At 42.3% G+C, this 288,358-nt stretch overlaps 4 protein-coding genes and 2 long non-coding RNA genes across 13 annotated transcripts in view; 4 read left to right on the top strand and 2 right to left on the bottom strand.

Moving 5' to 3' along the window:
• The window catches only part of LOC311257808 (ubiquitin-conjugating enzyme E2 Q2-like), a 13,239-nt gene extending 2,188 nt beyond the window's left edge, over window positions 1-11,051 (top strand). Inside the window, exons 4-14 of the mRNA XM_084353703.1 lie at window positions 619-741; window positions 1,092-1,145; window positions 1,571-1,711; window positions 2,360-2,444; window positions 3,096-3,156; window positions 3,250-3,340; window positions 3,436-3,494; window positions 3,647-3,695; window positions 3,820-3,915; window positions 6,159-6,225; window positions 7,738-11,051. Of these exons, the coding sequence (XP_084209829.1) occupies window positions 619-741; window positions 1,092-1,145; window positions 1,571-1,711; window positions 2,360-2,444; window positions 3,096-3,156; window positions 3,250-3,340; window positions 3,436-3,494; window positions 3,647-3,695; window positions 3,820-3,915; window positions 6,159-6,225; window positions 7,738-7,769 (858 nt within the window). The 3' untranslated portion in view covers window positions 7,770-11,051. The remainder of the gene's footprint in view (window positions 1-618; window positions 742-1,091; window positions 1,146-1,570; window positions 1,712-2,359; window positions 2,445-3,095; window positions 3,157-3,249; window positions 3,341-3,435; window positions 3,495-3,646; window positions 3,696-3,819; window positions 3,916-6,158; window positions 6,226-7,737) is intronic.
• Window positions 11,052-52,022: 40,971 nt separating this feature from the next.
• Window positions 52,023-52,930, top strand: LOC311257153. Its single transcript, XR_014622589.1, has 2 exons — window positions 52,023-52,195; window positions 52,588-52,930. It is a non-coding gene; the product is annotated as an uncharacterized lncRNA (long non-coding RNA).
• A 9,929-nt stretch (window positions 52,931-62,859) lies between these two features.
• Window positions 62,860-164,267, top strand: shf (Src homology 2 domain containing F). Of its 5 annotated transcripts, XM_084361339.1 has the most exons (8): window positions 62,860-63,736; window positions 79,476-79,608; window positions 133,983-134,201; window positions 135,040-135,138; window positions 145,929-146,075; window positions 152,327-152,501; window positions 152,677-152,796; window positions 160,817-164,267. In XM_084361339.1, the coding sequence occupies exons 1-8, from the start codon at window positions 63,305-63,307 to the stop codon at window positions 161,001-161,003; spliced, it is 1,512 nt and encodes a 503-aa protein (XP_084217465.1). In that variant the 5' UTR covers window positions 62,860-63,304; the 3' UTR covers window positions 161,004-164,267. The 5 variants fall into 5 exon arrangements, with proteins under 5 accessions (XP_084217465.1, XP_084217463.1, XP_084217462.1 ...); XM_084361337.1 differs by lacking the exon at window positions 145,929-146,075; XM_084361336.1 differs by lacking the exon at window positions 135,040-135,138 and having other exon boundaries at window positions 62,861-63,736; window positions 145,932-146,075.
• A 6,105-nt stretch (window positions 164,268-170,372) lies between these two features.
• LOC311254913 (ubiquitin-like protein 7) lies at window positions 170,373-176,524 on the bottom strand. 2 transcript variants are annotated; one of them, XM_084348967.1, is made up of 12 exons: window positions 176,445-176,469; window positions 176,225-176,299; window positions 175,793-175,973; window positions 175,464-175,583; window positions 175,268-175,353; window positions 172,530-172,614; window positions 172,371-172,428; window positions 172,114-172,247; window positions 171,489-171,538; window positions 171,207-171,383; window positions 170,968-171,081; window positions 170,373-170,736 (listed from the first exon to the last, which is right to left on the bottom strand). In XM_084348967.1, the coding sequence occupies exons 2-12, from the start codon at window positions 176,240-176,242 to the stop codon at window positions 170,596-170,598; spliced, it is 1,164 nt and encodes a 387-aa protein (XP_084205093.1). In that variant the 5' UTR covers window positions 176,243-176,299; window positions 176,445-176,469; the 3' UTR covers window positions 170,373-170,595. The 2 variants fall into 2 exon arrangements, with proteins under 2 accessions (XP_084205093.1, XP_084205094.1); XM_084348968.1 differs by lacking the exon at window positions 176,225-176,299 and having other exon boundaries at window positions 176,445-176,524.
• A 702-nt stretch (window positions 176,525-177,226) lies between these two features.
• Window positions 177,227-246,077, top strand: cd276 (CD276 molecule). Of its 2 annotated transcripts, none has more exons than XM_084348995.1 (8): window positions 177,227-177,497; window positions 183,257-183,352; window positions 196,204-196,554; window positions 199,219-199,515; window positions 223,903-224,040; window positions 227,587-227,628; window positions 233,865-233,903; window positions 245,181-246,077. In XM_084348995.1, the coding sequence occupies exons 2-7, from the start codon at window positions 183,307-183,309 to the stop codon at window positions 233,885-233,887; spliced, it is 897 nt and encodes a 298-aa protein (XP_084205121.1). In that variant the 5' UTR covers window positions 177,227-177,497; window positions 183,257-183,306; the 3' UTR covers window positions 233,888-233,903; window positions 245,181-246,077. The 2 variants fall into 2 exon arrangements, with proteins under 2 accessions (XP_084205121.1, XP_084205120.1); XM_084348994.1 differs by having other exon boundaries at window positions 177,227-177,546.
• A 16,523-nt stretch (window positions 246,078-262,600) lies between these two features.
• On the bottom strand, window positions 262,601-283,896 carry LOC311254936. 2 transcript variants are annotated; one of them, XR_014622288.1, is made up of 3 exons: window positions 283,520-283,896; window positions 279,712-279,779; window positions 262,601-264,544 (listed from the first exon to the last, which is right to left on the bottom strand). It is a non-coding gene; the product is annotated as an uncharacterized lncRNA (long non-coding RNA). The 2 variants fall into 2 exon arrangements; XR_014622289.1 differs by lacking the exon at window positions 279,712-279,779.
• Window positions 283,897-288,358: the final 4,462 nt, after the last annotated feature.

Genomic DNA, 288,358 nt, shown 5'->3' with positions numbered 1-288,358 from the left:
TTTTTTGTTGTTTGCAGTTTGCACCATGACTTCATCTACACTCAGTTAAAGAATACAACATTGTTGATTGTTGATGAACTCCTGTGGATAGATAAGATCTGTATATTTTCTTGCTGTTGTGCAGATGTTTATGCAGTACCCTATATCTGAACTGCACCAAATTTGAGAATGCATAACACACCAGCTGATAGCATCTTAATGACTGTGTCGCCTGACTCCTTTTGTATGAGTGCACGCAATGTCAGTGCTTCTGCTTTTACTTGCAGTGCTTCTTAAATACGTGTTGTATGTTTAAATCTGCACTTTGAAGTCATATGTGAATAACTGGCTCTAACTTTAATAGATTTTACATTATTCCACAGTTGTGGTTTGAATGCCCTTCAACACAGTGCTTGATGAATGTCATTATTCCTTTTGTTGTATACAATCATGAATTGCTACTTCTGCATTCAGATACGTGTATTAAACCACATTCAAACCGACTGGCATTTTATTTACACTACAATCTGCGATTGTTAATGTTTGCGATGGTGTTTCTGCCACGTGGCATCGCTTTGTAGCTGCGTTTGCAGTATTAAATGGTTGATCTAACTCTGTTTTGTGGTTTGTTTTTCCTAGCTTTTGCAGCAGTTGAAGAAACTCATTTGTGATCTTTGTCGGCTGTATAACCTTCCCCAACATCCAGATGTGGAGATGCTGGACCAGCCCCTCCCTGCAGGCCCTGTGGGACAAGACCGAAAGGCAAGGCTGTCTAGTTAGCTCCTGTCGAATACCTCCCCAGGGCATGGAATGGTGCCGCCTGCATTTAACCTGTATTTGATTACTTTTTAAGGAATCGTATTTAAATCTGTATATCTAATATCCCCTTCAAAACTACTTATTCTCAATAATGAAACAGCAGCTAACAGAGGGCCGTGGTGATTTGTGTGAAATTGTTCTCTAAGCTGATCAATAGGCTCTTCCTGTGGTCATGGTCAGTAAAAGGTGTTTGGATCTTATGTAAAATAAAAAGAGCTTAGTGAGTAAACCTTCCTTCAGACCACTTTATGCATCTTGACTTAATGCCTTGTTTGTGGTGTGTGTGTGTATAGCATGGGACAGAGGAGGTCACATCTGAAGAAGAGGAGGAAGAGGAGATGGGAGAGGTAAGTTATCATCTTTGACCTAAACAGCTTATGTGATGCTCTGTGGAGGTTGTGCTAGATGTTCTGTAATAAAACTCTTGTGTATTTTCCTCACATCTTAGTCACACATCAGGAGTGTTTAGGCTGTTTTTTGCATTCTTGTATGACACAGAATGTGTTTTTGGAAAGCATAAAATGTTATTAAGATGCCAATTACTCACGCGATTATTGTCTTTAGAGTTTGAGGTGATTAAGATCAACTCACCCTGGATATTGACTGTGTCAGTGTTTTTCTTTGTTACACTGTTATTGTCATCAACAAGGACATTTCATCACATCTTTTCACCTGATTCTGTTTTTAATCCTTGAGCTGTTTTTTTTATGTTGCATGTACTGCTGGAGAATCTGAAGACAGTATTTTTAAAATCTCAAATCTGAACCAACAGGACATAGAGGATCTGGACCACTATGAAATGAAAGAGGAGGAGCCTGTGGACGGGAAAAAATCAGAGGATGACGGTATCGAGAAGGAAAATCTGGCCATCCTGGAGAAGATCCGAAAGAACCAGAGGCAGGACCACTTAAATGTAAGTCTTGATTCAGTGAAGTACAGGTCTTTTTGAGGAGCTTATGGTTGATAACATATTATCTGGGACCTAACTTTACACCTTTTGCAGTTGATGTTAAAGTCTACATTTTAGTGTATACATTATTTATGTTTGCCCATGGTTTGCCCTTTTTAGGCAGTGATGGGACATTTAATACATACAATATGTCTGACAGTATGGACTATGACTCTTCTTTGTCAGCGTGCACCTCTGTCGAACCTATACATCTTTAGATATATAAAGATATGTTTAGAAATACATCTTCAGGTTTGTCTTAGCGTCTGTCGCTCTTGGCAGCATAAACTTAGACAAAGATGTGTTTTTCTTCAGTGATGGGCTCTCAACTTGCTCATCATCCTGTTCAATGGCTCAGCTCTGAGGCTGTCTCTGTATCTAAAATGTGTCAAAAATACAATAACTTCCTAACTATGGATTCAATTTAGCATGTTTTCATGCATTTCTTTTACTGTTTTTTTTTACTGATATAAATCCTGATGTGTAGTAGAAATAAAGCTTTCTCTTTGATGTCGGCCCACCTTAAGTACAGATGACAGGTTTACCTTCACAGGGAATTGCAAAGCACTGTGTTCTTGGTCTTGATTGTTACAGTTGTTTTGTGTCTTGCAGGGAGCTGTGTCTGGTTCAGTGCAAGCCTCTGACCGTCTGATGAAGGAGCTTAGAGAGATCTATAGGTCTCAGAGTTACAAGACAGGTACGCACACTGCTCAAAAGGCCGGCTCTGATGCAGAGCGGAGCAAACGCATGCAAATAACTCTTCTAAAACTAGCACACAAACTCCCACACACACTAATCACCAATTCTATCCTCTTGATGCGACAGACAACATTTGGTGAACGTCAAGCCATACTGTTTTACATGATCAGAGATAAATATGTAAGAGGAAGTTATGTTATGCAGAATTCAAAGGTACTTGGCTCTTTGTGACTTTTGCTTATGAGGTCAGCTCCGCCCTCAGCTGGGTGTGGTGGCAGAACTGTAGGTTACTACACTCTTTGCTGTTATTTGCACGTGTGCATTGCATGCTTTAGTAATGGCTATAGGCACACTGACACACTTTCCACAGCAGCTTAACAAAGAAAAATGATACTCTTGGAAAGAGTTTTTAAGACCTAGACAGAGAAATGGGTGTACAAATCCCTCAGCTTTTGAGCAAGGCTTTAAATAATTGCCACTCAATTATCTTGTACTATGAGAGTGGAGGCACCAGTTGAAATACATTTTTATGTTTTTCTTTACTGCATCCACCATTTAGTTGCAGAATACAAAAGAGATTGGATACTTACATTGAGAGACGTCTCTGAGGACTACCATTTAATCTTTTTTTCCCTTTTTTTTCTGGCAGGCATCTACTCAGTCGAGCTTGTCAACGACAGCCTGTATGAATGGCACGTCAAACTAAGGACGTAAGTTACTTGGGGATCTTGTGTCGAGCATTACTTTCTTTTTCTCTGTGTTGGCATAAACACAGACTGATTGCATCATTTAATGACCAACAGGGTGGATCCAGATAGCCCCTTGCACAGTGATTTACAAGTCCTAAAGGAAAAGGAAGGAATGGATTACATTTTACTAAACTTCTCATATAAAGTGAGTAAAATTGACTCTGCGTTGATGAAAATGAGACACCATTTAGGAGTCTTTGAAGCTGGTCAATTAATGTTTTTTGCCGGTCATCTCTACAGGATAATTTCCCCTTTGATCCACCGTTTGTCCGGGTGGTTTCGCCTGTGCTTTCTGGAGGGTGAGTTCATTTAGCTGATACACTTTTCACACTGTATTCCATCTATCCCTATGGACCATTTTCAAGTGTCCTTTTCTTTAGGAAGACAGCTTCTTTGTGTTGTTGTGATACCTCTTTCTCTGATCATTTGTTTTTCCTGTCCTTGTGTTCAGTTACGTTCTTGGAGGAGGTGCCCTGTGCATGGAACTTCTCACCAAACAGGTTTGTCAAAGCCACATTTTTTTTAAAACCTTAAATTAAAGCAATACAGCGCTGTATAATTTGAATTGTATTCATATCTGTTTTTAAAACATACTCTCAGTGACACTGGGTTTCCTGATTGCAGGGCTGGAGCAGTGCCTATTCCATTGAGTCTGTCATCATGCAGATCAATGCCACTTTAGTCAAAGGAAAAGCCAGAGTGCAGTTTGGAGCCAATAAAGTAAGTGAGGAAGCACTAGAGGTTTCATTTCAAGTCAGGAAATGTCCTGTGATAATGCTGAGCTCACATTATGAGTGATGTCGACCACAGTGACAGTGCTCTGACACAGACACCTGGTTCTCTGGCTCTTAATGTGTTTGTGGAGTCGGGTGGGAGGTGCAGTGTGTCATCAGCGGGGACGGCCACTGTAGAGGCTTTGTCTTTTTGTGCTGCAGTTTGCATTTGGTTTCACTTGTACTTGTGTTTTTGGTTTTTTTTGTAATGACACCTAATCTGACTGCAGGCTTCTCTCTGAGTTTGATATGTGAAGTAATGAGGAAACATAAATTTATATTTAGTCCCGCTCAGAAGCGTAGTCTCATAGATGCAAATCCCATTTCTGTGTTACTAGCTTCCCCCCCCAATCCATTAAATGCTTGGTGAGCATTACATGCAGCCATGATTAAAATATATTTACATGTTAAAGTCTGTATTGTTTCCATGGAAGAGGTATTTTCCCTCTGACAGCCGCTACTGAAATCCTTTTTTTTATATATATAAACTGGGAACCATGGATAAATGGATCATAGCTTTTTCAAGGCTTTTTATCAAAAGTTGAACCCCTCACAGTTTTCACCTCAATGCCTAACAGAAGTTTGACGTCTGTGTGGTGCTGGAGGGGAAAGTACTTGTTCAGGGATTTTTTAAACTCAGGGAGTTTTTCTGAATTGTACATGTACCACTTAAAGATCAACACAGTGACCTGGGTTAAACCTGCTTGTTTGCTGTCCGTTTTAATAAGTCAACACATGTTAGACAACCTGCTGTCAGGTCCTGTCTCACCCAGGGTTAAGCATCCACTTAAGTATGAAAAGGTGGACATGTAGCTTATTTAAGAATCGTTCATGAAATATAGTTTATACCACTTTTATACCTGTTGGTGTGTAGAGGAGAGGAGTGAGACATCTTGATTTGTTACTGATATTGTTGAGAGTCAGGCAGCCGATGAGGCTCAGACCACACAGAAGCCACAAACAACAGTTACTTTTTTATCTTTCAAACTCGGCGGCATCAATGTGTTCCAGCGCTGCTTGACAGAGACGGATGGAAAATTATTAACAAGCCAACGGCTTTTACCTCAACACACGTCATGGCATCGCGCCTGAAAAGGAAAGTAAATTATTGTGTTCACCCGGAGGATGTGTCCACATCATAGCCGAGCTGGAGGTGATAAATACACGCGACTACTGCAGGGTTAATTGAGTAAATCCTGATAATTTACATTCATATTGAACACAAAAGCCAGATGTTGGCAAGTGTAAGTGGGTTTCTTTTGCCAGTTCGAAAGGGGTATTACACAGTGTAAATCCAAAGAGTTAACTTTTAACTAAGCCATATTTCCATGGTAATGAACCATTGACAAACCATTGACCTAAAAAGAGGAAAATATATCTCATAACTTGTAACTTGGTTTGCTAACAATTTTGTGGAGTAGCCAGTAAGGTAGGAAAGTTTGCAAAAACCACAGTAACATCTTGGTACAAGCTTTTTACCAGTGCAGGCATGCAAGTCATTTTTGTTGCTCTACTATGAGCCTGACTGACTAGTTGGCAGAAGTACTGAGCTCTGACACATTACAAAACCACAGCAGCCCAACTATGCTACAGTTAAGACTTTATTTTATTGGATATTAACCACTCCTAGTGACATGTCCTTGTTACTGTCGAATTCTCCCAGAGTAAAATGTTTTTTTTTCTTGCTGGAGTGAAGGTGGCTGAGCTGTTTTAGCGGCCATGCTAATTAGTTTGAAAACGGTCTTTAGTCGCAAGTCAGGGCAAATGAGTCCTACCTAACAGCTGAGAACTAGACAGCATTATTCAGTGGATGAATTTTAATCTCTATGATCAAACTAATAGTCTTCAGACAAAGTCCTTCAGGTTTGAAACTCAAAGTGAACCTGTATCATATAGATTTGTACAAACTCTTGTGTAATTTGGTGGTTAAGCAGTCGTGTGGAGAACTAAAGGTCTGCTGTGAATGGTAATGACCAGGTGTGCGTGAAAGCAGTCTGCTACGAATGGTCAAACAAGGGCAGAATGTGTGTTCATTATCGTGCACCACACACTGGGTACTGTTCTTAAAATGAGAGATAGTTAGATAAGCTTTTCTTTCCTTATAGAAAACAGCTGTCACTGCTATTTCTTGATCTGTACAGTCATCATAAACACTCTAAGGTTGACTTCATTTTCATTCTTTTAATGCAGAACCAGTACAATCTCGCCAGAGCACAGCAGTCCTACAAATCCCTGGTTCAGATCCACGAAAAGAACGGTGAGTGTTTTTTTTGTCTCGGGTTTCATACGGAGGGCATTACTGACCTTGTTTACTGAAACCAAATCCCTCCCATGCATCAAAGCTGAGCAAAATTAGTGCTTGTAGTCTTGTGTATGGACCAAACATGGACAACATGTAGTCTCCATTCTTAGTCAATTTGTGACTGGTATAGTGGTTCTAGGGCTTTATACAAGGAGGCTATAGGTACACCATGCTTGTGATGAGGCAACACTATTCACTTGTTACTGACACTAGTTCATATTTCATGTTTACCATTATTTACACTTGGGTCAATAAGAGCTTTTACCTTAACAGGAGGCCGCTGTTCATTTTAGAGGTCTTATTGGAGCCTAGTGTTACGCAAGTGTTTGTTACAGTATATGAATACTGAAGTGTGTAAACGTCTGTTTATCCTCCTTGTTGTAGAGTAATGTTTGTGTACACGACTCTTGATAAACAGATTTGATTCAAAAAAGTAAACAAACTCGACTATTCAGACCTTTTGCCTGAAGCTAAAAATCTGCTGGTTTCAGGAGAGTGTAACATGAAGAAGCAAGACAAATTTTCAGCCTAATCTATTCTGTGTATGTGTTTTTTAAACCTGACAGTAAATATCTGCTAATTTGAACTAAACTGTATAATGGGAGAGAAGTTGAACAGCTGATATTATTTATTGCTGGTTTATTTAGATTCATAGTAAATTATTTTATAGTAGCAAAGTCCTTTTTTAAGGCAAGGTTGCCACTCGGCATCCATCTTGGCAACGCCCAGAGGCAGTTATCTCGGGCTAACAAGACCAGGCCCCTATCTAAATGAAAGGGGAGAGCCAGAACTTCAATTTTAATGGTCACTGGTACATAAAATATATGGACATGTATAGAATCACAAGTCAAATCTGATGAAAACCAGTTAATTGAATGCGACTTTAATTATAGTTGATACTTATTTACAAGCATGGCTGAAAAAGAAAATGATTATAGTCTTGGTCGAAATCCAAAAATATGCAGCGACATAAAATGGACAACAGAAGCAGAAAGATCAGAGTCAACATTCACATTGGAAAGTTTACTTTATTTGAGGCACAGCACTGGTAAGTCAGTGGCTCAGAGTTGGTCATTAATGCAGGTTTTTGTTGTTGTCCTTGACCTCTGTGCAAACACCTCACTGCATTTTAAAAACCAGAACTGCAGGTGAAAATATGTAAATTACTTTTACTCTGTCAGGCTACATTGAGCTTTATTCCTTTGTAGCAAAATACAAAAGTTGAGAGCCAAAAGCCTGGCTGAGCTTTTTTTTTTTTACAATTCTGAATCATATGAGCCCTTGGGTCTTACCACTGAACACTTTACTGGTGCTTTGGTTCTTGCACTTACTAGACCTGTTTCTAAGGTACAAGCCAGTGAGGCAGACAACAATGCACATGCAAAATCATCTAATGTAATCCTGGTATCATGGTGACAATTGATTGGTTATGTCAGTCTTTCTAATCGTGCGTTATTTTTTCTTTAGGCTGGTACACACCCCCAAAGGAGGACGGCTAAAACAGACTCTTGCCTTTCCTGCACTGGGACCACATGTCTTCGATTTTCTTTTTTTTTTCTCCTTCTTTTTATTCCCCTTGCGACCAATACTTTTTTTTTTTTTTTTGTCCTGCAAACCATTTTGTTCTCTACATGAGAGTTTGAACTCCAAACCAAATTCCTCATCCAGCGACCACCCTGATACTAGCACATAACACAGACACACACGCCCCTACCTGAAACCTACATCCAAGCTCATCGGCTACTCGCAAGGGTGTCTTCTCTTCAGATATTTATCTCTCTGTACATCTGTTGTCTTTTACAAGCTCATTTTTTTTCATCGCGACATTCATCCCGTACTCCAGGAAAACGGTGGACTAAATATGGTGTAAAGTCACCCTTTGGTTTCGGCGTTGAGCATGCCAAGGTTACTTGCTGGCTGTGAGTTGAAAGGTGTGGCATGGCTTTTATCCAGCTGTCTGACGCTCCGGGCGCCGGACACTGCCTCTCTGGCCACAGACTGGATCTGAGAATGGCATGCGACATGCCCTGATGTGATGCAGTGGTGGCTGGGAAGGACATTTAAATTGCTGGTGGTGGGAAGACCTGATGCCTCTTCTCTCCATGGACGGCCTCTGTAATATTGTGCTCATGTATTATCTTTGTAATGCCAAGATCCCTCCTCTGGAGTAACATGCTTCTGAGGCTCGCTTGCTTTCAAACCTCTTATCTTTTAAAGCTTGAAGCCCTGAGGTGGGGGAGGAAGATAAAGAGACTTTTGCAGCCTGGGGTGGGACAGCCCATAATGGAAGAACAGCATCCTGCTGATGCTTCAAAGTTTGGAGACCACTGTCATCATCATCGCAACCAGCAACTGGACAACTCCCTGCAGGAGAGGTTTGGTGTGTGGCTAGGCTGGCAACACAAGAAACATGACCAGGCAAAGCAGGGGCGTGTTTGGATTTGATCACACTGTAATGTAGTTGATTTTAACTCCACGTGTAAACATGTAAATTTGTATTTCTGCAAAAGGATTTAATTGTTTATAATGTAACCTTGTCTGGGTCTTCGGCTGGGCAGAGACTGTATTACTATATACCCTTGACTATTAACAGCAGGGGCACTGCAAGACCCATTTAGAATAAGAAAAAGTTGCTTCATGGATACTCTTGCAGAAGGAAACAAAAGTACGCCATGTTCTTATGTAAGCTTAATGACTACTGCGGTTTTGTTGTTTGTTTTTATATTGATTTGTAATCCTCATGTTATTGGCGACATTGACCGTACCATTCCCCTTTATTTGATGGCACCTCTTAACTACAATGGCCGTAACAATAATGGCACAGACACAGCTGTTTTCTGGCATTCCAGAGGTTTGGCTTTTCATATCTAATCACTCAAACCGGATGAACCTCAGTAAGGCTATGCAGTGAAGACACAGTCTCGTGGAGTTTTGTTGTACTGAAGAAAAATTAGTCTTAACAGCTTAACCGTGTAGTCACCTGCTTAGTTCTTGTAGCTGGTTCACATCCTGAGCACTTTGCCAATCCTGCAGTCCTAACAGTCTGAGGAAGAAAAAGAAAAAAAAAAAAAAGTGACCTTTACCTTCTGACTTTTCCTTGACCTCATGGCTGGGTGTAAAACTGCAGCCAGAGTTTCAAAATTCACAGCAATAGTCTCGACGATATACCTTCTGGCTTCACACCTGGGAAGATCGACTGGAGTCTGTTCCGTTTCCAGAATCTCTGTGTAGGTTTGATAAATATTTGTTCCCATTTGCCACAGGAAAGGACCCAGCTCTTCCCATTACCACCTCTCTGGTTACTATTCATAACCACTCTCAGCACTGCTGTACCCCTCAGCGTGCCGGGTCTTTGATGTAATGTGAATAATATGCAGAAAAACTGTGTGGAGCATTCCAATTAATGCAGTTACACGTTTGTTGTGGGTGTTCTATTGTGTGGTTACTTGCATTGTTTTAAGTATATTGTCCTGAAAAACCAGCATAGAAAGCTTAGTTATGCTAATTCATACAGTCATTCCTCATGTTTTTTGAGTTTTTAGAATTTTTCTCAGTGATATTAACCTCAGTCACACCAGTATCTTCAAAACAGGTAGAGATGGGTATAAAATTACACTTGTTCACATTCAGCACGCGTCTGGCATTTGTTTAGACTCGCAGGGTGTGTACAACAAGTGTCGTCCTCCTTTCTTGTTTCACCACAAGCGAAATCTCATCGTGGGCTATGAATCATCGGCATGGTTGTAAGTTTGTGCTTCCATCGCTAACGTACTAATCACTTCACTCTGGTCACATCGCCCACCCCTGCATTCTCTGGAGAAGCAAACTCAGGAATACATACCGCACACTCGAATTTGCAAAGGATTGCTTCAGAATATCGTCACGAAAACCCAAGATTGAATGTGTCAGTGTATTTTTTGGGCCATTTAAAAAATGATGTTTTACCAGGTTGGCATCTCAGCGTGTTTTGCCGTTGACTTGCGCACACATAGAATTTCAGAATGCTGTTGAGGTTGATTAAATAATTAATAGGCAAGTTTTTGGATTGATCGGATCCGTGGGATTCGCTCCCACCCTCACATTATCCTGCGCTTGATGAGGGGTTCAGAACATGTCTACCCTGTCTCTTTGATATTGCTGTATTTTGCATGTCAATATTATCAATGGGTGTTTTTTTCCCCCCCCAAGCTACTGAAGGCAAAGGGTGGTTGGGAAGGGTGGTTTTAAAAAGACTAGATGTATCCATTTTTCATGAATTGTTTACTTAACTTCCTACATCAGCGCACAGGATAATTTCTCCATGTGTGCTGCTTATCGAACCAGGTCAGATAATATATGACACACGTGGACTTGCAAAGACATCCTACCTGCTTGGATTACCTTTTTAAAAGATGCCAGGACTCCCAACAAAAGTAGCAGTTCAGATTGGTGTGCCATCAGAACAATTGTAAGCTCACAACTTGAACCTGACCTTTGGAATAACGGTGTACCCGAGTCTGTTGTGCACTGAATAACAGCTTCTCTTACACCAAACTCACGTCGTCTGACTAACAAAAAAACCTTCTCTGCTTTGGTGAGCGAAATTTTGGGTCTGAGGTCTGAATTAGCCTGATTCTGGGTTCTTTACCTTGCTTCATTAACTGCAGTGGCCGGGTTATAAAGTTATGCACTGTTAGCATGCTTTGGTTTGGTTTCATTTTTTTCCATTGCAAGGGTGATTTTGACCATGTAAAATAATTTGTAAACTTGCATCAAGTTTATGAATAAAGAATTTTATGAAATATCTCCTCATTCTGTTCTAGTGAACGATGTTCATCAGTAGCAAATACAAAACTGTGTTTCCTGGATGAGTGATCTATCCAAAATCTCTCTGGTATTAAATTAAAATGTATCACTCCTAAATATTAGCAGTTAAAAGTATTGATTAGCAAGCTGATTTTGAGCTTTTGGGTCAAATGCACATCATACAAACTTTACTGTAGTTTTGGCAGATGCTTTTGTCCAAGGTAACTTTCATTTGTTCCACGAGGTGCCTGGGATTGAACCACCAACCTACTATTAATGTACACATCCTGGCACAGATCCTGGCCTCTGCAGGAAATGTATTTCTTGTGTTTTCCAGTAGATGGTGTTCTCTCCCAGAAGATCGAGATGTCAGTTTTTGTCTGTCAACATCCTGGGGTGCATCTGTCCTTGCTCTATTTGCCTCAGGAGCTGAGCTAGTGCACTTGAGGCAGTGCCCCTCTGGTTTGCTTCCTTGATCTAACTTAAAGGATAAAACCTTATTTCCTTTTTTAATTTTTCACCTGGAGCTCACAGTCTGTAAAATGCATAACTGTTGACTTAAACTCCATATATTCAATCCCATGTTGTCACAAATTATACCAGCTATTGACTTAATACTTAAAGCCAAAGCATTACAACTCCGACATGATCATTGAAAACGAATGCCCTGATCATGCAGCTAAATGGGAGGCTCAGCAGGTGCATTTCATTTCAGGTGTGTAGCAACTCAGATGCATGACCATCATCATGACAGGAAACACCAGTGGTGGAAAGAGTACTGAAAATCTGTACTCAAGTATGAGTAAAACAATTGGTATTAAAATAATAACTAAAAGTATTAAGTATTCTTCCCAAACACTACTCAGCATACTAGTTACTTTTTAAGCATTGATGTTTGATGCATTATCAATAGCAGGCATTCAATCAAAGGGGTTTCTGTTTCATTGATCTGTGATTATATAAGCTTGCTGGCTACAAAAATGCAGATGACATTTTTAGGTATAGTTCAAATTGTACTCAGCATTCAATTATGATTTTAAAAGTAACAAAGTCGATTACATGGTGCAACGCATACTCAAGTATGAATACAATTACAGACTTGAAAAAAAAACTCATAAAGGTGTAAGTACCCAACAACATTACTTAATTACATTATTAAAGTCATTTGAGTAGCTGTAATCAGTTACTTCCTCCCCTGGGAAGTACAATAAATGGTCTCAATGTAGGTCTCATAAATCTGTTAAACCAATGACAACAAGACCCGAGATAGAGCGAGTGCAGTTTGTTCAGAGGGTAGTGGATCGGGTGAACCTGAGGAGTTCAGGGTCCGCGGGTTGCACTGGGTAAAAAAATCTGTTTTGTGTTGGTGGGCAGTGATTTATAGCGGCTTCCTGAGGGTAACAGCTGGAACAGGTGGTGTGCTGGGTGAGTGGGATGAACAGATTTTTTCCTCCCTAGTTTTTGTACAAATAGATTATCTTTTGTCAATGCCCACCACCTACTTATGGGTTGTTGGCTTTCCACTGTCTGTATGTGTGTGTGTGTGTGTACTTGTACTTGCTACATAGTGAGGACTGTCCAGGATAATCAACAGTTTGAGGACACTTTTGGAAAGTGGGGACACTTTGGCCAGTCCTTACAATTTCAAAGGCCTGTTTGAAGGGTGGTAATTTGTTTTTTGATTTAGGTTCTATTAGGTTTAAATGTGATGGTTAAGGTTAAGTTAAGGGGCCAGGAAATGCATTATGTCAAGGAGGGTCCTCACAAGTATAGAATAACAAGATTATGTGTGCGTGCATGTTATAAGTCACCACTAGATGGTATTGGAGCACTCTTGTAACCCCGGGCTATTTTTTTTTCAGTCACTGGTGACAGTTACGAACTTGTGTCTGCTTGTAACATCAGTCAGCAGCTGGTGCTCCATTATTAAACTCATCCCTGCTCTTACAATCTCTGTACTCATGAGCTCATTTCCTTCAAGGTTGAGTGAATGAATAATAAGGTCATTTGTTTCCATGAGAGGACTGCTATTGATGGGATACAGTCTGATATGGACAGGCTCATAGTCTCCCATCAGTGTGTTGGAGTCAGATATTGTTATGGTGGGTTGGCAAGCGCTGCCCTCATGGATGTCAGGTTTGTGATAAATAGCCGAATCAATCCCCAGCAGTTCTTATGAGAAGCTGGAGGGCCTTGGTAGATAACAGGGTGACCTATCGAGTCTGTGGTCGATCATGTTGCTGCAGCCTGGATAGTTAGAAATCACTCAAAGCAAGAATCAGAATGTATTTTTTCATAATGTCGGGAATCTTCAAAATCAAAGGGCAGACCGCAGTCGGGGGGGAGGACAGCGTGAAGTGGAAATCGGCAGTTCGCCAATGAAAAGTTAATTGCCTATTATTGCAGCCGTTTTTATTTTTGTTTATGTGTGGGCTTGGCTTGCCGGCCTTTCGGCTGGAGAGGAGCAGGCCTCATTATCCAGCTCCAGCCAATCTGTTTGTCCAGCCTGTCGCTCGCCTCAGACACGACGCTGTGAGGAGACCGTCGAGGCTCCGGGCCCGGAGGAGAGAGGCTGTGCATCTCTGTGATTAACTTGCTGGTGCCCACACTGAGACAGCAAGAAATAGCTGACTTTTCTTCCTTCACCCTGGGCCAGAGCACAGCACACGGTGGGGCCGCATTCAGAATCAGCATGAGATGATTGATAGCCTGCGGGGTAGCTGCTGCGTCCATCAGAGCCTGACTTTCACTGCTTTGCCTGCCGTACACATTTGAATGTAAACTCAGACTCAGATTGAACGTATCAGAGAAGATGTGAAGATTATAACCTTTTCCTTTGCTGATCCTCATAGATTCCCCTCCATCAGACACATTTTGCAGATACGTTGAAGGAATTGCTCAACATTTAAGGAATTTTGTGTTGAGAGTTAGATGAAAAGACTTAAAGGTGCAGTATGTAGTTTTGGGGAAGAAATTTTAATCAGAAGAGAAAGATCTTCATGGACTGACTCATGGCTGAATGAACAAACTGACCTTAAAGGACATAAGTTCATAATAATAATATTATAATGATAATATAATTTCATACTGTTTTACTTTGTTTATATGTGGCAGACCCTGCTGGGTCTGGGGACCTTATTGAACAGCTAGTTTATTCAGTTATGGAAAAAATAAACATTTCTGAGTTTGTGTTATTACCTCATTAATATTGTAAATATTAAAATCCTGAGTTTGAATTTCTTCTCGAAAATTACATAGTGCCCCTTTGCTTTGTTAATCTTTTGCCACTTACCTTAATTTAGCATGCAGACTGGAAACAGGGGAAACAGGGGAAACTGCTCACCTGACACCTCTAAATGAAACACTAAACAAAACTGTGTGTTTAATCTGTCCAAAACCAAAAGTGAAAAATGACTTATTGTCCGGAAACAGTAACCTTTTGGAGTCCCAGCTGATCCCAGTTTGAAATCCTTAACCACCAATTTTGCATCCATCCAACAATAATTAGCATAATGGTGATAATATAAAAAGCCTTTTCCACTTTCGCAGTACTTGTAATACTGTTTTTTTTAAGAAGCTTTGTTATCATCTCAAACTTTGTTTCAGTCATTATCTTGCAATCAAAAAGTTTCTCTCCTCTTCTAGGACACTTGTAAGAAGTGTCCTTGAAGAGGAAGAGGAGTGAGAAGAGTAAGAAGAAATCTTCACTATACAGACTCATTAGTATGTAACTAACTGCAAGAGCCTGCAGTCATCTTTTTTTTCTCGCCAAGATCCGTTTAATTAATGTAATCCATTCCTGCCAACTCCTCTGGTCAGTGTCCCAAAGTTGCTTTAAACAGTGTTTGCAGCATAGACACAAAAAGCAGATGCTTTTTACAGACAGCAGGTGATTCCTGATATTAATAGACAGCCAACAGTTTTATAGGGGTCTGTGTGAGCCTTGTTAGAGTAAATGGCGAACACAGGCACAGAGCTGCAGTAATGACGTCTGGCTCTGAAAGAGGAGGCAGAGTCAGTGGCTGAAGAAGAACCAGTCCCATTGTGACTCTGAATGACCTGATTTTAGAGCAGAGCATCTGGAGAGCAATAAGACAGGTGTCCTCCCCCTCAGACACTGTTACTATACAGCCGTAAAAGTCTCCACACATCACACTTTGTTGCTGCTGAACCAAAACACTACATTTCCTCTTACATTAACAGCCAGACATTCTTTTTAAATGTAAGCCTGAGATGTTATTTTCCACATACTTTGAGATTTGTATTCAATAAAAAAGAAAAGAAATAAAGAAAATATATGAAATTGGAGTGGGGAGGTTAATCCCCACAAAAGCAGAGGTATAAACCTTTTTCAAAAACAGGTTATAGCACTGGGGAAATTGGAAATCAGGATAGATATTGAATGAAGAAAGAATAATATATTCAGATTTTCTGTTAGTGGTGAATAGCAATGTGTGGTGTATTATAATTTTCATAGGGGGAGCACTGTGAATGGCTACTGAATAAAATATGCTGTATATGTGTGGAACTCTATGTTTATACTTGAAGTAATTCAGGGCAGCTTTTTGTTGGATGGACTCAGAGGAGCTTCCCTCCTACTCAAATCAACAGCAGAATTAATTTGCACAGTGGACTGTTAGGGGTTTTATGAGTTTAAACCCAAAAGTCCTGCAAAGTCGATCACTTGTAGATGTGATGTTCTGGTCCTCAGTTCATACAAACAGCACCAGTGTCATGTATGACAGTCCATAAACAACAGACTGTACATAACTTCTCTAGTTGTAAAAATACAAAGCACATAGTGAAAATAGTGTACTTCGAAAACCAGAGGCCATCCAGGCACCTCAAACTAGAAAAAGTATCCAAACGAGTAAGGAAATACTAAAAAGCCTTCATTATAGTGGCTATATCATTAAAAAAAGCAAACATGGTTCCATTATTAGGTCTTCATCCTTCCCCCGAACAACAAACAACATGATGTGGCCCCACCTATATAGTAGCCACAGCCAATAGGAGGTATTCCCATGACCCAGATAATAATGGTGAAACAAATACAAACTAATGAAACAATAAAATAACAGGAGATAACCAACACAAAAGATAACATGCTTAGAACATACAAAAAGTAGTTTCATGGAACATAATTCCATACCAGGCTGACTCAAATAGATACTACAGTAAAAGATAGTGTCAAAGGAACCAAACGTGTGCATATTACACTAGGATGGAGTGTATAAATATCATGCAGTGGCAAATGTAAAGAACATTTTGTCACATGGGGGAATGCTAATCTAAATGTGAAAAACAGGAAAAGTTTGTAATTTGCATGTAAAAATTGTGAATTTCTTATGTGAAATTTTTAAATCACATGTAAAAAAACAAAAAACAAAAAAATTCCCGGTGAAAATTTCACGCCAAGTTTTAGTTCACATGTGAAAATCGACAATTACACGTGAAAATGTATGAAAATGTGGAATTTACATGTGGAAAAAGTAAATTTCATGCGGTTTTTGTTTGCCATGTGTTGTGGTAATGCTAGTCTACACGTGGAAAAAGTGAAAGGTCCGTACAGGGAGGAGGTCGGGGAAGGACGGCTGGGTTGAAAAAGCACAGGACTTTCATTCAGGAGACTGCTGATCATGTCACGTGTGAAACTGGAAGTTAATGGTGAGTTCTTTTAACATACTAATGTGAAGTTACGTGACATACATAATGTAGGTATGTTTGTAACTGAAGTTAAAGAAGTAACGTAGAGGTTTTAACCCAAACCGCAATGTTTTCCTAAACCTAACCAGGTGGTTTTATTGTCTAAACCTAACAAAACTATGAGTGTATGACAGAGGTCACATAAAATATATAAATATCATTTTAGGAGTCGCTGGCAATCCACCTATTTATTTGTTTGGTATGAAGATGTGCTGGAAAAAGATCAGTGTTTCCACGTGGGGAAATTCTAATCCACTTGTGAAAACATAAATCTCTCAAGCGAAAAATTTACACTATTATGTGAAAAAGCCAATAACTTTTACATTACGAGTTCAAATGTGACTTTACTTTCTTCTCGCAGTTAAAATTTTAGTTCACACGTAAAAATAGCCAAATCACAAAATGCTCAATTCACATGTGATATTGTGATTTTCAAACGGCACATTCGCATGTAACAGATGTATCGCTATAAACATATAAACAAGCAAAGTTTGATAGTATTATGAGATTATGAAAACAGCGACTGATCAGTATACATTGCAAAAAGACAGGCAAATATAAAATAAATGGCGGGTTGAGATTGAGCACAGAATCACAAATGAATCATAAAATCTCTTGAACTAACACACACACACACACACACACACACACACACACAGACACACACACCAAACAAAAATACTAAAAGTTGAAGAGAGGAAAAGAGATTAAAAATGTGATGGAGCTCATTACTCATTCAGCAGTTATGCTGTCACTTTAATAGGAATAATCAAAATGATAGTGTATATTACCATAAAGTGTTTTTCTTGATTGGTTTTATATGTTGCAGAATAAGTTTAATAAATCTAGGTTAGTGAAAACAAGAGTGTTAAAACACTTATTGCATAAAGTAAAGAATATAAGTGCTTTTATTTTATATTCCTGAACAGAGCTTCAAGAGAGTCACTGCTTTTATCCACCGGCAGCAATTCTACATTTCAATTATGTTCAACACTAAGCTTCATATTTCCAGTGGTAAAGGAGAAGACTGCACAATTTAGTCAATACATTACAGTTCTTCCCCTTTAGAGGGGGAAAAGCCAGTCTTATTTAATTCTGAGTAACCCAAACACTTTGGGGGAGCACAATTGTTCGCAGCCATCACCGAGAGACTGACCTTCACAGGCCTTCTTTCATGTCTCCATTAAAAGATTCACTTCAAATGTATTCACAGTTTGCCTCTCAGGCTGCCGCCACGTCACAATCAAGAGCCGGAGTGCATATATTACACTAAAAGGCCAGCCTCAAAATCCAATTCTCCCTGGCTTGAAGTATATGTAAATATTAATGATCCATGGATCTGTATTTTGCTGCATATTCCCGAGCTTTCATGGCTCTTCTCATTCAGATCCGATCATTCTTTCAGAGGACACACGGATTTCAATCAAGCGAGGCTCTGGGCTTCACATTCACTGCATAAGAAGATGGTCATTAGCTGTCCCCAGTGAGAGAATTGTTAAAACTAAAGAATAGTTTGATAAAGATGCCGTCACCTCCAAACACCTGGACTATTTTTCTTTGTTTGGTCTCCCAATGAACAAATAATACCTTTTTCTTTGATCGTTTTGGTCTTTTCACCTTGAGCGTTGCTTGCTTGTCCTCCCTTTGCTGAAAGATAGCCAGGGGTTCAGTTCAGCGTGACGATATGCTTCCCTGCGCAGACTTATACTTCAGACCGAGCTAAATGGATTTCCATTAGAGGGGCTATGACTCATTCCAGATGCTTACTCAATACTGTGTGGGCACTGTAGCAGAAAGTTTCCTCCAGACAGAACAAAAAGGACAACAAAACCAAACATTCCTGTATGAGATAGTGCCTCCTCGTACCTTTTGCATGACTCGTGTGCCAGAGATGACAGCAGAGACGTTGGTATTGCGGTGTGGAGACAAAGAAGCACGCACACACAAGAAGGAAAACACACAGGAAAACAAGATAGATCGCCAGCTAGCGTCACAAACAACAGCTAGACAGTCTTAATGGGAATTAGTTTGGTTAAAATACATCTTTGACCCATCAGCTTGTGTGTGTGTGTGTGTGTGTGTGTGTGGGAGAGCTCGGGGCAGTGGATGCATGTTATGTTCCTCTACTCCTGTGTATATACATCTTCTCTGGGCTCAGGCTGGACCTGCATGGGACGATCAATAGGAAAAGCAATGATCTCAGTGAAATGGAGCATCCATCTTAGCGTGATTCCCTTATACAGCCTCCTGACTAGACAAGAGATGGAACTGAGTTATTGTCTGAGCATCGATTCAAAGGCGTCTAAAGAAGCAGCACTCTCTCCTCAAGTCAGAAGTTGTGTGGGATCTTAATGTACATATTACCAAAGATAAGTAGATACAAATACCTTCTGGGATGTGCTTTGAATTACACGTCTTGCAAAACCTGCAATTTTTCTCTGCAGTTCAAAATATATGGCAGTAGGATGAACATCTTAATTCATTAATAATGCAGTTGTTTGTTGCTGCAATGATGTGTTAAGCTCAGTGTATCAATTTAAGACCTTACAAATCTCCTCCACTTTAGTTGGAGCTCCTAACAGCTGTCTACAGTTAACGAGCGCCACCACCCCCAGTGATGAGTGCATACTGTGACCTTTACTGTGGAGGCCAAAACACTTCCTGTGTTGTTGTAGCGATAAAGAAATAAAATCAAACTTTTGTTATTTTGATTCTGGATCTGAAAAAAACTGATCTAGACTTCCCAAATGGATCCAAAATCACATTTCCATGACTTGTAGGCTTATGCAGAGCTTTTTCAGGGCATAGACTCATTACTGTTTCATTATATTAGGTTAAGTAGGCTAATCTTTTGTTTGTTCCTTGTTGCTGTAGTTACCACTACAACAGTTATTATCACGCACAGCCTTGCAGCCCTTTACAGGGACTCTTTAAACGTATTCTTACATTGTGAGGACCTCTTCAGGGTATCGAGCCAGTATGAGCTTGCATTTCTAGTGAAGAGGTCTAAAGCGAGCCAATCCTTAGAATAAGTGTTGTCAAGGTATGTTTCTGAAAGCTTCAATAATATGCTAAAACTGATATATTTTAAACTTTAAAGTTTCTTTATGTTCAATTTGTAACTTTTCATAACCGTGCTCATGGTCTGGCAGATAGGCATTTAGGCATCGGTGCTTTGAAATGTTAAAACACCACCACTCTTGAACAGTGGTCTCTGGCTTGGCAGCAGTTTTACCTAGCTGTCTCCTGACATGAAAGTGAGCTCATACATGTATCTGAGCATGGTATGACATATTGTAGAAATGTTGATGTGATCGTTGGCAGATACGTAAAACGCCAGCATTGTATTCTGGCAACTGGGTTGAGCCACTTTCTTAACATCTTACAATGGCCAGTATCATGTCTCCAGGTCAAATTTATCACTGTTATAGTTTTAAATTTGAAGTAATATTTTAAAAAGTAAAAATCATCAGATTGCAGGTGGATTTTGTTCTTTTCAGGTGATCAAAGCTTGCATTAAACATTAGTACCACATGCAACAAAGATGCAGCAGTCAAACAATGAGAAAAGCAATTGTTTGCTTTCACTGTTTGCATGATTGCAACAACACAACAATTCCCTATAATTATCCTGTTCAGAGGACTTCTCATAGAGGGTTATTTGCCTAAAAAGTTAGAAATGGATTTCAAACATGCATGATCTTAACCAAACCATTTACAGACTTAGGTATGCTGTGTCACGAAATATCGCAATTAAAAATGCATGTTTGAAATCCATTTCTAACTCGCGAGAAAAGATGAAAGGAAGGCAAGGTGGGTAGCCCCCCGGTATCTGCTTCTTGTTCCTGCTTAGCTTTTGCTCAGTACAGACTGAATGACTTGCATTTAATGTGATACACCCATTAAAGTTTATGAACACGTTTAAATATTTTGTTGGTCTAAATGTATTGTTTTAAAAATGTTAATTGGAACTCTGGTGGAGTCTTGTAAGGATCAAATGAGTGCTTCAAACAGACGTGACATTTGTTTAAAGCCAGCTATATTCATGAGCCAACAATATAAAACCAGTGTTCTCTGTGCTGACATGCACTCCTACACTACAATCTGGTTACAACCCACATCGACACCCGCTATAAAAACTTGGTGCTGTTTGTTTGTTTCCAGGATGAGTCTGACAAATGCACAGATTTAGATCCAAACATGCACAAATGTCGATTTGCACTTACAGCACCAGTTTTGCAGCAGGATGAATATTTACACCAAAATGTATGAATGTGAATTAACTACAATTGTAAATCTTATACAACACATGAAAATAATATGTGCACGTTTGACACTTTCATTTTTAAACCGTGGATATAACTAGTTATACCATACGGCACACCTGCATTCAATGAGGCACTGATTAAGATATACAATCAGGACAGGCCACCCCATAAATATTTGTTTTCTGCTATTGGTGTTAATATGATTCGGTAAGTTCTCGACCGTCAGTACGTTCAACAGACACATTTCAACTTTTCTACAGCAGACATTTTGACATGTGTTTGCAGGGAACACACAGGTGTAAATAATGACTTTAATCATTAAATAATCATTAATAATGAATAATTAATTAACATTTGGAGGCTCCTCTTATTGTGTGTCCTGACTCACTGTCACAACTCACTGAGACTATTAGCGGAATGGGACAATTGTTAATGTTGTTAACGACACATGCACTTTTTTTGTCATGACAAGTCAAAAAATTAAGAAAACAAAAAGATCTGTGAGCAGTTGCAGGAGATTTAAGGGAATCCCCAAAATCAAAAATACATCTTTTTCCTCTTCTTGCTATTCATCCACATAGATTATTTTGGTGTGAGCTGCAGAGTTTGGGAGAAATCGGCTGTGGAGACGTCCACTATCTCTTGAATATAATGGAAATAGATCGCACTCGGCTTGAGGTGCTCAAAGTGCCCAAAAAAATTACATTTGAAAAATTCAACAGCAATGTCTCTTTCCAGAAACCATGGTCTAGTTACTAGTTTGGTGTACTGGAACTATTTTCTTTCTTAGTTTGTTATCTGCTTTGTTGAACTTTGGGAGGAATAAATGAATGGGTTTTTTTTAAAGTCCTTCTTGGGGATTTCTTTGAACTTGAAGGTTAAATATTAAAAAAATCAAGCGCTCGTCCTCCTGCACAGAATTAATAAAACAAGCCAATTCACCTATCTATACCTTCCCTTGTACTTTTTTCCAATTTAGACCATTTGCAATGAATTCACACTGACACTGTTTAGCATTTAACCAGAATTTCTAAAATAGACAGTCGGTTTCTCAGATGCTTTTGATTGGCAGTGTATTTTAACTCTGCAGCCAGTCGATAATTATCCTCTCTGCCCTACCAGTGTGTGTCCATGTCTGAACTAGTGTGTCTGGCCATGACTGATGGTGGCCCCCAGAAGCACACAGCCCATCTTTTGGACAATGATTTCCCTTGATGGCTCCATCAGGTGAAGATGCTGGAGGAAATGGGGAGGAGAAGGAGGAAGAGGAAGGAGGGGTGGAGAATGTGGATGTTTGAAAGGAAGGACTGGGGGAAGGAGGGGGTGGAGAGTGGGGCGGGGTGAAGGAGGGATGAAGGGGATGACGGACCTCCTGGGACTTGGCTAAAATGCTCCTTTCTTCCTAATCTGCTGCTCTATTTTGAGAAGCAGCAGGAGGGCTGTCGAGGACGCAAGGAAGCCGGTGACGGATGATCAGACATGAGGGCACTCACAGGCCTGATGAATGGGAGCTCTGCATTGGCTAAATGGACACACCACCATGGAGGAGACAGGGGCTAACAGTAAAGACAAAGGACTTTCCATTACTGGGGGATGATTGCATTAACAAAATGGGCTTTTTGCCGCGGAGTAATATTTGAATTGCTATTTGCACAAAAGTATAGTGCATCTTCAGGATTAATGCTGCTGTTAATCACGACCAGAAGCACAGAAGCAGCTCTATTTCCTGCAGACATGAGCAAAAAAAGTACTTCAAAACATTCATTTCTCAAATGAAATAACGACTCTTCCTGATCCCAAATGTCCACAATTTATTATTAAATAATGTGTATGTTTTCCACCTCTTCTCATTACAACAGCAGTTCAGACAGTTTCCAGGTTGGAAAAAAAAGGAAAAGGACAAGGAAAACAAATTGTTTCCACCACACGAAGCTGAAAATCCTGTTGAGAATGGATCATTGTCTCGGTGTGTGAGAGCCAAAAGGTAAGAGCCTCTATGAGAGCGATAAGGCTGTAGAGGCTCAGCGGTGATAAGTATCTTATCAGCCTGTCGTCTGCCTCCTGAACTCTCGGAGGATACCTGTTGTATTACAGAATGTTAGACAGCCGGTGCTACCTGCAGACAAAGGACTCTCTGTTTTTGAAAACCTCTGCACTGCATACATTTGGTTAAAACAGAACATCCCTTTGACGGTATATCAATTAAGTCGTGAATCTTTTCTCTCAGGCAGAAAGTGGGTCAGGCTGAAAATCTATGCAGTGCCATTTATTATTGTACCATTACATAACCATCTTTCATCTTTTTCCACTTGTTCTTTAGTGTCTGTTATCATATTTTCAGTGGCTTATACCGCACAGCAGCGAGACAGAAACATACGTTATGTTGTGTTTTCTGTTGCCAATTACACAGAGGATCTCCAGGCTGTTTCACTGGAGTGTGACATATGTTGGCATTACATTGCTTTTCCAACAACCCGGTGGAGGCATTTCATTTTCACATACATATGAATTATGCCCCCTAAATAGACGTCCTTCGGAGCCCCGGGGCTAGATAGGAGATGGGGCCGGGCCGATTTCACACAGCCAAGCCTCATCAATCTCCCAGTTCATTCGGTTCACAAAGGGGTTCCTCTTTCACTGGTGAAAGCAGTCGATATGCCGCTGCTACCCGGATGAGAGCAATTCCATTAAGAAGGCCCTCCACCTTGGGCCTCGAAAAGAGGGCTTATCAGAGACCAACAGCAAAGAGACGACGCGGCCATCCATCGTCAGCTGGGAGAGGAGGGGACGAACCCTGCTGACAGTCTCTCCACCTCCTCTCCTTTCTCTTGTCTCATCCTCATCAAGCTACCGCCAGGAGCTGGTTGACTTAGCTTAGCCTAAAGAATGGAAGCAGCTGGAAACAGCTCGCTACTTTTGAATGGATTAAACAAACAAATTCATTTGTAAGCTATAGGCACTGATCAGACCTGGTACCAACATCAGTCTTGAGTGATCCACAATTAAACGTGCATCACTTTGAGAAACAGAGACATGGTTATTTATTCAAAGGAGAAAAAATGTAATGTGTATAACATTTGCCAAATTTACAAGAAAACCTAAATAATTAAGAATCTGTCATAGACTGTTTTACAAAGTTTATAAAGTTTCTTATCATGTGTCATGTGTCGTATAAGTTTCTAATCACACAAGGCCAATAATAAACACGTAAATTGCTAGAAATGATCACATAAAGCCCTTAAAATATGTCATGTCAGGTCATATTTTATGTTTACTAAGAGCAACATCTTCATGCATTTCCATCAGCCTAAGATCAATTCTGAATGCCACACTTTAAGAGTAAAGGAGACATGCTCCCATACATGAATGTGATGGATGAACAATCATGCCTTGTCTTGTCTCAGGCTAAGACTTTATGTAGGATACAGATATCGATTATTTTTGTCTTAATGTGTTATTTTCGCAGCCCGACGTCTCACTCTCAGCCTGACACTGGCATGCATGACGGGCAGCCTTGAGCAGACCTTAAGAGAGCAGCAGTCAGGCACATGAGTAATGCACTTGGACTGCGTCACGTCCTTGAATCAATTTTCAGGTCCCTGACATGACACTATTCAAATCAATGGGCCGCAACACTAACATACCAGTCGTGCCATTGAAGTGATGTCAAATGAATAAACTTCTAAGGGGATTTTTACACTATTATGGTGAAGAAAAGATACAAGCATTTACAAGGTTAAGTTATTGCCATTGATGAGTTGAGGAGTCTCAAGCCCAGAGTGTTTTCAATCAGCTCCATGGGTGAGATTGTGTTTAATGTTGAGCTGAAGCCAGCAAACAGCATTCAGATGTTACTGTTCTTATTCTCAAGGTGCGTGAAGACTGAGCGAAGGGCAGTGGATACGGCATCCGCTGTGGATCTGTTGGTTCTGAAAGCATACTGCTGAGGATCTTTAATGTGCTGGAGAACCAGATTCTCAAAACACTTGATCAGGATGGGGGTCAGAGCTACAGGGCGTTAAGACACAGCAGGTACAGGTTAATATTAATATAATACATTACTTGTAGTCCTGGCTCAAGTTGAGCAAAAATATTCTTTGTTGAGTTACACTTTTGACACAGTGATTAATGTGATAGTAGCCTAAATGCAAGCAGGGAAAAGACAGGCGCAGCATTTTTCTCTTCAGCTAATGCCCCGAAGAACACCTGCAGGTTTATTTGTGGTAATGGGAATCCTGGGGAAAAATGCATTATTTTGCGACTGCCATCCAAAGTTGTGAAAAATGTTGTGATATAATAGCAGTGGTATCTCCAGCTGTTTAAATATCACTTGTCACTGCAGGTGGTGCCTGTTAGGAAGCTACATACATCATAATAATAATGCCTCAGCAGATTTACGGCGTGCGCTGCATTCCTTAATTTGCAAGCCCATCCAAACTGAAGCACCATTAGCTATTCATTATTTCTTTGTTTTCTATCTGTTTTAAGGGGGGAAAAAATGATACTCATGCAGTATGTTAGCAGGAGCATGTGTTTAAAACACCAGGTTTTTGAGCGTTCACATCCCTAACAAGCCAGAGTTTCCATAACAACTGAGGTCGTTAATGCCAGCGAGAGACTTTTGACAGCAGGAAACAGCAGATTGGGAAGGTTGTGAGGGAAGCAGTTGCATGCATATTTAAAAATTGCTATCACGCTGCCAACATTAATTACACAATAGGCAATGTTTTCGGTCCGTGCTGCAACTCTGGAACTCAGTCCAGCTCATCAGCATATCCCCTCAAACCCTCCACCTGCGTCATATAAATATAACAGACCTGGCTCTGATTGATGTGCCTGAGATCCATCCTGCCGATGGGGGTAAAGACAGGATGTTTGATGATTGAGGTCTAAATCCTGATGATATTTAATATAGCCTGTATTTAATGACCTGTTCCCGGAGATTTGTATAATGAGGTGAGTGCTGGCAGGGATCTAGCAGGGATAAAGCACTTCATCTATCAGGTGAAGATTTGCAGGTCCTCAGGTTGTTAGAGTCCCAACTACACGAGCCCACGGGTGGACATGAAACTGTCACAGCTACCATCTAATCACTCTAGCTTTTGTTGTGCGCAGGTCAAGGATTAGGGTGAAAATTTAAACTGAAGGGGCACTTGAGCCTGGCCAGAGGGGCAAAGGCTTAAATGTCCCTAAAGTTGAGTTAAATAGATTAAAAAACCCCAGATGCTTGAACCTGGAGGTAAATTAAAATCCTCTGGCTGTAAAAGGGAGGATGACTCTCAGCACATTTAACTTCTCTACTTCTAATCTCCTCTAAAAGATTCCCTAACCCACATAGTGTAGTCTGCAGTCCATGGCAGAAACCACTAAAAACTTCTAGAACTATCTCATAAAAGTTAAGACCCATGAAGTGATAAATGTGGTCCAATAAAATGTTCGGCAATCAAACTGTTATTTCTGTTTTTTCTCCAAAAAATATTTCTCTGGTTAATGTATTGTGCAGGTCTGCAGTCATTCAGGGCTCTCCAGACTTTGCAGAGAGTTTGCTAACTGTTACGTGAACCGCGGTCTTGAGAGGACCGTGTCCTCCTTCTGTCACCGCGGCCTCTCTATTAGTCACAGAGAGGGAAGGAAAGAAGGAGAGCCACTCTAATTATCCACCACTCCCCGCAAGTTATGTTAATGGTCGCTTCCGGCTTAAGTAGGCTATCTATATGCAAAGTCTCTTCTGATGAATTTCTTCATTATTTATTGTTAATGTATTACTGTATCGCCGTGATGAGGAGAGAAGGCTGTTGGTTCGACGCCATATTGCCCTGTAAGAGACACAGAGCAATGGGTTGACAGTTTTGAACTACAAGGCAGCTTCAGACTGTGATGCAGATGGGAGTAATGTATTGTGGGGTAAATAATTATGAGAGGTAATTACTGGAAATTGGATGTCGTTTCTGAAGGTATGATTGTCTTTTACTATGTTGTGGTTCAAACTTCAGAATCTCCCGTATCAGTAACCATAAAATACTGTATCTCAGATCTCAATGATCTAAATACAGTTAAGCCAAAAATGGAAAATTAAACAATACAAATGGAGACGATGTGTGAAAGGAGCTTGGCATCTGATGTGAAAACAGGGGAACACGGATATTTCTGTGCAATTGCATTTTATCAGGATAATTGAGCTCACGGCTCAACATGTTCGGCAGATTGATTTTGACCCGTTTGCCAGCTTCCTTCTCCGCTGGGGGATTAAATATTGGCTGTAGAAATTTCACAAAGAATTGACCTAGCATCTTCGAGAGGACTCCTGTCTACAAGAAGAGACACCAGAAGAAAAAGCTGTACTGCTGTTCCTTCAAAGATATATGAAAATTGTAATTTTGCTTGAGGTTTCATTTGATTTCAATCGGTCACCTGTTGCTATAACCTCCAGGAGAGAGTCAATATTCACATTTTTATACATGACTTCAAAAATGAGTTTTCGGTGATTAGATCCCACCACGATGTCACTATTTTAATGGGGTCGTCACTGGAGTCTTGACCCTGCTGGTGATAGTTAGAGGGTGAAATGGCTGAAGATCTGGACGGATGATTTGTTGAGTGGGATTTCTAATGTGCTCCATCGAAGGACGCATAGACCGCATGAACACGGTGGCCATTTTCCTCTGACATCACGCTCAAATGTGCTACCGCTGTGTTCCAGGTTGTAAGTCCTAAAAACATTGGGAATGTGAGAAGTCATTATCATTTTATTTTAATTTGCTTCCTGTTGGAAAAGACAATGAATAGAGAAAAGCCGAAAGGACATCAGGCCATATTTCAAGGAAAAACAACATATTTGGTAACCCATCTGCTGACAGCATAGCATTAGCATTCGACCACTTCCTAGCTGACATTACTGTTTGATTACATCCGGTGTGTTTCACTTCCAGGCTTAAATAAATGTATCCAAGATGTGTTGTTGATGTTTACGTAAGTGGTTAAATGCTAATGTTAGCTGTTGACTAATGGAAGTTAATGGGACAATATGTTGCTTTACCTTGAAATATAGCCCAATGTCGCTCCAGAATTTCACCATCTATCGTGTTTTTAAGTGACGAAATGATAACAATTAGGCAGATTTCATTCATTTGTATGACTTCTAACTTGGAACACAGCAGTATGACATGTGGTTACTGGGCGCTGGATGTGAACCGGAGCTGAATTGGTTGCATCGAACAAAACAAGATCAAATTTGTGCAGAAAATCCTTTATTATTAGGGTTTTTGATTTCTCTTCATGTTGTATCCGTGATGAAAAGGAAACTTTTTGCCTGTTATTCCTTCTTTCTGAACCTCAGGTCTACCAACCCTCTTTACCACACTCACACAAAACTTTTCTGCTCGTGGTCACTTTATTTTCAAAGTCAGTCAGCATCTCTCAGAAACCTCAGCCCTCTGACTCACAGAAACAATCCACAGCATCAGTCCTCCAGTACTCCCTCCACTGATCATGTCTTTCACCTTGAGGTTGCCCTCAGAGTTCTGCCCATTTTCCCCTGAAACAGGAGCTGGATTGTGGTGAGCCGAGCACCACGGAGCCTCTGCTCTCAGGAACACTGACCTCAATCAGAGAGAGAACTTGATCCACTGGCCGTGCACTCTGTAGCCCAGCAGGAGATGTTTGGCCATCAGCGGATGGACGTGTGTGTGTTTGGTGTGCATGTGTGTGTTTCTGAGAGACTGTGTAAGCTACAAACGCAAGAATACAAAGCACAAATACATACCAATACAAATACAAATATATACTAGGCGAGAGCAATTCCTTCACATTTTCTGTATATTGCACTTCTGAAAGGTAATTTCTCTGAATTTTCAGCCTTCCTGCTGTGCGTTGAAGAAATTCTATTATAGGTTTCATGTGCCTGAAGGTCAGTGAATACATTCAGCGCATGAAGCAACGCGTCATCCTACCATTCAAGTGAAATCACGGAGACCGCTGACACCGGACTTACCGTAAAAGGCTTTTCCACTATAGCGACGATATGCAGGAAGGTGGTGATTGGTGACACACTTATCTCGTTCCAGGTTCGATTACAGTCGTAATGTTTCCTCTCTCCATTAAGTGTATTTGATTTCCCGCTGAGGGGGTAGCTGGCAGGGCAGAGATATGACAGCAGCGCCGAGGCCAGGAGGGCAGCTCTTGCGAGCATCACTTCCACTGATGTGCCTGGAAGCGGACGAAAAGTGGCAATGCTTATACAATTAGAGCGGAGACTTTGTCAGACCTCATTTTTGAGAGAGGTTTGAGCCCTCAGAGAGTATTATTAATTCACCGCCCTGAACCCCTCTGTGGAGAAGGATTATACAATGGCGGATGACAAAATGACATGCTAAGAGGAGCTCGCAAGTGCCTTCGCTCTGATTACGAGAATGAATTTTCACTCACAAGGGAATAATCTTAAAAGTTGAGGTCAAAAGGGTAAACATTAATGTGGTAAAGGGATCGCTCAGAGTTTTTTGGCATAAGGCAGTAAGAGCATACATTACCTCAGAATACAGTACCAGTTACCCAATAATGGAAGAAGTATTCAGATCTATTTATTAAGTAAAATAATACCATGATTTAGAAATACTGTGTTTCAAGTAAAAGCCCTACATTCAAAGTTTCACTGAAGTGAGAGTAGAGAAGTATTATCAGCAAAATGGCTGCAAGGTATCGAAAGTACTTATCATAGTGGCAAAATGGCTGACTTTTGGACTAATCTCTGTCTCCGGTCTCTGCATTTGGGTTCGACAAAGAACTCAACCCTGACAGAAGTACATCAGGTGGTGGTATTATAGTGCCACAAAGCCTCCAGAGAGAGCAGGTTTGGGTCAATTGATCGGTCAACAGCCATAATTAATTAGTTATTTAACCCAAAACAATTTGGTTTTGCTTTTCCTACACAAACCAAGTTGTTTTTGTGTATAATAGGGGAGTCATGTCAGAAAACTCTGTTACATATATTACAAATGACATTTTCTGTTTGTGGATTGTGATGGATGAGATTGTTACAGATATCACCTGCTTCTGCTTACTGTATGTAAATGTCGCAGTGTTATCTGAAAATGGACTTGACCTTTCCAGTCTACACACCGCTCAAAGCCCTTTACAACACTTGTCACATTCACCCATTCACCCACACATTCATACACTGATGGCAGAGGCAAGCTCAAGGACATGCAGCTGGAGGAACCGGGGATTCGAACCAGCTCTACCTCCTGAGCTACAGCCACACTGACTGAAACAATTACCATTCTGCATCACAATATCTTTTTGAACCTCGTGTTAAATCAAAGTATCTGCACTTCTTTACTTAAAGGTACCCTTTGGTGTTTTTGACCACTAGTAGTGCTGTGGAGCAATGTTTTCATGAGCGGATCTCTGTTTTGTTTATTCTCATGTACCCGCACAACGACCCACTTGCACCTGTGGGAGCCCATTAGTGACATTTAAAGAAAGAAATTTAACCTGCAAGGAAATGTGGAAGGAAATGCATTCAACATGTCAAATAGACCTCACAGACACACAAAATGAGTTTTGGGGAGAAACACTAAATGCTACCAAAATGTGTTTGTTTACAAGAGGGCACCTTTAAGGTTGCCGCTCTCTCTGTGCCCAAAGATAATGGATCATCGTTTTCTTGGAGAGATTTACAGAGTCCATTGAGTGTGCAACACAACGAAAGATGAAAAAAAATATATATAGACAGTAAAAACTTTCAGTATATCCACAATAAAATGGTTTATATTTACACCACATCGAAGAAGACTTAATCATGGCCATCAGTCACACATGTCAAGACCAGTGTGGTCCGAGGTCTCAGAAACACTGCAGGAAATATACTTGTTTCTTCTCCTTTTGAGGAAGGAAGCTCATGACTCATTTATGATCGATTCTTACGATACCTCGAGCAACAGGTTTGTTTCTGAGTTGATGAATGTTGCATTGAAAGGGGGGGAGGGAGAAATGGATTTTTTTGTCAGATGGGATTAAGTAGCGCCGGACCCTCCGATTAGCTATATTTCACATGTCAGTTTACATCAGCGCGGCTGTGTGATAACACTGAAGGAGGGAGAAACAAGGAGTGAGAAGAGAGAAAGTGCCAAAGGGAAGAAGAGACAGAGAAAACCAGAGGATGGGAAAGGGGGAGGGGGGGAGAGACTTGAGATAATGTGGGCAAGGGCAGGGAGAGAAAAGGGCGACAGGGACATGAAAGCAGGAGATGAAATTGATGGAGGTATAACAGCCGAGCTGATTACGAATCTTTTTCAAGTATTTTGTTTCTTTGATTTGTCTTAGCTGTAGCTGCATGCTCTGAACTGTCTATTCCCAGTAAAAACTGCTTGACAGTGTGGTAAGATGATGCCTTACTTTACTTGAGGGGACATGGTAAATGGTAATGTAATCACAAAGTGAGGAAGAATAACCCACTCACTGAGATGCACCGTTCTACTTTTGGAAGGAATGCGTAGTTCTGTGACCACTCGGCTGCTGATTCAGAGATTTCCAGGAATCAATAAATGATTCACATATTTAGCATCTAATAATTACATTATGATTTATTAAAGCTGGGGTTAGTGAGATCGTAGAAACCAGCCAGAGCAAGCTAAATTTTAAGTATCGAAGCATAAAATGTCTCATGTCTTCACAGTTCAGGAAATATGAGCGATTCGTCAAAGGATAGGCTTGAATTTGTTTTGGGTTTGTTTCAATGTATGTATATGTATTTACAAGATTTATTTGTTGCTGTAGCATCACTCTTCTTCTCCTTACTGGCCCTGAAGCGGTTCCTTCACAATGAAATCCAAGGGACGAAATCCACAGTTGTCACTCTGTGCTACGTACATACAGTTATGAAGCAGTGCACTCAAATCAAGTGAATATCCTGCGGTAAAGACCAATGTTGTGTCTCAGCAGAAACCAAACTGCAGCCATCAGCCGTGACTCAGCAAGAAAACACAAAGAGGGAATTTCTCAGACTGTCCCAGACTGCTAAAATCACATATTAGCTTTGGCTAACTTTGAATTCTTTTTTTGGCGAAGTTAAAAAAATCTAGTTTTGTCTGACTTTCGATTGCATTTTTTCCCAGAATGAGGACATGGTTATTATCCCCAATTTCTTTTTACTTTAGGAAGCAGTCTCATCAATGATTACAATCAATAACAATAAAGAATATGATGGAGGGAGACAGATAGGCATTAAGATGATTAAATATGGGTGATGGGAATGACAAACCCTCTGGGCCAGAGCTGCCTTTGGAGGCATCGGTTGTCTCTGACAGCACAGCGGTTCACAGGAGGCCAAAGATTGTGTGAAGCTGAAAAGTTTTGACGCAGAGGAATGACTGAACTCGGATCCTTCAGCGCCGAGGAAACAGATGGCGTAAAAGATGACTGTCGAGCCTCATTAATAACTGTGATTGGAGCAAGGGACCATTATTACACAAACACACGCACACACACACACACACACACACACACACACACACACACACACACACACACTGTCATCATTTCCAGGTTGTGGAACAGAGCCAGATAATATGCAGAATCAAGCAGCAAGCCAACAGTTTGTACATTAGCCATGCATCCGTTTGATATGAATCACAAATTAGATGACAGGAAGAGGAGTGCAGCACTTTGAACAGGTGTGCGTGGGCCCGAGTGGTGCAGTGAGTGTGGAGGCTGCCGAGTGAAAGACAAGTCAGACTTTTTCTCTGGGTGCTTTTCAAGAGGTGGATTATGGCCGACCAGTGGATTTCAACAGGTGTGCTCCGGCTAACAGGTTTTGGATTTACATGTTTAATAACGGCTCTGAAAATGTTGAGCAGCGGTTGTCTAGGAACTGGGTGCCTCTTTGTTTGTTTGCCAGAGGACACACACACACGCACACACACACACACACACACACACACACACACACACACACCAGTTTTATGATATTAACATCAATGGCTGGTGACGGTAATGTGCAACAAAATGTAGCAATGTGCCAGTCACAGCCAAAGTCAGTAAAGAAGAAGACTGCTAGCAAGGAGACATAAAAAAACACAAAAACAACAAAAAAAAAACAAAGATACACACAAAAAATGTTTTGGTGAGAAAACAACTTTACATGGCCCCTTTAAGTTTGATTTAACACCCAATGCCAATGTGCTGCACGTTTGTTTCCACTTTCATTTTATCTTTTAATCATAATCAGTGTATTATCTGTAGTATTTAATGATGATACATCAGTTGATTATATTGGCCTATGACAGATATATAGACATCGGTGTTTATTTTGCCCTAAATGCACCAAAAACAATGCTTGGGTTGACCTTTAATCATAACATTTCCAGTAAAGTTAGCTGTTTACGTCAGCTTTAGACAGTCAAGTTTGTGGGTAAACTGTAAAATATCCTGCCTCGGTTACATATATATGACACAAGATTTTGATAACCACATTTGATGGATCTTTGCAAAAAAGTCATCAGTACTGGCCCCAAAATTCGAGCATCAGTCGAGCTCTGTTGTTGTCTTCGGTGTGTATTAGTCTCCATTTTTTTCACCATCCTGCATTTTGTCAATCACCTGTAAAACAGAATGAATAACATTCTGTTTGTTTGCAAAGTGCTATATACAGTAAATAAAGTTTGAGTGATTGGCTGATGCACTGCCTGGAAAAACATGTCCTCGTGTGCACCACATGGGTCAGTGATGGCTGACATTTGTTTCATTTGGGATCATATAGGCCCCATGTGTGTCTCACCGTATGAGATGGGCTACAATTGGGGTCTATACGAGGAAGCATCCTCCAATCCTACAGGGGTCTCTAAAGGTATGATTGGACCGAGGAGGGCTACAAGTTGGGCCCACGAGCCTGTAGATATATTTCATGTCCACCTTCTTGAGTCCATGATTGAACCCACCGTGGTCCCTGTAGTGATCAACATTGGCGGACAGACATGGAGCCATCACATCACCGGGCTGATGGACAGTTCTCTGGAGCCCATTTGGTTTCCTTGTTGGGAGTTGTGGGGTCCTCGAAACCTGTATGAGTTCTACTGCAAGAAGTTAACAAATACACAGTGGACAATATAAAAATAACATTCTGAGGTCACATCGCCGGGAGAACTTCAGCCAACAAAGGCGATATTTGTCCTCTGTATCTGTACAGATGAGATACAGCTCGCCGACGATTCCCAGAAAATTGTGTCCTCATTAATCTATATAAAACACGAGAGAAGTAATTACACAGTTCTTAAAGGGGGAAAGGCGACAATGTCCCTCCACAGTTCCTTATCGTGCCAACTGATTCATGGATTTTAATGGGCTTTTAAGCCAGATTAAAAACCTGATGCCCTCACTGTTAAAGCAGCCTACAGTTTCAGAGAATCACATTTATGAGATTGCCAATAAAACCAGAGGACCTGAGAGGAATATAAATGACTTTGACGAATCTACATCACATTGGCATATCCTGTAAGAGCACATTACTGTATTGGAAAGGACGGATATTCAGAAATGCAGCACTGTGTAAGAGATAAATGACTTTTTGTTCCCTGAATGCACCTGTAATTTCCAAATATTGTGAGTTTACCTGCCAGCCTCATCTCTAAACCAACAGGAGTAATTAGCTTATTGTTAATCAGTTTTATGGGGCTCTCATTTATTTTAATTAAACTGATTTTTAAATGTGTACTTTTATTAAACTTTGAATAACCTCTGTGTATGACAAGGTGCTGTAAATAAACTTCCCGTGCTTTGCCTTGCTTTGTATTTATTAATTCAGGGGTGAGTCAAAAAACCTGAGAATCTTTATTTATTCCACTTTTAAATCCAACACGTCATGGGGGGACGCAATTAAAAGGGATTTTCATGACAGCTGAGACATGAGGTTTTACAAAAGACAGCTTAAATTAGAATGAGCCCGCTGTTATTCATATTTTATACTAATAATGAATATTAATAGAAGAGGAGAGCATTATAATGCAATCTGGACCGTCATATGATTTGATAGCTATGTGTCCTCACTGAGGCAATAAAATGGTGTGAAGTCAATATGGGGATCTGCATGGGGACGAGGAGGACTCCGTGCACTCCCCCTCCGAGGGAACACGAGGAAACAGTCATTCTCTGCCTGAACACAGATTTTTTCCGAGCAGCCAGCTCTCCAGCGGTCAGACTGCAGGAATTGATTGCCCCGCTTGCACTATTTGAGCAACAGTCACTCTGGGATTTACTTTGCAGTAAAGGAACATCAACCCACTCCACCGCCGAGTCCAAATTGATAATAAAAACTGCATTCTGCTGACACTGACACATCTGTGAGTTTGAATATGTGTGTGTGTGTGTGTCGTGTGTAAGAGAGAAACTGATGGAAGCTCTAACTGAAATTGCATTCACACCAGACTTACATCAAGCTTCAGTTTTATTTTCTTGATCATGTGTGCTATTAGCTGTACATCATCCTAAATTATGACCACAGCATCATTTCCTACTTTTCCACTTCAACAAATACTGTACTGTTCTCACAAGTACTGTAAGATTTCAGAATAAAAAATACAGCAGAATAAAAACTAGAATAAAAACCTGTCCCTTTTTGTCTCCTTTTAATTCAGTCAAGTTAATCCAATATCAAATAAAAACATTTTAATCATAATTGTACTAAAAATGTTTATATTGTGATAGGTGGATTTATCTTACAAATATAGAAGCAAAAATCACTGTGTCTGCTTGCATCTTTTTCTGATGGATTTTCCCATTGAACATGGGTAAGTAGCTACAAGCTTACTGGTTACTGGCAGGCAAGCATTCAGCATCTAACCGGCCCACCACGTGACCACTGTGGTTGAGTAAGCACTGGACTTGCGGTATATCGACCTCCCTTTGCCAATAATCAGGTGGTAAATGGAGGGTGTCACTAAGAGAATTACATCATATATCTTATCCACGTCACAGACTGGGAGGACAAAGAGAGGCTCACGTGATGCCCGCAGACCACCAGCTGAACCAAGGAAGTGACGAGAAAGTTGGGGAGGGTAGTGAAATGATGGAAGTTTTCCTCACGGTGAGATGCCACAGAAAAGAATAAACACGGTGCCTTTTATTTGTGAATGCATATGAATACCCTCATTTTGTCTCCAAACAATGTTAGTGTGACCTTTGCAAAGAATTACATCAGCTCAAAGCTTGAAGGAAGTTCCTTGGTAACATGCATCAGTAAAGCCAGAATTGCGATCGCAGGACAAGACTAACATGCACCGCTGATGCGTCCCTCAGTTTGAGTCTGTGTTTTGGCTAAACCAGCTGTTACTCCTCTGGAGGAGGGAACATTGACTTTTCCAGTCATCTAATCTGTAAGTATTGCATGAAAAATGACGAAAAATCACATTTCCTTTATTGATAACGATAGTTTAGAGCAACAGGATGATAAGATTGGAGGATGGAACACTAGTCAGAATAATTAACCAGCAATTTCTCGGTAAAATATCCAAAAATCTGACAGAACATGTTTTCAGTAGTGTTTGGTGCCTGAAGAGCTAAACTATGTAACGACTGACTGAAGTCGCGTGGAGCTGCTTTTGTGTGTGTGTGTGTGTGTGTGTGTGTGTGTGTGTGTGTGTGTGTGTGTGTGTGTGTGTGTGTGTGTCTGTCTGTGTGGGCGTGTGGCGTCCTTGACTGTGAGGAGCTTCTGTGATAAGAGGCCTTTAATGCAACTTCAATATGAAGCTTTCTGCTGACATTTATCAAACGTGAAAACTGTAGCAGCGAAAAGAACATTAGCGCTCCGTATCACTGGCTGACATCCATATCTGCTGTCTACATGTATGAATGTATCCGTATTTGGTCTTACCCCCGGTGTTTACTGGCAGGAAAGAAAGGGAAAATAAGTAACAAAAGGAAACATGTTGTCTCCTGCACACACGTTACACGCCGACAGTACACAAATTATCAACAGGTGTTTCATATTTGGAACCTTACCATCCACTGAAAGTTATGTCCCTCCAACGCCTGTCAATAGCTCATTTCAGAGTAAATTATTCTGTTTCTTATTTTACCAGCCAGTTTCATCACCTTGCCCAAGGCTGATTCGTGGTCCGTGACTCTGATAGATATTTAGTTTGACTTTACTCTAGCCTCCACTGCTCCTGAATTCAATTTTGACAATGGTGACAAAAATAAAATTCACAATTTGCACCCTGTGGTTAATATTCACCAACAAATAGAGCATGATGACAGGAGATGAGAGGAAAGCTGTTTTTCTTATTTTCTCTCACTCAACTTTAAATAGCCTTTTTACTAAAAACATGCCATTTCATAAATGAGATCCATTACCCAGTTTTCCTGTCTGTATTACTCAAGAGACCCTCTTCATCTTCAGTTGGTGACAGCAGGGGAGCTCAAATAAATCTCATGTAAACAAAACCACCCATCGAGCCAGGTGGGGGAAATGTTACAAACAAGGACATATCGGGACTGCAGAAGGAGGGAGAGCGACAGGAGGGGTTTCTGCTGAGAAGGTCACGCTATAAAAGATGTCTCTTTGCATTTAGACCTCGTTCGGCACAAATGCCACAGACCTGAATATTATAGGCTCAACGATTTGACGGAAAGCTGTGCTATCACACAGCCTTGGGTGAGCTTTCACCTCTCGGTGATGATGTCTCAGGGAAAAAGAAAATTACATGAATAGAAAAGGCCAAAGCTACATGAGCATCATGGTGAGAGAGTCATGTGTGTGCGTGTACGCCCACGAACAATACAAAGACACCCAAGTGTGACATTCAAAGGTTTTCCGAAAATAAAACGCATCCCAAATTCCTTCCTTTTTTGAGCACCACCACCGGATGTTGATAACGTGTCATCACTATGCGCGACAGATTTTAGCGTGTTCACCCGGGTCTTACGTTTAGATCGAAGCCGAGCCGAGGTGATAAAAACCCGGGTCTACTGCAGAGTCAATTGACCCGGGTGTAAATGCAGAGTTTACACAATCCCATTGCACACAAAAGCCTGTTGTTAGCTTGTTTAAGTGGGATTCTTGACCAGTGGAAAAGGAGTATAAAGTACAACACCTTCACAGGTACTCTACTTTCATTTTGCACCTTTGGCTAAAGTCAGTAACTCAACACATCCAGCATACATGGATGTAAAAAAATAGCAAATGTTTTATTAGTGTGATAATTGCATGATCCTGAGATACTGTATCTGAGACACTATGGGCATTTTTGTATTTATTGTTTAAAATAGAGCTGCAAAGATTAGTGGATCGAAAGTAAACTAATTGCCAACTATATTAATAATCCGTTTTTCCAAGCAAAAATGGCAATCACTTGCTGGTTCCAGCTTCTTACATGTAAGGATTTGTTGCTTTCTTTGGTCAGTTATGATAGTAAATATAGAGTCTTTGAGTTTTTGGACTGTTTGTGACCATTTGAAGACGTCACTTTGGGCACTGGGAAATTGTGATGAGCCTTTCTTGACATGTTATAGACTAAAACCAATAATCAATTGATTGTAAAGATATCAGCAATTTAATCAATCATGAAAACAACAGCTGCAGCCCTACTAAAAACAGATAATAGTTCAGTAGGTGTATACTGACGTATATACAGTGGGCTAGAGGGTATTCGACTGTCCACAATAGAGTCCACAGAAAAGGTCTTGATAAAGAACAGATCAGTGCACAGAGCAGTCAGTGTTGCCCCCGGAGTCGAGATGAGTTCGTCATCCTGCAACAACTTCAGCAGTACAAAGACAAACACTTTGTTGTTTGGAGTTGAGCTGTCCCTCTGCCTCTCCTGCTGCCGCCTGGCACTTTTCTTGATAAAATTGTGTACCATGGATGCTGCCATAACTCATACTTCAACAATATCACAGATGGTGTCAGTGCCTGTACGTTTGCCACTGAAGAGACAGGATGCCGACGGTGCTTTCTTTTCTTGCCCAGGACAAGCGATGATTGTAGATCCTCTACCTTTTGGAAAGGGTCGATGCAGGGAGTTGCCAGTTTGGCCAGTTCTCTACAATCACTGGACCTCAACATGTTCAACCAAGGAACATGTACAACTGCCAGAAAATGTACCCTATAACGAATGTGAAGGGTACGCAGTGTAGATCCAGGGTTGATCAGGATCCAGGCGCGTCCTTAACCTGGAACGGCTTCAGTGAAAAGCTCAGCAGCCAAATGCGGAGGAGAGTGGGAGGACTGGGCAGCTTCCAGTTTCTGTGCTTCGTTGGCAGCCCGACACCCAGACAATATTTGTAACATTAAATCACAGATCTGGTGCCCAGAGGCGGGAGGCAGAACAGGTGTGCTTGAAACTGTGTTTACTAGGTCAGAAGACAGGCGCATAGTATCTGGCAACCGGGGAAGCAGTCAACGGAAAAGCAATGAAACCAATGTCACTGCTTAAAGTAATGTTTGGAGATACTGTACAGGGTTGCCATTACTCTGAACAGTTCAAGTAATAATCTCAAAGACTTTCATTTTAATACATTTCTGTTAAAACACCATCTGATACCAAATGAGGTAACACAATGCTGAATAATCTAGTTACAACCATGTAAAGTAACGTTTCTTTATAATATTAGTCTGTGCAGAGTAATGCATTATACTACTTTTGCGTTACTTTCAGAAGGCTAATATTGCTTCGCTACTAAAGCCTCGGATTAACCTGATCTCTGTTGACTATAAAACCTTTCACTATCATTCAAAATGTTCTATTTATCCTCATTTTTCTTATGTTTTGCCTTCAGCTATGTGTAGAAAACAACTGAAAAAGACGCCTCTCACTGTGCTCTGTCTGACCGGGCAGAGCCGATTGGCTTGCAATACTCCAGGGAGCTGTCCTGGGGAGAAAACAGAACAGAAAAAGGTGAAAAAAAGGAACATTTTCATGTTGTAGGCAGCAACATAAAAATAACAAACATAGCCAAAAACACCGGGCAGGAAGAATGGAAAATATGTCTCCTGTCTGAAGAAGAGAAGTTTTCGTTGGATAAACAAAGGTAGCAGACAGAGAGCCACGGACTTCATTTACAACTTGGATTCATTTTATGAAAAAGCCTTTTTGATTTTTTTGGTCAGTGGACCCTTAACATTTCCATGTTGACAAAAGTTCAAATATTTCTATCATTATGCGCCTGTTAAAAAGCTTAAATGAGTTGCAAGCGACCCAGTTGATCTTGATTTCGGGTGGTAGCGTGTTACTGGACCTAATGGATACCCTAAACACTGACCTGTTATTTTTTTTATTCTTAATAACTTGTGGCTCTGTGGAACTTCTGTGTTGTGCATTTCCAACTAACGTTAACTGCTGTTGCTCTCCGTTAGCACAGCAGAGAGAGGTACTGAGACGAGGCACTCCAGAACGTGCATCAAGTCACATGTTTTGGACTGTGGACATGTTTGTACGGAAAATCCGTCCTGTGTCCTTCACAAAGAAAATCCACAGTCCAGCAGCATTAAACAACTTAAACACATCGCCTCCAGGCTTGTAGAGGCTCATTTTTCACATCACGTTACAATTCGCTCACAAATGGTGGATAAAAAAGTGATTAATAGATATAAATTGCTGTAAATTGTTTAATACGGCCCTTTTAAAGAGTCTTCAATCCTAAAACATGTTTTATTTTTGTTTGTTTTCTTTTGCAAGTGACTCAATCAAATCAATGGGACAGGATTACAACATTGCAGGCTTTACATGTTTGAGAGGACACGCTTTTGATGCCAACAACTTTACTGAATCGTAAAAAGCCAAGGTGGCGTGCAGTAAGCTGTACCTTTCATGGCTATAAATATTGTCCTCATGGTATTTGTTGGAGGAGGAGGAGGAAGGAGGAGGCTGTGTCTAAGAAAAGGGGACTCGAGGAGGCTCTGTCTACTCCACTTACCTCTCATTTTCTGTCTGGGTAATTACACCTGAAATTGGGGGAGCCAAGAACACCTCGAGTCACACACTCTCCAATTTCTCTCCAGGCCTTCATATGGACACACACACACACACACTCAACACAATTGATACGCTCTGTCACGTGCACGCACAAACACACGAGCGTCGTAAGCTTAAATAGACCTTTTTTTTCTCTTTGCATTCTGTCTCCCCTTCGCTGTTCCTCCCTCCTCCTCGCTCTCCTTTCCCATTTCCTCTGACCGGCTCTGTATCTATTAGGTGTGACATTCCATTCTGCTTTTTAATCACCTCTCTCTGCTTTGTCCTTCTGCAGCAAAATAACTTCATAGATGACGGTCATAAAACCCATACATCCCCTGTCAAGAACTGCACGCGTGCGCAAATATGAATGAATGGGCTCTGCGTCCACGTGTCACCTGCTGCAGCTTTAACCATGTTTCTGCCTCTCGCAGTCACAGGTGTTTTAGGAGTCATCAGACAAAATGTCGCTTCATTGATTAGTAAGGGAAGTCAACAGATGATTGGTTAATTTAGCCAGCTGAATGGTGAAACGCTGTGATTTATTTCTGCTGTTGTGCCCCTGAGCTGTTCTGACAGGCAGGCATAAAAATATTTACTAATACCCTCAGCAGCATGGGCATCGCATACATGAGTTATTGGTTTTCAATGTGATTAAAACGAAAAGCAAAGAGACCTTCTGTGCACAGCAATCATCAAGCGATTAAGACTGAATATCGATATGTCATGGGGTAAAAAGCAAAAAAAAAGGGAGCACGCATACAATATGCATCACATGGCAGGGTTGGACTCAGGATGTTTGAGGGGCAGTGGCAGTAAAAATAAAAAGGGCACCACATGTAAGCAGGAGGGCACCAGCGTCACATTTTGTCCACTGGAAGGGCACCTTAGAGGGCACTTTATTATGTTTCCTCCACTGGAAGGACATCCTAGAGGGTACTTTGTCACATTTTCTCCACTGAAATGGCACCTTTGAGGGCACTTTATTATGTTTTCTCCACTGGAAGGGCACCTTAGAGGGCACTTTGTCATGTTTTGTCCACTGGAAGGCCAACCTAGAAGGTCCTTTATCATGTTTTATCTACCATAGGGGCATCTAAGGGGGCACTTTCGACACATTTTCTGAACATGGGGGAAGCATCAAACTGTATCTTTGCAGACAATTGAGATTAGGTCCCATTCATTCATCATTCACGCTGCAGGCCTTGGCTTCTTAACCTGGGTCATATGTACCATATCTGTCACAGGACAAGCTCCTCAGGCTTTGAAACGCTGTGCTCTATAGACATTGCTGCTTTCCCCCCTGTCACTGATGAAGAAAGACAAATATGGATGGCTTTCCAGCGCGACACATCACTGCAAGTCAAACATAATGCATTCAAAGGCTCAATCTCAGCGTGGCTTCGCCAGCACCGCCGATCGAGCGCTGCCATGTTGCGTCGGCTAAAATCACTCTTATCTCGCTCAGGAGAATGTCTTTGGCTGTCCTTGGAGGAGAGCAGTCAGGGATGGAGGGAGGCAGGCAGAGGGTGGTGTAGACTGGAAGGAGGAGGAGGAGGGGAGGGGGGAGCAGGGCTTCAGGGAGCGCAGGCATTTGTATTCCTCTCTCATCTGTGACGGGGTGGGAAAGGTGGGGAGACGCGGGAGCAAAGCACTGCGGGGGCTTTGGCAGGACTGTGGCAGAGGTGCAGGAATCAAAGATGCAATGTTACAAGATCTTACCGTCCCTCCTCGCTGCTTGGCCTCCGCGGGCAGGCATCGAGAGTCTGAAATAAACAATGAGATGTCAGACTCGCACCAGAAGGAGTATTGAAAGAGAAGGAGCAGTAAACACACACTGGAGAGCTTGATCCCTCTCAGATTGCTTTGCAGAGAAGATATTTTTAGACCGCTGGTGAAACAAATATCCACCAAACATTGGATTTTTATATCTCAGTTTGGCAAAATGTTAATCACGTCATTCTGCTGTTCTATTTGTAACCTGTGGAAACTGTAAACTTATAAGGAATCAATACAATGTAGCACTTCAGGATCGTGCGCTCACACGATGACCTGCGTTCATCTATATCTGATCACTAAATTCTGGTGTCTTTCGCAATGTGTGTTCGTGTTGTTGTTTCCTTTCTTTCAAGGAAATGTGATCAGTGTAAATAATCCACACTGACCTCAGCTAGCTATCAGAACCACGCTCAAAATGTGAGCGCGCACTTCTTGTTTCTCCTCCGTGGTCAATAAATTCCCTGCAGATTCAGTCTATGTCCAGTTCTGTGTGCCACCGCACTTAGCTGATGATCTCAACCAGAATGACTCAAAAATCAATACTCTAATAGACACCCACTATACCTAATCAGGTCCATCCAAATGGCTGTTTGACCCAAACAACTGCTCCGTTCAGCTCCCTGCTACAGAAACATGCATTTATCTGTGAGTGATGAACAAGACGCAACCCCTAAATTGAGATGTGGACAGTGTAAATAATCCCAAAGCTGCTCTATTGATCTGGTCGCAGAGCTAAGTGGCTCAAAAAGCCTCTCTGACATCATTTTACCATTAGTAAACATAATGGCTTTTCCTGAGTGTGCACTTTTCATCATACAAACACATGCACTCGTGCACAGACGCATGTATGCACGCACACTAATGCAAATATACATACGCTCAGCGAGTAGACGCTAATGATGGCACGTCACTTTAGAAGTTATTAGCTGGTGAGGAACTGGTAACATGATGAAAGATGATGTCTGGAAATATCTGATTTATGGATGAGATGATTAAGGTAATGGACCCATTCGTCAGTCAACAGAAAATCAACATTTTTTTATAATCAATTAATTGTTTAATATATTTATTGTGAAAGAAAGTCTTGAACATTTTTTCTCAAATGTGAGGACTTGCTCACTTTCCTTTATTTTATAATTGCTACATTATTTTCCAATTCATTTGAGGGAACTATTGACTGTTAAAGAAAGACAAAACCCAAAACATTAACATTAGTCTCCCATTATTGTTGTGGGAATTTGCCATTATTTCTTTTACATTTTATAGAGTTAATGCTTGACTGATGTCAATGACTGATGAATGCTTGTCGGCTAAACACCACACTAGCAGCTATGTATGGCTGCAGCCCTCTTAGGGTCCAGACACACCAACCCGACATCACAGAACAAGACAAGGCTTGACTGTTGTGACGCCTCACGTCGCCCAAAAAGCTGCTCTTGAAGACCCTGCAAAGACTAAAGTATGTAAATACTAGCATCAGCATGCTTAAATGCTAACATATTAATGTTTAGTCAGTATTATATTCATCGGTTTTTTTTGTTGTGTTATCAAGCTAACATTTGCAAGTAAGTATAATAGCGACAAATACAGTTGTGACTGATGGGAATGTCAACATCTCATAGCACTCCATCCAAAGTTTACTAAATTGTTAGAATAGTACGTTTGTACGATTCTTGAAACCAAGGACATGTTACGTTTGTAAGTTTCGTATTGTTGCATCATATCACCATTTGTAGAATACAAGAATAGAATTCTTTACGTTCCAGTTTTCAACTTCATGTTGTGACAATGCTGTGCTTAAGGTCTGGTAAGCTTTAGGCACAAAAACCATTTGGTTAGAGCCGGGAAAAGATCATGTTTTGGCTGATGTTGTTGACAGGCAGATGGCTGCCAAATGTCCCAGCGCCTCGATAAAAAAAGTGGCCTCGATCAGTGGTCGAGGGCTTGCAAATGTTAAAATGCCATCCTGAACTGTGGACTCTTGCTTGCTGTCACACTGCCGCCATCCTCTCAGCCTCCTCACAAGAAGGTCAGTATATGCATGTCATCTGAATGTATTGTAGAAATGTTGATATATGTATGACACTAAATGGGAATTATTATTAGTTGCAGCATCAGTAACATGGTTGTATTTAAAGATGTTGTTACACACTGCAGTGAGGATGTCATTGGATTGCAGGAGCAGGTCATATTGAAGTCTTACTGTACTTTTCTAAGCATGAAGGAAGCTCCGAACATAGACGAGCTTTACTGTCATCCAAAGGTCACGGGTGAAAGATTGGATCCACCTGTCAAAGTGGCCTTTAACACACTGTTGGCCCTTTACCTGCTCACTCTTGTATGTCATCCTTGATAACTGGGCCAGCTGAATTCCACAGTACAATGAAATCCCACTGTGCATTTAAATGACTCAGATAATATTCTCTTAATGAAGCTTTTGTGAATGATCGTTTCTTTCACATTTACCCTTTTGTTCTTCTACTACTGAATCTCTACCTGCTGTCAGTCTTCATTCATATAGCTCTGGTGTCACCACCATTCTGCTCCTCTCATTCACACCTTCTTTATTAAATCAACCAATACGTTTTCTGTCCACGTTCTGCTCTATGAACCAGTGACTGCATATCTTAAAATATGATTAACTTTTTATTCTCTTTCAGACCAAGTAATGTGCTGCGCAGCACTTTCCTCATCTCCACTGTGATCATCGCATTATCCTAAAGTGTACCCATCCACTATAACCACTGTCTACTGTGGACTTTAGGAAGGAACCTGTCCCACTAACTCCTGCTGTATCTTCATTGGACTGTGTTCTGTGAAGATGAAAACATTTCATGGTTGAGGGAACTAGGGGTGCTGAGGGCCGTCAATTGATAATCAAGTGTGATGCAGACTCGCAGCAGAGACAGAGAATGTGAACAAAAGCGTAACCAGGAGGTGAAAACACAGGAAGCCTGATGTTACTCTACAATTCTGTATTTTATCAATGAAGTGTATGAACGTCTGCATCTTCATACTTTTACACAAAGACAGAAAGAACTGCTGTATCATATGCTGAATTTATAAGAGGACCCAAATCATTATGAATAAGTCATAGATGGTATTTCACAAAGCTTATAAAGTTTCTCCGAACTCAACAACTCACAAAATTGAGCAATTTCATAAGGGAGTCTGGGGAATTTCTCTCCCTCTTCATCTCCTTGCTGTTTAATGTGGTTGATATGGCTGTTTCGACCTATATAGTATGATGATGTTCAAGTTTGCTGTCAGTGGAAGTGCAAAACATTCTCAAATTGTTGTAAATCGTAATTAAATATCAGATATAAATTATCCTGGACATTCAAATTCATCGAAAACATGAATGTCGCTCACCTTTTACAGTGACGTCATCCTATAGTCTGACCCCTCAGCACCCCCAACTGTGACTGACTTCCCTTATCCCTGGAGGTTGTGTGTGTGTGCGTGCATTTGTTTGATGAACGTCAATCAGTTTCCGTTTCTTCCTTTGTTTGTTTGTTGGAAGTGCTCACTTGAATTTGCATGCATTTGTGTGCGTATGTGCATGCCGATGCAGTGAGTGGATCAGAGGCCGAGCAGGCCTGTCTGGAGAGGCTCTGACCTCTGTGGTGATCTGTCAGACTGGGGCAGAAAGGTGAGCGCAGATCCTAAGAAGTGACTTATTAGCATGAAGAAATGTATACACACACATCAGGCAGATACTATACAAGGACGGTGCATATCGAGTGCATATCCTCACGCTTACACAGACACATTATTGTTAGGAAAGGCGGCAGAGCGAGATGAGTGAGCGCCGCCCTCGTCTGGTTTTCAGCGCCTGGAACCATTTTTATTTAATGAATTCTCCGTAGAAAATGAGTGTGCCTTGTATAATAGTTTATGGTTGAACCCTTTGGTCAAGGCAGCTCGATATAACTCACAATTTATCCTTTTATATCATTTACTTCAATTAAATATATTGTGAGTGGACAGCTCCCCCGGGGCTCGCTTTTATCACCGAGTGTTAATTATGCCCACTCAGATGGGACATGGCTTGAATCCATCCGAGGGACTGATAAAGCGGAGCTCTGCATGGGAAGAATAGGCCGTTTCATGTAACGCAGAATGTATGCTTTTGTCGTTACATCCCTCAAGTCCTGTAGGTTATTGCCTGGTCACATGTCTGTGTGCAGTAGAAATTGCAGTATCAGCACTGTATCTCTTTTTGGAAATGTGTCACTGATTTACAGCTTCACTATGAAAGAACAAAAAGAAAAAACATTGAAGGACGAACAATTTCTGCCACAGTTTTAATTCAAGCCATTAAAGAGAGTGCAGAGGTCACAATCGTGTCACATAAAGTGGATTATGGGTGCATATGGATATTCTTAGTGCTGTAAACCTAGTTTCCTCCCCGTCTCTGTCTGTCTCTCTCGTTGCTCCCAGAACTTTCTCACTGTGTAGACGAAGGCTGTTCTCTCAGGGGAGGAGCTGTCACCGGGGTTGTATCCTGAGGGGAACAGAAAAAGGTGCGCCGCTCCATTTAGAACTCAATTTCTGCCATGCTAAAGCTAGTCAGCACACATGCAAAGTAACTCCCAGCTTTTTTAACTTTTTTTCTTCTGCACTTAGCCCCTGCAGAGTCGAATGATTTCCTAATTCGTCCTCAGAGGTTCATCAGTGTTGAGATTAGGTAGTCTCTTACATACTGTAGCACTGCACAGTTATGTGGCAGCAACGGACAAAAAGGTCATAAATGCGCGGGACACTTTTCATTTATATTCAAAAATAGGCAGCTTGAAAGGGGGAGTATGTAAGAATTGGACACCTCCGAATTCATACTCCAAGCAAATAGGGGGCAGCATCTGACCAGAGTAGTGTAGCTGCCATTAGCTTGTTAGCACAACTAGCACTCTGGACTCGGAGTCCAAAGCACCAGGGGGATGTTGGTGGTGGTCACACCACTAGTACCAGAGCTTCAAGCCGGTGAGATGTTCAGGCCCATAACAGGGGGGACCCAGCAGGAAATGCTGGTGAGAAGGAGGGCCACAGAGTAAAACTGTTATTTCATCACGTTCTATTGACAGTTTTAGTAAATGTTTAATTTTTTAAAGCTAAAACGATGCATATTGCATCTTTAAAGAGGTCATATTATGCTTTTTGGGTTTTTATGTAGCATTTTTGTGCACGTAAAGGGTCTGTGAAAGTGAAAAAAGTGAAAAAGCCCAAAAATGTGTTTTTTTGAAAATTCAGGTAAACCTATTCTACTATGACCCCCAAATAAAAGTATGAACTTGAAAATTAGCATAATATGACCTCTTTAAAGTCTTCAAGATCCTTTGATGGTTTTTAATCAAAAACATCCTCACACTAAAACAACTGGAACACTGTTGACCTTGATGTGTCTTTTTCAGTAGGCACTCATTCACTTTACCTCGGTTTGGTGAACTTCTGGTCACAAACTCAATTGTCTTACCATCAGCCTATTACCGCCCAGCTGAATCTGATTAAAGCCCTGCTCTGAGGTTGGTGTGCAGCCGTGCTGGATGAGGACAGTTGGGGATTTAAGTTATTCCTTCACAGGAAGCAGCTTTTCAAATGTCATTATCTGGACACTGTGGAGAGCAGATCAACTGTACCTCTATAATTCAGGTATTCAACAAAGCTTTTTCCCCTTTCAATATTTCCAAGTATTTATTGAGCTACAAAGTTATTAAAATGTGGCAATTTTACCAAACTCTTGCAGAGGCTCGGTTGCATCAAAATCATTACGACCGGTCTAGCTGTGTATTGCTTAACCTTTTCCGGTCCATCGCTCAAAGCCATGTTGCATGGCCAAGCTCTGTTCAAATGGGCAGACACTCATTTTAAATTCTAGTCGAGGTTCCAAGGTTTCCAAAGATAGCACACACGTCACGCTGAATTCAACAGAAATGTGTCTGAAAGGGTCGCTTGTAATGGACCTAAAAACGCTATCTCTGGTTTGGATTCTCCACGCAATGTGTGCTGTGTGAAACAAAGAAGATACAAACGTGATCTGGGGTTAAAATAACATGAGAATTCACTGCACACCAGGATGCACTCTGTTCATAACAAGAGCATAGTCACTGCTGATGACACCTGTCAGATGTTACACTGGTGACATTGTACTCTCCTTCCACATTGCTCGGACTTATTGGGAATTGTGAGTTTTCAGACAGCTGCTATCAGCCTAACAGGGCCCAGAATTACAGCTGCTCTGAGACAACAGTCGGAGAGAAAAAGGAAGGGTAAGACAACTACCTGGAGCTCTCCCAGGTTTCACAGCACATAAAGATACATCTAATAAACTACTGCTGGTTATTGCCAAGGTGCCTGTTTCGCAGAGAAAAAAAAAAGATCTGGCTCTTTCAACGGGAAATATATGTTTGTCTGGTGTGTGCTTTGCCATCATGTTAACAGACTCACTGATTTAATCAGTGGAGAGGTGGTCACTGGGGAGGTGAGTGTGCGTATTGGATGTCTTATACATTTTTTCCATGCAGATAACAGTAACCAGGAGTCTACATTTTAGAATAAGCCCCCCGAGAGAGAAACAAACCAGGCAGCCTGACAGTGTCTGTGCAATTCTCTGCACATTGAGCACAACAGACCACAGTGCTGCTGTGCTGAGAGGTCTGGATGCCTTGTATAACTGCAAATGTTGCAACTTTGTGACAAGACAATGTCATTCGGTTGGTCCAGACCGACATCTCAACAACTATTAGATGGATTGCCTTGGAATTTTATATAATGTATGACCCTTTAACAGGATGAATTGTAGTAACTTTGGTAATCCCCTTTATTTCAATTCATTGTCATCAAATTCAAATATTTTATGACCAAATTCTTGCCCAATCAATTACATTGCTATATGAAGATGGAGAACATGGTCAATGTTAATATCAGCTACAGGTGACATTGTCATTGTGAGCATGCTTGGATGCTTATTTCCAGTGTTGGCGTAACGTGCTATGTTAGTTTAAGCAGTAACAGAGTAATATAACACGTTTCTAATAGGACCTGTTAAGACTTGTTCAAACAGGTACAGGTATACAGGTTAGATCTGTTGGATTCTCCACAGTTCAGTCGTTCAGTTCATACAACGGAAACCAGAAGAACCGAATAATTATTCATTCAGATTTCCAACGTGGTATGCAAAAGAGATGGAAAAAAGTGGTGACTGCCTACCTTACAAGCGGTCATAATGTCCTGATTTGTGTCTATGCTTTGATCATTTATGTCCCTTTAGTCTGTAAAGGAACACTGATCAAAAGATTTAGAAAAGGTTTTTCGTAAAAAATGAGTCCATATTCCTTTCCTCTCTGTTCGACGGTAACATTTTACACGTTTGGACATGTTTGTTTTTATAGGCTTTCTCTGACTCAGTACTCAAACTGTCTCCTTCATCCCGTCACTGAACCGTGGTAGCTGAGGAAATGTGCTCTGGATTGTTTGGGTCAACAGTTTGAAACAGGTCAGTGCATCTGGATAACAGGGTTTGACGCTGCCTGCCTGCTCCGTTCCAAAATCATATGCAAATAAGACCTTTTGTAAGCTCACACCGGGGATGAGCTGCGGTAAAATATCCTCCGAAGTAAGATGAGTCTCACTTTTGGAGGTGTTGAATATCATCACGCCATTTTAACATTTCCCAAGTGGGAAATTCATCGATTTTTTGCCCGTGCACCTCAGGGGCGTGAGGTGAGCTGCAGCCTTGGCAATAGATTCTAGGCACTACTTTTCATAGTATCCTCATTTATTGTTTGGAAGTCTTTAACAGACTCCCACTTTAAAAGACATGGGTGTGAATCCTACTGCTTAATTGAGCAAGATTATTGAGATCGCCCGTCTCCTGTTCATGCCACAGGATAAAGAGTTTAGCTCACGCTTTGTGTGAAATGAGGCTGCGGTTATGGCTGCCGGTGGCAAATCATCAGCCATCGAGCAGCCTGGACATCCTCCTGTCTCCCACATTACCCAGCGCACATCCATCATCTTCAGGATGTAATCATCCCTCTGAAAACAGCACTTCTATGGAGTCTCAGGGATCGGCTCCTGTGCATTGACAAACCCGCGAGGAAATTACTTATCATTCACAGCTGCGTGATTGTCGAATACTGCCAGTCTCTCCTGTTTTTTAAAAGGGAAATCTCAAAACTCTTTTTTTTCTCTGCCTATCCATTTTCCCCCTCAGAACATAAAACGAAGATGAGAAGCCCATTGTCTTGTGATAATTTCCCATGGGTGAAGCCCATTGAGTGCTACTGAGCTGTGTCTAATTTGTCTGGGAAGGTGTTAAAGAGGTACTCAAGAATGCTGGATGTTCATGTTTAGTGGCATGTGAAATCTCACGGCTGACTCTTTCAACACCTGCATTTCTCCACAACTCGGGCATTGTTTTTCGCATGTAAACTGTAAACTGTTCGTGTCCCCCAGTGCTCGACAAACTCCAGAGGTATGCTAATGATAGTTATTATGCAGCTGGATGGCGAATAAATGTTTTTGTAAACGTCTAAAAAGAAAATGAAGATGGTATCATCCTGCAGGGATTTTGGTCTGATTTAAATGGAATTCTCCAAAAAAGAAAAGTTTCGCTAACAGCCACATAGAGTTTGCTGAATCAATATGCAATTACAAGACAAACAAGTTATTGATATACTAAAGATTCAGGAGAGCAAGCCGACCACAACATTAAAAAACAAGCCAGGGATCGATATATAATTAATACACTCATAGTGGCTGCACAGATGTTATATCGCAGACAACCACATATGAAGTTAACTCATATCAAAGCTGCAAGTAAAACATACGATTGTCACCATAATATCCCAATTTTCCAAGCTTATAATGGAAGAAGTGTGTTCAGCCTCATCTGTTTTACATTTCCATAAAATAGCATTAAAGGGTAACTCCACCAATTTTACACATTGTGTTGGCAAATGTGAAGAAAGTAGTACAAAGCCTTTTGTGACTCCGTAGGAAGCTTTATGTAATCTGATATATGATATGATAAATATACCCCCAGTGATGTCACTCGGTAGCTAAATTGCATCGTGGGTAATGTAGGCGCTAGGTTTTGAAAAGGAAGGAGAATGTGTAACCCTGGTTAGTTTCATAGTAGTGTAATTTACAGAACCCTTTGAATGTATCGTAGTTGTTTCTCGTCCGGTAGTGTAATTTATGAGCTTACCTGAATGCATCACCCGCAGCTCTCGGTGTGTGAGAAGGTGAGCGACAGAGAAAGGAGAAACCTCATGTAGCCGTGGAGCAAAGTGTCCTCGTTCGGCGACCAAACGTGATCATAGTTGCGAATATTGTAATAAAACTGTCGTTAGGAAGTGAGTGTGAAGAGATACTTACCTGGTGGAAGTGAAGTCGATCCCGGGAGCAACTCCGACAGTGTTTCCTCGAACTTTTCTGAACTATTCTGGTGAGTTAGCTGCACCGTTAGCTTGATTAGCGGTATCATTCTGGTTCAGTACATAAAGAAAAAGCCAGTCAGGATAGTCAATAAATGTTTAATGGTATTGAGACGTGTTTTTTGTGATGTTGTGGTGATATGTTGTTATTGTGTGTTACCGTGACGAACGGTTAGCAGTTTTCCGAGCTGGTAGCTCAGCTGCGGCCTGGTAATGAGGCCGAGCGTAGCGCCATAGCTGTCGCTGTAGCTCAGATACCACTATGATGCAGTATTTCATGTGTTTTTTTTTTATTTGAGCTGTTTATATTCTAAGTGATGAAGCTGTATTGTTTAATGTACACTGGAAGAAGTAAAGAGACAGTCATTTGAGCTGATAAATAATTACGCTGCATATTATGCAGGCTGGTTTTTTTGAGGGACGAGTTCTTCGGCCCAACTGTGATCACCCGCCATTGCCGAACTTAAAGAACTGTTTTCTCCTTGGAGGACCCTGAAAGACAATGAATAAACTGAAACAGACAACGGAAACAGGGAAGAATAAAGACAATTGAACCCATTAGAGGGGAAAGAAACACATTTTTTGTTATTTTTTTCTATACCGGTACTTACCTGGGTCAGCTAATTTTATTTCATTCTGTGAATTTAAGTTATGTGGAAAGAACTGCATTTCATTTAATGAGTGTAAGGTTGACTATTTTATGTTGAGAGAGAAATTGACATTTAAATATATACATTTATACCATATTCTGTGTTGTGTGTTATGTGGGCTGGAGATCAGTTGCTCTCGTGCTTCAGTGCTACTGCCAGTCTCCTTACCCGAACCTAGTTGATCAGAACGAACCCGAGAAGACTGAGAAAAAGGTTACAAATGCATGGAATAAAAGTGCGATATCTCTGGTTCTCCGAGTCCAGCAATTTATAATAGTATAATGTTAGACCAGAAAATTATTGCCAGATATACTACAAAATAAAACAGGATATAACTAAACCAAAAACCCAGATAATGATTAAAAAAATGATTTTAAAAAATCAATGCTTTCCTTTTATGGCTTATGATTGTTTGTAGTTTCAGTAGTTAAATACACAAAAAGCGGAGGAAGTCGTTTAACTACTTGAATCACAATGCAAATATGAATGTAGTTGAACTACCACTAATTACAAGTAGTTCACTACTCCTTAACACATAGAAAACAATGATATTAGAGTACAATAGAGCTGCAGAGGATTACAGTCGGCTCCAACCTTGGTGCCACTCCAAGCTCGTCTTTCATTATATAGAATCTTTCCTGGTTTGGCTCTTAACCTCCCGCCCTAAAACACAGCAAAGCAATCTGTGTATCAGTTTAACAATTAATTATCAAGAAAGCCTGTCAGTGTTCTTTATATTGAGTTGATTCCTGGCAGCCTGCATCCATCTCCGGGTAGAACAAGGGAGGGGCGCACCTTGCCTTTACTGTTGAGCACTCACTTTGGAGCTAGGCACTTTAGCACATTGGCAAAAAATGGAATAAGCTGCCATTAGGGTGAAAAGATGTCAGTCAAGACAGAATTGAGGGCACACTCATCTTCCATTTTGGCTCTGACATGGCATTGAACCCCAATCATCCTGTTATTTGTTTTGACACGTGCACAGTGCCAGTCACTGCTGATGCATTAGCATGACAATGGCGGTAATGCAAGAAGCCGCTGGGTAACGTTTCTCATCTTTTACAGCCCCCCAAAATTGCAGCACAGAGTATTTCAGTGAGAAACACCCCCAGAGACTCTCTGTGGCACTTTACAGCTCTCTGCTGCCCCGCCATTAAGCAAAATTCCCCCCTCTACAGTATATACGCCCAGAGCCCCGGAGCCTGTTTCACCATCAGCCACAAGACTGGCACTAATAGGTTGCTATGAGACCGGCTTTTAAGATTGCCATATCCACCTTATCGTACACCAGCCACAGTTTACCTGCACAGTTGGAGACTTTCTTTGACGGAGAAATACATCTGAAATTAAAATTAAAATTAAAATTAAAAAGAAAATGAGGATAGCTGCAGTGGGGAGGGATCCAATCACTGTACCCGCCAGCAAGGCAATCAATATGAGTTTAACTGTTGGCAATTCTCACTTTGGTAATTGTGCTTTGGAATAATGAAATCGTATTCAAGGTGAAGCATGACCGACATAATAATCATTTTGTTGATGCAAGAACCGGAGGGACAGCGAGGGGGGAAAACCTAGATATGAACATGATTATTCTCGAATTTTAGAAATATTACACTTCACTTTCAAAAATACGAAATACAACTTCACTTCAGGACTTAATGATCCTATAAAGCCAATGACAATTGGCATGTTTACAAAAGGAACAGGCAAGCTTTTGTCCTTACCATAGCATTATCCAAATCCTTTCACACCACTCTATTAGCAGGCTTCTGAGGACCTCTTGCACGAGGTGTCTAAATATGGCGTCGCCTATCAGCACTGCATCACAAAGGGACAGTGAGGAGAGACGAGCGCGAGCGGTAAATTTTCATTCGTCAGAGGCCAGTGACTGTGTCGCACTGAGTGAAGAGGCAGGCTTGTGAACCGTGCTGCTCTGATCCATCACAGCCACACGCAGCACACTCACAACCCTAACTACGGTACTAAACAACTGTCGTTCTCACGCCCACGAAGAGTCATCCTGAAGAATGCAACTTCAGCTAACACTGAAAAATATGTCTATTTCTCAACTTCTCAACCGCAGAAATCTTTCTGATATTTTTATGTTTAATCAGCATAAACATGACTTACTACTTATGTAGTCCATCTTTAGAAATTGCACATCGGCATTTCACTTGTGCCCTATCCTCTCATGTTCTTCGTCATGGCCATTAATCACTGAGGATATACGCCTAATACTCTGCTTCAATTTCAGCAAGGGTACACATTCCAGCTACACACTTGCATCCCTGTTAATATGCAGTAAATCTTTATTTTTGCACAGTTTGCCAGCGAGGATTCTATCAAAATAGGTGACATACTTATCCGGGTTGAAAAGGTAACATGTCGACTGGAGTGCTTCTCTTGCCAACAAATTTGAGGCTTTCACCGGAGAGTGACAGAAGATTCATTAAGCTAAGATCAGCAGTAAATATTCAGAGGGATTTAAAGAAGCAGCCCATAAATAATTGACAAGGGTTCAAGTTTCACTGTTGCATGCAAAAGCATACAAGAGGGAGAGTCCAGTGAGACATGATTGCATCAGAGGACTGCCCCGGAGCAGGGACTCCCAAAAGATAGAGAAGCTGTCACCGACGAAGGGCCACGTTCGGCCGACATCAAACACCTGAGATTAGATCTGTTCCCTCTCTGAGCCGGTCTGCAGATACTCTGTTTATCCTCCAATAACAGCACTTCAGGATTTGTGCTATAGTGGGAGGAATGTTTTTTTTAGGAGACTAGGAGAGATGCCTTGAATAATTTCCTGAAAAGTAGGCCATCTCAGCCTGGGTCTGTGCTATAGGTCTGACATATAAATCAGAAAGTAAATATCCGAGTGATTTCAGGTTGCAGCGGCTCCGGTCTTACTGAGTATGCCAACCAGGAGGAGGAAGAGCTCATACAGTTGCTGATTTCATGATATAGAGAACAAATCAAATCAAATCAAATCAAATTTTATTTGTATAGCCCAAATTCACAAATCACAGTTTGCCTCAGAGGGGAACAGAATCAGCTCTATACATAAAAGCTCAGACAAGCCCTGGAATATGATTAATTACCACAACTTATGCACAGTCTCAATATACACTATAAACTTTATCAGCCGAGGTAGACACACTGATACTTGATAGGAAAAGCAGGGAAGATAGGGGTGGGCAGATCAATACCTAAAGTATCACTATCGATACAAGTTTGGTGTGAATACTCGTCAATACGATTGATTTTCAGTATCCATTTCATGGTAGATCACACTCTGACCATTCTTCCTCGAAGAAATACACCCTGAAAATGGATCTGATAATTGAACCTTCAGTGTAGGACATTATGCATATGAATGAATGTCCGGTACATTCAGGTCCTTGCCAAACGAGTTCACACATTGCTGATGAGGCTGTTATTTTAACATAACGGAGATGATTCCTACAGAGATAGAACTTTTTGTAAAATAATAAGAACCTCTTTTTAACACAAATCTCGTTTGAGGAGAAGTCTCGCCCTGAAATCTTGCTAGAGGTTGTTGCAGGAAGACAACGTTGGAATGAGTCGGACAGACAAGCTGGAGTTCACCTTGAGGAAATGCAGGCAGAAATTTGTTGCTGACAACTTCTCCTTGACCGAGACTTGTGTTTGTGGTCACCAAAAGGATCTCAGTACTGAATAAAAACATCTATCTCAGCAGGAATAGTTTCTGTAATGTTGTCAGTCACTTAGAATAACGATCTCAGGCTGTCAGTGAAACAAGCACTTTGGTGGATGTAGCCTTGAAAGTCGCAGTTGCCCCAAGGGGTTACATGGCAGCCGGCTGAGGCGATCTCCTGGACCAATTCCAAAACTTTTGGTGAGTATGTAGTAGTAAAGTAAATATAAGGCCATGGTTTAAAAAATACCAGAATTCCCCTTTAAACTTGAGCCTGTGGTGACTTTCCTGTGCTGAGGCACTGGCAATGATGCTTTTCATGACAACCAGCCAAATTTGTTTGAAAGGGGGAGTGACCACAGCGATAGAGTAGGCTACAGCAAATAGGAGTATTGCTGGGCCTATGGTACCATAAGCATTGTTTGTGTAATTAGTTTCAATGCCAGAAGGGGGAGTCAGAAGTTCTGCACTGCAGATTCAAGTACATTTTACAGCTAATACTTCTATGCTATGCTTAGATAAACCTCCATATACTATGTTATTGGTACTTTTACTTGGGTTATGTATCTTAATACTTCCACCACTGACTGTCAGAAAGGTACAGACAGCACAAGCGGTGTTGTCTTAATGAATTCCTTGGCCAAATAGAACTACCAGTTCAGGTAGAAGACACATGTAGAGCTCCACTAGACAGAGGTCAGGCTTCACTACACTGCAATATACTGCACCTGTTTCCACTGTCCCCATCAAAGTCTGCAATAAAACAGTGCATGAACGTTTAGCTCATATCTATGCGCACCTGCATCCGGGCAGAAGGGGGACCACACACATAAATCAGATTTGTAATCTGTCCTTGTCCTCCTTCACAGCAGAGGCGCCCATTAATACTTCATTTCATTTCTGCAGTGGCGAGCTTTTCCTGGAACAACCAGAGGTGACAGCCACACAGTTACTGGATGAGCAGCTCAGGGAGCTAGCTTTTAAGGTCCCAGCCTGCACCGTGATTGACAGTCATGGGAAAGCAAACAATGCTGTGCAGCCGAAATGAAGAAATGGGGAGGATTGATCCACACGCAGGCTCAAACACAAGGGATGGATCCCCACAGGGTAACGTGGCTTTAATGGGGACCGGCAGGCAAAACATTACATAGTGCTCAATCCTCTACTGTATATCAAATTTATACTGACTTCCTCTGTTTGCTTTGGTGATGCATGCGTGTTTGAAATGTCATGCACACACTTTCGATGAAATAGAGTGATTAAAGTAAACGCTTTCAGATCCATTAATCCTTTAAATGCCCACGTAAGTCATGAGGTGGAGGTGTGGATAACACATAGAAGACAGGTTAATTAGGGTTTTTTAGTCATCAGACATCTTAGACCAGGGGTGGACTCAGCTGTCTGAGGAACGGAGGCAAAAGAAAAAATAAAAGGGCACCCCGGAGCCTGTAGTGGGTTTTATCTACCATAGATGCATCCAAAAGGGCACTTTTGCTGTGTTTTTTCAAACATAGGTGCGACCAATGTTTTAGACATCTCAGACTTTTACCTGAACTAACAGACATCTTTGTAATGATCAATATGTGCCATAACAGATAGACATACTGAAAGGGACTTGGAATGGTTTTCTACACCAACTCACTGATTCAATAAAGATGATTTAAAGGTGTCATACATAAGAATTTAAGCTGGAAACATTCAAAAATCAAATGCACTGTCAATAGAATGTGAAAAAAACAAACAGTTTTGACTTTATGATGTAGTGTGTTGCAGGGATATCTGCTGAAGTCAGCATGCTAACCAGCTAGCCCTGCCCTGACCCGGTCCAAAGCTCCCGTGCCAACACTCCACAGTGCTCCGACTGCTACCTGCACAGCTATAGCTAACCACAGCGACAGTATGAGGCAGTTAGTGGTTACTCTGGTGATATGTGGCCTTTTTGTTTTGAGTAAGAATATGACAGGTGGCAAATTCTTACATACTGCACCATTAAAACAACATGAAACCAATCGATGGGAAATTCATGGTCATGTAACCTTCATTAATGCAGGAAGTGTTGTCAAGTGTGCTTCCTGTTTATCTCACCTTATGTCCATACTATACTGTACATTCACAGTAGGAGCATCACCAGAGTCACCTGCTGTCTACTTGAGCAATTAGATATTGATTTTCTTGCTTGAGGACCTTGGTGATATAGTCGTTGACAGACAGGAGATGGTTACACCTTCACAGATGTTCCATCCAGCCGGTCCGCGGAGAACCAAATCAAAAAACCACCTGCTTGACTGACAGGGAGAAAAAGCATCTTATGCAAAGCACACATCTAGACTGACTTCTAATGTCCAGCTGCTGCCTAAATCATTTGACTATGTTTCCATGGAGACTATGGAGTGAAATGTATGTATGTTTACCACGTAAGCAGTAAGTGTTTGGATAAATAATTGATGTGGAAGAAAGAGCAGTTATAAAACACATTTGGATGATTTATAAGACTTAAATCAGAATTGCACTAGAAATATAGCGCGTTAAAATAACCCGTGGTGGTGAGGATATGTGTGTGTTTAAATGTGTGTGTGTGCCCGTGGGAATGATGGAAAGAAAGAAAGCAGAAGGAGGGAAGATGTATTCCTTGCTGCTACAACAAAATGTTATATATAATGATGTTGGCCAACCAACTTTAGCCTAACATGCTGGGGAAAAATGTAGCACGAAAAAAAAAGCCATACACTTTTAGAGATCTGTTTAAAGTTGCATTATGTAAGAATTTTAGTTGAAAACGTTCAAAAATTAGCTAAAATTATCAAAAAAATGTTTTAGAAATAACAGTTTTGACATTATATGACATCTAGGTATTGTGTTGCAGAGATATCTACTGAGGTTAGCATGCTAACCAGCTCCCCTGCCAGCCCTGTTCACAGTCCAGACTGCTGGCTGCATGGCTAACAAAGCTAAATAGGTTACTCAGCCCCCTGGTCGTTTTGAGAATGAATTCAACAGATGGCCAATTCTTACATATTGCACGTTTTAAAGAGGATGCTCTGGATTCAGTGTTTTAAAAACTGTGTGTCATTTGCAAACAAATGTATTTCTAATTCCCATTGCAGGTTGTTTTCTTGGCAGTTAATCACTGTGTTATAATCTGGGGCTTTGTGGGTACCTCCAAGGAAATGTATTAGACAAACCCATCATAAAAATCCAAATTGGTACAAAGTGCTTCAGTAGATTGCACATCATGATTTCACAGACAGTAATTTCTCCTCTGCTTGCGTCTTCCTCTGACTCAGTTATAGCCCGAGAAACCAAAGTGTGAAAGTCCATCAGTTTGTTTTAAAACACGAGGAGAGAAACTGTGAGGAGGAAAGCTGTTAAAATTCCAGTTGGCACTTCTAGCCCGGCCTGGCACCGACGCGATTGCAGTTATACAACCCATGTATACTGTTTTGCTGAAGTATTTTGACATTCAGAGGCCTTCTGCACAAAGTGGTGTGCAGTTACAGCTGAATTGCTGAGGTAAGAGAACAAGACATGATAATAATGTAGACTGTGTGAGCTTAGAGCATGCAACAACTGTCCACATTGTGACGTGACTAAACTTACCAATCCAGTGGTGATATAAACGAGAGAAACACATATTTAGAAGAAGACTGCAGAGAGGAATACAGCTCATATTGGCTAGACGGCATTTAAATCACTGAAGTTACCCTTTATTATGGGGCTGACATATTCTTATAGACTGCTCCTCTGATTTCGTAGCTCTAATCACAGCACTACCTGGTCCTGCTGTTGAATAATTTCCAGCAGTGCTTGAGAAACGCCAGAGCCAACAGATTAATATAGGAAAGTAAACCTGTGACATGTCTTGCGCAGCATGTCAAACGTTTGAGCTGTGCAGCAACTGCTGAATGCATTAACATTCATATATGGCAAACCTAAGCTGTCATCCTTGTCAGAAGAATTCCTCCTATATACTGTACATGCCAAAATCCCCATGACTGAAACGTGCAGTACATGGAAAGAAAGTTTGTTCAGACTCTGCAACCTATTAATTTTAGATTATTTCGACATACAGCTCGGTCAGAGAGCAAGTAACAAGTTGCATTTGGCAAATTCTCATGGAGAAGCAGTGGCGCTCCCAAGGGGGTCCAGGGGGGGCCATGAAGAAATGCATAGCCAGTCCCCCACCGCCCTGCATTTTGGTGGCCAGCCCAAGATTTTCCGTGGCCCCTTCTGATTTTTTTGGGGAGGGTTCCCCAGTGGACAAGGCAGTTAATTTTAAATGTCAAAGGCAACAACTGATGACTTTCTATGTTAAACAACAGAGTGACAAAGTGCACATCTATGACTTTGATTATTCATGAAACCCTGCTGATGTAACTGACAATCATGCATCGAGCCAGCCCTAACCCACCTGCCTTCGCTGAATGTTTTCCACTTTATTTTATCTTTAAAAGTTATTGATATCTTGTACTAATATACCACCACCACCTCTCACATCATGTATCGTATGATAACTTAAATCCCATACAGTTCTACCTAAATTCCTCCTGGCAAGCGATCTGCCTGCGTAGGCTACTTAAGAGACTATTTGTGTCCTATAAGGTGCTGGATTACAGGATTTGCATTTTAAAGGGTGTCGGTGATGGCAGCTGGAGGAAAACTGGCGAATACAATTGTGGCAGCGCAATAAAAGATCTGTGATGTGAGTCAAGCTCGGTAACCTGAATGACACACGTACTCCTACCCAACACAGATCCTGTAATACCTACACCGTGAGACAGACTGCTACCCTGCAGCAACAGTAATATTTATATCACATCTTGTATACATGTTACTGAGAGTACACCTACAGTATGTATATATTTCAGCTCCATATACAACGTAACCTGTGAGCTTTTTCTGTTTGTTCTGAGAGATTGTTTTTCCCAGAACTGGCAACAAAAACAACCAGTGCAGCTGTAAACAAAGGCCCATCTGAACCCACTTCGCTTGTTTTGTTGTCTTTTAAAGCTTTTATGTATAATGCACTAGTTAAACGGATTAATGTCCTGGCTGTGGGGTGAAATTATTCCTATAAAGTGCGGGGAAATTGCACCGGTCAAATTTCCCTCTGCGTGCCCAAAGTGCAGCGACGGCAGGATTTTCAGGACAGAAATAATAGATTTTGTTTTGATCTCTGGAGCATGGAGTTGTCTCTCCCCGAGGGCCTGCCAGGGTTAAACTCTGATCTGTACACTGTGACTTGCTCAAGGCTAAGTGTGTGGCGTTATTAAAAAGAAATATTGCTTCATAAAAAAAACCCACTGCTGAAGCAATGACTCCTGTTAATGCAGACCGTTTGCTGGAGTACGTCTCTGGGAGGGGGAAATGGGATTCTTTCTTTCCATCCGTCCTCTGATCGCAAAAGGCAATTAGTGCTGAGCATGTGAACCCATGACCGCCTGCGTCAAAGAGATCGAACGACACCTCGGAGAGAGATGTTTGTTGGTGTCGGTGCTTTGAACGTATCACCTCCTCTACTCGTGGGTTAGTGTGATGAACTTAGCTAGAACAGTGCCCAGTGTTTGTACAGAGTCCTGCATCCCTCTCCACCGGTCTTTTGCAATGCAATTTGCAATTAAAACAGTCTGCAGTGGCCATCTGGACATGAGAGCATTGAGAATGAGCAGAGGACACTTTGCCCTTGAGTCCTATTGGTGGAGAGGATTTTAACCTGAAGGGCTTTCATGCAAGCAGTTTTATTACTTTGTAAAAGTCAACATTTCTGGAAATATAAGATAGAGTTTACAAGAGAAATGGAAAATAAAGGCCTACATTTACCCAAGTTTTTAAAAAAAAAATGCAATTACAATATTAATGAGGTAATAATACAAACTCAGAAATATTTATTTTTCTATAACAAGCTGTTCTCTGAGGAAAACAAGGTCCTCAGAACACTGTTTAAAGCTAGAAAAGGTGGCAGGGTCCGCCACATATTAACAAAGTAAAACAGTATGAAAGTGTGTTGTCCTTTAAGGTCAGTTTGTTTATTCGGTCATGGAAACAGAGAGAGAAAATAAGACAATGATGATCTTTCTCCTCTGATTAAAATATCTTCTCCAAAACTACATACTGCTCCTTTAAACCACACAACGACCTGAGGATTTAAATCATCCTGTGGCACTGCCAGGGGTCCCAAAGTGGAGTTAAGGACCAACAATTGGTCAATGAAACTGAAAAAAAGGCACAACACTTGTCTTCATCACCTCACATCGTGCAGCCCACACAGGCTCAGTCTCCATCCGGGGGCTCCGAGAGACGAGCCGCTCAGCAGACGGAGGCTCAGTCGGTGCATGTGGGTTTTTTTTTCTCTTTAACACTGAAGATGCAGCGGTGACTGGTATTTAGAGAAGTCAACAGCAGTCAGTGAGAGTTTCACAAGTCCGGTAGGTGGCAGTGAATGTTCTCAGGTAGGCAGGGCAGGTTGTGTGTGTGTGTGTGTGGTTGTGTGTGTGTGCGCGCGTGTGTGTTGGGGGGGGGCGTGTGTTGCTCTTCCACAAGCGCTCCCATGTTGCGTAGTGTGGAGACCTGAGGTGGAGAGCGGAGGTGGAAGAGCAGCCGAGCAGAGAGTTGACAGAGCTGCTGCGGCGGATCACAAAGTGCCTCCGGCCGCGCACGAGACTGGCGACGCGCTCCGACAGCGGTCTGCTGGCCGCGGCTGACCCGAGGATCCGCTCTCACCAACGCACTCGGGCTCCGCTGGCAGGAAAGGTGGAACTAAACTACAGTCAGTGACTTGAGAGCGATGCACTGGCAGCATGGCCAAGTGGTTCAAGGAGCACCTAGGATTCAAAACTACCAAAGCACCCCCTCCGGCGCCTCCGAAACCGGACTACAGACACTGTCACACCGGTGTGCCCGGCACGCCTGGCTACCAACAAGCGAGCTCCGGGGCCACCTTCCCGAGCCCGGCTCAGCCGGACATCCTCGCTGCTTACAAACTACAAAAGGAGCTGGACTTCGAGGACCCGTACACTCCAGGTGGAAATATTTCATTCGGCTCGAGCTTGAACACTGTGGGGTCGCCGGATATCAAGTATGTGTCCCCGAAACACCGACTTATCAAGGTGGAAACAATCGAAAAGAGCAGCCCGGCTCCGGGCGGCGGTGTCACGGTCACTCAAGCTGTTGCTGTGGGGAGCGTGAAGTCTCCGACCTCCCCTCCCTCGGACCCGGACAACAAGGAGAAGGTGGGTGAAGTTTATTTAGTAGTACACAAACTTTAACTTTCTTACAACCCGAATTTGGCCAACTACCCTGAAGAACAAGGTTAAATTGGGGCTTATCCTCCTAAATTTTGAAAAAAAAAAAATCAAACATGGTGTCTTGTGGAGAACTTGACCTACTCCTGTGAGGAATGAATCGTTACAACCGGCAGAACTTGTTATCACAGCAGCACAACGGCCGTCCACATGTGTTGCGACATCCACCTCTGTCTAATAACTAACCTGCAACACAGGGAGTGCTGTGGAGGGAGCAGTCTGTGCACTGTGTGCTCACACACATGGCTCTGCATGGGAGCACACACACCAGGCTTCATACTGAAAACTGTGAATTTTAGCCATGCTTTGTGACAGTGAACTTGCAGTAAAAGTGCTGTCAAACTCTGATGTGTGTCATCCCCAAGCAACAGTGTGATCCCGACTTATTCATTACCCCTAACTGAACTTTAATATAATCTTTTTGCTGTGATGCCTGCTGCCCAACCCTACTTGTGATGTGTTTTATGGATATATGGCTCTAATTTGAGCATCTCCTGGCACAGTTCCTCTGAATGCAACATAAAGTCTGGCACCCATGCTTTACACACTCATCATCAGCACCAAAGTGAATGTGGAGACAGACAAACAGGGGGAATGCACACACCATTCCCTGAGAGGGGGGCACTGTCATGTCAGGCTTCTCAGGAATCCACACACACCGGGTTCATTTGGAGAAACGTGAGATGTTCGGTGTCAGCGAGGTTAAGGACATGCCTCGCGATGAGTGTGATCCCGCTGAGGAATGTTTCAGTGTCATGTACAGAAGGAGAAAGCACGGCCCTGTGAAAACACACACTGCGTCTCCTCCTCCGGTCACGTCTCAGTCACAACCTGCGTTTTGGACATTTCTTGTGGTTATCTTGATTTCGCCTTCACGTTACTTCCTCCTCCTCTTCCTTGTGCGTTTTGCTTTCGCACCTGTCCTTGTGACGTGTGGCGCGTTCGCAGTTTGGTTTTGGTTCAACACTTTTATTTATATTTCCACAATGTCTGCAGCTTGTCACAGGAGTGTTGCGTGGAGGAGGGCTGCGCTTTATTATTTATTTTTTTCTGGCCCAGTTTTGATCGCACAAAACACAACTGTGACTGTCATCTATATTTCCCACATGCCCTCAAACGCAAAAGATCAGAAAGCATGTGAAGCTCATAAAAACTATCCTCTGTGCCCTTTTGTTTGTTTTTTTTCCCCAGACTGTCACCCTCTGTTTTCAGCAGCCCCTCATGAACTTGGTATACAGGTTTAATAATCATACAAGCTATGTGTTATCAGTAAAACAAGCAGAGAACCTGAATTTACCATCCTCATCCAGCCAGCAGCTGTTCAAGCTGATTAAACAGATTATTGTTGTCTCATGTTAATTGAGGCTTATTTGGATCTCCCGGCAGTCAGAATACAGTTGCCTGCACCACCGCCTCTGTCTCCCCTCATGTGCACATATGGCTTTAACAGACAGACAGATGATTGTATAGGATGGTTTAAATAACTCACGACTACCAGTATGAATGATGTTCTGGACGCGCTAAATCAGTACCGACAGCTGGCGGGCTTAAGCAGTGTGTCGAGCGAAGGGTTTAAGGGTTTCTTGTCGAGTGCTGAAGGTTAAATGAAAACGGTGTAGTGATGGAGAGCAGATATTATTGGTGGATTTTCTTCTCTACCTGTCGTCCAGGTAGTCCCTCCTCTTTGCACTGCCCTCTCTGTGTGCTTTCAGTAAACTGCAGATATGTGCCACCGTTAGAGTTTGTTGCCATCTGTCTTGCCAAGTGTTTAAAAAAAAAAAGATCCCACAGACTTGGAAATCACATGTGCTGCGTAATCCATCATAGCGATCAGTTAGCCTTCAATTGGTTTTAACACTTGCTACATTGTGCTGAGGAGAGTACTTTCCCTGCATGGCGCGCCTGACAGGATGAAGGGGAAATTTGCAGCAGGAACATCTTCCAAAAACATGACGATTTACTGTCTTTGTTTCATGTTTCTGTTCTGATTAGGGCTGCGACTAACTTGCTGTTTTCATAATCAGTGAACCTGTTTTCATGTCTATAAAATGTCAAAAAATTGATTGTGATGTCTTCATGTTACTTCTTTTGTCCAACCAACAGTCCAAAACCCAATTAGTCTTCATTAACGATCAGCAAAAAGAGAGTATACTGGAGCACCCTTCAAATAATTCGCTATGCTCGTCAGTGACTACACTGTTGTGTTCCTGCGTGTTGTGAGGCTTTGTGTTCGAACTTTGCCGAGGATTACAGTGTGTCTGGATGCTCAGGATTTTCTTTCCAACTGCGGCTGGCCACGATAATCGTTTGTAATTCCTTGTTAGAGGGACTCTCCGGGTGATTTTTAAAACGGCTGTTAATGTAAGCGTTTTCCCACCGTATTGACACTTGTTGCGTCTGTCTCTGGGAGGGACGCTCTGTTTGCAGTTTGTGTCTGACGCTCTGTCTTCAGGCTGGTGTTGAAAGGTTGAGTGTATGACGTTAACAATGTGTTCTTGTTTGGTGAAGCTTCATGTTGGAACAGTTTTACAGCTCAAACGACTGAGAGAGACATTTGGACAGCGTTTAAAAAAAGAAAAGTGTAAAAAGTGTATTTTTGTGCCTTGTAGCTCGCACACACACACACACACACACACACACACGGACATCAGAGTGATGGTAAATTGAGTCTTTCTAAGTGCAGAGACTAAACGCTGAGTGCTGGAGACGGAGCAAAGAGAAAGTGTCTTAACAGCACTGCTTGGTTACATTGATGTTTTAATTACTTGACTCATGAATGCTAATTATATCACTGCTTACCTAATGCCTGAAATGCCAATAGCGGCTTCAAGTCCGTTTCTGTTCACCGGGCTCCTGTGTGGGGAAACAAACAAGATAGAGATGTTTCGGTATGCAGCGACATTCTGTGCACCGTTCCACAAACTGTAATGTATCTGCTGCGTTCACATAGGTGTCCCATTTCATCTCACAGCGCTCCAATTCTCGTTTTATTTTTAGTGCCAATCATCGTCGAAGAACTGTCGGGTTATGCAGAGGATTTTTCGTCTGCGGTTGACAGTTGCGCTGATCGTATGGAGCTGCGTTTTTGATGCTGACTGTTACTTGTAGTTCGGATCTTTCGAGGCATTGTGATGTGTTGTGTTTTTAATGATGCCAAGCCCTTCATGGTAGAGCGAGTTGAGGGAGATGATCAATTATCATCCTGCCTTGGAGCTAATTAAAGGCCTCATCTCCCGGCTCATCGCTCTACTCAGCACTAACCTAACTTCTCTCAAGGACACGCAAAAAGTGATGACGGGCACCGCTCGGAAAACCTGTAAACAAAAGCATTGGCGCGGAGCTGACATGCTGCGGCAGTCCTTATGGAGTGCGCCTCGTCATCATCAGTATCTGTCAGTGCGCTGGGGAAACTGCTGTTCCAATCTAACTTCGGCTCCCTACAGGGCCTGGGGTCCCTTTGACTCAGTGATCCCACGAGCCAGCTTATCTGTCTGTAGAAAGCTGCAGTTGGATCAGAAGCACAGACACTTGTTGTGCTGCCAAAAGACACATCTCTGTGTTTTTTTTTTCTTCCTACATCTTCTCCATGCACCGTTTTACAAGACCATGCCCAGCATTTTGACTTATTATTCTGGTGGAAAAATCCTTGTCAGATGACTGTTTTTGATCCTCTATGGAGGTCTGTTTGCTTGTTTGGTAGTTAGCATGATATCACAAAAATTGGTCTGAAATTCTGTGGAACGTTAGACCTCAGGTCAAGCATGAACTAATTAGTTTTCAGTTCAAATCATTTCCCCATGGGGCCATTTTTAAAGCAAAGCGCTTTAAAAATGGGGTCCTTATCTGAGTCCTACAAACAAAATACCCCTTCCTGACGTCTTTGATTCGAAAAAAAATCCATCAAAACTGCACTCCATCTGCACTTCTCTCCTTAAACAGAGTTTCTACCATTTTTAATCTGCTACAAATCCTGCAGGCCAGAATGGAGATATAGTAACGATGATAACGTTTTTAGTGTTGCATTTGTGAAGTTGTTTCATCTTGTTGTTTTTGGCATGCTGTAAAAAATCTAACCAACTGACGAGTTCAAGGTCATCTAGCCGTTAGGTTGCAGTTCACAACCAACTGATCACCCCTCGTCGCACCCTGCCCTACTGCGGCAGCTAAAAAAGCAAGAGCCCCTCTCTCGGGCAATTGTTTGTTTGTCCGTTACGTGCTACCGTAGAAACATGGCGGTGAAACTCGGCAGACTTCGTGGAAATACAAAAATCCCATTGTAAGGTTATGAAAAAACAGCTATTCTTAGTTTCAGGTCATTATACACAAATGAAAACATAATTATGAATATTATATTCCATTTCTGCCCCTGAAGCCTACACGCTGGACCTTTTATTAATATGAATATGAATACAGTATTACTGAAGTAAAGAGGACAGTACAGGTGTGACCCATTTAATCTGATCAACATTTCTTAGTAAATGTGGAGAGCGTGTGTCCAAGTATAGCAAATGTGCCGCCATTAACTCCAACATACAAGTTAAACTAATAATTAAGTTAACGACTTGAGCTTTAGCAAACTGAATAAGTCAGGAACATGTTGCCGCCTGTCTTGGCGCCAAAGATCAGACATTGAAGCGATGCTTGAATGGAAGCTGTCACTGAATGGACGTAGGTTTCCCTCCTTTTGTCTCTTGCATACTTCTGAGTCCATTCAGATGTGTAATGATCAGATTCGAGTTGTGTATGTGAAAGGGCTGAATTACGTCCTCGCCAGCCACACCTTCCTCGCTACCGTCTACAGCAGCGTGGGTAGATCAGGCTTGTTTGACTGGCCCGCAGATTACAGTGCCTGTAGAGCGTGGCTGAACTCGACTCGGCTTCATTTCCCCACAACCTGAATATCTTCGCTTGGCCTTTCACCCCGGCACTCCAGACATCAGTGGAGTTTTACAAATGCATCCCACCGGCCTTTCGCGCTCTCATCTCTGCCAGTGATAGGAGAAATGTCAAGCACAAACGTCAATATCACCTGGGTCCGCGAGAGTGGTTTTCTTCGGGGAGCCAGAAAATGGGCGAAAAAACATCAGAGCCCATCGTGTTTTGTTATAGCAGCCCTTTTAAGTGCAGTTCTCTACCTTTCTAAATCAGACGGAGGCTGGCGAGGTGGATAGCGGGCCCGACTGGATGTGAGAGTGGTGCAGGATGTGCCCTTGTTGCTCTGTAGCCACACAAACCTGCCAATTTGTGCTCCCTGGCTGAGGAGATGTCATAGTGTTTTTCTTACTCATATTATTAAAGACTACTTTACACCTCTTCCAGGCAGAATGAGTACACGTGTGAATAATAGCCTTAACGGTAATGATTCTAAGTAATTTTCCAGTGCTGTGACAGTGGTTAAAATAATCAACAGATTGGTTTGAAAGCTGTGTTGTGCATCACTCGGATGATGCAGCTGTTGTTTTTGTTAATCATGCTCGGTATAGTGACAAATTTCTTACCGTCAGCGGTGGGCAGATTGTGACTCACATCTTTTAAGTGAGCAGATAATTTATTTTGACAATTGTGATCAATTGTGTAAAATAACTAAGACAGCGTGTTGCTATGGCTACCCTGAGTCATGAAAGTACAGTCTAGACTGTGATATTGTTGTCATGAAGTGCCAGGCACGATTTGCAAGATTTTCTGACCCACTCTTCTCTGAGGTGTCAAAGAATGCCATGCATTTCCTGAACTATTCAAAGCATCCACAGCACTTTTTTAATGTTGCCCCAAGGCTGGTTCAAGACTACAAGATATTTAATCACCCGCTGCTCAGAAAACAACACATTGCTCTTTTCATGCCAAACATACCAATGCCCCCCTTTTTTTCCTTTTTCTTTTTTTAAAGATTTTTTTAATGTTTATGACAAAAGAGCTCCTCACAGACTCCCGTGACCTGAATAAGAATCCTGGAAGGGCACTTTGAAAGGAAGGAAGGAGCACAGAGACTAATAGCGCACATGTTGAAGCCCCGCCTCTGCAGGGCATGGATGAAGTCATCCTGTAGTGAAGGATACGCTGTAATGCTCATTCACTCAGGCAGTGAAAGGTTGACTTTCCTTCAAGATATCATTTTGGTAAATTCACAAATCCTATTACATTTACTTGACGGTACTTTAATCCAGCGTCACTTCACTGAGTGTAATACCGAGTCCTGGTTAGGTTTTATATACAACCATCCGACAACATGTGCTCGAAAGATATAGGTCTTGGAAATGATGGCCTTTAGCCATTGTTTGCTTATTTTCTTCTTCCCCTCCATCTGGGAGCCTTCTTTCCAGTTTAAAGAGTCCCAACGGGGTCCGTTGTGTTTGTTGCTCAATTTGCTTTTTCTAGCTTTGCACCGGAACATCAGTCACATGATTCCACCAGGTCACAATTAGCCTGCAGACTATCGCTGCAGCTCCGGCCGCTGGGGAGTTGTAGACACATGGCTCTGTTTTGTTTAATGACAGTGTGTGTACGTGTGTGTATGTGCGAGTCTATAAGGAGGGGAGTCCTGGTGGGCAGACGATCGTCACACACCGATTAAAAAGGAAACAAATTGAGCCCCACGCCTGAATGCAATCCGAGGCACAAAGTGAGAATCTGCATCACACATTGACTTTTCTTTGCAAAATCAGTACTTCGCCCTCCCATAGTAAAAAACGATGCAAATTTCAGCGGTAATCAAAGGGTTGTTTCTGAATCAAAACACAGTATAGTGTAGACATCATACAGAGAACTGATTTGCCCGTTTATCTCTTTCTTGTGAATGCAGGCTGTTGTTTTTGTGTCACGCTGCAGGAGGCAGCCAGACTTCCGTCTTGAAAACAGAGCTGGCCTGTGATCTGAGTGCCCACCAGGAAGCCGAACACTTCCATTTCTTCTTTGGAGGAATCCAGATTTTTTTTCCTTCCATTTCATTCTGTGAATGAGAGCTTGAGTCTACCAATCCTTTGTCGGATTATTGCCGCTTAGATCTCTGGTTTAATCACAAGAGGTCACGTTTTACTGTCTTTAAATTTTCACAGTTAAAATTAGCTGTTGTTGTGATAGGGACGCGGGTACAGAAACAAAGCCACTATCTGCAGTTGTTTGGTGGAAAATAAGGAATGGCTTGGTTGCTCCAGGATTAAGGAAGTGCTCCCTTCCTGACAGGAAGTGTTTACAACTTGGTGACATTCCCTTTTTAACTTGACAAGTCTGTGCTCGCCCCTCTGTGTAGGCTGGGTATTGTGGCCGCCGCTTGCTTGCTAAAATGAAACCAGGGTTAATGTTTCGACATGAGCCATCTAGATGTCGGAAATAGTGACAAATGTTGACGGCACATAGCTGTTGCATGCTCCACCGAGGGCGGACCGGTGATTGTCCCTCACCCCCTTCCTAAGCCTCCGTAGCCCGCTTCTATCCAGCTCAGAGAGGTAGGAAGCCACGTAGCAATGGCAGTGCTGTGACACTCCACCCCGCGCTCACTCTTTTGTCAGTGCAGGCGACGTGCAGAGACCTCAGTGCATCCTCACCACAGAGAGGTTATCTGAGGCCACAGAGCTTCCAGCCTCAATCAAGATGTCCTCACATCAAAATCTGTAGCTTTGTTTACAGCCTGACTGCGGCTTGTTTTTCTCCCCCCCCGCTCTATAAATCACTGAAATCAAAGCCTCCGTCCCAGCGGATCTCCCCATGTTGTTTCATGAAGCCCTACTTTCCTAATTGTGTCAGTTTCTGTCTTATAGGAGCCATGATAAACAATAGTGTTTTCGCCTGTGCGCTTTGGTAGCAGCGTCACATGGGAGTGAACTGTGTGTCTAACAGTATGTGTCAGCACTTCTTCCCTTGTTGCACCCGAATACCTCACTCTCAAATTAAAAAACAAATCAGTGTTTCCATAATAACTGTAACTCTGGTGACGAGGGAAATTGGCGTAGGCGGTGTTGAAGACAAATCGCTCATTCGCACGAGCACAGGATTACCATATTTTATAAAAATGTCCAACATTCCATTGTAGCACCTGAATTACCATCGACTCTTGCGCCGCACCACCAACTGTATGTAGCAGAAACACTGCCAATAAATCTATCACAGAGGGACGGGGGCAGAGGAAGGAAATTGGATTTTGTCAAGCGTGTCGTCAAGTACTTTATCTTGAATATCTGTCGCATATTAAGAGCACCTTCATGGGGTGCGACCCACGGCCTCCTCCCCTTTCTCCACCGGAGGCCTTAAGTGGCTGTGTGGAGTATGTTTCAGCGAAAGTGGTCCTTGGGGACAAGTTGGGGTGCGTTTTGTGCTTCAACGCCTTGGGTGCTGAAAGAGTATGCAGTCATTCATCAGGAGACTAGGGCATTTATTGAAAAGTAAGCTTACACGTTTACTACGCTACTTAGAACTGTGGAAGCCACTGGGTGATGTGTTCAAGTACAGACAGGAACAGATGAGCAGGGTATCTTGTTCTCTTCATATCTGCTTACTTTGTAGCCTGACAGTGTATTGATGCTACAGAGATCATTCAGCAGCTCGTGTGGATTGAAAGTTGTAATTCAAAACCGTAGTTGTGACCTTTGACCTTTTAGGATACACAAAATGTTTGTCTTTTAAGGTCTTTCAGGTAAAATTTCAGCATTACAAGTACTGACAAACATCTGTTCTGTGCAGTTATTTGTTTCAATGACCAAAATTGATTGCTACTTATTGGAATTTAATTATTATACGAAAGAAGCTTCTGTTTAATGTGTGCATAAGCAAAATACAACACGTAATTTCATTTTGGTTGTTGTGCTGTATAACTAAACTTTGCTATAATGTTAATAGTCTATGTCTGAGGGATTAAAATTGGATAAAGGGGCATTCTGGGTATGCTACAATGTACTCTTAATGGCTCTTAAAGGGGGACAAATAACATCCGCAGAAGGCCTCTGCAGATATTATGATTATATTGTGATACGATTCTGTTTAACCGCATATTGGTGTTTAAAAGCTGCGGGAGACAGAGGAACAAATAAGTCCTCTGGAGCTTAGTGGCAAAAGAGTCTTAGGAGGATCTCATAGAAAATATGATGTGAATTCTACTTACAGGCGCATATGTTCTCTTAGGAGTGTTCATTTGTACAGACAGGATGTCTTTGGATAGTGTGATTTTGAAGAAGCACTGATAATGAACACTAGCCCTCTCCCTCGTGTGTGCAACCCATATACATACATACATACCTCATTTGTGAGTGCATATGTGCATTTTCTATGTATGCATGTGTGTCAACTGAACTGAATAGCTATGACGTGCAGTATACTGAGCTATAGGTGCCATAAAAGCCTCAAAAGGCATTGATGCACATACTCACGGCGGGGATGCGGGGACTATCCAGGTGCACATTATGTGTTTTACGCCACTTTCCTTTCTTAGGTGTTCTGAATCCACCATTTTATGCATTGCTGATGTTTATCCCACTGAAGTGTGGCGCATGCTGTCACGGTGCTGTTGCTGCATCTGGAAGCATTCCCACTGCAAACCATGATCAACAACAGGCTAAATCAGTTGTTGCCAAAAGAACCGGCTTCACCCCGGCTGACGTGCAAAAAGCCGCCCCACATGGGTAAGAGTGCAGAGATCTGAAGAACCAACATTTAATGTGGTCTGAATCCTAAATGGGTGTGTGTGTGTGTGTGTGTGTGTGTGTGTGTAATAAATAAGTCTGCAGCCAGAAGTGAGTCGTTCTTTGTACAGCGCAGATGTCGCTGAAGGAGACACATGTGTAACTGATGGCTGAGCACATTGATGTGTAAAGGGGAATGGTAAATCTAATCCTCAAAACATATATAGTAAAGTATATGTCGCGTATAAACTCCTTATAAATCCTGAGCCTGCCAATGGTTTTTGGTCAAAAAAAGGGGCTTTTGAGGCAGAGTGGTTGGAAAGGAGGACAGAAGGGATGCGTTTTCATAAGCCATGCGTCTGTTTTCACTGATCATCAGAACATACATTCATGAAGAGGTGTGGGCCTGCTTTTATCTCTGCCTGTGAAGTCGCTATTTGTTTTATTAATTCACAAGAATGAGCAAGCTTACCAAAACTGAATCACAGCGCTTGACTGATTCTCCAATTAGATTAAAAGCAAAGCAAATGAACACACCTGGAAAGGAACAGAATCTTTGTCGTTCAAAGTGGAGTGCTCTTCATTGGTGCGCGGACCGCGGTAGCTTGTGACTGATTGTGAAAAGGCGTCTTTATAGCAAATATAGTAATTTGATTTAGCTACCGTTGCAGACTCCTAAGTAGGCCTTTAGCGGAGGCGCATTACTCTTCCCAGCTCACAGCGAGGCCAGAAGTGTGTTTCTTCGGGAGCATTTCAATAAAGATTCTTTAATGCCAGGCCTGTATGGTGGGAAATGCACCCCCTACACCATCTCTTCTTTAGAGGTGAAGCCAGTTTTCCGTCAAACTAATCTGTTTTGGCGATATACAACCCAGCAGGGCTCAGTCTTCCCAAGGACCCTTCAATGAATTGTAACCAGATTTGTGCTCGCTTCTTAGAAACATGAAAGTATCTTATTGATAGTAACTGCATTATGTCCGCAGAGGAGCTGTGATCATTTTTGCTTAAATAAATTGCCTTGAGGCGAGTGTTGCTTGCCTGTATGTTCTTTTCTCGAAAATTGTAGCCGAGTTATCTTAGGATGACTGCGCAGTGCACACACAGCATGTGTTTATAGACAAAGATAAGGTGGAGGAGCTGTCGGCAGAGGCACTTCAATGAAGCTCGGTTTGCTGAGGTTGGCTTTTACATGAACATTTGAACATTTTTCCATCCATCAGGAAGTAAACATACTTTATGCATGGCAGCTCTCTTCTGTCAAAAGATATAAAAGAACAGTGTCCCCTCATTTTTCACTCCCCTTCTCTTTAAATGGCCTTCAGCCCTCACAATAGTGGCGTTTTCTATCTTTTGTTTCACCGTAGAACAAAAGCGCAATAGCAGCAAAAACAAAAAAAGCCTTTTGAAATGCCTTAATGCAATTGAGCTGCTAAGCACTGAGTTGTATTAGGTTATCAGTGGCTGAAATCCCTCTTGGCGTGAGACATAAATCACACCCGTCAGTCCTCCTCCCTCATTCTCCAGCCTGCTGACTTTTCTGCCGGTCTCGGGGGGCTTCAACCTTGACGCATTCAATCCTTCCTGGACCAGCCGTGACATTAATATCATATTCCTGTCTGCACTCATTCAGCAGGATTTCTTTTCTTTGTGTGTGTCTAAAGGTGTTTATCTGGTCATCACCTGGTGATATCATTAGTCTGCTCTTTGTAGTATTTGCCTCTGGTTGTTGATGGCTCTAAACTGCCAACACTTATCTTGCTCAAAATCTGAAAAAAAAAAGAGGGAGCAGCCTATTTTCTTGCTATTGTAACCAAATTTCCAGCCGTGCTCAGATTTCAACTAATGCAATCTCTCTGAAATTTTGATTCTTTCGCTCCTGATTATTTGATGATCCAGCCGAACACAATCACTCTCCATTTAGAGTGCAGGAGGAGAATTGTAGCCCATATTTTCTCACCTCTAATGGAACATCGGGACCCGATCGAAATGTAATCCCGCAACCTCCAGCATCGTCGAACATTGAGCCAAAGTGGCAGGTGCCTGTTATAGTCTCCCTCCTTCGCTAATGTTCCCCCTCTGTTCCTGCTGATTTGAAGTCAGCTTCATCGCCTGAGAGCCGCAGTGCATTTCAAGAAGTCTGCTGCGAGCTGCCAAAGCTCTGGCAGGTGTACAACACGGCCAACCTGGGATCAGAGCTGTGGAATGAAAGTAATTGAGTGAGTTCTCTCTCTATGCGGTAGACCCGTAAAGGGCCCAGCCACCACGGGGACATGGCCTAAGCCTGATGTGAGATTCATATAGGCTTACAGCGAGCAGCTTAGCAAGGACCTGATATATCGAGGCAGTGCAGTCTTATGCTGAGGGGGAATTTTGCTTTCATGACAAGTGTGGCTTGGCTGCAGTCCTGACACACCCTGGCACGCCACAAGGCAGATGGTGAGTCCCCAGGCGACGCCGCCGCTCTCTCGCACCCCTCTCCTCACAACCCCAGGCTCCTCCTGCTGTCGAGTAGTCATTAGTGCAGTGGGACAGGAAGGACACATTGGAACAATTTGGAAATATTAACCACCTCCTCCTCCACCCGAACATGAGCTTTGCTGCAACGGCTGTGCAATGGCGCCTTATGGATGTTGTTGATCTAAATAGTCGATGGTTCAAGATCCCCAGATGCCCAGGGAAGGATCTGTGTAGGCTAAAATGGATAACATTGTTGTGTGCTAATGGCCAACACAAGAATACTGCAGATGTACACATCACTGCTTTGCAAAGGTATAAACATGGTGCACTGGGTGCAGCTGATAATGACGACTGCAGCTTAGAAATTCTCCCTCGACAAAAAAGAAACTTCCTAAACAAACAACTCCTATTAGTCATCTACATTACAGCAATTATGTTGAGCTATGTTGTAATACATTCGCCAATTCATCATGCCATGACTAACGTCTTTTCATTTAATTTTCACTCAAAGGTATAGTCAGGCTGGGTTTGTCATCAGCTTAAATTAGCTTCTGATGAGAAAAGAAAACTCGACTGTCCCTGCTGACAGGAAGGAGAACACGAGCCAGGTGCTGAAAAAAGCTTTTACTGCCCGACTCAGAGCTAAATATACACATGCCTGTAAAATGTAAATGTTTTTTTTCGTAGTGTAAGCTGTTTGATGACAAGCCTTTGCAACCCTCTTTAAGTGTATGAGGGCATGGGGCTATAATTAAGATGTTCACAGTGTTAACAGCCCAAAATGTATTCCTTAAATCAAACAAACAGCATTTAAAGTGAGTCAACTTGATTGTAGATACACTAATGTGTTTCAATTGCATCTTGTATTGACTTGTTTTTCAAAAGAGAATATCTGTATTTAAAGTAATTATAAAGGGTATTACAAAATACTGGCCCGGCCTCTGCCGAATCTTAAAACAGCAGAACAAACAAGAGCCACTTGTGACTGATTGCTGCTCCCTGTTTTGCTTTCTGAGTACCAGCAGGCCTATCAGACTCTGATTTAGCCTGATTTTGTTTGTTTGGGACAGCAAAAAGACGAGCACATTAGAGTTCAAGTGACGCGTTTTACCTCCTCTGCCCTCTAGTACCATGCTACTTTGGATATTACGGGCCAAAATGTCAAAGCCATAAATATTAACCACTTGTGGACAGCAAGGCTGTTGCATATCAGGCCCACACTAAAGGCCAAGCAGAGTATTTTTTGTTTGAGTCTTGAATCCAAGCATTTTTTTTTTTTTTCGTATCCATGATTGCATTTAATCCCACGAGATCACTCTGTCTGACGCTATCAGAAGTTTTCATCACCCAACCCCGCCCTTTATTTGTCCCAAATTATGTCAACAGGAAAGGCAAAAGATGATGTCATGTATTTGGAGTGGCTCCACTCACATAACTCAATAACTGATTGCCTTTATTTCCTGAAACATGCTCAAACATCCGTTGGCTTATGACGGTGCATGAAGTAAGGTAAGGTGGTAGAAGTTTAAGGTGTGCGCTCTGGGCGAATATATAAACTCCTCCTGTCATGTAAAGCTGCTGGAGGGAACGTAAGATGCAGCTTTTTGGATTGTTTTATCACAGTTGTGGGCTTTGGTCTCAAACCTCGAGCCACTCTGCTACAGCATGCGCACCGCAGTCAAATGGGCACTGGCCTCTATCCCTCCCATTTAGGTGATTCATATGTTTTTTTAGCGAGGGTTATTTATTCTTAGGTTTGGGCTGTGTTTGCAGTGACTGTATCTGAGGTGGGTTTGGCACACGCTGTGATTACTGATGGCTGAGTTTCCATGCAACAAGGTGCGAGATGGTAATGACACCGTGGCTGTATAATGCATCATTTGCAGAGAGTTTTTGGGGTTCTCTGGGGCCGCAAAGATGTAGCTTATCTGAATTGCTGAATTTTGATTACATTTGTGAGTGAAATATGTATATTTGTTCGGCGCAAAAACAAACCGGGACAATGTTTGTATTGGATTTTTCCCCCGGCTTGAATTCACAGAAGCAAAACATTCGAGGAACCCATAATTATGCTGTGGCAGAAAAAAAAGCTATTTTTCCCAAAACAGATGGAGAGGGAATATTGAAGAAGTCGGATTTAACACACAGTAGCTGCCATGAAACACATCCGTGGTTCTTACTTCCTTTGCTTTCATTGCTAATCCATGTATAGTGAAGATGATCATGCAGAATATACCTGCAGCATTTCTTTGTCGCTAAGCAGCTTACGAATGATCCCTCGTAAACTTTCTCCCCTTTAACACACAAACTTTTCTTTCTTCTCATCTTTTGTTGCATTCTGGCGGACTTAAACGACACTTGACCTCGATCACTACCGTAAAAATGTCGGTGCTTTCCCAGCCGAAGAGAAATCCCAGAGTTGGAAGGGTATATCTGTACGTTTCACTTGCTTCCCTGAGGCTTGGCAGGTGTGTGTGTGTGTCTGTGGCACTCTCACGGGTGGCCTGCCTATGCACTTAGCTTCTGGGAAGCGTGCTCCCTCTGTGGCAAAGACGGACAGTGGTTGTTCTCAAGAAAAGCTGGCGAGGTGGAGGCACAGCATGGCGGGCATGAGGCTCGGCCCACCTCCAGCCTGCCGCGCCCGGCCCCGTCCAGCAGATGAGTGATGAGCTTGTTTATAATGAGACCAAATCCCTTCCTGTTACACATGACTCACAGGGTGTAGTGCCACTCATGGACATGTTTACATGCTCCCTTAGGTATATGCCTAAGCATCGCCTTACTTGTTTGAAACCCTTGCCTAAAACATTACAGAACATGCGGTGCCCTTCTCCTCTGCCCAATGGTTGGCAGGACTAGACTAGTCAATTTTCTAACAGCTGGCGCAAACCCCTGCAGTCACACCCCCTCATTAGATCCAGTGTCCAGAGGAGAGATGGCTCACATGGGAGTTTGTTTCCTTTCAAATGGGAGATATTTACTTTTGAAGCGGTGTCCCTGGCAGACGAGGCAAACATTTCAAGAAAACAAATATCCCCCCAAGGCACCATAGACGCGGACTGCTTCTCCGCTCCCTAAAGGTTTCAGCTGTATTTCTGGGTCTCGGGACGTCCACCTAATTGCCATCTACTGCGCAAAATACTCAGCAAAAGAGCAAGACTGCAATTAGCCGTGGCTCACTGCCAGCTCGGCATAAATCTGCCAAATTGTTTCTCTTAAGAAAGTTGAGCAGTTGTGGTCTTCTTTCCTCTGCTTTTGAAATGTAGGCCTGTCACTGGGCTATCATATAATTAGGCAGACCAGGCAGTAGCAGGGAGCGTGCTCTAAGGCTAAAAGCTGAGGCATTGTGGTGGTGTGCTGAGGCATACAGAGGTGGGGTGTTATTTATGTGTTTCTCCCTTTATCTCCCGGCCTGCCTCGGCGGATATCTCTCGGCCATGTCCTGGGCCGCTGCAGTATCTGTCATACAACTCTCCCGACACCTAACCCATGTCGTAGTGTTCAACAGAGCAGCAAAATGAATTCTCCCTCTTTTCTGCTATTTCACTTCTTTCCCTCCCTCCATCTCACCTTTCCTTGTGTTTTACTTGTTTCCTCTGCAGCTCATTATCCTTGAAGACTACGCGGACCCTTTTGATGCCGAGCAGGCCGGCGGCACTCAGACCACTACGGAGAAAGTGACAACCGAGAATGATGGCTACATGGAGCCGTACGAGGCCCAGAAGATGATGGCAGGTAAATCAAGACTTTCTCACTCGGCTACCTCTATCCACCTTCACACTGTGATTAATTGCGGGTTAAGTGACAAATAATTGATTTGTGTCTCTGCTATGACTGCGCTCTAGCGGATTATTAATTAGTATGCAGCGTGATTTGGCCATATGTTACCAAGCTGGGGAATTAATGAAAGAGCCTCACATGGCCCAATGCCGCTCCACATGACAGGTGCAGCGGAGCAAAAAACATGACCTGCGTGTCATGAAAGATGTCAAAACATTTTTAAAAAAAGCGGTGACTTTGCCCCCCAGAAGTCCCACAAGCCCATACGTGATTAAAAAAACACACCTCGGAGGTATAGGAGCAATAAACTTTGTGCATGTGGAAACGTCCACTCGCTGGGATTTCCAGGAAGGCAGTTTTTCCTTTTTCTTTTTTTTTTTTTTTTCGGTGACAACAATAGCTGTGTGCTCACATAAGAATTTGGCCGAACCACATTCTCCGCACAGCTTTGTCACAGCGCACATTCATTCTGCGGCTAAGGGCGCACAGCAATGACAAAGAACAAAGAATGTGCAGAGGGAGAAGAGACATGATGAAAAATGTGGAGAAAAACAAAACATGTGGCAGCTGTTTTCCTCTCCAAACAGACCTCAGTACCTAAGGAAGGAATGTCACAGAAAAATGTTTGTATGAGTGTCAGACCTCAAAACGGATGTTTTTGCGACTTGGAAGATATCAGTGTTAAGGCCCTGACATACTGTGACAGTCATATCATCTACAATATACCGATACCTCTCACCCTCCTGCACACACTGTACTCCTATAAACCCACATACACACTCTCACTCACTTCCATTTGCTCCCACAAAGGCAGGACATGAATGTCTCAGTCCCTCCTCAACAATTTTCTTTTAATGGGCCCCCAGACAATCTCTTGTTTTCATCTGTCTTACTGGTTTGACCTCTGGCCGAGTCATTGCCTCAGCTGAGTACAAAAACTCAAGATTTATCGGCTCTCTCAGGTGGAGGAAGCTGTAAAGAAAAAACAACCTGAGCACGGCTTTTGCGATATCACTCGAATCTTGAAATAATTCCAAGTTTTTCCTGCGCTCTTTAAACTCAACCCGACACAGTTCTCCATTTGGCTGTATTGACAGACTATAAACAATGCCGGTAGCGGGTGTCTGATGAAGTCTTCAACTGTTTCTGGTTGCTCCTGTCTTTAAAAACCTGGAGTGGTGTTGTTTTCAGGCTCCCTGCTTTTATCCATCACATCTATTGATTGGCATTTTTTGGTTTTCTGCTCTGCTGTTTTGACTGAGCTGGCAGGGCGTTGTTTTAAATAGAGCTGTTGGTGGATTTCTTTGGCTCTGCTGTCATCCTTTTAGTATTCATAATGATCCATGGATTTATTCCATGGGCGGCTGATTTCACGGGCATTAAATAATGCACATCGCTCAAACACGCAGGCATGGATTTAGCAAAAACCATCAATTAAGGAGGAGGAATTTATCAATATTTGTTTTTCTTAAAAAAAAAATCGATGTAATAGAAATCATTCTTATAGCTCCCATAATACATAATAATGATTGTGGAAACTCTAAGGTTATAATAATGAGTAACTGCACCCTGTCACTAGTTCATTATTCGTACCATATTTACTTTCCTCATATTTATACATCCAGGTTAGAACCACGGAGCAAAAATGCTCTTTTTCAGCAACGCTCTGCTCCAAATGTGCACCCCTGCACCCCTGCACACCTGCACAGTTTGGATGCTGCCCAGTTCAGCCCCACTGGTGCAGATGGGGGTTAAGTGTCTTGCCCAAGGGTACCTCAGTGATGTAATGAGGGGTCAGTGTTCTCTCGCTCGCTGCGCAAGGCCAGATGCGTGCACCACTACATCAGCATAGTGACGATGGATATAAAGTAATTGCTGCATCTCTCATTCCGACAGCATATTGGTCTGGCAGAACTGCACACTCAGATTGTAGCTGGCTAAAAAGGAGAGAGAGAGAGAGAGAGAGAGAGAGAGGGAGGATCTATTGAATCGGCTGCTGCACTGAAGCAAAGAAAAGGACCATGTGAAGCTAGAGGCTTGCATCTCCCTCTCCCTCCTTCTGTCACCATTGCTCGCTCTCATCTTCCTTTCTCTTTTGCTCTCCAGGCGAGGCACCGTTTTCTTTCTTCTTACTCGACCTGCACTGTTAACAATACTTGAGTTTTCTTCAGCCAGCAGACTGTTTATTGTGGAAAGCTGCAGCTCTAACAGCCTTCTTCTCTTCTCAGCACTTGCTTTCACAGATGGGTGCAGATGGACACAAAAGCCCCAAACATGACAACACGACAGAAAACTTTGCTATTTATGGCTCTCAGAGCAAGCGTCTGATTTACCACCAGCCAAATGTATGTCATCTATAAAACGGCTCCTCCTCATAAAACAGGCCTTAACTGCCCCAACTTGTAAAATGCAAAGGTGTGGAACAGTTTCTTATAAAAAGTGTTTCCAATTGATTTTAAGAAGCAGAGTGAAATAAATAAATCAGTCTTTTTCTTCACAAGCGATCTTTAGGTTTCAGGTTTCAACACGAGATTTACTTTGAGCGGCTTGTTGGGCTTGAATCTCAAAGACACACACACACACACACACACACACACACACACACACACACACACACACTGATTTTTAATTTCCCAAACAACCGCAGTGATTTGGTAGTCAGTATCTGCTGATACTGATATTCGTAATTTCCTACCAACAAGGCCTTGATATCAATCTTGGCCATCATCTTGGGACGCTCCCGTTTGTGACTCATATTTCCATGTTTTCTGACACATGCAGAAACAGTTGCATGTTGTAACCACTTTAAGCTGGCCACCTCAGATTAGTATCTTTTGTGTTGAGTAATCGCCTGTGGTTTTGCGCTGCACTTAGCAGAGATTATGAGGGTGATCAGACAGTAGGTGCTCTGTAAAGCAATAGTGTGACTAAGCTTTTCCATAAAGGATCCCATGGATTGAAAAAGTCTCCGTAACAATCTCATTTACATGCGGCGCTCATGGCAAGTATCCAGAGCGTAGCTTGTAAAAAATAATCATTTAGCAAGTTGCAGTGGAGTGTATATGTATGTATATCCAGGGCATCTTTTAATTAGAAGAGGCTTTACACACCTTTCCCATCTCTCATTTGCATTTTTTGAGCCATTGCAACCTCATGAGGTGAACAACCTGATTGATTATTATGATTTACTTCATTACAAGTAATGTCATCTACTAGGGATCGAACAATATGCTTTTTTCAGGGCTGATACAGATACTGACTATTAGTAATAAGGTAGACCGATAACTGTATTGGCACCAATAAACATTTGCAGTAAAAAGTAGACATCTTAGTATCCGGTGAGGGATGTAACTCAGTAAAATTTACTCGAGTACCGTGCTTAAGTACAATTTCGAGGTTTAACTTTCTGCTTCTCTCTACTACATTTATTTAATAACTCTAGTTACAAGTTACTTTGCAGATTTAGATTATTCAGTGTTGACTGGCTATTACTTGCGATGTGTCAGATAGCGCTGTGGGCTGGACATTGATCGAGACCACAGAGCTGTAACTACAGACAGAAGAAGACATTTTTAAATCAGTTTGTTTTCTCAACAATTGCACACAAAAGTACTGATACTAATGATCGGAAAAATGCCAAATATCGGCCAGGCTGATAATCAGTCTATCCCTATCGTCTACAAGTTGCAGGACTACTTTTTCTATAAAGATGAACAAACAAAAAACAAAAACATGCCAATCAGATGTCTCAATGTTTTTCCATTCCATTCATTAAAACATGATTTTGCTTGGAAATGTGTAAAATATTTTAGAAGCCCAGAAGAGTCTAGTCACCCACCACTTTAATGTCCACAACAGAGGAAATGAATTTCAATGCACACTGCTTCATTGAAGTGCACCTGCTTTGTGTTCCAAGTAGCACTTCCTCCATTGTTTTTCATTCCCACAACTTGAATTTAATTAGCTCGAAACATACTCGAAGACCAAATTGAGATTGCTGCATGGACGCACCAACTTAAGGCCCCCACTCCAATTAACCACATTGCATTAAAAAGCGTTATTAAAAATTAATAATAAGCGTCATTCACCTGTTTTTTTAGACTGTAAAGTTAAACTGTGAAAACCGGATGTGCTGTTTAAAGATACAATTATAATCCCTTAATTACACAACATTCACACCTTGAACACAAGCACGCACACTCGACCACATAGTGGGAGGTGTGGCATGTAGCGACCCGAGGCGGAAAGTGCCACAGCCGTTTACATAACACAGTGTGCACTCCTGCTGTTTGTGCGTGTGTGTTTGTTGGCATGCACACCGTCGTGCATGTGTACTGGACTGTGTGTGTGTGTGTGTGAGCTGAACTGGCTGAAGCTTGTGCTTGTGAGAGTGTGTGTGTGTGTGTGTGTGTTTGCTCCATGCCTTCCTCTCCCAAGAGCCATCCTTAGTGAGGTTGAGCCGGTTGATTTATGGGCCTGCTGGAGGGGCATGTCACGACTTCCTTAACCTGAAAAGCCAGCCCCACCCCCCCAGAAGCTGCTCCAAAGTGGCTGCCGGCCGAGGCTCACTGCACCGCCTGCAGTTATGTGAAGACATGTGCGCAGCCACTCTGTCTTTACTACGTTTCCTGCATGTGTGTGTGCCTCCAGAGTGCCTCGAATGTTTGTCATGTCCACACGCGTCAGCCAGTACATGTGCTATCTTTGTATCCATGTAAGTAAGTTGAACGCATGCGTGTGAGCCTGGGAGAGAGGGAGTTTTTCCCCCCCTCATTGTCAGCTGGTGTTCTGGCATGTTGAGCTGCTGTATTGAAGGTGTGTATCTTGTACGTGGGTGTATGCATTTTGAATGCGTGCAAGCGCAGGACAGATTTCGCACTCGCACACAACCTTCTTTCTCTATCTTGTCTTCTGTTTCACACATGGAAATACACACAGATATGTTCGCAGCGACCCCTACACACACACACACACGCACACCTCCTCAGCTGTCAGCGGGGCCATTCCCTGCATACCTCAACGCAAGCAACAGCACCTAATCACCAGAGGAGCTGCCGGAAGAGCGGCTAGAATCAACTTCTGCGATGTTACTTGATCTTCTCCACTTGTCTGTGTTCCCTCATACATTGTTGTAGCTGTTGAGACTTGTTACACTCACAAGTACAAGAGGCTGGGCTGATACTGCAGGGCAACCTGCGTCAAGCTATTTCTCAATGAACACACACACTCATCGTCACACTCCCCCGTCAGACGACCATGTGAGTTTTCCCACAGTGCAGAGGAGGCCTGTTGTGCAAACAGCTTGCATGATTGAGCTCTCCCGAACAAACACAGTCCAGTCCGGTCCACTCGGCCTCTCCTCAAGCCATAGCCGTGCCGCTGCGCCAACAGTGTGTGTGTTGGAAGTGTGTGTGAATGTGTCTACGGGGGTATCAGACAGAAATAACCCCTCCGGTGTGAAATATTTTAAAACCAGTGGTGAATTTATTACACGCCGTGTCAAAGTTGTAACCTCAATTTGTATCCTCATCCCATCTTTCAGGTCATGCTCAGTCATTTAGCGGCAGGAGAGTTGTGCAACAGGGCCAGAATGCCTGCGGGGAAAAAACCCTGATGTTTTCCATAATGGTTGACTCACGGTAGATGGGTGTACGCTGTTTCTCCCCCTCTCTCTCTCTCTCTCTCTGAGAAATGTGCTGGGAAATGTCTCCCGGCACTGGCACCTCCTGCACTGCACTCCCAATGATGTGGAGACTAGCATCCAGTGCCAAGGAGATGAGTCATTAGCAACGGAGTTGATTATTTCAATTACTCATGATAGTGTGCTGCTAAGCCCCCTGTTGGCTCTGCAGTATAAATGCCAGAGACATTACCAGTTTGGCAGTGGCCTGAGTGGGTGTTCGGTGGTGGGGGGAAAAGGAGAAAAAGGGAAAGTGGTAACATGAGAACAAAAGAGAGTGGGAAGACGAAACACGAGAGAGAGCAACCCAGATGAAGACCGAAAAGTAAAGAGAGTGACCGCAGAGACCAGAGGCAGAGACAGTGGGAACAAATTCATATTACAGCACCCCTGGGTTACTTTATGGAGACAATTTAGGAGAAAAGAATGGAGGCATGGTGTGCGGAACGGTTTCCATCTCCTCCTCACTCAGTCGCAGGAGTGAAAACTCACCCGAGGCGATGGCAGGTACATGTGGCGGCACATTTCTTGGCCTGTAACCTTGCTTTTATTGCCCGGAGCTGTAACATGAGGAATATCCGGAGCATGCACTGATGGTGGCACTTCTCAAACTTGAATTTGGGTTTGGAAATATGCGCCTTTCTTTTTTTGTGGGGATTGTTGAGTTGTGGTTCAGTATTTTGTCTGTTTAGCGTACAATGATTCTGCAGTTATCCTCTCGTCGCTGGCTTTGTTTACCGTCACTTCTGCCTCCCCGCATTTGAAGTATAGCTTAAGAATTACCTCAGCAACACATTTATGCATTACCCCGGCTGATTATAGGAGGCTATAAATAAGCACGGACTGCAAGGCCACTAGCTGAGAACTGGACAGGGAAGTGAATAATTAACACCCTCCTCCTCCTCCTTCCTCTCACACCACACAACAACTACTGTTTAAGGGTTTTTGGGCCATACAATCAACTCGCCGCTGCTGTTTTTTTTTTTTTTTACTACCAGTAATTAAAAACTGTAAAAATGACTCCACCTTTTACAAGATATATTTTCTTTATTGTTATGAACTGTCTACAGACAGGGGACCTCATGACATTTATGTGGCTTACTATTAATGCTTAAATTAGAATTAAAATCTTGTGAGAAAGAGTGAATAAATACCATTTGGGACAAAGTCAAGTCACAGAATTATAATGAAATGGACAAAATAAAAATGTAAAAGGTAAAAGTATTACTCTGCTGTTACCACAAGGCACCAACAAGTCATAACAGACACGGTGAGGATAAAGACGTGGGAGCAGTTTCCATGTAAGAGTCACTGTGTTTAACAGGAAGTTTTCTTTGTGAGGTCATCAGGGGTGTTTGAGTTCACAGCATCCACCAAACTAACAAAGCTGACCAAGAATTGACTGAAACTTGAAATCACATCGAAAAATAGATAAAACCACAGATAAAAAAATATCATTTATCAGCTTGAGGACAAACAGCGGAGATGTTGAGCTGCAAAACGATCAAGCTATAGCCTAACTGTAAGATCTATATTTATTTCATGAGTTCAGGCTGTGTTAAAGATTTGTCGATGTTTTGTGAGTGATGATTTTAGTTTACTGAGGTGAGTGATGATCCATGACAAGACCCCAAAAAGTGGTGAAAACACATCGAGGCTCTGCTGCGGGGCATCTGTTGGTACGTTATGACCGCATGACCCTGCAGCACAGCAGGTTAATAATGATGATGTCGGGCTTATGGAGGTTTGTTTTCTGTACCCAAGCCTCCTTTCAGGTCCAAAAACATGGCCTAGTTATACTTATTTTTAAAAATGTCCTCTTCACTACAGGGTGTCCACTTATTTAACAGAAAACAGTCCACTGTTCCAGCCCGTTCCCTGACTAGTCATTACGCCTGTGCCCTGCTCAGTGGTTGCCAGATTTTGTCAGAAGCGAGCTACCCACTTGTCACATCTACATGATCCCATGAGGAATGACTGACAGTTATTACACGCTGATCTGACAGGGCGGGACTGAGTGATGCAAAACCAAAGCTCCTCAGTGCCAGAGCTGGAGTCAGGTGGTCTTTTTAGCTTAGTGCTATTGTTGGAGCCATGTTGTTGTAACGCTTAAAAATGGTCTCGTGAACAAAAAGCACAGTGTAATGGGAGCAGAGCTGGTTAAAAAAGATGCAGATTTGACCCATCTGTAGTGAACCTCAACTTTTAGAGTGGAGTTGCGGTTTGATCTATCTAGTTAGTTAGAACATGTGTAATGTTTCTATTTATTTATTCATTTATTATTATATATGTTAAGATATTGGGTTCAGGTGTAGCCTGATATCAAGTTCACTGTTAGTCCTGTTCAAAATATGGGATAGACACAGTATGAACTGCTCTCCACCAATTCAGTGTGAGAGCAAATCTTGCATAGAGGACATTTAACGCTAAAGCTGTGAAGCAATAGCAGTGCTAAATAATTAGCTTTAAAAAAAAAAGAAAAAAAAGAAACCCATCTTGTAAACAAGCGCAGTTTTCCTGTTTCCCTTGGTTATAACAAGTGACACAGCAACCGATCTCACCTCATTAACTGTTTTGTGGGAGGAACTGAAAACCAGTGAAGCAGTTTCAAAGAACTGTGTGGAGGCTTTGTGTGATTGTTGTACTGTGTAGCACCAATATCCACTTCAAAGAAAATAGCTGTACGTCTGTAGTGTGTATGCGATGCTCAGTGGCCAGAACGAGAAGATTGAGGTTGTACCGAGCTGTGTAATTCATCTATTCAGCTGACAAACTGAACATATGCTCAGCGAAACATTTCCTGGATGTAATGACGGCTCAAAAAATAGTTTGGTGTAATTCCTTGACTTTGACACTGACACGCTGTCGAAAGGGCTATGGCTCTGTGTGGGTTGATGCGTGTTTGGCCTGCTGGATAATGGCCAGCAGCCTTTGTCCATGCAGAGGGTCATTCGATGAAGCTGAAGGGTGGAAGGTGTAGGAGGTGGGAGGAGAGGGGAAGAGCAGGAAGACTGATGATTTATTGGTGAAAAGAGAAATCTCCAGCTCCAGCATGATGACCTCTTCCCCCCTCATTTGATGAGTGCCGCCCTGCACCGAAGCTCAGGCAACTCAGTTGTCGATAAATCTGACATTTCCACTAGATATTGACACATGCAGTTGTGGTTAGAGCTGCTGCGCTACTTGTCATTTTTTTTTATAATCTGTTTATATTTAGCGAAATGTATTCGTCTTGGATGTGCACAATTATGCAAAGCTGTTTCCAATACACCTGCTATATTTCTTATGATTTTCTCTGTGATTTCTGCATGAAACTTTCTCCACTGAGGTTCTGCAAAGAATGACTTACATCATAGCAACAAATCTAGACAGGTTGTTTCTATTTTCGCCACAACATAATAAAGCTGTAATGCACCCAACATCACACAAGTCTAAAGTTTGGAACAGCTTGTTCCAGGTTGGTGTAATAGAAACTAAGGAGGCAGCGTGATGTCCATAGTTCTGATATAGATTCCTATCATGTGCATTTGCTCATAAAAACATATCTGTCAGCAGTTGGCAGCCTTTAAAACTTGACAGTCTCTATGACGCGGATACTTTCTACTTTTTTCTCACAAACTAGCTGAATGCACATAGACACACACGTTGACACGGAACAAGCAGTGAGAGGATGGGACGTGGTGTCCACTGGCGAGAGCCTTCTGCTGGCCTCTGATATCCCGCTGTGGCACACTGTGCCAAGCCGAGGATGGATAGGATGGCAGGCCCACTATCCATCCGTTACGGCTGAGTGCATAGGGAGGGGTGGGAAAGCAGGGGGTGGTGGGCACCAGGCAGCCACTCTGGCGCAGGTTGGAGGTGCTGAAGTCATTCATTTTAAAGGTAAGATTAATGACACCATTAATCCATGTCTGGGCCACTGCAGAGGAGGACGGGGCAGAATTCATACCCGCTGCTGGCTACTAAGGACCTGCAGCAGCACACACACGCGTGAAGTGTGTTAACACGCACACACATACACAGATGGAGGCGTACACAGCTGCTGTGCACACGGACACACTTTCCTCTGGGTCATTTGATATGTCAAGTATCCATTTGGCCTCAAGTGGAGATGAAACTTGAGGCTGCGGCTTGTATCGTAGTTGCAGTCAGTTACTTGATGGAGGTTATTGGTCTGATTTTGCTGGCTGCTGAGGGAGAGAGGATGACAGACATAGTGAATTAGTAATAGGCAGAGACATGGCTGGCACCAATCTCATTGCAGGCCCGTGTTTTTTTGCGGTTGCTACAGTCGAGCTGGAGAGGAAATCTGGCCTGTTGACACTCTGATGCGACAGAGAGCTTTTAGGTGCGAGTGTGTGTGTGCGAGTGGGCGGCGAGCACTCTGCAGCTGTTGAAGGACACGACAGGAACAGATGGGCACCCAAAAAAAAATAAAAAATGACAGGAACACTAGACAAACACAAATGTACAATCCATTGAAACCAGTACAAAGCATATCAGAGTGTACTGGGCTGTGTGGTAGTGTGTGAGAATAAGAAACGCTGTATTTAAAGGTGCGCTACGTAGTTTTGGGGAAGAAATATTAATCAGTAGAGAAAAATGGTCATTGGCTGATTTTTTTATTTTTTTATGCCTAAACAAATTAAATAAACAAACTGACCTTAAAGGACAACACAATTTAATACAGTTTTGCTATTAGCTATTTGGTGGACCCTGCCACCTTTCTAGCTTCAAACAGTGCTCTCAGGACCTTATTTTCCTCTGAGAACAGCTTGTTTATTCAGTTATGGGGGAAAAAAAAACTATTTCTGAGTTTTTATTATGCCCTTATTAAAACTGATAATATTAAAATTCTGAGTTTGAATTCCTGCTCCAAAAATACATAGTGCCTCTTCAATTAAGTTGTCAAGACAGTCTTATATGCAGAACCAACGGCAGGATTTTTGAGGCTGTATTGTCATGAAATCAATTGAAAAGACACCAGTAACTGTGCTGTTTTCCTGAATATCTATCCAAAAAAACTAAAAAATCTCTATCTAAAAAAATCTTATAATAGGTCTAATAGGTTGGAAGTCCAGGCTCAGAGCCAGTGTTGGAGCAGACCTCCCCAGTAACCTTACATTTTTGGACATGCTCATCGGCAGTCAAAGTACGTCAGAATCAATAACTCTGGATTCACCTTGTCCTTGTGATGTTTGACGAGGCTTTTCAATCATAACTCAGGACTGATCCTCTCTCACTGAGGAAGGCTTGTTTTGGACTCTTTTTGTGTTGGGCATGTGTGAGAGAGAGATTAAGGATGGAGAGAGCTGTGGGTGGGTCACTAAGTCTGTTTACATGTACACAAGAATCCAGGTTACTGAGTGAAACCAGGTTATTGATGTAATCAGCCCTTGTGAACTGTAAATCTGTGTATACATGCAGCAGCAGGTCAGTAACCAGATTTTATTTTGAAAGGTATAGCTAATTTATTTTAACTTGCAATGACAGATGCTGCTGCTTCCTGTCAGTGAAAACAAAGCTAGAAGCTATCTAGTTTGTTTCAGTTTCAGTCTGACTTTGTTGGAATTTTTTTTAGATCTATTATCTGCAGTATGATCTCACCTTCCATTGCACCACTGTTAGCTTTTGTCCTGTTCACGGGGACATGCCATTTAGAAATATGTGACCAAGAAACGTGTTTTCTAGAGACGCCTCAGATATCCAGCTGGTAAAATCAGATTTGATAAATGTCGTTTAAAAAATCAGATTTTTGGAGAAACCTGATTACTTATGTGCATGTGAACAGGGCAACTGTGAAACAGAAAGAGAAACTCCTGTTTAGATCTTTTGTGTCTTTGTAAGAGGGACTTTCGGAGCATATTATTGTTGCTAAATCATGGTATGTCAGATTAGAAACTGAAACGATGCAGCAAATGACAACTGATTCATAATTGATGTGCAGCTACAACTTTAGCTTTAGTCTGCTTGTGTTTGTCTGTGTGAACTAGCACAGAGCGATCAGAGGAGAGTAACCAGTATCTGCTGTTGCAGTCTGAGTAATGTAGCACTGCAAGCCTGTTGACAACCGGGTTGGATGAGGAGGGTTTGAAGAGCCAGCATGCAGTGATGAAGCCGTCATCTTGAACCAGCACTGCATCTCTCCGCAGAGCTTGTCAGGATTTTTCTGACTCCATCTCTTGTATGGAGCCTCTTATCCTTTCTGTTCTAACACGTTTCTGTTTTGTCTCCCTTATTCCTTTCCTATATCTTAATCATATCTCCATTTTGTGTCTCCCTCTATCTGTCCACTTCCTCCTGTCTCCATTTATTTCATATACATGTAATCTCCTTTTTTTCCTCTCCGCCTCCATCTGTCTTTCCATCACTGGGTTTCTGGTCTATCACTCTAGCCAGGAGGCAGTAGTCTGGGACGTTCCTGTTTTCACTGTGATAGACTATGGACTAAGCTCTTTTATAGGAGCCTTGTTGTCTTGTAAAATAGCCCAGGGGTCTTTTTTTCTCTCTGGGAACCAATTTATTGGTGGCATTTATTCAGGAGTGACCTTCTCTGGGTTTGTCTTCCAGAGACACACAGTGTTATCTCTCCTTGCAGGGTAATCCAACCATTATTGTAGCTTGATTTAAACATTTACCCTTTTCTTTTTTTTAAGTCTATATACATCCCCGCCCTACAATGAACGCATGTGTACTAGAATATCAATTAAAGCTGTATCATCCAACTATAACTTTGACTCCAGTGCCTCCGCTTGCTCACGAACACCCGCTGTCTGGCTTCCCTCCCTCTTCGCAGTTATAAAGGGATGTCATGCTTAAACTTGAGGTGACTAATTAATTAAAATAGTGATCTAGCACCAGAAAGGCACAAGGGAGATTATAACCTTATCAGAGCATGTCAAGTGCGCCTTCCAAGATTTCGAGATCCAATTAGCCAGATGGATGGTTACAGCATTACACACTCTCCTGTGCATACATTCCCCTACAAGCAGTGTATTTTAAGCCTGATGGTGAAGGGATACAGACTTTTTGAACAAGTATTTGCTGCCAAAACGCAAGAATTTAGAATCGCTGAAATAAATAACTTTGAAGCAGGCTTCTGAAGACGCTAGTTAGCAGATGACCTGTGTGTGTCGTTAGTCGAACACTTAAGAAAGGCCTTGAGAGTCTTTGGCAAAAATTACTCTTGCTTCGACAAATATAAATATAGTCTATTATGTTCTTCACTGAGGCAATCTGTGACCTTTTCCCCCTCATTACTTATTCCATCAAGAGGATAATTACTCATTGGAAAGGCTGATATTTTGCCTTGCAGGAAAAATACAGATGCGTATACCTTTACTGTTTGTCCTCTATATCTATACCTCTCCCTCTGTCTCCAGCCCTACTGTCTGTGCTTGCATCACATCTTATCTATCACAAAGGATGATCGCCGGTGCGATGAGGTGAAGCTCTGGGTCTGCGTGGGGGCCCTGGGCTGGTGGGTTTGGGTTGTAATAGGTTGGTGCAGCCTGTTAATTTGATACGCCGTGTGGCTGAGGAGCCTCATTAGGGACAGCAGCTCACAGAGGGAGGCCAGGCTTTCCATCACCACGAGGACACCACTGGCAAGAGCAAAATGGGATGGAGGCAAGGGGAGAGGAAGGAGATGGAGGAAGGGAGCAGATCATTTGGAGAGCAGATGAAAGTGAAGGAGAGGAGACTGCGTTTCTGTCAGCATGGGTCAGTGGAGAAGGGAATGAGGACAGAGGAAGGGAGCCCCAGGAAACTATTAACAGTAGACATGAAACACGCTTATAACATTTTTTTCATTATATAGACTTTAAGAAGATTTCTTCCCAGAATAGTTTACCTACCGTTTTAGATTGGCATAAATCTTTTTTGATGTGAAAGTCAGAAAGTATCGTCAAGGCCGTCGTTTAGCCACTGTTTTTATATTCAACTCTGTGGCTGGCAGAGAGTGAGTGTGGGGAGATTGAGAATGTGTGACAGCGGAAGAGAAACGGCACAGGAATGCTATCACCAGTCGACCAGAATGGGTAAGAAGACGAGAGGTGGAGAGGAAAACAAAAGAATGGAGAAACAAATAAGAGAATGAGATGGTTCAGCGAGAGGTTCATTTCCATTCCGGCATTGCATTTTTCTCACCTGCTGTGCGCATCAGTGTGGTCTCCCTCTCGGTGGCACTGAGCGAGATGAGATGCAGCCGTGGACGGAGTGAATTATTAATGTTAAGATCTCCTTCCCCACCGAATCCAATAAGTTGCCTATGATTTGGCTGTCAGAGAGATTGGTGGCCTGGATAAGGGAAACCCCAGGATCACGTGGCGGCATGAGTTCTCCTCCCCGGGTAATTGACTCGTGCGCAGTATCGACTTTCTTGGTGGTGGTGATTAAGGGAGCTAGGGCCAGACTGGAGCCCGGAGTCTGGCTCCTCGGGGTGGGTCACTGGACCTCACAGAAAGCCTATATCCTGGGTGATCTTTGTCCGGAGCACAGAGCAGTGGTTAACCCCCAGCTCAGTGATCTGGAAAATAATGATCGATGTATTGATGTGGAACAGTGGATGCTGAGAGCTACTGAAGAGCCGGCTGGACTGGTGTTTTTTTCTGTTGCTTACTTTTGCCTCTAATGCGGTCTTGCCTTGTCTTCTCACACTTCCTGTCTGTATGTAGCTTTTACAGGGGACCCAGGCTTCAAAAATAATTGGCTGATTTGGAAAAACGACACATCTCTCAAGTTTGGGAACAGTGGATTGGTAGATTGCTGTCCACAAACTTTTTTTACAGCTGGATTGATTTCCTTCTGGCAAGTAATAGTTAACTTTCGATTTAACTCAACTTTGACACTTCATGTTGAAGCTTACTTGCTCAAATGTTGGCGTAATAATAAAGATAAGGTGTGGATAATGTTGACAGAATGGAAAGTCTTTGGGCAGTTGTTGATATAAATGCACTAATTCGCATTTCGTTTTGTAAACTTTTTAAAGAATTACGCATGATTTGCAAGGACACACACCCTCTGTCTTTGTCTTTCATTCCCAATCCACTTCCCTACTGTCAGACCCTGTGTATGAGAGATGAGGCATGACTTGAATGACATGGTGAATGTTCGAAACTTACAGCACAGAGGGAGATGGTGAGATGGAGAAAAACAGATAAACAAAAGTTAGGGAACTATCAGGTAGAGGAAAGTCAGTGTGCGAAAGTGAGACTTTCAGTGGAGTGTGAAGGTGCCGAAGAGAAATCTGGCAGTAAGGTGACCTCTGCTCATGTGGGACTTCAGGGGATCACCACAGGGGATGAAGCGCAGACTGCCTGACCTGGGCCCGGAGCCTCGGTGGTGGCTGTTTGATTGCTCTGGTTCATGCCGACTGAATACAGAACCGGTATTGATTTTTACAGGGGACAGACGAGCGAGAAGGACAGTGGCCTGTTTGAGTTTTGGAGGTGTAGGCGAGTGTTTTTTACCAACAAGTGCTGTTTGTGTGACGTGACACAACAGGAGTTGGCTCGTCACCTTGATCAGAGGAAATGAGAGTTGTTCAGTTCTGCTCCGATTTCCCAGACTTTAATACTTTTGCCTACATGTTTAAAATGAACAATTCTGTGACAGTATTTCAGAACTTCAAGAAAAATACACAGTACTTGCTGAGTTTTCTATTTGAAGTATGGTAACACTGACTACTGCCTGCAGAGCCAAGTGTATATACTAGTGAAGCGTGAAAGTTCAGCTCTTGACCTTAGAAATAGTAGACTGACAAAACAATTACATGTCACAGTCCACTAACTAGGGTTTTTTGAGAGCTTTTACCCACAGCACTCCGCCTCGATCAGCAGTTTGAGTTTTCTCAGCTGGTTTGATTTGTTGACCTGTGAGTCAGTAGCTGCACTTTTTGGACTTCTCGCCCCGTGTTGTCGTAAAAGATCAGCAACAAAGTTAATTCTTGATCTTGGGCATAGCAGTTTGACAACACAATTTCAACTCAAGGTCCAGTTTGAGCTTTTACATGACTGTCATGCAATTTAAAAACTGTGGAAAACCTTGAGTAGGGACAGTCGACCCAATAAGTTGGACTCTTTGGTGAAACTGCAAAACTATTTTGAAAAGCTCAGCTGCTACATGAAAATCCTGACCCTTACAAAAGAAGAATGTCACCAAGTGAAATATTTAAGGCTACACTTGGCAACTTAGGTGACTTTAACTGGCAGAGAAACTGACAAAAATGTCATTATCCTTGCACATACTGAACCTCTGATCAAAAGCTTCAGCAAAATCCACAAATTGTGCTCATGTTTACCAGTCTGGGAAATCTGTGACGATTACTACTGATGGATATCAAAAAGACATGAAACCTGACTTGACATTTATACATTTACTTCAGCCCACATCGCAGGAGCACACTACAACCACATAATCCACAGAACCAAGCTCCACTGGGCAGTTTAGAGCTATAAACCCAGTGGGTTGTCCAGCCGCAGCTTTTAAAGTGGGTTGTGGTTAATAGACTTTCCTAATCCAAAATTATTAATGCTAGTTCAGGTATTTGAACTAGTGCCACACTAATCGCAAGCTTGTGTCCCAAACACATACGATTCAACAGCCAAACTGCCTTCCACTGTGAGCTTATGTAATTGGTGGTTTGGATGTAAATGATACAAGTATGACATTCAACTAGTGTGTGTCCTTGTTTAACCAGCCAGACATGTCATCTGTGGTCTGACTCATCCTCTGAAGAAACATGGCACCCTGTCACTTTACTGTAGGCTCGCCGCTGAGCAAGCAAGGCTGAACACACACACACACACGCGCACACACACATATGCACACACATACACAGTACATGCTCACGTAATTCCTAAAATGTCTTTTCACCTTCTTGGCGTCACTCGCTGTGAGTTACTGACTCTGACTGCTCAGCTATCAGATCTAGACACACGGCGTCACAGATGATCTCAGTCACATAATCACTGCAGTTGTTTACATTCTTAAAAACACTAGTACCAGCTATAATCTGTCAAATTAGATTAGTTGTGGGAGTTGTGAAGGTAAGCTGTCACCGTGTGAAGATAAATCTACCTGAGACATTGAGATCTGTTTCGTCCAGGTGACAGCGTGAGCGCTCAGTGTTTGAAACCTGATCCAACCCTGTAGCATCTTATCGTCTGAAAGTAGCTTCTGATGATGTTATAAGGCAATGACAGTTAATTAATGTGCTGTCCACCTACGCAGATGTTAGTGTGAGCTTCCTGCTTTGTAATAAGAGCCAGACTGTAGAAAGCCCAAACAATAGATGGAAAGTTTTGAAACTAAATTTAGCATCTGCATGCTAATGTGGATGTATTCATGCCCAGCAACCTACAATATGTCTGAAATTGAATTCAAAATGAAGCTTTCGCATTTCCTGAAAGAAAAAAAAAAAAAGAAGTTTGACATGGTTCAACCTTGTGCATCACACCCACAGACATACACAACATATCAAACATGGACCACGACATCATGTCCTGCCTCAGCATCAAAGCATATTTGTGTTGAACGCTGTCAGTTTGCATTACATTTGGACTAGTGCGTGACTCAGACCCGGGTTGCTCTGACAAGCATCTAAAGCTTTGGGGTGAAGGAGTGCAAGTGATGAGAATGGCAGTGCATATCGTAGAATCTCAACTGGTGACATTTCCGCTCTTCAGGCCTCACTGACAGCCACAGGAAATCCTCCGTCCTGTTGAGAGCGCCTTTACGGTGGAACGGTCACTGTCATAGACCTCACCGGTCGGCTAGGACCCAAGAGACCGGTCCAGTGCAGCGACATGTGTGGTAAAAGCAACATCCCGGGCACAAGCATCTATTTGCATGTACACACATCAGAGTATTTTGGGTAATTACTGCAGACAAGATGGCTGACAACATGTCTACATGTCCACATACATATTGTCTTTTTTTCCCACATATGCGGGCACATCAGCGTCGCAGTCACGGTAATGACTACTGACAGCATATGAACGTCTGTTTTTGGTTTGTCCCCTATGCACACAGAGGAAGTAAACCTCTTCTCAGTGCTGTTCTCTGCAGGCAGTAATATCATTATCAGGCCTCAGAGCTCATTAAGCCCAAGCAGATGTGGCAGACAAAGAGATGTGTTGCTTACACAAGGCAGCAGGTGAATTAGAGAGGCAAGTGCTTTGTGTTATAGTGGTGGAGATGATACTACTGGTCTGTGAGTGACTCTCTCTAAAGCCTTGTGCTGGTGGCGTTGGTGGTGTTGCGTCTCCATGGCTTTATGCCCCGTCTCTGTGACTGTGTGTCTGTACATGTCTTTGTTTGCCTTTATGTGTGCAACAAAGCTATCTCACACACACACACACCAGTATTCTCCAGGGAATTATCTGTTAAATATAAGAAATATGCAACTATAATTGCACTCAGTAAGCTGCATACCTCTGCTAAGGCCTAACAGTCCTCTTTAGTTCAGTCCAGCTTAATTTTCAATCTGCTGGATCTGGATTTTTCTTAGGATTTGCATCAAATTACACTCATTCATAGATACCAACCACCTTAATATGGATGTTTTTTTTCATCTGGATCCATCCATTATCTTCCGAAAAAAGCCCCCTTTTTAAGAAAGTGAGAAAATTTCCCGGATATGTACCTTTTTCTGTATCCACACCAGTAGTTAACAGGGTCTATTCAGGGCCGAGACCCACCCTCCATCCAAGTGTCGTGGAAATCTGTTTTGTACTTTTTGATGAATACTGCTGACAAACCAATTGACAAACAAACAGACACAGGCGAAAAGGATAATACCCTCTGCAGAGTTACTAATTGTTCCAGTAACAAAAGATATAAAAGTATAAAAGTACATTTTCAGGAAAGTTGAAAATTGATTTTTGAAGACAACAAATTGATTATCCGCTTGAACATGCAACACACCTCTTTCAGATATTTAGCTCAGAGATTCAAATCTACCATTATAGATTTGCATGCTGGGATTTCTGGCGCTGATTCAACAGGGGAACTTGCATTTGAGCCGGAGCTAATGTACAATCAAATAAGCGTGACATTTCACCAATTAAGGATAGATTGGAACATTAAAAAAGAAATTCACAAAATTGATCAGAATAAGGGCATCATTGTGCCATCAATGCTAAAATCACAAGACTGTGTTAATATATAGGCTACAGTACACTATCTCATATGTAGTCTGGACAATGTTGGAATATTATATTTATATTATATTATAATATATTTCTCCACATATGAAAATGTTTCAAACAATGGTTCAAGTGCAGTTTTATAAAATGGCAAAAGCAGCGTGTAATTTCTCTCTGATGAAAAATGGATTCTGCCATGAGATCATTTGGAAGTGAGATTAAAGAGTAATTACATCCAGTGATTATTGCTTTATGAATGTAATCAATCACTTTGTTTTCTCAGGACAATTCCCGTGCCTATTTTTCTTCTTGCACTGATTGTGTGGGGTGATTGGGACCATGTTATTATTCATGACGATACCAGAGTATCTCAGTCGTCAATATATGGTCTTTATCGCGCTATAATTTCAACAAGATAAGCAACCTAGGTTAATTTAAAAACCATCACGCTTTCTGTCCGAGCTTCCAAAGGTGATGCTTCAATTCGAACCTCCTGACTTTTTGCATTCTGCCAGAGTGAATTCATTCCCAGCAGAGTGAAAACATTCAAGGTCTGCCACTCTCAGAAATTGAAGAGACAGTTGCAGGAGTGAATGATTAACTGACTGCACTCAATTGCTCCATTATGTCCTTACGCTCTGTCTGTATGCACCTGTCTTTGCACTAGCTGACAGACCAAGTAGAGGCATCCGTAACTCTCAACCCCTCCGCCTTGGGGTTGACCCTCTGCTGCCCCACAGATGTCTGGCTACATTGCTTCACCGTGCTCCTCGGCTCCCCCTCGGTGCTCCGTCAGCAAGCCCACATGTCACTGTCAGCAGGCCGCTCGCAGGGCATCCAGGCTGGGACACCAAGCCCATCAACACCTCCCCAGGGGCTCCCGAGGTTGCCCACAAGCTAGCCGTGCCGGGTCAGGACAGGCCAGTCGTGGGGTTGAATGAAGGTGGACTGTGTCCCGAGGAAAAAGACTGACGAAGGAGCAGAAGCTTGGCCCTGATTACAGCATATGGTCTCCCCAGTTATCCTGGAGCCTGTTGGTCACCTCTGAATGGAACCCCTCGTAAAAGCAGTCTTTGTCGCTGTATGCAATGTAGTGAGGCTGTGCCTGTCCTTCTTTTTGGCAGAGCCTGACTGCTCAGCGGGTTCTGGGACACCAGAATGAGCAGAGAACAGCTGGCCCATTCAGAGCAGACTGCTGCCCCGCAGGAAACCCTCTCTATATCCTTAGAGCCTAGCTCATCAGCACCCACAAACACACAGAGGAGACTTGGCTCGGTGTCCTCCTCTTCTCTCATCCCTCTTTTTTGCTGCCTTTGTGTCCCCTGGCTGGCTTCTCAGTTTGGATTTAGTAAACAGAATAAACGGGACAGATAAAGAGGCCTGAAGCGGATAACTTCAGTCAAAATGATTCTCCATAGTTCTCAACACCAAAACTGTGTAATGTATAATAATTTCCATTCATGTGCAAGTACCAGCAAACATTTATTTGATCTCCACCTATAGAAATGGTCTCGGTGTTAATCAGAGAGCTTCTGATAATCACTGAATGAGAGGGTGAGGTTGTGGACAATGCATCTTGTATGTGTTGTTGTTAATTAGTCAGGCAGTGTGTTAGCTCAGATTCTCTTCTCAACGTGTGAAGAAATGAAGCAGGCTAATGCGATTACACTCATCAAACGAGGAGAGAGAGTGACAGCAAACTCCTTCTCATGTGGTTCTTGGAAACATAACTAAAGCATTTGGCCGAGGCAGTCTCACTTCTAGCCAATAATGCGTTCCCTCAGGTTGTGTATGTGCTCATGCAAGTGTTCAAGATTACACACGCATGTAATGTGTATGGTGTAGGCACTACTGTTGACTGCTCTCCTTTTCTTTGTCATCCTCAGCCTGGTTTCCACCATACCTGAGTACTGTCATATGCTCTCACAGCTGTGCCGGTGCATTGATGTATAATGCTCTGATGAATTCCTCAGAGAGGAAACATACCAAGGCTCCTCAGGAGTTATCTGAAGGGACCCTTACCCTCTCCAGCCTCTGCTTAGTGGCCATCGCTCCCTCTGTGTTAAGAGGCAGTATTCAGCACAACAAAACACTTGAGCAGTAAAGCCCCTATGGTTTGATTGCACCAGGTGGGTCATTTCCTGACCAGTGAAAGGCAGAGTGAGGAATCTGCAGGGCTATCAGAATAACAATGGGCTCTTCTCATCCTGTATTAGTCTTTCCCTCAGAGCACACTGCAAGTTGTTACAATAGAAAAGCCATCTTGAATGGCATCAAGGAAATGTGATTAAGGGGAGTAAGCAACAAGAGAGATTTGATCTCTTGAGTTTTTGACTGCCTTTAAGAAAATGGTGAGAAGGTAATGTGGCGACTAAGTGAAGTGGATGGATTGTAGTTTCCTCAAACTCGAAGGACTGAGCTGAGTTATATAAACACAAAGATAAGACTGTCCCATTTTTAGTATTCCAAAATTGTCTCTATCGACCTGTGGCCTCTGGCACACTCTTGGGCAATTTGTAACCATCAGTGTGAAGCAGTCAGGATGAGAATCAGTATTAGGTTAGAGTATTTGTATGGAGGAGTTTATCTGGCAGGGAAGACGTTAAACCCCAAAAGGAGTTCAGGCATCTCTGGGACTTGTTTGACGGGTGATGGTATCGTGGACCGTGAGATTATCAAGAAAATTGGTGAACAACAGCAGTCATACAGGCATTGCAACTGACTGATATGGTGAAAAGGGAGCTGAGCCTGAGGGAGAAGCTATTGGTTTACCAGTGGATCTAACCCTTACCTGGTCATGAGTCTTTCTAAGTATCGATGGCGGCCTTTACCTTAGAAATATGGTGAGGAACACAGACCTCTGGAAGGAGCCAGGGATTCTGAAAAGATCCATTAAATGTGGCTCGGGCATCTGATTGGGAAGTCCCCTGGATACTTCACCTTTAAGTTACCCCATGCAACTGGAAGGAGACCCTAGTGCTGATTGACAATATGGTGGAGAGATTACGTATCCCATTTGGGGATTGAATACCATGGGATCCCCAAGAAGAAGCTGGAAGAGAAGGGACTGGAGGGTCTGTGGTTCCTTTGTTTAGCCTGCTACTAGCTAAACCTAAAACAGGATGAGTGGCAGAAAATGGGAAAATGGATTGATGAATAGATAAATGGATGTATAACATTTTCAATTTAGTGTATTTTTTCCATTTAAGTTATTCTGGAGGCATTTGTTATGTCTTTGTTTTCATATTTCTGTGCAGCAGAGCTGCTTCGCCCCATACGCATGCATCCCAAGGAAAAATCTAGCAGGCTTTTTCCTCAGTACTCGAAAGATGCATTGCATTTTTAGAGGCAGTTTCTTCTTGGAGCCTCTCCTCATCTTTAAGTGGAGGTCCATGGGGATTGTTTGCTGTGCATATTACATTTATGCATGCAGGTAGTGATTATGCAAGCTACTGCGGGCAAACAGTAAAGTGAGACACTGTATACACTTTGGTGTGTGTAAACAGAGTGATCAGACTGCCAGAGCGCCTTATAAAAAGTGGCATGTTTACGGATGTAAAGGTTCAGCAAAGGTTAGCCATGTCTCCTTCCATCAGGCACAAGCTCTATGATGTCAGCGTTTTCATAGAAGCACTTTTGTTTTGTTCACATAAGTCTAATCTGTGATGTCACTATAATGCTGATCAGCATACTGGAGCGTGTTTTGCAGTTTCATCTTGAGTAATTGGACTCCTTGGACTTTCTTGGAGCAGTGAAGTGCCATGCAGAATATCCCAGCATGAGCAGCCCCGCAGCCTTCCTCAGACGAGTCCGGACTAGTATTTCCAGCAACGGCTGTGCACTCTGAGGTTGCACACAGGGGCTGCTGGGGGGTTTAGAAGAAGAGGAGGGGGTTTTATGCACAGCCACCACAGCAGTTTTACTTTTCAGCAACCTTGCGGCTTGCCTTTGTTCTCCATTTCTCATCCTAGCCTCTCTCCTGCTCCCTGGGGAGTTTTATTATCACTCCCTATATTTATCAAAGTTTCTCTGCAGCTCCAGCCATGCTTTTTTTCATCTCCGTCTGCTCCGCAGCCCCTTTCAGTGGAAACTGCTACTTCTGTAATTGATCTGTTGGGGACCTGGTCAGAGGCAGGGGTTTGTGACGTCAGGTGGGCTGATGGTGTGTTTACCTGCTGCCTGGCACGATTAAGAGAGCTGTGTGGAGGCGTGTGGCGACGGAGTGGCCGTGTCTGTGAAGTAAGCGTGTGATTGGAGACGGAAGCACCCTGCTTCCCTCCCACCCACACTCTCCATATCCTGACAAAGGAAAGCCACTCACTGGGTCAGATGGTGCCAGACACTCGTAAGGATCGGCCCTCCTGCACTCCTTTCATTCCTCCCTGTCTCTCTTTCCTCTTTTCACTCTGTCTGACTCTCTCTTCCCTCTGCCACTTAGCCTCAGTGTTTGGAGGAGGATTGCATAAGAGCTGGACTGCTTTTCCTCCTGGCAAGCGAAGGATTTAATTGAAAAGGAGATCCGGAATGAAAACTCCCATTCCTTTTCAGACCTCTGTTCTGTGAAAGCACGGAAATGTACCAGGGGAAAGAAGACGAAATGTACAGGGGAGTCAGTGAAAGAAATAGGTCATGTTCTTAAAACAAAATGAAATAGAGCTAGTCTGACATCCCGCCTGTCTCTGCTCTACCTATAATGATCCTGGATTATTTTTTTTTATTTTTTTCTTCTTAATTGAGTCGAACAAACTGATCATGTTGAGCATACTGTTCTGTCCAGAGAAAAGTCGGGCATTTTCTGCAATAAAGTGCAACAGTCTCTTGAGTAAAGAATAATATAAAGGATGCACTGGACCATAATTTTATTTTTGCAATAAAACAATATTGCAGGAAACCCTCTGGGAAGTGGGCCGTGAATTATTTGGTTTGTTTCACAGTGATAGATGGGTATCTGCTGCTGAATTAGAGTTTATATGTGTGCCTGTTTGTCCCTGCTCAAAGAAGAATTGACAGGAGATGACAGGTGTTGCGGTTGTACAACAATTTCAAATGCACTAAAGCCTGTTCCTTAATAGCTTTAGAGAAATGGTTTTGATTAGAGATGAGACCGATCCAACCCAATGTTGATATCAGACATAATTCACTCATCATATCCGACCGGTTTCACTGATCCAGATTCATACGTAGTGTCTCCCACACAAAAGCTTTGCTTGGGCGGGCCGCAAAGGTATATGAATGGCCAACCAAGGATGATTGTGATGTGACCTGCCCTATTAAATGTTTGCATACTTGTGCTGTTGTTTTCATACACGCATTTAAGTGCACCTGGTTGCTGCAATGTCCTTTCTTACCATGTTGGTTTCCATAGGCTACAAAATGAACAGCAAGCTGTTTTTAAAAGCTGAATTAGGCGTGAAAAAAATCCAAAACGCGAGAAGTGTTTTTCTTCTAAAGTGATTCTAAAGAGAGATGGTTGATTATTTGAGTCTCATTCACAGGTCGTTAGTTACCAACGCCCCCTCCCCGCCACGACAGGTACACAGCCATTCTGTGGGAAACACTGATACAGCAATAAGTTTCTGACTACCATGAGTGGCCCACCATCCTATATGTTGAACTTCGACTGGCCTCAGTGGAGCTGCTCTTTATTCAGTGGCTAAATACTAGCTGTTCCGGGCCGGTCGGATGTGTATGTGAATGTGAAGCAAGGTCGTGCTGACAAAGGGCATGTGTGCTTTCTTGCACAAATAAACAAAGCATCTGTTTCTCCAGCTGTCTCTCCTCTAAGAATACCAACCTGTTTGTCAGGGCTTCTCCTGCCTAAATCTCACTCCCTATTGTTCAGCCCCAATGCCCTGATCCTCACACCTCTGTCAGCATACTGATGATGTTTACCAGCGGGATTGGTTGTCCACTGATGGAGGTTGGACTGGATCAGCTGATGGTTATCAGGTGTTTTCTACAAGCTGAGGTATTGCCAAAGCTGCAGATGTACTTAGTCTTGCAGATGTGCCCAGGAGAGCTGAATAAGTCTAAAAAAAGATAAGTGTGCACTGCTATCCACACAGCAGACCTTTCAATCTACAAACGACACTATGCAAACACAGGATCCCTTCGGATGATAATTTATTCAGCAGAACTGAAGGCCGCACAAGGTTAAGAGCCACAGAGTCAAAAGGCTGCTCTGCCTATTAATTGCCTTTGATCAGTAGTTGATGCATAATTAAAATAGCCTAAGTGAGCTAAGGCGGGCCCCAGAAAGTGTTGAATCAGAGAGATACAGTGGCAGAGAGCAACATCTGAATGCTTGCCTTGCTGAAATCCTGCCAGTGCACGAAGAGAGTTGAGATGTGAGACAGGCAGGTGGCTGGAGGCGTTTATTCCTTATTTATAAAATGACCTTTGTCTTTACTTAAGAATAGTGTTCCCTATTTGACAGACAATAGATGTTCTGTCTTGGGGCCACAATCTCACATATACTGTATTATGACGCTGACTCTATTGCTGCAGGTGTGAGTGTTATATATTCACTTCAATGAATATATGGGCCTTAAGACTGATTCATCCTAACTTCTGAGCAGGCTTCAGGCGTGTATTGAAGTTCAGACCGGCCCCTTCGGATGTGGGGCAAAGAGTCCGTTTGGCAAAGTCACTCCTGTGAACAAGAATTGTGCAAATATGCTCCCACTTCTGCCGCAGTAGGCCTGATAAGATGTGTTCATAGGGAACTGGGGATTGAAGAGTTCTTTAAATCGTTTCCCTTACTCCTCATTTTTGATTTACAGAAGAGCATGGATCACAGAGTATGTGTGAGAAAAGCTCTTGTGCAGTGGAAGGTTTCTGGATTTAAAACCTTATATTAAAAGCCATACATTTCAGTGGAGGACATGAAAATGGTGTCATGTCTGAGGTAGTCCGGTCTGAATCTGAGGCAAGCATTGCATTACTTGAATGATACGAATGTTTTTTTTTCGCCTTTGTGCGCAAAGTCCAATATGAAATTAAAGATTCACGTCTTCAAGGATCCAAGGTCAATCAAGAACAATGTGCAAAAATATGATATAAATAATGTACTCTATGTAGGCTACACATTAAGCATTTTACATTGTTGTCTTGCATACGTTGGATGGATTTTTTGCTGTAGAAACATTGTCTTCAGGTTGCTTGTTGCTGTGTACCTAACTTGAGTGGATACACCTGCACCTGAGTCAGCATCACACACATCTCCATGGCTGGAAGTGAGCTGTCAAGTGTCCTCACACAGAAAGCTATGTTGTCTTGTTGAGCTATTGTTTCTGCTCTTATTGTGGGTGCCAGAATTTGGAACTGTATCTCGAACTGAATTGCAATTAAAACTGTTTATTGCCCAAACAATGCACCTATGACAGCAAGGTGAATATTTTCTGTGTGACGCAGGTACAAAAGCTTTATTTTCTATAAATAGGCAAGAGTTGGATGTTTATTAACTAGCAGAAACTGCCACAAAGATGTGACTGCAGCAACAGTCCTACTGTTCTTCATTAAGGTATTATTGCATAAAGAAGAATACAAACACAAAACAAAAGATTTAGAGCAATTACTGTCAAGTCTTTCCCGGTGTATTCTTATATTCAGGTCATTCAAAACAATTAACAATGAACCAACACTTAATAGAATTGAATTGTCATTTTCTTGCACATACTTTCCTTATTACTTGCTAAGCAACACTGCAATATACATACCACTATAGGTTCGCTGATCCTCTGTCTTAAGTTGTCATTATTTACCCCAGTACTTCTAAAACCATTTTATTGTCACTGCCCTCAAGTTGACCGGCATAAATCAATCATCATCTGTAAGATAAAAGTCTTACTTTTGTTTTATTAAGGTCCTTTAACTCAGAGAAACTGCATTTTCTGTTAATATAAGTGGATTTGTTGCAAAATATGAGGCAACTTGGGGAAGTACACACTAAAAGCATCTTGAGGCATCACACTCATTGTGTCACATCATTTCAAACATCACAGGTGTATTTTTAGCCAGAACAATGGCTTGCAGTTGAGGCTTACAGTAATTTGTACCTGAGGTAATGGATGCACTGTCACTAGGCTGAGGTGATGGAGCACTCACCCATAAACTGACAAAAATACACACTTCCTGTAATTTACTGTCATGCACTGCCAAAGATATTACCGCACGTTGGTGGTAATGCTGCCCTTTTGCTTTTCCTCTTGTTTGGTATATGTAACTCGAGTGGATTACATAAGGACGATTTAAATTAGCAATTTTAATGAGCAATATTGTCAACAACAGGGACATGGACAGGCAAATGGTGAAAACATATTGTTGATAACACTGGCCAGTATACAGCACTCTGTGGAGGATCGAGCCCAACGGGGATTAGTTATTTTCCAGTAAAATGTGGCCATATCTTCTTTTAGAAAACGTTTCAATGATTGTGGTTCTTCTGTGTTGATTTCTGTTCTCCTCTGATGACTTTTAACCAGAGGTCAGATGTGCAACATTATGCTATTATTAGACTCTTCTGACACATCGGACTTGCCGTATCCATCTCCCATTTGGCTTAGTGTGTAGCGGCCAAAGCTCTGCTTCTGGATTGGCAGCTCTCCTTCATAGCTGATTTAAATTCATAGAGTTTGTTCTGCACGGCCCTGACCTGACCTTACATTTCAACATCCGATTGTCCCTGTTGTAGGGAGGCAGCCTGCTGATCCCTGTGCTTGATAAATGCGGTTAGGGCAGTGCTCCCACATGGACGTTGATGTAGCAGTCATATTAATAAGGCATAAGCTCTGCGTGTTTCCTCATGGTAATTAGTCCCCTAACTCTGCATGCCCAAATCTGATGTGAATTTCTATCCAGTTGAAAGTAAACTTGTCACCATGTAATTTTCTAATTCATTTAAAAAAAAAAAAAAAAACAATGTAACGCAACCACCCCAGTGAAGGCGAATAGAGATAATGTAGTGTTTATGCTTCTGCTCTTAACACTGTTATCAGGTACAGCCGAGGGTTTTGCAAACAAGACATGATAGTGAAAAATCATCCGTTTGTACGGATGACGTCTCAGGCGATGGTGAACAACAATCGTGCTGGTTCACAGTCGCCCTTTGTATCACTAGTAATGAAGAGAAACCTGTCATTTCCTGAGAAAAATATCCTGCGAGTCAGACTTCGCAGTTAGGGAGCCTGTGAAAGCTTTTAGGATTTGACATCTCACTGCACTCTGTCAGATGTTATGGATCTGAGAACTTGTGAAAGACTGTGTCTCAACTGACGCCACAGGAGAAATCTTTATCAGTCTTCAGTGGAAAAGCAGGAACCAGAACGCCTCCCTTGCTTACAGTGACTTTCACACTCACAGAAACTGTTGATGGAGCAGTGCAGCCCTACCTCACGGAGTTTGGCAATGCCAGTTCTGCATTGCTCAAGTGCTTGTTAAAACAAACAAATGGACCACAGGACACTATCATTCGGCCTGGCTGGGTGATACGATGAGGAAACAATCCTGAGGTCAAGTGTGGTGAAGATCAGCTTGACTTTTTTCACTTGTTTACCCTGAACTGTACAAACAGAAACCAGAGTTGAAACATTCAAATGAGTGAGAGATCAGTACTGTTGAACATAAACTGAAAAAAATATCATACTGTTGACTAATTCCTGTCTCCTTTCCTTACTGTTGCTGTCCTCGTTGAGCTTTCAGCTCCTGCATCAAAATAAGTCAGTTTACATTAATGACTGGCACATTTACCAACCAGATTTATAGATTTTTTTAAGCTGAAAGTTGTCGATTACAAACAAAGCTTGACAAAAGCATGCTTGTAATTTCTAGCTAGTGACCGACGGTGATTGTGCTGTCTGAATGGACAACTGTAAATGTCAAAGGGTCTTACTGTGCAGCTGATGACTGCATACATGATACGATGCTTAAAGAATGAGGCTGAAGCTACGTGTCCCAGGAATGAAGTCAGCATCCTCAACACTTGATGATTATCCGTGTACAAGAAAAACATACTTGGAGATGCTACAGAAGTCAGATTCATGCTTTATTGTTTCATTTTCACCGTCACGAAAGAAAAAGCTTTGAGCATGAGGTCCAATCAATGAGTTGATTGAGTGAATGAAACACTATTTGGGTAAGGAGTTAAGATGGAGTTACTTGAGTGTCAACTTCACCAAATCCAATGAAGAGCAGTGCAGCAATATTATAACCAATACAAAGGTTGAAAAGCCTGCCATGCCAAGTCACTATACTGTGATTGTGATGTTCAGGGGAGGGGTTTATCAAGTGGTCAGTTGGTCATCCTGCATGCAGTATCTCCTAATTACTGGTCCTCCATGCTGAGCTGCACCCCAGGTGCAGTTTGAGGTTAAGTGGCACCCTCCACTTACCAGCTCACAGTAGGAACACACCCTCTTATTGCTGCTCAGAATCCAACCAGCCACCTTTCAATTACCAGTCGTTCTCTCCGCCTCTTTTGTCCACCACCTGCCGGCACAATCTCTGCTAAAGTTATGCTGCAATTATGCCGACTGACAGAGCCTGAAGCTTTTGCTGTCACTCTAGATTCTAACAGCACACACCTTTTCAGTCAAGACACACATTAAAATGTCCTCGATTGTATAACTGTGCAAAGATATTAAAATGTGCTGCTACCAGGGGCAGTAGAATGCTAAACAAATGGAAAAAGCTGTAATGAGATTGTTCTGCTCTCTTGAACTTGAATTCATGTGTGATGGGATGATTGGCTGTGACATCGAGTGGCATTATGAAGAATTAAGAGCATTAACATCATCTGTGCGAGGGCAGGTATAATTGAGACGTGGCCCACAGTCAGCAGTCTGATGGTAAACTGTGCTTAAATGGCAGGAAAATGAGAGATTGGACAAGCTCGGTTACTCCTGATTGTGTTACTTCAATAACTGTTCAGACCTTAGACGGATGCATTGTGGGTTAACCCCATCTGGTTCCTTCCATTAAGAGGGCTGTTAGGAGGAATATTTAATGTTTGTTTTATTTCGTTTGCCATGGCATGAGAAACAGCACGTCGCAGCTGCAAAGTAGAGGAACCAACTCTCGCGGAAACAGCTTACCCTGCAGGTGCTCTGCTCTCCTCTGCACCCCGAGGATATTTGCAACCATTAGTTCTGAAGCGTTTTGTACATTGTTTGAAAAACACAGTGCTAATGAAGTGACTGCGTTTACGTGATGAGACTCATTCTCATATCGAGGGGTATGAAATTAGATGCACGCTTACTAATTACTGGAGTGTAATGTGCAGCTGCATTGAAGGTTTTAAACATTTTATGGTAGCTTCCTATTCCTGGGCAATTCGGGATTGTCTGCGAACCCCCACGACGCACCGCTCATTTAGCGATGGTGTTCATTAATAGTGCAACAGGAGAATGAGACACAGTGGCTGAGTGGCAAGCAACACGCTGCTGTTTGGCTGACTATCAAGCCGCCATCACTGTGACAAGGATGACAGCAAATCTGAGACCAGCTGCCCCGGCCCATTACTGCAATCAACGGTGCTGTGAATATGAGCTCTCTCTCTCACACACACACACACACACACACACACACACACACACCCACAGTTTCATTCTCTGACACATTTAGCTGTCTGGCCTTTGTTCTAATGGAAGAACTGGCTTGGCTTTTAAAAGCGGTCAATTAAGCCCAATTGAGGGAAGGAGGGAAATCAGCATGTTACTTAATGAATGTCAGGAGACAAGTAATTATGACATGTCTGGAGAATGTGACTTGCCGCATGAAAATGAGCCGATCCGGACCGGCACATTAGTGAGAATTTATGCGACGGGGGGATATAGTCGCCTTTAACATGTACCCATCTGTGGAGCACGACCGGTGGATGGAAATTGGCTGATTTATACAGTGTCTGTTACAGCAGAGTATGATGGTAATTAGAGAGGGCACCTTTTAAGCAGAAGGTCACAGGTTTGACCGCTGCAAACAGGAACTCGTTTTCCTGTGGAACCGTTAAAAGCGTTACTAGAATTTCATATATAATTTTTATATGCATGTGCCAAAAAAATTACAGTACTTGTTATTTAAAATCCACTGCAGCTATGTGGATTCGACATAGCCAAACTGCAGTTGCTGTGTTTTGCATTTCAGAAACCATAATCTACTTTTGGTTCTTCTTCATAAGAGCAGTTCATATTTTTTTCTGTAATTCCCACACTGTGAATTTTCTTGTCTAAAGTCATATATGTAAACTGGACTGCTTTAGGCATTTGTCTTTAGTTTCGTAGGCTTTGTCTTTCCCTTCAAGCGCTTAGTGTGACAGCAAAACCATTTTACTGCGGACGTCCAAGAGCACATTAAGTGTTCTGATGAAGAATGATCTCTCGCACTGCTGCAACAGTTAATACAAATGCAATTTGTATTTGTGAAAACAGTGTGAACATAACAGCATTCATAGCCAATGGATTAGACCTTGAATACTTTCCTTTCTCCCCTCCCTCTCTCATTCTCTTATTCAGTCACTTATTCTGTTTTGTCCTGGCTGTCTGTGAAACATGCTGAAATTGCCCCTGGCCTATTTTCAGCTTCCTGTATACTCCCTGAAGTCAGCAGAAGTGGGCTCTTTTCACTGTGTTCTTTAGCTTTACCTCATGTCTTGTCATCTCAAACTTCTCAGTGTGAGGGGAGTGAGGAAAATATATTTTTTTAACGTTTATTATCAAAGCGACTCAGCTTGAAAGAAGCTCCTGCTTCTGTTCTTTCTCGTTTCTCTTTCATCTAGAATATCTGTACTTTCTCTGCGTGTGTGTTCATTTAAGTCGCATGGAAGTTTTGATGGTGGAAGGCTAATTTTGTAAATCTTAAGCTTGATTTCCTTTATTAAATATAGTGCATTGATGTCTGTACCAAAATCTGTGTCGAACTTGTAGTAAAGGATGACAACAACAACTCTTTAGCTGAATCTTAACCTATGGTATGGAGTCACTCTCTCCAGCTTTCATCAGACTCCCCTGCTATTCGTTAGTTTTGTTTGTAGATCACTGGAAGTTGGAGATGACTGTTGTTCCACTTAGCTAGAAGTCATCTGTGTCCTCCTGCCAGCCATCAGAGTTGTAAACACAGCAGCACTCTTTGCCAAAGTACTTCCACAGATGGCTCAATGAAGCACTCTGCCTTGTTGTTCCTGTTTATTCAGCACTGCTCATCCCCATAATGAAATAGCCTCATTACAGCAATTTGCACTCATTCAGCATTCCGGGAGAGGATGCAGATGCTCAAGTTGCACCGGTAAGCATTGAGAAAATGAACCCAGTCCCGCTACTCAAAAAAACAACAGTCATTCAGATGACACTGAAAAATTAACGTAACGTGTTTGTCAAATTACATATTAAAGCAACCGGCGTGGATCATCCTCTCTGAGACAGAAGCACTGAGACAAGCACGGTAGATTCTGGTTTTAGAAAGATGATCTCCAAAAGGAGGTGGAAAATACCTGTAGATGGGTCTTTCCCAGACTCTTGTCAGTAATCAGTCGTCTGATCCAATGTGACAAGTCATTTAACTGCATCTGCTCAAAAGTGGAACAGTTTTCATATTCCGACACGTTCTCACTCCCAACTTGTTAAAAAGTGTCAAACTATGATGCTCTACCTACTCCTCTAGCGTCAGTTTTGCACGTGAAGGACTCCAAAGTCAATTTAGCAACAATACGTAATATGCAACGTCTGATTAGACTTTCAAAATAAAGCTTGCTGACATACAGTTCACATATTGTGACATATGATGGCTTTCGGACTGTTATTAACGTTGCCAAACTGGCACGGTTTGGTTGGGTTTAGGCACAAAAAATAGTTGGTTAGGTTCTGGTGCCAAAACTACTTGGTTAGGTTCAGGAAAAGATCATACTTGGGTTTAAAGTAATTGCATTCAGTCTCGTAATTTACGTAAATTGGGGATTACGTCTTTATATATGCCAACTCACTTACGTTACATGCTGTAACTTAAAAACAAATCACTCTTGACTCTCGGAGGGTGTTTAACCCATCCAACCATCCTGACCATCCCCTACTACTGTACTAGGAGGGCAGAAGAAGTGGCACCAGAGGGGTACCTACAGCATCAAATGTAGAAGCATACGGCCACTGACGAGGCTGCTGTATTTAACGCGTTGGGAGTGAGAAGTGGCTGAATTTTCTCACAGCCACGTCGCATTGCCTCATTTCTCAAAGTACCATCCTTCCTTTGAAATAAAGTGTTGTGATCTCTGTATAAGCTATTGGGAGTCTGCCTTCAGGCAAGATTCGGTCCCTATCCTCTTACCTATCAGAACATGTCAACCCATAACCTTTGCCCTAACAATAAAGAAATACTTCAGATAGAATGAAAAAGATTGAGAGACAGATTTTTGTGCCAGTTTTTCAACAAAACTTTTCAGACATTTCAGACTTAAGACATTAAGTGTTAGTTTGGCTGCCTTTACCTGAGGATTAACATCCATATCAGCACCAACTGCACCTTCACCAGCTCCATCAGGCATAGTCGAGGGACTCACTATGTAATGAGTGTAATAAGCTGCCTTCTGTCTTAGAAGAGTAGATGCTTAAACACATATTTCAGTTACAAACTCAATAAAAACTACAGCACACATTTGCAAAAGACCATTTTCTTAGTCAATAATGCCCTGTGTATTAACTAGTCCCTGTAGTCTGGGCTGCTATACAGCAAAGTGTGCACTTACCTGCCTTCACAGAAAAAAACAAATCCCTAAAGCAGTAGCCATTTCTGGCCTGATGATGCTAAAATGAGATCAATTATAGCAACAGGCAGGACAATGTCCAGAAAAGGTACCTCCACAGCATAATCCAAGTCTCAGGTGTCCACTTATTTGGTCAGTGTAACACCATGGTTGTTGCTCTTAGTATTTCTCTCAGCTTAGTCTGATACAAAACTGAAATGGCTGCTGAATTCCCTGAACTACACTGTTCCTGCGCTGGTCCTTGAACCGCAGCACGATTGTGAGGCCAGCAGCGAGTAGAAGTGGTATATAAATGCAGTACATTTGCTATTTTACTGGTTTCGGATTCAGTAAAAATACATACAATGCTTCTGTGGAAAAGTGCATTTGACCTTCTTTTCTTAAATATCATGTAAACATTGAAGAAAATCTCCACAGAACTCGCCTCTATTGTTTCTCTTGAGAGTCTTTTTACTTTATGGCCATTTTCTGAGTGCACTTTGCAGTATTGGTTTGATTTTCTAACTAGTGGTTAGTGAGTCATCATAAATTACCAAATCATTAAACACAAACACACTGATGTGTCCTCAAGGGAGTTATGTTAGTGTACTACCAGCAGGTGCTGATGACTCAAGGGAAAGCCCCATCTTTGATTATCATGATAGGCCATAAATCACAGTCGGTTAGATTAAATTATTGGCTCACCTTTGGTAGCGCTCAGCCATGCAGCAAGTTTAAGGGCCAAACAAGCAGGACCCCTGCATCCAAATTATTCACCTCACAGCCTCGGTAATCATCTCCAGGCCCAGTCACACTACTGGCCGGTGACTCAATACATCCTCTTATGAAAGTACTCATTGTGTCATTTCACGGCACTTCAAAGCAGTGTCTGTGCAGCAGCACACTGTTGTCCAAAGGGAATACAACTGAAGAATAGTTTGAAGTGCAATCTTAGGCATACAACAAAGTGAGTCACTCTCTAAATCTCTCTGTCAAGTCTCACTCACTGCTCCACTCCTGTCCAGCATTTCATCTTTTCATTTCTCTTTGCTGTTTTGAGGTACAATAACTCAGCTGCGTCAGGATGAAGCATTAAATTAGAAATCCTTTTCAACAGGTGATGTCCTTTTTTTCTAGTTTATATTTTTTTATGATACGCCTGAGAGCTTTTGGCTTAAATTAAACACTACCGAAGGAGCCCGCACAGCATCGATAGCATATATAGACTCAACCACATAGAAAGATAGAAATACGTATATTATTTATTTATGTTTTCATGTTTTATGTTTGTCACGAGTGCTGGCATCCAGCAATTGCTTGGAATCTCTCCTTCCAGACTATGCGGCATTTGCCCTGATCCTGCTCTCACCCTGAAAGGATCTGGAAAGTAATTTTCCCATTCCTGAAAGGTCATTTGAGAACCCAGTCATGTAAAAGATAGAGTTTATCATGTGTCTGGGTTTCCTGTCCCTATAAACAACCAGGAAATGGAAAGTAATAATTCTTGACAGGATGGCAAACCTGTCTGAGATGGGTTTTTCCATGACATTTGAGTATCATTTGCTGTCCTCACGCTTCTTTCACTTCTGCAAATATCATTTCTGCTGTGCTCATGTGGGTGGCGCAGACTTGTTTTACAATCTGAATTTGAATATGATTCATTCATTGCCGAGTGCGCTGTATTTCTCATCAGAGAAAGCAAAGCACCGGGGCTGTTTTATTTTACAACATCAGAGAATCTGGATTAGTCTTTGATCCAGGGGAGTGCGTTGAAGAGGCAGCCTGTTTGTTGATTGTCCACTGTTGGAGAAACTGCAATTTAGTTTGAAATTGCACACAAGACCACACCATTGGATCTCGCCGTTAATTCTTCCGTATACGACGCACAGAATTGATATTTTTGCAGACAGCTGAATTATTCACAGTCACAGTTATCTGTCTGTTTCTGCACCAGTGGAGATTACCTATTACCCTTCGACTGAGATGTTTGGTGCAGATGGAGATGTCCAATAAACTCTGCTTAGTGGTTGGCTTATTGCACTTTACTGCACAGCTTTATCACTTCAAGTTACGTGTAGACAAACACAAACATTTGTCAAGGTATAATATTTTTTTGTCCAGCAGGTGGATCCTTGAAGAAAAAGTTTTTTGTAAAGACGAAATCACAAATTATGATGAACCTGCTTAAATTAGCACTATAATTCAAATCCTGAACTCAGCATCTATAACGCCTAAAATGTTACAGCAATGACCAAAATGCACCCAAAGGCCATCTCTGTTTGAACAGTAAATGCATTTGTAGATATTAATATTCCTTCTTAGCATAGCTTCCTGATTGAGTCTTGTTTTGCAATTATTGTGCCCTCAGAGGAACTTGGACTTCATTTTTCGCTTGCCCCCATATGTTTAGCGTTTTGGGTCCAACATGAAGGCTCGTGGATGGGCCCGGGGCCTTTCGCAGTGTGGCAGATGGTGGATTATCCAAACAAGCGGACAAATTACCTCGGATTCCCCTCTGTGCCTGGCCACTGTTGAGAGCAGCAGAGGACCCAGCAACCAGACCTGCCAACAGTGGGTCAGCTGGCACCGAGGGCTGCTCCCACAGTAGCTCTGTCTCACTTCCTGGCGTCTTCATCTTTCCCCCTGTTTTCTTTCGTTCCCATTTTTCACTGTCTACTCTTGCTCATTCCTCTCTCCCACTTGGCAAAGTCAGCACAAACACATTTTGGAGGGCTTTTGTTTCAACACAATTCTCTTTCTTTGTTTAGGTGGAGATTGTTCATGGCCTTGATTTGAGGATGATTTAAAGTGAAGTCTTGCAGATGGCTCTTATTTTGATTGATTCCATCTCCCTTTGTTGCTACCTGCAGGAAGCGGTACAGTTATGATGAGAAGGCCAACAAATGGCCCATGTTCAACCAGAATCTATTGTTGGAAAAACAATACAAACAACCTAGTCGGTGCGATTAGTTCTGCTGTGCCCCATTTTTAGCAGAGACGCGTACAAGGCTAATCTCGTTTACCTCGCTCGTTTCTAGCAAGCAATGTGTCACCTTCTAGAAAATGTTCCGGACAACTAATCTGCCATTGTCATACAATAGACCTTGATGGTGATAAATTATGCTTTTAGGACGCGAGTCTTAAGTCTTAATAGTGATAAAATGCCTCTTTCCTAATTGAATTGTCCTGTGGGCATTACACGGCCCATGTAAGTGTATCAAGACTGGAGCCAGGGAGGCTGAAGAATCTCGGTGGTCTGTTCAAATAGACCTCGAATGGCTAATGAATGTTATTAATGAAGCCTGCTAATGCAAGCAGACAGCCATTCAGATTTAGCAGTTTCAAGGGAACAAAACCGTTATGATGGAATAATCCCCCCTCGTCCGCAAAAACTGCATTATCTATTTCACCCATTAATGTTTTTATGCATGAGCTCTTGGAGTCGTCGATATTTTTCAGCCGCATCTGCCACTCCACTCCTTGTGTCCTCGTGAGCCGGGCTCCCCGTTTCGCAGACTGCCAGCGGAAAGGTCAGCCATCATTTAGCCGGCGGAGAATGAGTTTGCCGATGCCACATCCTCCGCAGCGTGTCCACAAGAATTTATACAACAGCGGTAGAAAATGTCAGTACATAGAGAGCATGGCGATAAGGCGCTTCCGACATTATTCCTGTCTACCTCGCTGTGATTTAGAAGAATTAGCAGAGAACAACCTCTCAGCAAACAAGCGTAGCGCGTTGATGAATCGTGTTGTGCTCTTCTGGATACACAGGGACAGGCTATAATGCCACTCTGCACTTTCTTTGGCTGTTATGTGTGAAGGAAAGACTGACAAGTTCTGGAGAATCTGAGCCAGAAGAAATCAGCCCCTCCTGTTCCTGACAGGATTCTGGTAGCTTCCTATGTCTCAGCAGGAAGTGCGAGAAGTCAGACTTCTGAGTCTTTCATCTCCACGCCCAAAGGACTGGAGACCGTTGCCTCTATATGTTTAGTAGGTCGTGTCGTACACTGGTGGAATATGCTGCCTTCATGTTTGTCAGTTTGTCTCTCTGCTTGTGTCTGTCTCACATTTCACACACAGAGACACATAAAGCCAAACAAACACAGTATAGACTCCAAACTCCCACTCAGCATAAATCAAAAGTCCCTTACTCTCTACTGGAGTTGGCAGAGTTTGCTCCCACCCTCCCGATCCCCACCCCCCCAGCTAACGTTTCTTCATCTGCCTAATTTCCTGTCAGTCCCTTCGAGACTCTTTCTCAGCTAAAATATGTTTTATTCATTGGTGAAAACAGAGAAGGCAAGTTAGAATTACACTTGTCAGAGGTTAACAGCACAACTGCGCTCAGCAGAGAGATTATGACTGTTCGACATTCAGCCACCTCACCAGTGTGGAATCCAGTGTGTGTGTGCTCCCTGTAGAGAGCGGATGAGCAGCAGTCGGGTGGGAGGCAGCAGGTGCAAGAATGTGTTAGCTGCTCTGAGCTCGATGGGTCTTGTCAGCCCACCCTTGGCACACTGTGGGGGAAGGAGGCGGAGGGCGTATGATCGGGGCGACGTGACGTACGTCCATGGGCGTGCGCACGGTTGGCACCTGTTGGTATGCGCCTTGTGTGCCGTACGTGCATTTGCGCCGGTAATCCGGCCCTCAGATGTGTTCGTGTTACTGTATTTGTGTGTGAGCACGCTGACCTTTCTTCAACATAGATTTGTATGAGTGTAGTCGCCCACACAGCTGGAGGAGGAGAGAAATCCAGCTGAATACCAGGCTAACAGCAGATATGCAGCCTCGTGAGGCCCTGACGTGGTATTTTAGACCTCATAATAGATGGTTTTAGCCTACGAGGTGGAGATTTTAGCGTGTATGTGTGTGCGCATACGTTTGAGTGTGTGAATAATTATGGTAGGAAAATGGGCGGTGTGGTATTCCTTCCGGATAGCATGACGTATAGAGGGAGATGGCTTAAATCAACATTGGCATTCCTTTACGAAACATGCTCGGCAGCTGCTCATAACCCTGTGATAACACGCTCCCTGCCCTAGTGACAGAATGAGCTTCACCCTGCTCAACAGTCGGGCTCTCTGTGTTTTGCTTGCATCCACATTTTGTGAAAGGGATTTTGGCAATGAAGAAAGGCATTCCTGCTGGGGTTGAAGGAGGCGGCCAAACCACATGCAGGATGATTACACTCCTGAGGGAAACAGCGGATGCAGTGGGAGAATGAAACCTAGTCGGGCACATCAGCACTGCATGTTTACTGCCTGCGCTTACCACCCTTACCTACTTTTAACCATAATTAAAAAAGGTTAATTGTGTGCCTGTTTGAATTCCCTGTGTTTCGATCACTGTGCTCGTTTTTAAAGTCATCAAAGAACAGCTTTCCTAACATGTACACACACTTTATTTCTTAAGCCACAAACTTGCATTGTCACATCAACTTGTGCCTCTGCCTCAGTGGTGTGATCCATAGCTTGGCACTGTTGTCAGCCTCCTGCTGTGATTTTTCCACAATGGCAGTAGCACATTATTGGATCCGGGAAAGTGGATGAGGCAAAGATTACTCACTCGGCATCATCCATTTTTATTGGCGTGAGTGTTTTTGTGGGATTGCCATTGACTTTTAACTGCTGGGTACAAAGATACTCCGTGGGACATTGCCATGCAACCCCCGAGCACGTTCCCAGTCAGATGTTAATAACTATTCTGCAGTAGTGACACTGCTTTTCCCAAAACACTGCGCTGGCAGAGATCCCTCTCAAAGCCGTAGTTTCATTAGTAGGGTTTTTTTGGGACTTGGGCTATAAAAGTCAGTGGCATGCTGACTGATGTTTGGCAGAGGTTCCCGAGCGACTAGTGGTGCTGCTGTTGCTGCTGGCGAGGTTGGTAGAGGGGCCCACGTGGCACACTGCAGCCACATGTCTGGGGCCCAGCCAACAGAGAGGCATCATAAAACTCAGGTATGTGGCCTTGCACAGCAGCCACTGACATAGTCCTATTATTACTGTGTAGTCCTTGTTCAGCAGAGAGCACTAATGAAGGCAGCTGTGTTTATCTTTACGTCATCTTATGTGGTGAAAGTCTTTTTTTTTACTTTTACTGCTTTTTTTAAGTGTTTACTACATTTTTTAGGATAATTATTTGCATATTGTTCTTATGATATTATCTGTTTATGTTATGATCAACCCACTTTGATTAGATTCTATCTGAGAAACGTGATACTGATACCATACAAGAACCTTTTTTCTTGAATACTGTTTGTTGTTGTGGTGGTGATATTATTTGTATAAGTTAGAGTTACTTTTTTCTTTTTTTTTTCTTTTTTAAATCAGGTATACAGCACACAGTAGTTAGTAGGTATTCACAATTGCTTCATTTTAGTAGTCAACAAAGTAGTACATTTTATCAACCAATAACAATGATCAATTCTCATCAAAAACATCTCAAATACAACCAGTAAGTGGCTAACTAATATGGGCAGGACCAACCTTAGGGGAAGGTAACAAAGCGGAGTCCTAGATTGGCTCTGAAAGGCTGTTTACAAATGAGCCGCAATCTGATTGGACTAAAGCCACAGCAAGCTCGACTGAGCTGGAGATGCTGTTTAACTGCAGTAACAACGCGACTGCTTTCTTGCAGGGATCACAGGAGTCTTTCCTTCTGAATACCTGAAATTCTGTTGATTTAACATGACATGAAATGATAGCTCAAATTCTCCAGCAGCAGCTAAAGTTATGTCCATCTTTCATCTTTAGAAGGCCATCTCAAAACTTCTGAATAGTCCACAATGATGCACTTTAGTATTGGTCTACAGCTATGCACACTGACTAGTCAGGTAGATGAATGTTCTATTATTCTGTGAAACGCCTGGTAATGAAGATGTAAGTATTTCAAAAGTAATACGAGGTGCAAATGGAAAATTGACAATCAGTCAGACTATGGAATCTGGATCAATGATGTCAATCAGATATCTGATAAGTAAATTACACCAGCATTGGCACCCGATACGGATATTGGATCGGATCCGTCCCAGCGTTGCTGGCGTTAACGTTTTCACGTGGGGACAACAAACATGAGCGACAAAAAAATCTTTATCACATTACATGAAAATGTTATCTTAAGGGAACGGTCGTGTAAATTAGCAGCCTCTGACGGGAAGAGAAGAAAGAAATCAGACTTGTGCTGCAGATGTATCATATTTCCAGAAGCAATCACAGCGATCCAGCCTTCAGATATTAAATATGCTAATGCCAATGACTTTTCCATTATGAGCTTATATTGGCATCGCAGTGCTTTAACCTGAGGTCGCTGCGGAATAAGCCAAAAATCTTTAACACTAATTCCCAGACACCATCAATCAGCAGCCTCTAAACCAGTCCGGCTCCTGCAGTATATAAACTACAGTATGTGATATGTAAGGATGGCAATACAGCTGGAGGTGTTAAAGGCTTTGCTCATTAGCCGGTAATATAACTAGCTTAGTCAAGGTTTACATTGCAGCTTGTTTTTTTTTGTTTGTTTTTTTTCATGGGTAATCAGTTTTGTTTACAAGAGCTCATTTTCTACAGTGCGCCCACGGGGTCGATTTGCATCCGTTGTTCAGTCTTGAGCAGTTTTTTTGTTGCGTGTTTGACTCGTTAAGGAAAATGAGCTCGCCTTTATGGGACAGCTCTTTGCAGAGTATGAATAAAGCAAATTTGCAGAAGGTTTGAATTATGAAGTTCATTTGGAGCGAGGCTGAACTGATGTTTGAGTTGTATTTACATGCTGTCACAATGCACACAGAGCACCTGCTTGCATGATTTGTGTTATGTCACTCAAGTACACATCTCTGTTCAGCAGTTTCAGCCTCAGTTGGCCAAACAATATGAATTCACAACAGTATCTCAGTTTCCCGTCTTTTCTTTTTGCTTGCTGTTGTGTTTTGTCTTGTTGACTCCTCAAAGACAGGTTCTCAGCAGTATTGATATGTAAGCTCTACCCATGAATATTAAAGCCTGTTGATTAACAGTGAGCCAAGTGAAAAAGCTAATGAAATCTCAGAAGTGCATCCTCTGTAAGAATTATGCATCATCCCATGCAGCGTTGTCAAATATTGACTTAAATGCCAACAAGGGAGCTAGAATTTTGATTTTGATTGAGAGCCACGAAATGTCAGGGGTAAGACAATGTAATGAAATAACATGAATGGCAACTGAAAGGATTTAATAAAAACAAAATTCAATACATGCCTGTCACATGCCTGCTGCAATATTTATGACAGGTTTATGGCCAATAAACAAATAAGAGGTAATAACCAGCGCAAGCAGGATTTCCTAGAGCAACAATATGCTGAAACGTCTTTTGTGTTCACATAATTTGCGACAGTTTTTGTTTCGTGTGAATTTTTTTGACAGGAAGGAATATAAAATAAGCTTCTCACAGATGCTAAAAATCATTCTCATCCAGAATAAAGGTTTTCCATAGCTGCCATGTCTGAAAACTCTTGTTTTGTAGTAATTGTAGTAGAAAAAACAACTCGGTAAAGTACAAATACTTTTTTAATATATTTAAGTAGATTTTTTTCAGATATCTCTTCTTTACTTCAGTACTTAATTTTTTACATTTTAACACAAATATCTGTTACTTTCAACTCCTCACATTTCCAAAACAAGCGTGTTACTTTAGTTTTATGCATTTGAGGTAAATATTATTTGTTTCATTATTTTTATTTTGCGTCGTTGCACACCGCCTTCCCAACATCACAAGACTGATTTCATCAGGTCATTTCACGCAGCGATAGCAAGACAAAACAACGTACAAGACATAACAAGAGGGGAAAAAGAGAGGCAGACTCGGATGTAGAGAAATGTTGTGTATTGACAAAGGCAGCGACATGGATGAAAATGAACCAGGCAGAACTGCCGACAACACTGGAGCAGATTCTGAGAAGCAGGACATTCCCAAACCATGGCCTTATTTAAGTGAACTGTTTAAGTAAACTGTTAAAAGCCTGCAACTGCCCTCCAGTTAGTCAGTATTTCTACTTTTACCAGAGTCAAGTATCTTTACTTCTACTTTAGTAAAGACTGTGCGTACTTTTAAGTTGTGCCAGAAAACCCTCCTCTGTATTATCCCCCATGTCCTCACAACGGTGCAGAAGAAAATAATGCAAATGACCATCTGCTACTCTGTGTTCGTTCTTCCAGTCTGTACTGCATGTGGACAGGACTGCACTCATCTGCACCAGCGTGGAGCTTGGTTAGCATATTTATGCCAACTGGTTGGCATATGGGTGAAATCAATGAACAATGGGTTTTTTTCTTCTTTCTTTGTTTTGGCTGCAATGAAAGAATTAGATGCAAACATGCGCGTTGGCTCGCACATATCAGAGTGTGAAGAGGCCTTCACGTTGTGTCTGCTTACCTTAGCTGTGTTTGTAAAGTTGTGGCATTACAACTAGATCATATTTCACGTACCTCCTCCTGCACCGGTCCGTCGGCCTTGTCAGAGGGAATCAGGTTGGACAGAGCTGACTGGACTCCAGAAGCTTCTCTCCAGGTTCACTGATGTCTGATCTAATGGAAGCTGAAGAGGACAGACAGCATAGGCACTAACACACCTACAGCAGCAGCACTGCACACTTCCTGTGCAGCTCGCTGCGTACAGTACTGGAACACAGAGACGAGGACCAGAGAGGGAGGACATTGTGAAGTGTATCATATTCATCATTATGCGTAGAGAGGGCTTTCATGTTTTGTTTTTTTGCAATGTGCACAGAAAGCTAAGCCGGAGTAAACAACAATACTGCCTCAAGCTGTAGCCGGACACTTATACAGAAGGCTTTAATTATACTCTGGGTAATTGCAGTGTCTCATATCTGATAGTTGGACTGAATACAGTGGATGTCAGACCTTTCGTCATGTAGTATCATCTTGCGTGCATGTGTGTTTCTGTGAGGAACATAAAACATGGAAAACAAATGAACATTATCCAGTGGCACATTAATGAGTTGGAGCCACATGTCTGGCTGCAGTTTTTCCTTCTTTTTATGTAGGGAAACATAATCATTCAGGATAGGAGAATGCCTTTTCTGATTAGGCTTTAAATTGCCGCTGCCCTCAGATGATAAGTTAATGTTCCACGCTGCAAATTCATTTTGGCAAAATCATTTTATTCATTATATTTGTATTTTCAAGAGAGTCCAGTCTGGATTTAATCATTTTGTGAGCCAAGGACACTTGTTGCCTTCTACCAAGTTGAGCACCATATTTTGCAAAAGCAGACACAACTTTTATTGTCTATTAAAATGTATGTAACTTTCAATATGTAACACATATGTTTATATTATTATGCTGGACATTTGTAAGTAAACACATAATGTTTTTTGTTTCAATTATTTTACATTGAAAACTCTATAAAGATAATGTTAAAAAAAGTGTGTGACTGCCGCTCACAGAAATCTGTCCGCGTCGCTGATTCAACATCACGTTGAGGCTTAACCTCTCCTGTCATATGAAAGGCCGTTAGTGTTTCCCATTGTTTAATCTGTGTGCGGTCATGTTGTGTTTTATATTCACTCAAACACCGGGTGACGAGGATCAGATCGCACGCGATCATGTAAACAGTGTTAGCAGCTTACCGTGGTAATCCACCCTCACTGTATTTACCTGCTCCACGTATAGTCATGTGGGGAGCACCTACCAAGAGGCGGCACTCATCTGAAGGTCAAAACAGCACACACGTAGAGAGAGAGCGAGGTCACTGCTGTGTAACTATTTGCATTGCGAGGGCCCCGGCTAATGCGCGCTTCCCAGAGGACATGCACGTCCTCTGGACTGGAAGGATTGGTAAACAGGTCACAGTGCTGCTCCAGCCGAAGTAGCCATCTCCGATAAAGGGAACAAATCAATACCAGGCGTTTCGGCAGCGTCTCCCTATCTGTTTCCATTTTAGCCCGAAGGTTCAACTGCTTTTTTTTCCTTTTTTTTATATAATAATAATAATAATTATGTCAGTCTGTTGAACTAGTTACACTATTTTTTCTAATTTGCTGCAGTTTCATCTTCATTTTATGCTCAATATGCCTCATAATGAGGCTTGACTTTGAAGTTCAGGAACAGTATGAGCGGCATTATGCTTTATTTTTTAAGTGCTCACGGGGTGTATTTGCGAGAGCCTCTAGAGTTTAGATGCGCGGGCGTATTGTGAATAGTAAAACTGAGGTCGTACACAGTTCAAGTTGTGTAATCTTTCCACTAGAAACGATTTTCTGCTGTTCTGTGTTTGTAACCCAGTTTTCTGAGTAAAATATGTCAGCGTTTCAACATGCATCCGTCTCCCCGCTAATGAGAGACAGCCCAAGGAGAGTACAGCGACTGTCAGCTCCACTCAGCGTGGAGGTGATAGAACTTAATTTCCCGCGGATTCCTCGGCTGCGGCTTGTGTCTGCATTGTTGTGCTGCGGGGAGAGATTATCGGATTATCGCACAATAAGGAAAGATGTCGAAAAAAGTGGTTAGATGTCAAAGTATGAGATTTTTCCTACTCGCAGCGAGGCGCCTGTCTAAGTGTGCAGCTGTGTGTTGGCTTTGTTTGAGTCTGAGCCTCACAGATGGCGGTTGAGAAAGTTAGTTAGCGATCCAAGCAGCAGGACGATGTTGCGCTTGCAAGTTCAATTCCCTCCAGGCTCACGACAATGTCCTTTCAAGTTAAAAAGCATCCTTAACTGAGCCGCTTGTCCTTCATCTTTGTTGCGCTGACATTCGAAAAGCTAAAGTGTACATCCTGATGGCTGCTTGAGTTCATACATACATACATGACCTCTGTCTGACTCTTGTCTTATTATACCAAAGCTTTTACTACAGTGTTCCCCTTGTGCCACAAATAGGACTCTTCACTCTCATGTCATCCGCTTCTCAATTCTATTCTCTTTCCAACAGAGAAGAGTAGATGAGCAGCTTTGACATCCCCCGGGGGGATGTGAGCCGGTTGAAGGTTGAAGCAGTGAGGTGGTGGGGGTGAAAGTGGGCCTTTGCTTGAGGCCTATCACAATAAATGGGCTATTACCCCCTGTGGGGAGGGGGCATGAAGTGACTATACATCATACCCACGTCCTTGTGTCATGAAACTGTCCTTTCCCCCTCCTCTGCGACCACACAGGCAGATTAGGCATCATGACAAGAGGCACTCACCTGCACTCTCTGACTCCTTTCCTTTCCTTTCCTTTCCTTTCCTTTCTGTTTATCTCCTCGCCCCTTCCCAGAACCAATCCCATTCCCATGCTGTCTTCTCCTTCCAGCAGCCATACACAACCTGAACTCTGGGTGCACTCTCCTCTAATCCACTGGCAGACTTATCTCAGCTCTGGAACAATAGCCACAGAGCGGGCACAGCTGAGAGCCGAAGCCTGCAGAAAAATAGCTGCGCTCCCACAAGACTGTGGGACCCTCTGCATCCAACAGCGTCAGCCAAGCAGCCTGTCACTGCTTCACATTAAATCCTCCTCACGGCGTGTCGGGGAAAAGATTCCAGCTTCTGTGTGTTTGACTGTCGTCCAAATGGAATTTCTATTACTGCAGTGTAATCGACGGCGCGGGCGAATGACTAATCGCATCTGTACTTGGTGTCGCCTTGTCAGTGTGCTGATCTACTGCTCGTCTTTTTGTTTGTTCACTGCGGAGCCGCGTAAGTTAGCTGCGAGGGCTACTTTGTGATTCATGTAGGTGGACGGGCAGCTTTCCAAGCTGCTGTTCTCATTCATCTTCTATTAATGAGCTTTCACCTCAGTCCTAACGAGCTGTTATTGCAGTTGCACGCTGCACAGGAGCTAGCGTCCATGCAGTAGCCCTGCAGAAAAGGGCAAATTATAAGGCATTACATAGGTAAGGCATTGGCATTGTAACACAGTGAGGCAGCATCAAATCACCGGGGAGTCCGTCAGGGGTGTTACATCATGCCATGTTAAACAGCAAATCCAATTAATTGCTCATTACTGGATGCCAGACTTCGTTAGTCAGCATTCTTTTCGATGAAAACAGGAAGCTCAATTCCATTAAGCTCGTCTGTGTTTAGGACCTGACCTCCTGCTGTTTCTGAAAGGTTGAATTCAGCTCCTGTTTCTGGCCTGTTCTGTTCTAACCTGAAACCCTAATGGCACTAGGGACGGTGATGTCTGTCTGTCAGTGGGGATGATCCCCTGACTCCTCCATCAGTGCCACTATGAGGATGACATCTATGAAATATCTTGACAACTGGAAGATGGATTGCCGTTACGATCAGTTGGAATGACTGCGGTGACTTCGGTGAACCCCTTGTCTTCCAGTGCCATCAGCAGGCCAAAGTTTTCACATACCTTGTGAAATGTCTTAACATTAACATGGTGGATTCCCACCAAGTCATGCTATAGACATTCCCAGAAGATGTTCAGTAGCAGCTCTTTAAAAAATAGTTTTTTATTTAAGAATGTTGACAACTGTTGAGTGGATTACCGTGACATTTTGTACAGGCACAAACCCTGCCTGACCTTTAATGGTTAACATGAGAACATGCAAAACTAAGATGATAAACATTACACCTGCAAAGCAACAGCATGCTAGCATTTTATATCATTATTAGCATGCTGACTTGAACTTTTACCTCAAAGCTCTGTTGTGCTTACATTCAACCTCAAGGCAGGTTGATGTGTGTATAAGTTCAGTGTAGCTCTCCTCCTGCTGTGAAGACAGGCAGCCAGAAACATGAGCAACAGCGATTACGGCAACAACCAAGAAGCTAGTTTGAAGTGTTCTCAGGTGAAAACGATACGGAAAGCTCCTTCTGTTGTAATACGAGTTTCCAGCACTCATGAGCAGTGGTCTGTTAATAATACTGTAACTCACAAGTCACCTAACGGTTATTTTCATCGGTGGTGAGCTTTCAAGTGATGTGTGTTCATTAGCTGCTGGATGTGGAGAGCCCTTCACTGATGTGCATATTTATTATTCTTGCCACTCGCTCTCTTCTGTCTGCCTCTCCCACTCTCTCTCTCTTCCCATCACTCTCCTCGACTTCCTGTCGCAGTCTCTTTGTTTATTTCTCCCTCTGTGACAAACTTGCATCACCTGCCTGTCTCTAATTTTCCATTTTACCCTCCCTTTCTCTATTCACTCGCCGTCGCTCTTTGTCTCTGTCTTTTTTTCCCTGCGTCCCCACTGTCTCCCACTGACACTCCCCTCTCTTCCTCTCCCCCCCTCTGTCTCTGTTAGTTTGTCTGGCTTACTTCCGTCATCGCCCGCCTCCCTCTTGTTTTCTGCTTCGTGTTTGTTGTCTCTTTGGGCTTACTCTCCCGCTCCAGTGAGGGAATGAATCCATATACATGTCAGCGTGGTGTGGAAGACGCTCTTCAGCTTCTATTCCCTCTGGCCATCTGGGGGAACAGCAAATTTGCACATACACGGGTGCTCACACCCACACAGGCATGCCTTCACTACATGTGACCGGGCTGCACAGACAATTCAAAACTCCTTCCATGCTGTCCATAAACAAACATATACGCTTTTGTGGCTCGTTTGAAATACACTTTAGATAGTTTTCCTGACATTAGTTAACAAAGGCAACGCCGCGCTGTGGGTCCCTTTCACCATGTGTCATTTGTCTGTCAAAAAGTATGGCTTCCAGCTGAAGCAGAAAGGCATTATAAGAAAGCAGAAACCGAAAATAGTGCAGAAACACCCAAAATACTCGCCTCTCTGGGCCAAGCATGAATAGACTCTGTCGGAGCCTTGGCCTCCAGGCTTCCCAAAAGCATACATATATATATACATGTGTCTGACAGGCAGGCAGAGGCCTCACAGTGTACCACCACAAGTCTGGCACAGTGTGAGCCAGGAGAAAGAAGAAGACGGAGAGAACAAACAGCATGGCTGCTTTTGTTCTGTCTACAGGAGGCTGTGAAGACGCAGCAGCACACAGACACACAAGCACACACACACATCCCCCTTGCAGATGGACAAGGCTGTCATGGTTACACCAAGACAGGAGCCTGATTATACAAATCAAAGCTTATTGATTGCATACACAAATTGTTTCTAAATATCAAAGTACGGAATGTTGAAATTACGAGAGCTGTAAAAAAGACATGAAACAGAAGTGTAAATGCTAATTTATTCCTTTTGTCTTTGCCGCTTTTGTTCCCTCAAAACACTATGAGACATGAAATTGAAATTGAAAAAAGGGGCGAGATGTGAGCACAAAGCTGACAGGGTTGTATTGTCTCCGCTTATCGAAAACCGTTCTCCCAGAGGTCTGCGCGACAGTCGGCGACGAGAGCCTCCTCTCAGCTCCGCTCGCTAAGCGGAATGACACTCAACAGCAGGCCGCCACGGGTCAAGGAGCAAACACCTTCACTTGTCAGCCGGCTCTCTGACTGACACACAATACCTGTGGGTGGCCCCCAATATAGCTCAAATCCCTGACTGCCGACGCGAGATCGACCCTGTTTGCTCTTCGCAGACCAGGGCAATCAAACAGAATGAAATCAAAGGTCGAGAAAAGTCTCACTGCTGTGTATGAGCCCTGCTGCAGGGGGTTTGTTAATCAACCCAGAAGCCTTCTGATATGTCTTTGTCATGGAAGAAGCTAAGCAGATGGCAAAGTTTACTAAAATACATTTTAGCATGAGTAATCATGAGCTGCTCGGCACCAAGGCACTAGTTTAATAATTAATCAGAAAGCATCTGCTATATCATATATCTCTTTTAATGTATTGAGCAGTGCAGAGTTACCATAATGTATATTCGGTGTCTGCCTGTCATGACAACTTTTGTTGCTATTTAAGACCTTTTTATGCCACTGATATAATGATTATATAAGTAGAGCAATGGACTTCAAATTTTTAAAATCCAGACATTGCAATTGGAATTTGAAAAAAAAACCAAAAAAAAAAACGTAAATAGAATAAAACCACACAACGAAAAAGATTTTAAAAAAAAACTGCATTGCACCCAAGTGGTCGAAACCTTGCTAGTTGTTCTGGCATCATGTTGGTGGCAGTCTTAACAAACACACATGTAAACACAAGGTCAGCTAGAATTATCAAGGTGTAATATAAATACATCACAAAGTTGATAAGATATGTACGATAAGTCGACAATGCAAATATGGTGACAAGCTACGTTCAGTACTTTCCTTCACTGATATTTTCTCATGTTGTTCTGGTACACTCCATGGATCCACTGTGCTTATAACCGAGCTCTTTGAAATGATAATAGATACACAGGTTTAGGATTTCTTTAAGAGTGACTTAGCTGGCAGAGCAACCAGAGCAAATCCTTGAAGCCTGGGGATTCTCTGTCCATTGTTTTCCCGGGGTGTAAAGTCAATTGCATTTAATCCTTCAAGAGTGCACAAGAGATCCTCTCAATCAAATCCAGATATTCACTGTGCTTCTGCAAGCGCCTCGCAGCAGCGCATTCTCTCTGGCTCAATAGGAGTGGGTGGGCAGCAGTCAACCAGAGAGGCAGATAAATGTGTTTGTTCCTTTACATATTTGAAGCTCGAGCCTTGCAATGAAAGCACACTCATGGATTTGTTTGCTACTTTCTTGCAAATGCAATCACTTCTACTGTTCGGCAATAATGGAGAAGGAGGGCGGCTCAGACTGGAGTGGTCTGGATGATGAGGGCTAGATGGCCCGGTCAGTCCTTGATGTGCAGCAGGATGCGGCTGCCAGGTTGGTTGCAGTTAATGTTTTTTGATTAAATCCAGAGCTCTCTTCCTGCCCATGCACCGCCAGGGTAATATACCCAGCGGGCCCTTCCTGGAGTAAGTGGAACAGGAGCCTCCCCGGATTTATTGCAAGGAACATATTCCTCTCTCTCCCATAGGATTGATCTCTCTAGCTCATGAGCCAGAGTGAAAGATGATAACAAAGACTGGATCTGTCGCATGTTTCTCTTCTCACTCGCATGTGGAAGCCTACATTCGACTGACTGGTGTGCTTTGAGCCAGTCGGTATCCATGTCTTTCCTCATTAGGGAAAAATGGTTTGTAACTGGAATGCAGCTGTTCGGTTTCCAGCAGTATGCCCTGCTGCCCCCCCACACGTCTTTATTCGTGGCACTAAACAGATGGTTGTGGTCAGTGCTGCTGCTGCCGCTACAAGACTGTTGAAACCCGGTTGAGTGCTTTCTAGAAGTTTAATTGTTTCTTGTTTCCTAAAAATACTTGCAGTGCTCAAAACGTTGGTGCAGCAACGCATTCTTCGTAGCTGCATAGATGATCGAGGAATTTCTTGAGTTAAAACGGGACAATGAATCAAACAGTGCGAGCTTTTCAGGGTCTGAATGTAGGGGCTGTAAAAGCCAAGTGGTCGAGGGGCAAAAAGAAAAGAGAGGAAGTGCAGCATGTGGACAGGAACTCCGATATCCGGGGAGGGGGAGGTAAGAGGTACATCAAGGGAGGGTGTGGTGCCTGACCTCTGATCCTTGAGGGAGGCTAGAGGTCAAAGACAGAAGATAGGCTGCAGCTGTGTTGCAACATGCAACCCCACTGTCATGCCAATCACTGTAATTTGCCTAGACAGACGTGTCCCCACCCACTTTACCAAGCATGCCTTAACAGGAGCTGACAGAGAGAACTCAAAGTAGGAAGGACAGAAGGAAACAAGGAAGGAAGGGCGGTTTGAACGAAGTTAGAAATTAAAGAAGTCAGTGGAAGGAAGGTCAACAGGGCCCCCTATCTCAACACACGAGAACTCATTCTTGGGAGCGAGCACTGAGTCTCAATCAACCGCAGCAGTTTATCGGAGGCAGCGTGCCTCCAATTAAAGGGCTCTTCCCACAAGGTTTACTCACCACCCCGCTGCCCTCCTCCCCTCTCACTCTCATTTAACCCCCTCTGGAAACCTCCCTTTGCTTCTTTCACCATCTTCTACAGCTATTTGTTCTGCTGCACAGGAGGTAGGACCTAATCATGCCAGGATCTCGTAATACCAAGTCTTTTAACTGCTAGATCAAAGAGTGCGAGTTTGCCTAATGCAGGATTACGCTGAGATACAGGACCTGGCAGTCTCACCTCACTCCACCCCTCCACTTCCACCCTCACCACCGGCGGGTAGCTCCATTAGGCTCAACGCATTGCTCATTTTTTCCGCAAGAGCTCCCTTGGGCTAAGAGGCAATTATGCAGTAGTGTGGCATAATATTTCATTCTCTTCACATTGCATCACTCTACGGTGGTGCTGGCCACTAACAGCTTCATGTGGCCCAGGAGGAAGGGTGCAGGCTGCTAACAACTTCATGTGAGTAGGGGGAGATTGGAGTGGGGAGGAGGAGGAGGCGGAGGAAAGGGGGAGAAGAGGAGAGTTCTCAAGGGCACGATGCTTCATTAGGAGTCAGGTCAGTTTCACCTGCTTACATGCAGAATAAGAGGGTGTGCATGCATTTTAGTTTAGGTCAGGTGATGTTAAGCAGATTTACAAAATAAAATACCTGAGTGCATGCACTGTATTTGTAATTCTGACCTTTACGCACACATTTATTTATAGAAAATCATATTCAGGCTACACGGTTTTGTTTTTTAAATGGTAGTGTTTTACTTTAGTTTTATCAGAGATGTGATTCTCAAAGCATCTTTCAAATGTTTGAGATAAGTCGAGGCCAGGCTCCCCTCAAGGCAGCGTCTGTGTTATCCATGATGTTATATGTCTAAAGAAGATAGTATTGACACGTCAAAACTCCAACTACAGACAAGCCAGACATCTGGAAATGTTCCAACAAGTATTTACTGGTACATACAGGACGTGCTATTCCCCAGCTCAAATCGAGTGAGTTCCCTTCGGCATTGTGCGAAGATTGAAGGTGGAATACCATGTCTTTTTCGCCCAAATACTATGAGAGATAAGATCCGCACCACATTTAGAGACTAGTAGCGTTTTGGTCCAACGACTTCTTCTCTTCTCTGGCACTGTAAGTCCTCTCTCTAGTACACCTTTGGATGATTGGCACATGCTGCAAAGTACCTGCTTTTGAAAGGTTGAACTTGAGGCGGTGTTTTAGTGTTGAGGAAGGGAAAGTGTTCATTTTGCATACGTAGTCCAACCAGATGGTCTACGTATACCACATCCCATTCAATTTTTTAGTCAGATTGCTATGAAGTCTTTGGACAAACAGGAAGGCTGTTTTTCTAACAGCACCCTCAGGGCAAACATGTTCAGCCCGACCACTGCTCAGGCTCTAAGAATGGCTTAGTCATCAGCATATTGTTTGTTTTTCTAACACTTGAGCATTACGTTTGGCTCTAATGGAAATTGCAGCCTTCAGGGACTGCTCGTGGGTTTTTCAGACTTTGAGTTGAGTTCCTATTTTAGACTTCTTTCAGGAGTCATTGAAGTACTTTCCACACATTGTAAGAAAAAGACGATTTAGGGCCATTTAGGAGGACCTATTGGCAGGAATAGAATAAAACATTCCTAATTTTGTTTTCATTAGTGTATAATCAGTGAAACTGAGAATCACTGTGTTTACATTACCTTAGGCTGAACCTTTCATTTCTACAGCTATGGCTCAGACTTGACAAACCAAACACTGGCTCTAGAGAGGGTCCTTTGGATTTTTAGCGACTCACGATGGATATGTGTTGGCAGGCAAAACATACCTTCTTCAGTTAGAAATGAAATACAAAAATACCATAATCATCCAAATTGTGACTCATGTCACCGTCCCCATATCTGTCACAATAATCGCACTATTATTATTTTTTTTGCATATCGTTCAGCCCTATTTGAAAGAGACATTTTAATGTTGAATTCAGCATCATAGAGGAAACAACGTGAGGAAGAAAATCAGTGCTTTTCTCTCCTCCTGTGTTCTGACGGAGCAGGCGTGTGCAGCCCGGGGCAACGCTGCTCAGCTCTGTTGTGTGATTTCGCTGTACTCAGGGAGGTTACACTGTGTGCTTTTGCAGGTGCTCAGCCTCCCAGGCCGCCCCTGTTCTCCCCTTATTTCAGTTCTCTCTTCTGCCTCCCACTTCTGTCATCAGTTAAGCAACAACTGTCACCATCATTCACTACTTGTAAAGAGGGCCCCTTCTTAACCACTCAGACATCCTATCAGCATGCAGAAATCTTCTTTTTGACTATCGAGTGGCCAGCATACATTGATGTTGAGAGTCCTGTGAACCTGTTGGTGCAGCATCTGTAGCATCTGTAGCCACCTTATGTTGTCACTGAGTCTGGCAATCGCTTGTTAAATGTTGTTAGTGTGCATTTAGGGTAGTTTGACTGGGATGCATTCGCGAACCAGCACAAATTTTTAGCAAATTAGTTCCGTTTCTCCTTTTTGTCCATGCTGTCCATATATTGTACAATGCCCAGATATTATTTATTACCAGCCATAAAAACTTTCAGGGTTGCTGGTCTTACAGCTGCTTTCTCATTTTAAGACGGAACAAAATAAATTCAACTCCTTAGCCTGATAGACAGCGTTATTAGTGCCCTTTAGCCTGCAAACTAATGTCATTTGCAGTGAATTCAGCCATATTATAACAAGGATGCAAGTTGCTCAAACTGTGAATATGAGCTTTTTTTCTCCATCTCTCAGTAAAATATGTTGAAATGTCGCCACACATTCATCACTTGCTTTTACGAGAAACAGCAAGTCAGGGTTTTCAAAATTTGTTGCTATTGTGTTTTGTAAGTGCATCTACAGTCATAAATCCTCGTTTCTCATATGCTGACGGTGTTCTGCCCCTCCGAGCCGTTTTCATCTATAAAGTTTTATTCCAGAAGCCTCGCATTAACGGCCAGTCATTCTCCCCGTTTGTAGAAATACGATCCAGCGGACGAGCACCCAAGGAGGGATCGGTGAGGCAGCTGCCCCTGTACGACACGCCGTACGAGCCGGCCGAGAACGGAGGAGACTCGGACCCCGAGCGCATACGGTGCCCCAGAGAGAGCCGGCTGCCTCAGGATGACGAGCGACCCCCTGAGGAGTACGACCAGCCCTGGGAGTGGAAGAAAGAGAGGATTTCCAAAGCCTTCGCAGGTACGACAGCCTGACACACTGAGACACTAGACTGAACTTGTATTATGCCATGAACTTAATGTGTGACTCAAGGAGAGCTTGCTAGAACAAATCAGTAACATGCTGCAGGAAAAACTTTGTGGACAAACTTCCTGCCTTGCTCTTTCTTGCAGAATCTGAATTTGTTCTTGAAACAGACAGAAAACAAGCTCCCTTCAACTTCCTGTTACACACTGTTAGCGCTGAGACAATGAATCTGACCACCTGAACGAAGCTAGTGTAGTCATGACTGCGTTTCTGTAAGGGTTGCCTTATTTAAATTTCAAGCTTTAACATAATAGCATCTTAAAGTGTTTATCTTCTGCTTAACTAACCCAGGTGATGGCTTCTATCAGGTTTTAAAGGCTCTGCTGCTGCTGCTGCTGCTGCTTCTTTAAACTCTCTTTTAACTCTTCTTTTTTTTCCCCTCCTCTGTTAAATCACCCGCCAAGTTTACTTGCAGGTGTCCAGTCTACCGTTTGCTGTTTTGATCCAGCTGCTGCCTGTTTAAACTTAAGATGATACCTATGCTGCTCAGGAAGGCATGATTGGTTGTGCAGGTGCATGTAGGTGCAGGTAGTCATTGTGGTTTGAGGGCTTCAGCATGGCTAACACAGCCATAACATCAAACAGGGCTGTTCCTGGAAAGAATACGGCTTTGGAATATAAATATGCAACCCAAATTTAATAGGAAAAAAAAAGAAAAGAAAGAAAAAACCAAGCCTTTTAACTGACACAAGAAAAGAAACTCACCAACCCTTGACTCTATTTTTCATCGCCCTTTTTTGTCTTTATATTTTTCTTTTTTATCCTTGAACAGCTCTGCTTTGTTATGACTGCATTAGCTACGAGGGCTCTGTAAGTGACACTGGATCAGGTCCCCACGGAGGAAAGGACTGCACTTCTAAATCTCTCACAGGTACCATTGAAGATGGGGCTGGGGGAATGTCTCTTTCTGTATATTCTTTTCAGAATTTGATGCCTGAACCTTATTTCACTGAATCTTACGTTTTGGGATTTATTTTCTTCAAAAAATCCTCAGATTAAGTTTGTTGTTTGCATGTTTTGCAGGTTATTAGCAGTCGTAAGAATTACCTAACGATGCAAAAGTGAACATGTGAGCCCTACATTTTCAAAAGCAAAACTACCAGTGTGTTTAGATCACCCACTTACAGTAAAATGCAAACGCTTAGAACATTTTCTTGATTTGAATCACATTATCAACAAGCTGCCAGTGTGCTTGAAGTGGACTTACAACATCTGTAGAAATACTCTTCAAATCAGCCTGAGTGTAACAAGTGCAATATGTGCAGCAGCACTTGTTGGTAGTGAGAAGAAGGGGTTGAAGTGAGTGAATCTGTGTTGATTCCTCCACCTCTCAAGGTGTGGTGCAAAGAGAATAATTAACTATGCAGTGAGAAAAACACTGATATACTGTATTTCCTTCTATGGGGATGTTTTGCACAGCTGACTCATTGTTAAGTGATTTCTGCGGTACTGCCTGGTGCATAAGCACACACTGTGCCCCCCCCACTGCTTAAAAACACACAAATAAACAGACCAACCAACCAGTGAACACACACCGCCTGGCTCTTGCTGAGGTGCTTTCACAAACATCTGAATAACCATGTTTCATAACGTTGTAGCCTACGTGTACTTGTGCTCGTACATCTTAAGTCCCCTTTGATATCTGACCTGTAAATAGTTTTGCAGAGCTTTGTTTGGTTTAAAGCTCAGAAAAGTGTGTCTCCCATGATATCATCAGGATGAGTGAATAATCGATGAGTGAGCAGTTCCCTCTGTAAGTACAGCTGAATGATAGAAATATGCCGGAGGCTCTTTGTGGTCTACAGCTGGAAAAATAAACGCCAAGTTTGTCATTTGTTTTTCTACGATTGGAACTGTAATTGAACTTTATACAAGTCTAAATGTAATCACACGGAGCAAAATGAAAATAACAGACATTTCCTTCTTCATGATTCGATCATATTCTTCTGCATTTATTTTTATTTCCCTACATTTCCTCTTTTGTAGTCATCTTTTAATTTCCCTTCACGCTGCTGTGGAAAAACACAGCAATGCATTTACATGACATTACAATGAAGCAAAACTGATTAGAAACGGAGAGTATGAGGGAAATGATCCCTGACGGTGCGCTGCTGCTGTTGGTGGCTGTTAAAGATGGACTCACAAGGAACTTGGTTAGAGATTTGGAGGCAGATCACAGGATTTTCACACGGTTAAAGAACCTTCTCACATCTGTCAAAGAGGATATTTATGTTAAGGCAGTTTGGAGATTTTAATGATTTCTACAACTGTTCTTTTTCTGTGACCGGATGATTTGGAAATGTTCGTCACAGAAACACAAATTACTTGTGTGTCTTTTATAACTTTTTTTGCTGTTCTTCTGAAAATCTAATAAATTCAGCTAGTGAATGGCTGCATGTCCCGCAGCCCTTTTTCATCTCAAATCAGCCGCTTTTGGAAGCCATCAACATGAATTCTGCCAAATTTGTTCTCTCTTTTCACGGTCCACATATTTTCAGTGGGGTTAATGCCAGGACTTTGGGAAGACCATTTCAAAAAACAATTTCAGCTTGATACAGCCATCCCCAAAACCAACCGGTTTCATTTACATGGAAGCAAAAACTAGCTGTCGCCATCAAATCTGGTTTTCACATGCAAATAATGTAGAAAGAGTACAAAAACATTTCTTTTGTCTGCTTGTTTTTTGTGATTTTTTTTTTGTGATTGTGACAAAGAAGTATATTCAGTCATTCTCTCACAATAGAAGAAGAGTTGTAGAAATCATTCATATCCCCAAACTGCCTTCACATGACTGTCCTTTACAATTTACGGTAACAATTTACAGCCATTATACAGCGAATAATACATATTTGGAAGCTTTGATGTCCAACATTGTGTAGCCACCTTCATAGACCATGAACAATAGAACAAATCCAGGGACAGTGAGGCAGCAGTGGATGCATTTTCATTTAAGGACTTTTTCTGATTTTCAACTGTTCGCCCAATATTGAAATTGCGCAAAATTTGATTTTAATGACTCAAACAATATCTAAGTCTCTTCTGATGACATCATCAAAAAGATCCTTTTTTTAACTAGTTTTCCAGTTGGCCTATGTTTGTAAATATCAACATTACAATGATACTTCATAGTTGGTTGAGTTTAGCATATTCGATGCCTCCCTGTAGTCAAAAATGTGTTTTTCTTCTCGTGCCTACTGTTGAATATTTGATCTTCACTGTGTAATGAAGCCAATCCTGTGCCAATATTCAACATACACACGTGTGATGTGCAAACTTGCGCCTCCATTGCAGGATGGACCAGGAAGTAGGAGACATCTTGTGTCCAGCAGTTACAAATTCTTGCATATTCATATATTCTGGAAATTTTAATGAGACTGAGTAGGCGCCATTTCAAGTATTTTAACATGGTAATTATCCCTTTCTTTCTGCAAAAACCATATCAGACGCACATAAGAGATTTTTTTTTGTGTGCCGTGGAGGGGATCTTTAAGTGTGTGTTAAGTCTCTTATGTGGCATTAAAAGGGAGCGAGCTCATGAATCTCATTTGTGGGGGAAAATGAGAAGAGGCTCAAGGGAGTATTTAGTGCGAACCTGCAGCTAATGGGCTTACCCCTCTGTACCAGCCTACTGTACATCCTGACTTAAAGATATCATCCTGACTCCAAATGGATGAATGGTTTGTTTTTGAGACTTCAAAACTCAGTGACATAATCGGCGACATGTTCGGATGGGTTTATTTTGCAGCGTGATCGCAGTTCTGACAGGCAGAACAGGCTCAAACTCTGTCCGTGCGTCATGTGTCATTCATCATCTTTTCTTATGTTTCCCAAATTTTTTGTCTCTTCTGTTTCTTGTTTACTTCTGTGTATTCTAGGCGCTGAGGTCTTCATAGGAGTCACGCTGTTCTGCCTCTGCCAGTGATTAGTTAAATATGGGATGCTGCATTCTTAATCACTTTTCTTCTCTCCCCTCGTTATTCTTCTGTCAAGCAGCGCTCAGAAGAGTTTGTTCAGGACGCTATTTACTAACACACTCCCTCTTTCAACTCCCCCCTTTATAGACAGCGTCCCTCTTTTGATGATGATTAATTTAATTTCCAGTGGATGTCAAAGTGTTGGCTGGGAGCTGGAGAGATAAGTCTTTAAGTTGTCTTTCAAAGAAGAAAGCTGCAGCTCCAGACAGTTCTTTGATTTATTACACGTCTTCATTCTGTGTTATGTTTAATTCAGGCAGAAATAATTCCCCGCTATTTGGACAACAGAAAAGGGGAAGAATGATGAGAGAGACGTCGCTGGGACAAGCCCCGTCAACACAGGCTTGTTTCTCTCGCAGGTGACGGATGCTGGCCTTGGATCCAGACATCAATGGGCTTAGAGAAAGTTTCCCACCTTTCAAGGCTTGAGCTTATGTGCCTGCACCCAAGGCTCTGATCTCTGCAACCGGCTTACCTACAATCTCAAGAAATTATATACTATTTAAGTATTTAAGTCCACTTGTGAGCCGGTTCTTCAGAACTGTTGGCAATCCCACTCTACCAGCCATCCCTGTCTCATCCCTCCTGGCACTATTTTACGAGCCTGTTGTCAGATGTTTCCAGGTAACCATGGTCTTTTCCTGGAACCACCCCAAAATCAAAAATGCATATTTTTCCTCTTACGGTTCGTGAATGTTTCCATGCTTTGGTGTGAGGTGCTGCTCCTGTGAGCCGTTTCATGTAGGAACTATTTTCTTTCTGTGTCACCGCGCAGAAGCGAGCACCCACTCATGAACGAGAGGCTAGCTAACGTCAAAGCTCGGGCAAGGAGGACGCCAATGATGCCTTTAATGTTTACATCCCATGCTGTCATCTGCACAAGCCTTTTGCCCTTGAATAGATGCGCGCTTCCTTCTGCGCGGTGTTACAGTGTAGTTTGGAAGAAAATAGTTCCAACGTGAAAGAGACGGCGCTTTGAGCGCTGAAAGACGAGTGCCATCCAGTTCCATCATATTCAAAAGAAGGCAGACATCTCTTCGGCGGATATTATCAAACTCAGCAACTCACACCGAACAATCCGCATGGATAAATAGCACTGCAAGCACAAGGAAAATATGTATTTTTTATTTGGGGGTGAACTTTAAATTGGCAAGCTGAACAGGTGTCTCACAACACCAGAGTTGATGTTTTTTTTTGTATTTTAATCCGATCAATTTTCCAGTGCCATAAAAACTTGAAATGCTTTGCTATCACATTTCTCATAGTGGCAGTTTTGGGTTGTGTTGCGTCCAAAGCAAGGTTACTTGGGGTTTATGAAACTTAAGACTGGAGTCATAAGGTCACAGGCTTACTGTAAGTTAGAGCGTGAGACGTCTGGACATGTTTGCTCAAGTAGTTGTGGAATCCAGGTTGGGATTGGATTTCATGGCTGGTTAGGGGTCTCATTTTATATTTTTTTTTACTTTCTCCAGCTGAATCTGTAACTAGATATTTTTGGTCTCTCAAACCAGGGCTGTGTGGGTTTGGTGGTAACAGCATTATCAGAGGTTCATTCCCGGAAGTTGTTGGAGAAAGTGAAGAAACGCTTGATGTGAATTTGCTTTGGTGGAAAAGTGTAGTTTTTTGAGGCAACACACCAAGGTGCAAATTGACAACAAATCAAAATAGTGTATTAATATGTAAATATATAAACAGCAAACATGTAATTCAAGGGTAATTCTTTTTTCTTTTTTTTCAGCAGTTTAGTTAGTATGTTAAAAAAATGTTTTTCAGGTCGCTATTCCCGGTCTGATTCGAGCACCGCTGTAGGCAGACGGCCTGTTTTTAAAGTCAGCAGACTACAGCGCCGGGTTAGTGCTGTTCGGTTTCTGGAGAGCAATTTTCCCTCAGTTATATCTCTACAGTCGCTGAAGCACCGTGGCTGGCTGTGTAATATCACTGACTAATGATACCGTTCAGCATTTGGATTTCAGAGGCACTTTCCTGTGCTCATCAAAACCTTCACAGTTTATATTCCGACAATTATGTGGGAAATGAAAGTGTCTGCAAACAAAATATTAACAGATAATGAAAAAAGATGCACAACCCGACTAAAACTTGAGTGGGTGTAAAAAAGAGAGAAGAGGCGGCGGTATTAAATAAGTACTAGTGCTGCCTTCGCCCTCCCACCATGGTATAACATGATAATGCAATCTGCATAAAAGACTATTTGTCTTCATTAATGATAGGGGAAGGAGAGCAGACTAATGCTCCCTGCTGCAGCCCTGTTTCTCTCAGCTGTCCCTATCACTGCCTGCATGCTCGCCTCTTCACAACACTTGCTCTGTTATTATTCACTGTTGGGCTATCTCCTGACAGGTATGCAATGGAATGTAAATTCCCTGCCTTGTTAGGGTGTTGGGAGGCTGTGTACTTGCGGTTTGGTTAATCAGTCATCCGCACTGCCCCCCCCACCCACCCCCCCACATTCTCTAGACTCGGCCACAGCCTCTGTCCTACCTCCCTCCTGGCTGCTGAGGAGGTGATGGATGAGCCTGGAGGTGAAGAGTGAGGAAGACACATTAGAATTTGACCATATGAAGAAGCCTGCGCGTGAGGGCAGGAGAAAAAGCGTGCTCGCGTGTCCGTCAGTTTAAGCTTTGACTCTGCATATGGCGCGCTCAGTCACACATCCAGACATGGACACGCCGCCATCGGAAATCCGAGCCTCGTCGCAGCAGGAGCGGGATCGAGAGGCATTGTTACTTAATCTCCTTGCCCTCTGTTACCTGCTACTAACTCCTTTCGCTTGGCTCCCGGCCAGTGGGGTGCCATGCATTTAACACGGGAGATAAGAGAAGGCGCTGTCGCTTGCTCCCTGAGGTCTTGAGGAGCTTTATGGTTTTTTAATGAATCTTCACGGGCTTAACGACCCAGAAATCTGAGGCTCAAGTCTAATGTCCTAAAATAAATAATTGATTCAGTTACAGTCCCGCGCTGGTCCATCCAGCTGTTTTGCGGGTGCCACGGTTTCGTCTCTCTGCTTCGGCTGATCTGTTTTCCCCCCGTGCTGTCTGTCACTCCTCAGCTCTGTCTCGTCCTCCTGGCCTCTGCTGCAACACCCTGCTGCTGATAACCTTCCTGACAGCCCTCTTTCATGAGCCTCAAATGTGTCCTGCCCGTCTTTCACTGAGCGCTGCCACAGGTCTTATCTACACTCACACACATTGGCCACACACAACAGCACTGTAAACACATCCTCACAGAGTATAGAAGCGGTTCTCCTCCAGCAAGCCTGCTTGGAAGCTCCTGCTGGCCGGCCGTCACTGATGGATCTCTTCTTCTCTCTCCCGATAGAAGGGCAGAGAAAAGGCGTTGCTGTCATCTCATCTCCATCACCTTTTTTCTGTGCTTAACGCAAAAGCAAAGACTTTTAAAAACAGACCTGTGCTTTGAAAGAGAGCCGGACCGTATAATGCGCTGGATCCCATACGCAGAGAATTATGAGGTGGCATTTCAGTTCCCCCGGAGCATTACACAGTTGTTATCTGTAATGATTCGGGTGCCAGTGGAACAAACACGTCTTCAGAAGAGGCTAGCTTCGTGTTCCGAGCTCTTCTGCTCGTAATGTGCAGCATAAACATTGCAATCTTCCAGCTTGTTTTGAATATGCATGCAATTAGCCAACCAAATTAAGCAGAACTAAATTAAATGGCGTCGGTGGAAACAAGCATAGCTGGTGATTTATGGCGCTGCACTGTTTACGGTGATGAAGTGCCTGGGGCTAATGAATAGCCCGGGTAAACAAATACCTGGCTTTAAAAATGGATCTGCTCCTGGAAGAACAAAGAGAAGGTAAACACCGATATAAAAAAAAAAAGTAGGGGTGGCCTTCACCATTGTTCAAGACTCTATGGTGCTTTTAATGTGCCATGCTGTGAGGCAAATAATTCTTCAGCTGTAGCATTTACTGAGCCCGGTTGTGTCCAGTTTGCACGACCCCCTGCCAACATCGCACATTTCTAAAGAAAGCAGGACGTGTGGCGGACACATGATGCTTGAAGATGGCAATTTTGTGTGGTTAACCTGACTGACGGGTGACTTTGTCGATTTTAAAATCGTTAAAAGCCTCTGTCCCTGTGTCAACAGAACATGTGTATGGATTGGATTGAGGATTATGCAAATGAGAGATGACATATTGATCCAGGACAAAGATGTGATAATCTTTTCATATACATATACTTCAGATACAGCCCACAATCATTTGGCTGTGCATGATATTTGCCTTTTCCTGCCATTAATTACAAAATCAGAACCTCCGGATTGTGTTGAATAATTATATATTTGGACGGCAACTTTCTGTGTTGTTCTACACGAGCTTTGCCTAATGAGCAGTCTTGCTAACTGAAATAACAGCCAATTAACAAAAAGAAAATGGCTTCGTTTAGACATCACAGTGAGTGTAACTTCTATTTTCTACCTGATATTCACCTCCAGACTCTAAAACACTGAACCTCTTGTTCAGCACCATCCATAGGGCTGATAATCACTCAGAATCTGCATCAGTCAGTAAAGGTGTGTGTACCGAGGGCATTGGGATGGAGCCAGATATGAGTCATGAGCCTTCAGGGTTGATGTGTAAATCAGCTCAACTGTGTGAAGGCAACTGCTGTTGTCACCTCGGTCTCGAATTTGAATTTGCCACTGAAGAATGCTACAAGGTGTAAAGACGCACTCATCCATGCAGCAACATGGCATCGATGATTATTCAAGAGCGCCTTGGGAGTGGCAGCATTTCTGAATACGCTTGGAAGGTGAGGGAGACTTCAGTCACCCGGAGAGAAAAAACAAAACACCTGCCTATTCAATCAGTTTACCTCAATTTTCACAGCGCTAAATGCCATTATTCAGCTGTGCAACCAAGCAAATCTGAGCCACGCTCGGCCCCAAATCGTCCCCTCGCCCTCGCAGCGAGGCTGCGGCGTGCAGACAGCCTTCTGCTCCCCAAACAATTACACGCTAATCTGCAATGTGAAATGAGTATTAGGCTTTTTAATCTCATAGGAAGAGAGTCCCCTACTTCACCCCAAAGTAGTGGAAGTTATATTATCTCCCAGAGTTTCTGACCTTCTCTCTCCAGTCCCCATGCACCCTCCAGCCCTACCGGTCAACCACCCCACACCTCTCTCCTCCATCAGGATAGGCAGCGAGCAGCTCCTCCTTCCAGCCACCTTTCTCTAGATTAGCCCCCTGACACCACGGGCTCAGCTATTTAATTGCTTGTCGGATTGAATGTTCTCCAGTTTCCCCCCGCCCTTCATCTAGCTTGCAGATATTGCTACTCATTAGTATGTCCTGTACCACCACAGCTGCGGTTGCTTGTAGGGGGGAAGACAGACAAGTCCATAACATTATGCTCATCCTCCCACAGAAAGCAAGCCTGTATGTCACCAGTACAAGACAGTGACACACTAACGTTCAATGAAAACAGCTGCATTCTCCCCCTCTTATGCAGCTAATGCAGCACTCTGTCAACTCTCTTTAAAGCTTGAGCCCTTAGCTAAAAGTTATAAACATTTTTTCCACACATAGAGTAACTGTACCGTAATTGCCTATCTAACAGTATGTAAAAAGTACAAAAATAAGATCCAGGCTACAGAGACACAAACTTCTTTTACTTGAAGTTTTCAACAACTTATTGACGTGTCCCAAAGTGACCCTGTGCTCAGTATCTGCTGGCTGTTTTTTTCATCTGCCAATCTACCAGCTATTCTCTTTCTCTCGCCCACGTCCTCCTGAGTCAAATAAGGCCGTCATCCCCCTCATGTGACTGACGGTGACTGATGATGTGCAGTATAGCTGTCACACCGATGATTTCAGAGCACTTTGATCGATAGAAGTGTAGGAAGTGTTTCACGGAAGACTTTTTTTTGCCAGTTTCAGTTCTTTTCAATCTTATTCATCTGCAAGCAACGTATTTAAATGAAGAAGGTGACCTTTTGGATGGAAATTTTAAGTTTAGTATCATCTTCTGGATATTTTATTGTAAGTTACAAAACTTAATATTTTGTTCTCTCTATTTGTGTATTTTGTTTATTTTGTTTTTCGGTTCGGTTCTTCATAAGCTTCACTTATCCACGTATAACAGCATTGTCTGTCATAAGTTACAGCCAAATAGATATCACACTACTTTGTACTTAATATCATCTTCTGTAGCAACATCTCCAGCACCATGGACAGTGACATTAAAATGTTCTTAATAGCATTGTGAGTTGCCTCATTGGACGACCTGTGTTTGATGATTTATATAAAAGCAGTCATAAAATGAAACCTAACACTCCTAACTTCCAGAGTAACATACAGTGGCTTTCCAAAGCTGCTGCTGGACTATGTTTCTTTATTAGTCTTTGGTCAATCCATTTATTAAGTAGCTGCAGCTATTTAACAAGTCGCTCTTGCTCGGTGACAGACATGCATTTGCAGTGGTGCTCGATTTACCCTGGTAATACCCCGCCTGGACCTGAGGCATGCGGTATTTAAGGGGCAAAGCCAGGGGAGTGTCCACCACCAGGATGTATTGCTCTGAAGCACATTCATGAAGGGAAGGATATTGTCTACATTGTTGTTTATCTTAATATAGAGGCCTCAAGTCTTTTTCTCACACTCAGCACTCAGAATAACAGCAGTATGTATGCTGAAGTACTGTATGTGGCTGAGCTCGAGGCACCTTTGTGTTTTATCGCCTCCACTTTCATGGCATTGTGTGATCTGGGCCTGACTCTTGAGTAAAGTGTGTCATGCAGCGTGTCATGCATTATAGAGCTGGAACAACTAGTTGATTCATTTATTGGTTAAAGGAAATTAATTAATTAAAACTATTTTGATAATTGATTACATGTTTCAGGTATTTTTAAGCAAAAATGCCCAACATTTGCTGGTTCCAGCTTATTAAATGTAAAGACTTGCTGCTAAATTAAGTGTATTTCGTTTCTTGGACTGAAGAAGTCATTTGTAAGACGTTGCTTTTGGCTCTGGGAAATTGTGATGAGCTTTTTTCACCACTTTTATTACTCGATAATGAAATAATTGTTCGTTGCAGCCCTAATTCATTCTTCTTTTAAAGGTAGGGATTCAAATCTTTGACTTGATTAAATCAGTCTGGGTTCTGTTTCTGGATTGAGAGGCCACAGGGCCTGACTGTTCAGGTAGGGTTGGTGTTCGATAGCATTTTATACAATCCCAATCCGGTGTGTAATTCACTCTGAATCCATCCAAATCCCTTATTGAAATTGAGCTATTTAATGTTTGTGAGTAACTTTTTACCCATAGACACCAATTACTTAAGAAAATTCAGGTATTTGTAACCAAATCCAAAATGGCTCCCGCTATCAGAACCCAACCCTACTTCCTAGCAAACTAATTTCCCTTTTTTTTCCAGTCCTGTTGCCTTCCTTTCCTTTTCTAGCCCACAGCTACTACTACAGCTGATTCTTGGATCACAAAACAAACCGGCTCTCTACCAAATGATGGCATCTCCTGCCGTTATCTGTTTTTCACTTACCCCTTCTTCCTTTTCTCTTTTCTCCTCTATGTTTCCTGTCATTACTTCCCCTTCCTCACTCCCTTTGTCGTTGTCCATTTGTGCCTCTCGCTGCTGTCCCCCTCCTTCCCTCCATCTCTCCTCTGGCGACTTGGGCGACACTTGCAGTAGAGATTAAAGTGATCAAGGACCTACCGTGGCCCCCTCCTGTCGGGCAGCTCAACACCACCCCTCCAGTGGTGGAAGAGCCTGAGTCTCCCTCCCAGACAGCTCAGCCCTCGCCAGGACAGACGAGCTGTGACCAGCACCACCATGGTGGGTGTTGGTGTTCACATTGTCCGGCGTCTTTCCCGTCAGTTACCCCCATCCCTTTTCATTTGTCTGTCCATCCATCCATCCATCCATCATTGACTTCTTTCAATGTCGTTGTACAGTATATCTATCTGTCTATATGATATGAGTGGTGAAGAGTGTGAATATGATCCCCAAATCAGTCACACACTTTCACAGTCCAAGTGTACACAAAAAAACAATCATACTGTATTTCCTTTGCAACAGATTTCACCAACAAACTGAAAGTATCCGCTCACACTTAACTTGTCACGTATCTTTTAGAGAAGCACTGTACGATATGACTTTAGGTATTAGCGCAGTAATGACTGAACTTTCCCATCTGGATTACATGTGGCAGAAAATCACTAATTCGTGTGCAGGTTTTAGGACTGAAGGCTCATTAGTTTTAATTGTGCCGAACTGCCTTCTGCATGCGTAATTGCCATTCGCTGTGACCCCCATTTCCTCTTGTCAACATACTCATAACCGTCCCAGATGTCCCTCTGGCCCTCTGTTCTCTACAAGTGGCTTACAAGGATTGAAAAATCAAACTCATTTGAGGCAATTTTGAGTTCTCGACTGGAGTCTTTTCACCTCAGGTTTAGCCATATTTACCATTAATTCATCTTTTCTCAACCGATAGAGCCTCCAGTTGATTTTTGAAGCCCTTCCACAGACTCACACTCTGACTGCTGTAATTACCCGGGGAAAAGAAGGACATGTAGCAGAACTAATGCCAGGAATGGGATTTCCCCTGACAGAGTGGGAAGACTGAGAGTGAGGCCGTGTAAGAGGACACCGCTGCATGCTGTAGGCGAGGACAGGGCAAGGAGTTGATTTATGCCCATAAATCCATGGGAAAGGTTCTGGTTCCCCTCTGTGATGTGAGCGGGTTTAAGATTGGCGTCCAGCTGTAAAGTGATCCTCTCTCTGTCTGAGCCACTCTACATCTCGGGGGGGTCAAAGGTCACTGTGGCAGACATGGGGGGGGTGATGGCCTCTGCGACCCCTGTGAGTACAGTTACAATGCACTCCCTTGACCCCAGCGCTCAGGCAGACCCTCAGTCACACACCGAGACATTAGTCATCTACACTCGCACAGGATTGCTTCCATACTCCAGATTGGCTCAGTCAGGGTGAAGAGTTAAAGTCTCTGTATGTGTTTGTGAAGGCTCTTGTGGTTTGCATGATCCATTACAGCTCGGGGAAATCTGCCATATCCGTCCAGCCTCATTATCAAAATGTAAATGCGGCTTGACAGGGTAGATATTACATCTACATATAAATGGAGGGCACTTTTGTGCGAGTATAATGACGAGCTTTTCGCCTTTGTTTTTTGACACAAATTAATTATCTTCACTCTGAAGCATTTCTCTTACCTTCTCGTTCCCTTTAATCAAAGAAGACTTAAAAAAAGCAGAGTAATTAAAAGATATCATTAAAATATTTCAATTTAAATCGATTCACTGGATGACACTTTGGAGGGTCGTTCCTTTGTCTTGGAAAAACCTAATTAGTTTCTTTTTTGGATTTATATAAAAGAAGAAAGCCTTAATCCTAGATGGTGGAAACTCTAAAAAATACATTAAGAAAAGCCATCCAACAAATCAGTTTCTTCCAAGTTGCATATAATTAATATCGACATAAAAATTATTGAGGTTTTTTTACTCTTTTTTTTTTTTAAGCAACCAGCTCCCGTGGTATTAAAACACGCGGAGCTGTATTTTCAGTGTGCAGCACATGCTAATGAGATGCAGACCTGTTAATCATTTCACACTTCCTGGCTGGAAAAACTTAATTTTCACCACGTGGCACTGTGGTCGGTGTAACACTTCGCCCCTCTGACTAGTCATCCTTTTCGATAGGAGCACCATTAGTAAATGAGAATTAATTAGCCAGCTTAATTAGAGAAATTTCATCTTGAGTGTGTGCAGAGAGGGGGGAGAGGGGCAGGTTGCCCTGGTGATGCGTTTTATTGCAGCTATATTCTTGATGTCTCTCTTACTTTATGTTTTAAATATTAGGTATACCATATATATTAAGTTTACCATTTCATTTTATAGTGTTTCCTTATTTAAGATGTGTTTGTGGCCACTATAAATATCTCTCTCCCTCTTCCTATGGCGCTATTTTGTCTTGTGTTGCAGTACAATCATGGAAATGTCATCTTAACATCTGTGTTTATCTGCGTCCCAGCCAATCAGCTCCCTCTCTCACACTCTCCCCCTCCTCTATGCTCTCCATTAAGGAAGCTATATTCATCTGAAGGGGGGCAGGTCTTCGAGCCATCAGTCACCATCTGACTGACAGTTCAATCTGATACACAGATTCCATTTGCGCTGCTTTACAAGCAACAATACTGATAACACACACACGGATGCCCCCTGCACATCTACGTACGCGTCTTTGTGAGTGTGCGTGTAGGCACTTGCGCATGTGTGTTCACCCCAAGCTGCCAGCTCTCAGTGCTTTTGTTCTCCTCCGGTCCAATCTTCTCGTCAATCTCCTGTCGGCCATGTCTCAGACCGTTTGCTCCAGAGAATTAAAGGGGAATGAGTTTTGGCTCCTTCCCATTGATATTCAGCCCTTAAGAACATAATTCTGCAACAGTTGTGAAGCTGGTGTTGTGTGAAATGGCAGTCAGTCAAAGCAGACACGGGTCCATTCACTGTCAGGGAAAATAAAACGGTAGCTTTTGTCTAGTTTGGAGGCTCTCTCTTCAGCTCCTTGTAGAGCGATGCACTCTGCCTGTGGAAAAGTCTCGGCTCTGACAGGAAAGGTTGATGGGGTGAGCTCCACTGAGAATAGCCACTCAAGCCTTTCTAGGAGGTGGAGAAAAAGAAAAGGGTTTAATCAAGGTCAAATAAAGCACTGATTGTGCTGAATCCGGGGAAGGGTTGGAATTAGTGTGGGCGTAGAGAGAATGGAGAAATTGCAAAGAGCTGAGGTCAGGCGGATGGCTGAGTGGGCTATAGATACACTGAGAGATGGACTGTGTGGAAAAACCAAGATAGCAACATTCATCCTTATGCCACATGAGCAGACACCTTTTTCCAGCCTCATATGCTCAGATCACTGATGGACCGTTCAGATAATCTTGAAAGTACATTTTTATCCAACTTGTATATGGACATACATTGTAAATGGTTGCTGCAGGAGCAGACGTTACATTAGGACCATCAGAAACAGTGGAGATAAGAGATCATAACTGCTACTCCTCTGTCTCTCCTTTTCTTTTCTACCACTCGACGAGCAGACATTCCTCCACAGTCCATTTCCCACTATCTTTTTCTGTCCTTGGCTAACAAATACACAGAGAGACTGAGAGGGACAGGACCGGAGTGAGCGAGATGGAAAGATCAGAAGAAAAGGTCAGGCTGGAGAAAAAAGAGACGGGCCAGACATATGCAAAGAGGAGGAGAGAAATTGAGAGTGAAGGAGGGAGAGAGAGCAATTGGCTGCGTCTTCATGTTGTGATCTGTCAGCGTTGACAGGGATGAGCGGAGCAAACATGCATCTCCCTTGTCCCCTTGGTCAGTTTCCATGGAAACGCTATTTCTCACCCATACACTTACTGTATACTGTATGTTCATCCCGCTTGCACTGTATTCCCAGCAGTCAGCGTGTGGTTCAAATGGACTGTATGAAAAAGTAGAGTACTAATAATGTCTTTCATTTGGACTTACATGCAACACAGGGGGGATTGTTCGACTCCCTATTGTCGAGCATGAGCATCAGACCCTGAAGAAGGGATGCTACAGCTCATAGCCTTCCCCGGGTCTGAGGTTGGAGCCACAATTTACCCAGCCCTCATGCAGCGGTACAATTCGGCTTTCGGTTTTTTTCAGACTCAGCCGCAGCCCTATAACGAACAAAAGTGCACAGGCCAAGATAACAACCGTAGTTGTCATTTGGAATAATCATTTCCATGAGTTTATGTTTAGGGAAACGCATCAGTGAGCTTAAGGCCAGCGAGTTCAACCTGGACCTGGAGTGGAGGTGAAGGGGAGCCCCTAGTGGTCAGAGAGGAAACAGCAGCACAGCGTCTCACTGCCCACGGTCCATGCTTTCACATGCAGAGGTGGAAGAATCATCAAATCCTTTAGTTTAGTAAAAGTACAACAGCAATAGTTACAAAGTACTCCATTACAGGCATTTTTCTTGCAACCAAATTTTACTGACAAAAGTATCATAAGCTAAATGTACTTAAAGCATCATGATTTGCAAAATAAATGTCACATATGACATTACAAATACTGATCCATCAATTTATAAGCAGACATGGAGCAAGATATTACTACTGAGGGTTCCTATCACAAGATAAATGTTCAGGGTTGTAAGATGATTCATGGACCACAAAATAAGAAGAAAACAACATTCTGTCACACAAACATTAATTTCTTTTGACTGTTTGTGTGAAATATTGCAGTATATTGCATAACTTTTTATATGTGACAAGGGCGCCCAACCAGACAATGCAAGTTGTTTTGACAAGTAGGGAACCACTGGTTTGGTCTATCACAATGTATCACATTTTATAAGATGAGCATGTATTTTTTTGTTATATCTTAATCGGAAAAGTAACATCCAACCAAAGCTGTCAGCTTCTCTAGAAACTAAAAGTACAATATTTCTCACAGTAAAGTACTTTAAGATTTGAGTAAATGTACAATCACTGATTACAAGATCTCAGGATGCAGCACTGGTTTACTGTCTCGTAGAAGTTTGTCACATAACCAGTCCAGTTAAAGCACATTGCTCACTTCTCCTACATTCATTGTAAATGCATGTAAGGGAGACGACATGTCATCGAGTTCATTGAACATTTTCTGTTTTGTCACTCATACTGTATCTACAGAAAATCTTCCCCATTTAGCCCCACTTACGGGCATCCACAAGCTCAGTGAAATTTGTTGACATGGTGTTGTCTCGTGTTGATTGATTGATACTGTCAGCCCTTCCACTCAGGCTGGCGCAGGAACACTCGGCGAGCTCACAAACTGTAAAGCGTAATGCGACCCTCTGACTGGAATGCTGAGTCGAGACAGTTGTAGACGCGTCTCCATTGACATGTTGTGAAGATCACAGTGCCTGTCTGTCTCTGCACTGCCTGCCATGTTCACCCGGGGTAATTAAACACCAGATGCGAGGCAGGCCATCAGTTAATCCAGTGGCTTCATACTACATTAACTCCTTCCATCAAAGGCTCAGCGTACGTGTTGATCTTAAACCTTTTAAGCAGCCAGCGATCTCCAGTTAAAGCTCGTCATATGTTGCATAGTGTTGCTGTTATTACTCGAGAAGCTTGTCGGTAGCTCTAAATAGGTCTTTCCAAAGCCAAGTGCCTGTGACATCCATTATAGTGATGGATGAGGGAGCGAAAACAGCTAAAACACACACACAGATGACCTCACCACTACTGCAACCAGTGTTTCTTTGTTTTACCCTCCGCAGCCCTCTGACAGAAGTGAGAATTCACTTTCATTCGTCCTCGCCGACATTATCTTCTCTTCCCCTGTTAGCTTTTGTCAATGACGGCAAATGTTTTTCTGTGTGCCGATTGGCTGCGAATTCTCTCAGTGACCTCCGCCAGTCATGTCATGAGTGCAGGTCACCTCCAGCTCCCCCCCGCACACCATCAAACACTTCCCTGTGAGGCTGCCAAGACAGCTTATCATGCCCACAGTCGACCGTGAGAGTTTTGGAAAGCCAGTTTAATTTTTAACGCGGAGTTGCTTGTGTGGGGGAATTGTCCGTGTATATGTGTGTGTGAGCGTGAGTGTGCACTGTGTGCAAATGAATTTTACAAGCGTGCTTGTTTTTAGCGGTTTGGAGGAAGTTTGTGTGTGTGTGTGTGTGTGTGTGTGTGTGTTTTCTTTCACTGGAATGTGTACACAGTGGGGAAGGATTGATTTATGCCTCCTCAACTGTGTGTACATGTCCTTCAGTTGAATGAGTTACACAGTGACACAGAGTGTGTGTGTGGATTTATGTTCTCACACACCTCATTGCACTTTTCTAGTTTAACCACAATTTAACTTTAACTCAAATTTCTACTTCCTGTTAAGCACAGTAGCTTTCCCAAGTGACCTTAACCTGAAGTCTAGCTGAAGTATACATACTATACAGGACTATGTTGTGTTATTATGAGCTGTGAATGGTCTCACTGTTTTAAAATATCCGTCATACTCCAGGATAAGCTGTTTCAGCTGTTGCATTTTCCTTTATTACAGTCCAGTTTGATGGTGTGGAGAAGTCTCGGATGTCCCCGACCAAGGAGGGGAAAACCCGCCCGCTTCAGCGGCACTCCAGTGGATGTCTGGTCAACACCAAAATGACTTCACTGGACCACTGCAGCTCCTCTCTCGGGGAGCGAATTGACCCCACCATGCCCCTAGAAAGCCAGTTGTGAGTTGGAGTTGTTGCTTTATTATGACTGCATGTTATTTGAGATGCACCACTTTGGCCTTTTTGTTCATGCTGTTTTCATGAGCCAGTTTGACCCTTGGATTTTCATTTCCTCTGCTCTATTTTCCTTTGTTCTTCTGCTTTCTCATTTTTTATTTCCTATTGTTTTCCATAGCTGGTACCACGGAGCGATCAGCCGGACAGATGCAGAGTCTCTGCTCAGGCTGTGCAAGGAGGCGAGCTACCTGGTGAGAAACAGCGAGACCAGCAAGAACGACTACTCCCTCTCCCTTAAGTAAGGACAACTCTCTTCTTTCATAGATAAAAAGCCACAAACACTCTTGTCACATAGGCAAGTGCACATGACAGCTGGGTGAAAGAGTAATTGCAAATGCTCTGTATGATTTAGCCTCTTAAAGAGGGAAAAAACAAAAAACGAGTGTCTGTGAGAAATGCAAAGACAAACCGCAGCAGCTGCACATGCTTACTGGTGAAGTACACAGAGTGGCAGAATCTAACATCTTGCTTACAAAGGTCGCTGTCTACCTGCGCCCCACTAGCCTGCTGACTCTGCCTTCCCAATATGGTAATAATTCTCACCTTTCAGACCTCTATCTCCCACCTACATCCTGCCCGCCCCCCGTCCTCCACCCTCCCCAGTAACCCCTCTGACACCGTCGGCTCGCTTGATCCGCTGATGTGCCCACAACTCAGTTAATGGTGCCCTTCATCAACGACCCCTGATCCCTGTCGTGTCCAGCAGAGGGTTCAAAGGAGCCACTCTGATTGGTTTAGTCTAGTCTGGCATTTGGTGGAGGTGGAGGTGAAGGTTACTTTATCTTGAAGGCCCGCAGTGCAGTCACTTCCCATTCTTTTGACGGGAACGTGCGCCTTTGATGGGTTTCGGATCAAGGACTTTCACTCCCAGGAGTCATAGCAACGGTGTCGATCGTAACCAGATACGTGTAGCGCTCTAAAAAAATTAACAAATTATCTCGAGCCATCGGGTTTAATATCTTCATCTTCTCTTTGTATACAGTCCATTTTACATTTCACTGCCGACTCAACCATGTGACATTTACAGAAATCTCTTCAACCATGACAACCTTCACATGAGATGAAACTCTAATATGCTAAGAGACATTGATTAGCCCGGCGTTATTATGGCAGAGCTCATCTTGCTGCAGGCTTATATATCTTGGCTGGGAAACATTAATGCTTTCCACTGCTCCAATTCTCCTCATGCCAAATGTAGCTGACTGCCAGTCTAACTTCCTCGTCTCACTGACTGATCATCTGCTTACGCTTGTACGACTGCCTCTTTTTCTGCCCTACCGGTTGACAAAAAAGCCTGACTTTACTAACTGTTGGACTGCCAACCTGCTGCACTGGCATGCTGAGTGACTATAAACCAAAGAGTGTAACCGCCTGAATGACTGGTTGAGTGCTAAACACTGTATATTTATTCTGTTTTTAAAGTAGTCTCAGAGACTGTTTGGATTGTGAAGTAGCTGAGAAAGCCAAATACATTTTCCTTGGAGCTAAAAGGGATGTAAATGCAGTCCAGTAATATCACTTTAAATAGCATTGAGTAGGAGTACATTATTTAGTACTCATAAAAGAGGATACATGATCAATATCTGTAAAGTGGCAGAATATATTAGCAAATTTATAAGAGCTTAGTAAGTAAGACCTGGGTGGAATAGACCCACATCTCCAATGTATTTAGAAGAAAAAGGGTTTTAGCCATAGGGAGGGAGTGATAATTCAGAGAGAGAGATGTTGATGAATGCACCTCTAATAAGCACTAGTCGAAATTTGTAGCAAGAACCTATAATGATATTTTTTAGTGAAGCTTGAGAGAATTAATCCATCCATCTCTCTAAATAGCTAAACGGAGATTGCCTAATGCTGGAGGTTTTACTCCCCAAATGAAATAACTGATGGCTAGATCAATTGAATGAAAAACTTTTGGAGAAGGAAAAAGAAAAAAGATTTTTTTTTAACTCAATGAGGCAATAATAAGAGCAGGGCATTTCATCTTGAATAACAGCTTTATTTGATTTCTCTGGTGAAAAAGATGGTTTTAACCTTCATTCATGTATTCACACTAATTCACATCCTGCAGCTGTCCAGCCACCCCTCCCTCCACCCCTCCACCCCTCCACCCTCAATAATAAGCTGCACTATTAGAGCTGATGATAGAGGAGTACAGTTGGTAAAGTGTTTCACTAATGGGCAGCTCGGTTGGTAAGGCAGAAGGAAGCTATACTTACGGTAGTTTGCTGACATGATTATTTATGCTGATTAATTCAAACCACACTTCCCACAAACCTGCTGCTCTGACCTAAAGACTGCTGTTTACAAAACTGAAAAGCAAGTCGCTGGATGGCGTCCAGAGAGAGGAGGAAAAGAGAATGCTGAGAAGATTGTGTTACGATCGATGTAGCTTTAAGGTTGTTTAATCTCTCATATTGTGGCCGTGACCAGCAGAGGTTACTCTCCTTAAGCTTTTTGGGGCCTTGAGCAGAGTGAGATTCAGGGATGCCCTTGAAAAACTCACAGTTGATAGGGTTGTCTTTGACAAGAGCAAAGCTCAAAGTTATAGAGAAAGGATCCACTGAGGGAGGGGTGTCCAAGCTTTTTATGCTGGGGGCAACACAAAGAAAAAAGTATATCCGAAGAGACCGACTTAAAAGTGCAATATGTACCAACTTCAAAAAGTGCATGGCACAGTGATCCACGGAGATAAACCCAGGATCATTTTCGGCATGCCACATCACCTGTGGAAATGTTTCCCAAACACCTGTAGACAGCAGCTGACAGTGGGAGCTGCTGGTGGAGACTTCAGAGAGCATTATCGCATCGCATTTCAATAAGCTCCGACCGCGAACCCTCCCTCACTCCTTCCACATGAAGAGAGAAAGGGTTTGAGAGCAGGATCATGTCCTCCTCCATGGCAGCAAAATCTTGAAAGTGCAGGTTAACCTCTGGGCTCAGCAATAAGACAGCAGCTTCACATACTCCATACAAATGTAGGCGTTGGAGATAAGAGTTGAAGTTCACTGATTTGCCTCTCAAAAAGTGGAAGCTTCACAACAAAAGCCCAAAACTGTAGCCGGTCATTAGCAGCTGTTAACGGTTACTCTGGTGATATGTTCCCCCCTATTTGTTTTGAGTATGAATTCTTACATATCGCACCTTGAACCATGGGACTCATCACCCAACTGGGCGGCACAGTAGGAACTACATTTCTGTACAGTCATTGGGCCAGATATCATTTTCATTAAAACAACTCACACGCTATAGAAAACTGTGTCAGTATCAGAGATAAATGTTGGCATCAAGGCTAATGGACTTAATTCCTGCACTCTGATTTAAGCTGGTTAGATTTTCTTCCTTTCTCTTCTTGGAGTGGTAAATTGTACGATGTTGTAATAAAACATCAGACTGTTCATCGTATTCTCTCTGAGTAGCTGCCAGTGAAAGCACCTGCAGGAAGAAAGAGCGAGCAAAAACATCAACATGGAGCTCGTTCCTGGAAGCTTTGTGTTTCTGTTCGCGCAGACAGCCACATGTGTATTTGTGTGAGTCCTGTCACAGAGCGTCGAATCCGGTGCCTTTGGCGTCGATCACATCAAGCCCACAAAAACAGTCAGCCGGCCAATTCACTGGAATGACAGGTGCCGCAGCACTGCAGGCGGGGTTAACTCGTGAGTTCAGCCTGCTCACATGAGGCTGTCCCCCCTGCTGCCACTGGAAATGAGTGGAAACCCGAGGTGAAGATCCTCCATGTCTGAGGTTGCTGAAAAATGTATAAGGCCATGAGGTGGCACGTATGTGTATTGCATTATTGATAAAGACAGCCATCGTCGAGACCTCCAGTCTCAGGAGTCCTGTGGCCTGACGGAAAAGCATTTTCAGTCAGTTTTGCCCTCCTAACCCCTTTTTTTCTGTTCACCTCCCCCTCACTCCCTACCGTTTCTTTCCTCTCTCTCTGTGGAGAGGTATTTGAAACATATTAAACCCTTCACAAGTCTCTCAGAACACTGTGTCATCCTGTTTCTCACCTCACGAGAGAGCCCTGCACAGCGTGTTTCCTCTGGCTGAGCAGAGAAACTGTTGGTGAAAGAAGAAAATCTCTCCAACCAGAATCTGTTTGAAGTCGGAACACAAAGTACTAAAAAATAAATGGCCACTTGATAGAATAACCAAGAAGTCTTTTTTATTCACACGAAAGACGCGTCCCATTTTTGATGGTGTCTTTGATTATATTTAGACAGAAAAGATCAGATTTTCTTTAAGTGACTCAGGCGAGACACGCGACCGTCTTTTTGCAGCGTATTTAGCCAAATTGAAGCTAAACTTTCCTTTTTTTTCATCAGTTGCTCCTCACAGAACGGTACGGCTCATCCCAGATGGACCCATTCAGTTAGCACTCATACGAAATAATGGGCACGATCAGGATATCTGATGCCCACTAATGCTGAAAAAGGTCATCACTTCTGCCAAGGATCATTATCTTTTGGCGGATGACTTTGCCTTTTCTGGTGCCATAGATTCATAACGCTGAGAGAGCATCATTCATGGAGCAATCCAATATGTTGAAGGTGGAGATAAGCTGCGATTGCTGTCAAGGCTGTTCCTGCTCTGAGGACTACAGGGTTCAAATCAAAGTCACAAACCTCAATAAACAGGACAGGAGACCTCCCCATGTGAGATTAATCCTGATTAGACTACAGAAGCCCACAAACACAGGGATATGATAACACCACAAAGGCCTGTCTCCTCAAAAAAAAAAAAAAAAAAAAAATCCTCCATTTTCATTTTTATCATCAGCCCAGCCGTATTGCTCTGTTGTCCTGGTTTCGGTCTCTGCAGGACTGTAACGTGATAAGCAGCCCTGAACACCGACTGGAAAATCAGCTGGGAATCTATAAATGACGCTATTGATGTGTTTGCCTTTTTAAGTGTGGCTCTGTGTAACCCAACGCCTGTCTCCCAGCGCCCCGTGTGAAGATTCATCAAATGCACTTTGCAGGGAGGATTTCTTGTTTTTTTTGGGTTTTTTTTAAATGAGCTCTCTTGGCACCACTTGCAGAATGGTAGAGACCTGTGGCAAGGGAAATTTGTCCCGCTCTCCTCAAATCACGATGAACCTGTTAATGACATGCTCAAATATCGAGGCCACAGGCGGGGTAATGGAGAAGTCTGATAGTTGTGTTTACTTCGGTTTTATAGCTCGGCAAGCTGGCAGCTCTTCACCTCCTCTCGTCTGTAAAAGATTATGTTTGCATTTGGGATTGAAATATTATCTGTCACCTGCAATACACGGTGTGTAAGACTCCAGAATCTTATAGATTGACTTGTGTGATTTTCTCTAATAGCTCGAGATAATAATAATCATCAGTCTAATATTTAAAATAACAATAGGTACCGGTGGATGATGGAAGCGTAATCACACAGGAAGGAATCACCATTTATCGGTTTAAATCTATTCTTATTCTTGGCGGATGTCCCTCAGTTGAACCCTGTGCCTTCTTCGCTTTTTTTTTACCCCCACTTCAGCGTTATCTCTGCGCCGAGGGGAACTCTGTGCATCATGGAGAGAACACATCCGCAGGGTTTGCACATGCAATTACCAGATAACTAAAGAATGGCCTTACATTTAAGGTGCCTAAAGCCCAGTTCTTGCTCCTGTTGGTCACAGATAATGGGCACATCCACAAATATGTGCATATATTTACAGTGGGGATATATCCATCGACCCCAAGAATATACATTTTGTTCATGGTAGTTGCTTCGCTGGTCTGCCTGACTGTCACAAACCCATAAAATCAACAGTCATTTTTCAGATTTCATGTGGGATTTAATGACTTTCGGCATAAATTACACTTAATTTCCTGCCGTCGCAAATATTCTCTGAAACTCTTCTTCCTCTAACCATTTGTCATTAAACTTGCATCTCTCCATCTTGGCTCATGCCTTGCTTTAGCCAGCAAACAAACATGAATGAATCACAATAATGAAAAAAGTGACACGCAGCCAGATGCCAACGTCTGTAGCTAGTTAATGTAACAAAAACGTTGAAAATAAAACTTCCTTTAATGGTTGAGCCATTAGTTGTCTAATACTTATATATATCAAACAAATAAGCGCTACTGGACGTTATACGGTGAGTTACCGTGTGTGACACATTTCTCATCAGCCTCAAAATGTACCATCTGCTAATCTAATACCTACAGCAAACTTGTGGTAAATTAAAGACTATTACACCCCTTGATTTTATTTTAAGGCTTTTAAGGCTTTTATTGAAGCCGCGGGGAGCCTGTTATATCTCTTCTACTTAACATCTCGTACACACTTACCCTCCATGTGCATCGTCCTCACGAGAATCCTATTTTCCACACCATCTTTGACACAAACAGAATGCATAGTGCAGATAACATTAACTGGCCCCATGAGTCAATGGGGCCGCAGCTCTTATACTTACCTGATGTCGCAGAAAGCGTTGTAGAGAAATGGTAATCCTCGAAGGGTTTCTTCTTTTCTCCAAGTGTAATGGAACATGCACTATTATCCTTCTCGCCATTTCTTTTTCATTTCAGCAACAGGGGTCACATTTTATATCAGGGACGTATAATAACATATGATACAGAATAGAATAGGTGGGAGTCTAGTGAGCCAGAAAGAAGTGATGCACATTATGTTGATGACAGGCCGTAATGCCCACTTGCAGCAAGCGAGCGGATACTATTTGAGCCTACAGCAATCATGACTTAGAACAAGCATTAGCTGCTGATTGAAAAAGCTATTATGCTAATGTATTTTCATAAAGACGGATTATCAAAACAGTATATTTACAGCAGAATATAGGCACCATTAGTTTTTTATCAGTTCCTTGCCAAAGCTTACTGTGGCATCACTTAACTCCAAAAAAAAAAAGTCATTTTCTATTTTAAAGCAGAAGATTACTGGCAAGCTGTAAAATGTATCGATCGGAGGCTCCTTGGAACACACAGGGAGCTTTTAATTTGCTGCGCATTTATTGCTGTAGCTTAAGTGATTTATCCTGGGGGTTCATTAGCCTCATCCTCATGCTCCGCGTGTGAAACTCGGCACCTTAAGCAACCTGCCTTTTAGTCTCCTCCCCAGACAGCTCCAAAGTTATCAGAGGTAATCCAGCTTTCAGAGCGCTGTCACGCACTGTAGGGAGCAACTACAGCAGGAGTAAATGAGAAAGGGGCTGTCGAGGAGGGTGATCTGTTGAGTTTTTTCTGTATATTCAGGCTCCTGATATACTTTTCTCTTCAAATTAGTTTTTAGCCGAGCTTGTGACATGGCTCTAGGCTCACCGGTGACAGTCGTTTGGTCCCCTGCTTTTGTTTTTGACTGAAATATCTCAACAATTATAGGATGGATTGTTGTGAAACCTGGTGCAGACATTCATGGTTCCCAGAGGATGCATCCTAGTGACTTTCGTGATCCCCTCGCTTTTCATGTAGTGCCTATAGCAAAGTTTTCGTTTATTAAGTGAAATATCTCAACATCTACATAATGGATTGACACAACATTTTTGTTGACCCATTCATGGTTCCCATATGATGTCCTACCGTCTCAAGTGACTCCTTGACTTTTCCTGTAGTGCCACCATCAGGTGAAAACTAAAATCTTTCCAATACTTCGGTTTATGAAAACCTGCAAAATGAAGGACTTTACCAGCTGCCTCTGCTCTTTTTTTTGCAAATAGCAGCATGGTAATGCATTCAAGTGAGATCATGATGTGGTGAACATTATACATGCTAAACATCAGTATTATTGCATTGTCATTGTTAGCGTGTTAGCATGCTGAATGGATGTATTGTAAGAACTCGATACCAAACTCAAAGATGGGATCCATTAATCAAAGGAAAAAGTTTCCAGCTTCTCAGTTTTTCCACTAGATATATCAATCAGTGTGTCTTTGATTTGTCCAACTCACGCAGTTCTGATTGGCTCACGAGGCTCTGGAAAAGTTATCCAAACATTAAGCCTCCATGTTTAAAACATTTCTTATATAAAGAGTAATAATTAATCCTCTGTTTTCTAATATTTTTGGGAAAATGCTTTTTGGGGGCTGCACTGCATCCAGCTCTTTTAATGCATCCATGATGCTTACAAAAGCATTTAGCTCAGAGACATTCGTGTGGCTGAAGCCTCTTAGTCTTTTTTTGTAAATTGACTCTTCAAAAACACAATTTAAATTGCAAAATCATGTTCGTATTGAACTAACAACACGTTTTCTGTCCCTCTCTTGTGTTGTCTTGTGTTCCCAGGAGCAGCCAGGGCTTCATGCACATGAAGCTGTCGAGGACGAAGGAGAACAAGTACATCCTGGGCCAGAACAGTTGCCCTTTTGACAGCGTGCCTGAGATCATCCATTTCTACTCCAGCCGCAAGCTGCCAATCAAGGGTGCCGAACACATGTCCCTGCTCTACCCTGTAGCCATCAGGACACTATAGTGCTCTGGGTCACCTGCAGACGTCGGCCCCCTGCAGCACTCGCCGGGCCACCCTGTGGCCCCACGCTCCCTGTCCGTCTGGACAGAGCCCAGTAGACTCATGGGAAGATGAACAGTGGCGTCCCAAAAAACTGCTGATCCCGTCTCACCTCACTGGCCGACAGATTCCAGACCTGTTTCGAAGGCCTACTGCATACTTAGACATACAGACTCAATGTTGCAGAAGTCTTGATTATTTTATTTTATTTTATTTTATTTATGACACACACCCACTTCATTACATCGCAGACTGACTATCTGATGATCATTTCATTGATTCTTGAGCAGATTCCCCTTAGCACTTAACAGTCAAAGAAAAAGAAAAGGTACAACATCGTAACATATGTCGCTTTTCTCTTTAAATGTTGTACCTTCTTCCTCACGGTGCACGTCATGAAAACTGTGTAGGAACACGCTTCGCTCATTTGGTTAGGCTCTGCTGTTACTGTAATTGTTTGCGAGGGGACTTGAAGACTGTAAGAGCCGTGTAAGAGAAGAGACATTTATGAGGCATGTTGAGGGATATTGTCCACATGGGCCCCATACAGTGGCCGGGATATTGAATAAACCGGCCTCGTATGAATGGTGTGTCCCCAGCTGCGCGGAAATAACAGGCCTGTGAACAGTGCAGACTGATCTCTCTATCTTGTCATAGCGCATGCTGTCTGCTATCCATCACTGAGTGGTCGTATCAAACCAATGACAGTGTAAGTAGCGTAGTGGTGAGACAGGCAGGGAAGCATGATGGATGGGTCAACCTATCCGACACAGCACAATTGGCTGAGGCTGGAGACCAGAGCCTGTCCAAATGGACCAAATTAGCCCCCGCTACCCCTGCTTAGAAAGGCTTTGCATCGGGAGAATGAAATATGCCTGCATTGTCTACCTCAGAAAATCAATTTCATTCGCCCATCTGCGGATCGATAGGTACAATGGGATTGCAGACATCGATCCGCCCTCCCTTTGACATTCCCGATTCCCTTAAAATTGCATCATTGGTTTTTAGGAATATGATTTTTGAATACAGTTAATCCAAGATTCTTTTAAATGAAAACAGAAGCATTTTCCAGATCAGCAATTGTATGTATTGTGACTAATATGATACTGTGTGATGTCAGTAAGAAATGTTTGGTTAATGCCTTATAATGCATGGGTCAAATCTGTCCGCTAGATCAGCCGATTTCCAATTCCGCTTTTAACGATTGTTCTGTGACTGTAATTTATTCTGGGGTGATTATTACTGATGTGTTACTCCTTCGTGATGGCCCGTCGGCCCCCTCGCCCTCATCGTTCTGTGCCGATGTGATCGTGTTTTTTGGGACTACTCCAGGCTCTTATTACTGTGGTGCTTTGCTTTCTTTCTTTTTCTTTTTTTTGTTCTGCTAAATGCACGTTTGCCTCGGTGGCCTGACTCCGGGGCAGGAGCCACGGCGTCTCCTGACCAGCGGGGATTGTAAAGCCTCGCGTGAGAGACGATCGCATATTCCCCCGCCCCCCCGGACCAATCACGGCACTGGATGAACACCTACATGTACCTTCAGCCTGCTTCTACTTTGCATTCAAATCTCTCTGTCATCTACCCTTTACTACCAGATGTGCATACATGTGTGAGTGAGTGAGTACGCATGTGTGCGACCTGTTCATGTGTACAGTGTGTGTATGAGAATGTGTGCACATGTGTGTTTCTTACCCTTGCTGGTACAAACTGGTGACAGCCCTCGCTTGAACCTCTTCGGGTGTCAGCGCCTTTTCTTTTTTTTTTGTTGTTTTTATTTCTCCCTTGAACTCGAGAAGCAAGAATCCAGCCTCGTGAGTCACTAATTCTCATCTCTTCTTGTATTCACTCATCAAAACCACATTTGATTTTAGCAGCTCATATGAATGATACTCTCTGCGGTTTAATATCACAGAGCCAATAACATTCAACCCGACAGCATCTAATATTGCTGACCAATTACGGCAAGAAGAAGAAGCAGTATCCACGCCATGAACTGGCACTAATGAGAGTGCCTAATGCTTGTATGATCAAACTGCCACTTCATAGGAAACTTTGTCAGTCTTATGAGAGGCCAAATTGTGTGGTTTAATGAGCAAATCCAAGCAAAAAAATGGAAATTTAAGGAGGGGGCTTTTCGTCCAAGCTGAAAGTGACTGACACTAGGAATTAAACGAGCATGACCGCTCAATATACAAAGTCAAACATGGTTCGGCTTTGACTATATCTCCGCTGAGTGCTATGCAACTACGAACTGCAGTCATTGAAGGGGAAATGATTGTGTGCCTCCACCAAATGTTTGTGACAAATGCGATGGTACAAAAAAAAACGTCCACCGGGAAGAGATGTGATCAGCAGAACGACCTGACTAGTTTGCAGAAAGTGGGATGTATACAGATGTTTATTTTGCGGGGCGCAGCGAGGGAGCAGACAGACGTCGCTGTCGTACGAGGGGTGTCTGTTCTCGTCATAAGGCAACCTCTGCAGCTTTATAAGGGAACAGCATGTTGTCGAAGTGGACCTATGTATTTCCTTGAGAGAAGATATCCTAAGAAGAGATGCAAGTGAAAAATAAACTCTATGTGTGATGTGTGTTCTGAATGTTCCCTGTTGGAGAGATCAAATGTCGACAGTAGAGGCTCTGTATTTAGTTGCTGCTGCTGCTGCTGCTGACGGGTGTTACTCTACTACAGGAGAGAGCCTGCGTGTGATGGCCGCACTGCCTAGAGAGTGGCCTTAGCTTTGGAGAAAGGGAAAAATGAGAATAAGGGGGGGGAGACAGAGGGGGAGGGTGTTCTGACAGGGTGAGGGGCTTCGCTGCAATCGGCAGACACACTCCCCAACATTCGTATATTTCTATTACCTGAACCTGAAAGAGCCCTTCTCCGCCCTCAGAAGTGTCTTAAAGCGCGCGCGTGTGTGTACGCAAAATTGTGCAAGCATGAAACAGTGTTTGAGTGTGTGTGTGTGTGTGTGTGTGTGTTAGTGTGTGTGTGAACTGGTGTAAGCAACCATCAGCCATCGACTTGCCCCGTGTGTATCTTGTGTATCACTTTACTGTGGTAAAGTGGCATGTATGAGTTTCCTTTGTGTACATTTTCGTGCCACGTATGTATGCACTACTATAACATATCTCTGTACAGTCCCTCATGGCCAAATGTATATACTGAATGTATTGTATGGGGACATAGAGGCATCAAGGTTCAAAATAAATAAAAATTGGGTTTATGAGTCATGTCTCAGTGCATCCTTTTTCTGTTGTTTTACACAGACACGAAATAAAAACTCAAACTCGTATTTTATTAAGCGAGAGAAAAAGCTCCTCTCTGTATCTTCACCATCCCCCGGTTACCATGGTGAAGCCCCTTCGATAAATGGTGAAGAGCGGCCATTGTTTGAGTCAAGGACAGAATGCGGCAGCTATTATCAGGCCAGTACTCCAGCACTTGTTGTCCTCTATTGATCCACTTTGTCGCACAGACTTGCAATATTTGTCTTGCTCTGTTCATCTCAGCAGAATTTGCTTGACGCGCATCTTTTCTGAGGATGGCCGGCCCACGTTTCCTACAATTAGGTCCGCCTGCTTCCAGTCATCACACCTCTGGCCTTTTATAGTTTATAGCAGCATTTAATGCATGTCGGCCATTTTTGTCTGCACTGTAAATTTAATGAGGTGTAAATCATAAATGATTCTTGGCGTTTGAGGAGAGTCTTTGCCTCGGGTAACGGATGATTTAGAGGACAGTTCTGTGCCAACCAAGAGGAGACAGATAAGTAGCAGTTGATTTCCAGTGGTGAGGTTTTATTTTATGGGGCCGTACAATGATTTTCGACTCATTTTCTAAGAAGTTTCCTTGAAGATGTGGGTACTAACTATCGGGGGATGCAATTTAAACCCAAGTTCATGTTAAAGCTGGGATATATATACGAATTTTAGCTGAAAACATTCAAAAAATTAAATAAATTGTAATAATAAAATGTGAAAAAAAAAACAGTTTGGACTTTATGACGTCTGTATATTGTGTTGCAGAGATATCTACTGAAGTTAGCATGCTAACCATAGCTCTTCCTCATCCTGGTCCAAAGCTCACGTGCTGCCGATATAAACACCAACACTTCCCCGGTGCTCCAAGCTCCCTGTCTGGACTTCTAGCTGCACAGCTAACTGAGCTAACTAGCTAACCACACCTACAGTATATGGCCATAAGTGGTTACTCTGGGGATATGCTGACCCCTATTGGTTTGGAGTATGAATTTTGACTGGTGGCAAATTCTCACATATTCCCCCTTAACTTAACAATAATAATAATAATACATTTTGTTTAAACATTTTATTATTCCACGGCACTCAAGGTCCCCTGACATGTGCTAAAATCATGCAGTCGAACAACAAAGCACTTGATATTAGTGATTTTGTGAAAACTTAATCCTCCATATTTATGAACTGTATGCTCGCCTGTAGACAAACTTTTACATTTCCATGTTCAGATGACCTGCTGTGCACTGCGACCAATTATTCTGAATTAATTAACTGGAAGTGTACCAACTGAACTGTCTGTGTTTTCCCTATAATTAGTGCTGAATTACATCGCCTCATAGACATAGAAAAAAAACAACCCAGCAAATCCGTGTTTCATGGATGCTTTGCCACAACAACAACAACAAAAGCTCTAGTTTCTCATCTGTATTGTTTTTTTAAGCTTCTCCAGTACTTTGTGCAGTATTATACCAGCTTTTAGTCAGTTTAGGTGTACGTTCTCTTTCTTTTCTGTGGTGTTTGGATACTTCTCAGCCAGACACAAATACGTTAAAGCCATCATCAGTACTGTTAAAATCCCTAAAATCTCTTTCAGAACTGTTAAATTGTGACAGCAAAAACAGTTTTCACACGGCTCATCTCGGCCACCAAACATGTGGCAGGCAGTCAGGAAGAGCACAGGCAGGGGGTTGATGAAAGGAGACATTGAACATTCGCAGCCTCTCGACTCGTTTGAGAGTAGGCAGAATCAGGAACGCACACACCTCTAGTTTGGCTGGTAGGGTATGTGACAGCCAGACAGTGAGGACTTTGTCTGTGTGGCTCCAACACAGAAACTGTTTTCTGTTTTTTTGGGAAATCTACTTAAAAAAGGAAAAGAATAAACATCCCCAAACAATATTTTTCAATAACCTCACTGACCACACAAGTTTATACAGAAGCCCAGAGGGGCAAAGGAGGTTTAAAGTTTTTTTCCAGGAGAAAAAAAAAAATGTTCATGTGTGTCAGTGACTTTTTTTTTGTGTGTGCTAAAAAAGATCTCATGAAAAGAAAAAATCACTCAGGTTTCACTCGTGATTTTTTTTTATTTTTTATTATTTCGCAGGTTGTCACAGATGAAAACAATATGAAAGTCCCCGAGGGGCAAGAGAGAGTCTGTTGATCCATTGCCTCAGTTTGATCTGAATTGTTATCTCCTGTGTTTATGACTTGAGAACTGGTGGGGAAAAAAAGTTTCTAAAAACATTTTTTTCCCCATCTTTGAAAACGTGAAAAAAAAAAATTCACGAGATTTTTTTTTGTCTCCTGAAAAAAAGAATTTGTCAATCAGGTTTTACACATAAAAAATCACAAGGTTTCACTCTGGATTTTTTTTATTTATTTTTTCTGCCGCAGGTTGCCACAGATGAAAACAGTACAGAAGCCCTTTTTTGATTTTTCTGTTGATCCATTGCCTCAGTTTGATCTAAATTGTTCTGTTTATGACTTTACTGGTGCGAATAAAAGTTCTTAAAAAATAAAATTGTGAAAAAAAAACTGAAAACGTTAAAAAATCATTTTCATGTGTGAAACCAAGTGATTTTTTTTTTTTTTGTCAATCAGGTTTTGCACATGAAAAATCCCTGAAAAAAGTTTTCACTCATGGTTTTTTTTTTTTTTTTTCACACAGGTTGTCACAGATGAAAACAGTAGAATTTGTTTCAGTTGATCTAAGTTTGACCTAAGTTTGATCTAAATTGTTCTCTTGTGTTTATGACTTGAGAACTGGTGTGAAAATTTTTTTTTGCAAGGATAATCTTTATAAGTTCTTAAAACATTTTTTTCTCCATCTGTGAAAATGTGAAAAAAAAAAAAATTTCCAAGAGATTGTGTGAAACCATGTGAATTTTTTTTTCCAATCAGGTTTTACACATTTAAAAAAAAATCACAAGGTTTCACTCGGGGAATTTTTTAATTTATTTTTTTCCCCACAGGTTGTCACAGATGAAAACAGTACAGAAGCCCTGAGGGGCAAGTGAGAATCTTTTTCTGTTGATCCATTACCTAAGTTTGATCTATATTGTTCTGTTTATGACTTGAGAACTGGTGTGAATAAAAGTTTTGCCAGGATAATCTTTATAAATTCATAATTTCTCCCCCCACATCTGTGAAAACGTGACAAATGTTTTTAAGAGATTTTTTTTTCATGTGTGAAACCAAGTGACATTTCTTTTTCTCCTGAATTTTTTTTTGTCAATCAGGTTTTACACATGAAAAAAAATCTGAAAACATTTTTAAAAAAATCACTCAGGTTCACACATGAAAAAAAAACACAAAAAAAAATCAGATTTAGTAAATGGGTCACCATCAAGAAAGATTCTTCACCTGCCCCTCAGGGCTTCCATACTGCAGTCATGAACACAGGATGGGAAAACAATGAGATCAGACTTAGAAAATGGATCACCAGATTAAAAAATATCCTCACTTGCCTCAGAGCTTCCATTTACATTTATGACGAGAATTAATTCTGAAAATTTCAAATGTCACGTCGGATTTAACAGCAGTTTTTCTTTTATCTCAACCGACTCAATCAAATCCACAACCTCAGACAGCACAGAGAGTGAAGTCGCTATTTTAAGTTTCCTTCCGCTGGTTTGTGCACGATCTTTGTCTCTCCCTCTGCTGCAGCAGCTCTGTTCTCCTCCAGAGAAGCTCCATCAAGGGTTAAAGCACCTGGGATGAAATGCATCAAAGAAGCTTTTGTGGACGAAAAAGAGTGGCAGGAAAAAAAAGAAGAGGAGAAGAATAAAAGCATGGCCTGAAAGCAATGAATGGGCCACGAGGGGATAAAATGGCCTTGGTGTCCGTCAGAACCTCATTTCATATTCCGCTCAGTCACGCCGGGCAGAAAGCAATCTCAGGTAACAGACCTTATGTTAATAACACGTGGGTTGCCTCCTTTCAGAAAGACAAAAGCGGATGGAGGGCATTATACCAACTCCATCCTTCCCCTCTCCTCTGGCACGTCGGTGGATTTCATCTGGAGAGAATGGAGTTGGTATTGTTCTTCTTGTCTGTGAAGACTTGATTAGAGGGGCTTTTACACCGTTTCAAAAGGTCTGGCATTGGTGATTTCTATTGGCTTAACATATTGCCCATAATGAGACGGTGCAAAACCTTGCTCATTACCTGAATCCCAGGTCACTGTGGGAGTAATTGGGCAGATTTGTGCCAGCTTCAAAGCTCCGGGGCTTGATTCGTTCTTTAGGAAGGCATCTTTCTAGTTTGTGATTTGCCGTTTCCTGTTCCTGCTCAGAGGGGGCTTTTTCACAGATAGGCATCCGCCGCTGTGTCACTGTGTTAAAACTAAAAGAACACGCAGAGAGCAGTCTGACAAACTCTTGCAGAATGATGCGATTCTTCACACCTGTTCGAAACCTCTTTGACTGCAGGTTGAAGTGCAGGCACTAGACAGAGAAAGAAATAACAGCTTGCTTTCCGTCATTTCTGCTCTGAGACCTTCAAAGTCGGTGCTTGCATCGAGATGGCAGGTACCATACAGCCCCTATTAAAAAGGAAAAATAATTTAAGCCTCACCTCTTGCTTTCTTGCCTTCAGACTTGCTGCCATGACAACATCATCTTCATTCCTATCATTTTAGTGGATTAAATATACTCTTTCAGCGTTTCTGGAATAGCTTACATCGATGGAGAGCTGATGAAAGGGTTCAGTTCACACCCCGAGTTGTAATTTGAGCACTCTTATGACATTCAGTTGGATGTAGAGGGTTTAATATCAGGCCAGGGTCCTGAGAGATTACGCACAGCCGATACTTCTCTCACGGCCGACAACAAAAGGGACCTACACATGGGGCAATAACAGCTATTCCACGCCACACGTGTGACGGCATTTCACACGCCGCCGAGTGTCTCCATGACGACTTCACACGATTTTCCACTGTGAATTGTTAAAGTTGAACTGAACGCTGCGGTTATCAGGCCTGTGATGACAGCTGAAAAACAGTAAACAAGACACAAAACAATGCGGATTCCACATCTGACTTCACTGAAGCAAAACAAAAAGCACACGACGACAAGTCTAAACGGAAATCAATGCAAAAACCATTCAGCATCGGCTTAAAATTAAACCATTTCATCTGGGTGAGCACAACCGTCTCCTTTTTCAAAATAATTTGCAGGAAAGTCGATGACACTTTTATTCACTGTTGTTTCGCTGAAAGCTTTGACACCGTTCCCTTCGGCACAGCAGCAAATGCTTCACTTTTAAAATACCCTTGGAGGCAGTTGGAGGTGGAAATTGCCCGCAGGTGCGCATGCATATAAAATGGTAATGGGGACAGACGGACACAAAGCGCTGTTTGGGTGCTGCGCTCATGAAAGGGCAATCCGCTGATTGAGCTGTCACATTCACAGATGCAGTAATAAAACTAAGCAGGGCAATTACTGTAGATGGAGAACAGTAGGTAGTGGAGGGAGGAGGGGTTCGGGGGGGTTGCTCAATATGTCCTCCCCTAAAATACCCTGATGGGAGACAACGAGACAAAGCAAATGTAGCCTTCTGTAATAAGGCTGGGAGGGGGGAACAAAGAGGGGGCTCAGCTAATGGTAACAATGCTCTGACAAGCACAGCAACATCTCAGAGGATGCTAATAAAGCCTTCACCTTATCGGTGCAACGCCAGTGAATTATTGTGAGAAATGAAAGCTCGCAGCCACAAAGAAAAACAACCATTTCTCAAGCGCGGCTCAACAGAGGGCAGATCGGGAACATGATTTTAAATTTAGCAAGGGAAGAAAAAAGCAAACATGAAGCTGCAAGTCTGCTGGGATGACAATCAGTCACGGCCGGGTGGAAATAAACTACTGCATTGCCATCTAGTGGTCAAACGGGGGGAATGCATAAGCTGAGCAGACTGTTAGATGCAATGAGATTAAATATTCTTGTACGATTACGCAGCAACAGAAAAGAAGAGTGAAATCAGAGCATTCAAGATGACCTTAGAGAATTTAGACTGACTACACTAATGCAATACATTTATGGTCAGTCGTCTATGAAATAACATTGACAGGGGCTCAGGAGTTGATGAGGTAAGCATAATTACATTTATTTAAAATTTGAGTCTAGTAACATCCATAAGAAAAAGGCTGTCGTGACCGCTCAGTTGGAATAAACTGTATGTAAATGGGGTACATAGGTTAAAAAAACTATATATTGTACGTCTAAATCCATTATTTATCATTCCTGGGCAGCATGACAAGCCTCTTCCTCCTCTATGAAAAGCCTTTGTCCATGGGGTGCAGGCTCAGAGCCCTGGGCCTCCAGCAAATATGAGCTCCAGGGCAGCCTGGATGTCACCATCTGTGGCCTGCAGCGCCCTCAGCATCAGCTCCTCATCCTGGATCCCCATGTCCCTGAGCTGCTGCATCTGGGACTGCCAGCGGCCCTGACAAAACAAAAACACATTCACCGAATGGCTCTTTAAACCGAGGGCCGACCAGAGTGTAAAGCACAGATCTTCTTCAGTCCTGCGTAAACAGCTTATAGCTGCAGTAGAGACATTTAACTGATACCACAAACAATACAGAATAAACAGGCCAGTTATTTGATATTTCAAAGTACATTTCCTCCTGGGAATTGCATATGTGGGATTTAGTCAGTGAGTTCATAGCCTCACCTGTAGAGCTGACATGTTGGAGGCTTGCAGAGCTTGCTGTAGAGCCTGACTGAAGAGATCGTTACTGACTGGGGTCCCTGCTGGCATGGGGGCTACACTACTGGAGGGGTCCGCCTAATCCAGAGACAGAATGACAGAAAAGAGAAAAGATAAATGTATGAATCTGCTGTAATGTAGCAGGGTTTTGTTACATAAAAATGTCCCTATTAATCTTTTTTCCATATGTAAATAAATCTCACCTGGCTCGAAGTTGTTGGAGTGACCGCGCTGCTGTCGGGTGTGCTGGCGAGGGCCAACGCCGTCGCCAGCTCGCTCTGCGTTATTGGTCGAGGGCCCGTCGCCCCACTGTGACTCAGAGACACTGGACGCATTCCTGCTGAGCCGCCTGCTCTGCTGGAGGGACCCGCTGGGCTCCCCTGTCACACACATTTAGACACACAGAAATACAATCAGGCCCCCTGGGAACCATCAGTTTGCCTGTGCACGAGATCTGATGTGGAGTGTTAAGCAGAGAGACTCACCGACTGGAAGTCTTCCTCATCGTCGGACATGCCTTCAAACATGAAGCCTCCTGCCGAAGAAAGATAATTATTTGTATATTTGTAATGAAATGAATTGCAAACAATTTTGATATGAAGATTAAAAAGAGAGTCAATGTTTTTCTCATTCCAGCTTCTTAAAAGGTGAATATTTCTTGTTTCTTTGTTTCTCTTTGACAGTAAACTAAACATCTTTCTTTGGGTTGTTGAGGATGAGGGTGTATGTTTTTTATTAAAAACTAGTGTCTGCCGCAGTTCAGCTGCTTCAATATTCAGAGCTTGTCTACTAGGCCGGCATTAATGATTAGACTGATCTGTGGATTATTTTCTCCATTAATCCACTATTTGTTTTGTCCACAACTCAAAATATATTCTGTTTACTGTCATAGAGGAGTAAAGAAACCAGAAAATATTCACATTTAAGAAGCTGGACAAACTGATTAACTGATTGTCAAAATAGTTATATAAATACATTTAATAGTTGACACCTAATCGGTTCATTGTTGCAGCTCTGTTGTCAATACAAATTCTTTCCAACTATTAGCGATACTCATTTGTTTGCAGTAAGCTCTGCCTGTGTTTACTGCACCATCTTTTATATGCTCACCAGGCATATCACTGTAAGAACTGGCAGAGACGTTGCGAGAGGAGCTGGCGCTGGACTGCGCGGGCATACTGCCTGCCACAGAGTGCAGGACCAAGATGATGGCGTTGACGAGGGCTGGGTGTGAACTGATCAATCTACGAAACCCAACAGAACAGAACAGATGTCAAATTAAATTACTTTGCACTTGTGCGTCTTTACTGTTCTCACTTATCGTGCGTCATTTCAGAGTAAATGCGAAAGAAAAAAAACACACTCACACATCCAGCATGTTAGGGTCTGTGAACTGCACGAAGAGGTCTTTGTCTTGGAGCACCCCTGAGCAGGTAAACACAGTGTAGAGGAAATGTTACTATTTGCATATTAGCGTGGTGCAATGAGATGGCGTGACAGTGTTTATTAAACTCAGCAGGTCTCACCGAGGGCGACCGGGTCGGACCTGAGCCCCGGTGTAGCCACGATGATCTGATCCAGAGACTCCTTATTTGTGAGCATTTTATATACCTAAGTGTGGGGGGGAAAGACAGAAAGTCCCATTTGTTAATGTAGCAACAGCGGTATAAAAAGCAGTGATGGTGACCTAGTTGCAGTAGGAATAGTTGCAGGAATAGTCGCAGCCTGTTATTTGTTCATGTGCTCAAACAGCACTGAATGAGGAATGTGATGTTTGGGCGCCATTTGCTTTATAATACTAAATCAATGCGTCTTCAACCACATGCAAGATTAATGCGCACTGCAGATTTGACATAAGGTGGTATGAGTCATTACTGATATACATTCTAGTGGTTCGCTACAAACAGAGAAATGAGCAATATCACATAGCAAACAATGTTTTAACCTTCAATAACAGAATAAAACTCTGGTTGATTCTGGTGTCTGGTTTCAGTATCATTTATGTATCAGTAAATATTATGTGTACTGCTACTTTTTTTGTTTCAACATGTACAATTTTACTTTTGTATATTTCACTAATATTTAATGCTCTATTGTCTTTACTCTCATAAAAACTGGGCCCAGTGTGTGACCCTGACCTGTTACTGGTTGTACTGTGAATATTTCCTGGACCAGTCTCTGCCACCAGAATTTCCTTCAGAATTAATAAAGTTTTATCTTATTTTAACTATTTCCATGACAGATCAGAATACAGAATAAGATGCTGTTTGAGTGCTGTTGTGTTCTGATTTACATGGTTTGTTAACTGACCCATCTGGTACTGACAACTATCGCCATCTGTGCCAGTATCAACAGATCAATATCAACACAAGGGAGTAATTCATACTGCAGAATACGCCTATTCCTATCTGAACTATCCCCTGATCACTCAAGCCAAGGTCGTTATTCCAAAAGTGATTCATACCATGGAACGCTATCAGCCTATAATAACCAAACCCTCCTGTTGAGGATAATCTTTAGCTTGTAGCTGCCCAGGGTCCTGTTCGCACGTAGCACTGAAATGATTCTAGAGTGATCCAGTCAGAAGTGAAGGAGCTGTGAACACAGGTGTGAGTGCACCCGAGTGACCGTGGAGTAAAATCCAATCACTCAAATCAAATAGTCTCCTGGTCAAAGATATGCGTGTCAGAAGAATTAGTGTAGTGCAGACACCACTGCATTCCTGCATTCTGAAACCAAATAAAAATGTTTTGTGTGTAACGCATGAGAGCCACCAAACACTACTGGATACAGTTTACTGCCGGTTTCACAGAACTCAGACGAGGTTTGGATCGAGGAGATGATGATCTCCAAATCCCCACCTACACTCTTCTCTCACTTTATGGCCAAGTGCAAATAGGCAAATTTGAATCAGGCAACAGTCCCAGTCCTCCTAATGATATGATAAATGAGAGGAGACGTGAGACACGATCACAAGAGGTCAATGAGGACGCAATTAAGGTATTTTTAAGTTGCCCTCCACTCAAAAACATGTTGAATGCTTGTGCTTCACTGGCTATGTTTCGAATATGACAATAAATCATGTTAACATCAGATTCCTTAATCCGAAGTAAGCATTCTCAGACTAAGATGTGGGATATATGCCTGAATTGGGGTTTTTAACAGCAGTTTGCAACATGGCCTCATGCCTGTTCACGGTATATGGTCAGATCTGTGTATTGTGAACAGACCAGCAAATAGTTTGCAAAGCTGAGGTCGAGATGCTTGCATAGACGAAAAACCAAAAAAAGAAGAAAAACCAAGGACAGCACTCCCTTTAAACTGTTTGATATTGCCACATGGAAAAATTTGGGCAAGACACCCTTCTTCAGCGTGTGCTCTGTCAAATTCGAAGAAGAAAAGCTCACATTTCTGGACAGAAGGAGAAACACACCTCTTTTTAAACATTATGAAAGACTTGAATATCAACAGGTTTTTGGATATGCATTAATATCACGTCGACCTCTTTAAGAAGGTGGTTGAATAGGACATGTGTCATTACGTTAATCAGAGTATGCACAGACGCATGTAAATGGGAATATTAGTGGAACATTAATTTTCATTAGCCATGTGAACGGCGTTTGTCACAATAAGGCTGTTTTCACATTCAGCTGCTGGAAGTGTACGTTTTTTCAGGTAAGTTTATGAGCATCGTTTGTGACATCACAAGTAGTCTGAAAGGGAAAATCCTTGTTCAACTGCCACTTATATGAGTCCGTCTTGAAACTTGAAACTGCCGATGCAAATACACTAAGAATTGTCTTAACAGTAAAGTAGGAGACATCTTGTGTCCAGCAGGAAAACTTTAGAAGTGAAGAGCATTTTTGTATTCACGATGTCCGGAAGCAGACTATTTGTATATGTGTCTTAATACATCACTGGAGGGGATCTTTAAGAAGCTGGGTCTGAACATCTGAATAAATGAATGTACACAAGGTTTAAACCTATGCTCTTCAGTTGTAACATAATGCAAGGCTTGGATATTTCACCTAAATGCATAGAGAGAAATCCCATGAGCAGTGGATGGAAGACCCACAGCTGTGTTTCCTGACACTGACTAAAATGAACTAAACGGTAAATGGACTTGTATTTATACACTTGACAACACTTGCCACATTAACCCTCCGATTAGTGGACAACCCTCTCTACCTCCTGAGCCACAGCTGCCCTAACTCTGTAGTACAACAGTGGTGCAACAAAGTCCCTATGTGTGTCTTCTACTCACCGAGTCTCTGTAGGCCGAGTTGAGAGAGTGAAGAGCAGCATGAAACACCCTGAACTCCCTGGCTGCAGTTGCTCTGTTCACAGGCTCTGGAGAAGAAAGAGCACACACACACACGTTCATATTCAGACTTTCAGTTTCGTTTATAGTACGGCTTCATCACAATTTGCTTGATTTACAAACACACACACACACACACCTGAATTGCTCTCTGGCTCAGGCCAGGTCTTTTTGAGGATGTGTACGGTGGATCCCGGTTGAATCCCGCAGGCATCCAGTGTTAGCTCATCCTTGAGTTTCCGCCCACAGTGGAGCAGCTCTGATCGGAGACAGAGAACATTTGAAGAACAAATAACAATGATATACGCAGACAGCAGAGCAACACACAACATTTATTTACCTTGTGGAATCTACTAAACAGATTACTTAATAGAGAAGTGGAATTTCCTTGCCAGCCTTGCACGCAGACACAGAAACATTTCATTCACAGCCAATTTATTGTGTTCGAATGCCCTGGCTGTAACAGACCTATAAGTTCAGGGTCTGGGATGGAGTCTGGGAACTGTGCTGCAACCAGCTGTTTTAAAGTAGCCACTCTGTATCCTCCAGGTGAGACATCCCCTGGCATCATCTCTGGGAAGTGGAAGGTGGATTTGGGCTGATCCACCAGCTTCAAAGAAAGCTGCCACTCTGAAGAGGCCATTTCCACCTTTTACACAAACAAAAACACAGCATTTACATGGTGGCATGGACACAAAGTACACAAGCTAGATTTGATCTGTAACTGCAGGTGAAAGCTTGGTTAACTTAACGTTAGCTCACAATAAAAATATATGGAAATAGTCGCTATTGTCATTTGAAAGGATATAAGACAGAATGATGAAATCACACACTACATCAAGTAAACGTTAGACAAATAACATAGTGATTTTAAGAGGAGGTGCTCGGAACAAAACGCACCATTACGTCCATATTCATCTTTTTGGGGTCACGTTAGCAAAACTGCTCAACCCCGGTTAGCTGCTTCGCGTTTTCCTTTAAAATATGTTTTTTGTTGAGTTAAACGTGAGCTATTCGTCTAGAATAATACGTTTTAGAGCAATTCCTAATTAACATCCAAATTAATGGTAAAAAACGCCACGATGCCTGCGTTTTCTGTCAAAAAATACCGCACACTCACCATTTTATTGTTGACACTCGAGTCGCTTCCGGGTTTTAATCACGTGGTCTGCGTTGCGTTCAAGTCCACTGTCCAAACAGAGGAGCTTTTACCTCTCTGTGTCCTTCACTGTATTTTTAACAATCGGTCATCCTAAAATCTCGTCCTTTTTTCTCTCTTTCGCGCACACACTCAAGTCAAAGAAGAAAAAACAATTCAAATCACTGTCCTACCATCATATACATCACACTGAGCTTTGTTTGTGTTTAAGATTGTATTTTTCATGCACTGCACACCACAATTGATTGTTCCTGCTGCACATTTTCCAAAGCTGTGTCATGTCTTTGGAAAATGTGATTCAACGCAGTAGTTTGCATGGTCTGCACGTCTAATTTCAGGCCACATCGATCAACAATCGAGATAAAAGAAAAATAAATGTAATTACCAGGCAAATCTACGCTTATAAGATATAGTCTGTACGTGTAAAGCCCACAGATCAGTGCCAAAGTCATTCAGTAGCATCATTTAGAAGAAGAAAAAAAAGTTTTCTCATATAGCTGCATTGATCCACGCATTTACACATCAGTTTCATATATACTGCATAGGGTGCACTGCAGTGATACGTTTATGGACCATGTGATAATCAAAGCCATATAAGGCGAATAAAGAAAAAGGAAATTATAAATCAAAACATGCATTAACCACACAGTATTCAGTGTGTGTGTGTGTGTGTGTGTGGTAAGAAATAAACCAGGTGCACCGGCGCGTGCTCACAAACGGTTAACCCTCGGGGGTCGGGACGCTCGAGACTCTTTCCCCCCCTCCGCATGACATCACCGCTGGACAAAGCAGCAAGGAGTGGTTTCTGTGAGGAGACGCGTCCCAGATCAATGGGACGGAACCAGAGAGTCCAAAAAAGCCGCCCTGTACCTGCGTCCACCGTCAAAACAAACTGCTGTGTCGTCGGCAGCACTTCTTCGAGCGCTTTGCTGTGAGAGGAATGAACTGCTCTGGAGAATAACCTCGGCTCTGCTGCTTCAGGGAGAAAGAGAGAAGAGTCACCGCCGCTGGATGGTTGGTGCTTATTTTTTTTTTTTTCAATAAGTTTCGCCCACCTAACATGGTAAGACCTGACAGACACTGTGTTTTAGAGCCGACAGACATATTGTCGTATGAAAGCTAATGAACAAAAAAAAGTGTTTTAACTTTTGACTCGTAAAGACGAGCAACAGCTGGCGGGGAGCAGAAGGAGAACCCCGTGAACTGGCACTGTTCACCGGCATGACTGCTCCTTTTTTCTTTCTTCTAGATTTAAAGTAAGACAGAGGCCTGCTAATGCTAAGCTTCACAGTGTACAGTTACATGGACTGAGCTCAGTGTTTATGAATGACATGGACTGCGCCCCCATTTGGCATAAAGTCAAAACCGCGTTATATCAATGTAACGGGAGCTCCTACAACTCCAAATACACGGGGACACAGAAGTGAGGGTTTTTTCTTTCAAAACTTTATTTACAACACATTCATATACAATCTATTATCAAATAAAAACTTTTTTTTTTAAAAAGAAGAGAAGGGCAACTTTGTGAAAGTCAGAGGAGTCAGTTTAAAAGCTTCCTTTATGATAATGAAAGTATTTGTACCTTTGTACCTCTTTATAAATCCTCATTCAATGCATATTGCATCGTTACAACCGTACATGTATAGGTATGGAGTATGTGTAACTTAGGAATAGTTTTTTTCTAATATGTCTTAAAGCATTTTTTCTTTTTCTTTCTTCTCTCTGTCTGTGTTTTTGTGGATGGAATAAACTGCATCATAGGCTCAGTCACAGAGTGGTTCCCAGCCTGAGGTTTAAGAACCAACATGGGGTCACAAGACACATCTGAGAGGTCAACAGAGGTTAGAAGAGAAATGAAGAATTACAAGAAAATCTTTCCCCTGAAAGTTATTCAAATACAAAGGAGGAAAAAAAACAAGGAAAGGAAATAACTCTTTGGTTGAAGACACATGCAACCAGGAGTGGTGGTGTATGTTGGCAATTCTTAGTTTTAAAGGGGTCAAAAGCTTAAAAAGGTTGGGAACCCTATCCCTATAGAGTCCCCTTTTATACTGTGTTTTAAAGGCAGGAATAATCTGCCTCGGCGTCTGTATAAGTTTTTATTACAGAGGCCTCTGATCTGCCAGCGGGGGTAGTAACAGAATCGTAACAGAGGCGTCATACTGGCACTGCTTGGTTCAGTGTAAACAGACAAATTCAGTGTAGAAGTCTTCGTTGCAGCGCTTTTGCCGAAACTCTGTGTAATAGGGGTTTAGGAGATGCTGTACTCCTGGGTGTAGTGCGGATATGTTGCCTGGTCTCACGCAGCCCTTCTCACATGATGGTACAGCTATGCTCTGCTGGCAGATACAGCTTCCTGTGAGATGTTGGAGGATGTAGTATTTTCCATTCTGACAACTTGTCTAGGAAATTATTCTCGAGATAGCGGCGAGATAATGATGTTATTTGACACTGTGCAAGATGTTCTAACACATTTTTTTTTTTTGCATGGGATGTGATTGCAGTTTGTGACAGCTGGAAGTTCATAATATTATTTTATCTCCGTATTAGTGCACATTTATGTCAAGCTGCTGTAAGATAAAGGTTACACTAAATTGGCTCTTGTGGCTTCACAAAAGCAGGATGTTGAAGTAGCTGTCACATTGCATACCGATCCTATACACTTTTCTGGTGCCCTACAGTTGTCGCCGCCTCGCTCGCTAATTATCAGTCAGATAAAAATATACAGTCTGGCTCTCTCGCCTATTATTGGATTGCTGTATGAGACTGATGCATGACCTGGTGTCAGCTGTAAATTAGAGTTTCAGTAATTATAGAGACAGTCGGCAAGTAAAAACTTTCATACGCCTGAGCCGTTAAAACTTTTCTGAAGTTTATGGAGCTCTTCTTTCTATAGCTTGACAGAACTAATGTGTAATTTGACTGATTAATGCGTTAATCGAGTCGACCACTATGGGACACATTTCCCTGCCTGAAGTGAATCCAGTCATCCCTTTAAACGGTTTGCTAAACTCTTAACTACTGCTGCCATATGGATCTGAAAGGCTCACTTCATCCCACGATGCAGTCCTCCTTGATGGGGACCGGCGTCTTCCAGGTTGGAAATGTCTCTATCGTGAAGGGGTTGAGCGGTTCCCAATGGTTTGAGGAGCTCGGCAATGACGCCAGCCATATGGCCAGTTAGACATTTTAACCCGGAAGGCCAGTCAGGTCTATCGTATTAATATTGCTTAAGAAAGGCCTCGTCTTCCAGGAGAGGCGTCGGACTCGAGAGCAGCGGTGTCAAACTGTCAGAGAACCACTGTCACTGCTTTCTCAAAAGAACAGTGCAACGGTACAATGACCGCAGCGAAAAACTGTAAATCTTAATGTTCTGTGATACTTTAAGAATCATTTCTCTTTTCTTTGACCTCAGTAAGGAGCTTAATAATCCTTAGCGCTGTGTCAAAATGAAATACACCGGCGATTACGGCTCAAAAGCTGCCGACCACTGAAGGGAAATTCGAGACATTCACACTGTCAAACAGTCTGTCAGCCGCCGTTTCTTTCCTAGTTTAATGGTGTTCATTTTAGAGAGCGCCATTATTAGTTCATTCCACGAACAGCACTGAAATCAGAATAAGGAGTGAGTAATAGTTTTGATGTATTGGTATAATATAGCGATGAATATAGCTTTTTTTGTGGCGATATATTCTTCAGGTTGCAGGTGTGGTTAGCTTGTTCTGATCTCTGACATTGAACTCAATCATTAAAAGCTGAATGGTGAAAAAACAGGAAGCTGGCATGGGGTCGGTTTAGTGCTTGAGTCATTCAGTAAAAAAGCCTTTGAAGGCTTCCTGGTGCCTGCACAACACAGACACACAGAGACTGTGGTTTGGTGTGTTGGCACATTTTAGGTCATGCTGGAAAGACTTATCAACAGAAATCCTGGCCCTTGTGGAGAGGACGGCTGTGATGTGTCTTTTCCTTCATTGAATATTTAGACCAGTTTTTTGAACATCTGCGCCTCTGAGGAGATTCAGATAGTATTCCCAGCGTCTCTTCTGAGTTGGTCTGCAGCAGGCCAACGCTTTCTGAGAGTCCAGAGAGCGAGTGGTGAGTGTGCTGTTATGGAAAACTTTGTGATGAAGCTGCACTCCTGCCCACATCCTCTCTGCTGAAGCCATAAATGGAACCTCATGGAAAAGGATTTGGTTGAGCCATGAGGTGGAGCCACAGCTGACGGCAATATTGAAATCATTCATACCAAAAACACCACGACAGATTATGTAACCTGCCTTCATCCAGTGTAAATGTTATACATATGTCCAAAACACAAAACAACAGAGTTTGGTGACATCATCAGGTTTGTGCCGCTCCAACATAAGGTTTCACTTATCTTGTTTGGTGGGACGTCACCACATCTAGCCACACCTTGATGTTCAGAGTTGTGAAGCGCCCACGGTAGTTACTGTAAATGCTGGGTCACAAAATGGATGAAACTGAAAATTGGGGGCATAAAATTTCAGATCTTTTGTGAAAGAAAAAATATAACAGAGCTTCAGTTCATTCGCTTCTGGAGGAGGTGGGCGGTACAGCAGTGCATGTGTCAGCTGGCTGTCAGAGAGGAGAGCGGGACAAAAATGCTGCTGGTACTGTGTATTATATATTTCAAATATTCAGAATCATTATGGAAAACTGAGCAATGTTTAAAAGCTAACTTCCTCTCAGTTTAACAGTCCCCCTACACAGGTGTTGTCAGACAATTTCACATTATCCACGATCGTGTATTGTGTGATCACAAGGCTTAAAGGAGCACAAATGGAACGTTATCCTGCCAAACTCAACTGATTAACCAGACGTAACTAGTATTGTAACTTTAATACAGCCACACTCTTAAGGCAGTGGTTGTTTTGTTGTTAAAGAGAGGCAGAAGAAGAGATGTGTCTGTCTGCCTCACAAGTAGAAGTTTTTAGTGTTTCTTAAAAACACAAGTATGGACAGAAAATGTTTTTACACATAAGCTTTTAAAAATATAGAGCCTACATTTGTGTGTGTGTGTGCAGAAATGTCTGGATGACTCGTGAAACACTTTTAATTCTTTAATTAATCATTATTTTTTTCATATTCAATCAATATCCTGCTATCTGCTGGACTCATCGTCACAAATACCTGATAGCACATGTGGTTCACAGGTAACTCTTCTGTCTGACACTGGGGAGCCACTCTACCAGCTTGTACCAACCAGCAGTATGAAGAGCTGTCATCTTTAATTACAACCTTCAACATACTTTAGTTAAGCTTTAGTTTACTGTCCCATTTCTTTAGAGTTGTTACATTTGTTTTTGGCTCTCATGTGTAGATATGTATAGGATGAGAAAAATTCAGACTTTGGTGACTCCCAGTGGTCGTATGGAAAAAGACACTTCCACTTAGAGCAATGCTCCTTTATACACAAATTTAATCCGACCTGGGGTCACTGGACCGGAGATGAATAGAAAAGCAGTCTGCAGATTATTTTATTGGTCCCCAAACGAAACCTTTGGAATAAAGAAATGAGAATGATTTGAAAGATGAAAGATATTTATAGGAAAAGAGGAATAGAGAGTGTGGGCAGGAAAGAGGATGTGGATAAGTCACCAAGAGAACATGAGTGTAAAGAAAGGAGAGAGGAAGCAGACCCGTGTGCCTCTTCCTTTATGTGTGAAGAAATGATGTCATGCCAAATCAGTTCAAACTGATCATGACTGCTGGTGGACTGTTGCTCTCATCCTGTTCAGCTGAAGCAAACATAACTTTCAAAAATGTATTTTAAGCACATTAAATCAACAAAACCTCTTTAACAGCACACAGAAGGACATTATTCATGAACATGGACATAATACAACACATTACCATCTTTCTACATATGTATATTTTTTCAGCTATGTCGCTACACAGAAATACCATATTTCTATTCAGTAGTATGTTGTTTAATATTAGAAAACTCTCCCCCTACTCTTCATTTCTCTTATTGAACACAATATGTACATCTTATCCATCTATGCACCTTATGTATGTAACAGCTTTGCATTCATCCCAGAGGACATGCATCAAGCAAACACAGACCCTGTGATACCAGTATAGTGAATGATGATGTACTGTTGTTTTAGCCAATTATTTATCAAAGATGGCTGTGGAACAAGGGCTTCATATACATTAAAATAGCTTATTCCCAGGTTATTCTAAAATAAAAAATATAGGTAGTTTTGGCTTCAGCAAATACAAATCGTGACCTCCAACATTCTCTCTCAGATATATATCTCATAAATATTTCATGCATGGTAGAGTGGAAGTAGACGGGGAGGGGATAGTTTTTGTCTGTCTCTACTCACTCCTAAAGTAGTGTTTTCCCTCTGGAAAGCAGAGAGAATGACTCGGCTGTTTCCCGTCAACTTTGGAAGTCCCCATTTGTCATCACAGCTCCACTCCCTCTGTCTGAAAGAGAAAAGCCTTGAGCAGGCCAGACAGAAGACTGAAATAGTCCTTCAGACGTACTTTCGGATGAGTTTGTAAGTCACAGAAAAATAATTCTAGACTTTCTATGAGCCTTTAATTTATAAAATATGTTGGGATGTCTCGTTAACTCAAGCTCAACCCTCCCGAGAGGCCAATAAAGTCAAACCAAAGACACACAAAAAACACCCCTCTTTGTTTGTGACTCTTCTTAATCATCCTTCAGTCTTCAGTCTTCTTATTTTGCCATGCTGTCGTGTTCTTTGTTCTTACAATGTCTTGTGTTTTTTCCCCTGCAGCGCTGTGTCTGAAGAAGTTGACCTGCGGTTCGAATCCACCCTGAAAGACCATGCTGTCCCTCCTGCTGCCCGCAATGCTGGCTGTCCAAGCTATGGGTGGGTGTCGCCCCTGCCCGTGCCCTGCCATTAAATCTGAGTCAACCACAGTGGGAAATGCCACTTTCTGTTAAACAATACGCCCTGCAGGGCCTATTAGTCTTCTCCCTTCAAAGAACTTACTGGGTGAAACAACAGTTCAAATGAGGCTACTCCCAAAAAGTAATGTGCCAATAGCTGGGGAGTTATAAACCCTCCCTGTTTAAAGTCTCATCCATCTAGATGGGTTGACAAAAAACATTTTCTTATTTATATAGACATCCTGCCTCAGGGAGTAAAAAGACATTTCTCACAATAAGTTGAGTTTTTACAGGGTTACAACTCTATGATACGGGAGTGTGCTTTTTTTTTATATTTCTCTTATTATTCAGCTTGTAAAACAGAATAGCTTTGACCTTTTCCTGACAGGTGAGGAGTAGAGCTCGGGGCTAGGGTGAGGCCCTCGATGAAAATTTGCTAGAAGTGCAGTTTCTCTGCTGTGACTCAGGGAGTGCGGTGTCGAAGTCATCCTTTTATATTTATAACACGGGGAAGCAGGGGTGGTGGTTGATGTTGCAACTGAGGATTCATAACTCACGCACTCAAAAGTTTTACTTCAGTAGAAATGGTGCTCCAAGAAAAACTAGTGTCATCATAAAAAAGAGACAAATAGCCTGCGCAGGCTTGATAACGTCTCAAGACACTGTAAATAAAATAAGGGAATTGAGCATGTCAGAAACGGGGTCGACAGTTCGTATTTTTGAACAGCAGCCTTTTCCCAGTTGGCATGTGGCTGACACATAATGTAAATTAAAATCTCGTAGTGGGTGATATTCCTTTATATTAACGTATACCCCGAAGACAAAGGAGGGAGGCAGCTCTGAAAGTTCAGCCCAGTTGACAGAATAAGATGTTGTCATTTTGCATTTCTGCAGACCGCTGATATGTTCACAGGTATGTTGTACAATACCCGTCACATCACATTCACATTACTGTACATGTATATGGGCTGACTGCCATGTCAGGAGGAAGAGGGGATGCTGGAGGTGTTACAGCCGATAGCGACCAAGCCAGAGACCACTGTTCAAGACACTATTTTAATTTTTTGTAAACCTCTGGATATCTTTAACAAAATGTTGGGTCATTTTCCAGTTGGTTTGTGGCGACAGGACCAGGCAACCCTAACCGAGTGTTTTCAATGCCGAAACCTAAACAGACCATAAGCACAATGTAGAAAATTGAACATAAAAAGGCGAAAAGTTAAAAGTTGCATCATGTCCATGGTTTGCAGAAATGTAAATGAATTCTAGCGACTTGGCTGCAAAGTTCACGAAAACCTTTTATCGGCCAGAGCACAATCGTTTAAAAAGAGCTATTTTTTGCCGTTTCTGCTCTCTGGTTGAGCTGACACAACCTCCTGTCGGCCATCAGTGGCACATTTCAATCTTGACTCAGTGGACCTAAGTGTCTTCAGTGGTTCATTAGGGACCTATTCTCTCCCAGCACAAATGGGCCCGCGGCCTGCTCATTACTGGCTGTGTGGCATCCACTGCCTAACTCGCTGCTCTCACCGGGAGGGAAGAGGAGGAGGAGGTGTCGGGGACTGATGGAGCTCTTTAACTCACGGGTAATGGGCTATTGTAGCTCACACAATGATTCCGTTTCTCTCTGCTAACTGGAGCACTAAGTGAATTAGTTGGAGTCTAGTTTGATACTATAGTGTGTGCATGTAACAGTGTATAGTGATACAAAAAAAACCCTGCATGCTTTGTTGAGCTTATTTGATTAAGTGCAAGTCTAGCTGTGCCACCGGCTTCAAAGAGAGTTTCAGGTGCATTTCAGAACAACACAGACAAATTCAATCTTTATTTTATTATTCTGTGTTAATTAAGATATTGAGTGCAGTGGCATGTACTTGATAAAATTGCAGGTTGACAAATGAATGCACAGCCTTTCTATTTGTTACCTGTATGGGACAGCAGTAATTATCTGACTAACTAATTAAAGGTCAATTTGGTTGCCTTTGATTTATAAAGAGCCGTGTTTTGCTTCTGTCGTCCACGCAAACAGAAACCTCACACATTTGTGTAATTATATGAGCAGCTGTGTATATTTGTGCGCATGTGTGCGTTGATATGATTCAGGGTCTCCGGGTCCCTCGCTGGGATTACTGGCTGTAATCTTTCTTGTATTCAGCCATGTCATTGCTTTGATAACTCCAGCAAGTGCCCATATCGGTAGACGCGATAACACTTCGTGGTCCCTGCCAACACACTTCCTATTATGGGGACAGTGTTTGTGGAAGAAAAACACAAGGACAAGCACATGACAGCACTGTCATCCCAACGCAGTAACATTGTCTCTGTAGCTCCCAGCTGTATCCTGACTCGGTAGTCAGATGATGGATCATTCTCTCCCTGATGTTACTCATACAGCACTGCACAGCTGTTGTGTCACTGCAGCTGTGAAGAGGCTTGTCTGCGAGGGGTTGTTGTTTTTGTGCTTAAATGCCCTATTGAAAGAGCAGAAGTGAAAGAAAATGTGCTGCACCAACCCAGCCTGGCTTCGACCTTTGACCCCGGTTGCTCATAATAGCTTCAGTTTATTTTTATCGCACTCATTATAACCCACAGTAGTTATAAATGTCAGCAAAATGACTGAAATGTCAGTGTATGTGTACAATAATGGCCGAGCCACAACTGTAGCTGAATACAGTTCCATCCTTGGCTCACTCCAGCACAGCACGCAGCAGTGTCAGCCGGTGGCAGAGCTAACAGGAGGCTGTCTAGCTAATTGCTTGTTGTTGTCATACTCTGTTCAGTTAGCGCAGCCACTAGGCTGCCAGATCTCGCCGTGTGCAGCTCTTAGCACCCAAACAATGAAAGAGAATTGTATTCACGCAAATGCAGAAATGGAAAGCTGACCCCAATTTCACTCTCGATGATGGGAGCTGTAAGGTAATTCAAATTAATTAGCATAATTGGATAGATTGCATCTATCGTAGTAGTGGGCAGGCACACATTATGGCTTAAGCTCCGGAGCGTGAAAATAGCCCGCTCGTGCCTGCATCTCTGGTGTACTTTTAAAAGGTCTGCTAACTGTGAATGCCCTCTTCCTGTCCTCCTTTTCCCTTCACAGCAATTGATTCTGCAGAGAGGGGACACTTTAGCCTGTGCAGAAATTCAATTTAGGGTTATTACCCCATATCAGTGATGTTCTTGCTAATTTGATTGCGTCCAGTGAAGTATCCTTTTAAAAACAATCGAGGACAGGCTCAACAAAGATTGGTTTCGCCGCAATGCATACATAATGACCAGCCTCTGTTGGCTTGCCTCTGACTCACTGTTTCCCAGGCTCTTCTTTTCTCACAGTGCGCTCATTGAAACAGAGTGCATTACCCAACAAGCACCTCATGATTATTTCAACAAGTCCTAAAAATGCTGCCTTGTGGGATTGTTAAAAAATTGATACGGTTAATATGCCGAGATTGCAGTTCTGGAGGGGGAGAGGGGCCTGGAGCCATATGTGGGTCTGTTGTGTGCCTAGTGGGCTGTGATGAATGGGTTGAACGGATGCTGATCTGTGCTTGGAAAGCATCACGGCTACCGACTTGCTGAGGAGGCAAACCGGCAAGCAGACAGAGGGAAACACCTACCCCAGGGTGATATCATTGGTGAAGTGGCGCTGGTGATGTCACAGAGACAACACACAGCTGTCAACAAGCCGACCCGTGCTTGACCTCGCATGGCGCCTGGTGAATGCAGCAAAGAATGAAACTGTGAAAGAGCCAAAAGATGCATTTCATAAGACAGCAGATGTGACACGCCTGCCTCGTCAGAGGGATCAGGACAAAAACCTTCTTTGTCTTTCTCATCAACTCTTACTGGTTCCTTTGTATTGATGGCCATTTGGGTATCCACCAAAAGTACCTGGAATTTCTTGCAATGATTAGGCAAATTAGTCCATTGACGTATTAGAAAGCGACGGCTGTTTTTAGAAGTAATTTTTGGCACGACTATACAACAATATGTTGTGGACTCATCCATGCCTGGACTTCAGCATTGGTCCATCTGCTTTCCTCTGTAAAGCCATGTTTATGTGTTGAGGGACACAAAAAACAAACTGGTTTGCGGCTGCAGATTTTTAAAAAATGGTAGCTGAAATAAAATGTTGCGTGGACTAGTTAGTAACTTGAGTAGTCAACACCAAAAGGCCCCACCCCCAAAGTTGCTTTACTTTTGGTAAGTACTACCCATCAAGTCGGAAATTTTTGGGGTATGTCCTTATTTTGGACCCTGGTCCAAAGGTCGCAAGTCCCTGGATTAAGTTGCTGAAGTGGAATGCGGCAAATGTGAATGTCCACCACAATGTAGCCTTACTTAGTATGAGAAATTAGCTGCACTCAACTCAGATCTGACTCCACAACCCTGCTGTTACCTCGGGGCTCTTCCTCGTCCACCGGCCCCTTTCCTCTCTTTTCCATCCGAGCCTACTCCTCATCAAAAGCTCTCTTTCTCTCAGACTTGTAAGCCAGAAGCTTGCCCTTATCTGCCCGCTGCTCTTCAGCCGGCACCATTATCAGACTGCTGGAGCCCATTAACAGGTTATTGACGGGATATGAGATGGCATACACCTATGAAGGAAGCAAGGTGGGGGGAGCAGAGATAGGGCGGAAAAAGAGAATGGAAAAAGAGAAAATACCACAATAGTGAGTCCCATCTTGATTTATGACATTGCTGAAAATAAGCAAGTAAGAGTCCTTGTCTCTCCAATCTGCCATCACCTGTATCCCTTCCTCAGCGAGGACACTCACACTCCATGATGAGTTCCTGGAGCAAAAATGGGAAAGGAAGAGATTATGCTCAGAGCTTAATGTTGAAAGTGACCCCTTTACACTGCAGACGGCTTTAAGTCTCGCTTAATCTCATCCATATTGTGGGTCTTTCACCGAGGGGCCATTTGAAAAAAAGTGCTGCTCAAGACACAGGCTCTTTTTTTCAGATTGCTAATTTCGAAGCAAATCCCGCTTACTTTGCACACGCCTCTCCCTTAATGTTTTCCAGATGATAATTTTTTTTTCAAATGGACATCTACATCTGCTCCTGACGGCATGAAATCAAAAGCTAGCTTTCCCCTCGGACTTTTACAGGGTTTGGTTATATCATAAGAATAATCGGTATGAAAGGGCTCACAGATCCTTTGAGCAGAATCCTTTGATGTTCAGGTGGTGCAAAATGTCCAGAATGAAAAAGTGCTGCAGTAACACGCATCAACAGAGGGGGGCAGTGTTGTAAAAGCATATTTCTGCTGCCTGTCTTCTTGTCCGACTACTGTCATTGCAATCTGTTAGCACCTGTTTACTTTGCTGTGTCAATATTGCCCCCCCCCTCCAGTGCTGCTGCTTGATTTTCCTCATTTATGAAATCACATGAGTATTTCCTTCGTTGGCATGTGTTTCAGCAGAGTTTCAAGCTACCCTTTGAACTTGTGTACTTACTGTGTTTAACAAATAGGTCTATGAATAGCTCTGCTCACTGTGTGCTCTCCGTTATTGAACTGTCACTATTGTTACCTTTCATAAAGATAGATTGTGAGGTGCTAATCTTTGGGTGCTCGTAGTTGTTATTGAACTGAGGCACATTGGAGTGTAGTTGTATTGCTTATTGAGCTGACAGGCCCCGAATTTATATCGAATTGCATGTTAAAATGTGTGTATGTGCATGTGTGCTGGACATCAACATATGAAGTGCATCTGAAGTCAGTGAGTTGTGAAAGTAATCCTTACGGACAGCTGCGGACATTACTAACTTGAACAATGGAGTCTCTGTGTGTGTGGACATGTATTACTGATGTTGTAGGGACATAAATCTGTTTACACTCACATTGCGGGGACCCCATTTCCTTTCGGGGACCAAACTAGAGCTGAGCAATTAATCAAAACACGGCCGAGAGCAATATCCAAATCACAGGAGCTGCAATTTTTGTGATAGAGGTAAAATCTCTTATAACATAGCTTTCTAAATGAGGTATTGTGGTGCTACAGAGTAGGTATTTCAAGCAAAAGTGCTATTTGATAGCCACCGGGAACTATTCAACGATTATTGGATTATTAAATCTGCAGCGGTACAGGTGTATACTGACATTGCGTGGAAAAGGCTGTGCTGCACACGCACCAGAGCCTGGGAATAATAACGCAATTTTATCAAGGACTATAATAACATGATACCTGGTGGTATCATATCATTTTCTGGGCGCGGGTAGAAAAAAAACCATGGAAAATATATTATTTCAGACAAAATCATAGGCGCATGAACTAACTAATTAACTAACCTATACAACAAAGATGCCCGGACCTATGAATAAGATTTTCCGGACGTGCTTGTTTAGCACAGATCCCAGCAAAATTTCAATTTGTATTTATTTTTTTAAAAAAAGAAAGAATTGCTAGAATTATCATTTACACTAAAATGATGATTCATACCACAATTGCAAAATTTGCACTATGATTTAAAACAAGGAAAAGTGCATATCGTTCAGCCCTGGAGAAAACACTTGTCCCTCCAACATAAATCATTCAATATCAGGATAAAGACTTGGTTTAAGGTCAGATTTAGGTTAAGGTTAGGTTAATAGAGATGGGATAAGGGTTAGAGTTTGGCAGGTAGCGGTTAGGGTAAGGGGTAAGTATCCAGGAAATGATACACAAGTCAAGTAATGTCCTCTGAAGAGATGGAAACATGACTGTGTGTGTGTGTCTGTGTGTGTAAAGGGACAGTACCTGGGCCTAGACACCTGTGTACTAGTGCTGTGTGTACACGTGTGTGTTTGTGTATGTGACTGTTGCCGGTCATGCTGATGGGAACCTCTCTGCTCCGGAGCAGCTCTGCAACAGCGTCTGCATTGTAGTGTCTCGTGTCCAATTCCTCAGACAGTGTGCTGCCGTGGAGCTGTCAGGAGTCATACAGGTGTGGAATATCAATGTGTTCTCTGGCCTTTGGTTGTCTGTTTCTGCATGAAATTGTGTGTAGCAGGGTGTGTATTTATGTGTATGACTGGATTTTATTGATGGTGATGCCACAGATACTGCTTAAACAGGCACTTTGACCTGTTTCCCTTTCAAACAGCTCAGTAATAGACTAAGTTGATCCACCGTATTACCTGTCTACTAATGGCTTCAATCAATCAAGATTGTCCGCTTCGTGGAAAAAGCATTCCTCTCTACTTGTAACGTCGATAAACAACAGCAGAAATGAAATAACCCGTCATTTAAAAATCCAACTCACAGAACTGATCATTTCTGGCTCCGGCATGATTAGCTTTTTGAATCGTGGAGTATTTTTTGTCCCTGGAGGAGTGGACTGATAGGATTTTGCAGAACAGTTTGATGCAGCTTTCTACTACTGGAACATGCTGTGGCTCTGGCCGGGCTTGTGTTTATGGATATAAATTAAGCACGATCAAAAGACTTATTTCAGCCTCTGAGAGAGACATAGCTTTTGCGAGCTCATATTTCTTTCTCAAGTTCTCACTATTCAATTGGTTTAATTGGAGTCTCGAACCCGCCCTGCTTTGTAGGCCTGAAATGTAGAAAGTTGGACTTCGTGTCATTTAATGGATCCAATTGTGACCAGTTTTCACAGTGGGAAAAAAGGCTGCAAATGACCATAAAAACGGCAGAATAATCCACTTCTCTGCTGTCCATCTGTGTCCGCAGTATGTTCCAAATAGCCGTACTTTTGCCAAAACCCTGCTAAATGCACAATTTCCATTTGTCAGTCCTAACAAGTTGTATTTCACGACAACAGTCAGATAGAAATTGCCCCCTAGCTCGTCACATTTATTTCTTCTCACTCAAATTGTCGTCAGTCTCCGTGCCTGTTGGAATTGTTAGCGTGGTTTATGCTGAACTTGAAGGAATTGTAATTGGACTTTTAAGAATTTTTTACTTCCAGTAGCTAGTTTGGCACTGCTTCTTGAATATCATCCCTAGCTCTGTTAATCTGAAACACTGTGCGCTAACAGATGCCAAGGACAGCCATTTGTTAGCACACTTTTAAGGAGGTGGGATAAGAAGTTAAAACAAGACAATGTGAAATGACTGAACAGGATGAAGCTTCTGCACAGGCAGCTGTGCCACGCATATGCCGTATGTAGTATGCAGTTTCCAGTTTCCAGTGAACATCCCACACATGGTTATTAGAGGGTCTTATGTACAGTATAGCACATCGTGGCTGTATCCGCATTATTAAACGTTGTTACCTGATGATCTGTTATTTCAGATTTTAGCAGGATGATGACAGATGTGAATTTGCTTTGGTTTATTTTTGCAGATTTTCTTCCCATTCATTATTTCTTTGTTTACTATCTTTTTAACTCTCCTTACCCTGCGTGCATGGTGTCCTTTATCCAGCAATAACTAAGCCATTAGTCTTGACTTTAACAAAATATAAAGCTGCCAGAAACCCAAAATAGTAGAAAAAAATGACACAGGCACTCATAAAAATTCAAAAAAACCAAATCACTGAAGAGATAATCACTGAAAAAATTACAATGAAACAGTAATATGATTTTTTTTTTTTATCCCAACTTGATTTTGTGCCTTTTTCATTGAAATCTATGCTACTGTCTGTGCCTGTCAATCACTGAAGATAGTAATAATCCCAACCTTTTAAAAAAAATCTTTAAATAAAGACCAAAAGAGCAAAACTGAATTAATTGTATCATCACTTTCAACTGGTTTTTTCACTTTGTCTCCACATCGTAGATTAATAAAGTTTTGTCACTATAAATAAAGCATGCTCTGTGTTCCACGATGAACACACGGACACCAGAGGAACTTGATTGGTTTCATTAATGTCCCTGTAAGCCATGCTGCGATATACAGTACCAGTGGCCTGGAACCAGCACATTTAAATGGCATGTAGCCATTATTAGTGTTATTATCACAGGCAGTTGATGGCCATGAAAAGGGGCCTGTTGTAGGTTTATGTGTGCTTGTTAAAAAGGCACTCACTTCTTGTCTCTTACTTATTGTAGTGACCGTAACTATTCAGTTCAGGCTGACGTTGTAGTTCAGTAGTGCCATTGTTTTATAAAGTCATATACTGCACGGAAACTGATTCAAGTTGAGTTGTGTACTTGCATTATCCCAGATGTATCCGACAACGTACGGACCCAGAGAAATTCGAATTTAACTCAATGTTAATGTGGTGCGTTTTATTTGGTTGCCTGTTGCTACGACTTTGAGGGAAAAACAGGAAACATCAGATGATGCGTCAGAGGGTGATGAAGGAAGTCTGCGAACACAACGTGAATCAAACTTTAATACTTTACCTCGTCCATGAGCATTTCTTTATGACCCCCCACGCTACCTCACAATATCATCAAACTACGTCTTTGTTTCAACTGCGATACGTCTCGTGGCAGACATGACATACCTGACTCACTGCCTTTAAGGTGCAGACATTAAAACCATGCCTATCTATATAACTAGATTGAATGATGAAGTCTTGTCATCCCTGTCAAGTTGTCTGATTCTGTGCACATACTGTATTTTTAGGTGAATGTAGGTGCATGCCTGCGCACACGCCCGTCTGCGTCAGCCGGAATGATGTGAGGTATCACTGGATTTTATTTACCAACAGCCTTGCTGTCACCCTGGAAGCACCCTCCCTATAACAGCTGTGATCCTCCAATTTGCTGTCTGCTCGCATCCCACGCTGTCTCACACTCTGCCTCCACGCTCACCTCGTGTGCCTAGCTAGCATGGACTCACTGTACAAATAACACGGCAGAAGCAAATCCGCCGGCACCCATGCTGTGCACACCTGAGGAAAGGTTTTGATAGTGAAAGGGTGGTGGGTTGTCTTGAAAGTAGAGCGGAGAGCGGTGTGAAGATCACTTGCAGCCTTTCTTTAGCCATCCCTGTGCCTCGCTGCTAAGCAGGGCCCGTTGCCAGCGCTCGCGAAAGGCTGTAATGAGTTTATTTCATGTCGGCTGTGAAAGTGCCCGTCTCTGTCTCGCAGGCACTCAAACAGAGCTGAGGCCCATAAACACAAAGTGCAGTGTGTAAATCCCCACAGCCTGACGTCTCCCAGCCTGCCCTCCAAGGCTTCTGAGCATCTCTTTATCGAGAGGGAGAAGGGAGAGGCGAGATCCCCCACTTAGCCCCTGAGAAGACACCACGGCCCTGGCTACAAAGTGCAGCCCGGCCCTCTCACCAAAGACCACTTGCGTTCTAATCTTCAACCTCTACTACTTACACTTGTCTCTCTGGAGAACTCGTGTTTTTTTCATGTCGGGAGCAGACCTGAGGAGACGATCAAACGGTCAGCAACGGTGCAGAACGTGGTGTTTGTTGTAAACAGCAGCAGATCAAAAAACAGCCCGAGTGCGCAGTGATTCGCCTCGGCTCGTGGTATTTCACCTCTGACGAATAGGACATCGGATGCGCGCTTTTCCATGACGTCAGCTCGGCCTAGCTTGCCCTCCTCTACTCTCCTGTCCAACCCCTCCTCTCGTCGCGATGCAAAAAAAAAACGCTACCCTTGTGTTCTCTTTCCAAGCGCTGGGTCGGTGTCCCTACACAAGGTCCCTGTGTAGATCTGTGTCCTCTCAGGGCCTCGGAGCGAGCAGTAGGTCACCGGTTATAGAAGCAGCGAGTGAAAGAGGAGGCAGGGGAAGAGAAAGGGGAGTTTCTATCTCCCTCTCCTCTCTGACATGGCTTTGGTCCGTGTTGAGGGATTAGTGTGTGAGGCTCCACCACAGCCTCTTCCTTGGCTTGTTTCCAGATATTATCTTTAAGTGTGAGCTCGACGCCGGCCTCTCTCTCTCTCTCTCCCTTTCCCTCCCCCCTTTCCCGTATGAACTCAGTGGTGTGAGTCATCCCAGGCTGCTCGGGGAGTGATTTAATTGCTCTCTCTCCTCCTTCTTCAACACGCACAACTCGGTGAGGGCTGTCACTGACCCTCCACTCCTACAAAAAAACAACAACAACAACAACAACAAAAGAAAAAAAACCTGAGCGACCTATTCATTACCGCAAAGGTTGGGCCGCCTCCAAAGACAGCAAAGGCACACACTCCAGAAATTTGCTCGGTTATCCCTATTGATGGCGGCACAATACCGCCTGCTCCTGCCATGCTTTGCCCTGATAACTCTCGCTCTATTGTTTGCCGTGCTGGAGTGAATGTGGGCACAGTGTGGGGCGATATAAAAACCCCTACAGCACCAGAGGAGCTTTTGTGATCACAGGACAGGAAAAAAAAAAAAAAAAACCCTCTGCTGTTTTCACCACGGGGGTCAGAGAATTGTTGTGTGATTGACACTTGGCGGCTTTGATTTGCTCCATGTCAGAATTATGGAGCAGCATTTGAATTCATGATACAGTATTGCCAATGCATGAGCCCATGACACTGGTATGGTGGACTATGATAGCAAAACAGGTTTTGTTCTCCAGCTTTTAGGATTTTTGTTTTTATTTTTATTTGGTGCATTATTGGAGAATGCCATGAAAAAATGTCTTCGTACCATATCATTTGATTTAAATATAAAGGCCCTGACACCCAGGTATGGATGGCACATAAGGTATTTGGACAGCAATCTGTGCAGGTTCCTCTCCCACTCCCCTGCACTTGTCAGCTGAGGCAGTAGGTGGCAGTGTTCCTACAGACGAGCGGGTCCGCTGGGGGAGTGCTACCTTGCTGGGTAGCGGCCGAATGTGATTGAAAATAGGTCTGCCTGGACTTAGCAAACAGCCATCCATATATGAACCCCGCTCAGATGAAAGACTTGTTTGTTGTTAATAGGGGAAGTAATTATTGCACCTCTGCAGCAGTCAAATCTCCTTCATAGCAAAGTGATTCCACAATCGACGTCGGCTGTGTGATAGACAGAGCTCAAAAGGGGTGAGGAGGCTAAAATGCCACTGTGATTATAACAATTAGAGAGGATGAGCATAAAGTAGAGCGTATTGCTCCAGGGGCCGATTGGCTCTTTCCCCCCCTCCCCCTGTGATGCTGATGAGTGCCTCAGAGTTGTATAAGTGCAGACAGGGATCAATGGAGAATGCTGACTACTATGGATGTACTCTGGACTGCCTGAGATGGCTACTAATCCAGAATGATTATGCGGTGTGCTCCTTTGTCCTGGACTAGTCTAGACAAACAAATGCAACACAGGTGCGCACACGCACACGCTTTAATGCCTTTGGTGAGAGTCACTTTTTCACTCCCACACACACACACACACAAAACCACACACACTCAAGACTTTTGCTGCAGTTATACCTCCCTCCCCTCCCCCAACCGATTTAACTAACGATTTAACCAAAGCTATACAGATGTTGTTGCTCCCATCGTGCTGAGCCATCGCCAGGAGGCAAAAGCCTATAGGAACACAAACAAAGTCCTAACGCTTACCTCCAGATCCCTCCTCTTCTTCCCTCCCGCCCTTCATCCCCAGTCTCACCCGCTCCGTGCTACCATGATGCTGCACAAACAGCGTGGATGTTTCGGAGGCAGTCGCGGCATATATTTCAAAACGCTGCATTGATTTCTTTTCTTTCAAAGACATTCAAATTTGAGTAGGTGTCAGTCTGTCACGTTTGAACACAGCACACTGAATTAATGCTGTGATTCACTGAATACTGTATGTTTGTACTAGACCTGGCCCGAATAGTATTTATTCATACTGTTTATTGTCTATTTTTGACTACCCAGGTGACAAATGGGTGATGTTTGGCATATCAGATTGACTCAGTTAAGGATGCAGAGTTGAGATAACACACACAATATTGTTTCTGTGTTTCAATTTGGGTATATTTTTGTCGTTGTCATCACTCATGTGTCCCACCTCTTTCCTTTTTTTTTTAGCTCTGATGGAAGTGCATGTCCCAGAGCAGCCAGTGGTGGCGCTACACGGCGGGGACGCCACACTCAACTGCTCCTTCAGCGTCGCCACCCCCTTCAACCTGTCTGATCTGACCGTCTTCTGGCAGCTGACAGACACCAAACGCAGTGTGCACGGGTACAGGGAGGGACACGACCAGCTGGCGGACCAGGCCGAGAGCTTCGCCAACCGTACCAGCCTGTTCCCCGCCCAGCTGGGCCTGGGCAACACTTCGCTCCTGTTGAGCAGGGTGGTGGTGGCTGACGAAGGCAGCTATACCTGCTTCGTCAGGGTGCAGGACTACGGCAGTGCTGCTCTGCTGCTGCAGGTGGCCGGTGAGTCATGCTGCGATGTCCACGACACGTGTAGACAAACAGATGAAGCACATGGGAAGTAGATAGACACAGATAGAACCAGGGAGTGGGCTGCAGATTAACTGAGACACCCTATATGCAGTATAGTATATAATGTTGCATTTCTTTTCCATTTTCCTTTTCCTGATAAGTCTTGAAAAATACAACCTTAAAGGATGAGTTCACCAGAAAATGAAAATTCAGTCATTATCGACTCACCCCCATGCCAATTGGAAAGTTGGGTGAAGTTTTGAAGTCCACAAAATATTTCTGGAGCTTCACAGCAAAACAGTTGCAGCATTCTTCAAACAACTGAAGAAGCTGGGGACTTTTAAAACGGAAAAAAACAGCAGAAGAAAAGCATAAAATGTTTCATACAGCTTCTCCAGAAGCCCTGAGGTCCCAAATTGATTTGAAAAGACATTATTTACACCCTTTTTTAAGTCTTCACTGTAGTTGCTAAGCTAAAACTGTCAGCGTGCACCTCGGCTGAAGTGGGTGCACAAGCTCGATGACATAAAATAACGCCTTTTCAAAATAATTTGGGGTCTCAGGGATTCTGAGATGTACTCTTTTTTGGATTGACTCTACTAACTCTAACTGAATGTATGTATTTCTTTGCAATTTCCTTTTAGTAATTTAGGGGTAATTTAGGATAGCACTTCCATGAAGTTGGAGGATTCAAAAGAGACAGATTTAAGCTGTGTTGGCCAACATAGCTCAACTTTTAGTCAAGTCTTTTACAACAATCAGAGATCCTACATTTCCCATGATGCAGCTTGATAGCATATTTTGTTTGGCTTTATCTGCTGGGAAAATGCCCATATCATTCCACACTCCTAGTTTGCTGGCAGTCTTTCTATAATTGTTCTCAAAGCCCAAGCTTTGATAGCTCCTGACCCGACATCATAAGGGTTAGTTTTACATGGTTTAACTTATCAGAGGGTAAGGCAATTAGAAGGGTCTCATGAACTGAACAATGCAAATTAAAGGATTCATTCTGTACAGCATGTTCAATACATCGACTAGATTATAATGGATAAATGCTGTTTAAAGGTTAAAGGTTTATTTATTAGTCATTTACAAACACCAGGGTTGTAGTGTGTTGAGTTCAAGTCCCTGCTTAAGATGTGACGGCCTGAGGGTTGGCCCCATTTTGTCACAAACCGGCTCAAATGTATGTAACAATGTAAAAAAGAAAACAACAAACAAACCGTTTTATACGTTGGAGTGTGGAGGATGAATTGAGGAGTCTCGAGTTTGCCCCCGAGCTCCAGTTTACACTTGGAATTGATTGAATTGAAAAGGATTTTACCTCAACGCTTAAACGATAATAGTATGCAGTGAAATGTATGCTACAGTAACAGTACCTATGGAGACGGGGATTTATGATAATTCCTTGTCACCAGACGTAAACAGGTTATAAACTGTTTCCTCGGGGCTGCTGAGCTGGTTTTGGTCAATAAGCGCTGATTGTGGTCTCTGTCATGGTCAATATCTGCTGACTTTGATTATCAGCTGTCGTTACGGTCAATCAGCCCGGCGCTAACATCTTCTCTGCGGCGCGACTACATTCGCCCACCTTCACAGCTGAGGGCCTTTTATTTATTTACAATGATACTGTGTGCCCCCCACCCCCCCCCTTCTCCCATTTCTATATCTGCTGTGAGATTGTTCCTGTATTCTCAAAGGATGGATGTGCATTAGGCGGTGTTAATGAACAACATTTTTTATTCTCCTGGCTGGGGAAGAGGGAAAAAACAGTGTCTCCAACAGTGACAAATTGGTTCCGTTTTATGCATTAGATTTATAGATGTTCTATTTTTAGCCGGCATTTACAGTTAACATTGTGGACTTCCTTCATGCTGTGCTGCGAGCGAATGAAAGGAGCCCTCGATGGAATTCTCCCTGTCAGTCAAATGGACAGCTGGGGAAGTTAGTGCCGTACCGCGCTCAATCCGCCTTTGTGTTCGGTCCACTTTTCAAAAAAAAAAAAAAAAGCAGCTCAGCCAAACTTATTTTATCTCGCCCTCAGCTCCACCCCATTGTTTGCTGTGCAATGATTGGCTCTGGGAATACAGCAGCGTCTCTCTCCGCCACCTCTGTACTCCCGTTTGAGCTCAAGGGATCGGGGAAACTTGATTTCATCCGAGGCTGACGGTTCACCCCCTCACCTCCACCCCATACAGGCTCTTTTCCATGCCATAGGCTGAGTCGTCCCAAATCTCTGAGCCTGCCAGTTTTCTCCCAGGCCTGCCCACCTCCGCCCCCCCCGCCCTGCACCGTATTTCCTTTCTGGGAGTGGCTCGGTGCTGTAGCTCTCTGGAGGAAGCAGCGTTAGAGTGTAGGGATGCAACATCAGGATGTGCCACAGATGCTGTCTGTGTCTGTGGGATCTTAAGCACTGTGTTATGCTAAGCTCCCTAAATATAATTAAGAATTTAATGGGAATCATGTCAAACAGTTCCCAGGGTGACTCTCACTGCAGAGCATCTAACTGAAGTCAGTATGTGTCTGCTGCTCCCTTATCCTCTCCCTATCCTCACCCACTCTTACCCACCCCATACCTCTTTTTTCTCCTCCCTCCCTCCCTGCCTGAATCCTCAACCCACCTCCCCCTTCTCCTCTTCCTGTGCCGTTTTTCAGCCTCCTACTCCAAGCCTGTAGTGACTTTGGAGTCTGAATCCAATCTGCGGCCGGGTGATGCGGTGGCCCTGACTTGCGTGGCCTACGGTGGTTATCCTCAAGCTGACGTGATATGGCAGGATGGGGGCGGGCGCAACCTGACGGACAATATCACCACTTCCCTGGTGGCCAATGAGGAAGGGTTGTTCAGTATGACCAGCGTGCTGACAGTCGTGCTGGAGCCCAATAGCACCTACAGCTGCCGGCTGATCAACCCACTACTGGGCGAGGAGGGCTACGCCTTTGTCACAATCACAGGTGGGTCTTCATCTCTCCTTCTCTATAAGCAGCTCTACATCTTTCAGTCAACTCTGTCAACCTAAACATAAACAAGCTAATATCCACCGGCTTCCTGCAGTGTTTGAATGTTACCAGCTAAGACTAATCTTGTTTTCAGTCATGCATGCGTAGTTTCTTATTAAAGTCTTGTATGCGTTTTGAGAATCAATCCATCAGTCACATTTTATGCTGTGGAGACCGAACTTTTTTTGCTCCGTCTTTTGAAATCTCTCTTGTTTCCCACAGTTCAGCTCCAACAAAACGAATAAGAAACAATGAAATGTCCCAATTATGGTTCAACATGCACAACCCATCAGTTCCTGTGCATCGTTAGATTAGATCAGTGGGTGATTATTTCCCTGCGGAAAGTCTTAATAGCTATTCATCACATATTTCAAACGGCAATGCAGTTATAAAAGATTGTGTTAGATGGAGTGATTGGTCTCCTCGCAGGTTTCTGCAGGAGATGTTTGATAACCAGGAAGTAGATTGATATGTTTCCCGTTCTCTGACAGTTTGACATCATTTTGAGCCGGGAGTGTGACAGTACCTGTGTGATAGGTCTAATGGTCTGCTCAACCCGCCCACCACCACCCGCCGCCCATGCCCCCCTGGCACCACTGGTGTACTCTTATGTGTTAAGTGCAAGGAGAGTGCCGTGTAAAGGTGGGCCAAGGCTGGGTCTCTAATGGGAGCAGCACTGTGTGAAATGGCTCATAAATAAGTAGAGGTGGCCCAAGTCTGCTCTCCAGGCTGGAGCTGGTGCTGGAGCTCGGGCTGTTGAGGCGGAGGTCGAGGCAGAGGTCAGGGAGTGCTGCTCCACTGGGCTGGGAAATGACTGTGCTGTCTGGAAACAGGATGGCCGATTGGCAGGGCAGGCTTGCTGGACGGCTGAGGGAGGGTGGCCTTTTAACAGTTTGGTTGGCCTCTTTCAAAACAGCACAGATAACCAGTCAGAGGGACCATTGGGGGAGTGGAAAGGTATTAAACACATGGCGAGAATGAAATATAACTGCAAGGTAGCAGTGTTAAAATAGTCTGTGGCTGCTATTACCCTTCGACCTTTGCTGGATTGTTGCACTATTCCAGGAAATAGATATCGTAGTTTTATTACCTTTGATGTCGGTTTTTTCGTCTCCTCTATTTCCCCTCAACAGACGAGACACTTTCTCATTTTGGAGGAATGTTGATTGAGTCATCTGGATTGGTAATTTTAGATGGTCATGTATTTTTGTCTTTTTTCAGGGGGAGATGACTCAGACAAGTCGTTATTTAACAGTGACCCAAAAAAACAAAACAAAACAAAACAAAACTACATCTTTGGTATCAAGTTTGCCATGGAAGGATTTGGTCTTAGCTCACATTAATGTATGCAGCCTCAGAAACAAGGTTCATGAGATTCCCAGACAATGTCAGCACTGAGGGAAACACACCAGCACAATACTGTCGGTGATTCACAGCTGCCTGTCGAAAAGATTTAGGTTATATAGAAAAGATTGAGACTGCTATGATGGCAGAGTAGCATTTTATATTCAGGGAAGACATTTCAGTTGAACTATGGAAAGATATTGATGTTGATACTGAACTTACAGCTACCGATTCACCGTCCCTACTGAGAGCCTATTGTAGTTGGTTGTTGTTACAGGCTGCCCAGCTCTAATGCATTTAGATATGAAACATTAGACACACTGACAGATGAAGGTAAGGATACCTTCCTCCTTGGTGACCTGAATATTGACCGGTTTAAAATTGTCCATTACGTAAGAAGTTGCTTTCTATGGCAGATTTTTATCTTACCCAGTTTGTGACTCAGCATGAATGGTGTTAATATTTCAACATTTATTTCTTATACTTTTCAATAAAATACTTGAGCTGTGTTCAAAGGCAGTAACAGTGGCATTGGATGCAGTGACTACATTTTGATCGCTTTAACAAGAAAAACTCAAATGCCCGAGTTTGGATTTGAATGCAGGTCGTATAAAAGACTCATTCGCGGTTGATGTCAAAGATTTAAATTGGTCATTCATTCAGAAAAAGGTCTGTGAATTGCAGTCGTGCACTTTGGCTTGACGGTGAGTCGAAATCTTTAATGCTTCAGAGGGACGAAGCCAACCAGCTGCTCATAAATCAGGCACTTCTTTTTAGATAGAGGCCTTTATTGTAAGTTGAGAAATAAGCTTACCAAGTTAAATTTTATTTTGTTTTGCATCTGATCAGGTTAAAAAGAACACAGCTGAGGAAATGCTGTTCTCTCTCTCTCTCTCTCTAGAGAGTCTTGGTTCATACATTCACCCAAAGAAGGAACATTATGATTTACTGGCTCCAATTGTAGACAATTGAGGAACACAGTCAGTATTTTTGGCAGCAAAAGTGGCAAGTGTTGTTGCACAAGGTTATTTATTTTCTTTAAAAACAGATGCTGACGTAATGATTCATGTGGTTGACTCGACTTTGTTCTGTGCTTCGCCAAGTTTGGTGGAACTACAGTAAGTTCAAATGTTGAGTTGTATACCAGTACCAAATGGGTGAGAAGGCACAAGTTAGTATTGAACATTGGCAAAACTAAATGTATCGACAATGGTAGCGAACGGATGTCAGCTGCAGCCCTAATACAGGAAGGATCAAATTCAATATTAGAGCTGCTTTTATAAACTTTGATTGCCATTTCCTTTAGTCGAAGTGTCATGGTCCTGTAGTTCCCCAAACTAAAAACAATAAAGGAAACAGTCTGAACAGGCCCAGTCAAAGAAAGTGCCCAAGAGCAAAACAGACTGACAACAAAGAGGTCTGGCCAAGGAGCAACGGAGTTATTGAAGTGAGAGGAAGTGAAGATTAAAAGAGCGATGGCAGAAAGAGCAACTGTTGTCCGCAAATAAACCGGGAAAAACCCTCAATTAAAAACAGTGGTGATCATGATTTCCAGCAATTGTATGTACATGAAAAAGAGTAAATTCTCTGTAGGAACGCCAGCACAGCTCGATGATGGCCCAAGTTGTGAGTAAACACACAGAAGATTTACAGTATTTTGTGCGCGGCGATACAAGGGGGCTTGTTTGAAATGAAAATGTATTTGCATTTGTTTACAACAGCTGGTGTGTGCTTAACAGCTTCTGTAATTAATTTTGACCCAGCAGAACTCTTCTGCTGGAGTAGATGAGTGCGGAGCGTGCCGAGCTTGAGTTGATACAGCAAACACACTCTCTCGCTGTATACACTTTACTGCACACCACACTGAGGAAGTGGAGAATCCTATTATAAGAATGGGTGAAATCTGCTTAAAATTCTAAATGGACGATGCGAGTGGGGGAAAAAAAAAAAAAAAACAGAGTAAAAAGGAGGAGGGGGGGGTGGAGAGCGAACAAGCATGTTAAAATTTCACACTCTCCTCAATCTCTGATTGAAAAATTGCAATAGTAATACAAATCTCCCCCAGGCAGAACAGGAGTTTGACAAGGTTAATTTTGAGAAAATGAACCCTTTACCCACACTGAGCAGAACACTATGTGGGCTGGCAAGCTCCACTTTGAGAGTCTGTGTTAAGTCATCCATGTTAATCTTACCTCTTTTATAGTCACCAGCAATTTAACTACCTCGCCAGACTGTCAATAATATATGCACACTGCACATGCACACTATTATCAGGCATCTCAGAGACGCTTATTTTCTTTTTTTTTTTTTTTTGGGAACACGCCCTGTGGAGCTCTGGTCAGCTTTTAAGCCGAGCTCTGGAGCAGGCAGTGTTTTTGTGTTGCTGGGATATTGATAGATTTTGCAGAGTGCAGCAAGGCTTAGTTGCGGGGAGACCCATAGGAGCAGCTGGTATTAATGAACAGTCGAATGATGGAAGGGAGCAGCTTCAGTCCTCAAATGAACCGTGGCCTGTCTGCTTGCCTGGCCAGCAAGCTTGTGTACCGCTCCCCCCTCCTCCACCTGTCTTTAATGGCTTGCACTGTCTCTCACTCCCAGCCCATCGTGACCTCTTTGTTCTCCTGAAAAAAGAGTAATGTTTCTGGAGTTTTGTGGGATCAAGAGTCTATATCCTATCATTTTTTACTGATCCTTTTCTGAATGCGGAGCTTTAGCTATGTAGCCCATCTACTGGAGCTGTGTGATTGCTGCAGTGTGTTGTCTGATGGCTTGGTTTCAGGGCCTGTCGCTGAACACCCCCTCCAGCACCACCCCCACTCCGTCTGCTTGCTCTCTCAATGAGGATGGCGCCATTTCCCCGGCATCGCTCTGCTGGCGCAGCATTTACAGTGAACAGTGTGCGGCTGGAGATATATAGAGTTGGGAAAGGAAGGAGACGGAGAGATGAGGCAGGGAGATAGAGAGGGGGAGCTAGGGAGACAGGGTTAGGAGGGGTGAGAAGTGGATGACAGAAAGCAAGATGGAGACACAAACGTTTGCTGAGCTCAGAGTTGTGGCACTACGGCCTGACAGGCAGGAGACGGACTCGCTGACGAGGAGGGAGATCACCCCACGTGGTGGCAGAGACTTTTTTGCTGAATGTTACTCTAGCTGGCATTTTTCACTGGGCAACACACTGGCTCAGTGGTTTGCACTGTTGCTTCACAGAGAGAGGATCCCAGATTTCTTTCCCAGTCTCAGCCCTGTCTGTGTGTCGTTGGCTCGCTTTCCCCCATGATAGCGTGGGCTTCCTTCCATCCCTTGGCAAAGACCAGACAAGACAAGTTTATGGACATAGTAGAAATTTCAAATTTTAGATGCTGTTTTTATTTTTGTAGCACAGGGCACAAAATTTTAGCATTTTGATATTTCAGTGAATTTCGGTCTTATTTTGTTTTCTAAATACTAACTTACTTCTGTCTTACCTGATGGCACTTGACCATCAGGTAAGACCAGGAGTCTACTCTCATCAGTCTGATGGTTGCAGTGCTCTTATCAAATGAATATCTGCCACAGCAGTGTTTTGAACAATTCACTAATACAGACAGTGATGTGTTATTTTGGATCACACTACCGGGGTCGGCATGACCCGCCCTACTCTGCCTCTGATTGGCTACATCCTGCCCGTTAAGTAATGTGCATGTGCAACTCTCACCAAAGATTGAACAGAGGCGAGATGTCTCAGTCCGTAGTTAAAACGGAGCGTTCAAGACACAGTGTGAAAAGGGTTGCTGCAGTAATGCACCATATGAGAAAAATAATGTGTTTTTTGCAAGTTAAAGTATGTAAACCTATTCTACTAGGACCCCCAAATAAAAGCATGAACCTGAAAATTAGCATAATATGACCTCTTTAATGAAACATAACGTCTAATAGGACTTCCAGCCCAGCTTTGTTGCTAGTATAAATCCCCCCTAAATCTACTGAAGTCTACACTTTCTAAAGGATTGCAACTCAATCAACTTCTTGAAAGGCCCTTTTGCATGACTTAACATGGTCACTTATTCCATGTTTATTCCCTTGTGCAGGAATAAACATGAAATGCACGTTGTCGCTGAGATTTACTTCTTATACTAATACCACATTCAAACACTACCTCTGTTTGATGTCACATCCCTCCAGTTTCCAGAGTCTTTTCTAATCCAACTTTCTCTACTCCAAGTACAACACTGTTTTTGTGGGACACATTTCCCAGAGGAGAATTTTTGTTACTGTATGATTGCGAAGCACACGCACGCTAAACCAACCTTCCCGGGGTAAATCAAGGTTAAAAAACAACTTTAATTGCTATATAAACATTGACCTTTACTGTGGAGATGGAATCTAATGCAGGTGCTAATGGTAAACGGTCTACGTGAGAGCAGTCAGCTATTCATTACGCTAAGCAGGTTCTATTCTTCATTAGGTGTGTGCCAGCTTGCTTCTTGCCCTCTTTTTCCTGACTCTGTTATTATGTCTTCAGAGCTTGAGCCTGACATCATGTTGCTATCTAAATAGCTACCTGCCACGGCTTACTAACACTTCCCGTGCTCATTCCTCTATTGTTTTCTAAGAAGTTGGTCAATGAGTGTTTTCTCTGAGTACTGTCATAAATATTATTCTGTTTGCTCCAGAATCTTTGAAAATCTCGTGTAGCAGTTTGAAACACTTCTATGTCTTAAATTGGAGTGAAAGCATCGCTGTACTCGCATTGCCAAAGGGCCAAACAGAAAAGATGCAGTGATCTGACTGGTTCAAAGGTTCTCTCGTTAGAGTAACAGTTGCGGTGAAAATGCAGTAATTGCAGTTATTCATGAAGTATTTTACAAGCGTGTTTGTGCCTCTCTCTGATAGGATCTTTCATCAAAAGCTCTGTCTGTCAACTTTGGGGTAGTATGTGTCGTATGCAATAGCAAAAAATCTTGTTTCTGCTTCCAGCTTCCAAACAAACCCCTGTGCCGGTCCTTGTTCTTTACTGAATAAGGGCTAATTTAAATGCAATTAACAGAGCCTTCGGAGAAGCAGAAAACAGCAGTATAAATGAATCTGTTGTCAGTAGAGCAGCAAGCAGGCAACTTTCCCGACGGAGCACTGTATTAATTAGTGTCCAGTGCACAAATAGGCCTTCTTTCTCTTGCTGAATGCGTGCTCTGTGTTATCAGGAAGCCAGCCAGGGAAAACAACTGAATAGACGGATGAAGTAATGTAGACAATGTAAAATAAATTCAGGTAGGCAGCAGTGGCACCATTGTAAGCACATTAATTCCTATCAGGATTATTAACTCGGCTGGACCACTTGCCGCTGTCAGCGCTCTAAGACGTTTGAATGTCCTCTTGTGGGCCTTCAGTGTAGGAAGTTTTATCCCTGTATTATGGCCCGGGCAATGTTATTTGTCATGCTCCCAGTCTTACTGTTAGCGACTCTGAGGGATTGTTGAGTTGGAGTCAGTGGTGGGCAGTTTCTACTCTGTGCACTGCTCTTTAAGAACGGTACGATCAGATAGATAAAATGAGCTCCTCTCTTTTGTGCCTGGATTTATTTTCCCCTTTATTCTAGTCCCCTCTCTGCCATCTTGACTTCTTAGCATTTAAAGTTTTTTTTTTGCATTGGTTTGGAGTGCAAATGCTTTTTCTTTGCTGCAATTAAAAGACACTTTGCTGTAGTATTTCTTCCTGAATGATGAGCTGTAGACTTTTTGTTTGACATTTATGTGCGGATATGTGCATGCGAACAGACTGTTGTTTTTTTGTCTCTAAAAATGCAAGCATACACTTTGAGCTTACTCCTATCTTCTCCAGGTCAACATGATCAAACACAGGAGTCATATTTGCTCCCAAAACCATGATACCCACTGCCACCCTCTCACAAACAGCAGTCTGACATCTTTATGCCTGTCCCCAGCCTGGTGGAAACCTGCCTCTCTCTGTCCTCCCTCGCTTTCCTTTTCAGGACACTGTATTTATGACGGCAGTAAACGTACAAAAGCCCTCTTTTGTTATTGATCGGGTTCATTTTGATTTGGACTCACAGCAAGGACTATCATCGGGACCGGTGGGGCCCTGCAGTGTACATTTCACACAGCTCTCGCTAAATCCTGTAAGAGGGATTGGTTTCGGGAGGTCTGGCATCAGTCTTGGCTCCACGATATAAAATCATATTAGTTTCAGCTTTTCAGACTCACTGGGAGAATAGCCACCAACAAACGGCTGGGCACACCTTCAAAAGTTTGCTTATTTAGTTATTCAGCCCGTTTATTTGATGTTTAAACTCTGCACCTGATAACGCCATGAATTATTGTCCTGCAAAGGGTGTTTGCAACCTCAGTAAATTGCTTTGTTCTGTGCATGCAAACAGTCCAAATTAGTGGCTGGCTACACACAAAGAGCATTGTCTAGCGATATAATGTGTTTTCAATTAGGAGGCGTTGAGAGATTTAGCTTATTCTCAGGATAGGTAGCTCTTTTCTTCGATACCTCCAGAGACCAGTAATTGATTACCGAGTGTGAAATGGAAGTTAAGAACGGACCGAGTGTGGTCCTCCCAGAGGAGAGGAGTTTGGAGCAGGCGTAGTGCTCGACTCGCTCACCTCCCTCTGTGCTGACAGCTTGACTTGAAACCACGTAAGCACCCACTGACTCATTGTGAGATAAGAAACGCACCTATTACAGAGCCCTTTATTTCAACCTCGGTGTCAAATATCACAGTAATGACTGTGATTAAGCCATGCTGTGGTCGTGCTCCTTATGATACCGGTTTGAATGGACAGCGGCTCGCGATGACTCACGTCCCCCTTCAGGTTGCATTAATATCTTTCCACTGGCTCAGACTCTGTGGCCACGCCTGTCTCCCCGGAGCATGACAACTCGCAGCTCATTACAGACAAACTGTCCACGAGGAAACAAACTCGCTCCTCTTACCTTATTAATATTGTCAACTGTGTTTAATTTCATCACTTGCCCTCCTCTCGCGTGTTGCCACAGTGAGTGCAAGTCTCTGTCAACGGCAGAGACAGCTCGGTCACCCACACCGCGCGAGTCTGTCATATCTACTGTAATGTATCTGTCTCGATGCTTTCAGCCACTTACTGCACCAGATGAAGAGTGATGCCGTTTGTAATGTCGGGTCGTTTTCCTGATGTGGTTGTTAGAGGGGTTAAGCAATCCAAACAGGGTTAAACTGCCAAGAGTATTTCACAAATGCTACGGCTTTGTTGCGGTACCAAGAAATTCAAGACAAAAAGGAAATGGAAAATTAATTTAACAGGTTTGCTGATACACTTTATATGACTTAAAGGAACAGTTTGATATTTTGGGAAATTATCTTATTCGATTTTTGGTGGAGAATTAGTTGAGAAGTTTTATATGACCAGTTGGTGATTCATTCATTTTTAACAGTGGGGAGGGCCCAGCAGGGAAACAGACCTCCGAAGCTCGGCCTGGGGGTGTATTTTCAGCAGTACAGATGCTAGTTAATGATCATAGAAATGTTATAGGAGTATTATAAGAATAGCACAGGCAGCAGTTTGCTTCTATGAGCCTCTCGCTCTTTTGCAACTACCTGTCAATCTGCTCACTCTACGCCTGCCCTCCCCTACTGGACGCCACCCTCAAATCTGCCCGTTTAACAAACAATGAAGCTGCAGCCAGTTAGCTTAGCTTCGCAAAAAGATGGGAAAAATTGGGAAAAAACGTGCTTGGCTAAAAATCAGCCTACCAGTATTAACTATCTTGGTAATTACTCTTACCTTTGGGCAGAGCCAGGCAAGCCTTTTCCCCTGTTATGAGTCTTTGCGCCAAGCTAAGCTAAGCTAACTGGTTGCTGGCTGTAGCTTTTCTTTCTTTCTTTGCTTTTAACCAGACAGAGCGGTACAGATTTTCTCTAACTTTGAACTCTTGGCAAAAAAAGAATTATTTCTAATTATGTCTTTAATATATCATGATAGGGATTGATCGATATGTTTCTTTCAGGACCGATACCAATTATGATTACTCAATGACCGATATTTGGAACCGATATACAAGAATAACCAGCGATGGAATGTAACTAGCTACCAAACGAATACTGTACTTTTTCAATGTTGAGATACTTTACTTGAGTATTTCCATTTACTGCCACTTTATACTTCCACTCCACTTCATTTATTTGATGACTTTAGTTACTAGTTACTTTGCAGATTCAGATAATTCAGTGTTGATTACTCTTACTTACAGACAGAGAGAGGATGCTGCATTAGAGCCAAAGTATTGCATTCTTAAATTAATCTACTTTATCGGCAATAGGACCCAAAAAAAGACACCGATATTCTGACCAGGCCGATAATCGATCCATCTCTACATCATCAATAACATTAAACATCCACATTCAATTATATCTTTTTATGTGAAAAATGGAGATGGAGAAAACTGTCTGACCTGATAAATGAGGCACGTACATGTAAAAACACATTTTTTGATGTCCTGTATACTCTTAAAAGGGATTTCCCATTTTCAGTGATATATCTTGTTTGGCATCCCACATATTGAATATGTTGCTGCAGGCTGTGTCCTGTGTAAACCTGTTCAATGACACAATAGGCAGGCAGACGACTGATGTCCTTCGATCTCCATATTTCACTCAATAAAGCCACGTGACACACTGTGATGACATTGTGGGCGCGATGATGTAACTGGTTATGGGTTTGAAATATGTGCTGCTTCAGCAGAGTGATGACTTCCATCCAGAGATGAAAGTAAGTGTGTCCTGTTTTGTATTGTGTACCACGAAAGAAGAATTAGTGCCGGTACTCCAAAAGCAGGGAAAGAAGCTGTCAAGGTTACAGAGTAAAATAGGATTCAAGTTGTAATCCTGCACATTGTAAATCTGCCATTGATTTACAAGAATGTCTTAAATAATGTTTCCTCCAGTATTTTCTTGTTATTTATCATACATTTTAAAGCGCAGGGGCAGACAGCTTCAAAGACAGCACTAGCGCGCGTAACAATGGTGTCAAAATATGATGAAAAGGGAGGAAAAGAGGGCAAACTCGTTTCTACATTTGCTTCAAGGTCTCCAAGTCATTGGTGCAGTGGGGGCTGTAGAGGTCTATTGTGTAACTAAAAAAAGAACAATGCAGAGTGTCAGGATCTAATTGCCGGGAGAAGTAATGATCACCTCTTCTATAGCTGCTATTCAGTTCAGAGTCTATAGTATGCATTGCACACATGTGGACATATAGGACATGTGACTTGCTTAAGCGCTTCTGCAGCGTCTTGAAGTAGTAACTGGTGTACTAGTACATCTGCGAGCTCCTTATAGCAGCCTGTTGTCTCAAAGTCATGGTCCAAGTGGAAGAGTCAGTTTTGTCTCTATTTGCGTTAAAATGCTTGCTTAGCATGCGTGCTGTTTATAGCAGTGGCCTGGATCACACACTCACACCTGGGAACAAGCACACACTCGTTCTGCCACTTACTCAGCAGCTCCACGGGAGAGTTTTAGGGGTTAACCTCCTCTTCAAGGACAGCTTAACACTATCCTGCAGCCAGTGTGGGTTTGTTTTTTTGCCATGCAAACTTTCAAAAAATCTGAAAATGTTCTTATTTTTCTGATGCTTTGCTTCTTTTTCCTGGGTTTATTTATTCAAAGCTTACAGCGAGGAGGCAAAAACAAGACAGAAAGAAATAAAAGATGAGATTTGTTTGTTGTTTGTGATCAGTGTAAGTAACTTTTGTTTACTTGTTGATATTCTGATTATCATAAGGTGCTTGAAGGTTGATCAATGTCAGGTTTAATCTGTTTTGATTCTCGCGCAGACTTTGTCAGAACTTTCTCACATCGCTCTAAGCCCTCAGTGTAGCTATCTTGTTGTAAGTGAGAGAACGAATGCCCTTATTTGTGCATTAGCCAGCCTTGTTTTAGTCATAATATATTAGTTTTGTTGAAATTGCTACCCTTGTGGGACATTGGTATGAACATATTGTCCCTGACTCCTTTTCTGAGCCAGCGGCTGAGCATTTTCTCAGGCTAAATAACTTAGCTACACACAAGTTGTGAGACTGTGATTAGCTATATTCCACAGAGAGAGAGATTTACAGAGTCGTTTTTTTCAGTCTGTCCAAGATATCATATTTTAAAAGTGCTGGAAGGATACAAAGTATATTTAAGCAATAAGCCAAGAGAAGCTGTACTTGACAGTGATTTTGGAACAGCTTAGAGGCATTGTTAGGGACTCTTCTAAAAGAACTGTCAGGGCACAGCCCCGAGAAGCCTTTTGCCTTTGTTAAATGACTGCAATAAAAAAAACAGAAAGTAAATGTGCCATAAATGTTACATTTTCATGTAATTTCTGTTATAAATAACAAGACTTTTGCCGACTTGAGAAGTTACAAGGTATTTTTACAAGAACTTCAGACACAATCATAAGTGGGAGAGGAAACTGTTTTGATTTAAACTCAGTAAATGACCAGATTTTCTAAGAGGAGCTATATTTATTGATCCGGCTGAGCCATTAATGGACAAACACAAAGATGTTTCAGTGTTAAAAAGTTCAAAATCTTTGAAATGTCACAATGGATCTCAGTGCTAGCATATAGACCTCAGCCATTTAAGCTCCAGATGAGGAACGGTAATGCAAAAATGTGAAGAAAAACAAACTATGTTAAGTCCCTCCTGTCTTATTTGTGGTTTCAGACTTTGATTTATTTAAACTAGGCATTCTCCCACTCACATGCCCGCCACTTTCTCAGAAATTACCCTCATAGATTGTTCTCTATTTCTCTGAGCAGAAGAGTGGAGGTATGGAAAGAGTCTGAAGCTTGTTGGTAAGGATCTTCTCTGAGAAATTACCTCAAATAAGACACCGTATCCCTGCTTGCACCAAGGATGTTGCCGTCTGCATTGTTGACAAAATGACCAAAATGCATCCCCCTTGTTGATCTGCAATCCCCGCTCTCCATCCCCTCATAGCAGAGTGCAGGGGCAGAGTGGGTTATTTAGTTGAAGATGTTTTCTAGTCTAGTTTGCCGGACTCCTTTATCATTATGTGACTGAGGTTTGTGCAAGTTAGATGTTATCATCCAACCATGGCTCTGAAATATCAGTGGCCTAACTGTGCTGTGTATTGGGCGATGGCGATGGCGATGGCAATGGCGCTGTCCGTCATGCTTAAGTAGCAATATCCCTCCGTCATTTTCATCTTGCATTATAAATAATCAATTCTATACTATATTGTAGCCTATATACTGTGGAATAGTGAGCCTTTTGGTCAAACTGACCAGGAAGAACCGAGTCGCAGAAGAGTGAGAGTATCATAAAGCCAGGCGAGCTGTTTCAATGTTTCCAGTTCAATGGTATCCACTAGGCAATTTGAGAGGCACTGAGGAGGCATGCTGTAACCCCTGTTGGCAAAATGACCAAAATGAACCCCTCTTGTTAACCTGCAGCACACCCTCTTTATTTCCTAGTAGCAAAGAGTGTGCAGGTGCTGAGAAAGCGAATCAAATTGACAAGTAGCGATGTGTAGTCACTAAGAGTGAGAGGATCGTAGATACACGCTGCCGCCTGTGGTATTCCAATAATATTCCTATGATTCAATACTTTCCTTGCTACTGGACATACCCCTCCACACCAGCCTCCTGAGTTGGACAGTTGTGTGTGCATCCGTGGGTGGTGTGGGTGCAGGGAGTACCCCCACTGGGCCCATCCCCCTGTTAAAAATTAACAAGTGACCAAACGTTGTTCGGGGTGTTATTCAATGGCTAAGCTTGACCTGTGACCTCCCTGAAAGCAACAACTGCGTGGTTTCAACAGTGTTTGTATTTATTTGCATTCAGGCTAAGCAAATTATAGTGTAATCATGTGAAGAGGTTTGCTTTTGTTCTCGAGATGAACGGCAAACAGGACTGCGCTGACCCGCTCCGGAGTCTGAGGTCGGCTTAGCTCGAGTGCTTTGAGAATATTCATCTGTCTCTCCAGTAGCCACCAAAGAGTGCAGCAGAGGAAAATGAGAAATGCTGTTTTATAATGAGAGCCCTAGGCAAAGACATACAGAGACATGTCTTTTAAAAAAATCTGTCATTATATATTCTCCTAGTAATACTGCAGTGGGAGAAGCATACTAAGAACCAGCGCTCTTTGAAGAGGCCCAGGCAGTTCTTTAATGTTTGGGGATAGAGCTCACATTGCTTTGTGATATAGGGTAAAGCTTACATCCTGTCATTTTGTATTCAGAGATGTTATCGCGCAAACAGCAGCTGCTCCTGTGGATTTGAACGACGGGTTTGTTTCTTCATAAACAAACATTGATACTTTAAATCAGACAGAATCAACAGTGACTGCGAAAAGTTTTGCAGGAGATAAGGCAATTTTGTAGCTAGAGCACACTACAGTGGATACAAGGCCTACACGCAGATGCTCTTTAGCTGTCCCATCACTGATTCACAGCAATCCAGAGAGACGGAAACCAAATGTGAAAGACGTATTACAAAAGCTGGTGCAACTACTGAATGTGTTCCTGACCTGAAGGTACACTCGAATGGATGGTTCAATAAGTGTCATGTTAAAGTTCATATCCTGGATGATATTTCTCACCCACTTTGCACTATAGTGATGTAACACAGGGGTTGTTTCAGCAATAGGTGCGCACTTCACAGAACGTCTGCCGTGAGTTTGAAGCTGCAGTTTGTTCTTGGTGCAATGAGCCATCGGAAATAGAACTATGCGGTTGTGGCTCATCCACCATGTTAGCGCAGCTTTCCAGTAGTATATTATTTACTATTTGTCACTATGTGTCATTGAAGTATTCCATGTGTAATGAGCCCTGTTTATGCTTTCATCTGTGCACTTTATCACTTACATAAAGTCATTTCCGAACCAGCAGCATGCGAATACACGCTGAAAAAATAACACTGGGCTGCAGTTTAAAGCTGCACTAATGAATGTTTTTAAAGGAATAATTGTAATGTTAAAGAAGTTGCTCTTAATAACAAACCAACAGAGAACTTTCACCCAACTATGCAGTCACCCTGAGCGTTTTGGCATCTTTCAGCTCATCGTTTTGGTTTTTCGTACCCACAACTTTATTGTTTGGTTCACCGCTCTCATCTGTGTCGTTTTACAGCTGCAGTAGCAGGCAGCTGTTTTTCAGCAACAAAAGCTCTTGTGATCCCAATGTTCACTACTTAGCTAGCACCAAATGGCAGGTTGAAAACATCAGCCATTAGCTGGTGAAAATAGTGGAGCATTTTGCAGCTGAAGAGCAAGATGTTTCTCCCAGGAGTTGGTGGAGACCAAAATAGAGCTAAAAAAAGATTTAATATTGACTGAAATATGTCTGGGTTGCCAGAACTACAACTGCAAATCAATGCTAATTATGCTCCATGTATGTTTGATGTGTAAATTGTTTGCTAATATGTTTTCCATAACAGCTTGTTTAGATGATAATATTGCTCTTTGCAATGAGTGGCTTAAAACTAATAGTGCTTTAAGAGGAACCCGATGCAGCTCAGGGGGAGTTTGGGTTTGTTCAGCAGGATCGCTTTGTTTCAAATGGCTCTTTAGCGCTGTCATACCTATTTGCCCTTGTCACTCTGCTGTTAGCGCCTCTATTTGGCATTATCAACAAAACAGATAGTCTGTTTTGGTACTGGTGGCTGTCACTAGTGATTCTCTCCTACACCTCTCCTCCTCAGAATCTTCACAGGCAGCTCCGGCAATTTTAAAGCTAATTAAAAATTTAGACAACACAACGCTGTAAACTGAGTATTGCACCCAAGTTCCGCCTGCATTGCGTAGATGGCCCGGTGAAGAAATGGGAGCAACCAAAAGACAAAAAAAAAAAGAAGAAGAAAATCAATAGTCCACTCTGCCTCCAACATCTTAATGCCACTCTCAGTGGAGAGAGATGTGTGGAAGTGATGGAGTCTCTGTCAGTTACTAGACATCAGAGGAGTTTTTAATTGAGGCCCCAGTGGGGCTGGAAGGGACATGGGAGATGTTGAGAGAGAGCGAGTGAGCCTGGCTGGTGTGAGATGAGGTGGGAAGACCAATATGTGAGACAGTACTGTCACCTGCGTTCATCCCTCTCTGTGACTGGGGATGGCCATTATGACATGAAATTTATATCGAAGTATAATGATGGTATATTATGGTATTTTTTATTATTATAACTTCAGTCAAATGTGATTCAGATGCAGGACAGACTCTGGTATAGAAACAATTTATTACCTGAAGTTAAAGTTATGGTCAATTAACTGTTCATATAATTTGCAGCAGTTGTGGAGGAGAGCTTCATACCAGGTAGAAATTAAGAGCTTATTACACTGCACAGCTGCGTGTGTGTTTTTGTGTTGTTGCTTCACTTTTTCATCACAGCTGTTCAGGACTCTGTTTCAGGCTGAAATGTTCTGAGTCTTTTCTTATGTACCACAGATCCTGTGTTTTCACCACGTCCTTCCACTGCTGACTTGTCATATCGTTGAGACAGGGACTCTCGCAACGATGTCCGCATTGTGGTTTTTCTCTTTACACCATCGCACCGCTACTTGTGTCACAGCTGGAGCACATTTTCTAACATTCCTCATACTTGCTGACATATTTCCTCATGGTTCGCTCCCGTCTCCATTGAGCTGTCTGACTCCATTTCTTCACCCGCCCTTTCCTTGGCATGCAAATGTGCGTTTGTTTTAGTGTAAAAGGGAAGCGTATGCTCACTGGTTAACACGCAGTAAGCTGATGCTCGCGGTGCACTTTGACGTGACATTTAAAATCCATTCTGTACCAGAACAAATGGTGGAGCCAAATCCACATCAGGGCACGTATATCCACCGGTGTTGAGTTTATTCTGGTTATGCTGCCCACCTCCCCTCCAGGCCATTGTTTATATATTCCAGCACAGAGCCATTACACGTTCTCACACCCGCTCCGCCTGTAACGTAGCCTCTGCTTTGCTAACACGACAACCATGCAGTTTGCTCTGAGCTGTGTATTCAGCTAATTAGGCAGTCTACTGGGTATAGGATTACCTTCAACTGTAAAGATGAGAAAAATCACTCTAACCTTGCCCCTGGCATATCTGAGTAAGACTTGCAATCATCCCTTTAAATGTACCTGTGACTTAGCTTCCCCCAGCTTCCCTCCCAGTAACGTCAGTGACTGTCATACTGCTGGTCTGGTTGTAGGGTAAAACACAAAAAGCTTCCAGGTAGTTAAGTTATTGAAATTTCTTCAGTGATTCAGTTGTACTCATTTGTTTTTATGAGTGTGTACATTATGCAGTGCATAAACACACACACACACACACACACACACACGGATATATTGACCTCATGCTAACCACCCATTTTTTTTTAGTTTACTCCATTTCCTGCTTTGTGTCTTAACTTGTAGTACTATAGTAAACCCGAGTCAAGAGTCACAGACCTGAATGGTTCACACAGCCAACTCACCACCACACACACCACAGATATCCGACTAAATAGAAGATCTTTGGTGTGAAGTTACGTTAAGCGATAACTATCTTACAGCCTGCTCAGCTGTGCGATGATGTATGTTATTAAATGATTAACATTATGATGTAATTTTGAACAATCAGCCTGTTACATAGCGATAAGCCCATGTCAAGGAGAACTTTACTATGTGTAATAGCATACTAACCGAGGAAGAAATCACAAACACATAATTAAACAAAAATACCAACACATTCTGATCAGTCTTCGTGACTACTATACCAGCAACATGACCAGCTGATCCCTGCGCTGTGCGGTAGAACTCATCTAATGAGCACCATAAAGCTGAGGTTGATGTTTGTCAGTGCAGTTGAAGGAAGTCTCTGATCTCCTTCCAGCTCTGTCAGTCCTCCACACTTATATTATAAACTGCATATTATCAAACTAAAGTACAGATGCAGGGAGATCAAAAGCAGTGGATGTCAGTGTACACAACACAAGACGTCCTCACTGAGAGTGTGGACAAGAAGTTAAAGACATAGTTGGAGCACTTCATTGATGCTAAGCACATGAGGTCAACGGGTTGAAGGTGGCTCTCCAATGGATACAGTTCTATTACAATGTTTTCTCAGTAACGATGGATTTCAGCCATTTTCCAGTGTGCAAACGTTCGTGCAAACTTTTCAAATCTTTCTTGCAGTGTGAATCTTTTCACCTCAAACATCTTTGTCGTGACTGTTCTGCAATTTCTCCTCACTTTATGTGCATCAAGGTAATACCATATTGCCATATAAAAGACATATTCTCGCTTTCAGTGGGAGGTTTTTTGTCACAGCCGAGTTGTGCAAAGGTTTGGAATTTCCATTTGAAGTAATCCTAAAGTGAGTAAGGGATTGTACCCGGTGAGGTGTCCATTATCAGGAATCAATGGACGAGTTGAAGGCCAGTACGGTCCGACGTGCACTTTATACCATGGTCTCTTGCCAGAGAAAAAAATATGAAGACCGTTGATTTATATTTTCATGATTTTGTGATCAAAATATGAAGTTTTACACAAGCAATAACCCTGTTTCCCTGGCAACACCTGAGGGTTTGACTAATACCTGCAACAATCATTACAATCCCATAAGGTTCTCCTGCAATGGAAACATTGTCCACTACTCCAGTAAATAGGATGAACCTTACATCGATTCAGCAGCAATGTGTGAGTAGTAGTCTACTCAGTTCATAGAATGCTTCGGCTCAGCTATGCTAGCAAAATTCAGTAGTCAGTAACATGTACGGCTGACAAATAGTAAGTATAATCTGACGGATTGTTTGACAACAAGACAAGCTAACCAGCCATGTCAGTGTCCCCAAAAAGCGTTCCCTCAATAGCAAGAGTTTCAAGGACAAATGATTACCTAGGCCACAAAATCTTTTGCTGCCTTTGTAAGTAAGATCCCCCTCATCTACACTGTTTACTTTCTTTTGTCATTGCAAAGAAGTCGCTCATTTTCCAACAGGCCTTATTGTCTCGTCTTGTAGCAGTAAACTGCAATGATCCACATCCATATCCTGCATTGACCTGCAAATTGCAACTCAAGTTCAGTCCGTCTCTGTGTCTCATTGTAGCCTTTCTCAGTAGTGTGTGACCACTGGATGCTGGGGAATATTCACCTGTGGATCAATCAGATAAAAGTCTGACTCATTTTATGGAGGAGGTAACCTTACCTCACCAACACATCATTCTAAGTCCATAGCGCTGCACTAAAGTCAGAGCGTCTTTGGACTGTGAGCCAACCTTCCACTGGAGAAAGGTCAGAAGCAGCCTGACATGTCTGAGAGACAGCTTATGAGTCGAGTGTGGACTAATACCAAAACTTCATTGTGATTCCAGCCCAGTCCAGCATTCACACAGGTACCAGCTCAGTGCCTGCTTGCTTGCGAAACCACAAACGCATTCACCTGCTTGTTTTCGTACCTGCTTAGGTCGCTTGGTCACTCACCCGCCTGCCCCATCCCTCCAACCTTCACTGACTCACTAACTCATCCACCTTACTCTCCCCCTCACTCTTCACCGTGTCCCCCCCCACCACCACCACCAGATGGCTTTTATAGTCCTCCTGCTGAGAAAAAAAGAGGGCTGTTAGAAACTTTATTCCTATAAATGCAGAGCCATTACTCTGTTTTAATGTGCACGTCTGCACATCATACACTCGTGTTTGCCACGAGCCCATGGCGTCAAGGGAAGGGCAATAATGTCAGACAAATTGTGTAAGTAAATGGGCGCTAGGTCGTCCTAGAGACGAGCACATTGCCTCCCTGCATGCCAATAAGACAGTGAGGTAGCAGCGCACTGAAAAGCAATTTATTGAAATGCAAAAAGAGGAGAGAAGGCTCAGAGCAAAGATGCTGACAGGACAAAAACCTGTCGCCATCCATCTCAGTTTGCCAAGTTTTCCTTCTACAAGTGAGCTTCTCACCCTCTCCCAGAGAGGAGAGGTGTTCCCTAGAAATATAGCAAGAACAGCTGGTGTGCCTGTGCAGTCACAAGCTTTTCATGCTGGGGCTGAATGGGGAGGGTTCGGAGGTTTTGATGGACACCTTCGAGGTTGATAATAAAGGACGCTAATTGAAACTGAAGCTGAAACAAATTCAAAGTCATTCGTTCAGTGTAATCCTAATATTCATGCTCATGTTTTTCATTCCGGCTAATCCGTGTCCTCTGACACCAAGGCCATCTTCTTTCCATTAGCACTGCTGTTGTTGTTTCTGCCAATCTCCTTCCTGTGAGATCGGCGGTGGTGCACAGAAACTGAATAAAAAAGTTTAAATCACCCATGTCTGCGTGCCTGTTTGCACTCTGCTGAGGTAGTATGTATCAATCACCTCACCAGTGTTGGGTGAATGTGATTTAAGCGTGAGCTCCTGTTTTGTCTCACTGAGTTTTATATCTCATTCACTTTACGGTTTCTTCCCTGCCTCCCTGTATTGTCTGAATGAATGTCTTTATCTCTGCCATGTGACTCATTTTTAGAGAGATATATAAGCCTATTTCATGTGCTGGGGCCTGGCTGTGCCTCTGTGGTCTCCAGGGCTGTATAGGCCCTCCAGCAGGGCTGGGCCTGGCTGCTGCTCAACCCCTGGGCTAGCCCCTGGTCCACCTCGCTCTTCTGTGATCAGCACCACTCCTCTACAGGCCCTCCTCCACTCTCTTCCTCTATTTTCACGAGCAGGCAGAATAAGGCCAGGTTGTTCATCCTGACAATGAAAGAAAAACCTAATTGACTCTTCCTCTCCTCTTCCTCATCCCTCCAGCTTGTCTACAATGAGCCTTGAGGCTCTTTTTAGCCCGAAGCCATCCTTCTGTCAAGGGACATTATTCTCCTTTGGTCACAGCTTAAGAGGCTAGGTTTCTTCTAGGCAGGTAAAACTGGGCTGACAGTTGGAGAGAAAGCAGCTTTGATCTCCACTGTCTTCACATTGCAGAACCAAGATGACAGGCAAGGGAGTCTTAGGAGCACTTTATTCCACCAAAGGTGCTGGAAAGAAAACACTCAGGCTTGTAAAAACGCCTGCAAATCTTGGCTCTCACATTCACTGAAGCCCAAACAATACCTAAGCTGGCCCCCGGTGAGTCCCCTATAGTGTCTTCCTGAGACTCGGGGAGCCTCATTCCTCACTGGTGATGTGCCCTGTGTTAGAGGCTCCATATGGAGGTGGTGTTTTATCATACTCTTGCCTGCCCCCATTAAATATCTATTTTTACCTGAGCAGTCTGCTGTGGCCTTGTATGATACACAAACACCTACGGTGAAGCACCACCTATAAGAAGTAACAGTAGAGGATTGGCTCCAGGTGTGGTCGATATCACCTATAAAAAAGTGCTGCAAACATAAATTGAAGGTACATTTGTAGCTACCGGTAGTCCCTTTTCATTATAAATAATTTAGAAAATGTGATAGTGCTGACATTATATGTACAATATATAATAGAGTATAATAGAACAGCCCCATTTATAGTCTCTCTAAAAGTGCCACAGTGTTGACTCAGTGGCTCAGACACAGTTTCAATAAAGTATGAGTGTTTTAAGCAGGTCATGGTATTGGATTTGCATTATATGGTGCAGGTGTTCCTGTTATTGTGACCACCTGCTGAATCATTCAGTAATGTGTGAGTCCTCTTCAAGTTCACACAGAAGGTGTCGACCTTCTTGGCGCCGGCACACATGTGGCAGGGACATTTTATATATGAATAACAAGAATACCAGAAGCTAATAAGTTGCGGATCACATAGCAATCAAAATAAGACACATAAATGCACATTAACCATATGATACATATATGTTTAGATTATTGATGTCACAGTACATAAATCAGGAAGGATTCGTGCAAAATGGTGGCAGCAAACTCTAACCACTACATGTGGCTGCTGACAGTGGCAAAATGTTACCAGTGCAGCTTTATCAAGACACAGCAAACATACAGAATGCAATAAAAACCTTCATAAACTCGCAGCGTGCAGTTTAAATGTGCTGAAATGTGCAGAATTTTGTCTCGACTCTAAGCTTTCACGTGGTAGTAAAATAAATGACTTAAATGCAAAGATATAGTATATTTATAGTGTCATTTTATGTGCGCTGACAGGGTACGTACTTCAGCCCCTATCCATTTTATGTTTACCAGTCAACTTACAATGAGTGAAGTGGAAGGATGTAAATAGAGACAGGATCCCTGGTGAGCGTGTGGCATTTAGGTCTGTAATTAAGATTGTTTTGTTTCACTCTCTATCATATCATGTCAGCTCGTTACAGACGCACATTTTCCGCTATTATTTATGTCTGTCTTGATGCGTGCTACATATTCATGGCATCCAAAAAATGCCGAGTGTGTGAAGTGAAGTTTGCTGTGTTTGGTGCAGCTCTCTTAAGTCTGAGTCTGCAGACTCCGGGTAATGTGACAGTGCAGCCCAAAGCACTCCATCCTTACCCTTGCACAGAGGGAATAGGGAAAAGGGGAAAGAGAGGATAGGTAAACAGAGCCATTAGAGACAAATCTATTTCTGAAGAAAACAAAATCACATCATCAAACAAGAGAAAAAGAAAAATATGATCCTGCAGCCCTTTGGGCCCTGGCGTAGCAATGATAGCCGACTATGGCATTTGTCTTTATCAGTCTGCCTTGAGGGAGGGAGCGCGCGGTGGGAAGGTGCGAGAGTAAAAAGAGAATGAGAGAGACGATGGAAAACAAAGAGCGCCGTGTCTTTTTTACTCGTCACTAAGCGCTGGACACATTTGTTACTTTTCTGATTTAATGAGACGTTACGGGCTCGTGTATGAGTGTTCGTCTTTCATACATGTTTCGTGGTTTTGTGCCGTTGGTACGGAGCTGCTCTCAGATGGCCATTCTTTAAATATAACAGAGTGAAGGGCTCGGTGGACAGCGAGCCACAGCATCATCAGTCATGGCTAGCCTGGGGAGGCATGCGCAGCTTCATCAAAATGACAAGATTGACTTTCCAGATTTTATCCTTTCTCTGTGACATTTGGTTGTTTATCCTGCTTTGCAGTAGCAGTACAAGAGAGTCTTTGTGGACTGAGAGACTTTCTTGAAATAGAAATAGATATACATGGTTCAACAGACTGTGGTGACCTTAAACATATATTAAAATAAATACATAAAATGCATAGCAACATCTGCCTGAGCAACTATTGCATCTATATGACATTGGAGGCAGTGATACTTTTTGATTTGTTACCACCGTTTAACCAAGGATGAATACTGATGTCACCATGCTAACATGCTCACAACACACTTGCTAACATGCTGATGTTACGCAGGTCAATGTTAACCATTTTAATGAAGTGTTTTAGCTTGTTAACATTTGCTAATTAGCTCCAAGCATGATGATAATGATGACGCAAGAAGAAAGATAAGAGATCACCGAAGTTATTATGATTTGTCCTCAGTTCTTGTTGAGACATTTCACTCAAAATGTCCGATATGAACCTCATAGTGGTGCTGAAATAGAAAAGTCAGGTGAGCACCAAAGTCATTAGGCCTCATCACCTGGGGACTGTGGATGTCTGTACAAAATTTCATGGCAATCCATCCATGAGTTGTTGAGAAATATCAGTCTGGAGCAAAGTGACCGTCAGTTGGACGGACTCTGGCATCCCCGGAGCGGTGCCAAGCATGCATGTCTAAAAACAACCGCGGAATGAAGGCTGAACAGATATTTTAAATGACCCCTCTCTATCATTGGCGAGCACATGTCCCTCCTCCTCCCCTCTACGGCCCTGCGTGGCCTTTCATTAACTCAGTTTCTTGGGACAATCGGGTACATCTGTTTCTCAGCATCAGATGGACTGGATTTCCATCTGAGAATTCATCACCTCCACAAGGATGCCTCTATTTGCCCTCCATCTTGGCTGGGCTGTATTATAGCCTGTCTGCCTGTCTTCATAGCTGATGCCAAGTCCTTACAGATGCTTCATCATTTCCTCTTTCCAATGCCAGTCATTTTTCAGTCGCTTTTTTCTTTTTTTTCTCTGTGTGTATTATTATTATCTGCCCAGAGCGGGCACTCTCTGAAGGAGGCCTGTTTGTGCTACAGCCAGGCTCACAGCTATTTAGTGGCTCGGCTGTTTTCTTTTCTTCTCCCTCTGTTCAGTTTGAATACCCCAGGGAAATTTGGCTATGTCTCTGATATCTTTTCTTTGTCCTGCTGTCCTTTTATTTCTCCTCATCAGTTTGCAGTTTGCCAAGATACTGTCACTTATTTTGACGTCTAATTGTCTCCTAAGGTTTTTTTTTTTTTTTAAGCTGTCCAAAAGATATCTGTAGATATCATTGTACTCGTCAAAAAAAAAATGAAAAAAGATTTTCTGTAGGAATATTTAGAGCTTTTTTTTTTTAGCATATTCATGTTTGAAATATACCTCTAATTGTTTTGTTTTCATTCCTGTTTAGAGTGATAATGATAATAATATCTTAGACGTGTTAAAGAATATTAAAGCGAACGCATCAGATCCTCAGACATCTGAGCAATGCGTAGCAGAAGGCAGGGGGTGGGACAGTTAGTGCCAACATCCTCTATAAGCTGTGCCAATGCTGTTTCAGTGAAAACGACAACACAGTCTTTTGCGACTGGTGAGCTTTATGCCATCTGGACTCAATTGAAAGACTCGAGTGTCTTAATTGGACGCTGGTAAAGAAGCTCTCGCTCCGTTCACACAAAGCAAGAGGTTCACGCTCGTTTCTGTTTCCTTTGACAGTCACGCTGAAAGTCAAACCTAATTCGGCGATGATGTGACAACGCCGGCGATGATGGTTGGAGACGATGATGATGATGATAATGGCAATAATCATCATCGGTGTCATCATGTTGTGCTTTAGTAGTTCTGCGGTCCGGATAATTCAGGGTTTTTATGAGGACGAACTCGAACAGCCAAATTGTCAAATGGTGAAATAATGGTGATGGATGCAGCGGTGACAGTTGTGCTTCTATTTTAGCTCTGCAAGAGTGAATAATGAGGCTCTCTCTCTCTCTCTCCTCTCCCTCTGCCCTTTGCTTCAGGTCAGAACATCGCGTTCCCCCCGGTGGCTCTGTGGGTAACTGTTGGCCTGGCCGTGTGTCTGCTGGTGCTGCTCATTGCCCTGGCTGCCGTCTGCCGCAGGAAGATCAAGGAGAGCTGCGAGGAGGCCAGGAGAGAAGGTAGAGGGAATGGAAGAGATGGGGAACAGGGGAGGGAAAAAAGAGGGAGAGAGGTGACTGTGAAAATTCAACAGCGGTGTGTGTATATTCTTACAAGAGTACAATTCATTGGCGATAACTCGCTAGGAAATCCATGTTTAATCCTCAAGGTTAGATAAAAGCATGTTTTGGGGCTGTCTTGCCTTCATTAGGGGCAATATGAAAAGTTAATCTCAGAGCAGTGACAACTTCGGAGCTGTATGCAGGAAAAAAAATAAAGTAATGAAATGATTTTCTGTTTTTTTTTTTTTGTGCTGTGTTGGCCTGCTGCGTACACAGTTCAAGGGCTTGCTGAATAATGAATGCTAACCTATCATGCTCTCAGGCCCTTTCAACCCTTCTCAGGGCCTTCATTAAAATGCAGAAGGCCTCCTTAAAGTCTTCACATAGTGAGCAAGTAGATGATATGCATAATTGCGACGTGTTGCCCGGATCATGTGGGAGGCACGACGAAGAGCGAGAGAGATAGAGCAGAAAGCAGTGATGAGATGTTAACTGCTCAAGGAACTTTGAGAATCCAGAGGGAGTTCTGCTTAATGCGTATAGGCAGGATCTCGGATGGTGGGACACATATCTTCGGCAAAAGAGGAACATCATTACTCGGGTCCAGTAATTAGCGTTGCGGAATAGCTGAGGATCGCCGCAAGTGCAAAGAGAAAAAGTTTTGAAATGAGATAGATAGTGCAGAGCCACCAGCTCTGCTGTAATGAGATCCGCTCAGAGTGGAGGAGACATTTAAATAAAGGTCAGCCAGTGTCTGCACCAGGGCCCAGAGGTTTGAAAATAAATATGGAAGTGACACAGACTCGGAGGAAAGAGTAAATAGCTCCATGGAACATATGAAATCAAATGAAATGGAAAGACAGAAATATAATGCAGGTCCTCCCACGGGCAAAAGGCTGCGAGGGTTGTGGGGCCGCTTTTTCTTCAGTGGAGTGGACGAGGAGCTGCGTCCCCCACCCCACCCGCAGCACTAAGACCAAAGGCAGGATTGATTACATGGTCATCCACCGTCCTCCTTATTGAAATGTTAAGTCTCGTTCTGTCCCCTGCCGGCGATGCTTCTGCGGTCTTTTGGTCTTTTTTTTCTCAAGCACGAACCTGAAGAGTGGGAAAGCTGACTTTTATTCACATATCATGCCGACTCTTTTACTCTTGATAGAATGATACTGTATGAATAAAGATGTGGAGGGGGTTTTAAAATAGGATTGCTATGCACATATCCCGGGCTGTGGGGAGGGCAGGAAGCAGAGAAGTGCAACCTAATTGTGGTTGTCTTATCTTTTAATGGCGTTCCCGGGAATGGCCAGATTGAAGTTGACTCTTCTTTTTCACCGTGTCTGGGGTAGCGAGGGTGGAGGGGTCACTGAGAAGTGGAGAAGTAAGTAAGTCATTTTTCTTGGCTGTCATAATGTATGTGGAGGAGCCGAATGTGTATCATAACAGAGCAGAGCAGGTTGTGGGATTGCAGTGAAAGCTCAATTCCAGGGCCAGTGTTGTATCCAGACACCAGCACGGCTCTGTTCCCTCTGATGTGTTTCTCCCTCTCTTATGTCCTTCCTTACATAATGACTGTGTGTATCTAATACGTGCTCGCGCTGACCTATACAGGGCCACTGTTCCATTTCTCCCCAGCTTATTTTACATTTAGATAAGCATATGATTTAATCAGAGCTACGCTCGGAGATGTAGGTGACGGGGGACGGATCTCCCATGTGTGACAGATGAAAGTCATAAGGGGGGAAGTGTTTCCCCCAAGGGGTTTTTTACCATGGGGATGTTTCACAGGGGGTTAACCCTCAAGTTTACCATCGACCAAATGCAGTGATTTAACGATGAAATAACAGACACGTCGATGTATTTGTCTCCAGTCTACAGTATGTAAAAAATAAACAAACGTTTGTAAAATCCCTGGTCAAAATGTTGGCAAGAGGAAGCTGTTTTCTCTTTTGAAATGAGCAAAATTGTTTCATTTTTGTCATCAAGAGTTGATATTCAAAGACAGAGAAAATGAATTAAAGCCCACGCAGGACAAACAATTCTGTCATTAAGCCTTATGTCCCAATATGCACAAAGGATTTAAAAAGAAGAAGGCCCTGCCTTTTCTAGGGTGCAAGAATGAATTAATTAGGCCCACTAATCAGTGTATTTATAGTACTATAGGTTTACTAACTGGGGCCATTTGCCTTTGCTTACATTTGAAACACTCGCCGCAGTGCTAGAAGAGATTCAGCAGCAGTGCTGCAGCACATCTGTGAAGGGAGAACACAGAGGCAGAAGGGAGGATGATGACAAACAGTAACACTCTTCTGGCTTCACTGACCAGTCGTTTCTGTCCCCCGACTCGCTCGTCTTTTATGTGGTTTGTCCAGCTTTTGCGCCTATAAGCCACAGACACTCTGCTTACCCCCACACATGTGGGATGCAGCCAGTCTTTTATTGTAACACTCTCAAAGTACATAGAAAGCAGTTCTCACTCGCTGCCCTGTGGATGCCCTCGCCTTCACCCTGACTTTAAGGAGCCTTTAAATGAGCCTCACTCTCCTATCAAAGCTCCCCCCCCCCTCCCCCCCGAGGTATTCCCACTGCTGCCACGATCGTGAGACTGTTAGTCACTTTGAAGGTGGTGAATAAAGTGGTGCACAGGAAACAATTCTGAAAATGTGAAGAAAAGGTATATGTTACTTTTTTTTTTTTCAAAATCTGAAGCTATTTCTCCAAAGTGATATCTGGACTAATTACTGTTAATGTGTTGTGATATAAGGTGGACTGTGAATACTGTGCTAATATGTGATTTTAGATAACCTGATAACAAAACACAAAGGAACATAAATTAACATATGCGATGCGGGTAAACTAATGCATATACAGGCTGCTTGCATCTGGGATTCTCAGTATGTTCTGCTGCTTCAATAATAAGAACTTTTGCTTAATTCCCCCAGAGGATTACAGTCTCTGCTGTCACATCCAAAGAATACAAACAATTTAATTGTGTTGCCCTGACACTTAATTATCAATTCAATCTCACGTATCAGACACTTAACAGTGGATCTCTGACCCAATCGCAGTGAAAATGCTGTCACAGAATAAATATCAGTCGCCTGGATGCTCTGTGTCAGGCCTATTTTTAGCATGTGTGTGTGTGTGCACATGCATGCCACGTGTGTATGTAAGTGTGACGGCCATCGCTGACTTGCCTCCCTGACTGTTTACAGTGGGTTTTCGGAGAGCCAGCAGCTAAAGCCTAATGTGATTACTGTCTTTGTGAAAGGGCCGGATAAGAGGTTAAGGGGTGGGTACGGCTCTGCGTGTATGTGTGTGTATGATATGGCGGCGGGGGGGGGCACCATTGTGAGGAGCTTCGTCGTCATATGGCTCTGTCGCCGCAGCTTGTCCTCTGAGCTGTGAAGGATCGGCTCACCATAGGCTTGTGATGAAGTGACTACATTGTGTGTCTGCCTTTGTACTGTGGCGCCCACTGATAATGACTCCTCTGTCTTCCCACAGCTGAAGAGGCCAAGGAGCTGGAAGAAGAGGAGTCAAAGACAGGTCAGCCAATCCACACCTGGTCAAGCCTCGGCCTCTGCATGCATCAGGGAGCTGCTGTCTGTTTTAGCTGGCACTGCAGCTGAGCCTGTGCTTGGTGGCAAATGCTGCACAGGAAACAGCAGCGGACACAAATCCCCTTATGACATTTCACATCATTTTGCTGCAACGTATATTCAAATATTTAAATATGTTAAATGTCTTGCATTCAGCACGGTGAGCTGTGTAATCACGCAAAGATGCAAACACCGTCAGAAACAGGCAGCGGTGCATTTTATCCACCGAAGACAACCAGAAAAAAGAATCAAGTGGGCAGACTGAGCCTGTAAGTGGTGCAATTAATTCCGTACACATGCAAAATATCAATGAAACCTGATCTAGAGTTGTATTGCAACACATGTGTTATTTACTGTGTGCAAAAGCACCGAAGTCACAAAAATATCAAATAACAGTCTTCTTTAAAAAAAAAAAAAGGTCCAGGTGGCAGAGACTCAACAGAACGAGTAGCTGAATGTTAAGTTTGTTTACTGAAGTGTGAGTGAAGGCTGATGAAGCGTGAGTGCACGTGAGAAATGAGACCAGCTCCAGGCGTCGAATCCATTCAACACAGCAACCCAGTGGCATAACTCTTCCACTGTGTGTGTGAGGGTTTGAGGGTTTGAGGCGGAGAGAGAGGGAGAGATGAACGCGCTAATTTAGTGATGCCAACAAGCTGTTTTACATTATACGTTCCCCCAAAGCTACAGCTATAACAGTGAAATCTATCCTGTCTATAAATTTAATGGTAACAAGTTCCAAGTTGCAAGAAATGCCAACAATAGCGCCGCCGCCGTGTCCTGCACTCAAATGATCCTGTTTACCGAGCCGAATTGATGTCGCGCCGAATCCTGGCTGAAAAGTGTTATGCATATTGTTATCGCTCGGGATGAGTTGCTTTGAATTTTTATGATGAATAATCCGGCAAAATGGACAGACATCACCTGTGACTGTCCTTGCATCGCTTAGTGCAATACAGAGGTTTGGCAAGACACTATTCTTTCAGATCTAATTAGTTTAAATCACTCAACAAAGGCAATGCCCAGAAGGAGCCGGATTCCACATTTAGAAATTCTGCCCCTCGGTGAAGAGACATTTAACAACTGTTCAAAGGCGAGCGTTTAAACGAGGAAATAAAGATGAACAAGACTAAGAGTCTACAGCCACGCTAGCGGCTCTGAGAAGCCGTGTAAGGTAGAATGATGCTTTAAGCTATGTGTTAATGTCAGCATGCTAACATGCTCACAGTGACGGCGCTAACGTTGTGGTGTTTGCAGGAGCATGTGTAATGTTTCAGATGGAAGAATAAATAGCTTTACTATTGAATGATACCGCCAACAATGGCAAAGCTAACGTTATGATGTTTAGCATGTATTCAGAGGAAAACGGCTTTGCTATATTCTTTAGGCATGATGCTAACACCAACATGCTCACAGTGGCAAAGCTTACAAGCTGATAATTAGGAAATAAAGATGAACAAGACTGCGAGTCTGCAGCCATGCTAGCAGCTCTGAGAATCTGTGCAAAGCAGAATTAGGCTTTAAGCCATATGTTAATGTCAGCATGCTAACATGCTCACAGCAATGCTAACATGATGATGTTAACAGGAGCATCTTTAATGTTTCAGAGGAAAGATTAGATAGCTTTGCTTTTCGCTTTAGGCTGCATGCTATCACCGACATGCTAGCTACCTCACAGCGTCAAAGCTAATATCATGATAATTAGCATCTTTGCTTTGCTTTTTCCTTTGGGCTGGATGCTAAAATGCTTACAATGCCAATGCTAACATTGATATTTACTAATTAACATTAATTTGAAATAAGTTTTACCCACTACTCGTCTTTTGCTTTCCAATAATTGCGGCGAACCAGCGCAAAAAACTTAGTTGTGTGCTTCTTTTTCTGTGATGAGAGTGATGTGAAATTATGCTTAGCATGACCTTGAGTCCAGAATTAATTTCACCATTAGCAAGCAGAGCCAGCTTCTTCTGCCTGCCCAGCCTCAGTGACTACTGCTCACAGCAGTGAGGGCAGTTCTGAGCAGTTCTCCCTCAAGCGTTAATGTCATTAGAGTTATTCATTTGACTCCTTCTTTAGTCTGATTGAATTATTTAGCCTTTCTGTGAACGGCAAAGTTAATACCATGTGATTTTAATAAGCTGAGAGGTGAAGGAGAGTCTCTGAGTGAAGGGGGACAATGACTTTTATTCTCTAATGCCTTTCTCATGAATGTTTCAGAGAGATCTTGCAGCGAGGAACGGGGTCAGCCATCCCACAACTAGTGAGACTTAATAGTTTAGCTTTCGCTAAAGGGGCAGGGCAAGGGGGAGAACAGGACTAGGAGAGCGCAGGACGGCTGTATTCAAGAGACGAGACGGCAACTCGCAGCCACCCTTTGCTCTCGCCGCCTCTCGTCATCGTCCGTGCACCTGGTTGATCCAGGTGGATGTTGTGGGCGGTGAGCTGGTGAAGTCAAGCTAATGGCTGTGCCTTATGAGATCACTCTGTAAGCACTCCAGACAGGCAGCTTTGTTTTGCCATCTGGCTCCAATTGCGCTGACAAAGGCAGAGGTTCCTGCATGAGACAAAGGAGCTGAAATGAGCCCCACTTTAATAAACCCAGGATGATGGGGAGCCACGTTTGTGTGTTATCTTAATGAGCTGTCCAAAGGAAAGTGCGCCTCCCCTTTCAAAGCCAGCCTGATTTGAACAATAACCAGTGATAACTAGGGACCTGGGCTCATTCATTTGCAGTGGGGTAGGATCCCTTTGTTGCCTTTACAGCAGCCGCAAATAATGTTTAACAAACACTGGCGCTCAGATTCTGGACTTATTTGCAGCTGCTTAAGCCAACAGCAACCCCTTTCGCACGCTGGTACACATGCACACACATGCGAAGGGACACCCACAGCACACACAGAAAGAAACACTGTTACACTACTAATCTACATCCACATGCGGAGATGTGCAGTGTGTACAGTTGTCGCCGGCTTCATCCCTCACCTCCCCACCTCCTCCCTGAAATGTGTTCAGTAATCTGAGCATGATGTGCTGTTTAGAGGGGGCTGCAGTCACGCAAGTGCGGCTCCTCCTGTCAGAAGCTGGCTTTAGTTTGTGTGCAGTAGCCCCTGTCTCCCTAAATCCTGGACTCCGAGGAGGCAGGCCTTAGCAACAAGGCCCCTGGAAGAGAGTGTTAGTCAGTGACCCAGTTCTTTCATAGACAAAGAATTGTCGGGAAGAACGATTTGACACGCCCTCTGAAAAGGAGGCTCCGTGTGAAAAACGGTTTTATTAACCCTTCTTAAATGAGGCGAGGTCCCTTGAAGGTGGAAGGTGAGGGAATATCAGGCCCTGTGAAGCTGATGGCAGAAGGAAGCCCCAACCTTCACCGTCGTTTGACTCCTTCACGCCAAGGCCACCACTGAAAGATGGATGACAGTTGCTAAAATCATATTAGGGCCTCAAGCCCAGTAGCTCATCAGCCTAAATGTGTTAATTTCAAGAAGCTAGCTAGCTGAGGCTGTGCAAAGGTGACTCCCGAGCAGACAGACAGAAACAAGGACAGCTGTACCAGAGTCAAAGTCACCTCCGTGCTTTTTATATCCCCCCTCTGTCCTGTCTATTGAGTTATTCTCACAGCAATGAAAATTCAGCACATCCATGCACGTAATATTCACCCTTTGAATCGTATTGGAACCGTAGCGTAGCATGAGAGAAGAATGAAGTGAGGTATAGCTGTATGTTCCTTTGAAGTACATGTGTTTTTTATTGCCTCTGGGAATATAATCCATTTGACAGTCAGTTTGACTATTGTTAGGAAATTGTTTTTACATTTAACCATAAAACCTGCAATGTATGGAACAAGATAAAGAATAAATTAGAAAATACTGTTATAAATTAGGTAAAAATCAATCTTGACTGATTGACTTTAATGGAACCCTGTGGCGATTTTGACAGCTAGCGGAGCGACGTTGTTTTGTTAGTTTGCGGGCGGCTCGATGCACATCCTGTAGTTTGTCTCACACAGTACCATTGGCAGTAATGTGCACATACGTGGAGTAAGGCATCACAAAGGCAGGGAAGAAGGAAATCAAGGATACACCAAATTCCCCAGGAATAGTGGCTGGTTTTGAAGCCATTTCGGCATAGTGGCCAAAGCGTGTAATTACAACATCATCTTATGCACACAGACCCAGAATTACCTTATCCCATAACCCTACATTGTTAATGAAACAGCTGTAAAACAGTGAATGAATCATTTTGAGCCTCACAGTCAATGCAAAGTTACTCGTTTCACTCTCTATATTTGATCCAATCATTCCGATAACTCTTAGAAAGCCCAGAAAAGCTGCATGATGACGTAAGCTGAGGGCTAAACCGGAAGTTCAGCCAGCAGGAGTCTCTAGTGCCAACTGTCGGTGGCGTAATGTGGAAGCGACGTGAAAGATCTGGGTTAGTTTATACACAGGGTGTTGAACTTCCTTGGGCTTCATACTGAGCAGCTTTCATAGGAAGGGAACAAAGCTCCGCCTCCAACGCTGTATCCAGATTTCTCTTAATGGATTCATGGGATACACACAGTGTGTTTTGGTCCACAGGGCACCTTTAAGCTAGTTTGGTTTTCTTTTTACAGTAATTGACATAAATTTACAAGCCCAATCCACGCCACCAAGTACAGAGGCTGCAGGTGGTTGAGTTATGACAGCGTACTGAAGGAAAAAAAAAAAAAAAGGAATAGACGGCATAACCAGACCAAGGCTCATTAAAAAGTTGCATGCCTAATTCTTAAAGCATAACCCAGTTTGACAGACCTGCAGGTCAAGAACATACCATTCCTCGTTGCTACAGTTTCCAATTGAGAGGGCCTTAGAAAGCAGCCCCGGGCATCTCTGCTTGACATGTCCTCTGGCACCACGCACTCATCCGCCGGGCTCTCCCAACGGTCACACATTACTGACTAAATATATGTAAATAGAACATTCATGTTGCCTTCATTATTAGATGTGGGTCACTGGATAACTTCAAGAGCGCTAATTAAAAGAGCTCCCCGCACACCATTGCTTAGTAGTTGCACACACATTATTCAAACGCTGCACTCATGTTCCTTGCTGGTTCAGCACCATAGAGTAAGCTACATGTTTACTACTGTGTTTTTCTCCAAGGGGGGAGAGATGCTGTTGTGGTGTTGAAGGCCAAGTAACGCTGGTTGGATAATAATGGGGGATTATAAACCTCCTGTCACATAAATCATACACTGAAATCTCAAACTATCAACACATAGATGTTTCCTGTGTTTCCCCCTTGTCATTTCTGTATATGTCATACCAAGTGTTTGATTATAAAACGAGAGTGCCGGCTGTCGAGAACTTTTTTCCTCCCTCCTTCTTCGTCTCGAGTTTGGGACGAAACTCATCAAGGATGTGCTGCACACCGAGCTACTTCTGCAACCTCTCAGAGGTTATCTGCTGCTCCGTGAGGAAAAGGCCACCTGATCATTGTCAGAAGAGATAGAGGGAAAAATAGCAGCTCCCTAAATCATTTGGAATAATGAGTGTTGTCACAGTTAATAAAAGCGGTCAAACCACTCATGGCCGCGCATCACAACAACCGGCCGGGGCAACAGGCGAAACCAGCCTGGTTTGCATATTAGAGAAAAGTATCAGAGCGTGCTTCTGTGAGAGGAAAGGGTACTTTAGGAGTGAAGGCAATCCTTTTCCTGGGATGAATCCCCCTGTACAGACGCCATTTACATCCTCTTGCCTCCCCCTTCCCCTCCGTTCCCCCTTCTGTCATGTAATCTACGCTCCTCCGACAGCACAGCCAAGGCCCGGTGGGAGAGTGCCTATCCATCTCACTACCCCAATCTGCCTCCCCTGTTTGGTTCCACATGAGCACTCGGCTGCTGTGACTAATTAAATAAAGCGCTGTGCCCTCTGCTTCCTGTTAGCCATGGCAAGGTTGGTGCACAGAGATGGAGCAGAGGAGGAGGAGGAGGAGCAGGAGGGGGTGATGACGGAGGAGGGGATGCAATAACATCTACCAAGCCTGTAATGATGCTTAGGCCATGACACAATAGACATGAAAGTTACACTGATGCGGACACGATCGCTTCACAGTAGTTGTGTTGCGCACAGATCTTTAAATGATGCAATATTTTGATCCCAATCTCAAGTTTCCTTCTTGTGTGTTCTCTTCTCTCTACAGCCATGACGCTGCTGAAAAGCTAAGGCCAAGAGAATAAAGGTGAGTATGCATCTTTATGTGATGCTCAGGTGTCAGGTATTTTTTTCCCCCCTCCTTATCACAACCGCCTGGTATTCTCAGCAGTAATGCTCTGGAGGACACGGCACCTCTGGAGGCTATGGGTAAGTGCTGCCGTAATGAGGCTAGGCTGCATTAATTCAGCAGACAGTCGGGAATATGAGAAGTCTTGACATTTTGATTTCGGGAATCACAGGGTCATTCGCAGATATGACAAATCTATTTGGTTTTATCTGGCAAGCAAACATAAACTTCCCTGGCCCGCTTTCAAAGCCGCTGGAAGAGTCTGATTAATGGTAAACATTTCTTGCAGCTGGTCTTTCAGTCGTCTTTTTGTCTGAAACTTTGCACGTCATCCTCATGAGGTGATCAGTCTGCCAACCTCAGCTCCTGAAAAGCTGCAGCAGAACATTTTAGACTGAACAATAAGAGCAATAATAGCTTCCTTTTGCTACAAGTAAGCAATATGACACTGCTTTTATGTGGATGTTTGGTCCATCTTGAATATTGCATGTATTTATGAGAAAAACAAGTAACAAGTTTTCAATGTAAAATGCAGTAATGATACAAATAACAACAACAACAATAAAAATAATAATAATATAGCAGTGTATCAGAGACCACAAATAATTTTCTGAACCTACATGCTTCACAGAGTGCTGTAGATGGCAGATTAGAAGGCCTTTCTCCAGCAGCTGCTGGAGGCTTCCTGCAAAAAATGTCCTGAGTGCATCTGGACAGTTACAGAGTAGATAAGCCTGATTATTACTGTACAAGCAAAAAAACATGTAGCTGCAGCAGACAGAGAAGGACAAACAACTGCTGCAGCCTGCACACTGCTGCTTGCACCTTTTCAGGGCAGAACATGAGGGCAGGGCGCTGCATATTATTAGTATCATTTTTTGGTTCAAAGAACATAAACATAAACAATATTATAGTATATGATATATACAGTACACAGATGTATATTCTTTGCTTGTATTGTAAGCAGACATTCAGGACCATGGACAGCTCCGCTCCTCACACAGCAGCAGGAGGTGGTTAAAGCTAATCTCAGATGAACTGTTCACATTACTCACTGACTTGGATTTACTGTATATCGATTTTCTTTTTTTTCTCTTTCTCCTTTTTATAAATTTTTCAATGGACAGTCCATATTGAAGACACAGATAGGACACGAGGAGAAAGACGATGTTGTGTTTTGGGGGTGGGGGGGCGTACGACATGCAGCACAGGCCCCCAGGGATCGGCCTGTGGGGCTTATGCTATAACCATTCGGCTTAAAGGCATGCACCGACTTGGATAGATGTCTGGTTACTGGTGCTGTAACTCGATTAGTAGATGACCATGATGAACAACCTGACAGAGGAGGGAGTGTTGGACTCTCCCTGCATGTGGAGGATTGTTACTTAATCTTTAGGGGAAATGGCCTGACCAGACTGATCGGTGCAGCATCATTACATGCAATCATCCATAGATGGAAGCATCCCTGGAATACCAACTAGAGATGCTTCCATGCCTTCTCCCGACTCCTGATATCACTGCATCTCACTCCGTTGTGTTATCTTCTGCTGGGCAACATGATTAGGTGCATTGCTGCAGTGTGGATTGACTTTTCCCACTCCCATTTCCTTCCTTAAAAGACACCCAGATGTTCTTTTGAGACCAAGATATTTATACTTGGACCTAATTAAAGTTTTGTTATGCCAAGTCTCCATTTGTGAAACGGCTTTGCCTGACTATGTTTGAATATTGGATATCTAGTATACTCTGTGTAAGGCTGAGTAATGGCTGCATTCCCTTTTTTGTAATGACTCCTCTGTAGTTGCAGGCTGACCTGGAGCAGCAGCAGTAATACAGTGGTAGCCAGGCAGGCAGCATTAGCAATAGTGATTGGAGCCAGGGTGCTGGCAGTGTTGGACCCTGTGGCCCTTGGGGAGAGGAATAGGACACTCCCAGCACTGGCACCATGTTCACTCAACCATAGCCAGCCTGTGTCAGCCACTATATCCCTCCCTGGATACAGCACATGGACCTCTATAGGCCAGGAAAGCCCCAGACCTCGCAGCTATTTTGGGAAAAGCTGCAGCACTGTAACCAACAAAGGAGAGGAGTTGTGAGGACAGAGTATATTTTTGTGTTCAAAGCTTTGTTTTTGTCTCTGAGGGGAAAAAAAAATATTTTTCCGTTTTGTTGAGACAAAGATGTTTTGATATTTATTGCTGATATTTTTAGAGGCAGTCCATCAATTATGATGAGGAAGATATGGAAGTTTTTTTGTCACTGTGGTGCTGGAGTGATAACAGGCTGGTCTGTCTTTTGTCAGAAAATGACAAGAGATACTTTCGGCTGTTTGTTGGCGAACGTTTTCGACTTTTCAGGGCAATTAAAATGTACTCTTTTAACAAGGGACGTTCCCACATGCTTAGATTAAAATGCATCTTAGAGGCAGGTCGGCTGTACTGTGTATATTTAATTGGTGTCCATGTCTTTGCATGTGTTTGTACAGTAGGGGCACGCATCTATTGCAGAGGAGGTCGAGAAAAATACACCAGAGTTGCAGTTGCTTCACTACTATCTCAAATTAGCGTACAGCGCGTGTCTGTTCTTCGCCGCTCTCCTCTAACTCTTACTGTAATAACCAGCAGTCTGGTGTCAGGTGTGTGAATACTTTTTAATACAAGGCTGGACGGTTACAGCTTGTTTTTATTACACCCTGATTGGTCATTGCCATAAAGCCGCAGCATGCAGAGTGAGCAGGAGATGATGGAAGGTGCGGAAAGTAATTTCCTGTAACTAGCCAAAATAAAGTCTGGCCAGTAGGAGTCAAAGCGAGGACATTTGTCATTACTGTAGTATCTACTGACCTTCACCGAGACTGTTAATGCTAGGTAATATCCTGCAAGCCCCGGGACCTCGCCGCTGCTGAATCATCCCGGATCAATTATTCTAATATTTGTGTGGCAGTTTTGCTATCGATTAATGCATTTATGCAGAGTGCGGCATATCTTATTTAATAAAGCAAGGCCCTGCATTTAATTAAGTCCTTCTTGGAGTCAGACGGCACTTTGTTTTCATAAACCATTGCCTTATCGATACATGTGTTCATTCGTGACTTATGTATATCTGCTGGAACTTTTATTGTTTCATTACTAGCAGCCAAGCACACATAACATAGTAAATGGCTATCTGCAGCACGCTCAATATTTTGTAGATTGTGCTCACTGCTCTGCTGCTATCTTTAGTGGCTCAGACTTACAGTGTGTTATAAATACTGCATACTGATCATTATGGCAACTTAGTGTTTAATAGAGAAAACTTTGAATCTTCATTTAAAGCAAGGGATTTAAGTAGGCTGTAAAGGAGGAATTTTAGATTGTTTTTAAAAGGTTCCATCCCATTTCCAATGTTTGCCCCTACCCCTCATTTTCTCAAGTGTCCTCTTGCCCCTTAGAAGTCGTAGAGTTACAATGGGTAGTGGTTGAAATCGGGGCAACCTTTAATACCCTTGAATGCATCAGTAGTCGTCAATAGCGTTTACATTAAGAGATGCAACCAGACATTTCCAATTTATGTGATGGAGATGGGAGAAAAAAGAGCCATTTGCAATTCGTTCACAACTTAACGCTATTTATCAAATGATCAAATAAAATAGAATACATCTTCTTTACCTGGCCACTAGTGGTGCTTTACGTATAGACTAACATTAGCAATCAGTGCTCCAACTCTGCCAGTCCACGCTGATATCAAGGAAGTGGCTCCGAGTGGACTGGGCACAAGTTAAACTCGAGGCATCATATGCATCAAGGAGGGATGGGGCTGCAACACTGAAACAGGCAACAGTGTGGGATTGTCAGGCGCATATCAGCAACAACAATGTAATGTTAGCTAGCTAGTAACCCAAAGAAAAGGACCATAATACATACAGTAACACTACCCTAACAAGAATTGGGACACTTGATCCCTAGGTGTGAACTCACAAAACAGAGGGGTAGGGGCATAAGGAGTATTGGGAATCGGCCTTTAAATCTTTTTACTCATCATAAATGTTGGAAAATATTTGGTCGCTGTGATTTTCCCTCCTCTTCATACTGACCCAGCAGAGTTACCTCCTTATAGCTCAAGACCATAGTTCCTTAAATGCGGATCAGAATCCAAAATCTTCCTTAGTGCGTACTTCAACCATCTGCCACTGCTGGTGGGATCCTTTGGAAAAGTGAATGAGTCAACTGGTTATTTTCCAGAGTTTGAATCTTTCTCGGTTGAAATGCCCTCTTTGTATCTGTCGATGGAAGACTACTCACAGATAGTTTCACAGTGTCTGAATAATGCTGGTTCCAGCATCGGCTGAAAAAATTGCTGAGTATCAGTGTTATTGTTCTTTGGGGCGCTGGCGTTAATGCATCACATCACACAATTGACTCATCTAACACAAAAAGTAATATCTTAAAGGTAACGTTGTCTAGGGAAAGCTTACAACTTTCCAGGTGGAATTGTGCATTAGACTGCCAGACTTTTGTTCATAATCTACAATGATTTTTTAAAGTCTTTTGATGTGTAAAGGGGAAATAAGGAATGGTATTGTGCAGAGCCAAGGCCTAGCCAGAGATGTCTGCAAATGAGAAGAGAATAAATATTCAAAGGCACACATGAAGGGAATAAAGAAAAGTGAAATGAGGAGCAGCTCGGTCAGGCCCGGTCATCTGCCTGACGACTTTCGATGAATTCCAATGAGAGTGCAGATTACATTTTGATTACAGATCGGCCCTATAGGTGCAATTAGTGCTACATAATGGCCTTTGCCCGGTTCCCCTCGGCAGAGTTGTGAAATATTGGCTTTATTCACCCCTATATATTCACTTAAACTCTGGGCTGTCATGCTAAGAATATATTTCATTGTTGTACGTGTTTGAAGTAATAGCTCAGGGTTTACTCTGTCATGGCTTTCTAAGTGTAGGCTGCATATAGGAGGTCCTCTCTCAAAGGAAGGGGAAGGGATAAAAGGTGGTAAAAAAGAGTCAAATTTGAAAGGAGAAAACTAGTCTAAATGTATTTTAAAAGCCTGCTGCAGCCAGGTGGACGAGCTGGGATGTGAGCTGGGATTTTTATTTTATTTTTGTCGGTGTGAAGAAGACTGAAGCAGTACGAGAGACAGCGAGGAGCTCCTGTAGTTCCTCTCTGCTGCATGTGGCAGGTGAGGCCCGGCAGATGTTGATGATGTCAGACAGGACACTTACGTTGGACTCCCTCCAGGGAGGTGTCTTGAAGTGGAGTTTGACTCACTATTTCAGTATCTCTGATCTCTGCATTATTTATGCTTTTGTCTCAGCCATTTATCAGCAATTTTATACCTCGCAGCCTCATTCTACAGTACATCTCCCGTGATGGAATAGGCTGCAGCGATGATAGCCTCTGAGGGAAGCCAATAACCGAATATAGTAGCTCATATTGATATCAGAAAAGTGTGGAATGGACAAGTGTGCTGCGTAGGAGTCTCTGCATACCGTTGAAAACCTTGGCAAACATCCATTCACATCAAAATAGTGCATTGAGAAATAAAGTATAAGGAGGAAAATGCTGCGCTGGCTCAACGTTCGTACCTTTATATTAATTTTTATGACATGAAACTGGTAATATTTGAGCTGTGGTAGGAGTCGCACAGCAACTGAATCACTGATCAATGACAGCTAATGAACACTGCAGGAGTTCTGCTCTGTTTGCCTCTCGACAGAGAGCTGCCTTCTCCAGAGAGCTCCTTCTCTCCTGTTTTTGCCAGAAAAGCACAGGAGCCTTCATTGAAACCAACTGCCTCTGGGCTCAATTAACTACCATAGATTACTCATAATGCAGATGAGAGACCGTGTACAAGATCAGCGTTGTGGTGATGTAGAAGATCACAAACGGATGTGCATGCATGGATACAGACAACTGGGACCTTGTGATGCTGAGATATGCCATGAATGTATAGATGATAAGAAAAATCTCCGTAAAAAAGGCTTCAACAAGCAAAGTAATTGTATCTTTATCGATAAAAATTGATTGTCCCTCTAATGAAAATAGACATCTGTATGCACAGATACATACATCCTCTGAGGCTCTATGTCCCAAGATATTTTCATCGGATGCAGCAATGATGAATTTGTTTTTTGATACATCAAGTAGAAAAGGCTGCTCTGGATCTGTAGTCTCCATGATAACCTGGATACTGTCAGAAACTGCATTCATATAGATGCAAGCACACCTAGTAATACCTGTGACCCCACAACAGAGTTAATACAGCTGAGCTATGTGTTGCATTGCTGTAGAGGTCAATTGCGATCTCCATGGTGACAGCATGGTTTGCTTTGTGTGTGGTCACCAGGCCGTGGCCTTTGTCGTGGCGTATTAGCATCACTCAGTGTCCCTCATTGCGGCTGATCGCTGTCAGTTTCCTACCCGGCACGTCTGAAGAACAAAAACACTCCTTATGAACAAATTCTGATCCGACTCTGGGAATTTTTGTACATTTGAAATATTCCATTTACTGCAACCAACCGTGCCTAGCGTAACCAAAATTAGTCCTGTCACCAGAAAAAAAGGATCCAAGCCTATTGTAAACGGAGGATAGCTATCAAAGAGAACGTTCAGCGCTAGGGAATGTACAGATGGCACGGACCTAAACACCAAGCAGCCCCCCCGCTGTGAGGAGAATATGTTAAACATGTTGCATATTGAATGGTGAGATGACTCTTACGTGCAGCTTCCTGTAGTGTTCACACATTATCGTGAAACTGCAGGAGAAGTTAAATGTCTCTGAATTGACATTTCTAGAAAACGTGTCATATTATGTTCACACAACATGTTTCTGACCTAACTTTCATATCTGGAGTTTGAGGGGATGGTGGTGGGATGGTGGTGACTGCAGTTCAGGACTGCGTTCCAACATTTGGAATTTGTGAAACCACTGGGTTTTTCTAAGGAGACCGTGGGACAATTTCCAGCTGTGTTTTTGGCAACAGAAATTGTGTTTTTGACGAGACATCTGGACATCGCCATCTGTGTTTGTGACGATCAAAACAGGTGTTTTAAGCCAAAACATTATCTTTTCTTAACCCTAACCAACTGGTTGTTGCGCCTAAATCTAACCACAGCACGATACAATTTTGTCACAACAAATAGAAGAAAATTGAACCTAGAAAACATAAAGAAATGTACAATTTCAACATATCATTGGTTTGCAGAAATGTACATTATGGACATTTATTCTGGCGATTGTGTCATGTCTTTAGTCTGTGTGTTTTTTTTATCAATTACCTATCCTTTTCACAGTACGTGACATTGGCAACACCAAGGTGTAAGGACACAGTAGGGTATCAGCAATTGTGCATCAGGCTGCAATGGCTTATTGCTAAAGGCTGGTGCAATGGTTACCAGCCATTTTTAAACGTCATGGTATTATCATATTAGACCATATGAATCAAATGAATGAACAAACCCACAAAAATTGTGATTGTAATCGTGCAGTGAAATGGGGTTGAATGTGAACTCATTGAGGTTAACGTGTAACAGTCCGTCAGTCACTGCTGGCTCTGCTAAGCTCAGCCTATAGGGTGACAGTCACCATCATTCTTTATCAGAGAATAGCACAGCTGGAAGATGGTCACTCGGCATGTCCTCCTGCATTTCTGCATAATATTCATCCAGATTAACATCCTGAGAATATAAGTGGTATAGGGTAAATGATTGACTTGCCTTTCTAGGTAGCCAGCGTCCCGTTGTGAGCAGAGAATACACTGACTCTTTCTTTTCCCCTCCTTCTGCCTTTATCCTCCTACTGAGTCACCTCACCTTTGGGGCTTACCACAGGAGTCTCTTCAAACGATCCTTTAGACTGAAGTGAAGAATCAAGATTAATGCACTTCCACGTCCTGCCCAGGCTCCAGGGGAAAAAAAGTCTTATAATTAACACCAGGGGGGCTGCAGGCTGCTTTTTGAGAGAGGTCGAGGGTGGGGTACCTCGACCGTAGAAAAAGGAGCTGGCAAAGTTGTGAGATGTTTAGAGTGTGATGTATGTTGCTGCTGTGGAATAACAGTGGAGTGGGAACAGAATGACCTGTCAGACACCTCAGTCTGGCTTATTGTTATTGGGACAAAGCAGAGGGGGCCTGGAGCGAGAGCTGCTAAATTACTGCATCATTTATACTGATTATTGTTATACAGGTCCACCTATGTGAATTACTACAGAGGCTGATGATTTAAGATCCGGTGCTGCACAGGCAGAGAGTTCTACACATTTTCACTGTTTTCTGTTAAAAATGAGACGCACTGACCCTAATAAAATATCTTAGTCTAAAGAAATCCGATGGCTAACAGTTTAAAGAATGATTTGACATTTTGAAAAGTACACTTTTCGTCCATTTTCGTCTCATGTGTATTCGATAAGCATGAAGCAACAGGTCTAGCAGCTGGGATGCTTAGCTTAGCTTAGCTTAGCACAGACAGGAAACATTCTTTTAATAATAGGCTTATAAGACATTTACGTGTAAATGAGCATTATTAAAGGGGCAATATGTAAGAATTTTAGTTTAAATCATACGAAAAGTAACTCAATTTATCAACCGAATACGAAGACATAACAGTGTTGCTGTTATGTCACATATATTCGTAATGTGTAGGTTTTACTGGCATCTTGTGGTGCCGTTCCAGATTGCAACCAACTGAACACCCCTCATCTAAACCCTCCCCTACAGTTGCCATTAAATAAACAAAATAAGTGGAAGGCTCTCTCTAGACCCCATGTTTGGTTCTTGACTACTGTAGAAACATGGCAGAGCAACATGACGGACCCCGTGGAGACGAAAACACCCTCCTTCAATAGATAGAAAAGGCTCATTCTAAGCTAACAAAATCACAATGATTCTTACTTTCAGGTGATAATACACTATTGAAAACACAATTGTGAATGTTGCATTCCATTTCTACCCCCAGATCCCCCTAAATCCCACACACTGGACCTTTAAACTAGGATTGGAAATGTCACTCATGTTTATGTGACTGACTTTCGAACTTGTTTGAGAGGAAAGAGGAGGCTGGAAAGGAAGAAACAAAGAAATACTTAACTATTTCGAGGCGTTCACCACACAGTTTACTTGAACGCTATATATTTACATGCACGGTTAAGCCTACTAATAATACCCTCTTACATTTCCACCCACGCTGATGATACTAACCGTTATTTAAATATATATCACACCCCTCCATTTGTGTCCTGTGGTTCCCAGGGGATCTTATTTTCATCGCAGCCCCCTACTGCATATAGAGGCGTGTAAGGCATTTGTTTAAATGTAAATGCATCCATGAAAGCAGATCTCTGTGTGAGCAGTATAAATTATACTTCTTAATTATCCATTCTTGCACAGAGAGCTCGTCATGGTGTGTTTGATCATCTGGTAATGATCTTTAAGTATCACCAAGGTTTTAGCTGCTTCCTCATTATCATGAATACTTCTCCAAGGTTATTCCCAAGCATTTACTTTCATAGTTCGACGCCTGGTGTTTTGTCTTTGATAGTTGCTCTGATTTGTGTTGTTTCTGTGGGTGTCAAAAAGCAGCGGGCCTGCTGTTTTTTGGGTGCGATGTTTTCAGGAGTCTATAAAGTAAAAAAAAAAACGGGAAGTTAGCAGCAGGGAGGATAGAATATGGCACCTACATTTCAGTGTAAATGAGAAAAGAAATGGGCAGAGTGTGGATTTACAGCGGTTCATTAGATTGGATCCACTGTGCCTCTGTGTCTTTCACGTGAACAATCTCCTATAGCTCGGGCAAATTAGTGTTCAATCTGGTGTACCTGCTGTAAATGAATCTGTCCATCAGCTCGTGTCTCAGGTGTTGGGAGTGGAGGAGGAAAGGCTCTGCCCTGCCACGGCTGCTTCGTTCCTCAGATGGAGAGAAGCTGTTTGTTAAACACTTAAGCTGGAGTTTACTTTCTGATCGCCTTTTTTTAAAAGGGTGGCTGTTCCCGTCGTTTCGTACAACTCTAAATTACCGCACTGTAGATGTTCACCCGGTGCCTTTCATTTCACCTCTGACCTCTGCACTCAACAGCTAGCACGACTCCTCTTTTGAAATGCACTTCCTCACATCTCTCCAGGGGCACGTCAGGGTGAATTTGAATCTAATGAGAAAACGCATGTGTGAAAAAATTGTTCTGTGTTCATTTGGGTGATGGATACGTTGGCGAGTCAGTTCACCCTCTGACAGGGAGGCAAATGGAAGCCCCCGACTCCGTAAAACAGATATTCTTCCGCGAGCTTTGCAATTTGAAAAGATTCCTATCATTTAGAATGACAGATTTTATTACTGTTTCTGCTTTTGCTTTGACACTTTGGAGCTGTTAGCGATGCCCCTAGGGTTTCGTTCAGGATTAATCCACATCACACCAGCCTGTCATGTGTCCAAAATATAATAAAGGCATGGTAATGAGCGTCAATTAGAAAAGTGGGAGCCGCTCGCTAACAGAACTATTTCTGTATTTTAAGGATAGGCGCATTGAGCGCTGCAGACACAAGGATACACGTGCGGAGAGTCAAAGCCGCTCAAGTTACAGTGCATCTAAATCAAAAGTAAATTCATGACAGGTTTAGACAAGTTAGTCTGAGGTCTTAATGGAACACAGAGCATGAGGAGAATTTCTCCTGCCATGAGGGACTGTATAAGCTCCTCTCAGGGTCTTTGTGTTGGATATCTCACCGGAAACAGAAAATTAAAAGATCCATCCTGATGGGCAAGTCCGCTGTTTTTCATTTAGAAGTCCGGTCGCATGCAGACACGGCCGGCTGACTGGAATAATGTATCTAAAAACTGAACCCCCGAGCATATAGGCAACTGTATTGCCTTTAAAGAGCTTCAAGTAGGGAGAGCTTCATGTGTGACATAATTAAATTCCGCCCAAGTTAATTCAAACTGTTTAATGATGCGGGGAGAACAATTTCTTTCGCTGTGCTAGCAGTGGGGCGGTCCACAGGGGCTACGAGTGAGGAGAGGCATTAGAAGTTCAGTGCTTGTGATACAGAGAGGAGGATGTGTCGGCTGACGGAGGGAGATGTGAAGGTTGTAGCATCCTTGGAAACGCAGGTTCCTCTTGGTGCGATTGTTAATTTAAAGATGCTATTTTTTTTTTACATTTTCTTTACTTTTATTATGATTTTGCAAAGCTAATAACCTCTCCCACGGCGAAACAGCCTGACATCATATGCATTGTGTTTTTGTGTCTTCTTCCAGGAGTCGGGGGCCAGACGGCGGCTAGGAGATGAGTCTGGCGGGTAATCCCACTCCACCTATCCATCAACCTGAAGACTATTTCCAGCTTCCCCCCTACAGAATGTCAAAGCCTCGCTGAGCAGAAGATGAGTCCATTATCTTCTTTCCAAGACTTTTCCCCCCGAGTTTCCATCAAAACACATAAACACATCATGTGCCATTATTTTCTATTGCCCTCCCCTCCCCTTTTCTGTCAATGGAGGGGGGCCGCGTTGCTGAGCGAATGCAGTTGAGTGGGTTGTGTTGTATGCACTATGCAAAGGAGACGCTCCTGTTTGAAAACTATAGGATGTGACAGGATCCTCTCTCTGACGCCGACATCACTCTGTACTGCTGCGATGGGGCATGTGCCAGAGATCTCCTGTCTAATAGGAAGTGAGACACTTAAAGAGATGACCCTGCCTCAGTTGCCATCACTGTCTCTCTGCCAGAGAGGGAGCTTGGCTCCCCCATTACTCCTGCACTTGCTAATTAGCGTCTGTCGCCGGAGTAACTTGTACCTGTCAGTGTGTGCCGCTCGCCTATATTCAGTAACTTGAGGGAATTGAAATTGAATGCCAGCTAAGCTCCAACAAACTGCAAATGGTGCATGGGATACACCCTGGTTCTCTCACTGACCTGACAGCCTTATATGTAAGAAATTGTTTTTAATGAACAGCTCGTTTCTACTGCTCATGTGGGATGTTGTATCTCTTCCAGGCTGGGGGCTGTACAGGTTGTTTTACTCTTTTTTTTTTTTTTTTTTTTTAAAGGTACTTCAGCAAGTCCCCGTGCCATATGTCGATGTATGAATACCAAAGCCATTTCGTGTAAGATAACCCAGTGCCTATTTACATTAAAGAGACATGGTGAAACTGCCTTGGTCATTGGTAATTATTGGTCCCATTCCCGGGGCCACTTTGTGCTCGTTCAAGCAGAACAAGGTCGAGTTTATTGAAGGCATTTTCTTCACCCACAGGATTAGCCGCGCTGCTCAAATTCATCCTTCCACTTTTCCATTAGTTGATTTATCTGCCTACTAGACTATTCTACATAATGAGTAAAACATGAATTATGGTCAAAGTAATACAAATATTTCATTTACATGCAGATCAACAGTGACATGTTGAATTGTTCCCAGTTAGACGCAGTCCTATTTTAGGGCTAATCCCTCTCTGTTTGCAGATGCTCAGTCATCCCAAACATTTTACTTGTTTTGAATAATGGATTTTCTCTGTGATTGTTTGTTGCTGTCATACGCGAAATAGCTACCTTGCATCAAGTGTGACTTGTATAAGTAGTTCAGAAATACCTCCCCAGTGAAGCCACACACACACACACAGGAGCATGCACACACACACACACGCACAGGAGCATGCACATACACACACACACACACACTGTATCCTCTTCCTAAGCTGGATGAGGCTGTTGATCAAACCCCAGGCTGTGCCCAAATGCGCAGATCTCTCTGTACAGTAGCCCTTGACCTTGCTGTGTGTCCTCATGGCCCAGACACCCGCCTGAAATTAAATTACAGATTAGTGGCTCCAGGCCCAAAGAGTGGTTTATTTGGTTGGCCCCTCTCTGAGAAGAGCTCATTCTCTAATTCAGGGACTGGAAAAAAAAATGTCATGGGATTTAAGGAAGAAAATGTCAGTCTTGAAGACATTTTCTTTCATCCGACTGAGCGCTGGAGCCAGTGGTCCTCTAAATCTGGAATGTCTACAAAGACTTCTAAATCTCACATTGTAGGAATATCGGACAGAGGGCCAGTGGGAATGGGTTTGGGAAGCTTGGAAGCTAAATTTAAAAACAAACAAAAAAATCATAAAACAGAAAAGAAAACCAAATTCAAAGTGAAACGACTCTGATGAAACAGCACATTGGTGTTAATTTAAGCCCTGCTGAAGGTACACCTTTGAAATTAAAAAAATCATTCTTGTGAGACAAAAGAAGAAAATGCCAAGCCCTCATTAACTGGGAAGTATGTCAAGCCTTTCACAGGCCTTAATTCCAAATGACATTCACTTTGAACAACACTGGAATATGTGACCATCAATTGTCAATCGAAAAGAAGAAAATGAATCCTGGACATGCAGTGGAAGGTGGAAAATACACCAAACACTCACTTCAATACATTAATAATAAAATGGACTTGTGAGTCAAAACTGTGACTTGTCTAAATCAGTTTATCAAGGCTTGATAATAGCTTTAGCTGAACCTTTGCTTGATTTTGTGCCAGGGCTTCACAGGGACAGTGAGTGCAGACTGTACATTTAAATTAGTTAATGTAACTCTACACTTCCCACCATAAAACAAAGTAAATTCAAGTCTAAATTTCTCCAAAACTACATGGCAACATGCAGCACATCAGTTGACTCGACTTGCCAGCTACAGTTCACTTATCTTACTTTACATGCGTAATTGATCACACTTAATGTCACCTTTCGCAGACCCGGGGCACGAGAGGATGAATGTTTAAGATGGTAATGCCACATCTTTATTTATCTATCAAAATAAAACACTTGGCAGCGTTTGGAGTTGCCCCACAGCCAAGCCTCAGACTACACCACACACATAAGGAAAGATTTCACAGATCAGACCGTCTCAAATTTAAACTCTCGCATCAAGATTAGAACATTTTCATGCATCATACAAAAAACATGAGGCATTTCCTGAGGAGCAGCTGTAAATCATCACTTACCTCAACTCGTGTTCCCTTTAGAGCCAAATCAGCTTCTCCTCTTGCCTGGATAATTGCTATCAGTATGTATTTTAAGTGGTTTTATGGTTAAAATGCAAACACTAATTACAGTAAAATGGAAAAGTTGACCTGTATACTAAGAATACATGTCACTCGCATCAGTCCAAGTCTCAAGCGGGTCCCAAGTCATTTGTTCTGGGCAAGTCAAGTCATGTACTGTATTAGTGCCTGTCTATTTACACATATATATAAAAATAAATATTTGAGGCTAACTTATCTTACCCGTTCACCTGTTTCCTGTCTTGTGCTGTAATCACTTTGCTTGCTCACAGCCACTCAAATACAGGCAAAACATCTGATACCACTGCAGACAGGATCTTGGAGCGAGAGAGAACAACAGTGCTCCCATTTCTCTCCAACTCCTCACAGCTAATACCCTGGCTCAGACTGCGGTCCACACACGCACTAGATTTATATTAGCACCTCATCTACTTTGCATTCGACTTGATGAGAACATGAGGTCCTAACAAAGTAGTCACTCAGACGAGGCCAGATGTGCTCCTTAAATTTTAGTACACGGTAAATGCTTAGTGTGCTCCTTAGTAAATATCCTCCTTTATCCTTTCCCCATTTTGTTTACCACATACTTCAATGTAAGCATGTACACTTCTTCTCTCCTCTCGCTACCACATGAATAATTTCTTTCCCCTCTATTAGAAGCAAAATAAAGAGGAGGCAGCTGGCGGCTTCTCGCTTCCACACTTGCTGGAGGCCCCGTATTCAGTTCGGGATGGGACACCTGAGGTCAGTAGCTCCTCATACCAAGCACTCTGCACCCAGAGCTCTGCTGGTTTCATTCGGTCTAATCAGGGACTGATTCACACCAGGGACCGCAAGTGAATGCAATTAAGTGGACGGTAGTAAAGAAAACCAGCTCCAGGACCGGGATTGAAGACCACTGTGTAATTGGTTTATTCATGGAATCGTGGGCTACTCTATCACAAGTTATCAAGGTGCATGGTAATAGCTTGGGCTGTGGCCAGTAGTCAGTTACTCTGGATGTAAGCATAGTAAACACTTGCTAAGAATTCTGCTCACTGCGAGCGCCCTTGCATCATTTTTACGATCTGCTGGGTTTGTTCACCGCTTAAGGAGAAAACGCTGCCAGCATTTTACACTGTGTTTTATTTCTCCTGAGGACGTTCGATAATGTATTTAGTATGCAGAGGCTGGAGCAAAACATAAAACAGGCGAATCAACAGCGATAGAGATCTAAGCAATACGGGGTTTTGAAAGCTGATAGTGAGACCGATACTTTTTTTTTTGACCGAGGCTGCCATGTGATGCTCTGAACAGCATTCAGTCCATGAGTCTCCACTGAACTCCAGGATAACGTTCTTCATATCAACAACACGCTCGTAAATGAGTCCACAGGTGAAGTGTTGTTGTTGTTGTTTGTTATGATATCACATATACATTTAATGAAACTTAAATAGAGAGGCGAAGTCTGTCCCCTTCCAGTGGATCACCATGGGACCTCATTTCAGAGAGAATATGTAGCAAATGGTGAGCGACTAATAAATCCCAGTTGAATTGTGCCATGAATTACACATATGATGTTTGTCGATTGAGAAGATATTTTTCTAACTTGAGAAAGAAGCGGTTTGTCATAACTGTTTTAAGTATAAAGGCCTTTACACATCGGGGACACGACGAATAAAGGACACAAATATGCAAAATAGTCACTTGTGAATATGTCGCTTCAAAACTGCTCACACTGGCAGTGATGTAAATTTGTGATCGCATGCAGGGACTGGTAGAGAAACAGAGCCAGCGACCCCAGAGATCCCCGGGGGGCCCACACTGCAGCCCTGATCCGCTCACTGACAGGTAAAGAGAGGTCGCACTCGCCGTGTCATCTCAGCTGCCTGCCCCTGGGCTCCAGTCCGGTCCGTTATGATGCATCAATACGTGTAAACACCAAAGTTACAAACAAACTAACTGAGCGAGGTGCCGTCACACCAGCTCCCAAGTTCAGTGAGGTATAATTACTGTTTTTTATCGAAGTAGTCTGGTGGATTTGAAGAGAGCAGATGGATATAACAGCTTCAGTTCCGCGCCGGTAAATCTCACATCTACAGCAGTCTGTCTGTGCAGGGAGCAATCGAGGGCACTCATCCCAAGTCACCTTTGTCATATTGTCTTTTTAACTTTGTGTCCTGTGTCATATGATACAGGGTGATGACAGACATAAACAATCAGCATGAGTTGTGATGTGACGTCCGTTTTCGCACAACCTGATTGGCTGATGCCTTCATTAGTAGCGCCAAAGCTCAGAAAAAGGTTATAGAGGATGACTGTATACATTTTAGATTATTTCGTTAAAATAATAGTCGGATATTTCAGGGAATTCCTGGGTTTCTTGCAGAGTTTTAGATCAGAAATTGATTCCAACGTTGTAGCTGTTCTTTAAGCTACAGCTTGGAGACAGTTAGCTTAGCTTAGCATAAAGGCTGGAAATAAAAAATTAAATAAAAATCTGAACGAGCGCCTCTAAAGCTTACCAATTATGATGGCGATGACAAGACTTCAGGATTTTGTTAGCATGGGACAAAGCCATACTAGCTGTTTCCCCATGCTTCTAGTCATTATGCTAAGCTAGGCTGGCTGCCCTTTGACTGAAGCGTCATATTGAACAGACAGATGTGAGAGAGGTATCGATCTCCTCATCAAACCCTCAGGAAGAAAGCAATTAAATGACTACTCATTTAACTCTGTATAAGAGTACTATGATATAAAACTGCACCACTTCAATGGCACTGCCTAATAAATCTCAGGTGGAAACGTTGCAGAAACCACTTACAGATCATTTTAAAGTTCAAAACTTGCAGCAAGTGCAGTGTAAAGTATAAATCTAATGTAGTGGGTGGTCTAGTGGTTCGTGTGTGAAAAGGCTTAATGTATGAATGGGTCCAAGACAAGTAGACTGTGCATTCTTTATAGTCTATTATGAGGTATGGTGAGTTAAAGTACCAGCAGCGTGAACACCAGAACAAATTCAGACAAATACACCTCCATGTTTCAATGATTGCTTAAGTGGTGAGTGGTGAGTTTGTGTGGTACTGACTTATTAGGTCAGAAAGTCTCATTTGCAAGGAAGAAAAGGTGCGTCTGTGAAGAAAAGATTGTTAGATCTTCGGAAACCTTGTTTACGTTCCACATGTCTTTCTAAAAGCTGTACATCCACACTAGAATATCTTCAAGGACGAGTTGGTTTCGAGGTAGGATCAAAATTCCTTGAGTAAATCATGATGTGAAAGTAAGAGAAGAAACAAAAAAAAAAACTTGAAAGCACCTGAATTCATAACACAGTCGTCCTCCACGCTGAATAGCAAGCAGTCTTACTGGGCATGAGATGTTGATGTAAGGATTTAAGAAAGTCAGAAATGAAGGTGTCTGTTGGGAGGGCAGACATGCCAAGCTACAATGAAGCGGAAAAAAAGACACTTGAGGTGCTAAGAAGTAAAGCCTCAATCCAAAATTTCCAAGAATACCAGCTGTGAAGAATTCCTTGAAGGGATTTGTATAGCTTTCAGGTTGCACTGTCAAGTCAGTGCTTTTGATATCTCTGCTGTTGGACAACTAATATTTAAAGCAGGCAGATAGCGAAAGGAGATCATGAATTGGTCGGGCAATCATAATATGATGAGCACTGTAGGAGAAAAGAAGAAGAAATGCTCTAGTTTTACCAGAAAGGATGAGATTGTATATTGAATCTAGTGTCCACGATGAGCTGAGTTGCACCATTACTATTGCATCAAAGGTTGAGGTGGTTTGAGCGTCTGATCAGGATGCCTCCTGGATTCCTACCTGCAGAGGCGTTCAGGGCATGTCCAACTAGGAGGAGACCCCCTGGGCAGACCAAGGATACATCGGCCTGGCAAGGTCTTAGGATCCTCCAGGTGCTGGAGAAAGTGGCTGGAGAGAGAATGCATCCGATTGAGGTCCGTTAATCTCATGCAATATTCACACCTCACAAAACATTTTTCTTTTTGCCATTGCTCAACAATTCATATGATAATTCCGGCCACATTTTTCACAAATGTCTAACAGAATAAAATTATGTTGAGTCATGACATTTCATATCCAAACAGTCATGGGTCAACTTCTCTGTGACGTCATAATGTTCTGCAAAAAAATGTTCTGGCCATTATCCAATGCAACAACTCAGGAACAGCAACTTGACTGGTGCATGGTTAGTGTTGTATAAAGAACCCAAAAGTCATACTAAAAGTAAAGATAATGTGTTGAATGGACTTCAGTATCAAAGTACAATCGAAATAAATCATGAATATATTTAAATATATATACTGTATATACTGTACAATGTGGTTTACCAATTATCTGATCCGATATTCACCATTTTTACAGTTTTGTAACCACTAACTAAAGTTATCAAGTAACTGTAAAGTGTATATTTGCCTCCAAAATGTAATTTTTCTTATGTTTTTGCAATCAACCCTTGAAATATGACCAGAGTATCTAACTGAATCGCTCAGTTGAAGTTCATGCATGTCTTCAGGGTCAAAGGGAGTTCAAGTTGAATTTAAAGTTGCAGTTGGATATCAAAGATACAGACAGACATTTTTCATTCCATCAGCAACTGCTGTTCCTCAAAAAAAAAATAAAAAAATAAAAAAATTAAGCACATATGCACTCATTATGCATGAATTCACTGATTTGCACAGATTGCCTGCACATCTAACAGGTACAAACTGCAGTTGACCTTATTTAATGTATGGTACTTATTCTGTTGAAACCTTAGCCACTGAAATTGGCACTGATCCAACTTTTGGCTGCTGCTAAATGAAATAAAACGGTTAAATCCCCCCTGCTAACTGAACTTGGCGAAGCAGTTCATCAAAATACCATGATTTGCCAAATGAACGAGTGACAGCAACATGCCCTCTATACCAGCCTGAACGTGTGCTTTTATAGTGGGCTGCAGTTTCAACTAGCATTTATGTTCTCTGATCAGTGTTCTGTGAAAAATTCTAAGTGATAGTGTGCCATGGTTCTCGCTGTATATGTTAGTCTCTAAAGAAACCAGGAGAAAGGGGAAGAAAAGGTCAGTTGGTTGTGGTTTATTATTGAGAATAAACATCAAAGACGTGAAGGGTGAGCTGCACTCATTCAACACAGAAGGCTGTGCTCCTGTAGTGGTATACTGTATAATATGTAGGCAACTGTTGGCTAGAAATCCCTTGATACTACAGTAAACATCAAAGGATATAGCATAATAATCAATGTGTATGAAGTCAGAGGTCCATCAAAGGAGGAAAGACCATGAAATGGCACATGCACATCAATAGCACCAAGAGATTATACATACATTAGAGAATATGAATATGTTTTGTGCTAAACTATAATGTTCAATTTACAGAAGGCTTATTGTTCTCTGGTGAGTCTGATGTAACATCATTTCCAGTCTATTTCAGTTACATCCTGTGTGGTTGTACAAAGCAATCATAATGTGCTTTTGCAACACATCCGCATACCTGAACCACTGAATAGGTGGATTGCCAGTGACTCCCAAAACAGCATGACCCTTGCAGCTACTTCGTTGGTTTGGTTTAAGCACAAAAACTTCTTGGTTAGGTTTAGGCACTAAAACTGTGTACACTGTGTGTAATCCTGCTGACTGACCAACCAACCAACCAACAGACAGGTATGGAAAAACATACCGTCCTCAGCCGAGGTAATAATAGACACAGTCTAACCCAAATACTTCACAATACTGAATGCACGGTACAAGATAAGTGAGTCAGACACATGTTGACCTCAAGATCAAACTGCACTGGGAATAGGGTAAGTGGTTAGGATGGTGTTTCCAGACACCTACAACCTCTCATCTATATTTAAGATGGACACAACTGCAGTGGTTGAATTCACACCCGTTATTCCAGCTCTGCTTGTTTGGATTCTAATGAAATGAAAGCATTTTCTTGTAATGGCATTAAAGTTTAATCACTGTATATCTGTGTTGCATTATGTTGTAACATCATGGGTTCACTTTTAACTTGTCAATGTACATCACGGGGGGTTAAATCTGAGGAAGGTACGCAGAGCCCCTGAGAAGGATATATACCAAAGGCATTTTGCATGAGAATCCCAAGGCTCAGCTGCAGAGAAATCAAAGCAGCTGCTGCTTCTTTAAAACCAGAATTACTTCATCATGTAATTGTGTGCCTACTGTAAAACACTGTTTAAAATCAGACCAGTTCTCTACCACAGGATGACTCCGTTGATTGTCAGTCTTGTTGTTGTCAGGTTCAACCACCAAAAAAAACCTCTGAAGAAGAAGGACGAGGTGCAACGTTGAGCGTTAAAAGTGTCTGACTGACAGTCTGGAGACTGTAGTCTGAGTTCCATCTCTGATAACAGGAAGCATTGGTTTCTTTTAAGCATGAAGTCAAATGCTCCATTCTCATTAAATAGTTTGGAGTTGCCTGAACTTTACCAGACTTTAAAAAACATAGAGCTCACAGATCAGAGAGCACTCATCTGAAACCCCATTTCCAACAGTTGTATCAGTTGTTATGGAAGGCACTTACACACACCCCAATGTATTGTATGAGGATACTGTATCATATCATACCATATCACTTATATAGTATACTGTTACAGTTTATATCCTCGAGCTGTCTGTGGATAGTGTTTCTTGTTCCCAGTCCTGCAGAAAAAATAAGTTGGGGCATAAAACCTGAAAATCCTTACCCCAATCCATCAGTGAAATAGCCGCCGCTAACAGCTAATAAACGTTCAAAATCCCTGTAATACCAACTGCTGTTTTTAATTAAATAAAGATTAAAGATTTTTATCACAATACTTTTTAAAATTTAATTCACAGGGGTTAATAATTTTTTTTTTTTTTTATTTGTATAAAACAAAATCAAGGTTTTTTTTGCAACTTTATCCAATAACCCTCAGATCAATACTGTATAATAAATGCACTTGCAGCAGACTTTTCCCCTCCTGTGTGTCTATATACAGGATATTGAATATGCTCAAGATCTGAAGTTTATTTGTCTCCCATCTGTACTGTATCTACTCTGAGTTAGAATATCTCATAAATAAGGATCAATCACCAAGCGCACTGAAGAGCAAATGAGTAATGACACTCCTGGCTGGCCAATGAAAACAAGCAGCTTTTATTTGACTCTGCAGTTGCGTATTTGATTTTTCTAACCTAAAGTCTCTTTAAAATCTCATTATCTTTAATCAGGATGAAGTGATATCATGCTAGATTCTATTCCATTCTCAGAACAACTTCTTCAGAGGCGCTGAAGTAAATCACTGGGCCGAACTTGGGAAAACAAAAGACACTGCATAGGCAGAGGCTTATTTTAGCAACTGAAACGTGTGCTTTGTCAGACTCATTCAGTTGTGCTGGGCTAGGCCGTACCTAATTAAAGTGTTCTGCTCTACAGAGTCCCAGACTGGTCCTGAGCATGCAGAAGCTGTCTTATTCTTTCCATCCATCACATCTACTGTAATTACTTTTGTTTACAGTGGAGGAAACGGCAGCTGTCTGATTAGAAGTTATTGAGGAGATAACTCATAGGTAATTTAGAAATGGCGCTCAGCTTCTCTCCTGGATGCAGATGAATCATTTCCTGTGTGAAGTGTGGGGACGATGTAGAGACGCTCACGGAGAACGACCCTGACAAATTACCACAGGGCTGTCAAATCTCCAAACCATTTTTTGTCTGGAGCCACGCATTGTTGTTTTTCTTCCGATGGTGATGATGGTTTCTCTTTTCCTGAGGCAGAAAATAAAAAGTTTGCAAAGCAGTGTAATTAGTTGCGCTCAGTGTACAATTTTTTTCCCATAAAGTGAAGGAATATTTTTATTGTTATCTTATTTTGGAGAACAATCTCAGTCACTGAGCAATTTATGATTTTAGCGAGATAGATATGTCGATAGAGGATAATAATAATCTGTTTAAATTGTTGACTGAATGCACATCAACAGTCTGAAGTTCCACAGCGTGATGATTGCTTCTCACTGTCCTGTGACTCAGTGTTTTACCGTATGCACCATATTACTATTTATTATCACAGGATTATCGTAATGAAAAACACACCTTTGTGGGAAATGGATGCTGAGATGTCCATTACTGATATAGAAAATGGATGTGCAATATCAAAATGGCAAATCGATACTGCAATATCCACTTCCAATATGGGGAATGGATCCTGCAGCAGCAGTATGATATTGGATTTTTTTGAGATCCACAGCAGATTTCGAAAATACTGGAGATATTGCCCCAGTAGTTACCTTCATTTTGGTCGGTTTGATTCTTAACATTTTGGGTGTTTCGCTTAATACATATATTTTTTTTAAACATTCTGTTAAATGCATCAACATAACAACTCATTAATGTTGTATATCAGCCAGTTACAATAGTTTACATATATATTTATATATATATTTATATATACTATGTGTTTCTGACTGAGCTTTCAGCCTGTTGGTCATTATCTAGGACACAGTCTCATGGAGCTGACTTTCTCCCCTGCTGCTCACCACAGTGCACAATAAATGTGCAGAAACTCCTGCCAGCATGAAAACTTTTCTCATCTATGTTAAAATATCGTTATTTCAAAAAAATAAATAACACAGACATTAGGCCTGCTCGTTCTCCAGAATATACTGCACCCCTCTTTTTCTCTCATTTCCAATTTTGCTAACTTGTACAATGATATCACTGTGTGTCATGATTATTTAATGCGTGCGTGTTAATTAAACAAATGTAGCGTCATTGATTTTGATATTCCTTTTTAAAGACAATTTCTTTCATCCGTCCTCCCGATAACTCAAATATGCCACAGGGCTTTTTCTATCTGAGCTTTTTCGCAAATTGGCATCTACTGTAATAAGGGGCTGTAAAATTTGATGTAATTTTAATCAAGAGCGAAAATTATTTTGTTAAACAAGACGGAAAAAGTCCCAAACAAGCTGAAATCACAAAGGCCTCTTCTGACACAATTTTCTGTTGTAGGTTCTTGTGTAAACAACCAAACTGGTATTCATTTGGTCTCACATTTCTGTACATTTAATATTCACTTTTACTAATCTCCTACACTCAGAGAGAAACACATCATGGTCCGTAGCTGGGGAAATGTTTTGGTGGAGGGATGCAGCTAACAGCAGGTTTATTATCGGCGCTGTTCTGTTGCTGCTGGGAACCGGGCTGATGAGGGTGGAATCTGCAGGTTGTATAACCAGAAGAAGGAGTTTAAGTACGCTTCTATAGTGCTGCAAATTGTGTGACATTTCTGTAAAGACGGTGCAAATTGATTGAATCGTTATTTCCTATAAACCACACCAAAGATGGCAGTGGGTTACAGACGGTGAAATCAGATCTTTGTGGTCGTCAAGAGTCTCCTGTTGTCCTTGAGAGCTGAGTGGGTTCACTCAATTAATGGCTGTAATTGGACTGTTTGGAATATCAGCACAGCTAATGTTACTTTGACAGTGATTTAATTTGACATGTTAATCAATCATCAACAGAGCTGGAGCAACCGCTAATACGTTAACAAGGGATATAAATAGCGTTTATATTGTATGCAGACAAAGGTGTCTCACACCAGGCATTGTGTGTGATCATAATATATTTGCACTTTGCTCATTGATTTATTTCGCTCTTTCATCTTGAGCCATTGTGCCACAGGGTTTTTTTTTTGCTCAGCGGTAGAGCCGGGAAATAAAAGGGAATGTCAAAAAACTAAATAGTGTCTGATAAACTATTGTGTGGTGCACGTGTCATGAGCACTCTCAGCTCTTTGTGCTGCCTCACTTTAGTTCTCGCTTGCACCTTTAATCTGTTATTCAGTGCCTCTTCGTGTGTAAAAATTATAGCTCAAAACCAGTTTCAATGAACTTGCTGTTTGTACAACAGATCCCCTCCCTTGCCAAAGAGTTAGATTAATTACTTTGCTTTAATGGGCCCCACTACTGGGTACTAGTAATTAAAAGATAATGATTGGTCCCTTTGAATGTTACAAATAAAGATGCACGAACTCATTTGTGTTATTCAGGATGTTCAATAAAAGATTAGGCCCTGTGTGGGGGTGGGGTTCGGGGTGGGGGTGCGTTGGGCCTGCTTGCCTTTTCTGCCAAATTATCCATGCTTTCCCGCGGTGTGTCTCCGCTCTCCGCAATCCATATCAGATAAACTCTGGATTATCACCCTGGATAAGAATAATGAATAAACACAGCTGTTCATTGGCATTCATCTCCATGACCCCCTCCTCCATGAATAGCTGGAGAAAAATAAAAGTGAAGTCATTTAAGTTTTATATAGAGGGCTGTGTCTCTTCTCCCTGCTTTTTACTGGATGTTGACAGATGTGTTTGGTGATGAAATTAGTCCAGTCCCTCTCTGCTGGGACCGGTGAATCTCCTCATGAATCCGCTTTACATGTCTCTGAATACTGACCTCCTGCAAATTGCAGTGAAGCTACTACCAAAAAAAAAGCAACTGTGAGGAGTCACGGTGGGTCAAATTTGATTAATTCCAGATAAATTGATGCTGACAGGTTGAGCCACGTGAGATACAGCCTCGCTAAATGCAAGGATCACAGTCAGTAAAAGACCTTCTTTATGCACAAAAAGTGTGAAATTAGCTTGTTTCAGTAATAGCCCAAAGATAATAGACGTGTGATCAGAGGGCTGGCGAGAAATGCTGAGGCACTTTGAACTGAATGTATCTCTGTGTGCCTTCCAAAAACTCTCTTCTGTCGATATCAAAGTAACCTCTTTTTAACAGTTATAAAACACAACAGTGTTAGGATTGTAATTCAGGAGGCGTGCCTTAGTTCGTCATCCCTCAACATGGCTGCATTTCTCAGGGACTCAAAGATCAACCCACTCGTCAGACTAAATGTTGGCATCGTATGTTTCTGCAAACCCCAGATATGATAAAAATGTATTTTTCTTTTTGTTTCAATTCTGGTCTGGTCGTCCTGATGTGTAGTTTAAAATACCTGGTTTTGTTGTCACATATATGGCTGTAAAATGACCTGACGGTTGCTGTAATTTCTCCTTTTTGTTGGTTGAAACAGGAGGTGGCCTCGATGTCGTACTGCTGTGTTCCACGTTGGAAGTCATAAAAACATAGAGAACCTATGTTTTTCACTTCAATACTTGATGATTGATCAGCAACTGAAAAGACAATGGGAAGTGAAAGTCTGGAGCGACATAAGTCCATATTTCAGGTTAAAACAACATATTTGATAACCCATTAGCTTCCATCAGAAAGAAGCTAACATGAGCATTAAACCACATTGTGGTTTGATTGGTCAGATTTCAACAACAGTACAACATTTGAGCTTCCCACCATGACCTCAGAGGAAAATGGCCGCCAGGAGAAACTCTACATCCAATGACTGTTAGGGAAACAAATAAGAAAGCAGCCTGTGGTGTTGCCTCACTCTTGCAACATGTCCTTTGTTTCTTTTATAAACCAGTTAGTGTGATGAACTACATTTTTTTAGAAAACAAGCAATTTTCCACTTGTTGATTGTCCAGTTTCAAGGCTCTTAAGATAATAATGGGGAATGAAAGTAGAGGATGTCAAATCACAAAATTAACTGCGTATTGTGATGTGCAGATGTATCATATTGTCTCATAGTGTGATGCATGAAAAAAGAGAAAAAGGTTAGTGTAAATAGGCAATTTCAAACAATCGGGTTAAAATACAAACACACCGACTCATGGTCGTTATGAAAAAATAACAGCAGTGTTACGCCCTGGTTGGATAATTTCCAAGCTCCATGGTCGGAGTGTCGGGGCCAGTGTTGGACCAGGAGTTAAGATCAAGTTAATACAGCAGGTTACGTTCGGGACATATGTTGCCATTAGCGGGGGCTTTCCTGTGAGCGCTGTTCTTCAAGCAGCGAATCCAGATTTTAATTTCAACACATCCTTTTTCAAAAAGACTAATCCTTTTTTTTTTTACAGATTAAACACAGGAGATATAAGGTGCTAACGAGTGTGGATTAGGGGTGAGGTGTTACCTTTAGAGAGAGCCAAGCTGTTTCCCTCCTGTTTCCAGTTTTATGCTAAGCAGCTGCTTTATTCACCTCCATATTTACCGTACAGACATGAATATCATATTGATCTCCTCATCTAACTCCCAGCAATAAAGCTAATACATGTATTTCCAGATATGTTAAGCTATTATTTTAAATTTCTACCGCATGTCAGCATTATAAAACAGAACAAAGTGGAGAATAAAACAGGAGGAAACCCAAATGAAAGACAATGCATGCATCATTTCCCACTGAGCCACTGTAGCACATTCAATGGCCGGACACTTTTGCTTTAATTATGCCCACATTAATCCTGAATAACCCTCCAGAACTATTTGGAGGTTTTAATGCGACTGGTCTCCTCTTGTCATTCACAATATCATTATCATTGTGAAGTTATAGATCATACAGCCAGCAGAGCCTGTGGTGATGTAGCTGTGGTTTGTCCTCCAGTCACGAAAGGCAACCCATTTACTCCAAGTAACATGCGAGTTTAGAGAATTACTTTTGGTATGTCAGGTCGTGCATCCAGTAACTAAAAGTCATTAACAACATTTAACTTTTAACACACATGCAAAAAACATGTGATGTTATGACCTGTTTAAGAACTACAGTAGCCTCTATTTTGTGTCTCTGCTAGAGTGTATCTCTGCAACTACAAGGTCTATTTGAATAATCAAGGTGTCATAATAAAGGGAACACTTCAAATATTTGTTCAGATGTGTAAGTAAGTGTATATGTCACCAGGTCCGAGTAAATTAAGTTGGCACACAGCCTAAATGAAAGATTTTTTTTTTTTTTAATTACAATTTCAGAATCAATATCCCTGAGGAAAGATGCAGCTGCAGCTCCAAATCTCAATAGCAAATCATCTGAACATTACCTCAGCCAACTGTTATGCTAATAAAGTGAATCAGAACAAAATGTTAGGTTTTAGAACAGAGCACCTGGGCAGAATTTTCAAAATGTGGCATCTTGGCAAATTTTGGCAAATTTTGGCACCATCTGTGCCATTTAAAATTTCTCAGGTACCAAACTATATATTTCACTTATATGTTTCCATAGGTGCTCAAAAAAAAAAACCCTATTGGGCTCCGCTCGGGCTTAACAGGTTAAATGACATAAGCAGGATATGTGACGCAGAGTCCATGTTTTCCTCCCACCAGCTGACTGCAGCAAACCACTGACAGATGGCCAAATACGCCACTTGTGATCAGGTCAGCTCATGTGACCTGCAGCGTCTTGGTAATTGACTGGGGGCATTCAGAGAAGGGAAAGAAGGATTGCTCACATCTGATTCACTGTCAGCAAAACAAGTAATTAACGTCTGGCAGTTAATGCACACGACAGGCAACACGTTACATGAAAACTCGGCACCCACACACTTACAGTTGCTTCTCAGCAGGAGGCAAACGGAAAGCACTGCTGCGTTCGATCCTCCTTCCTACTGTTTGAAATCACTGGCCACACTAGGGGCCTGTAAGAAAAATGCTTCTCAGCCATATGACAGCCGCTATCTCTGTGATGTAGAAATATGTTCATGAATCTTAATTTCTTCCACCGATAGATCTAGCCAAATCATTTTATTATTTATTTTAACTTCCACAGAAATGTTTTGCTTACAGCCGAATGCAAGGAAAAAGTCAAAGCAGATTTTCTAATGAGCCTTCTGACATAAAAAGAAACTTCTGTGCTTGGACACGTTATTGAACTATATCATCAGTGTGTGATGTTGTTTGTGTTCCATATGTTTGTGATGGATGTTGCTGTACAGTGGGGGTACCGTGAAAGATTAAGTACAAGTGTTCATATAGGCAGCTGTAAGATTTCGTGTTTATGGTTAAATAATGGTCAATGCTTTTGATTTTCAACATCATGCTGAGAAACAAGAAAACATGACAGACTCCTGTGGGCTCCAGCAGTTTTGAGAACAAAAGTATCATGTTGCAACTTGTGAAAAACTTTGCTGAGAAAATATAAACTCTTTGTAACATGACATGATGAATGCCACCATTGTTCACATGGACATGACTTTTTTCACCCAAATCTGTTCTTTTCACTCCTTGTAAATTGTTCTCTTAAATAAAAGGTTAAAAAAAAACAAAAAAAAAACATCTTGGGCTATGAAGGGAGGGTTATAAAGTTAAGATAAGTTTCACCTGGTGTGATTAGCTAACCCTTGGCAGCTAGCTCACCACTAAATGTGATAAGTAATGTCAAGCTTTTGCAAAATAAGTTATCTTACGTTAGCTATGTGGTACTTGCAAGATAGCTAAAATGATTGGATGATTAATAATGTTATTTTTATATGATGGGTCAGCCGAAGATGGCGTCCTTCTCTCCTGTATGTTCTTGTGAGGTGACGAAACTATTTGAAGCCGTTTTTCAAGAGAAGGAGACAATCACCATTTATTTTGTGAAAATGTGAATGGACCCTGGTGAGTGTAACTGCTGTGTGGCTATTACTTTGCACTTTCGGTGCTCCATTATGAATGTAACCTTTGTCATTGCCTTTATTGTTATTTTTTAATATGAAAATATTCACAAGTCACACATTTTCAACCTTTCATCAGAAAGTGTTCCGTTTAAAACAATGATGGACTAAATAATTAATTTTATTGTATCAAAGGCAAGGTACATTTGTAATGCTTAATTAAATATTTATTTCTTTTCATCTTTCAATGTCCAGAGCTTAAACCAAATCAATGTTCTTAAAGGGATTTTTCATAATATTCTGCCCATTGTTTTGTACCCAACAGGAAAGAACTATGCTGGCAGTTTTCATCGTGAGCGATTTATTGACACTAATATGTTTTATTTTTAGTACAAGCAACATTTAAATTGTAAAGTGAGATTCATATAAAATCCAACAGCAGTAAAAAACCCCCCCCCAAAAAAAACAAACAAAAAAAAACACATTCACATCACCATGACACCATTACTCCAGGACGGAGACATTATCGTTATACTTTGAATTAAAAATACTGCGAGATGAAAATGCGGCAGGGAAGCAGTTTTTGAAAACACTGTGAGCTGGGCACTTCAGGAACAGTTAATTGTAGAAAGCACTCCCAAGTGTCTCCATAAATGCCTTTTGATTTCAGTACCAGGCAAACTAACAGGAGCTTTCCATTAACAGTGTTTGCCAAATCAACATCTTGAGGTGATTATGAACATGTTTCCAAGAGCAAACGCTGTGATGGTGGCTAGACAGAGAGTGCTGATAATTACATCGTGGATAATGGACGGAGGGTAGTAGCACATTGCAGGAGGTGCTGGACCCAATGGGCCATGATAATTAACCAAAATCTTAATGACACTGGGCAAAATGATTCCCCCCCTGACTCGTATATGATAAATATTTAATGTTTCATTACGATAATGATGGGAATGCAAAATGCCAAACCACTAACTGTCAAAACTTTTTGCCGCTGTTGTCGTGTAATTAGAGGAAGCTCTGACTGTCTAATTTCCCAGTGCTGCCTCTGCCAGCGTTTAGCACTCTCATGAAGGAGCGGTGACAGAGGAGGGAATTGTGTGTAGAACAGAGCTGGACTGCACATCGAAGACTTACCATTAATTCAGTGCTTGGCATTCACTCAGTGTGAATGTTTTATCCTTCTGACAATCAAGAGTAACAAATAATAGACTTAGATACAAAGAAGGTAATCCTTCGTGTGCACATGTTTCCAGGACGGTTGTCTTCTGCCAAAGTTTTTTTTCCCCCTAGAAAGAAAACACTTTTATGTAACAAGAACAATCTTTTTTACCAAAAGCCCCAAAGAATTGACTTTTTTTCTGTTACAGTCGCGGCCAGATGGACAAATGAGTGGGCATCTTGTAGATATGACAAAGCGAACCGCCGTGGTCTTATACAAACACATTAGTCAAGTTATTTTGACCACCTCGCCTCTGTGTGAGCTTGCTCTACACAGTTGAGAAATCCCAGTTCAATTTCCGTGCTGGCTGCTTTAGCCCCCATAGACACCAGAGGGAGCGGTGATCAATACACTGTACTTGGCCATCATTATCAAGACTTATATCCCCTTCAGCTCAGGGCCCATTAAATCAGAGGACCACATTCTTCCCGCCCAGTGTCTCAACCGAGACTCTTGAGTCACATTAAGGTCTGATTTACGCGTCTTTAATGACGGGGCCACCCTTAATTAGCTGATGGCGCAAAAAACGCAGCCACTGCTGAAAAGGATGACCATCCGAGGCTCAGGATGATGTTTGCTCCGGGCCACCCGCAATCTGTCATCCATATCAAGCGGCGCGCACATTGCAAAAGCAGGCCCCACTCGTGGCTGTGTGGCCATACCTCATGTGTTGAGAGACGCCAGAGGCAGTAATGAATCCTTGCTGAGATGCCTGATCCCCTGCATCCATCCAGGGTACAAGTTACGTGAGGCTGTTGGTTTGCAGCAACAAGGTCCATAACTTTCCTCTCCTGAAGTATTTGCTGTCAAACAGCGGACTCTGATGACTCCTTTCCTCCGTTGTTTTGGTCACAATCCATTGGTTCCAGCCTGAGAGGCTCTCTATATCATTAGCAAAAAAATAATTTGGTTAGTTTAATGGAGTGACTTAGACTAACAAGTTGTTGCAACAAGAATACCCTGAAGTGACTTGAGATGTATTACCGCAGTAGTAGCGGCTGCTCATTAGCTCCTTGCAGTGTTATTGCAGTTAGGCTCATAAGAAACCTGCATAATATCCATGCACGGCTGTAAAAGAGAGACGGCTGATAAATTGCATAATAACCAGATTAGCAATATGTCACACTAAGCCTCTGGCAAACGGCAAGGGAATTGGGAAGATTCTACCCTCCCTGTGAGATGAGAAAGATATAAATAGAAACCTTGAAGCACAATTTGTCAAGTTACATGAGCAGAAATGCATTTCCCCTTTCCACCCCACCCCAAATATGTAAGGGTCCTTTGAAGCAGATTTCATCAAGTCATTATAAAAATGGTGATGCAGTTGTGAGAGCATTGACAAATCTCTAGTTTAAAAGGTCACATTCATTTGAGAACCTCCAGTTTGTGATCTCTATTTCGTAACTGGGTGACAGCGAGTCTGCAGCAGGACATGACGATCTCATCCGAGACAAAACAAAGTCTGGCTATTGCAATTTGACGATGTATTTCTATTAGGGCCAAATGATAATTATGGCTGTTTCGAAGCAAGAAGTGAGATTAAATTGTGCACTTTTGTCAAGGTCAATGGCCTGGCTGAACATTTTGGTCAACGATAAAGTTTCAATAGTCATAAAATATGATGAAAGGTCCCCAAAACAGGTTCTTTCACTTCTGTGTTTTTGATTTATTTCTAAATGAACAGAGGAACTGTTCAAAAGGCACCTTTCACTACTTATAAGAGACACAATAAACTTGACGGGGCAGTGACTTCATGAAGAAGCTGAGGAAGAGTTTTTAGTCAGTCTGTTGAATGAAAATGTGCAAAATAAGTGATCACATGATAATTCTGCCACTAATAATAATAATTATAATAATAATAGTATAATAATAATAGTAATAATAATAATAAAATATATAATAAAAATATACGTTTGGTGTTGAGGGGGAGAAGAGAAAATGTAATTAACCCAAATTCTTGGAAACAACAATGACAACGGAGAAAGGGTGCAGAGAAGCCTCTTACAAAGACAGCACTACACTACTGTAACTGACTATTTTATAACTCAAGTCAAATAAAGGGTGCGGAGTCATGGCTGGTTGGTAACTGGTAAAGTTCAAAATTGATATTCATAGAGGTGCAGCAAGCTTTTAATAATAGAGGCCATGGCAGCAACTTTCTGTTTATTTTTTTACTCCATTCAGAGTGATTCATGCTGTGTATGATTTTTCAAGGCTTTCTTTACTTGAATGTTTTTTTGTCTTTGAAATGCCAAAACAGTCTTCGCTAAAGTTTAACTGCAGTGTTAGAAAATAGCTTCGAAAAATGTAGTTTTTTGTGTTGCGCTTTCATATAAATAAAGATAAAGATAAATAAAGAAATAAATAGAGCCCTATGTTTCACTCTTACTTACTTGAATTATGTAATGTATATGACAGATAACCACTTCAAATTTCTGAAGGAGGAACTTGTAGAGGTCGACTGATATCAGATTTTTTGAGGCCAGTATGATAACGATACTTTGGAGCAGCAAAAAGTCGAGAGCTGTTTAGTTTTAGCTGACATCACCCCCTCGCCTCCCTCCCAGCTTGATAACGATAATGGTCATTGGAGCAGGGAAGCCTCTAAAACGTGCAGGACAGGGGGCCCCAGGAACAGGATTGAAAAACACTGCTTTAATGAATATATAAATGAACCATAAATAAATGCAGCTGGGATCCTTTCTTATATTTTCAAGCTACTATTTTGTCAGTAACTCCATCTGAGAAGCTTGGTATTACGGAGGAAACATTACGTGAGGAACAACTCTCACAAGAATTGCAGCTCTTCCACTTGTTGTATAGGATCCTGACCTCGCTAACACTCTGAATCATCGTCCACTATTACAGACTGACTCCGTCGATACTGAACTTCCTATCTCCCCCATTTCGACCTCTAGCTACTAGAGTCGTCCTTCAACAGTGTCTGGAGAAAGAACAGTAGATGGGAGGCACTGTGGTCCTGTCCTCTGTTTACTCTGTAGTTTGGGTAATGAAGCTCACTGCAGGTTGATTCTCAGAGGAGCTACATCCTTAAATCTACCTTACATTTTCTTCCTCGCTCAGTTAGAAATTGGCCACAACAACAACATTTTTTATTTTTTATTTATTGATCGCTGTTCTTCCAGTGTGGTCTTTACCCATTTGCTCTGTCGCAGTGTGCGAATGTAGTTTGGTTCGACTTCCTGGTGTCGGCGGGGCTGCAGTGTCTCTTGTTCTCTACAGGGCAACAAATGAAAAACGTGTGTGTTCCAGTGACGTTGCAAACAAGCCGAGCCATGAATTTAGAACAGGATATTGGCTGGAGGGGAGCTGTTTGGAAAGTAATTACATCAAAGGCTGTTGTGGGAATATTTGCCACACAAAAATTGCTGCTGATGATAAGCAAGGCCCCACAAGGCAGTAATTAGGGACTCCTGCCTTATGGCCAGTGCATTGTGGCTCTTTCGCATGCTAAATAATTCTTCTTACATTTATTAACCTGCCAATGTATAGAAGCTGCAGCGAGGGCTGAAATCCATCAGCCTGTCAGGCCTCTGACTCAGTACGCGACACTCACTGATCCTCCTGAACATACGTTTGCGTCACTTGTGAGTCTTAATCGCAACGTAATTTTGCGTTGAAAGGGGATTTGCATCTCACCCTTATCTCCGAGTAGAACTGAAGTGTTCTGCATGGCTTCTATCTCGGGAGCTTCCTGGATGCTAACTCCTCACTTTATCTTACTGTAGTCTAGTGGAATGAAGTGAGCTGTGTGATGTTGTCTTCTGTGGTGCTGTAGAGTCGAATCAGTTGCTTCTAAGCGCCGAGATGCTCATGACCTCTTTCTGTACCTGTCCTGACTGTGTCAGTTGAGGAGTGTGTGTGTGTGTGTGTGTGTGTGTGTGTGTGTGTGTGTGTGTGTGTGTGTGTGTGTCTGTTTCTCTGTACATGAGGCTTCCTCTGTAATGCGCAGCTACACCCCCGAAGCATATAGAGCCTGTCAGAGGGTGTTGACCTACATAGTTGCTGTCGAGTCATGGATGCAGAAGTGGGTTTTGTCAGCCAGACGTAGTTTTGGTTTCGCAGGAGATGGTAGCTTATCTTGGCTGGCCGTCCATGTGCTTCTTTGTGTGGGATGGGATGGGATGGGATGGTTGAACAATGTTTTTACAGAAATGGGGTTACAATGCATAACTTTGGTTGAGTTAAATTTGTTGGACATGCAGACTGAAATTGCTGTGGCAGCAGACACTGAGCAGTGAATGATGACAGTCGGGGCAGCAGAACTCAAGGTTCGGATCGTATCTAGTCTCGGTAACGATATTTTCCCAGCTTCTGACGACACCGGTGGCATCGATTACACCAGACTTTTTACAAGAAAAGATGCTCACTGTTTAAGCACTGTATTAATTTACTGCCAATTTCCTACTGCTGCAGCTTCACATTAAAAGCCTTTCACTGGTGAGCCACAAGTTGACTCCTATTTTGAAGTAGTAACCACAGGAAATGCAATGTGTTCAGTATGCAGGGCACTCACTGCTATCGTTCATCAAAATGTGTCTACAGAGCAAAACAACAATCATTTTCAGCATTTTTCGACAGAAGATCAGTCTTGTTCTCAAATATGTTGGTGGGAGTAATGGATCGAAAGGAGCTGTTTGAAAGAGCTGCAGGTGACAGGCTCCGTAGATGTAGCTCCAACTTCACAGTGAGGTTACCAACTCCTTTTCCCTCAATAACGCTATCAGGTTCCCTATTAGCATGGGGTTTAAATTCAAAATACTTTCAATAAGCGTGTTTGTTTTCCGCTTTGACAAGTCCACCGTCATCATCTTGTAGGCCAACTCTCATCATGTCATGTTTGTAGTTGAAGTGTCCGTTGTCTGACTAAGTATGTTGGGCAAGTAATGTATTTGCCGAACATCGTCTACGGCAACGAGCCTAATTGTAACACGGTTTTGAGTCATGGATTGGATAATTTTCTTGTATTTTTTGATGAGGGTTCAATTAATTTAACAATTTGCTACTTTGGCTCTGATGTAGCTGCCTGTCTCTGTCTGTAGTCACCACTCTCTGGTCTCACCCACAGCAGAATCTGATTTGTTCCACATCTCAAGTAATAGCCTATAGGCTACTGTGTCACCGAGACTGGTGCTGCTCCGATGAGTGAGCAGAGCTTTGTGTTGAAGGGAAGGCAGCAGATATGGAAGTTTCACTAAAATTCACAATCTTATGATCTATTTCATAACAAGTGCGCCCAGTTTCCAGAAGTCAAAGCCTACGGGATTTCACTCAGTGGAAGTGAAATCAACAGCCTTTAAATCAGTCGCTCTTTCCTAACCCAATCATTGCGTTTTAGAGTAAAAAAAACACAGTACACATCTGTCTCATTTATCTTTTCATTGCATTGCAACCCTGTATCAAGATTGAGATGGTTGAATTTTGCAATCAATCTGCGGTTCATATGTAGGCGGTCATCCGTGATCATCTATATTCCATTACACCACTAATGGCAGCAATTTAATTAATACCCAATATGCAAGAAATGTTAAAAGGCAATTAATGCATATTTCTACAGTTGGCAATCCTACTGTAGCACTGTGGGCTTCAATAATGGCCAATCTGCTGTTCCCTGAGGAGACTGCTGTTGTTCTGTTGGAGGTTACCAAGTCCCAAAGCCAAAAATCCCATTTTTTGTGTTTCATTTCTGTTTTAGATTTCTTGTTACCATGTTTGAATGAGAAGTTATGCACACGAGACAATGATATCAGTACACTTTGGGTAAAATTACCCCAACTTGTTGTAAAATGGTTATAGTTCAATAGAGTAATCCATTGGTCATGTTTGGGTAAGATTAACATGTGGACAATAACGCTGTAAGAAAAGTAATCCAGTCTGCTCATTATAGTACATGATTTCATAAACTGACAGGCCTCCATAATAATCCTATTTGCTCAATATATAGTGTGGTTTTGATTATCCAGAGAAAAATGGTGTCTTGCATTTTGCTTGAGGGAAGGAAAAGTGCTGTGAGATATTTTAGGGGCTCAGTGTGCACTGATCCTTATATAATCTGAGTGAGAGTGATTTCAGTGAACAAACGTGAAATCTGAATGGAATAGCCAAACAGTTTAATGTGCAGGAAAAGCGCAGGGGGTCATGTACTTATTCGACCGGAACTTGTTGCAGAATTAACATTTAATTGAGGCTCCTATGCTGCGTGAGTCCTGATTAGGAAATGCACAGCACAAAACTCAAGTGACGACCCTCCGAAACACCTTCCAGGAAGTTGTGAGGGGCTGATTATCAGTATCCTGGCCGGGGCACCTGAAGCTCCCGAGGTGTGAAACTGTCTTCAGAACCAGTAACTGAATTAGCATCCAGAGCTGTGAAAAATATCCAAGCATGAGCCAACAGATCTGCATTAGGAAGACTAGATTTATTTTTGTGATGTTACAATATTAATCAGGACAGTGATAGCATTTTACTCAAGTAATTTTGTGACTTTATGCAGCATTTGCACACATTTAAATTTAAAGAATGTGCATTTGTGGTATTTTAAAACTGCCGACTGAACCAGCAGATTGATATAAGCCATCACAGACTCTTTGATGTGTGTGAACATTTATATCAAAGTAATGTGCTTTATGAGATCTAAGAGGGGTCTGTTTATGCCTATTTCAACTTGTGCCTCAAAATTTGCTCTCTGCGGTGCTTTTTCTAAAAAGTGAATGTCTGCATGGGCAGAAACATAAGCAGAAATGTATGCCAAAGTTGGTACCCAAACAACACCGTGTCACCTCATCTGCCATCTCCACCCATTTCAGTGTCAGCAGGCCTGTTTGAAGTTTGTGTCTGTAACACTCCTTTCCTAAACAAGTCAGTTTCTGTGTTTGAGATCACTCATACTAATAAGATTTAATCAGGTAACTTTGATAATTCTTTGATTATATACCTTGTAATGATGAGTCTTTGTTCTGGTCCATTGATGATAAATGTGTAAGATGAGTAATGTACACATTTTTGTGCATGCAAGGCTAGCTTGTAATGTTAAACTGCTAACAGCGCGTACTGAATGTGCTGAAAAGTGATATGTACTGTTGTGGAAATCCAAATAAAAAAGCAAAATGGCAAACAGAAATGTGCAGTACATGACCGAATCAAACTGCTGAAAACAAAATTTGGGTTTTAATGTGTGTTGCAACTGTGTCCACACCCACTGAGAAATGATGATGTCATCTAAAAAGGTGCCCAATTGGTGGCCTTTATGATGATACAAGCCACATGGTTCTTAAATCCTACACTAACTGACAGTGACATTGTTGACTTTGACGGCAACCTCCAACTGAGAAAACTGTCCTCCTACATCAACAGCATACACCCCCGTGCCGGATTTAAAAAGGTCTTCATCTCCACACCAATGTAACGGACATTTGGTGTGAAGATGAAGACCTTTTTCAGCCTCCAAAGCTTGAAACAAAGTTAGCTGGCTAGCTATGCTGAGGAAGCTAAGCTAAGAAAATCCAATAACAAATAACAAAGCCTCCAGACAAGAAACACCGCTGGCACCAATGTAACCGAAAGTCTTTGCCTAAGAGGACAGGTTTAGTTAGAACATGATAAACATAACAGGACAGGACACGTTAGTGCACTGAGCGGCCACGTCTTTTCGCTTTCTTTTCCACATGTGACAAACGCCAGCAACTTCTGCTTTACAGCAACTGTAATGGGACATACCACTTTATTGCGCTCTCTGGTGGGGCGCCTCTTAAATCACGATGTTACGATGGTCACGGGTCATGACTGTCAGCCATTGGCGATGGAAGGATGGATTCCTTCATCCGCCCAGCCCTGGTTTGGATTGGAATCCTAATTTGATCGCTCATTTTAAATAAGATATGAGGGTAAAGGGCTCTTGAGGCTCGTACTCTTCATTGCTTCACCAACTTTAGTATGATGAAATTCCAACAAACTATTCTCAGCTACCTCTCACTAGGGGGACACAATGAGAAAACCTAGCAGTATCGTATCTGAAATATTTTTATTCAGAGTCTGAATTAGGATTCAATACATCTACATACCCTCTCTGTAGGTATAAACGTTGGATTAGCCATTACGGATTTGGCACCAGTGTGCAACATGTGATCCTCTCAGTATTTGTCCCAATATTCCATAATATTTTATTGAGTGGGCAACCTGCCATGTAATAATTAGAAATGGGTGACTATCCAAATACAGATATTTGTTAACAGAAGTTGTACATGTATTATTTATTGTGTTTTTATTGTTTGATACTTCTCAATTTTTGGAGCGTGTTGCTCACCTCTTTTATTGCATCTGTGTGATTTTAAGTCACTTTTCAAGCAAAAATGTAAAACATCTGCCAGTTTCAGCCTCTTAAATGTAAGGATTTGCTGCTTTTTTTGTTTATGATAGTAAATGAAGACTCATTGGGTTTTTTGGAACTGTTGGTTAGACCGAAGTAGTAATTTGAAGACACCGTTTGGGGGACTGAGAAATTGTGACGTACATTTTTCACTTTGACATTTTATAGACTAAACGGTTGATCAATTGATAATGAAAACAATCTGCAGGTTAATCAATAATGAAACTAATCATTACTTGCAGCCTTCTGTATTCAATATTGTATCCTTCACTTTGACAAAAAGCTTAATGTAGCATCATTTTACACAGACCATAGCTTTCCATCATACTTTTGTCATCATTGAATTGAGACAATTCAAATGGTACATACAGACTATAATGTCCCAGGAAAGACATGCGTGTTGGACGTATAGAACCGAGTCTGTGAATGTCCCAAACAGGAAGAGTAAAGAATGCATTGAATTCTTCTAAAATAGTTTGATCACTTGCATAAAAATAGAAATAATGAAAGATTAAATTAGACTTATTGTGTTTGTACGTTTTAAAGTAAATTTTAATTTCACGGTTGGCAAGCATAAGGATAATAGCAACACTGATGTGCTTTACAGTTATATTTTGATGTGGAAGAAGGAAATTTAGATTTATTATTTAACAAAAAGCGGTTATTTCATTTTAATTTTGTACATTATGATGTGTGTTAACAAGGTTTATGTGTGTGTGTGTGTGTGTGTGTGTGTGTGTGTGTGTGTGTGTCTGTGTGTGTTTGTGTGCTCATGTGTACCAGAATAATACATGCATATACTGAATGTGGGAGTAGAATTGGGATCTGTGTACAAAAGCAGATGTTTTCTCAGGGGGCGTGTGGTGCGCTCAGCAGTGTTTGGAAAAGGATGCACGCTGTGCTCACTGTAATTGGTGCATGTGTTAAAGCCAATCCTTGCTGCAATCCCTTGTGCAGTTTGTTATCCTGCATCCCCACCTTCTTCCCAGTGGATTGGAATCCAGGTCGTTGCACTGCAGACAGTGAAACTTGCCTGCAGTGACTGAAGGGAATACAGGGAGATAGGTTACACTCAAGGACACTGATTTTCCCCAAAGCTGTTGCTTCTTTTGAGCCAAAACAGTTGCCAGGATAAATGTGGGCAATGTAGGTTTCTGCAAATCCTGGATATGTTGAAACTCTGCATGTTTTTATGTTGCAACTTTATGGTTCTTTAGGATCAGTTTTTGTGACAGTGCTGTGTTTATGGCGTCGTTAGGTTTGGGCACATAAACCACCTGGTTAGGGTTTGGAAAAAATCATGTTTGGCTGACCTGGTTCTGTTGCCTAAAAAACTGAATTGTACTGACACAAAAATATTTGGGGTTTTTTTGCTGCTTCCATGGCTGTAAAATGTCCTGATGTCCCGTCAAAAATGTCTGTTTTTGTGCTCCAACTTTTCATTCAAAGTACCCAGTGACTGCACGCTTACAAATGTTGCAATGCCATCCCAAATGGTGGTCTCTGGCTCATTTTACCCAACTGTCATACCACCGCCATCCCATCCACCCCCGAATGAAAGTTATTTTATATATGTGAGCGTGATATGACATGTATTGTATGAATGTTGATATGATACATATGAAATGTACAAAAGTGAATGTACCCGTATATTGAAAATGCAAAATGCTAACATTATATTCTGGGGACTGGGCTGTCTGAGCTCACCATCTATTGCCTCAATGTATTGGCTGACTTAACTCATTGGTCCATGACTCATTAGAAATTATCTAGTGAGGGTTTCATGGCTGTTTTTACCAAATTAAAGTGAGAAGTACACATTTACCTCACTTCCTCTGACCTTGGCCTTCACAGTTGACTGGCTTGTCTGATGTGTCTTAAACAATGACTGTGAAATAATTGCCACAGGAATGCATTAATGCTGATTACATTGCATATTCCTGTGATGCATCAGGGTATCAAACATCACATTGGTGGGTGGAAAAATGCTACTCTTGCGTAGCTATTTCCTATTCTATCTATTGGCTATTTTTGGACCCATCGAAGAAGTGCAGTTTCAAACAGCAGATGCAGTATCATAACAGATGCAATGTCTATCTTTTACACACTTGAGATTGAGAGTATGAGTGAGCCCAAGGCCCTCAGCATTAAACTCACAGATCAGAATAGGGAATGTAAAAGGAAGTGTTTTCAGGCCAAAAACATTTGCTTACTTAAAATCACCAAGTGGTTGAAGTTTGGATTCATTAACAGGCTTTGCAGATTTCACAAACCACTAAAAACAAAGCGCTATCCATATTTGCATGTTTGGATTTTCCTTTTGCATGCACATGTTTTTGTTCGCTGTGTCTTGATTTCCTCCTGCAATTCAAAGATGAACTAAAGACTATAAAATCACCTCCGTCTGACTATGTTTCTATGTGTTGGTCCTGCATTAGTGTCGTGATCTATCCAGTATAAATGGTTGGATTGTTCTGGTATATGCATTTTCAGAATGTTGCTACTATTGATGATACCAGTAATGGTCTGATCCTTGACACAAACTCTGAAAAGCCTTCTCGGAAGAACCTCACAGTAATGAGATTGTTATCAGTGACAGTAAACATACACATATGCGTAAACACACAATAAGCAGAAGTACAGTAGATAAAGGTCCGTGGGTGCTTTACAAAGGGCGTTATTGTGCTGGCTTCAGAATTACAAATGAATATGGATATGGACAATGTGATGACAAAGAAAGATTTGGATAAAGAATGGGGCCATAGTGTGAGTATAATTGAAAAAAGCATAAAACATATGCTGCAAAGCACAGCAGGCAAAAGCAGCGATCTTCACTGCAAATACACAAAAACGAGGTCTCATAAAATTCTGCCTTTATGTTCAGATCCCCAAACTCACATCAACATACCATAAGCTGGATTCTCACTGCATGAATGTACCACACTAAATGGCAAATTAATGTGAATAAAAACATTCTTCTCGGGGGGGAAAAAAAAGGATGAAACAATCAACAGCAGAAGTGAAGTCATATACTGTCTTGTTTCCTCACATTGATTTGCCAGCGCTAATGATCAGCAAGAAATCTTTCATAACAGCAACTGATAGTCCACAGGAGATTCATGATATAACGCCTATTTTCCTTATGTTTTTCAGTCAGACTCTGGCAGCTGGCTGGTCATGATGCTCCCTCTGTGCTTGTCAGATTACAGGCAGCCTAGACCCTGAAACCAGGAGACTATTTTTAGATGGCTAATAAGAATTCATTTAAGGCGGCGCCTTCAGTTGAAACAATATGTTCAGTGAACAACACTGTCAGGCCAGAAAAATGAGGAGAAAAGTGAACAAAATGATTAATTACCTCCAAGTCTTTGTTGACTATATAAATAATACGAGAATAATGAAAAAAGGGGCTCTGGTTCATCTTTTACTTATAACTACATGTGAAAAATTAATGGCTTGCTGTGGTTTTCAATCGTGTCACACTTGAGCTACAGCAACTGTAAGTGTCTATTGTATCAAATAAATATTTCAAGCTTCGACATGATAAGGCCCTCTTCCTCTGTGTCGCCTCTTCCGAGGCAGCTCTTTGATACCGAAATTCCTCTTTGCTCAGAGACGACATGATCTGTCTCTGACCCAAAAGCTCCGTCTAGATGCTCCGCAGTTTCACACGCTGCGGCCAGCTGTCATATGTAGTCCAATAAAACACGCCTGAAGCATGCAATATTTATCACAATACCCACAAAGGCACTTCCATAGACACAACTGTTGCAAACCGCTCTCCCACTTTCACAATCAACTGACACCATTCATCACAGGCCTTACACTGATGAACAGGTTGGTATTTAGCCAGTTGCACTTCTACTGGATTATATCAAACCAGATTTAAAATGTAGAAAGCGATGTTTTCATTATATACACAGAATAAAGTAGTTTTCTAGGGCGAAGATTTAAATAAATGACAAACTCTTTTTGTTTTATATTGCTTTAAAATGCTACTTCTTTATGCTTGATAGGCCTAAATATCTATAACCATAACTATAATTGTTGTTTAATTCTTAGCTATTATAACTCCCTTTAAAACAGTTTTGTATGTGACTACACTAAGAAATTAGAATCAGTAAAGGACGACTCAAATTAAATTTTAATTAGCATCGCTGCCTCAGTATTACATTGTAGATTGGGATATCATTTTTTAATGAAAATCCCTATTGAGAATTCAGCATTTTCTCTTTGAGGTAGGAATGGTAGCAGATGGCGCGAGCATTCAGATCCCTGCTTATTGTAAATGAAAGTTATGAGAACAGCAGTGTGTTTTTAAAATGACCATAAATACAAGCTCATGATAGTCAAGTGTAAAACAGCCAGTGGGAAGTAGTATTCAAATTTAATTTCCTGTCTCGAAGCAATGGGGTTGCGCAAAATCACGTATTAAGGCAGAAGACGTCTGTTCTTTTCATCTCCTGCATTGTATAAACATCACAGCGAGCCCTGCACAGTAAACATGTGTTTGGTTGCTGGACCACGACACCAGGTCAGGGCGACAGTGGCCCTTCTCAAGATCAATAAGGGAGTTCAGAAAAAGAAAACAGACCCAACGTCTCTAGCGGTGTCAGAGTTACCAGCAGTATGTTGATTGTGCCTGTGCACACAGTCTAAGGCCCAATCCCATTTCCAAGTTTTGCCCACACCCCTCCGTTTTTGAGTGCTCCCTTGCCCCTCACAACAGAGATACAAGGGGAAGGGGTTGAAATCTCCCGCTATGAAATGGAACAACTCCTCAAGACCCTCGTACGTCATCAGCTGACGTCAATGGTGTTTACGCTAGACTGGGACATTTCCAATATGTCAAAAAAAACCAAAAAAAAAAACCTATATGTACTGCTCATGTGTTTGCTCAGCTGTGGTGATTTTTCTCATTGCATTACTGAGGCAATCCTGGTATTAGCACAACGCCATTTACCATTTATCTGATTGACATAGAAAAAGCATGGATGCTTGCAGTTTGTTCACAACTTCATGCCCTCAAGCAAGCCATCCGAATAAAATAAAAAATAAAAAACACTGCTTCGTTACTGGCCACTAACATTAGCTGTCATTTATAGGCTAACATTAGCTAGTCTGCACTGATATTAGAGGAGCAGTAACAACTGCAGCAACTTCGCCGCCGGACTTTCAGGTATCATTTGCCATCAAATGGGGTGATGCAACATTGAAATATGTCAAAATGCGGATTGGCCTAACCTGTGGAACACACTGCCTCCTCTGATTTTAGATTCAGATTGCAGGCCAACAAAAGCGCTTGGTTAACAAGAGAAGATCAGCTTCATGTTTAACAGAACCAATTGTGACTGTTGGATCCACAATATTGTTTGAATAAATGGCCAATCCTGTCGAAACGATGACTGTTCGCCTGCGTTTTCAGAATTTTGAAGTTAACAGAGTTGTCATTGTTGGTTATCTTGATATTAAAGGTGACAAGGGCTGAGGTGTCAGCAGCTGTTAAGTTGCAAGTTCAAAGCTTGTCATCACGTCAGTCTAATTGTCATGTGCTGCTTGATCAGCGGGTGCCAGATATAGCAACACTGAGACCATGAAAAGAAGAAAATCTGTTAACTGAGCGAGAAGATGAGAAGAAAAAGAATCTGGATATGAAGAATAAGAAAGCGATTCCTATTTTAAATGTCGTGTGGAACACTCATTATGGTGCACACAAAAATGACAAATGACACTGAAGTAAAGAGAGACATTATTATCAGACAAGAAAATAGAAATAAACTTATGACACATACAGAACCAGGCCACAATGGTGGTTTGTCCGTATTAGTTACCATGGCAGGAGAAGACAGCTCAGTAACTAAGTTCTGACCTTTGAAGCTTCAGTGATAATAGCTGCTTAACTTGTTCAATTGACAGAGATAAAGCACAAGAGCACAACATTGGAACATCGGCTAATGTGATACTAACATCAGATCTGAGGCAATTATATTATCTATAAGTGAATGCCGAGATTATTGCAATGGAAACTGAAATGGTACCTGCACAAGAGAACTACAGCATCCTTGTGAAAGAGGCTGTATTGGTGTGATATTCTGAGACGTGCTTGGTCAAAAAGTTGCAAGTAGAAATGGGCTTAAATTCACAGATATATATTTTTCATTGCAATGCCTGATGTGCTGGATTTTTTTGTAGGTGTAACCACAGCTACTATTTCCAATTTAGAGGTATGGCAAGGTTCCCCGTCTATAAACACACTCTTAATGCCTTATACCTACAACATATAATCATAGGTACACGTGTTTGTGAATATTCATGGTGCTTTATAACAATAATCATTAATTATTGTTACACAGACATCTATTACGCATTGTAAATTTTAGTGCAATAGATTAAACCAATGGAGTAATCCCTCCTTTGTACAGTATCTTAGTACCTGATAAAGAAATATATTTCACAGTGTCTTGCGTGCTGCTGCTGCTGCGTTGGCTTAATCTAACTTCTTTTCACTTTTCTGACAGCAAACAATGACGACTAAGTGACTTTAATGTATTACATCAGACTATAACACAGGGATTTTTACTACTTTCCTGAAGGCACCCAATGGTCACTTACAGAGACTTATAAATCACATTAAAATGCATTAAAATAGTGATTGTAATCTGTTATAAAATGATAATAATGTATTGCAACAATACACTATGATCCTTGCAAAATTAGTGAGTGACCAGCAACAATTGAGTACTGATACTTGACTTTGTCATTATATAATGCCTTATATTGTGTTATTGATAATATGTATGATTATTGTTATAAAGCATTCTGAATATTAATGATTGTTTATAACAATTGGTAAACTATAGTATGTTGTTATAAAGCATTCTCAATATATAGTCCTTATAACTTTGATATGATATACAGCGCTTTAGGTGCATTTTAACACATTGTTGTTCAAAGTGTGTTCAGTTATAACGCATTACAGACATGGACTGCACAGAAAGTGTTACTCTTTTCTTTTTTGTTGTTGCCGTACTCCCCTGTACGTGATCCACTTACAGTATGTTGCTCTATGTAACCTGACAGATAGTAAATGAGATTCTGATTAAGCACTTGGTGGCATGATAGCAAAAAAAACAAAACAAAAAGAAAGCCCCAGACTAAGATATATCCATTTTAACATGTCAATGATTGATCTAAACAGAGCTGACTTAAGTTATGCTACATAAAGTCGTCACACAAATGTATTGCAAATCATATTTTTAGCATGTGAGAGACGAGTCTGTTGGTACGAAGACGGAGGTGGAATAATAAGCCATGCAAATTGACATCATTATAATATATTCATGATTTAAAACAACAACAATATAATCTGATTAGTTTCACACCAAGCCTTTGTTCTTATTGTAATGACAATCTGGTATGCTGAGGTTGAGCGCTAAGGCAGTTGGCACATCTCATAAATAAGCAGAAAACAAAATGGTTAAGATACAATAATAGTAACCACTTCCTCAAAAGGCAAGCTCCAGTGCATTATGGTAATTCTCTAATGTGATCAGTTCTAAAATGATTATAATACATCTGTCCTGAATTATTTTCATCTGCCTTCACACTTTTTTTGAGGGGGAAAAAAAAAAAAAAAATGCATGGCACTGTGCCACAACTTCACCTTGAAGTGCTGTAACACCAGTTGGATGGCTAGCTGTCATGCTTGAAACCAGCCTTCAGGAAATGTAGCTGTGGAGAAAAAAAAAAAAAAAAACATCTATGAGGGGTTGTGAGCAAGAGAGCGGTTGCCATGGTGACGCAGTGACGGGCCAGGAGGGCTGGATGTTGGTTTCTATGGGCCACAGGACGTCAGACAGGGTGCGGAGTAGCCAGGGCTGTAATGGGTGTTGTGAGGTGTGTTGACAAGCCTGATGGGCCTCGTTGCTACAGCCGGGCCTGGGAATTTAGGGAGCCTTAAATCTTACTTTTTTCAGGCCCGTTCAAAACGCCGGCCAGGATTGCATTCACCGAGTGCCGATTTTCCAGGCTGCTCTTCATATGCAGATGAGTGCGTTTAATTGTTGCAGCAGCCTGATTCCTAATGTATGAGAGGAAAGAGGAAATGCATCCAAAGATGTGTATTCAAATGAAATATTCAAAGCTAATGAAATATTCCGTCAGTTTGGAGTTTCTATGGGCGACTCTGCCAGTGGAGCTGCTTTTAAGAAAATAGGCAGCCTGCTTTAATGAGGCTCTGGGCAGCCTCAGCCAGCGTTTTAACCTCTGCCTGTTTGTTTAGTGGCCATTATTCTTTGTCTGGTGTGGACTTTTCATTGCACGCTGATGTATCAGAAGTTGCATTAATAGCTTGTTGAAATCCCTTTGTGCCCCATTTCTGTCTTGACAATACGCAGGATGATCATCTGACATTTTTGAAGTCATCTTCCCCGTCTTGATCTGTGTTCCTGATACGCTCAATCACGAGGATAATCATGTCTTGTGGGCATAGAATATGTTGCATTTTTATCTCTGAAACATATTTTCAATTAACGAGAAGATGGAAATTGATACCCCATCATATTTGATGAAAAAAAAAAACGGGCAAGGATATTCTTCCAGTGTTCATATTTTTAGATGATACTAATGGGCATATCTCGATTGCTTAATTAGAGACACACTGGATATGTTAATTATGCCAAGAGGAAAGGAGCTGGAGTGTTAAATTACTTCACAATGCAGTGGCTCATCCACTAAAAACAAGAGGAAATTTTAAAGGTTTGATATGTAATCACAAGGGTACAAAGAGAATTTGAATAACAGTGGCCTTGATTGTGTCCTGAGGTGAAACAGCAGAGAGGAAGAGCGGTTTTATCCTCTAGGGAGACACTTATCAATGTTGGCTATGAAACATTTCCTGTTGAGCTTTAGAATATTTTTTTACAGGGTACTAACGGAGCAACTGAACTTTTTGATTATGCAATGCAGTCAAAACTCTTAAAAACTGTTTAAAAAATGAAGTGAAACCACATTCCCCACTGAACAATTACACGCAGAAAATCAGCCCATAATCACTCTAAAGGTTTGGTATTTTATAGGTTCACTGTTAAATTCTTAAGACCTTTTTCCGAATACTGCATTCGGCGAGGAGTCTGCAAGTGTCTCTAGCTTTGTCCCTGCGAGCTCTTCAGGGAGTTGATCAAAAAGTAAAAAAACAAGCAAAAAATAAATAAAGAGAAATGTAGGTGTAGATTTCACGTTGCAGCTCCTTGACATCCTGTGACCGCTGCAGCTCTTTGATTTAACAAGCAGGACCTGCTCGCTGGCTGGTCATGCTGTTGCTCACTGTGCAGCCTTTGAAAATTAAAAATAGAACGGTTTATTTGTTTATTTATTTCAGTGGCTGACACATGGCACACAGTCTTGAATTAATAGAGGCAGGCGTCACGCAGCTGACAAATGAACTGTCACATATGGATGTGTGCTGGTAAGGGGGTTGTAGCAAGTGCTAAAGACAGGTGAGACAGTAGCCTCCACAGTCTTGTGTGTTGGTTTCTGTCTGGAGCTCAGCGCTAATGGCGAATGACAGTCTGGATGAAAAGGTATGTGTTGCTGCATTGTGTCTTTCTGAACCAGACAGGTTTGAGTCTGCAAATTTAAAACAGTCTTGAAATGTCCTTGATGACCCTCACTGTTTCTGACAGCACAAGGGATATTTGCATAAATAACAGATAGTAAATTTAGCAAAAAGTCTTTTAATCAGAGTCCATCTTATTTTGCACTGCAGCAGACAGTCTAATTGTGAACCAGCAGGGCTGTCAGACCAGCCAGGGAAAATAAATTAAGGTTATAATTGATTAAACGCTTATTAAAAGCAAAAGGTTCCTTTTAGGGCTGCACAATTATTTGAAGTATTAACAGAATCGCAATATGGCTAAGTGCAATATCCAAGAAGCTGCCATTTTTTGAATAAAGGTTATATGTGTTACAAAACAGCATTATAATAAAGTACTGTAGTGCCGCACAATTAATTGCAAAATAATGGAAATGGCAATATGACTAAGTGCAATATCCAAATTGCAAGAATTGTAGTTATTTTATAAAAAAGGCAAATGTGTCACAAAACAGTATTTAAATGACATTTTGTAGTGCTGCAGAGATGCTCTGGCCTACAAAGCTTGTTCTCCACATGTAATAAAACATGTTTGTTTGGCAGAAACCAGGAGGAATGACACATCGTGATTTTACTAGTTTTTCATGACAACGAAAATTGTGATGAAAAATGTAATCATCCATAATAATCATGAATTATATCGCAATGTCACTTTTTGACCATATCGTGCAGCCCTACTGCAGAGATACCCTGGCCTTCAAATCTTGTTCTCTAGATGTAAGAAAACATGTTTAAATTTTGTCCTCCACTTTAGGACAACTTTTTCCTTGATGTTTAGCCACACAAGTTCAACTGATTGACACAAGTGTACTGCATTTAGGCTAATCAAAACTGCTCAAGCTCTGTCAGGTTGCACGGTGATCGGACGTGAACAGCCCTTTTCAAGCCCAGCCACAAATTCTCTGTTGGATTGAGGTCTGGGCTTTGACTCGGCCACTCCACAACATTCACCTTGTTGTCTTTAAACCATTTCTGTGTAGCTTTCTCTGTATGCTTCAGGTCATTGTCTTGCTGGAAAATAAATCTTCTCCCAAGTTGCAGTTCTCTTGCAGATTGAATCAGGTCGTCCTCCAGGATTTCCCTATATTTTGCTGCATTAATTTTACCCTCTACCTTAACAAGCCTTCCAGGACCTGCTGCTGTCAGCTTCCCCTACAGCATGATGCTGCCACCACCAGGCTTCACAGTGGGGATGGTGTGTTTGTGGTGATGTGCAGTGTTTGGTGTCTGCCAAACATAGCGTCTAGTCTGGTGGCCAAAAAGCTCCATTTTGGTCTCATCAGACCAAAGAACCTTCTTCCAGTTGTCCTTGGAGTCTCCCACATGCCTTTGGGTGAACTCTAGTTGAGATTTAATGAGCTTTCTTCAACAGTAACTCCCATAAAGCTCTGACTGGTGAAGAACCTGGGCAACAGTTTTTGTATGCAGAGTCTCTCCCATCTCAGCTGCTGAAGCTTTAAACTCCTTCAGAGTAGACATAGGTGTCTGTGTGGCCTCCCTCACTAGTGTCCTTCTTGCATATTCACTCAGAGGACGGCCTACTCTGGCAAATTTAAACATGTGCCATATTCCTAATGTAACCCTTTTTACCACTGGCTCATGTATAAAAACCCACCTTATGCGATAAGATGATGCATTAACGCTTCTTCAATATCTTATGGTAAAAGAGACATTTCAAATAGTGAATAAATGCCTAGGGTAATATATGATTCTCACTGTCAATAGTAACTAGGTGAAGACTAGTTAAGACTAATTTTTTGAGTGCACTCTTAGGTTAGTTTCGTTGGCGCGCTTTAGCTGGAGCCTTTGAAAACAGTACCTCCGTGTGTCGGTGAAGTCTGCAGGACCAGGCCGCAGATGAGGAATCACTCTCTCGTCTCGGTGGCAAACGTTTCTGCCCGCAGCAGCTCGCAGCGATGAACCTCCGTCTCCCTCTGTCTCGCTCCATCAGCGCCGCTCTCCGTGGCGACCCAGCACAGCTCCTCCCGTCAGCGCAGGTCTCCTCTCGACTATGACCGTGCCGTTAGCCGTTAGCCTAGCTCTTGCTAACTTAGCCTGCTAGCTAACTTAGCCGACACTTCGACTGCGATGGAGAGTCCAACTCACGCACTCACAGCACGTCGTCCGACAACAGTTCACAGTCCGTTACACATAAAACACGACACAGTCCGCTGTTATCTGCTCCACGCCATTAACTCTCGGCTCCTTCCTCCTTACGCCTCGGTCTACCCGGAAGTGTAAACCTCTTAAAGGTCATGAACTCTCACACGTGATCAGAATTACTTCTCAACTTCTTAAAAGCATTCAGAACCCATGAAATTATATTTTAAAGTCACACATTTTAAACAGAAATTATTTATGCATTTTAATATCTTATTTATCTCAAAGTATTATTTATGCAAATTTTAACTTTACAACAACTGGCGTTTTATCTTTAACTTGTTCCCAGGAGAGGAAAAAAAAAATACAACTGATATTTATCAGAGTATTACACTTACATTTCTTAATGATGGATTTAACTGTACTCCAGGGGATGTTCAGTGACTTGGAAATGTTTTTGTATCCAGCCCCTGACTTATATTTTTCAATAACCTTTTCACGGAGTTGCTCGGAGTGTTCTTTTGTCTTCATGGTGTAATTGTAGCAGGAGTACTGATTAACCAGTGATAGGACCTTCAGACACAGGTGTCTTTATACTCCAATTGATTGCGACACATTCACTGCACTCAGATGATCTCCATTTCACTAATTGTGAGACTACTAGCACCAATTGGCTGGACTTCTTTTGAATTAGGTCAGTTAATTTAAAAGGGAGTGCATACTTATGCAATCACCTATTTTACATTATATATTTTTATTGAATTTACATTACTTTGTTGAAATGTATTTTCACTTTGACATTAAAGAGGTTTCCCTTTGTAATTTTTTTGTTTTGCATATTTTTTTATATGTTGACCATGTTGTCCATTTATAAAAGCAAAAAAATGGGAAAACAGTTAACGGTGAATACTTTTTATAGGCACTGTAGAGGATGAATCAATACAGTTAAATTCCTTTCCCTTTGGCTGTCACTACACTCCAGATTTGAGAATTCTTTGCTCTGGCCTAATTTTTCTAAGCTTGCTTGGAAACACAAACAAATAAACCTCAGAATTCAACAGTAATCTGTTCTGTGGTTTCTTTCATGTTCATTTGTTTGGAGTCTAAACATGTTTGAATCTGTAATACAATATTGTTTCCATGGAGCAACATAGAACCTAATTAATCACTGCAGAAGAGAACCAGATTCTATTTATAATGCACTGTAATTAGTCTGCATGCATAGAATGAAAATTAAGGATACTTACATTGGGTGTTTGGTGATTAAAAATGATTTATTGTGACGATTGAAATAATTAAAATTAAAACAATAGCGAATGGAATCTACACCCGGCTTTTAATCAAGAATTTTGAAAGTTAAACCAAAGACGGCTGAATTTCACAACTAAAAGGAAACTGGGGGAAAAGTTCAAATGTGACATACAGTCCAAATCCCCTCACAGTAAACAAACATCGGCAGTTTTAATTAGATTTCAACTGGAATAGTTATTGTTTTGTTCAGCAGTACAAAACTCACTCTGCCATGTGTCTTGTTTTACAGTTCTGTTTTGTCCTTCTTGCCAATATACAACATCACTGGGAGCTCAGATGTGACAAATAGTTGACCTCACGATGTTTCCTTATTTATTTGAGGATATAGACTCTCTCCCTTGTGTTCTTCTCCATCTTTGAGGTTTAACTGTTCCGCTCCAATATTCAAGCCTCCCTTCTTTGCCTTAATAGGACCAGTGGTGTAGCAGATGGAGCTTTACAATGAAGCGTGTGTGGAAAATTACAGTCCTGAGGTGCAGAGTGTTGCATGATGCTTTTATAAGTCAACAAATATTTAATGTGTCCTTCTGAGGAGAGAAAATGCTTGAATAATGCATGTATCCAAAGCAGTGTGTTATGCTAGCAGGATAGTTTAAGTGTAACTACAGTCAGCGGTTGCAATGTCAAACCTTTTCCCCTCAGACTTTTGATAAATACATCTGTTTGGATTGTGTGAAAATAGATACGTGTGTTCACCAGGTTATCAACAATATGCTAAATAATGTAAGTGAGGCAAAAATGAGTCACAAACTTTGTGTGTTTGTGTGTCTTTGCACTGTGTGCGTGTGAGAAGAATCTGCTTGCGTGAAGACCAAATCTCTAAGATAGGCTGAGATTTTAAGTGCACTCAAAGTGCAGTAACAGATGTGCTTCTATTATAATGCTACGTCTACAGAGCTCTCCATAAGCGTAGGCAGGTTGCCAAAAAGCCAAAAAATCCAGCCTGCTCCTTTATTATATTGATTTTTGATTCTATTGAAATAAGTTTGAACAACAAGTTGCGATTCGCAATGTGTGTACTTTTCAGGATCGCAAGCCTCTGCTTCAGAACAATGCGAGCATGATAATAGAGGAGCAGGCCTATCTGTCTGCATCAGTATTAGGGCTTGACAGATATCAGGGGCTGATAGTAATCAAGGAGATTATACTGATATTTGGAACCAATATACAATTTTAAAGTAGAACTATTCAAGTACCTCAAAATTGTACTTGTACAAATCTTGAGTAAATTTCTTAGTTATTCCACCACTTGGATTAACACAGGCCTTAGAAGCAGTCCTGTTATGTCTAAGGTCTCTAACAACAATAACCTGCACCTCTCTAACATCACAAGAAACAGTCAGAGACTTCCGAGTATAAGCTGACATAGCTTTTTGTGGGTTGAGATTAAGAACGTGACCGGCCCTGGTAAGTGTAAGACATTATGTTATTGTAGCATTCAGTCATTTGTTTTGTCAGCTGGCTAAATAATGGACCAACAGATTAACTTGTTGACCATCACTAATGCGTTTAAATTAGCTCTAGGAGACTCAGCATTAGCCTACGTTATTATCGACTAACATTACACGCATGTATTACGTGCATTATTCAGGCATTTACTTAGGTGTAACTGGGCATCCTTGTCCTTATAGAAATAGGACAATAACAAGTAATTTCAGTGATGCCTGCTCCTTTCGAAATGCAGCTCTGCTTCTCCCCCTTCTCTGTTCCTCTGTCTGTGGCACAGAGTCTTCATTGTTGATTGGCTATAACTGGTATGACGTGTAACATGTATCTGGTGACTACAGACAAGGAGGCAGATGTATAATTATTTACTTTAGCGGCAGTCTGACAAATAAAACACGTACAAATAATCGGCAAAAAGATGAATAACTGAGCCGATAATCAACCGAACCTCTCACCTGACAGGTTGTGTTGTGTCGAGTAGAGAGCGAAGAGTTGTCTTCAGTGTTTCACGAATATTAGCCAATTAATTTATGACAAAACACAGCTCAGACAGGGGACATCCTCATTATATGGACTACTTCAAAAAACAGGAAAACACCGGTGGCAGGAACTTGACGATTTGCGTATTAAGCATTAAAAAGTCCACTAACAGCGCTGCTTTTTCCATACACGCCACACAGATGTTTACGGGCTTAATGAATGAACAAAATGATAATTTTCATTCACATTGTGAATTTTACTGCAGGGCCATCTCTAAGACACATAACAAATAACAAATACACACTAAAAAAGGCAATGTTGTCAAAGTAACAGGCTGATGTCATATAAAGAAACAGTTTAAAACGTCCTAGAATGCTTTTGCAATTTTTTTGCCATTTACCAGTGATGCAAACTGATGCCAAACACTCCAAATCACAATATCTCTTTACAGACTGTGTGAACTAACAAGAAGATGGATTGTTTTGAGAATAATTCACTATATGTTTACAATCGCAAACAGCACTTAAAATATGCAATAATTAAGCTCAGTGTATATGATGGAATAATAGCATTAGAGGCCACTAAAGTTGGACACGCCCCCCTGATTCCTGGCTACACCATATTCATCTGGAAAGCCTTGCTCCTGTTACCACTTGCATTACTGTACAGGTAGAGTAATATTATACTTGAAATTCTAATTTCAGCACCTCATCAGTTTCACCATAATAATCTATAATTTTCTTGAAATTCAACAATTACAAGTTGGATGAGTTTTTGATTGTGTGGCTTTGGTTGAGGCTCCTTCGAGTCATCAGTAATTGTATCCAATCCGATGCGTACTTGACGAGCTGGTTATACTGAACAATTTCTGATCACCAAGCTCCTAAATGTCTTTTATTTAACATGACTATCAATACTGATTTAAAGGAAAACTCGTTATGAGCAAAGAAAGTGCAAAATAGGATTATGTCCGACATTGTAACAGTTATTTTGTAACGTATTATCTGAGTGTATTGGTTTTTGTTTGTTGTGGGTGGAGAGCAGTTTCCGCTCTTGCCTAGATGCCCCACTGTACCTTCACAGTCTTTCGCTTTGGAGGACTTCAACTGTATTTTTCTTCATCCTATACTCAATCTATGAGACAGGGCCCAGGCCACGATCATAAAAACTCAGAGTTTCAAAAAACAAACACGAATATGGGAAATTCACTATGATTACTGTATCACTATGTATGACACACCTTTTACGATTTCAGTAGTGGAAGTATTGGAGTGTTTTATTCCTTACCTGACCCCCTATTTTTTTCTATTTTACCGAGTGC

Source organism: Pagrus pagrus, assembly GCF_965226575.1.
Source record: "Pagrus pagrus genome assembly, chromosome: 1".
Lineage (NCBI taxonomy): Eukaryota > Metazoa > Chordata > Actinopteri > Spariformes > Sparidae > Pagrus > Pagrus pagrus.
This window is presented reverse-complemented; position numbering and strand designations above follow the sequence as displayed.

Coding starts and splice junctions, on each gene's coding strand:
- shf (XM_084361339.1), top strand. CDS start 63,305: ATGGCCAAGTGGTTCAAGGAGCACCTAGGATTCAAAACTACCAAAGCA. Junction 63,737..79,475: donor ACCCGGACAACAAGGAGAAG/GTGGGTGAAGTT, acceptor TTTCCTCTGCAG/CTCATTATCCTTGAAGACTA. Junction 146,076..152,326: donor CTGTGACCAGCACCACCATG/GTGGGTGTTGGT, acceptor CCTTTATTACAG/TCCAGTTTGATGGTGTGGAG.
- cd276 (XM_084348995.1), top strand. CDS start 183,307: ATGCTGTCCCTCCTGCTGCCCGCAATGCTGGCTGTCCAAGCTATGG. Junction 224,041..227,586: donor CGAGGAGGCCAGGAGAGAAG/GTAGAGGGAATG, acceptor GTCTTCCCACAG/CTGAAGAGGCCAAGGAGCTG. Junction 227,629..233,864: donor AGAAGAGGAGTCAAAGACAG/GTCAGCCAATCC, acceptor TTCTCTCTACAG/CCATGACGCTGCTGAAAAGC.
- LOC311254913 (XM_084348967.1), bottom strand. Junction 175,584..175,792: donor CCCAGACCCTGAACTTATAG/GTCTGTTACAGC, acceptor GTCTCCGATCAG/AGCTGCTCCACTGTGGGCGG. Junction 172,615..175,267: donor ACTCGGCCTACAGAGACTCG/GTGAGTAGAAGA, acceptor CCCCACACTTAG/GTATATAAAATGCTCACAAA.